Source organism: Melozone crissalis, unplaced genomic scaffold, assembly GCF_028551555.1.
Source record: "Melozone crissalis strain CALT ecotype California unplaced genomic scaffold, PUWL_Pcris_2 ptg000023l_1, whole genome shotgun sequence".
Classification (NCBI taxonomy): Eukaryota; Metazoa; Chordata; class Aves; order Passeriformes; family Passerellidae; genus Melozone; species Melozone crissalis.
In genome coordinates this window covers 8,068,231-8,318,976 of record NW_026535801.1, presented here as the reverse complement: position 1 = coordinate 8,318,976, position 250,746 = coordinate 8,068,231, and the positions used below count along the sequence as shown (strand labels likewise).

The following is a 250,746-nucleotide window of genomic DNA, read 5'->3' as shown; positions in this document are numbered from 1 at the left end:
CATAGTAACAATGAATGTTTGGTTTATTGTTTTTCTTTTGCTAAAGTTGAAACACAGAAAAAATATTAAGATGTTGTTTCCACTCCATTAGTGATGTCTCACATGTACACTCAGGCACTCAGATAACAGTGATAATCATAGCAGAGATGCCTGTAAATTACAATACATGAATAAATAAAAATCAGCTCCCTAGACTGGTTGTCATAGAGATTCATCAATTAAATAGGGCATCTTAAAATCTGAGCAAAGTGGGATTATATTGACTATAAAAAGTGTAAGAAAAAATGTGCATGAAAGATAAAAGGCAGATGCACAACCATCAGATCTAGTGGAGTTACCTGAGAGAGCACTGGTGATGGGGATGATCCTCAGCAGCAGATCATCACCTCTGGTGCCCTATGTACATGAGACATTAAGGAATGAGCAGTTTACATTCTTGCAGATTGTTTTATCTTTTCCTTTTGAAACCTCCTAACTGAACTTTGCACTGTCAGTTGAGCTATACTTGATGTATGTATTAGGTTAATGATGTGGTTTGGAAACTTTTGATCTGTTCTTTTTCCTTCTTAATTTTCATGTGTGTGTGTGTGTGTTGGGGTTTGGTCTGAAAAGACTCGCAGAGATTTTTATGTCTGTGGAGATTCTAAAAATTAATGGCACAGGATTCCCCATCATTACATTCAGGTAGTAATGCAGTTACTGGTCAGGAAATATTCAGTGGGCCAAAGTGGGGTTTTGGCTAAGCTGCTACAGCAGTACAAACACAAAACAGAGTGGTTAAATCTCTCAAACTTCTGAATATGAACTTCTGACAGCCCCACACATGACATTTCAGCTCTGCAAAAAGCTTTTTCACACAACAAAGTACCTAACACTCTAAGTCAATTGTTTCATATAAAGGACAGTGAGTTTAGAACCATCCCAAGTGCAATTGGAGGATTCTGATTTCTGCCTTGTATTTGTTACACTTCTGCTTAAAGTAATCCTAAGAATTCACATGGAAACAGTGTCAAGTGAGGTGCAATAAAATCTTCTTCCCATTTTTTCAGAAAAACAACAGACAGAAAGGAAAACTGACAGTATTTGTATCACTTTGCTCTGATTATGCTATCAATAATATAAATTAGCTTTGCAGTGGTTTTTCTTTCTATGCCTTTTGCCAGTGTAGGAGAAAAACTTGGTACTACTGAACCTCTGCTCTCTGAACCTGAGCAGCATCTCATGGAAACAGTGTTAACCTGAGACTCAAGTGTTTTTATTCTGCTTTTAAAATTGGCATACTCTAGAAAATAAGGCTTAGTTAATCTACCTATGAGTCCAAAGTTAGAGTGTGTAACACACCAAGTCATTTATTTCATGCATTAAAATGAGCTTTCTTGTTTTGACTGAAGCAAAGACCTCTGTAATCATTATCATCCTTCCATAGAAAGAATCCTAGAATGCTGTGGAGTTAGATAAAAGAAATTAAGAGTTTTGTGCTTTTGAATAATAATGAAAAAAACCAAGTTATGTTACATGACTCTAGATGTTCACTGAAAAGCTCATATTAATCTTAACTTTCTCAAGAAGAGTGTTCGTTTTAAAAACAACAGTTTGTAAATATGTAATGCCCACTAAAGAAGATAGAGCCAGCTTCCTGGAAACTGCATCTGTTGTGTTTCTTTTCCACAGGCATGTTGAGCCAGCAGGTTTGTTGGGTGCCTGAGACCCAATTGTGTAACAAAGCAGAGGTAATCCAGACAAAAGGAATGATGAAACCTTGTTTGGGTACCTAGGGGAGCACCCCAAATTTAATAATCCATTGGGTTGTAGAGATGAAAGAGTGCTTCTGCCTCATCTGCAGAGTTCTGTTTCTATGTAACCACAAGCTGAAACAAATCAAAGTTGAGCAAACCTCTGTCCAGCAAGAGTAAAGGAAAAACTCAACCTGATGAGGAAAATTATGAGCCCACAAGGGCAATATATATTTTCACTGTACAGCAGTAAATGGAATTAATTATTCAGTCCTCTGCTATGGTACAGTAGTAACCTCATCATGACTGCTCACACATCTAAGTTTGCCTAAATACATGACTCAAAGGGAGTCAAAAGGCAGCCTGTGTTGGCTACCACATGAGCAGAAGTTTTTTCCATGCTGGAATAAATACTGTTTGAAACCCAAGTATATATCCCTTCAAAGGCAAATGCCTTGAAGAGTAGATCACATTAGCTGTGAAAATCAGTGCTGGTAGATTTCTAGCCTAGGTGTCTGTGAGTTCACTCACTAGTCAGATTGCTAAAGCAACTCCCTCTGCAACTCCAGCAATTCCCACTGCAGGAAGGTAAATTAGTTTCACACTGGGAAAAGTCAAGCATATAAAAGCCACTTCAACTTTAGCAAAGAGAAAAAGCCAACAAGTAAACATGCTGTATGCTGGGATATCAAGGAATACAGTCTGCTGTTACAAACCTGTGTTTTTTCTGATAATTCTAGAGCCTGTTACCATAAAAGAGGCATTTCTTGAATGGCTGGTGGTAGGTAGTTCATGTTTTTCAATCCAATTTGCAATTGTATTTGTTGCTGTATAGTGATTGTTTTGCAAAATAAACTCGCTTGTCATCTAATTGCATGTGTTACCTTCCTGTGTTTGTGATCAGCTCCTCCTGAATCAAGCCCTGCACATCCAGCACCTGCTGGTATGGCCCTCAGTCTGCCCAGAAGCAGTCACAGCAAATCCAGTTGTATTGTTCAGCCAATCCCTTTCACTTTTATACAAAAGGATCAGTTTTTATGGCTTGCACCCTCTTCTGCGGGTCAGTATTTCCCTACTGGGTGCAAATTTCTCTGAGAGGGTGATTAGACATTGGAACTGGCTGCTAGGGAGGTGGTGCAGTCACTGTCCCTGAAGGTGTTTAAGGACAGCCTGGATGTAGCACTTGGTGCCACAGCCTGGTTGACAAGGTGGTGTAGGTTCATAGTGTTGGTTGGACTCGAAAATCTCAGAGGTCTTGAGATGATCTACCAACCAAACTGGCCTTGTGATTCTGTGGTCAGGACATGTGATCGAGGTCCCTGGATCAGGGATCCCTGAGAGCCCTTGTACACCAGGGAAATGGGGGTCCTGGGCTGCCAATGTGGTGTGGCCACACACCGGCCCTCAGGCTCCTTGTACACCATAGAAATGGCAGCCCCGGGCTGCCAATGTAGCAAAGCCACACGCCGGCCCTCAGGGCCCTTGTACACCAGGGAAATGGTGGCCTTGGGCTGCCAACGTGGCACAGCCACACACTGACCCTCAGGGCCCTTGCACATGAGGGAAATGGCTGCGAAAGTGGCACAGCCACACACCGGCCCTCAGGGCCCTTGTACAGCAGGGAAATGGCGGCCCCGGGCTGCCTGTATGGCACGGCCTTACACCAGCCCTCAGGGCCCTTGTACACCAGGGAAATGGCGGCTCCAAGCTGCCAATGTGTCACAGTCACACACCGGCCCTCAGGCCCTTGTACACCAGGGAAATGGTGGCCTCAGGCCGCTCACATGTCACAGCCATGCACCGGCCCTCAGGGCCGTTGCACATGAGGGAAATGGCTGCCAATGTGTCACAGCCATGCACCGGCCCTCAGGGCCGTTGTACATGAGGGAAATGGCTGCCAATGTGTCACAGCCACACACCAGCCCTCAGGGCCCTTGTACAGCAGGGAAAGGGTGGCCCCCGGCTGCCAATGTGGCTTGGCCACATACCAGCCCTCAGGGCCCTTGTACACCAGGGAAATGGCAGCCCCGGGCTGCCAATGTGGCACAGCCCTCAGGGTCCTTCTACAACAGCAAAATGGCGGCCCTGGCCTGCTCGTGTGGCACAGCCATACACTGGCCCTCAGGCTCCTTGTACACCAGGAAAATGGCGACCGTGGGCTGCCAATGTGGCACAGCCACACACCATCCCCTCAGGGCCCTTCTACACCAGCAAAATGGCGGCCCTGGCCTGCCCGTGTAGCACTGGCCCTCAGGGCCCTTGTACACCAGGGAAATGGTGGCTCCAGGCTGCCTGTGTGTCATGGCCTCCTTCACCCAACCACCCCACAGATCCCCTCAAGCCATCTGGGCACAGCAGGAGCACATGGACAGTGCCAGGGTGGTGAAGGTGACAGGAGTTGGGGCATGGGGATGAGCTTTTGGGTCTGTCTTGGAAACTAACCAGGAAACAGCACAGACTTTGAGGGGTGCTTGGAGTGTGTCATCATGGATCCGGGGTGGATACTCAGCACCAGCCTGAACTTCGGCCCAGGGGAGTGCAGTTTTGTGCTGTGGGTGGAACGGAGAAATCATAGATCGGTTTGAAGGGACCTGTCCCTGATAAGTCACAGCTGTACTAATTCCCAAAGAAGAGCAGCCTTGCCCTTAATGGGTTGCAGCTGTGACTAATAAGTGTGATAAAGGGGTGGGTTGGGCCACCAGGGAGAGCCTTGACAAAGAGGAGCCCTAAGGAAGAAGAAATAATCCAGACAGACACAAAGAAGAACAAAACAAGGGAGAGAGTTGCTGATGTAGAAGATCTGCTGTGAGGTCAGCCTGGGTCTGGTGGAGTTCGAGCTGCTGTTGGAGCCTGCAGTCACAGCTGAGCCAGGTAAAAGCCTGTGGTCAGAGGCAGCAGGGGAACACTAGCAGTCATATTCCAGCAGGAGAACACTAGCAGTCATATTCCAGCAGGAATGGGCAGCAGTCAGGGTCTGTCAGAGAAGCCAACAGCAGGAGTTTGCTGTTGTCAGAGTCAGGATGGCTAAGCTGTAAAGGAAATTAAAGCAGGACCCTTTTCAGGTTGTTAAATGAGAGTCAAATACAGGCGAGTAGTGCTTTAAGTATCCCAAACCTTCAGCAAGCTGGACTTCACACACAATGCTGCAATATCCCTAAGGAAATGCTGTCAAATGACCTGGAGGAATGATCAAGTGCCATTAATTATCCAATGGCAGCACCCTCCTAAGCATGCTTAGGTACAAGGCAGAACTAATGCATCATCTATCTGTAGAAAGGGAAAGGATTAAGAAGCTAAGAACAAAAGGGTAAATAATGATTTAAGTATTCACAGCTAGAACAATGGTTGAGGACAGTCGGTAAGAACCTGTTTGTCCTTTTCAAAGTGAATAAGGAAGAAATGATATTTCTGTGATTGTTGAGTCTTATTAACAGCATGTGGTAGGTGATATATTTCATAATTTTACTAGTAGATTGTGGTGATGGAGTGTAGGTACACAGTTTGTGGTAATTGGGAGTGGGGCTGTGGCTGAGCCTTATCCCCAATTGGTTACAGCTGTGAGAAGCAGGTGAGCAGCATTGAAGGTAACGAGACACAGGGCACTGACCAACCACCAAAGGGAACAGAGGGCACACAGGTGCAGTGCATCAACAGGAGGGGATAAAAGGCTGGGCTGAAGAGCAAGGGCAGATGCCTGAAGCCTTGTGAAGTGTTAAGGTGTTACTCTGCATGGGTTGAACCTTTCTGAAATTGTGTGGTGATACTCTGTATTGTGGTTGTCTCAACTGTGATGTGTGCTGAGACATTGGAGCATTGAGATGAGTAAAACTTGTGAAAAAAATCTTGATAAACTACTTGTTATTGAAAGGGAAGGAGGCCCAGGAAACCTGCTACAATGTTCTTTAAAGGTACAGAGCACCTGTCCATCCTGTGCCTGTCTCAGCTCCTGGGGTGTTCCTTGTACAGGAGGAGGGCAGAAGGTGAGACATGGATAAGAGGCAGAGGGCTTTCCACTTAGAGCTCTTTGGCCACGCAGAAGTCCCAGCTGCTGGGATTTTAAAACAGTGTGGCCTTGGTAGAGAGATTCCCAAACCTGGTTTTGTGTGAGCACCCTTGCTATGGACAGAGAAGCATGCTGGAGAGGAGGTGCTCAGCTCTCTCTGAGGAACAGAGAGGAGGGCATGATTGCTGACTCAGTGGCTCAAGGGAGCTACACTTCCTTCTCTAGGAAGAAGGTAAAAAAGGTTGGGTGGGGCAGGGTTTGAGGGGAGGAGGTTTGTTGCCTTTTTTTCCTCAAAAGAAGCAAAGGTTTTTCACCTACTACTAGAGCATGGTGAGTCCTGAGCAAGGGATGATAATCTGATTGTGAAAACTGAGTTGTTTTTTTTTTCTTTTCCCCCAGTCTTGTCCCGATAATCCCTCCAGGTCATCTCCAGGATTTTGTTCCCTCCCATCCTGTCCTAGCTAGCTGTGCCTGTAGTGCATGGAACTGAAGTTAAATGTCTATGTGAATCTGTTTTGTTGCTTGAACATTATACAAAGGCAGATACAGATTTACTGCATAAGGTGTGGAGGGCCTGTATTTCTGCTCTGTTTTGAAATAGAAGTCTCAGATGCATGAGTGCTGTGCTACTGGTTCTATCCTAAATGAGGGATAAAATATCTAATTGTTCTTGTGGAATATGATCTAGCTGTCCACTCCTGCCCAAATTCATGCAGCAACAGCAGCTAAACTTGTCATTTTAGGGGATCCTTGCAGTTTTATTTATCCTTGTCTCCGAGCACAGTTGTTGTTTGAGCAGGGCTAGCTAGAAGACCTGTGAAGGAGACTTCTGAGTAACCTTAGCTGAAATGTTTTTAAAGCCCTTAAAGAAAAAACAGGGCTTTCCTAGGCTTCTCTCAATTTTTACATTCCTTCTCCCTGACAGACCCATATGGGAAAGGGTAGAAGGAGTGATATCCATCAGTGCTGATCTTCTGTGACTGCTTGTCCCTAGAGAGAAAGGGTTTTCCTTCATGATGGGTCTGCTCAGCCAGGACAGAAGCCTGCTGACAGCCAGTGGAAGAGTAAGATCTCGAGGATGTAGGCAAAAAAATGGTTTTTTCCCTGCATTTAGGAATTCTTTGCAGCTTTGCTCTTGGAAAGGCTGCTGCAGAACAGAATGGCTTGACATGCTCTTGAGAGCCTGGGTTCCGCACACAGAGTTCAGATAAATAAGATGTGAATTCTTAGGAGTGTGTACAGCAGGGTTTGATTAAGAGTGGGAACTTGGAGAGCATAACCATGGAAACAAGTGCAAGGCAGTGAGGTTTGAGCAGCTCCCTGCTCTGAGCACTCCTGTGTGAGGTGGGGGCTTCATGCTCAGGTTCTGCTCTGTGTCCCCACTCTGTGCTATCCTGCCAGCCCTGACTGTGTCTGGATCAAGGCTAAAATCCTGCTGTGCTGGATTGTAAACAACTGTCTGATGAATAAAGGAGTGATCAAGCAGAATCCTGATCTGGAGGCATGTCAGACTCCTCCTGCCTGCAGTGAGAGAGGAAATGGCTGGTTAGTGTCATGGGCATCTTCTGTGACTGAGCAGTTGGCATGGGCTAGGATTTGCAGTCATGCAGAGCTTTCTCTGCTTTTCCGTCACCTGCTTTGGCTTTTTGCAGTAGTCTTGATCATTTTGAAGAGACTTTTTGCAGTGGTTTTGATCTTTTTGCAGGCAGACTGACCTGTGTTTCTGTGCCAGCCCAAGGTGCCAGTGTAGCCTAGAGAACAGAGCACAGGTGAATTTTCAGGCCATTTTGCTGTTGTCCTTCTGTAATGGCCTCTCTGAAGACTAATTTTTTCCTCTCTCTCCCAGCTGTAAGGGAAGGCAAGGGGCTCTTTTACAGGACTTTGCCTTTGTAGCATCCACTGTAGTGTTAGTATTTAGGTGTGGTCAAATGCTAATTGCAAATCTGAAAGTCACTGCTGGCAGCAGAAATTCAGTATAGAGATAAATAAAGTTTTCTAGATGGTAAAATTTCTTCTTTTACACATGCAATTCCTTTTACTCACAGAGACAGATTGCTTCAGCTTTGTGTGCCCTTTGTTGTGGCGGGCATTGTCTCCAAAACAAGGTGAGAACAAAATTGTCTCTATCCACTGTCAATCTTAATATAAAGTACCTTTGCCACCTCCTGGGTTCAGTGCTGGTCATGGCCTGTCTGGGTTTGAGATCTGCATCTTTATGCCTGCAGTTCTTGTGACAGAGCCAGCTGTTGATAATGCTTCCTTTGCTCTCTGATTTGTTTTGCATCAGAACTTTAAACCTCTGTACAAATAAAGGGATTTATGTGCCTTTTGTGACTGGGTGAACAGCAACATGCTGCATGTAAATGGCAAGTTTAACTAGAACTGCAGTTTGCAGTTCTATTTCCAATTACAACAAAGTAATCATAAACAAAATTCCAACAAATGATTTAGTTTCCCCTCAGTGCTGGGCTGTGTAACTTCCACTTGCAAATGGCTTATGACTGGCTATGCACAGAGAGAGCAAGGAAAATAATCCTGAACTTCAAAGCTATTTGTTTCCTCTAAAGAATCTTCATATAAGCAACCAAATGTCACTTTTTTTTTTTTCTGTGAAAACTGTTTGGGGTGAATTTGCATTGGTCTTTCATTTTATTCTATTAATTATTTGTTCTAGTATACTATCCTCTTACATTCTTAGGTATAGAAGGAGAGCTAATCTGACAGTGCCTGAGAAATATTTCTAGCAAACCTGACTTCAACAAGTGCTTGTATTAGTCAAATCAGTCTGGTGTCTAATTGGAAACACCAGTAAATCTGCTTTGACTCTTCCCATCCTCTCCATCTCTGCCTCAGCTCTTCTGTGTAAGAAAAATCTGTGGAATAACTACCCTGAAGTTCCTCTGTTCCCACCACCTGTTGGATTAGGCCCTTTTCTGACCCAGAGATGGGGTAACGGAGAGACATTTAAAAACTTTTATTCTATTTTCAGTCTCATGTGAAGAGTAAGAATGCAGATGTTAAATTCACTCCATCACAATTAGAAGCTAACTATTTCTTAATTACAGTACGTGATAAGTGTTTCTTGGCCTATCAGCTTTAGCTATGCCATGCTGTAAATGCCTTAAACCATCTAATCACCTGGAATTACCTCTTGTGGGTCATGATACAATGCATCTTTGATAGTTCTGTTTCTCCAAAGTATCCAGTCTTATTTGCAAGGCCACCCTTTGAAACTTGTTTCTAGTTCCATTTCTCTCTCAACAATGTCTGTCCCATTCCATGGCATTTCTAGGTCGGCATTCCTTACCTCAAAGTTTGCATAGAGATGCACACTGTGTGAGCTTTCTGTCCGGCTTTGAGAATTCTCTACAGGCCCATTTCCCGCAATCACCGACCTGCACTTTCAGGGGGGTTTGTGCCTTGCTGCCCTTCTCAGCCCATTTGGGAAGGAAGAAGAGCGGATAGAAGGGGGATAGAGGGGAGGGAGCGTCTCTCCCGACTCGGCAGGCTCTGGGATGCTCCGGGAATGCCTCTCCTGGCGGGGCTGCCCTGTTGCTGCGCGGGAAGTTTGGCGGGCGGCGCCTCCTCCCGCCGCCCTCCCCCGGCACCGCCCGCTCCGGGCCCCGGGAGCTGGCCACAGAGGGAGGTGCTGAAGGCTCGGAGGAAGCCGAAGGACGCGGACATCTTCGCTGCCCCTAATTTCCTCCTCCCTGCCTCCTCTGCAGCCATCTTGCACCGGCGGGGCTGAGGGAGGGGGCGGGCTGCGGGCAATGGAGGGGAGAGGGTGAAGAGTTGCGGGAGCCTGAGGCGGCCATGGGAGATCCCGGCTGGCGCGTCTGCTGAGGCTGCGGCGGCTCTCACCGGCACCATGGTGAAAAGGAAAAGCTCCGAGGGCCAGGAGCAGGAGAGTGGCCGCGGCATCCCTCTGCCCATCCAGACCTTCCTGTGGAGGCAAACCAGGTAAGAGCGGGGCGCTTGGGATGCGGCTGCAACAGGGCACTGCGAGTGCGGAGGGGATGCGGGCTGCCCCAGTGGCGGGGAGGATGCGGTGATTACTGCAGCTGCAATGTGAAGCCGTGAGAAAAAAACAACCCTTTTTTTTAAACTCAGTATAGATTAATTAGTGTGTCTCGGCTGTGGGAAGAGGTCTCAAGGCAGTTAAACCTAAAGGCAGTCCCAGGCAGCGTCTTGCTTTGACTTTAAACCATCCATGTCTGTTTGTCCATGCACCTTTCTCTCCTTCCCTGTCCCGTGCTCCCCATCCCCTCCATCCCCCCCATCCCCCATCTTTAAGAGAACTCATGGAGGAGCCCTTGTAGCAGAGGCAGCATCCCTCAGCACTGCACCAGACCTGCAGCTGTGCTTCTCTCTGTATTTGCAGCTGTCCTGCAAGTGCAATCTGTGCTGAGAGAAGCCAGCATGCAAACAGACATGTCCAAGTCTCCCCTCATTTCCCAGGGCTGCAGAGTGAGGGACTGGACATGTGTGAGGGGCAAGCTGAATTTACATTTAGTGCTTTATGTTCCTTCTGAGTCCTGTCAGCCTCCTGTCCTAGCAGGATTCTAGATTGAAAACATTGTGGGGGAGGTTGGAAGATTTGAAGGTTGTGGCTCTAATTTAAGGCCTCAGTCGCAAAATCCCCTTATGCCATAGCCAGTGTCCTTCAAAATAAAATTAAAAAAAAAAAATAAAAACTGCAGTAAGGTGACCTGATTATTTTTTTAATATTTACTCTGATCTCATTCTGGAGGAGAATGGTAGAGGGTGAATGTTCTCTTCATGCAGCATACAGGCCTGCACTTCACCATGAGCCTTCCACATCAGCAGCTGTGCAGAAAAAATATTTCATACGGAGCTGGCAAGTTCATCTCTGGCTTAAAATAGAGGCAAGGCAAAGTTCAGTAATATGTAACTAATTTTATACAGGATATGTTAAAAATATTTCACTGAAGTAAAATGGCTGAAAATTGTCTGCTGGAAGATTTTATCCCTGGGAATGTGTGGGCTGAATTAAATGCCTCTTGGCATATCAGGGTGGGCACTTCTTCTGGAAAACATAACAGCATTTATCAGATACCATCAACAGGTATCTGAACATAGTTTTGGCTTATGTCTTCCTTTACAATGAGTTTGTCAGCCTTTTGACAATGTTCTGACATGAGAAGAATCCTAAAAAATAACTAGGAAAAATACATGTTGATGTACTGGGTCTCTAATGCTGCTTCTCCTTTCTTTCAGTGCATTTTTAAGACCTAAACTGGGGAAACAATATGAAGCTTCCTGTGTGGTATGTACATGTGTTTTTCAATGCTTGTTGGTCACTAAGTTTTCATGCAGATCAATCTGACCACAGTGCTGATCAGCAAGGTGCTCAGCTTGCACCAGAACTGGGCTTAGTCCATTCAGCTTCATTTTGTACTTCTGTCACATGAAGGATTTGAAATTGTTCCCATACAGAGAATCTGCATATCATGCCCATCTTAAGACAAAAAAAAAAAAATTCATTTGGATATTAGTAATAAGTATTTCATTAGTAAAGCTGTAGTAATGAAATAAATAATGACATAGACAAACTGAGCCATGACAGTCTGGGTCTAACCTTGCAGTTCATCCTGTATGGATGTGCTTTTTGCATGAGACTGATGTAGTTTCAATTTGTGATTGCCAAAGGTGCTTCAAGCTTATAATATGGAAAATCTAGACAATATTAACAGGCTTTGGACAATACTTTTACCATTGTGCAACATGGGAAACACTTCTGCTGGAAATTAGAGGGAGTATATCTTATCAGACCTATTAAGGAGAGGCTATTATGCAGATATAAATAACTATTATTTCTAAAAGTACTTCAAATAAAGCCTCAAGTTACTGCCAAAAATGAGGAAAAGGGGAAGACATGAAGCAAGTTCAAATAAGATGGGTAGCTAGAGAACTTCAGAATTCCTTGAATGGTTGCTGGTCTTTGGATTACTTAAAGTACATTAGTCAGTTGCAGCCAAACTTGACAGAGTGGAAAAATTTTGTCTGGACATGTATCTTAATAGTTTAAAGTTCTTAGGTCTCTCTGCAGCAATTTTCTGACTTCCTTCTCACAAGGCATTATGCTGGAGAAGCTTTATCTGTTGCTGAGTCATTTTCTTCTAAGAAATCCATAAATTTTTCAGAGTTTTTGCTAGATACCAGATAGAGATAGAGGAGTACTGGCTTGGTTTGTAGGTGACTAAAATGCTCAGTTCTAGCATATGCAGCAGTGATGACTGGTTAATGCCCACTGACAGTATCTGGAAAATGGAGCTTGTTGTTTTATGTCCTTTACCAGGAGTGGAGCACCTCTAACCTGGGGCTGTGGCTCCTTCTGTGGGCTCATTCCTGTTATTATTGGGTAGAGGGGCAGAGCTCCCTGTGATGTGCCTCTATGCCTGTAGTTCCCTTTGCTTCCTGCTGTGCTGTTGGCATCAGGTCCCCGAGGATAGTTCCAAAGCACCTTTCTTCTGGGAGCGCATACTGGAATTTACTGAGTGTAAAAAAAACAAACTACACCCAAAAAAACCCCTAAACTGTGAGACAACATAAATTACATGCTTCAGCCAAGATAAACGGAGCTCTGATAGCAGCCATTTCATAAAGATCCAATAAATTTCCACCTCTTGGATGAAGAACTTGATTCTTCTCCAGTTCTTACCATAATCATTAAATTATGGTAGAAGTTTTTCAAAGGTGGAGCTTAGTTTTGAGGAATTTGTGGGTTACAGGTTGAACTGACTTTTGCTGCCTTCTGCTTCATCCTTTTCCTCTGCCTACTGATGTGCCTACACCAACACATTTGTGTTATCCAGTGTGGCAGCAGAGTGCTGCAGGCATGGGTGAGACAGGGTTCTGGAACTTGACAGGTACTTGACTTGTCTTCTGAAACCTCCTGCTAACTATCTAACACCCCTGTACTGACTAGTGTGCCTAAAAATCCTGTGCACCTGTTACTTGGTCTATCCTTTGGTAATTCTCTAGCCAGAATTGCTGTAGGCATGTCTATAGGCCAAGGCTTGAATTCTTCTGCTCTGGTTTGCATTGGCCATGGAGGAACTCAAATGTTTTCTGGAGGATCCTGCAAATTCAAAGTTTCCTCCTTTTCTGGGTTTTTGCGGTTTTCTTTTTCTTATTTTTGAAAATGTAATTATGTGTTTTGATATTATGGATCATTAAAGTATAGCTGTGGAACAAAGTTCAGAAAGAACCTTTATTTTTTGATCCAGCCAATGGATATGGTTGCAAAAAACTGAATTTCTGTGAGTAAAGTGTTTGGCATCTGTTTTTCACTACTTGTGAATCTTTATATCATTGCTATGTTTAGTAAACAATGGAGCCTTACAATCCCTTGTGCTATGAACTCCCAGGTTCCTGGATCTTTCCAGGAGCTCTTCCTTGCTCAGTTTGTGGTGATTGGGAGTGGGGCTGGCCCAGCCTCATCCCCAGTGGGCACAGCTGTGCAGGACAGGTGAATGCTGTTGAAGGGAACGAGCCATGGAGTGCCCAGGGGCACTGACCAACCACCAAAGGGAACAGAGGGCACACAGGTGCAGGGCAGCAACAGGAGGGGATAAAAGGCTGGGCTGAAGGACAAGAAGGGCAGATGCTTGCAGCCTGCTGAAGAGGTGAGGTGTTACTGTGTGTGGGTTGAAGCTTTCTGAAATTGTGTGGGGATGTTCTGTGTATCATGGATGTCTCAGCTGTGGCATGTGCTGTGACAGGAACAGATAGCCTGGAGATGCCTAGACAAGAGGTACAGGACAGAGGAGTGTCCCACAGGCTGATCCTGGTCACAAGGTATTTGGCAGCACCTTTGGTTCTTGGTGGACATGAAGGTAAAAGGAGAACAGCAGCAGTGGGAAGGCAGCCAGACAAGGCTGGCCACCATTCCCTGTGAAAACAGCTGTCACCACGAGGCTAAAAGGAAAAATGCTTGTGTAAGTGGTCCTGAGGGAGCTGAACACACACTCAGCCCTGCTGAACGGGCCTGTTTCTCCAGCCAAGGCACCAACTTCCCTCACTATCCCCTTGGCAGATGTTCTTTATCTGCCTTTGGTGTGGGGGGTGTTGCAGGCTTGAGCAAGCCTGCTGTAAGTAGGTAGCTGTTTTCTTAGCCAAGCTGCAGCCCTGAGGCTGTGGCTCTAGACATACCCAGGGCATGACAGTGTCTGTCTTCTGACTCACAGGGAGCTTTTTCAGACAGTCTCATTCAGCCTTCTTATTTGAGCATGGAGCTCCTCTCAGCTGGAGCAGCAGTTGCTTAGTTCATGCAGGGTGAAAATTAGGTCTTCTGCCCCTACAGCAGGTCCTGAAAGAGAAGAGTCACAACACACTGAAAAGGAGGCTCAGGAGCAACACGGGACCTTGCATCTTGAGTGTCTGGAGAGAACTCCAGGCAAATTCCTCAGGAAGGCTTCTCCAAAGAACTGCATGTTCCTGTTGGGCATTCAGTGGTTTCCTTACAGCAGCTTTTGTGTTTGCATTTTTGTGGCAACATATGGTACTTCTCTGTCAGAAGGTTCTGATCAGATAAGCTATTCCAGAAGCTAATCTTTCATTGTAGTACAGAAATATTTTGCTTTCTGCTCAGGCCTGGAAAGAACAGAAGAATCTGGTGGCTAACCGCAAAGGGAAATCTTCACAAGGGCTCAGCAGCCCAAAATATTGTGATAAATACAAGACTAATTTAAAGATAAAATTGCCAACTGCTCAGCTGCCTCTTGAGTTTCTGAAGCATGCAGACAGTGGGGCAGAGCTTGCAGAAGGTAATTGCTGGGGAGCTTTCTACCTAATGCCATTGAGGTACCCAGGAATGAGAACTTGAATAGAAAGCCAGGGAGCAACAAGGTGTTTCTGTCACACTTCATAATAGGGTTGGTGTTCCCAGTGATTTTTTTTTTCCCCTCCCCTTGCCCTGCAAACTGAACAGCTTTGTACACTCTAGTGAAGTGTGAGCTTATGGTTTGGCTTCTGTGCTGGAGGTGAGATCATTCAATGCAGTAAGATCTACACTGGTGCTTGGCAGGCCTTTCAGGGAGCTGGGCCTGCTCACTAACATGGGTAGGAGCTGCTTACCTCTGCACTGACCTTCCTTTTTGCTTCTGTGGGGGCTTGGCTTGGCTGAATGAAGGATTCAGTGAGCCCCAGAGCTAATGGAAGAATGGAAATAGGAGTGTTTGGCTGGAGCAATGACTAAGGAGTGGTCCCTGTCCACTTTTGATAAAAATAAGTAAAACCTCATGTTTTTCACTGGCTCTTTCAAACTTTGTGGTATTTGTAACAATGCACTTCTTGTTCTTCTGGGGATACTTTGCTGCTTTGCTCCCTCCTTTTGTTATGTAATAATCTCTTTACTGGGATATTTACTCTAAACCTCTGTTGTCTTTATACCAATGCACTCTCTGTCCTCTGTGAATCCTGACTGAGACAGAATCAGGCCTTCCAATGGGAACCTTTCTCCCTGTCCTGTCTGGGCTTTCAGAGCATCAGTATCCCTTCATTTTGCCCCCATTCCTGAGCTGATAGGATTGAATGGCAGGAGACTTTTCCTTTCACATGCTTGTGGCCTCCAGCAGATCACTGTAAGGGTGAGTTGAAGCATCCCTTATCTGGTAGACAGGTTTTCCATTCCTGGTGCTGAGAAACACATATTGCTGATAACATGACCCATGGCACATTATTTTTGACTAATCCTCAGGAAGCCAGTGTTTTTTCCATGTATTACAGCAAAGCCCTCCAGTTTCAGCCATTTTTGGTCCACAAGGAAAGTGTATTACATTTTCTGACTGCATCCTGGTGTTTCAAGTAGGTGGGCAGTCAGAAAACGCAATACCAGCGTACCAATAAGGTACCAAATACCAACACTGGTGTTTGTTTGGTATCTCTAAAGGATAGATGTGTGTTTCTGTGCCTCTGAGCAGGACTGGGTGCTGTAAAACTACAGTGGTGAGGCACTGTGCTTGCGCTTGGACACCCAGCTCTTGGTAGAGGAGCTCATGTCTGCCCACACCAGCAAACAGGGCCACAAAAACTGAGAGAACAAATGTGCCCAGCTGCTGGCACAGGCTGGAGGGTGCCTGTTAGCACAGGTTAGCATGCCATGCTTGGGAGTGGTTGCTCATTCAGGAGAGCATGTTTTGGCACAATTGTTTTGCTCTTCTTCTTTGTAACCAAATTTATTCTTATTACCACCCCCTCAATTTCACAGGAGAAAAAATTGGTATGACTGGTGTTGCAGGGGAAGCTTTGTGAGTCTGGAGTGAGGGGCTTTTGAAGCATCTTTTGGGCAACAGTTTGCCCAGAGCTTGGTAAAATTGGTGAAACAGATAATAGGTAACCATGAGGTTAAGCTGATTTATGGAAAGGATGTGCATTATCATTATCTTTGCTGTAGGTACTTCAGCGAAGGAATTTGACTGCACTTGTGACCTGTAATGACATCTTTGTATCTGATCACAGCAACAATTTATTGAAAAAGTTGGGGCAGCTAACAGTAAGGAGCTTCCTTAGGGATTTCAGTGGTAGATAGCCTTATTTTGTGTTGATTGAGGTGGAAATAATGAACTTGCTGCAGCCATCAGCTCTGTAAGTGTTCACAAAACCATTACGTCATAGCTCGACAAAGAAATTTTGTACACGGATTATTTTTTGTGACAGGGTGTGAAAACATTTCCTAAGGCCCATATACCTTTAGTGGTTTGCCCTTCATGTTAAAGTAAACTGAAAGAGCATGTGTGTGAAAAAATATGCAGCACTCAGGTCCACAAATACAGGCTTTCCTGGGTCCTGTGACTTCTAACAGGATTAATGGCTTTACCCAGCAGAGCTGCAAGTCTGGCTTCATGTCAGCACTGACTAATATACAGATGATACTTCATTTCTCTTATATTGCAAAAAATATATTATGTGGTCCATTCATTTCTTAGTCAAGTGTATCCATATGTCTGGTGAGCTTTTGTTGCAGTCTGTATTTCTCAGGACTAATATTATAAAATTTGCTTCAATTATACTATTAGATATTTTTTTTTAAATCTTCATGTAGGAAGGAATGTCAAGAAATAGACATAATGTATTTTTTTTCCTTTGTTCTTTTAGTCTTTTGAAAGAGTTTTAGTGGAAAACAAGCTGCATGGCCTTTCTCCAGCTCTCTCTGAAGCCATCCAGAGCATTTCTCGCTGGGAGCTTGTCCAGGCTGCTCTCCCTCATGTGCTGCACTGCACTGCAACGCTGCTCTCCAACAGGAATAAGCTAGGTCAGTGCTCGTGGGAGCTTGTTTTCATTATTGAAGCTATCAGCTAAAATGTGACAGATTGCTGCTCAGGGTGCCAACACTTTCCAAATCCTTAGAATCCTAATTAGTTTCCTCTAGGGGATTGCCTTTCTTGATGATTGTCTTTGTCATTTATAGGAGGGTAACCTGTGAAATCTTCCCCAGTAAAGTTAGTGGTCTGATGCGCTAAAGAGTCAGAGTATTCAATAACATTTTGCTAGTTATTTCCCAGCAATAATAGAACTTATTTTAGCCCCCAGCAGGCATGGATTCCTTGGAGGAATATGTATTTCTTTCAAGGCATGCTGCAGTGGTCAGTTGCAGCAAATACTTTCAATATCTTCGGTTTTTGGGCATTTTTCTTCCTATTTTTATTTAGAACAATGCATGTGACTCTCAGCAGATAGCCAATTAGTCAATAGAGAGGTAGATCCAAATCCAACTTACTTTACTTACTTTTGTACTGATTTCAGCAGGAATTTGCTTCCTGAGTGAGACATGCCAGTAGAGAACATGAACAAGAAACAGCTTGAGCACCTTGCAGTGCTCACTGGCATTCTGTCTTATTGAATAAAGTCAGACAAGGCTGTTGAGTTAGTTTCTTTTGGGACCACTCTGTGTCCATGCTGCTGTTCATGCCCTGCAGCTGACCTTGCAGAGACTGAACTCCAAATGCTGGGAAATAAATGGAGGCTTCTGATTTAGGAGGTTTCAAATACAATGAGACAGAATGCTGGTGCTTTTCATGGTAGAATTTTAGTTTTCAAATGCTTATCTGGGAGTTGGATGTCCAGCCCCCGGTGCAACTCTGAACAGTACCATTAATGGAAACCCTGTGAGATAATGTGATGGATTTTTCCATACAGGACATCAGGATAAGCTTGGAGTGGCTGAAACCAAGCTGCTTCACACTCTTCACTGGATGCTGCTGGAGGCTCCTCAGGACTGCAGCAATGACAGATTTGGAGGAGACAGAGGCTCCAGCTGGGGAGGGAGCAGCAGTGCCTTTATCCACCAGGCTGAAAATCAAGGATCACCAGGACATCCCCGGCCCAGCGCCGTGACCGATGAGGAGGAGAATAACAGGAGGAAGTTCTTCCAGAATTCCATGGCCACCGTGGAGCTGTTTGTGTTCCTCTTTGCTCCCCTCGTCCACAGGATTAGAGTAAGTGGCACACTGATGGGGTTCTTGTGTGGAGACAGCTCTGGGCAGCAAAGGAATGATTCTGCCTTTGTGGTGGTTTAATTCAGCTCACAGTGCACATTGGGGTACTGCTGGAAATATTTTACCAGGCTGCCATTGGGAAGAAATTCTTCCAGTGCCATGAACAATGACCACAGCATCAGGCAGGCACAAAGACAAAAATATACAAAGCAAGCCATTCTTAGCCTTTGGGAATGGCAAAGATCTGTGGCCCCTGCGAAGTCTCTAGGATCCTGAAAACTGCAGAAAGGATTATGAGCTTTAACTTGCTCCAGTGATTCTCAACCATTGCTCAGAAAAGCCTTGCTGGAATTTCAGAGATTCCACAGTGGGGCTGCCACTGGGGTTTGTTGTTGTCATTACTAATCATCATGATGCTAATTAGCAGGACAGTGTTGCAAGCATGGCAGTGGCAAAGGCAATGGAACATTCCTTTGTTCTGAAGTGTGAAGCAGGCTGCAGGCCTCCTGTCTGCTGGGGTTCCTCTGTTAGTTTTAATTTATCAGCTTTGCAGAGTGATGTGATGAAAAGACGTTTTCTTCATGCTCTGGGAGGCTGCCATTTAGCCTTTATGTTTCCAGCTAGGCCTTGAAAAAGAGTAGGTCCTTGAAAAAAGGACTATAAAGTCATGAAGTGATGGGGCTGTCTGTTCTAATCCTGCCTTCTATGCTGCAACAGTAGGAAGGAACAGGAGATAAAGGATAATCTTTTGATTAAGGCAGGTAAAAGCAAGTCTGGACAACTAGATTCTTTCTCTACTTCTACTACTGAGTTCCTGTGCAGTAGTGTTTTATTTATTTAGCCCAGATTGTTCATACTTGTTTAGTAGCTGTCTGTAGGCTACTGGGACAGGACAGGAAGAAATACTAAATTCTTCCCTGCACTGCACACAAAAATGCTGGCTGCTGTTTGAATAAATGGAATGTACCTGGGGGTAGGCCTTGGCTATTAGAGACTGGACTTCCAATCTTTAACATAAATCTTTCTGGCATGTTGTTTTCAAGATGGGGTTAATAACAGTACCTCAAATTTACCTTGAAAATCTCTGAGGTCTCTGGAACACTGGGGTGATGAACATTGAAAAGCCAATTAAAGCATGCATGTTTCTGTCATCAAAATGAAGTGCAGGAAAGGAGTTAAATGAGGCATGTAAGTGGTTCACTAAGTGAGCAGTGTCCTCTTGGTGTCTTCTAAGTCTCAGGGGAAGGGCACTCACTCACTACCTGATAGCCAGAGTAATGCATGGGCTCAAGGAAATAACACATGTTTGCATAGACAGACCTAAACTGTTCAATTCCTAACTTCTGGGAGGATTTTTGCCTTCAGCAAAATGTTTTTAAATCAGGCTTTGGGGACTGCATGTAGTTCTTGAAGTGCATGGCTGTAGGTAGAAGGGTTGGCACGTCACCACAAGCTGGCAGTGCCAAGTGAAAATGCAGTGTCACTGCTGGCAGCTCTGAAAGCTTTGCAAGCTGCTATTAGTAGAAACAGTAATTAAAACCAAGCTTGTGCGTTGATTATGATGAGAGAGCACTGACAGAGGGTGGGGAATAGAAGGGCTGGGGAGCTACAAGCAGTGGGTTCCTGCCATTCCTGTAGCTCTGTCTGCATCATCCATTCCAAATGCCAGGGGATCTGGGGCTGTCTCAATAGGAGAGTGCTGTGCACCTGAAATTACACCACCAAAACTGATGTTACCATGTTTGTTTGCCGCATGGGGGTAGCTGGGGGGCTGTACTGACCTCTGTGTCTCCCAATGTAGATCTGACACGAGGTCAGGAAGTGCATAGCTGCCCCTTGAGCCTGCTAAGATTGACTTGTGGACTAATTTATATGATTTCAGCTGCTTGCCTATGTAAAACAAGGTTAGCACAGGTGGAAGTAGTACCAGTGTCTCTATGTATTGACAAGTTCAGGCACTAACAATGCTAATGGTAACACAGTTATGTTTACCACTACTTCATAGTAATCTGTTACATGTTTCCTCAATTTCTAAGTAATGCTTAAATATTTAGTATTCTTTTGGGGAAGAAGCTCAAGTCTTAGAGTGTAAATCCTAAAGTTGAGCTTGAATACTAAAAAAGTGGTTATGTATAATTAAAAGGGATACTTTTTAACAAGAATGGCCTTTTCTCTTACAGCTTAATGTCCAGGAAAAAACAGGGTTCATTGACTAGGATAGAAATTTCCCTTGAAAAAAGCCTTTGTGTATTTTTGGACTGAAACTTCCCTGTGATTTTTTTACTGGCTGTAGTTGACATGTATAGAGCCTGCTGAATGCTGTCAGTAGCACTTGAGTTAGCATGTACTGACTGGACAGCTGCACATGGCATCCCTTATTTCTTGCAAGACATGACAGGCTTTGCAGAGTGGAAACAACATTTTGTTTTTCTCCTTAGGAGTCCGACCTGACGTTCCGGCTGGCTAGTGGCCTTGTCATTTGGCAGCCAATGTGGGAGCACAGGCAGCCTGAAGTTTCTGCCTTCAATGCTCTTGTGAAACCCATCAGGAACATCATTACAGGTCTGTGACTTTGCTGTGCTGGTGGAGCTCCTGAGATCTGGGAAAGCTTTGCCTTTGTTTGCCTGGTGCTGCCCTTGCATTCTGTACGTGGAGGAATGTGTTGATCCAGCAGGCTTCCAAGTCTTTTTGTCTGGCTTAGTCCTAAAAAAACCCCCATTTTTACTGTTATATTTTAAACAATAGCTCTTTATAATTGCTGTGAGGTGGTGGAATTGCTAGTAAGCTGGGTGTACTGCTGTACCATTTCTTCCAGTTCTCAAAAGCACGGAACTGTAACTCTCACAATAGTGAAAATGTAATTCACTAAATTAGATTTTTCTGATAACAAATCATTTTGGATGTCATATTTTGTTCTGAAGACTTTGTAGACCTACTGGGAAAGTCCAGAATTAAAAAGGTTCAGGTTTTAAACAGTATTTTACAGCTTGCTCTTTGTCCCTCCACTTCAACTTGTAAAATTAAAATATAGTATTTCAGCCCTGGAGCTAACAGAGGAAATCAGTCCTAAATTTTCTTTGACTATTGGATTTTTTTTCTATAGGTCTATGTGTGGTCAGAAAATCCCTAAAAATAGTTTCAGAAGTAAAGTCTGGAAAGAAAGTTCTCTATGATATTTTGAAAGTTCTTTCAGCAGGACAGAAATACTAATTGGAATGAGGTCTTTTATGTGGAGGAAGATGCTGCTATCCTAGCATTTTCTCAAAGTGGGAAAAAATAAAGTAAAATTTACTTCAATTTTCTTTCAAACAACAAATAAAAAAACTAATAAAGAAGCTTTGCAGTATTTGTTTTGCAGTCAGTCTCATTAACAGTCATACCTGCACTGCTTTCAATGGGATTTCAAGACTTGTCATACCAGTCTGTGTGATACCCTAGGTCTGCTACAGCATTACAGATCAAACTTTTTGTGACATTCATTTATTTCCTGTGCTGAAGGCATTTGGCAAATTGGAAATCACAATACACTCTGAGTGATGTAACCTAGAAAAGGATCTGAATATATATACAAATAGGACTAAGAGCTCCAAAATAAAAGGCACTACTCTGCACTGGAAACACACTTGATGGTGAATGGATTTAGAACAAAATTTATGTTCAAATTTAATTTTAAAGAAATAGAGATTTTTCAGTAAGCCAGTATTGTTGACAACACAATACAAAGAATTGAAAAAACTAACCCAGTCCTATTTTCTTTTTATGGCTGTGATTAGTGCCTAGGAACTTTAAAGCAGATAGATGGCTGGCTTTGTTTTCTGGTTTATGCTTTTATTATAATACTTTATAATAGGTACATTATAGAGCAGGAGGCATTTCCTGAAATACCCTGCTTTGACTTCTTTCCTCAGCCAAGAGAAGTTCTCCCACCAATAATCAGAATGTGACTTGTGAATCCCCTAACCTGGACAGTGGACGTACTGAGGTAAATCCTGTGCTGAAGTTTGAGAAGTTTGAATAAGGTGCTGAAGGAGGGGGCAATAAATATTGAAAGAGAACTTTCAGTTACCACCCTAAAGTATTTAATCTCCAGAAGTTACAGTTATTCACAGCTAAGGCTCCCAGCCTTGTTTGCGGTGTGGGATGTATCTGTCTGGATCTCCTTGGCCTTATCCTGTCTGATAAGATGGAAGCATGATCTTGTGTATGGCAGGAGGGTTGGAGCCTGATTTTAAGGTCCCTTCCATCCCAAACCCTTCTCCTGGCCAAGAGAGCTGTACAATGTATGTTATACCCTTTGCTTGTACAATGCCTTGTATTGCGAAGCCCCAGGTTGGTCAGTTTTTCCATGGTTTTATGGTGTAAGCAACTGTCGTGTCTAAGCCCAAATTGCATTTAAAAAACTAACCTGGGAGACATAAACACATTTATATAGCTATGATATATTCATGTACTTATTTTCTTTTTTGCAACTATCTGAAGGGACTGCAGGTGGTCTGTGAGACACCGCAGCCAGATCCTGTACCTCCAAAGGCTTCTGGTTCAGCATGTCATCCTGGAAATTCCTTGGAGGGAAGTGTGTCCTCCCAGACCTCCCAGGAGAGAAGTTCTGCGCATCCCAGGTACAGAGACCTTCAGGAGAAACTTGGGCTCATGTGATTCAGGGGTGGAGGTCACACAAGTCCATCTTGCATGCACTGCTGTCTGGACATGCTGAGGGTGCTGGATGTTGGTATCAAATTCTTAAGTCAACAAATCTCAGCTCTGGGTGATGAAAAAGAAGGCAGCACTTGTTACTCAGTGGTGCTCTCTTCAGAGAAATCTCTAGCTGGCCTGTTGGGACAGTTTCTTTAGTCTATTCTAGAATGTTGGTATTAAAGACTCAAAAAATAACCCTCAGGTTCACCCCTTCCAGGCTAGTTTCACCTTCAGCCAACTGGTGTATTATCTGGCTTCCTTCTGACCAGATTTTCTTTCCCTCTAGCAAAGAATTTCTCCAAGCCTCTCTCCATTGCCTTCATTATGTCTCCTTTGCATCCTGCTGCATGGCTGGCTGTACTGACCCAAAGGAACAGACTAACAAAGAAGCACTGCTATGAAAATGTGCTTCCAGCTTGTCCTGCAGTGCTCAGACTCTGGTTTCCAGCTTGGCACTAATAAATTCATCTAGATTTGGGCACAGAAAGGTAGAAGTAGATTTTCAGTAGTGCTGGACACTCAGTAGGGCCATAAAGTAAACCAAGATGAGTATTTTCAGAGATTTTGCAGAGGGAGGGCTGTAATTTTAAGTATTTATGGATTTAGGGGTGTCACTTGAACGCCTGAAAGCTCTGGTCCTGTTGGTTATCTCTTTTGAGAAATGTCATATCCAAAACACTGCAGCTTTAGGAAATGGCTTCATTACAGTGACAGAAATAGAGAATGGAGTGATTTTTCTGAATATCAGCTAGGAACAGCTCTGATCTCTCAAATGGGAGCTCAGGGCATTTTTTCACTGATGCAAAGGAAAAAGCTATTCCTTAAGGCTCTCATCCCATCAGGAATGAGATAAAACAAAATCAAAATCCCTTGGGATTTTTAATCAAGCCTGTTGTCAGTTCTGGATCTGTATTTAATTTCTATTAGTGTGAGCCAGTAAAACTGAAGGTGGGGACAGAGCTGCCTTTCTGTGTGTGAACACTACTGCTCAGAGAGTGCACAGCTGTAAAAAATAAGCAACCTTTTAAGAAGACAGAATCAGGTGATCGATTTATCAAGCAGGGTCTGGTTGTTGCCATGGGGATGAAGCTCCAGACAGGCTTTGAAGAGAGCATCATTATGCCTCCTCATTTGCAGAACTCATTGATGAGTTAAAACTGTACAGGGAGCTTTGGTTGCCAAGCAACAGATAACTGTGGAACAAATGTTGTTTACTCTGCTTACCAACAGCCAAAGTATTCCTTTGTCCTTGGCCTGGGGTTGAAGGAAGGCTGCATTTCCACTTTCCCTGCAGTCACAGACACCCATCAGCTGATTATGCAAGCACTAGATTTTCCTCTAAATGAACTACTGAGTTTGATTTTTGGTTCTTCAGAAACTGTCTAAACAAATGGCTTGTTCTGACCCTAGCTGAGTGTTGCTCCTTCACTCAGTGTAATTCTCCATGTAGAGATGATTCAGTTTAATCCTGAAGCAAATAAACCACAGCCCTTTATCCAGCTGCTACCTTGAACAGGCTGCCTAGGAAATAGACTTTGCAGGAAGGACTTTAATTACAAATATTTCCTAAGGAGAACATGCCTTGCTCCAGCCTCTGAATAGAGGAGCATGAAAAGCTGTTTATTTAGCCCCATACACTGCTCAGGGTCTTACAGACACCTTCCACAATTGCTACTGGGATGACAGGCATTATTTCCTTTGCTGGGGTTTTTTTGAGTGTACTTCTGGCTTTTTGCAGGCTGGATCTATGTGGCACAGCCTAAACTTTGACAAAACCACCCTTCACATCAGGTTTATGGGGGAAATGTTACAGCATATTCCCATTTCACGTTGTTTTCTTTCCTAAATCAGTTTTCCAGGTTTTTGTGACAGCTCATTTCAAAGTTGTCAAACTTGCAGCCTTCTTACCTGGAATACAGCACTAGGGGAGAAACTCTGAGTGTGTGTATTTTGTGTAGTGTGGCATATGCTGACACAGGCTGGGCTGCAGTTTCCAAGTGCCTCCAGCATTGGCTTGTGGGGCTGGCAGCAAACCCTCTTCTGCAAGTCTGAGCTCTGCATCCATGTGTTGATCCAAGCCCTGCCCTGACACCTGCTCCCTGTTTCCAGGCATGTAAGATGGAGCAGGGTTCGTGTGATTCCAGCTGGTGTCCGTGCTCCATGTACACTTCTCTCTCCTGTGCCAGCTCCATGCCTGCCTTGGGGCACAGGGCAGAGATCCAGCAAACACTGCAGCACTCAGAGGTGCCAGGGGTCAGTGTTGCTGCTGTTCCCTTGGGCTTTTCTGGACCATGGCCTTGGACCCATCTCTTTAGAGTGTGGTGGAGATGGGGATAACCTGTCCACACTATTTGCAGAGTTGATAATAAAAATGGCTTTTAACAAAAATAACTAAACACCAGCCTGATGTTCTTGTGATAGTTCTCAAATGCCTGAGAATATAGTGCATAAAAACACTTAATTTTTATGGAATCCCAAAATCACAGAAATAAGCAGGACACAGAAGTGACCTTCTAATATAGAGTGGAAACTCTCAAAATGTGTATTCAGCAGACCAAAAAAAAGAAAAAAAAATCCTGAGTTCCTGCACCATGCCCAGGATTTCACACCTTCTCTTACCATGTGATTTTCATTCCTGTGACTTCCTTTCACTTGCTTCTTTCTGAAAGCTTGTCTCCTGACAGCTAGTGGCTGTCCAAAGGGTAGATCAGGCCAGTTGTACTCTGCTGGGAGAAAAGTGGTATAAAACATTAGGAATAAAAAGTTGGGGGCATTTTATTGCAAAAACATTTTCTATGAATGACATATAGATGCCTTTGACATCTGAACTTTCTAGATTCTCATCTACGAAGCTCACTTACAGATGCCTTGATTTTGTGTGCACTGATTTCTGCAATACTTAGGAACTCCCATAATAAAATCCACTGGGAAACTGATAGGGCAATAAATTTATAATGAGCATTTTAAAAGGTGCTTTTCTCTAGAGCACCTTGGCAAAGAATGCTCATAATAGTAGCTTTTATTTATGTAGGAATCCATTTAATTAGCTTAAAAGGTTAACTAACTTTGCTGCCTTGCCTGCTTTTTCTTAAGTAAGGCCTGATATGTTCAAATCTAAACCATTCCTAAATATGCGTTGCTAGTATCAGAGCTGCAGATGCTCAAGGGTTTTCTGCTTCTTGCTGAACAAATTCGTCAGCACAGGTACTGCTTATCTTTAGATCACAGTTTAAGAAAGCATCCCTATCCAAGAAAACACCTAAGAGCATGTACTGGAGTCCTCTGGGACGCTTGATGAAGTGAAGGGAGACGACCATCCGATTGATGAGCATCGAACTCCGATTTATTGATCCACCATGCACATTTTATAGCAGTGTTAATTAAGTTCATACATATTGCTAAACCCGAGCTCATCATTGGTTACCGATTACACATCAACCCCTCCTTTTGTTTTCAATACCTGAGTTTTGTTATTGAGACCAAGACTTGTTTTCTCATCCTGTTATGAATGGTTCTCAAGGCCTCCATGTTTGTTACTTTTGCTTTCCCATACCAGCCAAGGACAGAATATTTACTTGTTATTAAAAAACAGCCTGAGAACCCTGCTGTTTACAGAAATGTGCCTGAGAACTTTGTTGTTTACAGAAACAGGCTTTGAGAATTTGCTCCTCACAGCTGCCTTTCACTTTTCCATCAGCTGTATATTTTCATGCTCTCTTTCTATGAGCCATGTTTGAACAAAGCTCTCCGCACTTCCCCCGTTTCTTTCTTTTTGCGCAAGGAGGTTAGTTTGCCAAGTTTTCTCTATCATACTACCAACCATATTTTGAATACAATTACAAAGACAAGGTAAAATAAGTAAAAGCATTAAAAGCACACCTAATATCCCAAAGGACTTTATGCGTTGAGCTGGGTATCTAAGAAGGCCTAGGGAACCTGAGGGCTGACATTTCTACTCTGCTTCTCAAAACAGGGTGTCCTTGGTGATTCCACCATGCCAGAAGTCTCGCTACGCCACCTACTTCGACGTGGCTGTGCTGCGCTGCCTGCTGCAGCCGCACTGGTCCGAGGAGGGCACGCAGTGGTCGCTCATGTACTACCTGCAGAGGCTGAGGCACATGCTGCAGGAGAAACCTGAGAAGCCCCCTGAGCCTGAGGTTACCCCTCTGCCACGGCCTCGCAGCAGCTCCATGGTGGCTGCTGCACCCTCCCTGGTGAACACCCACAAAACCCAGGTGAGCGGTTGTGGGCGGTGAGAAAATAATTGCTGTCGTGGTGATGCTGTGGAGCGGCTGCTGGACAGGTAGCGATGGGCACAGCTTTGGTTTTGGCTCGCTTCCAGGTCAATCTTACAGTCAGATACCTGCATTGGTTCAGGAAGAAACCCTGAAAACATTGAGTGCTTCAAAGGCGGAATCTGATGCAGAGGGTCGCAGCTTGTGACTGCTGAAAGCTGGAGTGTTGATTTGGGATAATTAATCTAGGGTGAACTGGGATAACGTTAGTTTTTAATGTGAGAATGTCCTTTTAATGTGAGAATGTGCTAATGCAGTTGTCAGAAGAAAGGGTCACCAATGCCTTTGCATTACAGTGTAATGGTCAGGACCCACTGAGCTTCCCTGGTGTACTCCCTCAAATGAGAGGAAAGGAACTGCATTTGGTACAGGACTGCACACTTCAGAGAAACTCTTGTGCTAAAATATTGAATTAGGCTTGACAAGTAGTGGCAGTAAGCAAAAGCTCTCCATGTTACTTCTTCCACTATTATTACATAGCTTTTATATTTGCCAAAATAGTTTTAGTTGAAGAACTATTCTAATAGATGTCCCTGTTTGCTGGACAATGAGCCCTGTGTTCCTGACCTTGCTGCAGTAAAGAGCTTTGTGTTTGAGCTTAAATTTTTTTGTTGTTGTTGTTCACCTGTTCCAGAGAAAAAAAAGGAATGTTGTTGCAGTTTCAGTTAATCTCCTTGTGGATTTGTGCTACTTTTAGGTTTTTCCCTCTTTTCCTGTCGTGTGCAGCAAATGCCAATTTACTTAGTTGATGGAACTGCCTTACAAAATTTAGCAGAGATTCTACTTTTGCCATCCAATTTTATGATGAACTCAAATAAAAGACCTGTTCACTTCACTATCAGATGTTTTATTTTTTAGTTGGAAATATCAGAATTCTTGGTGTTTTTCCTAAAATTGATGCTTTTGGGGCTCTGATAGGTATTGACTGGAATGAAGGTGAAACATCTTTTCTCCAGGAGACCCCAGATGCTCAAAATCTAGAAGACAAGCATAAACAATGTAAATATTACTACTGTTAGTTTTAGATCTCAGGACTTTATAGGCATTCTTACCATTATTGTGAGAGCTGCTGGTTACTTGGGGTTCTAAGGGCTCAGCAGCAGTAGTATTGTTTAAATTGTGTTGTACTTCAGTGTAATTTCTATGATATGTTTCACCCCTGTAAAAGCTTAACATAGCTCCATTAAGGCTAGGTGATAAGAATTACTATTCAATCTTAATCTACCTATGCTTGGAGACTTTATAGGGTTGTTGTGCGTGTACAAAAAACCCTCCTTAATATCATCTCCTGGAGGGAAAATTGAAATACATTGCTCTTGATGTGTTTCACATGCATGTTTTGCTTTTGCCCTCTGCTTTTATGACACACTTGAAAAAAAGATCTGTTCATTTTGCTATCAAATGTCTTTTTTTGTGTTGGAAATATCAGAATTCTTGGGTTTTTTCTTAAAATTGCTACTTGCTTTGGTTCATTGCAACCTGGTTGTTTTGTATATTTGCAAGTTTAGCTCCCAGTGCAACAGGGAGTGCAGTCAGTGGTTTGCAGAGGCAATGTGAATGACATTGTCTTCCATGGGCACTGGCTGCACACGTGTTGCCCTGGTTCTTCTCTTCATGCTGTAAAACACTTCCTTCCTTTCACAGCTGTCTTGCTTTTCTAGGCTGTTTCACTTCAGGAGACTCCACTGCTCTTCTCTAATATTGTTCTGTAAAATCCATTTGGCAATTCCCCTGGGTACATTGTGGCTGCTAACATGAGGGCTCTGTCCAGGGCATGCTTCTCTCCAAGGCTGAATTTGAGTGCTTTTGGTGACCTCTGTGTCAGTCCAGTGTATTTTTGCCATACTTCTTTAAAATAGAATCCTGTTCCAGGGTTACAGTGTGTTAAGCATAACAGCTGTGATGGAGGAAGTGAAATGGTCTTCCAGGCAGCAAAAACTTTCAACTCATGCCCCCCTTCTTTCCAGCTTTGAGGTCTGAAACCTGTGCAAACACACAGAAGCAGCTGGCTTCTGGTTCATCCCAGCCAACTGTAGGAACTTTACTGTTATTCTTACATAAATCTCATCAAACAAGGCTCTCTGCTAGTTCAGAGCAGAGAATGCCACCTCCCAAAGGTTGAGATTTGTCCTTTCTGTTAACACAAGGGGTTGTGTGCTGAGGCTTCTCAAGCTTGTCTGACACAGGGCTATGCTTAAAGTTTTAGTTTTAGACTGTTTTTTCAGTCTAGATCTGAAATTCCTAACACAGTGTCATCATTTCTACTCAAAGTTGATCAATAACTGCTCAAAAACATTGGCAGGCTGTGTTTCAGCAGGAAAGATATAAAGTGGCAGGCAAAAACTGAGTAAAGAAAAACCACCTACTGAACACTGATTTAGTAACCAATGGACAAAGATACTTAATCCAAAATAATTTCACACAATGTTTTATAGCCAGAAGGGGCCAGAGAGCTATAAAGGCTAAGAAAAAAGCTATGTGGAGTACTTGCTCCCTCACTGTTGAGAGTGGCTGGGGTTGAATCCTGATTTACTGTTATTGGATTTCATATGTGACTCCTCTGAATCTTTAATCATGTATGCAAAGTGGTAGATAAGCATCCCTTTGTACTACAAACAGTGATGAGGAGGAGATTTGCTGCTGTGTGTCTCATTCTTGTCCTGATAAAATTAAGAGGGGGGATTCCAGTGTAGTTTCTGATTAGTCTGAAAAGTCTGAAAAATGTGTGACCTCCAATATTTGATACTGCAAACGCTGTAACTGGTGTCAGGCTTCAGCTACAAAGGCTTCTCCAGGTTCTTCTGGACCTTGTTGGGCATACAACTGCACACTTGTGTGCTGCAGAAGCTGGCTCTGCAATTTGCAGTCTGCCTAGGCAGAATCTAAACCTGTCACCGTGGTCGCTTCAACTATCCCTGACATATGGCTGTCTCTGCATTGAAAGCAGAAAGGTGTTTTAACATGACCTGCTTTTTCAGCTGAATGTTTCTGGGGGGACAGCAAAGAAAAAAGCATTCAATTGGGAAAAAGCTGATATTTAGGGAGAAGCAAATTACCCTGAGGGAGTTTGGTCAGGTCAGCTGCACAAACATCTCATGGAAGATTGGCATTAGGTCTCTATTGAGAGCAGATGGCTGGAAGCTGAGTTTGTGCCAATTTCCTTCTTTGCAGCAGGCAGGTATGGCATGTGTGGTTTGATGCTGAGGCGAGTTGGGTGAGCTCTGCTGAAGCTGGGGTGAGGGAGCCTCATGGTTTTTGCTGTTGTGGGACATTCAGTGATGTAGGAAGGCGGGAAATTTCTTATGAAAAATGATGGACAGGAGCCCTGTTATTACAAGTGAAGGATGTTTACTGATTTAGAAGTCTTAGATTTCTTTGGTGGGTAAATAAATTTTCTGAAAATTAAGTTTCTTGAAGGGACAGTGTTGCTTATTTGCAGTTTAGTTCTGAAATATATATTTAAAATTGCATGTTATTGAGGGCATAGATCTTAAATGAAGCACTTTGCAAGGGGTAACCATTATGACTGTTCAAGAACTTAAACCATCATCTCAAGGACATAATCAGTTACTTAGAGTCTTACCTGGGATCACAGTCAAGCATGTTCTTCCATGCCACCAGACCAGGCTGACAGCAATGCCTGAGGTTTTCTACAGTGTGCTGTACTTTTTTCCTTTGGTGACTAAAAGGTTAGACAAAGAAAATAATTCTGGAAGTTTCTAAATTTTGTTCATTTATTTTTCTTTAAATGTATAAGTGTTTTTGTGTAATGAATTGGAGGTCTTTTTCTCTACAGTGCTCCTATGATAGTTCTAGGAAGTAGCTCCTTTTTCAAAGCTGATTGTCCTCTATTTCTCCTTCTGCTTGTCTTCTTTTGGGAGCTGCAGGATCTTACAATAAAATGTAATGAGGAAGAAAAGTCACTAAGCACAGAGGCATTTTCCAAGGTTTCACTGACCAACTTGCGTAGACCAGCAGTTCCAGATCTCTCCACAGACCTGGGCATGAACATCTTCAAAAAGGTGAGTGAAAGAAAACTGTGCTTTAATTTACCTATGACTCAGCACCTCAGTGTCTTCCTAAACAGCTGCTGAAGGTCTGCTTGGACTATGTATTCATGAGGTCTGCTTGAAATATATATTCATGTCATATGTGAGGTCATCATCCCTTTTCACTAGAGTTGATTCTGCATGTTATTATATTGGGTTTTATATGCACATCCTGGGCATAGTACTGAAGTCTTTATTCAAGTAATTGTCCTGATGGAACTGCATGAGAGGAGGCTGCTCAGACAGTGCTGAATTTTAAGTGCCAGTGCTCACTGTAATTCCAGCTAATTCAGTGAGTTCTGCTTTTTTTACCTTGTCTTAGCTCTGGGTTTCCACCCATCCGTTCCATGCTCAAGGTCAAAGAATGCCATAAAATTATCCAAGGGCATCCCTCCCAGCCTCAGGCAAGACCAAAATCCTTCCAATGCTCACAGGACCCCAGCATGCAATTAGACTCTGCCATGGGAAATGGCCGAGATAAAATGCTCAGAGTGCAAAGTTATACTTGGGGAAATATATCTGTGTTATCTTTTTCCCTGAAGTGGTTGTTTTCCATGCCTCAAAGCTTCTTAACTGCTCCTGTTTCTGGTCCTCTTGCTGCAGTTCAAGAGCCGCAAAGAGGACAGGGAGCGCGAGCGCAAGGGCTCGATTCCGTTCCACCACGCCGGCAAGAAGCGGCAGCGGCGGATGGGGGTGCCCTTCCTGCTCCACGAGGATCACCTGGACGTCTCCCCCACTCGCAGCACTTTCTCCTTCGGCAGCTTCTCTGGAATCGGAGACGACCGGCGTGGCATGGAGAGGGGAGGGTGGCCAACCACCATCTTAGGTGAGGCGTCGCTGTGTCTGCCCCAGGCTCCGTGTCGCTCTTGTTGTGAACGTTTGGAGAACAACAGGGGCTGTTTCTTCATCCACTCCTTCTGTCACCCTCTGTTCCTGGTTCTGTTTGCTTAATTAAAAAAACTCCTCTTAATTCCAAGACTGTTGTTGAGTGGAATTGAAGGCTGTGAGAACCAGAGGCTCCAGGATATTTGAGTGGATGGAAGAGCGAGGATGTATCTGTGTGAAAAGATTGGGCAGAATGTTAAAGCATAAGCGAGTACACTGCATGTATTTTCACTAGGATAACATGGCCTGGTGAAAGGATGTGACCCAATAGTTTATTTACAGCTTCAGAGGCCTTTCAAAGTAAAAATGGACTGTGTGGATGAGTGGCAAATAACCACCGTGACTGATCATCATGACCAGTGATAACCTGAGCATAGCATTGTAACTTGTGCTAAGCATTGGCATTTTCAGTGCCTTGAAGGGAAGCAGAGAAGAAATCTGGGAAAGGGAGGAGATTGCATTCCTGAGAGTGGGAAGGTATCAGGGCATAAATGTTTGCATTATTACACATCTGTTGGTACCTGTGTGGTGGTGTTCACAGGGGTCCCAGGACGAGGGAAGAGACAAGAATGTTGACTCCATGTTTCAGAAGGCTGATGTATTATTTTATTATATATATTATATTAAAATAAAATTATATACTACAACTGTACTAAAGAATAGAGAGAAAAGGATTTCATCAGAAGGCTAGCAAAGAATGAAATGATAAAATTTTGTGACTGCTCAGAGTCCTGACAGAGCTGGACCTGTGATTGGTCATTAATTAAAAACAACCACATGAGACCAATCAAAGATGCACCTGTTGCATTCCACAGCAGCAGATAATTATTGTTTTTCTTTTCCTCTGAGGCTTCTCAGCTTCTCAGGAGAAAAAATCCTGGCAAAATGATTTTTTCATAAAATATGTCTGTGACATAACTGCTCACAGCAAACCTTGAAGGACTTATGCTTCAGTTCACTTTTTCTCTGAAAACTTCTTTACTGGAACAATAGCTACTCTGGGAGCCTGTAGTGATCTCTGTTCCACTTGGACACCACCGTTCCTGTGTGATAGCAAGCACTACACAAGCATTGCATCTTCAAATAGATCCAAAGAATTTTTATATTCCCTTCTTTAAAAGAGAAATCTTTGAAGAGGCAGCAGTATCATTATAATGACAATTATTACAACAGTATGACAATTGTTAGCAGCAGTGTCATTAGTGTCATTAACAATGTCATTAGTATGCTGAAAAAGTTCTATTCACAGTTTTCCTGGAGTGCATATTGGATAGAATATAAATAGGCTATTTTCTCAGTGAGGCTTACACTGTCTTGATATTGCAGAGGTACAGTGTTTGAACCTAAAAATTTGTTACTTCAAATTTCTAAGTTCTCTAAACAGTGGTTTTTTTTTGTATTCTTGAAAATTTTAGTTTGCCTTAGCACTCCTCTAAAATGATATACTTAGTTTCCTCTCCTCTTTCCCCCAAAAATAAATTCCTATAGTATGCCTCAAAGGGTGGAGTCATACAGTGCTGACCAGTTTTATTTTCTTGCAGTTGGTTAAGAATGCAGGTGTCTGCTAAACCAGTATGTGCTGAGGGGAAGAGCCTTGCAGAGAGTTTGGACCATTTTGTCTCTCTGTCAATGAACCCACATGAGGGATCCCACCATAATCTTTGGTTCCACTTCACAGCATGATGAAAAATCTTGATTTTTACAGACTCCAATCCTTTAATTTCTAACCACAGCTGCTGTCTCCAGCCACCCCTCGGGTATCTAAACAAAATCTCCATTTCTTGTTGTCCCTCTAGGGAAGTTTACCAGGAGGGGAAGCTCTGACACAGCCACGGAGATGGAGGGGCTGAGCGCCCGGCACTCGCACTCCCATCACACGCTGGTCTCTGAACTGCCTGACCCCTCCAACAGCCATGGGGACAACACAGTCAAAGAAGGTAAATTTAACACATCAGGACAGGTGTTTACTGAAATATCAACCCCAAAAAGTGAAAGGAAGAGGTACTGTTTCTACATGTGTGTGACTAATTGATTTTTCCTTTTTTGTTTCTTTATCTCTTGACGGGTTTTATGTACTATGAAGAAAAAGGTTTCAAACAGTTCATGTTTATCTGGAGCAGTTGTTAAAACAATTGGTGGCCATCAGCAGGGAGAAGGCATGGTTTGAGGTTTTCTTGCCTTATCACAACACAACACAAAAGTGTGAACAGAAGCTTGGTATTGCTATCTTTAATGGCAGCTAGCACAACTGCACAACCTGTCAGGAAATGTGATTGCCACTCTGACGAGTTGCTATGTACATAATAGAACCAGTCCATCACTGAGTCATTGCTTATTAAATGCATTAGATGTCATTAGTTCATTAATTAGAATATATTTATATTCAATAGCCATAGGAAGAGATTCTTTGTTATTCTCTAGCCCTTTTACTGTACTGTCTGGCAGATGGTGGTCTAAACAACCCTATGGGTGTCTTTCTACACTAGAGGGTATATAAACCTACCTACAAAGCACTAGGTGTGGGAAATTATGAGCACTGGGACCTAGAAATCAGCATGAGTTTTAAAAATATGAGACATCCTTGATAAAAAATTGCTCTTGAAGCCAGCTTGCTAACCTGAGCAGTTCAAAGTTCCTGTCTCTGAACACTGTGAGCTCAAGACTGCAGTGCCTTTCTGATCAGACAGCTATGCATTGTGGACATGGTTTAGACTGTCACAGGTATTGTTATTTTCAACTGGTGTGATGAAATATTCCAGATTGATGTGACTTGGAAAGCTGTTTCAAATTTGTGCTGTGGTGCTGCTACCTTTACCCCTGCTGCCTTTCAGCTGCAGAGTTCTTTCTCTTTGCCTTGCAGGGGCAAACTGCTGCTTTTGAGATGAGGCACTGGATTAATGCAGAGAGTAAAATCCTTTTGGATTAGATTTAGAATATCTGAGTTACCTGATCTACTTGACTGCCCATTTAACATCAGCTTGAGCTGTCAGAGAACTGAACTGCTGGAACAAGCTTGGGGTTGTTCTAATTTACACTGTGCTAAAAGAAGAAATGAGTTTACCTTTGGTCCCTGTGCACATGATAGGAATTAGGAGCTTGTGATTTCTTTTGGCATTACAAACCACTTTAGGAGCTGCTCCCTTTAGGCAAGCTTAGCCTCAATTTTCTATTGTGTAGCTGTAGAGATAGAAATTTATTTTCAGGTAGCTGCTTTCCTCCCTGCAGTGAGGTCCCAGATCTCCACCATCACCGTGGCCACCTTCAACACCACCCTGGCCTCGTTCAACGTGGGCTACGCCGATTTCTTCAGCGAGCACATGAGGAAGCTCTGCAACCAGGTGCCCATCCCCGAGATGCCCCACGAGCCACTGGCATGTGCCAACCTCCCACGGAGCCTGACAGACTCCTGCATCAATTACAGCTGCTTGGAGGACACGGATCACATTGATGGAACCAACAGCTTTGTCCACAAGAATGGCATGCTGGATCTCTCGGTAATTGGCAAGGAATGAGGAAAGCCAGGTCCCTCTTCTGTCAATGTAGCTGTTCCATTGAGATCAGGGGTTTGATGGGCTTTTCCTCCACATCTTTATATGACTTCTCTCAGCAGTACATAAAGGTCAGTCAGATACATTTGTGCATATCCTAAAAGTCTCCTCTGAGAAACTGCAACTCCTGTTACTCCTTGCAAGGAGCGCATGTGCATGTGGAATGCACACATCAGATCTTGAGTGGCTGTGTTCCTGGGGCATGCACCAAATTCCCTATAAAATAGTATAAGACTGAGTAGCACCTTTCTTCTAGCACCTTAAACCTCACTTTTTCTGCCTTCTCCTCAATGACTTGCCAGCTCTTGGTGCACTGAAGCAGTGTTCTCAGGCTCACAGATGTCATCTCATGGTTTCCTTTTCAGCCTGACTGTGCCCAGCCTGTGGTTTCTTTAGGGCTGTGTATTATTTGTTCAGAGTTTGTACTGTGCCCGCCCTAATGACTCTCTGGAATCTAGAATCTTTAAATATTACTAGGAGAGGGAATAATTCTGCCTTTAAATGTGATGTTTGAATCCCTCAGGTGGTGCTGAAGGCTGTTTACTTGGTTCTGAACCATGACATCAGTTCGCGGATTTGTGACGTGGCACTGAACATTGTGGAGTGCTTACTGCAGCTCGGTGTGGTGCCCTGTGTGGAGAAAGTGCGCAGGAAGAGCGAGAACAAAGAAAACGAGGCCCCTGAAAAGAGACCAAGTGAAGGCTCCTTCCAGCTTAAAGGGGCTGCTTGTGGTTCAGCCTGTGGGTTTGGGCCACCTCCAATTAGTGGAGCTGGAGATGGAGAAGAAGAAGGAGGCGGTGGAGGAGGTGGCGGAGGTGATGGAGGTGGTGGAGGAGGAGGAGGGCCGTATGAGAAGAATGACAAGAAACAAGACAAGGTTTGTCTTGCTTCTCTCTTTGTACAGTTCCAAATGTACTTTAATGTCTGCTAAGATTGAGTATGCAGCTGCCCTTCTGTTTTGTTGTGGTGCTCACTTGGGGTTCTGCTGAGGAAACATGATTAGCACTTCAAGCGCTGTAACTACTGCAGAGAAGCAGCTGCCAAAAATGAAGTTTGTGAGCCTGGCACGGACATTTTCAATATCTTGACAAAGTGTTTGCAATCCTCAATGACAATTTTTTTTCAGGTTTATTATTCATAGCTTGTAAAGGAAAAATGGAACCTAGTGTGTGAGCACGGTTTCTTTTTTATTTGATTACTAGAAGTCTTAAACTTTTCAGTATTGCTATGAGAATTGGACAAGAGATGCTATATTGCTGACCTCTGAAGCTGCAACTTATTATAGGAGCATAATATCTAAGACATTTTAAAAAGAAACTTAGTTTTCTACTCAGCCAAGCCAGTTCTGTTTTTCAGGGATAACTGTTTGAAGTAAGTTTTGAATGGTATGCATAGCAGCACGTAGGGACTTCACTTTTAAAAGCATAATTTTTGGTGGGAGCAGAAAAGGAGGGGGCTGGTCTCTAAACTTGAAAAATAATTGGAGTAAACACTTCAAGAATAACAACTCAGTAATGGAGTGTCTGAGATGAGAAATGGAAAGCAGTTTGTCAAAAATAAAATGCTAACAGAATGCCAGTGATTGTGCCAGGGTTACCCACTGTCCTTCCCTCTGTGACCCTCAGGATGAAGGCCCATCTATCAGCACCCATAGGCTGGCACTCACAATGCTGATCAAAATTGTGAAGTCCTTGGGCTGTGCCTATGGTTGTGGAGAAGGACACCGAGGGCTCTCTGGAGACCGCCTGAGACTCCAGGTATTTCGGGAGAATGTAAGAGAATTAAAGCTCATTAAAGTGTCCCCCCTTGTACTGCTGAGATGGCTGCCTGCCCCCTCTGTAGCTTTCCCTGTATTGACAGTAAATGTGTTGCTTTTTGCCCCGGCTCACAGACTGTGTTGCAGCCCAGCCGTAGCAGATTTTCAGCTGTAGCGTTGCCTTCCAGTCCCTGGGGCTTTCTAAGGGCACTCCTGGGGCCCAGGGTGCTTCTGGCCACCCCAGCAGATGGGCTGGGACAATACATGGGAGCAAATTCCATGTGTGAGCTGGTGTTAGTAATTTTTCACAGGATAGTACCCCAAAAGTGTATGCTACCTACAAGAGGTGCAGCTGTCTTGGGTTGCCTATGTAAATCCAAAAGTCTGAGGTGTAAGTATGTAAGTATGTCCACCTTTGCTAGTGGTGATTATGACTGCTGGGCTGCTCCATCAGCTCCTGATGGTTGGAGTGCACTGTATTTGCACTGTACTTGTTCTGTTGTTCTGCAAGGAAGCAAAAGACTCACTCGTGCCCTTTTTGAAGAATATTGTGGGTCATAACTGTAGGTTCCTAACAATTTTGGTCCTGCCCCAGTCAAGACATTGGAAAGTGCCCAGAATGTAGCCCAGACATCAGATTTAATCCAGAAGAGTTTGTCTCCTTGAGATCAGTCCAACTCCCTGTTAAATGGGAGCCTTTCAAAGGCCTTCTCAGTGCGTGCCTCTTCCTCACCTTGTGTGCTTGCAGAAGGGAGCATTTTCCATGACTATAATGAGAGTTTACTTATCCCATGGGATGTGTGTGAACCACTTTCTTCTCCATGGCTTTGGTTAGCTTGAGCTGTGCCAAAAGAGCTGTAATTAGATTCTGGGCTCTGAGGCTGATTTCTCAGAGATGGATTGGCTGCTCTGTGTCCTTTCAGTGTTCTTGTGTTAGCTAGATTTCCAGGTGCTGCAGGAGTGGACACAATTGGACAAGATGGATGAGAGAGTCCCAGTGGTAGCAGTAGAAAGGCTCTGCACAGAGCACTGGTTGAACAGGTTCCATATTCATCACCATGTCAGATAGAGTTTTCCTTTGGAGCTGAGCCAGCAAAGCATTTAGACCTATGCATAACATCAAGTATAAATAAATAAGTCTCTTGGAACCAAGATTCTTATCAGGCCCATAGAATTGAGGAAAACATTTCTCTACATGTGTAAGTCTGCTGCATTTTCTGTGTGTTTGTCTGGCCAAACTGCTTTGCATGCAGTGTTTGTGTTGACTGTGTGGACAATCATATCTGAGTTTACTGGAAAGTTAAGCACCCTACTGTAGATAACAGGAGAGTTCATGTTTCCTGTAGAGATGATGTTTTAGATTCTTTTAACTCCAGGTTTCATGGTGTCCCAGTAGAATGGCTAGTTTTGTGATAAGAAGTTAACAATTAATAGTTTTTAAGTAAAAAGTTAGTGTTTTGTATGATGAAAATTGAATATAGGGGCATTCAGTAGGTTGGGTCTGATCTGGAGGGTGAAAATCAGATGCCTGAGGCTAAGAACCTGTTCCACCAAGGCACTGAGCATTGACAGAGGTGGTGCATTCCCAGTTCATTTACATCCAGTGAGATTTTGCTTTGGGGTTGGGCACAGGAAGAGAGGACAGGAGATAGAGCTGGTAGTGGCTTTATCACCACCTCAAACAGTGGCGCCCATACTGGTGCACTCTCTTTGGTGCCGAATTTCTTGGTGGCTCCAGAGGTGAACCTGTCCTGTTATGGGACCATTCAGAGACAGCTAAGTGCAAAGTCACCTTGTTCTTGTTAGCAAAACTTGAGCATGTACTTTGATGTGATATGATTTGATGGGCACTGTTGCAGGCCCAGAACTGCCTGACCAAGCTGTACAAACTGGACAAGATGCAATTCCGGCAGACCGTGAGAGATTATGTGAACAAGGATTCTCTCAATAACGTGGTGGATTTCCTGCATGCTTTACTGGGATTCTGCATGGAGCCAGTCACTGACAGTGAGTACTCCTAGCATCAGTCACTTGTGTGTGTCTTAAACTGTGCCCTCAGAGTTGTGTGTCTTAAACTGTGCCATCAGAAAGAAGCCCCATTTTTGTCCTTCGCAAACTACAAAATGTGATTTGCTGTTCTCAGAATATATAAACTGAATCCTTAGCCAATGGGGGCCAAGGGAGCTGGACCTCTTTGGATCTGACCACCTTGCCTCTAGATCTTGTAGCACACAATGCACCTGAAATTGAAAGGCTCCCTTTGATTCATCTGACCTCTTGTTCATGGCTCTTCACAGAAGAGATTTTCATTAAACCATGCCTTGGGCAGGAAGTTTTCTGCTTCATGACATGACTTCAAGGCACCAGGGGGAATGGCCAGTTTAATACAGAGTTTTTTCTGAATAAGGAGGTATAATTGAGCTTTAAAACCCTCTGGGTGCCTCAGAGCTTAGAAGGCAGCACAGTAAGCAGCAAGAGCTACTTGAATGAATGAGAATATGGACACACAGATGCATATGCCTGCAGTTACAAATGCATGTGTGTACATAGGGGGGTTTGAGGATTTTTTAAAAAATTATGTTCTGTATTAGAACAATCAAGTATTTATGCTTGGTCACTGCATGAAGCAACATTTAAGAGTGGCTGTTTACAGAGTAGAAATAGCTGCTCTGAAACACTCAGAGTCTGACTAATTTATTAGCCTGTCTTTGATGCCAGAAATTTCAGGGAAAGCATCAAAGAACATTATATAGCCAACTTTCATGAGGAAGAGTCCCATATGACATTTCCCTAAGTGTTCATCAATTATTGACTGGCTTATTCTTTGAAACATGACAGCTTACGCAGCTCTTGAGAGTCTTTTCTCTCATCTCAGGAAACTGGGATGTTTTTTGTAATTCATGTAAGTGCGTAATTATTTTTTGAGTCTTTCTGAAAGCTTGGTGTTCTTGTGCACCTTCCAAGGAAAGCATTCCTATAGTTTAGAAGATTTTTGTTTCATGGGTGTTGTCACTTTGCTGCTTAATCAAACACCCTGTATCTCTTAGAATGGTAACTAGAAAAAAACTGGAGTTATTCAAATTTGAAGCCTTATTCTGTGCTTCTCTAAATGAGAGATGCCAATGGAACAAAGCTAAGATTGTCCTGATATTTTCAATCCTTTTTCATAATGCATCTATTTCTGGGAAGTACTTCATATTTATCATTCATTTTACCCTTTGTTTCTGCTATATTTTTTGTGGAGTGGGGCTGAGAGAACTGAGCATAGGATATTAGGTGGGAATTTGTCTCATATATCATAATCATAATTCCTTCATGTGTGTCTTTAAGCCCTCCCTTTTAAACTGTTCCAAACAAGATGGCTTGCTTACACTTGAATTTTACAGATAAGGCTGGATTTGGGAATAACTTCACCACAGTGGACAACAAGTCTACAGCCCAGAGTGTGGAAGGCATTATTGTGAGTGCCATGTTCAAGTCATTGATCACTCGCTGTGCATCCACCACACACGAGCTCCACAGCCCAGAAAACCTGGTAAGCACTTGATACCAAGTTGACAAAGTGATTGTCTCCCTGTACTGGGCACTAGTGAAGCTGCATCTCAGAATCTGGGAACACCCTGAAGTTTTTTCCCCAAAAAATGGAGATGGGGCTGGGAAAGAGTCTGGAGCACATGTCTTATGAGGAACAGCTGAGGGAAACAGAGTTGCTTAGCCTGGAGAAAAGGAGGCTCAGGGGAGAGTTTCTTGCTCTCTACAGCTTCCTGACAGAGGTTGTATCAATATGTGGGTCAGTCTCTTGCCCCAGGTAGAAGTGACAGGACAAAAGGAAATGGTCTCAAGATGCATCAGAGCAGGTTTACATTAGATATTAGGGAAAAATATCTTCACTGAAATGGGAGGTCAGGTATTGGAACAGGCTTCTCAGGGATGTGGTGAAACTGATGCCTCGTGAAGGCTGACTTAGAACAGAGGCTAGATAGAGTTAAAGAATAAAGTAGAGATTTATTAAAAGGATTTCCTCAATGGATCCACTTCGGGCAGCACAAGAGCCCAGCCAGGGCTGCACCCAAGATGAACCAAAATGGTCACAAAATGGACACTCAGTCATGGGGTCTCTCACTTTTATAAGTTCTGGTCCATTTGCACATTGGAGTTAATTGTCCAGTTACAGCTTTCGCCCATGAAGTCCCATCCCTCCTGTTTTTCTCTCTTCAGCCCATGTTATTTATGCTCTTGGGCCTGAAATTTGGATCATTTGTCCTTGGTCCCCAGTTAGAGAAGGAATTATTTGTCTCCCTACTCTGTGAAGAGAGCTCACCATCCCCTAATATGAAAAATATAAAAGCTCCAACCAGAAGTGATCAAAATAGGATTGTGATCAGAATCACTATCTCTGAAAGGATTTAAAAGATATGAATGTGAATGTGGAAGCAAGAACATGGTTTCTTGCTGGACCTGACAGTGCTGTGTTAATGGTTGGGTTCAAGGATCTCAGCAGTCATTTCCAACCTCAGTTATTCTGTGATTCTAAGACCACAGCTGCAATGAATCACCTTTCAGCAAAGTCAGAGGCAGATCACTTGGTTAACCATGTGGCCCTCTGGTGCCAGACCGTGTGAATTACGGAACAGCAGCTTTGTAGATCTTCCCAAGGTTAAGACAAACATTCAATTTACTGAACGCATGGAGGAAAGGGAGATGTTGCTTTTTGCTATGTATGTACTGTCTTCCCAGGGCAGTCAGTAGACTGGATGACATGAGTGCTCTTCTCCCAAACTGGTGTATTTTAGCAGCTTACCTCAGGCCTGCTTTTTATCAGAATTTAGGATTTTTCATGGAAGCAAATAAGGAATGTTCTTGCATTCCATAATTACAGCAGAGCTGTAGAGACACTGAAGTCCAGCTAAAAGGGCAGTAATGCTCTGTGAGGAGAAGGAAAACCACATTAATACTTAAACCAGCAGTGTAGTCTACCTATGTCCAAATCCTCTAGTTCTTATGGCTATTCTTCCTTTGGAGTGTTTCTCATAAGGGATTATTTGGTGCCATACAGAAAAACATGCCCCGTTATTGGACCTAGATTAGGAGCACCAAGGGTAAATTTTTCTTATAAATCGTGTTTTTTCTAGGGCCTATTTTAGTGTGCAAGGTGAAATTTATCCCTAAGGGTAACACTGTTAATTGTGACTGTATGGAGAATACAGCATGTAGAGCATGTGTGCAGATTTGTTGTTGCTTTGTCATTGTTTAAAGTTAATTTTGTCATCAATATCCTGCTTTAAAAAAAAACCTTAATCAGGATACAGGTGAAATTATAAATTTGTTGAGGTTTTTTGTTTGTTTGTTTTTGTTTTCCTTTGTTCCTTGCTGAGAATTTTCAGAATAATCCAAGGTCTTTCAGGAAAGCTCACAGATCAAAAATCAAGCCCTGTAAAACTGCCCTCCATCCCCTTCCCCTCAGATATAGAGGTGATTTGCACATCACAGATGTGTATGAATGTTCGGAACTAAAAAGGGCTTTGAGAGTAGGAGGGAGGTTGGGGAATGAGTGAGTCATTCCTCTCTCTTCATATGATGTGAAGCTCTAAAATAATAAAAAAAAAATCCCAAGATACCCACTGGTTCTGAAAAAAACATGCAGTTGTTTGCACTCTACATCCTCTCACATACACCTGAGGTAATTTGTGCCTTTTAAGTTTGTGGTCTAGATGAATGGTATAAAACAAACTTTAAGTTCGTAGCTCCCTCATTTCACAGGTTTTCTTTTAGCCTCTGATACCTCTCCATCTGCAATATCCCAATGCAGATCGTGTTGTTCTGCACTATGAGTTTCCAGCCAAAAACCACAAACTGTACACCTGGAGAGTAGATCACACAAGAGCCAGAGGAGAAGTAATGGCCTGGTGAAGTACCTCAGAAAGTACTGACTCTCACTGCTTCTTTAGAAACTGCAGACTGAATTTGTTTGTATTGTTTTTTCCATGGTGTCTTGCTGCTCAGGGCTTGTACTGTGATATCCGACAGCTGGTGCAGTTTATCAAGGAGGCCCATGGGAATGTATTCAGGAGAGTGGCACTCAGTGCCCTCTTGGACAGTGCTGAAAAGTTAATACCAGGAAAAAAGACAGAGGAAACAGAGCAAGAGCCAAAACCTTCTGGGAGCAAAAGGTGAGTGTCAGGAGGGAGAAGGTAAATGACTGACTTGCATATGACTCTATGGCTATCTGTGCCAAACACAAATATAGGAAGTCCCAGAGGATTGTTTTATATTTAGAGCTTGTCAGTTCTTGATGTACAGACTTTTGCTGTGGCAGCAGCCTCCTTTAAAATTTAATGATCTGAGACTGCAACAAATTTGCAGAGAAAATCATTGGCAGTCTCATATAAGAGGCATAAGAGAACAGGAAACACTGGGACAAGGAGACGTTAAGAGAGCTAAGAAGCCCAGTGTCACTCCCAAAACACTCACTGGATGTACTTTTTAATATGCATCCACATCCTTTGGGATGTGTACCTGTTTTTCTGACAGGCAAACCCTGGCATGCAAAACAAGTCCCAGAAGAAATCTAATACTGACATGCTTCTTTATCAAAAAGAAATGTCCTCTGGTGCTTTGAGGAATTTGTGTTCTTAAAATGTTGGGAAGGAGGATTAAGAGAGTTGAAAAAGCCCTGAAAAAAAACCTTGGCTTTGCTGCTAGGAGCTGATGCCTTTTTTTGGGAATAATATGTGAGTTGCTAAGGAGAGAGTGCCTCTCGAAAGCTACTTCGCAGGTTTCCATGTGCAGTTCTGTGTGATGACCGTGAGATGGGCCATCCATTTGCTTTGGCTGATCTATCTTATGTAGATCTTATCTTTATCTTATCTTGTGTAGATCTGAGGCAGGAAGTGTCATCATTGACAAAGGGCAGGCCTCAGCTGCCCCTGATGAGTGCCGCAGTTACGTCTCAAGCCGCCCCATGCAGACTCCAGAGCAGTAAGTAAATATATAAATATTTAATTGTTCAATGTGTTCCTGCCAGCAGCTCCCTTCTGGGGTTGGTGCAAAGGGGCAGGAGAGCAGACTCACCTGTTTGGATGGTACAGCAAACTGTTGAGTGTCTACACAGGAGCTTCTGCAACCAACTGGGTAATGCCTATTTTCAGTGCTGCCAACTGCACCCATCCTGGTTTTGGTAGGGAAACAGCAGAGGTTTGCAAATGACAATGCAGCAGATTTGTCAATGCTGTGTACCATGCTACCATAGCATGTTAATTCCTCAGAGATTTAACCACTACTGTTCTCCAAGATTTGTTTGTACTCCTGGGTGAGGATTTTATTATTTTTCAGCTTCCAAGTTGTTGCTCAGAGGCATTAATACTTCAGTGAGAGCCTGTCCATTCCTGACCTGCCTTGGGCTCTGAAGATTGATGTAGTTCCCTTTTCAGCACAGGGAATCAACCTGCTGTTGGCATTTTACATCTGAAATCTATGTCCAAAGAATTCTGCCATTTACTATTGAATTAAAATTAGACAATACTCTTGAGAATTTTAGGAAATTATACAAATGGGCACTGGTCCCTAAGTAATTTTTGGGCAAGTCATTTAACTCCTCTGAATACATGTCTGTCTTGTTAAAGAGCTTTGAGATGCACTGCATGAATACATTGCTTGCACAAGGGCCCAGAGCTCTACATCACATCCTGCCTTAATTGAGCCTGCAAAGTCTCACTATTGCTGAGACAGCAGGGATAACACAAAGCCTTTTACTGCTCTGCAGGATTGTAGCAAGTTGTTCCTCTCTGAGCCCTGCCATAGCTGTGGGACATCTCGAGAATATAGTAAAAAATGTTGTCCCAATTCCAGTTCTAAATGAGCTGTCGTCATGTCCTAAAGCTTTCGAGTACAAATGCTTGTAGAAATTACTAATGTGGTCTTATAAGTGTAGTTCATTGTGACATAAAGAAGGTGGTTTACTTTCATGTGTAGAAGCTAAAAATTGGAATGACCTGTTCAATGGATGTTATGAATGGAGAGGAGAGCTTAAACAAGTCCTTCCTTTGACTCAGATTTCTGGCAGTAACTCTTTTTAGGGGCAGCCTGCACCACAGATTGCTCTCACTCCTCGCGTTCTTAGTAACAGCCAATTAGGTCTATTACAAAATGAATTATTTATTTAATGGACACAAATTTAACTGTCATAAGACTTTGACTGATTACTTACTACACAGGATAAACAAAAGAAACACTACTAGTAGATAAACATTTTGGTGCACTGTAGTAATAGGGTACCTATATGACAGCTAGAGAAGAAATACTTTAGATTAGGATTCAATGTATCTTACTATCTGTTTCTGGTGGGGCATACATAAAAAATCTTTTGCTCTCAATTTCTGGAGAAGTAACCATGACGATGCATCCAAGCTTGGGGAAGGAGCCCTACAGGTTTCCAGGGAGTGTGTAGGAGACTTGTGCCTCCATGAAACTTTGTGTAGCTTTTATAGTTGTAAAGTGTCTCTCAGTTAAGGATTGCTCACTTATCTCTTTACACCTCGCTCTCAAGGTCAGGGATGTACACTGTCTGATAATAACCAGAGAGAACTCCCCTTTGGGCATCTGTCTGGCCTGGGTTATCTCACCCATGTGCACCACATGTCTGATGGACAGAGCAGATAAGCTGTCTGTGGTAGAGGGGGATGATGTTCTGCCACAGTGCCTAAGGGCAGAAATGATGGTTATTTTGTGTCTTGAACAACACTGAGTGTGTTGTCAAGCTTATGTCCCACTAAGAGCAGGGTATTTGGAATTCAAAATGAAACAACCTCAAGCAATAGAGAGATTAGGAGTGCGCTGCAGAAAGGACATTTTGTTTCCCTGAGCATCCAAACTTCACTGAAATGCAGTTGATGCTTTGCATCCCTTCTGTTCCAGTGATGAGCAGATCCAAGGGGCCAATCTGGGACGCAAGGACTTCTGGAGGAAGATGTTTAAGTCACAAAGTGCAGCCAGTGACACCAGCAGTCAGTCTGAGCAGGACACGTCCGAGTGCACCACGGCTCACTCTGGAACCACCACAGACAGGCGCTCCCGCTCTCGCTCCCGACGCATCTCCCTCCGAAAGAAACTCAAACTTCCCATAGGTAAATGTATGTCTCTTTCTATTCTATATACCTATTGCATGTGCAGAGAAACACACTTGGACATATGGACATAGCTATCTTAAGAAATCCTGCAGCACAGTTCCTTATTGTCTGTACATTCTCCCAAAAGAAGCTGTGATTTGCTGCTCGCTCCATTTTGCAGATGTGGAAGTGAGGCAAAGGGAACTGTAAGCAATTTGCCAAAGATATCAGGGGATATTTTTGTCAAAATAGATTAGTGAAACTTTTCCTCCAATGTAGTAGGCTAGTACTGTAATCCCACAGGCACTGTTCCTGTCTGTTTTCTGTTTTGGAATATTTCTCTCCCACAGGCACTGTTTCCTGTGGGAGAGAAATATTCCAAAATAACATTTGTTTGACAGAGAATATATCTGTTACAATTCCCAGGACCTGGCCTTGCATGGTAGTTAATACATGTTACATGAAAATGTTACCTTATGCTTGTCTCTCATTTTCTCATGCCTTGGTGTGGCCACTGTGGAGAAATAGATTATTCTAGGAAGAATGCTTAGATTTGCACTGAGTGGCTCATTCTGTGACAGGGAACTGGCTGAAGCGCTCCTCCCTCTCTGGCCTGGCTGATGGGGTGGAAGATCTCCTGGATATCAGCTCTGTCGACCGTCTCTCCTTCATCAGGCAGAGCTCCAAGGTAAATGTGTCAGGCTGGATTACAGAGAGCTTAAAAAGGCAGGATCTGGCTGGTTTTAACTGCACATGGGAACATTTTTATTCAATATGGACTTTGCAGCTAACAAGACTGTCAGAGAAGTCTCCAGAGCAGAGCCATGGCAATTTGACACTGGACTTCTGTACTTCGAGGTGAAGACTAGGTTAAACTTACACTACTCTGGTGCACTCAGAGGAAAGTGCAGGCTCTGTCAACACACTTAACCTTTAATTTTTGGTCACACTTCTCCTTCCTTCTTTGTCCTTCCACAGCCTCTCAAGAAAGACCAATCCTTTAAGCAGAAAGCTTAAAAGATGAAGTGCTTCAGCGTATGTAAATCCGTGCCCAGACCCAGCTGTGTTACCCTCGCGACCCTCACAGCCCCTCTGTAGATGTTTGTGCCCAACCAATGAGTGTCTAAGCAAATTCCCCAGGCTGACCAGCCCCTCTGTCCCTGCACAGGTGAAGTTTACCAGCGCAGTGAAGCTGTCAGAAGGAGGGGGGCCAGGAGGAGGCCTGGACAACGGGCGAGACGAAGAGGAGAATTTCTTCAAGCGTCTTGGTAAATGGCGCACCTGCCGAAGACACCCATCCAAGCTCCATCACACAGAAGAAAAAGATGGTTAGAAATCAGGGTTCTCGTCTCCTTTTTGCTTTCTTTTTATCATTTTTTAAAAATATATTTCTTTCTGTATTTTACCCCTTTCCCTTTTTTCCTGCTTTCTCCATGGTTTTTGTCTCCATCATAGCCTTCTCCAATTTTTTAGTCTTTGTAACTGTTTTCTTTCCCTTCCTTCTTGCTTTTGTTTTGATTTAGAAAAAGGCTGTGGTAAATTTTTTTTTTCTAAAAAATTCAGATTATCCAAATAAATTATACAATACAACATTTGGGCTTTTAAAATCAAATCAAATTTGAAAAATTAATACTTGCTTCAAAGCACTTATTCAGTTCAAAATTAGGTGTGTAAATCTTCTGTTGTCCAATACAACAATTCCATCCGTTTTTTTGTTTAGTTTTGTTTTTTCAATTTGTAACTATTTGGCAGTTTTAGCAAATATCAGCGCAGAAATGGAAAACCCTACACAAACCTTGTTGTAATTATCTCTTTTCTTCTGTGTTTGCATGTCTAGTCTCTGCATACCATTCGTTAGGGATGCTGTCCCTTTTTCTTGGCACACAACATAAGAATAGAAACATTCCTTTTCTGTTCCACAGAAGTGTATTTAATTGTTATGTATTTTCAAAGTCAGCAATGTCTGAAAAGTGCTTTTATGAATAATACAAGGTCATGGTATAATCTGTTTTAAGATATCATGCAGTCATTGACATGCTCATGTTGTCAGCTCAAAGCACATCCTTCTTGCCAGGGGGATAACCTTGTCTCTTGAAGTTCTGTTACTTTTTTTTAAGGCAACACAACTGGATTCCCAAAAACACACAAAAAGGAGTCAATTTTATTTTTTAACATGATTTCTGTAGTTTTATTATATGCTACATTTTCTGGCATTATGTTTGGTTTTCTTCTGACATTGCACTTTGACATTGCATTGTGTGTATTTTGCCATCACCTGTCCCAGGCCTGCAGTGTAATGCATTTAAGGCATTTTTAAGGCTAGTGATAATTGCAAAATATAAGCATATCTTGTCACTGTAAATGGGTCATTATCTGCCACTGGTGAATGGTGGTGCCTTTCAGTTAGCTCCTAGATGAAAAATATTGTTCCTTTGCAAGAATGCATCAGTTCAGCACCTTGTTGTAGTCTGGTAGCATTCCCCAGAAATGGAAGAAATTTGTTTCTTCATCCACTGTTTTGTGCTGAAGTGGGTGTGAAATACTTCCACTATATTTTAAAAATGGTTAGAAATGGCTGAGGGGCACTGAGAACTTTACAGAACTTTACACTCTGCCACAGCTGTTTCTGCAGTGTGCCTGTGAGACGACCTTCATATTTTGCTGTATAAAATTATTTTTTTTAATCTTGCTAATACAAGAGTAATAAAAGTTTATGAGGCCAAGTGTGACAGTTAAGGAAGCTGTATCACTGTATCTACAAGGGTCTCTGATACTCAATGAGAGCCACATAGCTTTAGCAAAAATAGTTGTATCTGCCCTCTGTATGTCTGTGCTTGCTTGTGCACAGTGATATCAGAGCCTGTTCATGGTGGGACAGTTTATAACCCAGTAGAATTCTACAGCAGCAGTACACTGAGCCTTCACATTTCCAGTGCTTCCCTGCCTTCCCTACAGATCAATTTTTCTGTGCTTAACCAGGAGAGAATAAAAGCCTTTTAATGGCAGATGGGTGTACTGTTAAATCCCTCAAGATCTGATCATAGGCATTCTACTGGAACCTCTCTCTGCCTTCTCATTTCTGTCATTCATGGTGTTATGCTATTACTTTGCTCTTGTTTTTTTTCATGTGGTGTTTCCTCCTGTGTTTTTGGGTTTTTTAACAGTAGACCAAATTTAAGAGGTAATGGATAAATGAGAAATAACTTACATTAGAAATTATAAAAGGTAGAACAATTTGTGACATTATTTATGAACTGTAATCTTCATTGTGATTTATCATGTAGACCACTGGAAATTCTGTGTTACAGATTTATGTAAGCATACATATGTGTGTGTATCTGTATGTGTGCATATGTATACATATATCTACACATATATATTTACACATTCATGTGTGAAAATATTTATTTTAAAGTAAATAAATATTTAACTATACCTCTTTTTACCTATACTAAGAGCACATAGACATGGATAGAATTACAGTGCTTTTATGTGAGACCCAAAATGTTCCTTTGGGCACTTACTGAAGATGCTGTTATGACAGTCATAGTAGGGAGGCTCAGATAAGATATAAAAGCTATAAGAAAACAGGAGGACTTGGAAGGATGTTTGTAACTGCTCACATGTGTAAGTGTTCTACTTGTTCTTTCCACTTGGTTTGATCCATTTCAATGGAATATTTTCCCAACATAGGAACATTTTGTTTGCTGGTAACTAGGTACAGCTCCACTAGCGAAAAAAGGACCAGGAATTTGTAAAGAGGTCTCTTGAAATTTGATATACCTCTGTCTTCAAGGGAAGAGTGAAGATCTACATTGTCATTTTCTGTTGTGACTTTTTTTTGTGGTGCATAAATGCTTTCCAAGTAATTCTAGGAAGTGCATGCCCCAAAGAACTTCAAGTTTCAGTCATTCTTCTTTCCTGAAGTAGACAAAAAGTCCTGTAGAGCTGATGTTTTTACTCTTGTCTTTCAAATTATCTATATTTAAAACCAATTTTGAATTCTCTACTCTGTGTTCTCTTCTTTAGTGCTTTTTCCTTCACTGTTCTGTAAACTTTTATACTTTTAGATGTAAGCAGGGACAGTATTATGGACAAAGACAAAAAACCCAGAAACTGACTTTCCTTTTTTTACCAAACACTTTGACCTTCAAACAGCTTTCCTTGTTTCTAATCTGTCTTTCTACCATTCTCTCAACTCTATCATTACCAATTGCATAATGATGTTCTGCACTAGAAGTGCTAATTTGGATTAGTTGATTTAGGATGTGAACTCTATACATAGAATTTAAAATTGTCCCCAAGGTGGGATGCCATCATCATTTTTGAACTGAACTCTTTTCCATCCCAAAGCATACAAGACCCTTCAAGGGAGAGAGGCTGGAATGATGATATCTAGGAGTTGAGGCCAGTCTCACTTTCCCCTTCACTCTTGTGGCAATTGCAGATGTTTGCCTGGAAAAAGTGCTTGATTTCCACATGGACTACACATTCACTACCGATTTTTCTGTCCTAGTAGATGATATGTTATTAAATTGATCCATGAGGAATAAGGGTTATGCATGCTGCACTTTAAAATTAAAGGTAACAGAGAAGTAAGGTAGGAGATGATTAAGGAAAAAAAAGACTGTGAGCAGGATGATCTGTGTTAAACAGGTGGGGAGGAAAGACAACATCCTAGTTCACCTGTGTTGGAGTAGCTCCTGGGCTTCCACACTGAGTATCGTGGGACTGTTCTGGGCATATATCACTATGACTTATACCAGAATCTGACTAGTTGTGTGTCTGTCTCATGGAAGTCAGGAATGTTGTAAAAATGAACCTGTTATCTTCAAGATAACACAAGGAGAGAAAGAGATTTACACTAAGGCTGTACTCATCGAGGTTTTTGTTCCCCGTTTTTTACTGGTGAGAGACTGTGTTCCCTTCTCTCTACCCCTCCCTGCATCCCCTCTGTACTCTCTCCCTCTTTAGGTTGCCACAGCTTTGATGATCACTTGACCTCCAAACAAGAAGGAGGAAAATCCAAGAACGTTGTGAACCTGGGAGCGATCCGCCAAGGCATGAAGCGCTTCCAGTTTCTGCTGAACTGCTGTGAGCCAGGCACCATCCCTGATGCCTCCATCCTGGCAGCAGCCCTGGACCTTGTAAGTGATGATTGCTCTGTGGTTTCCTGCTGAGAGCATGTGCATATGTGGTGGTCCACTGTCATTCACTAATGCTCCTCGTGCCCCACAGACAGAGTGTAAAGCATCACAGCAATGCCAGCTGCTGCTGGTGGTGTTAGCTGGAGCTTTAGCATCTGTGAGTGGACAAGTTTGCAGACAAAATGGATCTTTTTTTATTACATGGCTCCCCATAACTGCATTATTGCCAGTGCAAAGCTTGTATTGTTGTCTCAGTACTTCTCTCACAGACGCTCTGTTTCTGCTCCTAGTGCCAAAGTAGAGAATAAAGATTGAATACCTGCTTGGAGAGGTGCAGGAATTCCACTCTTAAGTTCTGACAGAGTTATAAGTGCATTAGGCAACATTGAGCTATTAGTTACCAGAGCCAGTCAGTGGAAAAAAAAATTATATCACAGTATGCTTGCTTTTAAATGTGGATATTGCTGATTTGCCAGTGCAAATCAAAGAAGTGACATAATTCAGTCCCTTCTTCCTGATATTCTGTATCTCCTTCCTTCTTATCCTTGCAGTTGTATTTTTTAACAGTCCCTCCCATTTCTAAAGCTGTGGCCTTCACCCTGTGATTCACGAGCCAGTGGGGCTCTGTGAGGTGTTTATGTGACAGGCAAGGAGTGTGACAAATACAGCTGTGAAAAACCAGCCAAATATTAGCAATTTCTCTGCATGCTGCTTTTTACTTCCTTCCCTAAGTGTTTGGCTGTGTGCAAGATGAAAAAAGATGAAAAGATTAAAATCCACATGCTCCCTATCCCTTTTCTTCCCACGCCCCACCTCTCACCTGTGTGACTGCTGTGCACAAATTCAGGTTTTTTGCTCACTGCCGGAGGTCTCAGGCTCATGGACTCTGCCTTGCTGCTGGTGCTGTGCCCTGACCTGTGCTGCATTGCCTGCTCCATGGCTGTAGGGATGTTATGCTCTGTGCACCTCTCCTCTGGACCTTCACCTTGACCTTGCACCCTTGCTCTGCAGACCCAAGCACGTCTGCATTGCTGTTGGTCTGGAGTTGCTGTTGCTGTCAGTTCCCATCCAGCTCTGCTCTTTGGAGTGCTCCTCACCCAGCTTCCCACAGACACAGGTTCCATTCGCTGTTCCCCACACCTCCTGCCAGGGATTGCTGTTCCTCTGGATGGAAGCTGTGGATGCAGGGGCTGACAGAGTGCCCTTCCTGGCGGCTCTTACCTGTCAGGGTTGCAGTGAGCTCACAAGGTGGCTTTCAGCCTGCTGAGTGTGTGACACCCAGCTTCAGTCCTCAAGGCTTCCAGGCTGCCCCCCTGTTCCAAATTCTAAGCTAACACAGTAAGGTGTGAGGTGCACGGGCAGGAAAGAGCTCGTTCCCAGCAAGTTTGTCACCAGGAGCCTTCTGAAGATGAACCTCTCTCTGTTCTGATAAATCAGATGGTAAAATGGGGTTTGGCAATTATGTCCCTTTTGCTTGGTAATATCTTACCTAATTTTTAAATTTCCCAAATGCCTAAGCAAAGACCAGCTTACTCTGTGTCCATACATGAAGTCAGCTGGAAACTGCCAGTCAGAGTGAGCTGTTTGAAGATGTCTGACTTCCAGAGCTGAGTTCTACAAACTAAAATGTAACTGTCCCTCCATTCCACTGAGTGATGCAGAAAATGCTGGTATTGGAATTTCTAAAAGGTCTTCAGCTAAAGATGAAGGAAGCCTTACTCTAATTATAGCCTTGGGAGACTCCAAGTACCTATTCAGTTGGCATTTTGTCTACAAAGTATGGGAGATATATAAAAGTTAGGCAGTCACATGCAGTGTATATCTTAAAAGGTGACAGCCTGTCATCTCACAGTATTTCTTAATGGCAATGGAAAATTCCCACACTGTATGTCAGCAGAGTATACCCAAAATTAAGTATTCTGGGTGTTTTAACTTCTGTTTTCAGGCTTTTGAAGTAATACTTTGAATCAGGTCTGATGCAAATGAAAAGCATCTTAAGTCATTTTATCCAGCCTGGTTGCTAAGGCAACCTTTAAAAAGTGAAAGGCAAACAGTTCCAGTTTCAGTTCTCCCATAGTTTTTCTGAGCATGCTTTATCATTCAGGTTTGCAAAATTCTATTCTTACAGCAACTTTGAAATCTTTGATCAACCTGGATGCTTATTTAAAGAAATTAGAGCAGAGAAGCAAATGATGCATCCTTATGGAGCAAATAATTTGTTTGTGTATTTAAGTGAGTGTTGCCTTAGGTTTAGTGGCTATGCAGTTAACATATTTTCCTAGAAGCAGCATCCGTACTTGACTAAATTTTTAAAACCACTATCAATATATGGATGGGAAAACATTCACTGATAATTGATACATTGCAGACAGCTTCATCTTTATGTCCCCAGCTTAAATCCAGACTTTGCAATAGTAAAATTGATTTACTTTGGGATATTTCAGTCTATGCTTAAGTTCATGTTGAGGGTTCCAATAAATGTTACTATGCTACCTGAAGTATCCTAATTAGACTGCTGTAAATGACCTGCCATCATTACATTTCTCCAATAAGATGTGTGAGCTCATTTGTTGTGACATGTAAATCTTTTATCCTTGTTGGAATGCAATAGTTGTATTGTAGGATTGTGTTTGAGATGACCTCTGAAGTACTGGGACAGTAGAAGCAAAGTCTAAACTGCAAGAATACTTTTCAATATCCTGGCTCCATGTCACCCTGGGTTTTAGGCAGACTGGATTGTTCCCATGTCCCTCTTTCCATGGCAGAAATATTTCTCTGTGGAAGTGCTTATGCTTGGGAAGGAAGTCAGAGATTGCTACAAACAGGTCCCAGAGTAAAAGACTGGGAACAAAACCAAAGAACTGTGTCATGGACTGTACTTGACCATTTTGTAGATATAACCAGAGAGGTCTGAACTAATTGAAGCAGGCAATTCTCCAAGACACTGATTAATAATTTACTTGCAACCTGTCTTCATGTACCTGCTAAGACAACTTTCATGTCAGACTCACTTTTGCTTAAACAAAGCAGAGCTACCCAGTCAGCACCTTTTGAGAGTACTCAGATTTACCTTGGCATCTGTTAAAAGTAGGTTATTGGTATTACATGCCCTTTTTTTCTGTCTTGAAAAGAACAGAGCCAAAAATGAGTTTTGGCTGAAAATACCATGTGATCTTTAAGAAGGGACTCAAGGAAAAGTACCACTGATTGATTAGTGCTGTAAAAGTCATTGTTCTTGACAACAAAACTGGACATGAGTAATCTGTAGTGATAAAACTGCAGAATCAGGTTTACATGACCAATAATGTGATGCTGTGAAATTCCACATCCACTCTGTATTTGGTTCCTTCCACCCAGGTCATTTGCTCTTTAGAACAAATCAGGTGCTCTGTTGAAAAAATTCATTTGGATTACTTGAATTATTAACAAAATGGCAAATTAATGTACATTTATACAGCACAAAAACAATTTCAAGGTGCAAAACAATATAGCAGGTCTGATGTTAAAAGTGGGCTTGTGAACAGTTGCATAGGCATGGACAGACTTGTGAGGGTATTGCTGCTGTGTCAGGTGTTGACAGTGACCACGGTAACTTGTGTTCTTTTCAGCTGCTCATCACCTGCCTGATTAATTTCTCTCCATTTGTGATGTGTTTCTCTGTTGTGTGAATCCATCTCTGTTCATTCTGTCACATCTTCATCTTTCTCTTGCTGCTGCTGCTTCAGGTTTCTCAGAGCTTCAGGTAAGCAATCACAGGGAGCTTGAGCCCTATCATGTTCCTTCATGCAGGAGGTCTTTGCAGTGATTTTAAAATGATATAGTGATTTTTAATTAGTCCTTCTCCTCCCTTTGCCCCTCATCCTACATACCCTCCTTTAATTGTGGTAGCTGTGTGCTTTCATCATGTTTACAACACTTTTCTTTACAGGATTCCAGTATGCTAAGAAATTTTGACTTTATTGCTAGTGGACTAAACCAATAGTAGGCTGAGGCTGGGGCTTTATCTCTTCAAGTGTGTCTCCATGGTTAAGGTTTTACTTTGTGAGAATAAAAGAATAAAATCCTCAGCTATTGTGTTCCATATTGCATGTGTTCAACAAGTATTTAGTAATGTTTTTTCAGTGCTAAATACTAGTTTTGTTTCTGGGTAGTGAGTGTCTGTGTTCAGCTTTTCGCCTTCTTCACCAGAACATCATGGCAGCTTAAACCTTCCTCTTCAAGAGAATTGCCTTTTTTTTCCCCCCAGTGTTTGTAAAAATGTGAGCAAAAGCTGCAGATGGATGTTGTGTCAGTAATTTCTTAAATCAAACTTAGAAGCATTGGTCCAAAATTTCTTGTTTTCAGTTTTTGATTAAAACACTCTTGGAGGCTCTATTTAATAAAGTTCAACAGAGCATCTTACAGGGTCTCAGGGCTTGTCTAGTATTTATAGACCACATTTGACAAGCCCTTCTTTAAAAGTAGCTGCTGATCTGTTTAAATTATTTAATTAAAGCTGTCAGCAGCTAAAAGTGTGTAACACTTGTTTGTGCTCTGTGAAATCCCTGTTAGTGAACCTTTTAAACCTGCTGCTAAACTGTAGGCATTGTTGTAGTCTTAGTTTAACAACCTGCTGTTTGCAGGAGTTTTCGTTGTAGAAATTGCAGGAAGAAAGGGGAAAATTAAATGGAAATTAGGAAATCCATTTGCTTTTTAGTCATTTTCTGTGTCTGTAAGGATGTTATTTTGGCAGTTTAGACTGCTGGGGAAAAAAGCCACTCCTGAGTCTGAGCTACCCTTTAGGAAACAAAATTACTGTGTCCATTTTTTAAACACTTCTGGAAGTTTCAAAAGCATTCTTTATTGGTCTAACATGTGTCCTGCTGGGTGATTTAATATAACCTAAGATACATTCAATATAATTTCTTCCATTAAAGTGATTCTTTCAAGCCAGGGACAGGAGGATTTTCCTCTGAAAACTAGTCAGTCCTTTCAAAACTCAGCTCCCTGCTGTCATTTCAGTACTGAATTGTTAAGCTGATTGAAATTTGGGCAGTGAAATTTTGTTGACTTACACCAGAGTAATGTATTTCTGTCTCCTGTATTAATTATTAATTATTTATTATTCTCTCTGTATTAATTATAACCCCAAAACAGTCCTTTTCCTAGTTTTAACAAGCCTCCATTTTTGCTCTCATCCCCAAGATTCAGAAGCGGAACCTAAAGTGGCAGATGCTAGGATCTGTGTGGCCATGGTGTCATTTGTTCCTGCAATATTTGCAACCTCAGTAGCAAAGGTGGATCTAAAACTTGACTTGTTTGTACAGTAACAGTGCCATGGTGTCATTTGTTCCTGCAATATTTGCAACTTCAGTACAAAGGTGGAATTAAAACTCGATTTGTTTGTGCGGTAACAGTGCTAGATGCATGCTTCTGCTTTTGCAGTTAGGTGGTTTCTGAAGGAGAGCAGTGCAGAGTGGTATAATGTTCTTTTTAAGTTTATATTGTGTTTCTGCCTCTCTAGTGTTTGGACTGAGCAAGACTGCTCAGAGTTTATGAGCTCAAGGGGTGAGATGATGCAGAGAGACTCTGGTGTCACCTTTTTATGGAGACAGTGCTCATACCGTGTGACTCCTTGGCAAGCTGGCAAAGCAGTTTTTAAAGCACAGAATACTCTAATGTTCAGAGAGCTTCTCCAATGTCTGTTTTTGCTTCTAAGGTGATTTTTTGCAAACGTTTCAGGAGGCTCCTGTGGTGGCGCGAGCAGCCCTGTTCCTCGAGTGCGCGCGCTTTGTGCACCGCTGCAATCGCGGCAACTGGCCCGAGTGGATGAAGGGCCACCACGTCAACATCACCAAGAAAGGGCTCTCCCGGGGCCGTTCTCCCATTGTGGGCAACAAAAGGAACCAGAAGCTGCAGTGGAATGCAGCCAAGCTCTTCTACCAGTGGGGAGATGTAAGTGTTGGTTTCTCTTCTGCTTACGTTAAAAAATATGGCGAAATATGAAAGTGATTGGATCCTGTACAGATTTCAGTCCTTGTAGGATGGGGATTCAGAAGCCTTCCTTCCCACCTGCACTTCACAGCCTGCCAGGATCCCCTGTTCTCCTAAGGGAAGTGACTTTGCTAGGACATGTTCTCCCCAAGGATCTGTTTGGCTCATTCTCCTTTTTCGAGCACTTGTCATATGTGAATGACTAAGGAAGAGGGAAAATGTGGGCTGTGATACTATTTTCTATTTTTCTTACTTCCAAATATATTTAGCCTAGGGCTCCTTGAACTAGGTGTGGTGCTGTGTCTTTAGTAATGAGTTTCTCTTTGCTGTACTTAATTCAGTTTCTCTTTCCACCCATACAGACTTAGCACTTAGAATTCTTTGGCAAGGAATTCTACACAGCTACTATGAGTCATGTAAAGAATTGTATGTTTTTCTTTGGCACTTGAATCCTTCAAGTTTTATTTGATTGTGATCTCTTACCATGCAGGAAGGAGGCAATTGCCTTATCTGGCCCTTTGAATGCCCCTTGTAATTTCCTTGTAAAGCCCCCAGGATATAATTGCTGAACCTCTGACATGTATACAGGTCATTTCTCACAACTCAAAATAGTGGGAGAAGTTCCTTTGACTGGTTTCAGATGTCTTCTTTCTGGAAGTGAGCTTTGTGCTTCTCACCTCTTCTGAAAACCAGTGGCTTTTACAGTGAGCACCATGATTCCCATCCCCCCAGAAAAAGAAGACATAAAATCCAATGCTATGGAAATTTAAAAATCATGTTCTGCCTTGCTGACTTGAATTCTTGTACGTTAAACCAACATATGCTTCTCAGTGGAGCACATTGTAGGGAACCTCATAATAAAGCTGTCCACATTAATGCATTCCCACCACAGAACAGCCCAGGGGAAAATCCAACTTCGGTCTTAGAACCTGAGCTTAGTGTCTTTGCAGATCTCTTCCTTCCATTCCTAAAGCCAACTCAGAAAATGCTGCCTGGTCATCCTACTCTCCGGAAAAGTCTCAAACACAGGAGATTGCCTTAATAACAGCACAAATGCCAAAGTTCCTTGAAAAAGTAAATAGGGTGAAGGTATTTGCTTCTGTATTCCATGAAGTCACTGCCTTAGCCTGACTCCTCTGAGAACTCCTGTTAAGTGGAGAGCATAGGATTGCATGGTCATTGAATTTTTGCATGTTTTCAGAGAGCCAGAACTCTGAAAGCATCTCTGTTTGTAGATGCTATGCTTCTAGACATTCCCTTTTCTCAGATTCTAAAAAAAAAATGAAGACAAGAAAGACAGTAACTATTAGAAGCCAGTTAGATTCCCTCTCAGCCATCATTTTTAGTAACTGATATACCTGACCTGGAAAAAGTCCAGGAAGGTTTTTTTTTCATAATGTCAAAAGTACTACCATGTGATTCAAGGTCATAAGAAAGGAGCCAGGGAGATCTGAACATAGGTAATTTAGCATAATTGTCTTCCCCTTAACCTTAATGGCATCATAAGACTCATCTGGAAGCATTCTCCATTCTAAAACTAGTGTGTGTTTGCTGCTGCTCAGGAACATTTCAGAAGGGAAAAGCCTTGCATTTACTAACGATAAGATAAGATTTGGAGAGTAGTTTTAGAGTGTGGATTATTTTCCTTTTTCTGCAAGGTGTCTTGCTGCTCACTCATATTTCTGATTCTTCTCACTGAAGGCCAGAAGAATTTATTTACCCCCATCCTCCCTAAAAACCATCAGAGAATCACAGTGACTTGGACTGCCCATGGCAGGGAAGAACCTTTTAAATCAAAAGACCTGACTTGTTCTGCTGTCTTTTAAAATAATACAATGTTAAATCTATTCTGATTAGGTTAGTCTGCCGCTTCTTTTGACTGCTTCTGTTAAGAGGACTTTTGGTTTTGCTTCTGTGTTTGCTAGAAAACTGAAAATACAGAAAACACACTTCAGGAATTCAGTGCTCATTAAATGGGAAGCTGTAGAATTATGTCTTACTGCTTTAACATTAGGTACACAGCATAAATAATACATGATAAATTACTGTTTTATGGCATGCAGAACATTTCTTCCTTTAAATGCCGAAATTTCTTCCTTTAAATGCCTGAAATATGAAAGGAAAAAAAATTGAGACGTGTGCAATTCCTTTAGCAATGTACAGGCTCAGAGACAGCTGAGATTGATGGCTGTGTCAGCGTCCAAACTACAACAGTATCACCTTATTGTCTTTATGTAGCAGAGTCTGCCCTTTCCCCTGTTGCTGGGTTTCAGAGGAAGTGTTTAATAGCAAGAATTAGTGACCATTTATGTATTTCTGTGTCACTTCAGCCATGTGCTGCTATGACCATCAGTTCTGACTTGTAAAATATTTAGAAAACCTCCTTAGTATCTTAGTCTAAAACTATCTCATACTCAAATAGACCAAATGAATAATGCTGATGAAAACTGTAATTTAAAACATCTCTTCCCTCACAAAGTGATGATCTCACAGGTTAAAATTTCACATGCTTATCTGTGTTCTACTCATGCACGTGCTGCAAGGAAAATCAAGACAGTTCTCAAGAGCTCTCAAGTGTCCTAGCAGGAAAGCAATCTCCTTGCTAACACACCCTTACCTGGAGCTTGCTGACAACACCACGAGGGCCATTGACATGCTGATAGTGATGCTGGCAAACAGCCATGATAAACAATCAGTTTAATCAATCACTTTAAACAATCAATTGCTGGAGGATGTAAGATGGGAATCTGACTGACTCTGCTCTTTCCATGGATCCTCTGTACACCATTATCCTTGCACCTTCCCAGCTCCTATAAGCACTTTCAGCTCATTTTTGGGAATTGCATCAGATGTTTCTCCTTTGAAGATGGAACCAGGCTTTCCCATGGGTATTTAACTGTCTTGTGGAGAATATAAGGACTGTTACTGGGTTCCTAATTCATAGCATGTTTTCTTTAAGCAGAAGGCCTACATTCTCAGTGGAAAGACTTAGCAAAAACCTGGAATAAATATATCAAAGGAACAAAGGAAAGTGGAAGAAATTAATAGTTCACAATGACCTAATCTCCTTCTGGCCGCGAGTTTGGAGGGGTTTATTGTTTAACTAAATTTACTGCAAGTTTTCATGCTGAAATTTTGACATCCTGACACTTTGCAAGTTTTTGTTGGCAAAAAGGGGGAAATAAGTTATAATTTTGATAGCAGTTTGTTCTCTACTGTCCCTTTCTCCCCTTTAGACAGTAAAAATAAAGCCAGGGTGCTGTGGTAGGGCTGAAATCCTCACGTGCTGTGCTTGTGTTTGTCCATCTGCAGGCCATTGGTGTCCGCCTCAACGAGCTGTGCCACGCGGAGAGCGAGAGCCCTGCCAACCTGCTCGGCCTCATCTACGATGAGGAGACCAAGAGGCGCCTGAGGAAGGAGGATGAGGAGGAAGACTTTTTAGATGACAGTAAGGAGACTCCCTTTACTACAAGAACCCCCGCTTGTAAGAACCTCTGCTTTAGGAGCACTTGTTATTTTTTTCCTCTTTTCATTTTCTTGCCACCCAGCTGTATTTCCCAGTCCCTCACTTTCACCCCAGCTTCCTCTCCTGTTCTTTTTGCTGTAAAACGTGGCAGATGTGTGACAGTACTGAAAGAATTGGATGGGAAAGGGAAGGGGAAACCAGAAAGTGAGCTGCAATTCCTGCACACAGAAACTGCAGTTGTAAGCAGGGTCATAATTTGTTTCTTGAGCCTTGCTGTCACCTGAGTGTCTAAAGTGGTTCAGGCTCCATTCCTCACAGTTACTTCTGCCAAAATATTTATATAAGATCAGCCATTTTTCAGTTTCTGAACATTGAAGGGTCAACTCACCTGATGTGAATTGGCACAGCTCTACTAAAGGCTTTTAAATCTTGACTTCAGTATAGTGCCTGATTTTCAGGCAGAAATGTAAAAAAAAATCATTAAAAGTCTGTATAACAATGTGATGATGAAAACACATACATTTGTGCCTTGTGGAAGAGCTGTGACAGATCACTGATTCTGAATGTCTGTATAGGCATGCAAGTAATAGCAAACCTTGTGAACCAAAATAAATTGTCAAAACACATCCTGTTGTAGCTGAAGGTGGTAGCAAACATGATGTGCTCTTTTAGACCATTTGTGTATGCATGTGTGGTGCAGTTTACTGGTGCTTGCCTGACTGTACTGTTGCTCCCTGTTGGATGTAGTGTTTTATCTTCTGCTTTCTCATTCTGTGCTTCTGGATTTGTTCTTGTCACTGCATAAAGGCCCACTTTTGGGCAGTGAAATAACACATGGATTGCTTGCACAATTACAGAAGCCTGACTTCAAAGGAAGCTACCTTTTCTGGTTATGAGGGTAGTAATTAATAATAATAATGGGAAAAAATATCTATTTGGCAGCTAGTCATAACTCCATTATTTAACATAATTTTCTACATTTGAAAAATTCTGTATTTTCCAAAACTGCAAAAGATTTGACTGAATGCAAAACTGAAAAGGAAAAGAAGGGTATCTACTTCCTAACCTGTATTAGCCTCAAATGACACATATAGAGCATGTCACAAACTTGTGGTTAGTTTGGTAGGTGCTTCAACATAACATACTATAATATTGTCAATGTATATAATATTATCATTGTATATAATATCAATGTAATGCAGGCTAATATAAGAAATAATACAATATAATATAATATATAATTAAAATTATATAGAATATACTGCAACATAATACAATATATAATTAAGGTACTGTAAAATATAATGTACTAGAATGTAATAAGATATAATCAATGTAATATAAATGTTAGTATGATTTCATGTGCTGGTAAATCCATGGTTTGCTATTTGATTGATTCTGTTTCCTTTAGTGTAGGCAAGGTGGCACAGAAGTGTGGGGTTTCCTGTTTTCCGGTGCAGCTTGCATCGTGCACCATATGTGACAATGTCCATCACCTCTTGGCTCCAGATCTTGCCTTTGCCCCTTGCTCATGACAGAAATATTCTTTCCTAGGCACTGTGAATCCTACCAAATGTTGTTGTCCCTTTGCACTAAAAATGGCAGCCTGTCAGCTTCTCCTGGAGATAACCACGTTCCTGAGAGAGACCTTTCCCTACATGCCCAGACCACGCACCGAGCCTCTTGTGGTAAGTGGCCCACACACCCTGGAGAGGGATTTGCCCACAGAATCCCAAATTCCAGGCTCTGAGGAGGGGCAGGGAGGGGTAAAAACTCCAGTGGATCTCTGCAGGGAGAAAGGAGCCATTGTGTGGTGAATAGAAGATGGTCAGGGTACATGAAATGGGTTGGTTAAGAAGGTAAGGCCATGGAAGCAAAACGTGTGCTGCTGGAAGTTAAAGAAAGTTTCCAAAGAGAGAAGAGGGATTGAGGAAAAAAGGGTGGGGGACTTGGGTAGACAATGGGAAGTGACGAGCTGAAATGCTCACTAGCTGATTAGCAGTGGCCAGGGATTGGAACAAGACAGGGGAAGGGAAAGAATGGTTTGCAGAGAATTTGTCAGAGCTTTAAAGGTGCAAGATTGGTTTGGGTCAGACCCAGAGAATTGCAGGGAGAATGGGAAGAAAGGAAAGAGATGGGGACAAAGAAGCAAAGAAAGAAAAAAACTCAGTGAGACTCAGAGGCAAATCCTGGCATAAACAGTAAACTAAACAACTGGTTAGCTGACACTAACCTGTGTCACCCGTGAATAGCAGAACACATGAAAAATGATTTTAAATGATTAATTCTTGTGTTGATTTTCTTATGTCTAATATTGTGGTTTAACATTACCTTTAGCCTGTTGTTTCAAAAAATACACGTGCGCACAGTCATCTGTTGACAAGTTGTGAGAAACAACTGCTCACTTTGAAAATTTAAAAAAGTTTATCAAACCTTAACAAAAATACAGCAAAAGGACTTCATGAGGAAAAATTCACAGTGCTGGGAAATGCCCTATGGGAAGAACAGGAGACATCATAACTACAATAACTATACATCACTAAAGCTTTTCTTAAATATTCACACAATAGTCATCCCTTAATTGCAAGAGCCAATCATCGCCTTATCCATTTGTAACAAAGTTGAGTTGACTGTGACCCTCAGCTTCAGAGGTGGTTAGCACAGAATGAGATGAGAATTGAATGGCTGACGTAGTTTCAGCTTTTAAGCCAAATTTCTTTAAGAAACGAGGATAAAAATTATAAAGAAAAAAAGAGAAGTTAAATCTCCATGAAGGATTTAGCTCTACTATCCTGGCTTTTGTTAATGACAGATCAAATTCTAGTCATGGCAGTTTTGCTTGACAGGCTGATTTATCTGGATAGTGTTGTAATTAGGTTCTGAAAATGAGTCCAGAGGCTGTAGATGACCTCTGATGAAGTTCTCAGCCCCAAGGTATGCAAGAAGGACAATTTTAAAAAGCAATAAATTCAGCAAAATCCTCCTTAAACACACTGGTGATATTACAACATAATTAATTATTGCATCCACAAGCAGGATAATACCATGGTTTAGAATTCATGTCATTAAGTACTTAGGCTTGGAACTAAGAATATGTTGGCTAATGAGGGTCAAGAGAAATCAGTGCTTTTATGTGAGCTAGAAGTGCAACAGGTTAATCACTTTCTAGACTTGTGTCTGGGAGACAAAGGGGAGGAATTATTCTCTGAGCTATAGGTGAAAGAAACCTCAAGGTTATGTTATGTAAGAGTCTGTAAGAAACAATGGCCATAGAGTGCTGCTTCTAACTTTGTACAGAGGGAAAAAAAAAGGGTAACAATAATCTAGATTAAAATATTAATTCTGTCTTTTTGGAGTGATGCTTCCTTTCCAAGAAGATCAGGTACATAATGTAATGATCCATATAGCTGGAGTTTCAGTAGAGCAGATCTCACTTCCACTGGTGTTTGTAGGCATACCTGTTCCATAGGTAGGAGCACAGCCTTGGAAGCCTTGAAGAACTGAAACATTTGCCACTAAACTGGTTTTAGTGAGCTAGTTTAACTACCAATAGAGCAGGCAGACTTGCCAAGGCTGTGGGCTGAGTGAGGTGCTGTGTGTGGGTCCTGACTGAAGTTTCACCCAAAGCCCTTGACTGATCATGGAGCAGATACAAGCTCATTTTGCTCACAGCTGGAGCCACTCCAAACCCACCTGGATGTGTTCTTGTGTCACCTGCTCTGAGTGACCTTGACTTGGCAGGGGGGTTGGACCAGGTGATCTCCAGAGGTCCCTTCCAATCCCAATAATTCTGTGGTTGCTAACTCTTCCATCCTGGCAGGTGGCTCATCCTGCTGCAAGGCCAAAGAGCGGTTGGCTTAGGTGTGATTGAAATAAACCCCATCTGAAGCAGTTCTTGCTCAAGAGCTGGGGATGTTCAGCCTGGAGAAAAGGAGACTCAGGGGTGCCCTTATCACTCTGCACAGCTCCTGAAAAGTGCCTGTGCTCAGGTGGGGTTGGTCTCTTTCACCAGGCCGCACTGACAGAATGAGAGGACACAGCCTTAAGCTGCACCAAGGGAAATACAGGTTATTAGGAAAAAGTTTTTTACAGAAAGAGTGATAAAGTTCTGGAATTGTCTGCCCAGGGAGGTGGTGGAGTCACCATCCCTGGATGTGTTTAACAAAGCCTGGACGTGGCACTGGGTGCCAGGGTTTGGTTGAGGTGTTGGGGCTGGGTTGGACTCCTGATCTGTAAGGTTTCTTCCAACCCAGTGATTCAGTGAATCCTGTGAAGCTTCTCTGGTTGCAGTGGGAGCTCACACTGCTGGCACATGTGTGTGGTCTCCATTCTGCTGCAGGACCTGGAGAGCTGCAGGCTGCGGCTGGATCCCGAGATGGACCGACACAGGTATGAGAGAAAGATCAGCTTTGCTGGGGTTCTGGATGAAAATGAAGATTCAAAGGATTCCCTGCACAGCAGCAGCCACACCCTCAAATCTGAGGCTGGCTTCGAGGAGAAAAAAGGTTTGTCAGAACAATAAGGCTTTTGTACCCTCAGGGCTTGTGAAGTGGCGCTTGATTTTGTGTTTCATTTGCATAGACTGTGTTAAAAAGCAGGCAGCCATGGAGTCACGTGGCTTTAAACCATTTCTGAGACGCTTTTGGCCTTCAGGGTTCAATATAATGAATGTGAGAAGCAAAGATGTTAAATTTTATAAAACAGTGCTATGACTGAAATCGACCGAAAGCTTTGCACAATTGCTAAAAAAGGAGCAAGCCTTGTTTGAAACTGCCTCTTAGTGAGATGCTGAGAAAAGAAGCATCACTATTTGATTCACTGTAAAAATAAAGATCAAAAGTGGTGTTTGTTTTTTAATGATCACAGTTTTTCACTTTGGGGAAATCACAGATAGAAGGGAAGATTGGTATTTTTCCGTGGAAAATCTGTACGGGTTTGGAAGTCATGGCATCACAACGAATTAGTGTGATTGGCCTCTTGAATTCTTTGCTACCACATGAAAAATCCACTGTGTGGCTTTTGATGGCTAGCAGATTGATGTTACCAACATCCTCTATAGTGTACAAGCAAACTTCAAGCTCACTGTGTTTGCTGAGAGCAGCAGATCGTTTCCATTTTTGAGCCATCTCATGCAAGACTCACATTCTATCTGATGGTACAAGTGTTGCAATACAATATAGTCATTGTGTGTGTATTTGCAATTAGAGACTAAACTGCCAGATATCTCTAGATCACCCTCTAACAGGTTTCCTAGAACTTTTTACATTCTGTCTTGTAGTAGTTATTTACAGGTGCAGGGATTTGAGTGATAATTTTGATGACTGCTTGAAAAGGTTAAATGTTTAATGATTGTTTCACAACAGTGAGGTCTGTGGCTGGTTTTCCTCTCAGAACTGTAATGTCTGTTAATGAATTGGAGGAGCTTTTATTGACTTCTGCCAGCTTTGGATAAAGTTTATGTTGTCTTCAGCTGTGACCTTGCCACAATTACTGGAGAAAATATTAGAAATGCTTCCAAGACTTGTGTGGTGTAAAACTTTCCCCAAACCTGTGTGTCTGGTGGGCCAGTCACTTCTGTGCAGACCCACCTAGGAAAGGTGAGCTGGATAAATTGATGCTCAACCTCATTTTGTCTACTCTTGGTATATTGGCAGCCCAGAAAAACACACAGCCTTATGGTCTGTCTGTTAGTCTTAAGATGTGTGGGATAAGATGTCTCTGCCTGTTTAGATGAGAAGAAGTTTAGGTTGGGGTTGGGGTTGGTTTTTTTTGAGGATACCTTCAAGCAGGCAGTCCTGCTGGAAATTGCTGGTAGAAAGTCTCTAACTATCCTCTTTTTCTTAGAGACAATGCTGACTTAGCTTTTCCTTTGCATGTTACTGTGCTACAGGCATAATGGATTTTTGCAAAGATAGTATTGACTTTCTGCACCCTTTTCTCCATTAAACTACATTTTCCTGGAGTTTTGAGTTTTCTTTCCATTTTCTCTTTTCCCTAAGCTGTTTTCCTTTACTAAAGCTGCCTCTTTAATGATTTTAGACATGGAGAAAGTGACTATGGTAGGAAGGTTGAATCCTAATATACTTTAGCAAAAATGTAATTCCAGTATTTTAGAAGCTTAATAAATGCAAGGTAATGTTATATTTTAAAATTACAATAATTATGTTCTTCTCTTTGGCCACAGCATATTCTTCTGGGAATCCACCTGGGCCAAACACTGCAGAGGCATCTTTCATAATCTACACTTTCCTAGATAAGAAAATGTTGTTGTGTGAATGTAACTAAGTTCTGCTTGCCTGCAGTGAGGGGTTTCTTTATCTCAAACTCTTTGATGAGTGCTAATCTGTTTCCCTTCATCTTTCTGGAGTGTTAAAAACTTTGCTCTCATTGCTCCCCCCAGGCATGGCTTAGCAGCTCCCCCAAAGCCACGGGTTTACTGTATACAATCTGCTCCAGGTAGGTCTGAAATGCAGACACCACAGCTAGGTAGATGCAGGCTCTCAGATGATCACAAGTACTCTTTGGGTGCCAAAATGGGATTCTGCAGAGCTCATGAAATGCAGTTACATGTGCTGAAGCAGTCTGGGGTTCGTGGAGCTGATGTGAACATTGTTCAAGCAGAAGCGATTGCTGAGGAACTTAGCATGGGCACTTGGAGGGAGATTCTTTGGTCACCCAGCAGTGGTTTGCCAACTGATTTGTGAGGACTGAGGGGTAGCTCCCAAAATATCCAGCTGTCTTTGACCAGGATGCTAGCCACTGCAAATGGGAGTGGGAATTCCATTCTGGAGGAGCTGGGGGAATCTCAAGAGTAAAGGTGTGTTTGCTTTATCCTGAAACCAAAATACAGTTCCATTTAAATCTTTTGCTTGCCCATAGTATCCAAAAAGCTCTGTGCTGTTGGTTCCCAACCACACACCAAAGGTAATTGATCACACGTGGCCTTGCCTGGTTAGACCTGCAGTGAAATGACTGAGTGTTGCAACATTTGGACTGACATACTGCCATGTACTGCCTTTGAACTAGGAGGAGAATGAAAGTGCAAACAGGTGGTGCTTTAAACATTGAACCATTCCATGTCTGTGCTCATCAAAAATGCAGAGTGTCAATGGATGTTGCTAATGCCTGAAAGCTGCTGATTTGTCTGAAGGAGAAGATCTACGTGCTTCTGTTTCCTCTAAAGCATTCTAATGATGAAGAGTAACATGCAGAGACACGGATTTATGCAAACCTCACTTCAGAGAAGCCTTGAGTGCTAGCCTCATGGAGCAGACTCCCCTCTTGTATAAATAAATCATTGATCCTACTGCAGAGCTGAGGGAGGTTTACAGAGTCCAGGCCCATGGGAAAATAGGTTTGTCCAAGGTGCCTTGTTCATGCTTGGGATTCAGCCAGCTATCCATAGCAAGAGGTGATGCTGCACTAATGTAAACTCTAAGGACTAGCAAAGAAAACTGCAATTCACATCCATTGGGCAGATCGTGCTTCCTGGCAGGAATTGATTCTGTTTGGTGAAAATTGTAGGATTTTCTTGTCCACGCTTTGGGTTTCTGTTAGTGCAGATGACTCCACTTGCTGGTGGTTGAACGAGGGCTAATTCCAAATACAGACAAGGCCTGAGGTGATGTACCAGATCTCCAGGATTTGAGGTGTTGACCACATTTTTGTGAAGCATCTTTACTCCCTGATTGATCGAGCTGCATTGGCGTTGGCTTTGGAGGGAGCCTCTGACCCCACTCTGATTCCTTGGCAGAAGACGCTGCAAATACAGGCTGGCAGCAAAGGGCTGGGAGGGCGGGGAGGGCCAGCATCTCTTTCTTTTTTAAATGGGGAAAAATTAAGGGGAAAAAAGTCCTCTTTTATTCTTTCAATACAGTTCCCAGCAGGAAGATCAGGATAGGAGGCTCCCGCTTGCTCCAGATTAAAGGAACCCGCAGTTTCCGGGTGAAGAAGGGGGGTTCCCTTTCCAGCATTCGCCGGGCCGGCAGCCTAAAGAGCACCAAGTTATCACGGCAGGACTCAGAGTCTGAGAATGAGGAGCTGCAGCTGTCCCACAGCAGGGACACTGTCACTGATATAGGTAACTTAGATGAGTGGGCGGAAAGGGAGGGGACAGCAGGAAGGATAAAAACTCTTGATGTGATCCCAGCAGAGCTAGAAATGATGAGAGAGACCCCCACCTCTGCAGGCTAGGAAAAACCTGGAGCTCTCTTCAGGGGCTGCCTGGGCCAGGGCCTGGGAGGAGCACGGTACAAATCCTGGGTGCAGTGTCAGCTCCATGCACAGCTTGTCAGCTCAGAACTGTGTTAAAGCATGAGCTCTTAGAATGCTGGCTTGCCAGCTGAACGCTTGCTGTCTGTAGGGGAGCACATGCACCTGTGTATCTGCACATACACACACCCCCCCTAAATCACAGGATATCATGAATACATGAGGTGATATGTATATATGATATTTTATTGTCCATAGCAACAGATTGGCTGTATGTGTGTATATATTTATATATAAACACATATGTATTTAGGCATGTACTTCATATTCTGTGTCAGATATGATGTCATAAGCATGTCTGGTGACATGTAAAACATGTATTCATATTTGCAGAGCATTAACATTCACATGCTGCACACTATATTTCTACATACTGGCATATAGATTTATTTTTGTGGTTTACAGGTGCTTTCTTTAGTACTTAAAAGATGGATGTCTGTAAATTTATCTTATGGGAACAAGATGTGCATCCTACTTTGTGAAATCTCCATCACAGTTGAATTAAAGGGCTTCCCTTCATGATTGGTGTTAACCAAAAGCTGTGGATACATTTAGAGCTGGAATAACCTCCGAAGTTTAATGGTCATTTTTATGTTGCCCAAAAGATGCTTCAGTAGGAGAACATGGAGAGTGGAATTGTGGAATTGCGTTGAGAGTCACAGTTCACTTAAAGAAGAGAAAAAGGGTAAACTAAAAGTAATTTCCAGCCAAGTCCAAACTTCATTAGTATTAGTTTTATAGGAGGCCCATAGGGAGTGAAGTGATTAGGGGAAAAACAGGGGTCAGTGAAATTCTCAGGGAAATCTCTCCCTTGGCTGAGGTCTGAAGTGTTCTAGTGTTCTAGAATCAGGATTTTTTTCCCCTTTCATCCCCATGGCATTAGCAGTTTCTATGGGCAATTAGCAGGGATTTTCCTGTTGGCATTTCCAGTTGGGTGCCACTTCTGGTTGGATTTTTGTTGACTTTTGTAACCACAGAGCCCAGTCAATGCAGATCACTAAACCAACCATTTGCAGCATCTGAATGGTGCAAAGAACTTGTTTGTGATGGTTTTGGATTATCCATTTCCCTTCCATTAAAGAAAAAAAAATAAAAATGGAGGGACAGACGTTTGCTACTGACAAGATGGCCCATGGGTCAAGTCCAAATAGTTCTTGTAAGTGTCAAGCCAGCAGAGGACTGGGGAGGGATGTCCCGATGCAGTCTTTCCAGTGTGACATATTCTGTGTACTCTCATCTGTTCCCACAAGGCTGGCCTGGCTTACAAGTGCTGTCCCTAGTCTTAAAGCACACAGGGAGCAGTAAAAACAACAACCTTTTGGGTATTTTTCTTTTGAAGAAGGGAGCCCTTGGAGCGCGAGCGAGCCCAGCATCGAACCCGAGGTACTGAGCAGCACGGGCATGGAGGAGAACTATCACCGGAACATGTCCTGGCTGCACGTAAGTACAAGCTGCCAGAAGTGCTCCCAAGGATGCCATTTGCAACTAAAAACACCTTGGCCTGGCAAAAAACAGATCACAGTTTGTGCTTTTCCCATATAGCATAAAGGATCTCAGGTGTAAGTAAGCTGCGACCTTTGGGAATTGTGTGTTTGCCATTTGTGAAATGGAATTAAACCTCCTTCTCTCTAGTTCATCTGTTTGATTTGTTTTCTCCCTAGGTGTGCAGGGACAGCCATGCTGCCTCAGCTGAAAAATACATTAGCTCAGTACCTTTTCTCCAGCATGGCCAGTAGTGTGTGTTTGAGGGAGAGCAACAGAATGGGCTACAGTGTGAGCTGGGCTTCTGGGAAGTGGCATTTTAGAAGCTGCTCGTGTAAGCCAACAGAGCCTTGTTGAACAGGGGCTAATTCCAAATACAGACAAAGCCTGAGGTGGTGTACCAGATCTCCAGGATATGAGGTAGTTGTGTAGTTTTCACCCTGTCCAGCAGCAGACAGGGGTACATTGCTGTGCCATGATTGATGGTCCTGTGTGAGCACAGACACTCTTTGACTTCTGAGTTGCCTTTGGGAATGACAGCTTGATATCTGACTTGATATCTTCATTTTTCAATACTGACTTGATGTCTTCATTTTTTTCCCTAGGTATTTCACAGAGCTGCCCCATTCCTATGGGGTGTGGGCAAAAACAGGCTTAATCTAATAGTTTGATGTCAGAAAAAGTTTTTGATAGTTTTGTTTTTCAGATGAGGCTGGCAGGGCAGGGAACCTGAATGCCATGTCTTCCAATCTAGTACCTCAATCCCTGGACTACCCTGCTTTCTTTAGTACTCCAATGCTCTTGGTAATGGTTACACCTCATTTGGAAATTCCAGTGTACTAAAGTGAGTGTGTTGGACATATGTGTTTGTATTGGAGGCTGCATTACTAGTGGATAAGGGAATTTCCCTAGTTAGAAGCTTAAGATACATCATGGTGTCCTTGCTCAGTGTGGGAGGCTGCATGAACTCATGAATTCTGAAAGAAACTTGAGATGTTTGTCTCACTTTACATGAGATAACCTTGCATAGGAGAAAGGAAAATTTGAAAAATCACCTGGTACAGTTAATGACACACAAATACCAATATTACATGACAATGCTATTTTTTTCCATTTGTTAGAAAGGAGGTGTGGGTAGATGGTCACTAAAGCTACAGGCAAAACAAAAGCCTGCTTTACTTAGTTGCCACAAGCAAGCAACTCCAAAGGATCACTGGTTCCAGTTGCTGCAATGAAGGCATCAACATTTCCTTTACATGTCCTTTAGGGAGCCTGGTGTCCTCACTACTCTAAATTACAGCAATTTATAACAGTGGACCAGAGGCTGGTAGAAGCTCTACAGTGCTGCTGTACAATTTGCACATTGATAAAAATATTGAGTTTATTCTTGATTGACCCCAAAATGATAAGAGGCCAGAACAAGGAAGCAAACACAGGAATCCCACAAACATTACATAGATTTGTTTTAGGTTAAGCTCCTGTCATTTTTAGAAGTTTCAATATTTTAAGGTTGAGAAGGATGTGGCAGCCTGGAGAGAGAGCCATCAGACTGCAGCTGCACAGACATAGACACAGTGGATGGAAAATTGGGATAGCTTCCTTCTGGTAGTTCTGGGTACTTCTGCACTGGATTGTGGGGAGAACACAAAGATTCATAAAGGCCTCTTAAGACCTACAGTGTGAATGGCTTGGAGATGTCTGTGTGTTTTCCTCAGTGCTAATAAGAGGCTGGGTTTGGGTGTAATGTGAAGATAAATGTACAAAGAAATGCTGGGCTGTTTGCTCCTCTGGCAGGAAACCATCTGAGTTACACCAGAGAATGGTCACTCAAGTGTAGACTTGCCAGGGCTATCTTCAATTAAGTAGCTTAGAGACTAATACCAGTGTTTCTGCAGCAAAGCAGGGCTCAGAATAGCTAAATTCCAAAATATTTACCTGATTTCTAGGTAAGTTTTACTACTCCTTGCTGCCATATGGCAACGCTAGTAGAAATAGCAACTGAGCCAGCTCCCATAGAGCTGGGCTGGATGGGTTTGCCCAATGACATGCAGAGCAACTGACACAGCTTATTTCTACCTGAGAGCATCCTGAGATATTTCCCTCTGCACCCCTTGAAGGAAACTAACCCCAAGCATGGTGGGTTTGCAGCTTTATTAACAATTGGATAGTTGATGGTTTCCAGTCCAAGCTCTCACATCAGAGTGGTGATACAAACTGAGAGTATGCTGTTTTCCTCACCCTTAACCTTGCCACCAGCCAAATATACACATCTATAGCAGCTCTGTTCCTTCTCTTTGTTGGCACTAATATTTCTTTAGCCATGCACAGCTAGTTTGCAAGCCTCTTGTCCGTATGAAGACCTACACAGACAAATACCTTTTCAAACCTGTGTTGAGCTTCTCACCTCCCTATCTAGGCTGAGAAAAAGCTGGCTCTACTATCCCAATCCCTGCCTGTGCAGCTCCATTTTCTGTAGGTAACTGTTTATGCTTTAATTTCCAGGTTATGATCCTGTTGTGCAACCAGCAAAGTTTCATCTGCACACACATTGACTACTGTCACCCCCACTGCTACCTGCACCACAGCCGCTCCTGCGCTCGCCTTGTCCGCGCCATCAAACTGCTCTATGGGGACACAGTGGACTCCCTGAGGGAAAACAGCACCCTGAACAACGTGGCAAGAGGCAAAAAGCAGAAAGAAGTGAGTAAAAGGAAAAAGCAGTATGTTTTAAGGTTGGTCCAGACACGTCATGGTTGCCTTTGAAAACTGCGTGATGTACTCATACAGCTCCTTCATGACAAAATGGATACAGGTTTTCCTAAGCTTGGCTTTGCTATAAAAAAAACTCTGAATGCTGAATTAAGTCATTAATGTTGAATTAAATCATTCAGCATTATGTAAGGAATGTCATCTCTATTGACTGGGATGAATCTTAGTTGCTGATAAGGTCATTTCAAAAGCTTACAACCTGACTTCAATTTTAATGCTCTTTTGTGGCCTCTACTTACTACCCTGTGGATTCTGTCTCTCTTTGTTCATGTTTTTTCTTGTCTGATGGTAATAATCACTCTTGAAATTCTTGTAAAATCTTATATAGTTTCTTTCTTTTAGGTCTGAGCTCTCAGCTGTTCCAAGAATTGTACACATTAGTCTTTCATGTTTGTCTCCTTTTAATGACCATTTCAGCAGGGTATTCAGACAACTTTGTGCCTTTTTATATGTAAAAGTGTACTTTTAACTTCAGTGGAAATACATTTCTGCTTTCAGGAAAGTGCCCATCCAGGCACCAACTGAATTGTGTCAACAGTTAAACCACAGCAGGCAGACTACAGTAATCCTGAATAATTGTAATGGCAGAGCCATTCAACTGCTTGGCAGTAACACTGAAAACAAAAGTGTTCATGGAACTGTCAGGAGGCTTTCAGCTGGGTAAAGAGGCTGGCAGTGGCATATGAAGGGGAAAAATTAATTATGCTTTTTTCACCAACCAGGAGATTGTTTGTTTCCTGTCAAGTTAGGAAATTGAGGGATGTTTTCATGGAATAAAGCACAGAGCAGGTGAATCAGAAGCTAATGTTTCTGCTATCCTGAAAACTGTAAACCCCACATTTTTCCTCTAGCACAGAAAAGCACGAGTTGTTTAGAAAGAGAAGCAGTCATTTCCTCTGCAGAAGGCAGGCAAGAGATGAGTGGTTGGTGTGTTTCATGAGAGGCAGCAAAAGAACTGTGCATTTCTTTGGCTTGTTTCATCTCTAGCTTTGAATTGCATGACAGAGATATGCATTTCATCATACATCAAACCATCAAAGCATTTAAGAAACAGCAGGAAAAAAGAATTTGAGAGGCAGGGAGGTCTCCTACAGACACGTGCAGGTTGTTTGCACAGACCTCACTTCCAGAGAGCAATTGACAATCTTTGCTTTTTTCATAGTCCAAGAAGGACATGGAAGTGTGTCCAGAGAAGGGAATGGAGAGGAAGAAGGGGCAGGAGCGCCAGGAGTAGCTGAGGGAGTTGGGGGAGCTCAGCCTGGAGAAAAGGAGGCTCAAGGTTCTTTCTCAGTCTCCAAAACTGACAGGAGGGTGCAGCCAGGTGGATGTTGAGCTTTGCTCCAAGGAAACAAGGGACAAGACTGAGAGGAAGTGGCTCAGGGCCGTTTCAGTTGCACCAGGGAAGATTTAGATCGAAAATTAGCAAAAAATTTCTTCTCTGAACGGTTTGTCCAGCCCTGATACAGGCTGTCCAGTGAGGCAGTGGAGTCACCATATCTGGAGGACTAAAGAAATGTAAGGATGTGGCACCTGGGGACTTGATTTGGTGGTGGACTTGGCAGCATTACATTACTGGTTTGACTCAATGATTTTAGAGGTCTTTTCCCACATCAGTAATTCTATGATTCTGTGATAGGAATCATTCTGTACACTGAACGCTTCCATTGGTAATTTTTTAGAGAGAAGCTGTAGACTTTTTGCCTATAACCTATTTATCTAAATACATGGGTGTACCACCAGTGAAGATTATACAGAGAACATTCAAATTGTTCATTTGGTTTACTGTCTTCTGCCTTAATATTTTATTGGGAAAGGGATTGTTAAAAATAGAAGAAAATTGGATGAAATGTGTTGTCCCACTGATACTAGGCCTGTTGCCAGCAAAGAAGAAGGCTTTGTGCTACAGCTCTGGTACCAGATGGTTCCTAGTATATGGAAATTCCTCTTGTACATAATCTCCTTTTCCACATTTTGAGAAATATAAAAGTGAACTCCACTTTGTTTTTATTTCCTTCCAGTGCTCAGACAAGTCATGCTTGAGAACTCCTTCTCTTAAAAAGAGAGTGATTGATATCAACTTGGAAGGGAAGAAGGACTCTGGAATGCTAAAATACATCAGGAATCAGGTATTGATTAGACCATATGCTACTTAGGGAGGCAGATAGATAGGTGCCAGGTTAAAATGCAACAAGAGGGAAAATAAATATGGATGTCCAAGCCCATGTGAAGAACTGTTCCTGAATATCAATCAGTTCAGCCCTACATCTTTTCCCAATCTGAGTAATGCTACATTTAAACCTCCTAAGGAAACATGGCCAAAGAATCCTTTAAATATTTACCATTAAATCACAATCTGCATCTCTGGCTTTCCATAGTGCCATATGAACCAGAGCTGAGGATAAAAAAACCAAAGAATTCACAGGTATGTTTAACTGCAGCCTGTCAGTTTACAGTATTTGTTTTCCTTCTTCTTACTTGTTCAAAGTTCCTGAAGAAGCAACAGCCTGTTCTTAGTGAGAGTTTAATGGACCTGTATTGCTGGTCGTGCACCACTTTGGGAGAGGTTGGCTTTCCTTCTGTCCTCTTTTTTGCTGTTTTGGTGATGTGAGGGACAAGGAAAAAACTCTAATTTGGAAACACTGTCCTTTTAGTATAAGCTGAAGGCCACGTCCCTTCTATGGAGCATTTTCTGAAATGGTTGAACTTAGAAGTTATTGGTGGGTGATTTGCAAACCAAAACCAGGGTAAAATCACAGAGTGTGTTCTCCCCTGTGGATAATTTGCTCAGCCCTGAGGCCTGGCTTGGTTTGTTGCAGGTGATGAGCCTGTCCCCTGCCCCTCTGTCGCTGCTGATCAAGGCGGCTCCCATCCTCACCGAGGAGATGTACGGGGACATCCAGCCAGCAGCCTGGGAGCTCCTGCTCAGCGTGGACGAGCACATGGCTGGGGCAGCAGGTGAGACAGCCACACGCTCAGGGTGGCTGCTGTGGTTGCACAACTCACAGCACTTGGCAGTTCTGTAGTGGGGGAATTTGAATGGCACCACACGTTTCTTGGTTTTCATAGACCTTTGTGTGCTCTGTGGAAAAGAGGTGGTCAGAAGGATCAGGAGGGCACTCTCTCTGAGGCCCTGCATGTGGTGGATGTTTGGAGAATGTCAGAATTAGTTTTTGTGTTCAATTGGGTTTGTAGGCAGAGGAAACACTGTGATTCAGGCTGTCCAGAGTCTACTGAAGCATTCTGTATGTTGCCTCATGGAAATGTTAGTACTGATGCCTTGAGAAGGCTGACCTGGAACAGAGGCTAGATGGAAATAAAGAATAAAGCAGGGATTTATTAAAAGGCCTCAATGGATCCACCTTGGGCAGCACAAGAGCCCAGCCAGGGCTGCACCCAAGATGGACCAAAATGGTCACAAAATGGACACTCGGTCATGGGGTCTCTCACTTTTATAAGTTCTGGTCCATTTGCATTTTGGAGTTAATTGTCCAGTTACAGCTTTAGCCCATGAAGTCCCACCCTTCTTGTTTTTCTCTCTTCAGTCCACATTGTTTATGCTCTTGGGCCTGAAATCTGTATCAGCTGTCCTTAGTCCCCAGCTAGAGAAGGAATTGTTTTGTCTCCCTGCTCTGTGAAGAGAGCTCACCATCCCCTAACATGGAGCTCACACACTAAAGCAGAACAGAATCTGAAAAATATAAAAGCTAAAACCTAAATTATCAGTACCAATTGAGAGCTCATCCCAAAAGTGACACAGGGAATGAGAGTTAAACTGTCATAGCTCCTGTCAAGCTGTATGGAAAATTCCCATGTTGCTTGGAGACAGCAGCATTGCTCATTAAGTACTGTTATTGTACTTAATATCTAAAATTTTCCATTTCCACTTGGTTTTAAAGTACACAGATGATTGCTGATGACACATAGTTGAGAGGCATCTTTAAGACAGATGATTAGGACATCATATATGTGTAAAAGTAGTACTTTGAAATTTTGCACCTGGCATGAAATTTATTACAAGAAATATAAAATCAAATTTATTACAATAATATATGAAATCATATATGTTGTTGCAAAGTAGTAATAAGAATGTTTCTGCTATGAGCTTGGATCTTCTCCCATGGAAATTATCTAGGTTCAGAGTTTATCCCTTGGCCAAAAGATGACTGACCTAATGACCAGCTGTGGAAAAAATAAACAGAATGTGTCAGAAGAAGCATTTCCTTAGCAATTCAAAGTATTAGTGCTACTGTAAAGCACGATATACCATTACCTAGAACACAGCATTTAAATGCACAATTTTGGTCCCTGAAGTGAGATACTTATGTGTAACAGATGCTGTTAGGACAGCAGGAAGAATGAGGGGCCTATATGATATATAGGATATTTATTTAATGGATTCAGATGAAGAAATAATCTGCCTGATGCAGTACTCCTTTCTCTGCTTCAAGTCCCTTTCTAAAGGAATAATTTTGGATACTTTTTAAACTATATGATCTTAGAGATCCTTTTCAACCTTAATGATTCTGTGATTCTAACAAAAATTTGCATGGGCTACAGGGAATGGGATGAGGAGTGCTGTCTGGCTGCTGCTCCAAAGCAGCCTCTGAAATACATCTTCCTTCTTCTCCCTTTCCTGCAGGGAGGATTAAAATCCATTTGAGGGTCTGTAGTAGTTTTTTTTAGAAGAAGGTGAATACAGCCCAAACATAAATTGCATTCATTGAGATCAAACCCAGTGCTGCTATACAGAAACTGGATAAAAAGAAAAAACCAGAAGGAGGATAAAAAGAATGCCTTGTTCATGTGCTGCAGCACCATCTGCTGATCTCTCCCAAGGCTCTGTTTCTGTTCTTGGTTGCCTCAGAATGAACTCACCCTTTTACATGTGTCCTACTAAGACTTGTTATAGTCTGAGGAGATCAGAGAGCAGAAGGAACTCTCTGAAGGTCCCCACAGATTTTGAGCAGCACCAGGAGCCCAGGCAGTCAGAGAGTAGCCTTATTGTCCTGTCCTCCCACAAACACTGCTCTGGGGCCTGGCACCTGCTGAATAAGCATTGAAGGAAACATTGGCAAATGTCTTCTTGCTACAGTGGAGGAGCAGCCACCAAATCTAGAGAAATCGTCTTCAGTGCTCTGCAGGGAGCTGCTGGCCAAGGAAGCCGTGGATTCTCTGACACCACTGAGCTCCCTCAGCTACAAGAATCCCTCTGCTTCTGCCTCCTGCAGTGCCCCTCAGACACCATCTGCATTGATTGGCCTCCATCAGTCTGTACTTTAATTAATGTCTCTTTATATTCAAATATGATCCATTGAAGCAACTATTATAAATAGAGATGGGAGCTTAGATAAGTCCCTGCCTTTTGCCCAGGCCTCTGGCAGCAGGCAGTAGCTTTGTTGGGGCAGCCAGCACCCCAAAACCCACTCTCACTCTCAAGTTCTTTAATAATGGCTGATTTGGTCCAATGTCGAATAAATTATTTATTTAATAGACACAAAATTAACATACATAAGCTTTTAAACAGACTATTTGCTACACAGGAATAAAACAAAAAGAGCTACTAGTAGAGAACACACAGTGCACAATAGAGGTACCTACATTACAGCTAGCAAAGAAACAGTACAGCTTAAAATCCAATGTACTGGTGATGGGGTACACATGGAATCTTTCCTCTCAATTCCCAGGGAAAGTATCTGTGGAGTCACATCTGACCTTGCAGGAGAAGATGGAGAATATCCCCTGTACATTTCAGGCAGTGTGTAGGAGACTTCTGTCTCTGTAGAATTTTGTGTAGCTTTTATAGATTGTAAAGCTGTCTCTCAGGAATTTGTAGCTTATTTCCTCCCACCTGGTTTTACACTCAGTTGTTTATTTGGAGTTGTACTCCTGACACCAGGGATAACTCACTGCTTGACCTTTGTCTGGCCTGAGTCACCTCAATTCTTCATGCAAGGGGGGAAGGATGTCTAGAGCTGTGCACCAGGTGGTGGAAAGGCTAGATAAACTTTTCTGTGGCAGGGGAATGTCCTCAACTGCCATCATGCTGCTTTGCTTGGTCCTTTGTCTCGCTCTGTTTTCTCTTGGAGACAGACTGGGATCATTGCATGGAGCCCACTGAAATAAAAACTGGTTTTACCCATGAAAATATCCAGGTGACTTCTACTGGAGCTCTGTCTCCTGTTGCAGAGCTTCTGCTAAAGGCAGAGTTTCTGTTAAATCAGCCTTGATTAATCAATGCAGAAATCACTTGGAAGTGGACTTCAAGAGATGTTCTTATTTTGAACAAGTCATGGCTGAGAAGATCAAAGGGGTACTCTGTTTTAAAATGCATATTTTCCAGAAGAATTTACAAGCTTCAACTGTAATACTGTGTGCCTCCAAAAGGTAGAATCACACATGCTTGGTTTCATGAAGCTCAATACAGTTTTCTCTAGACCTGGTACATTGGTGATCCTATTCATGGGGTTTCTTTTGGTGTGGGTTTGTACACCTGCAGATTTTCTTTGCAAAATAAATATATTATTGAGAAACACAGGTGATCAGCTGTTCTCTCCCTGCAGCTGCCATGTTCCTGCTGTGTGCTGTCAAAGTGCCAGAGGCTGTTTCTGACATGCTGATGTCCGAATTCCATCACCCAGAAACAGTGCAAAGACTGAATGCCATCCTTAAATTTCACACGCTCTGGAGGTTCAGATATCAAGTGTGGCCAAGGATGGAAGAGGGAGCACAGCAGATCTTCAAGGTAGATAAGACACATGAAGCTTAATGATGATATTTACAGCTTGCCTTGTGGGATAAATGTATAATCACAGACTGCCATGAAATTTCCTGAAACTCTGTTTAGGGAAAAAAATGATTGTATAAGTCTCACTAGTGGGGGAGGTGATATGGAAAAGTCCTGTATAAAATAGGGAGAATAAAATGGGGACCCAGATCAGGAAATATGAGAGAAGATGTGTCATACATGGTGCTACAGTGCAGTGAGATACAGAGGTGGGGAAAAATTGGCAGAGTTAATTCATGTCTTGGGTAGTTGTGTTCATGTTTGATTAACAATACTGACAATAATAGTTGGCTGTAACAAAATGTCTTTCATGGTTTTGTTTAGATTCCTCCTCCAAGTATAAACTTCACTCTGCCTTCTCCTGTGCTGGGGATGCCATCTGTGCCAATGTTTGACCCTCCCTGGGTGCCTCAGTGCAGTGGGAGTGTGCAGGACCCTATCAATGAAGATCAGTCGGTAAGCAGACATCCTGAGGGTAAGCACTGATTCCTCTCTGTAGAGGTGTGGGGTAAATTAAGCCAAAAGATATGGATTGACTCTGAGATTGTTGGGAAAAAATCTAGTATAGTCAGTGTAGGACACATAATTTTCTACATGGGCATCAAGCTTTTCTGTTTGTTCACTGAGGTACTGCACTGCACCTCATATCCCTGTAAGACACACTGACTTAGATCTTAAGAGCTCACAGCTGCCCTCTCTCCAAGAGCAGATTTTTTCCCTAGAACTGCCTGAGAGATAATTTAATCTGCACTGGTTCCTATGGTGTCTCCTGGGAGGAGTTTGCACCAAATCTCATTGTAAGTTTATTTCCAATAATTCTCCTGGTGAATCTCTGTTCAGCTGGCACCAGTCTGATTTATATTTAGAAACTGAGCTGCTCAATGTCACTGAGGTGAAGCCTTTATCAGAAAATCTGTGTGCACCTTACCTAACAGCTTCAGGCTGTGTTTCTTGTCTCTTGCTCCCAACAGAAGTCCTTTTCTGCCCGAGCCGTGTCCCGTTCCCACCAGCGAGCGGAGCATATCCTGAAGAACCTGCAGCAGGAGGAAGAGAAGAAGCGCCTGGGCAGGGAAGCCAGCCTCATCACTGCCATCCCTATCACTCAGGAGGCCTGCTATGAGCCATCCTGTACACCAAGCTCTGAGCAGGAAGAGGAAGGTGTGCTCTGGGACCAGGGACTGCATTCCAGCAACCTGAGAGCATTTCCCACAAACACAGAGCGCTGCTCAGGGCAGCGACGTCCAGGAAAATTGATTTTTAGTGTTAGGGAAGGTCTCAACCACATCCAGTTGTTGAAGAGTCCAAGTCATTGAGAAAAAGTGTGTTTGAAAATTATAGAGCACTGCCTAGGGCAGTGATGTTCAGGAAAACTGATTTTTAGTGTTAGGAAGGTCCCAACAACGTCCATTTGTTGACGAGTCCAAGTCATTGAGAAAAAGTGTATTTGAAAATTAGTACCAAAAAAGGGACAAAACCTTGGATATATTGAGTTCTTACTGGGTGATAAAGACACTGACCTCATCTGCCCCAACTTCAATGGAGCATGCCAGCATTTTACATCTCAAAGCTCCCAGTTTCTTGCAGGATTTAACACACGAGAATATGCAACAGTAGAAATGAAATCCATCTTTCCTAACTTCAACTTTTTAGTAATTAAAGTGTGGGAGGAATTGCTCTTTAGCTGCATCTGTCCTAAGAAACTTAGGATATACTGAATTGCCTCTGGGGTTTTCTACCTTTGTGGTGAATATTGGGGGAGCCCAGGTGACCAGATCAAGCTCAGTGCCAAACTTGGAGTCAGCCAAAGTTGCATGACACGAGTGACAATAAGCTTAGTCTGTGGGTGAGGAGTCTTACTGGCCCAGGCTAACAGAGCACAAAAACTTCACTAAAGGCATTCCAAGGTGTGTGCCACTAGGTGAGTAGAGAGTGGATGAGATCTAAGCATACACTGGAAAGACTGTGAGCAGAAATCCTAGTTCTTAAGGAAAACTAAGCACCAGCAACAATGATGGCTAACAGGGAGTGGATGAAAAGAAGTATACAGAGGTTTTTCCAGGGCTTTTGCAGGGTTTTTTCCTGTGTTCTTCCAGAGGTTTTCCCAGGATTTTTCCAGAGTTTTTTTCCAGGGTTCATAGGGGTTTTTCCAGAGGTTTTCCCAGGGTTTCCCTAGGATTTTTCCAGGGGTTTTCCTGTTTTATTTTTCCAGGACTTTTCCTGGGTTTTTTTTCCAGGAGTTTTCCTTTTTTTTCCCCAGGGTTTTTTCCAGGGATTATTCCAGGGGTTTTTCCAGCGGTTTTCCCAGTGTTTTTCCAAGACTTTTACCAGGGGTTTTCCAGGTTTTTTTGAACGGATTTTTCCAGGGGTTTTTCCAGAGGATTTTCCTGTGTTCTTCCCAGAGGTTCTTTCAGGATTTTTCCAGAGGTTTTCCAGGTTTCTCCAGAGGTTTTTTTCCGGGGTTTATTGGGCTTTTTCCAGGGATTTTTCAGGGTTTTCTCTATTAAAATGTGATGCACCGGAGCACTGAACACTTATGCACCAATGTTCTGCTGTTTCCCAAAGCATGAGCAAATAACCTGTATCTGACTGATCTTTACAGCTTTTAAATTGTGTATTCTACACAATTACCTGACAATTTTTCAGCGTTCTGATTGGGTTGCAATTGCTGCCCTTCAAAAGCTTCCTTGGAGCCTGCTGGCTGGATCTGGATTGACATTCCCTGTTCTGTTTGTCAGTAGAAGAAGTTGCCAACCTGGCCTCCCGCCGCCTGTCTGTGAGCCCGTCCTGCACCTCCAGCACCTCCCACAGGAATTATTCCTTCCGCCGCGGCTCCGTGTGGTCGGTGCGCTCAGCAGTCAGTGCAGAAGGTGGGTGACTTCACTTTGCAGCATTCCCTCCTAGGATTCATTCACTGGAAGCCTTTCCTGTTGAGCCATAAAGCTATGGTGTTCCTTTTTGCCAAATATATTCCCAAGCTTGAGCTCCTTTATAATAAATTACTGCCCTTCATTATTTTATTCACCCCTGCTGCCTCCTCTACTTGGAGAGTAGTGCTACAGAGAGCACTCCAGCTGAAAAAAAAGAGATTTTGGCAAAAGGAACTGGGTTGCCTACAAGAAAAGAAATGTAAATTGAAAAATTACGTATTTACAGTGAAAATTCTTGATCAAGAAATTGGCTGGAGGCTCTATTTTTATTTGGAGATGGCAGCAAACCTGTCATGCTTGCACAGTGAACGGTGTTCTGATCTTTGTTCTGCTTGTAGAGCCACTAACATAAATGTTTGTCTGGATAGTAGCACAGTGTATTCCCTGACTCCTCTTCCTCTCACTGCTCCAGATGAAGAGCACACCACAGAGCACACCCCAAACCACCACGTGCCCCAGCCACCCCAGGCTGTGTTTCCAGCATGCATCTGTGCTGCAGTGCTCCCCATTGTCCACCTGATGGAAGATGGAGAAGTCCGGGAGGATGGAGTAGCTGGTATTGACCTCGGTTAAACTTCAAGGCATTGTTGCCTAAGGATGGCAGAACCAGTTTCAAAACTGTTTGAATGTAGATTTGCAATAGAAATGTATCTTTGTAGGGTTTTTCCTTTTTATTTTCTGCATAATTTGTATTTGAGATTGAGGGGATTTTGCCCTTTCAGGACCCTAAAAAAGCCCCTAATTCAAAAGAAATATTGAGAAGCTGAAAAAAAAATCAGGTGGGGGGATACAAGGATGGTAAGAGGCCTAACACAAGTGTTCTTTGAGGAGGAACTGTAGGAGCTAGGCTTGTTTGCTGTGATTCAAAGGAAACAGAGAGTTACAAGAGCACTGATTTAGAGTTTACAACTTGGGAAGTTCAGTTTAGAAATTGTGAAGGAAGTTAATCATCAGGTGCATAATTTCTGTTGATTCTTCATGCACAGGGGTTATCAAGCCCTGTCTAGTCATAGCTGTGGTTAATATACCTAGTGTAGTGACAGCCCTGCTCCAAGCAGGGCTTGGACTGAAGACCTCTGGAGATCTCATACTTTTGTGTTCCTCTGACAAGCAGAAAGCCACCTATAGACAGCCTGAACATTTTGGTCATGGCCTATGATGTCTTTGTAAATTTATAGTGTATTTCCTTGTATTTGTTTTGTTGAAAGTGGTAGTACATGGTGGGCTATTCTGCTTCGTTCATCTCTCACTCATCATGTCAGCTAGTTGTGGATTTAACTTCCTGTTACATTTTGTATTCAGTTTTAGCTGTATGTAGCCAGCCCTCCAAACAATGTATGTGTGATTTTGTGATCAGGAGCTGAGTACTGAAAAGAAAATAATTAATAATTCTGTGTTGTTTTTGACCTTCAGAGAATTGCAATTAGTTGCACTTGAGGGAGTTGATCATCAACACAATTCCCCTCTGACTATCTAATACTGTTCACCAACACCAGATCAAATCATTCTATGAATCACCATGAAATTGAACTTATTTGCATGAACAAAACAAGTACATGAATTTATTTCTCTCAGTTGCTGGGGTTTTTTTCCATCTCGAGTTAAGAATTCAATCAGTTATTTCCTTATCATTCCTTAACAGTTGTGAAGTGCTTCACAATATCACCAGCAGTTAGGGAAGGTTCAAATATTCGACCTGTGATTATTATTTCTGGGATCACTGCACTGGTTACCAGGAATTCCAGTGCATGAAATGGTGTCTTGGGTGTTCAGTATAAAATATGGCAGAGTAAGGAAGAGGACTAGGGAGGTTTTTTTAAGTACAGCAGTTCATGGCTCTTCCAAGAGACGGTTCTGACCTGGTCTCCTTTCTCTCTCCCAGTCAGTGCTGTTGCCCAGCAGGTCCTGTGGAACTGCTTGATTGAGGACCCCTCTACAGTTCTGCGGCACTTCCTGGAGAAGCTCACCATCAGCAATCGCCAGGTACCCTCCCCAGGGACAGGGACACAGCTCCTCAGGGCTGGGGAGCACTCCAGGGACATCACTGGAGAGAGAACATTTGCTGTTATAATGCAGCATGCCATCATCTGGCCTCAGTCTTTGTCCCCTGATGTAAACAGGACACAGCTGATTTATCAGCTCTAAGCAGAGCTTTTGCTCCCAGCCAAGCTTTGAGCAGCTGTTTAGGGAACATGGCATAGGCATGATGGGAAGAAAAAAACTTTTGCTTTTCTTCCAGGATGAGCTGATGTATATGCTGAGGAAGCTTTTGTTGAACATTGGAGACTTTCCTGCCCAGACATCTCATATCCTCTTTAACTACTTGGTGAGTAGCTTGTGGGCCCGCTGTGCAGCTCAGAACCTCTCCTTTGCTTCCTGTGTGCAATAAATACACTCCATTTTTCTTATATAGCTCATACTTGCTCCTGGTTGTGCATGCAAGCCACCAGGCTTCCACTAGCCTTTCTGGCCTTCTGGGGAGAGGAAAAGGAACCTTTCTGTTTTCATTAAATCCCTAAGCAACCTGTCATGGATTTCTGAACTGAACCTTGGCCAATGAGTTGAAGACAATTAGAAGGGTCCCAGCACCAAAAACTTTTAATTATTTTACTTAATTTGGGTTCATTTGGCTTTGCTGATAGACAGTCCTCTTGGAGCAGATCTAGCAACTTCTTTCAAGACTGTGGACAAATGTAGTTAGGAGGTGAAGCAGGCAAGGTGTATGCTTCTCCAGGGAGCCCTCTGAAGTTTGTGAGTTGTCTACTTAGCAGCATTTCAGGGCATAAAGAATATGAAATCTTTAACTGCAGACGTTCTCCCTTCTCCTCATCTGCAGTGGTGCTTAAGGCAGGAGTGCATTTTGCCCCCAGACCTCATGATCTCTAGAAAAAGGAAGAATATTACAGTCAGATCGTTCTTTAATACGTATAAAATTTCAAGATGAAAGTTTAATGAGTTTATCCCTCTGAATGAAGAAAGGTAGAACAATACTGTTATTCTGTGTTACAAAATATTCTGTGTTCAATGCTCTGCACAGTTAAAAGAGTGTGTACAACCTGATATTCCTCTTTCTCATTCCCTGCAGGTAGGATTGATCATGTATTTTGTACGGACTCCGTGTGAATGGGGCATGGATGCCATTTCTGCCACTCTCACCTTCCTTTGGGAAGTGGTGGGTTATGTTGAAGGACTCTTCTTCAAGGATCTCAAACAGACCATGAAGAAGGAACAGTGTGAAGTGAAGCTGCTGGTGACTGCCTCAATGCCAGGTATAAGAAATAAGTCTTTAAATTTACTTCACTTTATGGCCCAGTTTACCAAAAATAAGATACATCAGATCTGGATCAGAAAAAAAACTTTTACAAATGGCTGCATATTTTAAGGCAGTTTTCCTTCAGTTGAGTATTCAGTCAGTAAATTCTACTGCTGATTCCTTGAGATTCAGAAAACCACTTTAGGAGCTCTAAAAGAAGCAGACAGAAAGTGAATTAGAACAGTATTTCAACCCAGAGCTTTGTGCCAGTTGGGCTGTGCATCATTGTAAAACTCTATCATTCAGGCTTGAGATATCTTGCTGATAAACAGGGTTTGACCTTTTGCATGTTTCTTCCTCAGAGCTGACAGTTGCTGCTAAAGTCAGCTTTAAGAACAGATCAATCTCTCATTAAACTGTGGAAGTGTGAGAATATGTTAACACTGCTTAATGGTTCCAGACAGGACTGGCTTAGTCTGCCTGTCCAGGAATGAATTTCAAGTACCACTCTTCCTCCATGGGCAGACTCCTAAAATTGAGTTAATTAAAGAAACCAGGGAGAATGCAACAACTTTTCTTCCTCCAGGCACAAAAACCCTCGTTGTGCATGGACAGAATGAGTGTGACATCCCAACACAGTTACCAGTCCATGAGGACACACAGTTTGAGGCTCTGCTGAAGGTAGGAGTCAGTGTTTGAGATGGACAAACTTAAATTTACCTGCCATACCTGCACGCCAGCAATCCATTCTGCCTGATCATCCTGTCCCAGGCTCAGGGAGGGAAATTCTGCTCACAGGGATGTCTGTCTCCCTGGGAGGGGAGCTTGGTTGCAATAAACAGGATCCCGCATTTAAGGATATTAGAGATGCTCTGAACTCACAGAAATCTCAAACCTCACAAATGCAACTACATTTGGAGACACTGCAGCTTGCTGAGTATTTGCTGTATATTTTTGATAAATATACAAATCATTTAAATGTTTGGTTTTATCAGCACTAGAGAGGAGAGGTTGATCAAGATCAGAGTGAAAATGATGGCACAGTAGCCACAACAATATTTTGGTAGCCAGGAGCTATGTGGTCACTTTCTCCTTCTGCCAAAAAATTCCTGGGTGGTTTTAATTGAGCCACATGGGAAACAGATTGGTAGAAGCCTTCAGTTTGTCTGACTGTGTTAAATTTTACTGGGAATCACATCTCAGTGTTTGGAAGGGTCAGAACTTCAGTGTCTCTGCATACAACCTATCACTAAATCTTGATAAATACCCAGGCCCATATGGCTCATCCAGTCAAACAGATATGTGTGATATCAAAATAAGTAACACCAGTCTTCAGGACTGTGAGGTCAGCATGCCTTGATTATCACAAACATACTCAGGTACTTCATGATTAAAAAAGGAAATAAATAATTAGAGCCACAGCAGTGTGCCAGTCTGATTGAGGCATGCATGTTTGTACCTTTATAAATTATTAGATGGATATTCTTCTTTTGGATGTTGTGGTATTTGTACAAAACAACTAAAAAGTAACAGGATGTTTTGATTTCTTTCTTTTCAGGAGTGTTTGGAGTTTTTTAACATACCTGAAACTCAGTCTTCTCATTATTTTTTAATGGATAAGCGTTGGAATCTCATTCACTACAACAAGGTGAGGCAAAGATCACGTCCCTGTGACTTTTCATCTGGCTTCTTTTTAAACATCAGGGTTATCTAAAGGAGAAAAAACAGCCTATAAATAGAGTTCTGTCCTGTGAGCATCACATCTTGAGCTGTGTGTGGTAAAAGATTGGAATTTGAGAGAAGAGGGAGAGGCAGAAGATAAGAATGTCTAGTTTTGTTAGAACAGATCAGATTTCTCTTCTGTTTGTGCTCTTTCATGATGCCTGACACTGTCTGAAAGCCTTCCCTTCAGGAAGGGCTAAAGGGCCCTTTTTTCCATTCTGTTGAGTGATGCCATAGTGATTACATTTGTTTAAAACACACTTTTTTCTCTTTCTTGGCAGACCTATGTCCGTGATATTTATCCTTTCCGGAGGTCAGTTTCTCCCCAGCTCAACCTGGTGCAGATGCATCCAGAAAAGGGTCAAGAGCTCATTCAGAAACAGGTAACTCATACCTCTAACCAGAAACAAACCCTGAAAATATTTTTTTCCCCCTTTTAAAGGCTTTTCCTCATGCTGCATGCAGATCAAAAGAAGCAGAAGTCAGGTGAAATAGCAGTAGCAGTCCGGGTGAAATCTGCCTTGGGGCCACATATTCTGTACATTATTAAGGAAGATTAGAGTGTGATGTGAATTCTCCTCTCCCCAGCTCTATCCAGCCAGTTTCCTTTTAGGTGGATCATTTTGCAGAAAATTTAAAAAAGGATGTGCAGGAATGTGCTTAAACATGATGCATTTAGTATTAACAGTTGTGTTTTTGTAGCCAAAAGTCAGCTATTGTAGCTGTGTTCTTACTGTGAGTAGGAAAATACCATCATGAGTGGTTATAAAAGGCAGCTATAAAGATGCTTAAGAGCTACTAGCAGCTAAAATAATGGAAAAGAAAGTCAATGCCATCTCATATGTGTAAGGCACAGAACAGGACAATATTTCATGTGCTGCATCTATCAGTTGAAAGTCAATAAAAATCTGAAATTACTTGGGATCAACTTGGTTGCTTCCCTGACAGAAATTACTCTGGTTCTAGGAGGTGTCCCACAAATAAATGAGTTTAAAACACTCTATATGATCCAAAAATGCTTATAATGGGCTTCACATTTTTGTCAGGGCATTATTTCGCTTTCCACATTTTTATATTTAGAGCACTCAGAGCCCAAAATATTTCTAAGGTAAAACTTGTATCACACATTTGCTAGCCTCTCTCTAGTCATGCAAGATGTTGCTGGAAAACATCCAGCTTCAGAAAAGAAAGCAATACTGTAGTAACACCCACTGAGCAACAAAAGAAATATTTTTTTACTTGGAAAAGTACTTGCTTTGTTTTATTGGCTACTTTTCTTTTGCAATTATACATATACTTTCCATGGTCAGATGTCTCATGTGGATGGCAGTGCCAACTTGTTGTCGACTCTAGTCTAAGGCCTTGAAGAGAGGAAATACAAACATGTGGCTTTCAGCTTGGGGTTGGTTTCTCTGACCACCTTGGGGCTTACATTAATCTACAGAAAAACCCATGGCAAAGTTGAAAATTGTTCCCCAACCACTTTGGTTCCTCCAGAAGACTGAAATGGAAAGTGTTGTTAGATCCATTTTCACAAACACGATCCACCTTTGAGACTTGGGCTGGAGAACAGTGACACACAAATTCCAGCAGGAGGTTGCAGCACCAGCCCTGTGAATTTCACCGTGATCCTCTGAGCCATGAGTGCAGCATCCCTTGGATCAGAGCTGTCGGAACCCCAGAAATTCCTCTAGCTGCCCTGGAGGACTTGAAACCCTAACAAGAGAGCTCAAAAACCTTAACACAGAGTCAAAAACAACTGTGCCTTTGATTTTAACCCATAGAAACAATTACCAACTTTGTACAAAGAGTTACAAACCACAAGAGTTTGATTAAAATAATGGTGAATTTATCACAAAGTAGAAAAGTAGAATTTTGGAGTTTTAGAATGAAGATTCAAGAAGCAAAATAGAAGAATTTTGGCATGTCCTATCGTTCTTCCTACTTCTTTTTAGCCTCCATCTTCTAAGTGATAGTAGCACTTCTAGATTAATTTAGAGTAGAGACAAACTGTCTAACATAAGTCATAAGTATTTAAAAATTATTGTAAATCAAATACACGTAGTTTTTAGTATAATAAGATAACACACTGACCACTGAGGGTGGTCAGTGTGCCTCAACCTGACCTGCCAGACAGACCTTGGCAGGTCAGGGAAAAAATGTTATAGATTAAAAAAACAATAAACAACCTTGAGAACGAGAGCCAAAGAATCCTGTCTTCTTCAATCTCGAGGCTGGGAAAAAAAGACTTTCTAACACCTCAGAATCATCTCAACAGCAGAAACCTTGTCAAGAGCAAGCCCTAGATCTGAACCTGCTGAAGTGCACGGACATTTGAAATGTTTTTGGACTGGGCTGACGTAGATCTTTGTCTCTGTTTCCCTGCCAGGTGTTCACCCGCAAGCTGGAGGAGGTGGGGCGGGTGCTGTTCCTGATCTCGCTGACGCAGAAGATCCCTCCAGCCCACAAGCAGTCCCACGTGTCCATGCTGCAGGAGGACCTGCTGCGCCTGCCCTCCTTCCCCCGCAGCGCCATCGATGCCGAGTTCTCGCTCTTCAGTGACCCCCGAGGTGCGAGCCCCTGGAGGGCTGCTCTCCTGGAGGGCTGCACAAGGCACACAGGGTTCAGCTGATGCCTCAGGGTTTAGCTTTTGTATTTTTCAGATTCTGTGCTGCTTTAGTGCGGGGGTCTTGGCTTCATATTGGGGGTTGGTAAGCTCACTTCACAGAGTAGGGAGACAAAACAATTCCTTCTCAATGACAACTGATCCAAATCTCAGGCCCAAGAGCATAAACAAGGGTGGACTGAAGAGAGAAAAACAAGAAGGATGGGACTTCATGGGCTGGAGCTGTAATTGGACAATTAGCTCTAATATGCTAATAGACCAAAACTTACAAAAATGTGAGATCTTGTGACCAAGCTCTCTTTTGCTTCCATCTTGGAGCCATCTGGCAGAGCCATGACTGTGGCTCCGGTACTGCCAGGGTGTGGCCTTTGCAGGCTCTTCAACAAATGCCCTCTTTATTCCTCTGAACTCTGTCTAGCCTCTGTTCCAGCCCTTAAGGCACCACAGTGAGTGCTTCATTTGCCTTAGAAACACACAGGCTTGCAGCTTTTCTGGAAGCTGATGAATCTCTTCCTGAGGAAACCGATAAAAAGTTGTTGGTTTGTAAGCACAGCAGCAGAAAAGGCTTCAGTGTTAGAATTCTCCAGGCAAGGCTACTTGCTTTGGACCCAAATGAGAATAAGTTTTAATTGACTGTTAAAATTATGTGTGAGACTACCTAAAAAGAATTTCTCAAAGTTCTTTGCCATCTACTTTGAGGAAGCAGTTGACATCCAAGGCAGACTGAGCAAGTTCTGCAGCAGGGGTAAAGAAACAGTCCACACAGAAACTTTGCTCTGGATGTAAAGCAGGTTTTCCAGCCTGATGCTAAATAGGTTAAACAGGCCATTGTTGCACAGTAGTAAACATTGGCAAGTTCTGTATCAGCCCTAAAGGCACTTGATTTCAGAAGCATTATTGTAACCCTGCATCAGTTTCCTGTACTGTGTGTCACCTGGGACATAAAACCTGAGCATAAATCTACACAGCCTCTGTGTGGGGCAAATGATGCACATGCAAGCTCAAATCTTCAACATTTTAAGAGAAGAATGTCCAACCAGCAGATTAATGAACTGTGTGATATTTATCATTCTTCGTCTTCATATTGATGCTTTCGGTCGAGGATTGCTCAAGCCCTGTGGGCACTTAAAGAAACACAGGATGGGTGAAATAATTTTTAAAAGGCAGAAGGATGGTCATGGGGTTGTGGTGATGGTTGTGGGATGGTTCTTTGCAGCGAGGTGAGGCTGGCTGTGGTGGACAGAGCTGACTGCTGCTGATTGCTCTTCTCCCCTGCAGCCGGCAAAGAGCTCTTTGGTCTAGACACCCTTCAGAAAAGCCTGTGGATTAAGCTGCTGGAAGAGATGTTCCTTGGGATGCCCAGCGAGTTCCCGTGGGGGGATGAGATCATGCTGTTCCTGAACGTGTTCAACGGTGCCCTGATCCTGCACCCCGAGGACAGCGCCCTGCTCAGGCAGTACGCCGCCACCGTCATCAACACGGCCGTGCACTTCAACCACCTCTTCTCCCTCAGCGGCTACCAGTGGGTGCTGCCCAGCATGCTGCAGGTGAGCCATGCCCAGGGGCAATCCCAGGGAATGCTGCCATGTCCTGCTGACAGGGAGCAGCTGCAGGTCACACCTTGACAGGGAATTCTTCCCATGAGAAGAACTTCCCGTGAGTTCTTCCCTGTGAGCTTGGCAAAGGTTGCCCAGAGAAGCTGTGGCTGCCCCATCCCCGTGAGTGTTCAAGGGCAGCTTGAACAGGGCTTGGAGCAGCCTGGCATAGTGGAAAGTGTCCCTGCCCATGGAACTGGATGGGCTTTGAAGTCCCTTACAACCATCCTGTGATTCCATGATGGAATTGACAACAAGGAAACTTCGATCTGCTGAGTCCTCATGAGAGCTTTTAGATTCCCCAAGAAGGCAACAATGGGATGGCCCAAATTAGCTTTCTGTTTCCTGCTTGAGTAAATTGCTAAATGTTCTGTTCTCCATTGTGTTAAGTAAATAAATGTCTGTTTTTCTTTCTCTGTACTTCCACACAGAAATGTGAAAATTCTGAGCTATTCTTGGTCCTTAGGCATTTCTCCATGGTTTTTATTTCAGGGGTGGCTGAAGCTTGGGAAATAGTTGAAATATCTGGATTTACTACTTGCTAATTGAAACTAAATTATATTGACTTGTAAAGTATGAAAATAACTCAAAACATTTATGACAAACTGCATGTTGTCTTTTCTTGTGAGGGATGACAAATATTGGAAGTGTCAGAGGTGGAGTTTCTCTTCAATTAGAGATGATCAAGTGAGCTGATTTTCTTTTCCTGTTAAAAATCAGCTACTGAAAATAAAATATAAAAAATATTTCTTTTAAACATAAAAAGGATTATTTCTGTAGGGCTCAAAGGCAGTATCTAAGTAGAGATTTAATATTATAATGCAGATACAGAAAAGAAGAGTCCCTATACATGTCCATTTTCACTTAGTTAACAGAGAACAATTATTAGACCCAGTGATTACTTTAGCTGTCTAAACAAGCTGTGTGGTAGCTGGAAAGTCTGATATCCATGATTAGGTAAGTATGAATTGGATCCAGCTAAGCAGTGCATGGGTTTATTAATGAGAAACAAGAGATTTGAAATAAAATAGTCTAAAAACATAATTTGAAGTTCTCAACAATAACCATTCAGTCCTGCAAAGGATTCTCCCTTCATTTTCACTTCATATTGAGAGAAATTAGTTTTTAATTCTTTCCTATCCTCACCCTCAATTATTGTCAACTGCTGAATTATTAAAATACCACTCCTGGGAGGTAAAAAAGCAATTCCAAAGAAAAGGGGCTCTCAGGCAAAGATATGGGAATAGGAATAACAGTTCTTTATTAGGGAAGAAAATAAAAATAAAATAAACAATGCAGTAATACAAAACAACAGAGAGTCAGAATAGGCCCTGACCCCCTGTGTGTCAGGGTGGTGGCACAGTCACATTCCATGGTGGCTCAGCCCTCCTGCAGTGCCAGCTGTGCTTCTGTTGGAGCAGGGATCCTGCACAAGGGGGGAGTTTTCCTCTGAAGCTCCAGGGCTGCTGGAGATGTGCCTGGGCTCCCTCTGGGAATGCAGGGGAGGAGAAAGCTGCTCCTCTGGGAATGCAGGGCAGAAAGCTGCTCCTCTGGGAATGCAGTGGGCAGAGGCTGCTGTGGTGTTCCAAATCTCAGATTGTATCCAGGTAGGAATGCTTGGCTCCTCCCCTGGGCAGAGCATTTCCCAGTGGGATGATGGAATTTTATCAGCCATGCAGGGACACTCAGTGGCCCATGGACAGAAGAGATCTCCTGGAGGGAGGATTGGTTGTGGAAGAGATAAAGAAAACTGCCCAATGAACAGAAGAGAACTGCCCCACCTCTAAGGGATGGTGATAGAACACACAGCCCCAGGCACATCTTGTACCCTAAGACATCGTGAAATGCATTGCCAGGGAGGGGTGTTCCAGTCTCCATCCTTAACAGTGTGTTAGGCAAACCTGTCAGGAATGCCAGTGCTGTAATTGATTGAATCTGGGCTCAGGAGGTGCAGAGTTGGGGCAGAGCCTCCATGTGCTTTTCCATGTGCCCAGGTGTACTCTGACTACGAGAGCAACCCGCAGCTGCGCCAGGCCATCGAATTCGCGTGCCGCCAGTTCTACGTCCTGCACCGCAAGCCCTTCATCCTGCAGCTCTTTGCCAGCGTGGCCCCTCTCCTGGAGTTCCCTGTGAGTCACAGCCACCCTCCTGTCTGGGGGGGAAGCCTGTGGGTGCAGCCAGCCCCCATCAGAGGTCACAGGCAGAGAGCACTTGGTGCTGCACAAAACTAGGTCCAGATTTATTTCTGCACGCTTCTGTGCGTCACTTGATGGAGCAGGGTGCTGAGATGGCAGGCTGCTGGTGTCCAGGCCAGTAAATGTGGTCTCACTTTAAATTTCTGTGTATAAATATATTATAAAAGGACTTACATGGCTATTTAAATGAAGTGGTGTTTGCAAGGGTCTCAGGCCAAGGGAAGAGATGAGAATCTTGACTCCATGTTTCAGAAGGCTGATTTATTATTTTATGATAGATTAGAAGATAATGATAGATTAAAACTATACTAAAAGAACGGAAGTAAAGGATTTCATCAGAAGGCTAGCAAAGAAAGGAATGGAATGATAATAAAATCTTGTGACTGACCAGAGTCTCAACACAGCTGGACTTGTGATTGGTCATTAAGTAGAAACAACTCACATGGAGCAATCAAAGGTGCACCTGTTGCATTCTACAGTAGCAGATCATTATTGTTTTTCTTTTCTTCTGAGGCTTCTCAGCTTCTCAGAAGAAAAAAATCTTAACAAAATTATTTTTCATAAAATGTATCCATAACACTTAAAGAGTTATAATGGCTTATAACTCTTTAAATGCAAATCTGTTCTGAGAATCCAGCAATAGGAACTAAAGGCTTAATACCAAGTTTTTAGTACATGTGAAGTCTAAGACTAGATTAGTCATGTTTTGAAATATTCATTAATGATGTTCTAACATTTTAGGCATGTTAATGGGATCTTAATTTGAAGTCAGCACACCTATCTTTGTCCTTCACAGGGCAGCAAAGATCTGTGTGCAGTAACATCAGTCTGTTGAGTCAGGCAAGGCTCACTGGTTGAAAGCAATGAGTTCTTGAACTCCATGTGGACCCTTTGTCAAAACCAAAGGTTGTCCACATCTCCAGATAAACATTCTTGCTGGGATGACATGAATGTCTCTTGTTGGAACAGGATGTTACAAACAATGGGACCAGCAAAGGAGTGTCAGCTCAGTGCCTGTTTGACCTGCTGCAGTCTTTGGAGGGAGAGACTCCAGACATTTTGGACATCTTAGAGCTGGTGAAAGCAGAAAAGCCTCTCAAGTCATTAGGTAATAGTAAAGCACCCTTTATTCATTAATTCTGGTTTATTGTTTATTGATTCAACAGACATTTGATGCAGCATGATTTCTTCAGAGCCCTTCTCTTCTTTAGGAATGTCCTATCTGTCTCTTGTGCCTCATGGGGCTTTTAAGATTGACTTTATCACCATCACTCTTTTGATATTTTCTGCAGGAGGGCAATTATTAATTAATTTTATTGCAAAGCTACTTTTCCTGCTTAAAGCCTTCTAGTCTGAGACTAGCCTCTGGCATTTTGAATTTTAACATGTGTGAGTGAAGAATGAAGATGCCTGATAAACTGTATTATGCTGATAAGATCAGTGTCATCCTCTGCTCCACATGGGCAGGAAACAGAAGCATCCTCTCCTGTGGGCAGACTGTCACTAGCAGATGATTATGGATACAATTCAGATGTTGATTTATCATAAAGCATAATATATATGGCTGTATGGTGTATCCAGGACATTCTATCTCTTGATAGTTATCCATGCAATGCTGCATTTAAGAATTTGGCTGCTTTGTGATTTTTATAAGGATCTTCAACTTGTTTTCCAAATTTGCTCTTCTCTTAAATATTGGTTATCTTGATGCACTGTGAAGCCTGTCTGGCCTTGGAGTTAAAGCTTTGTAATAAAGTGGGATTTTATGATACAGAAAGTTTTAATAAGTGGTACAGAAACAGAAGATATTTCTTCCTCTTTGTGGATTGTACCAAACATTTGTATAAAATCTTGGAGGTTTCTGTGGAGAAAAATTAAAAACCTCTCTGAAAATTCTCAAGCATGAGTTGATGATGAGACTGTAGATGAGTATGTTGTGTGTCTAGTATCTTCCATATGAAGATCAGAATTATTATTTACATGTTTTAGGACCTTAACTTTGACTTGGGCTCCTGCATAACTAAGTCACTTCTGAAAACAGGACTATAGTTCTATTAAAACTATTTTTCTTGTACAAATATTATTCTCTCTAGGTTCTTAGTGTCCAAAACTAATTATGCCCAAAGTGATATTTGTAGTATGTGACTTAAATGCTTTTGAAACCTTTTTCTGAAATCACTAGCAAAACAGAGTCACTTCTGTGCTGACTCCCATGTGGCTATGAGTATAAAAGGGGCTTGATTTTTGAGAAGTAAAACTTCTGCCGTCAGTGGTGCATCAGCATTACTTTTTGTGTGGTTGGAACATCTAAGAAAAAAGCATAGGGAGCATAAAAATTATCACTAATTTGACATGTGTCCTTGCCATATATGAGCTGAAGACTTAGCATTTGATGGGTGATGTTTGAAATGGGACTCTGTAGGTATTTTGCTCAGGAGCAGGTGACCTGCTCAGAGCTGTTTCACCCACTGAGTTCTGGGCAATAGGGTTCAGGTAGGAGTGCAGCATTTGTTTCTTTTACAGAGACAGATTTTTATCTGTCCAAAAGCCTACTGGGCATTGTTAACATGAAAAGCAAGCAAGAGGAGAGGGGGAAAAGGAAATGTGTTAGCTCCTTTCTTACTTAGTGTGATTGTGTGATAATCCTCTCATATTGCTTTACTCCCTCAGACTTCTGCTATGGGAATGAAGATCTGACCTTCTCCATCAGTGAAGCCATCAAGCTGTGTGTGACAGTGGTGGCTTATGCTCCTGAGTCATTCAGAAGGTGAAAATCTCTTGTCTTGATTTGTGCACACTCAGAAAAGGCATAAAAGCTGCCTATGGTATGTGAAAGCAAGGCTGGAGGCAGAGGATAAAGAATTCCAAATGTGGGGCTTCTCTGAGGCCAAGCCTCTGCCTGTTACCCCTTCCTAGGGGTAACACCAGCTCCAAAGTACATCTGTTAGTTTGCAAGAGGGAATCAGGGAAGAAAAAAATCTTTGGAAGGGAAAATACTTGTTAGCAAATGAAGGACATATTTGGAAGATACCTGAAAGTCCGGGGGGGTTTTAGTATTAGTAGTAGTAATATTGTTGTTGTTATTGTTGTTATTATTATCATTATTGTTATTATTGTTTCATGCATCATCTAGTTTCCCCCTGAAGTTCCTAATCCAATTGTTTCTTTGGTTCATGACTTCTAATGAGAAGCAATAAAATCATTGCCTAATTACAGATCTAGGGACTTCAGATAGAAACCTAAGCCTCTACCTAATGTGAGTTGAGGAATGACAAGATAAAACAGACCAATATTGTTATTTTCCCAGCCTGCAGATGCTGATGGTCCTGGAAGCCCTGGTTCCCTGTTACCTGCAGAAGCTGAAGCGCCAGACGTCTCAGGTGGACACAGGGACAGCAGCTCGTGAGGAGATTGCTTCCATGGGTGCCCTTGCCACCTCTTTGCAGGCCCTCCTCTACAGTGTGGAAGTTCTCACCAGGTAACACACGTGGGCCAAGGGGCTGAGCCTGCATTTGCTTGTCTGTGCAGGGACAGGGAGTGCCCAGGAGGCCACAACACACAGCTTAGCTTGAGTTTTTCAGGCTTGGTAAAATTGGTGCAAGTTCTCAGAGGAAAAGCAGAATTTCTGTGCTTGTTAGATTTAATGCGCAGTGTGCTGTTCACCTTCTCCCTGCCAGGCCTATGACAGCCCCACAGATGAGTCGATGTGACCAAGGCCATAAGGGGACCACAACAGCAAACCACACCATGTCAGCAGGTGTGAACACCAGGTAAGGCCTTTCTTTCTCTTTTTCATTTTCTGAAACAGTTTTGTTTGTTCTGTTTGATTTTTTTAGTAAGATAATATCTCATTGCTTGGCCTCAGACAGCTTGAGGGAGTGCTCTGGGTACTGTACTGTGGGAGAAAACAGTCACATCCAAGGAGCACATTCCCCAGGACTGCATTTCTGATGATAACCAAAACACCCAAGACTAGGATTTTTAGTTTAGAACAACAGAAGACCAGAGTATCAAAATGGAGGACACACATCGTAAATGATTCATTCCCCTTTCAGCCCTCTGGAAGTATATTGCTGAAGCTTTCTCACTCTCTGCTTTGCTTCCTGCTGAGTCCAGTGTCAGAGTGACCTGGGCAGAGCATGCTTGGCCAGCAGAAGGGTCAGATCCTTCTGATTTTGTTCTAAGGGGCTAAACACCTGTACAAACTCAAATTGCCCATCAGCTGAGGTTCTCAGACACTGGCACCTCCTCTAGTTTTCTTTTGTTCCCTTTCCCATTTCCTTGTACATTCCTGTGATCTTTTTCCTACACATTGGTCTGGGGACTTTTTGCAGTTACAGATAGCACAGGAGGGGTAGCTGAGAGCTTGAGAGAAGTCAAAGTAATGCCTGGAAATATTCTTGTCCTTCTTAAAAAAACCCCAACAAAACAAAACACCAAAGAACTTTCTCACAGAAGAAGGAAGCAAAGAAGGACATGGCACCAGTGAACTGTAATTCTGCTCCTTGGCCATAGTGGCCATTCCAGTTAGCCTGCTGCAAATCAGACAAGGCCACTGACAATTTACTTGGTCATAGAGGAAGGGCTTAATCCCCCACAAGCATTTGAGATTGTCAAGTTTTTTTTTTTTGCAGCAGGCATCCCTGCTTTCTCCTGGCCAGGCTATGCATTAGTGTGCTAAAAATCTGAATGTTTGTGCTGGAAGGGGAATTGCAACCTAGCAAAAGCTGGGGTAGCTGTTTTTATGGAGTTTTCCAAGTTATTATCTGTCTTTTTTTCCCCTTTTTTTTTATTCAAGGGATTTAGAAATCAATTTCTGCATGGATCATCCAAGGGCTATTATGTCAGTTTATAAATGCGTACACATCTTGGTTGATAACTCCTGGCATGAATCTGTTCTATTCAGTCATGGTTAAAACATGGCTTTGACTTTCAATCCCTGATCTGAGAAGCAGATAAACTCCAGACATGACAAACCAGCAGATAAACCAGACATGCTGAAGTCTGAAGTGAGCCATTTACTTCCATTTGTATGCCATTTACTTCATTTGCAAGATTGCTCACTCTAAGGAGAACAAGGTGTAATGGAAAATAATATTTTATTATCTATCTGCTGATTTTGGAGAGCAGTTAATATGTATCTGCTGACAGACAATGTAGACATTCCCAGTGCAGTGAGACTCAGGCATCTTGACTTACATTTCCAGATTTTTCTCATTATCAGACATTCAGCCTCTGATCCAAAATATTTTTGCACTGCTCCAGGTTTCCTTGTTTCTTCTGTTGTGTTTTCATTGCAACAGACATCTGCTAGCAACAGCAGGAGTCTCACAATGTTAGAATGATTACTGTTCAAGCCTTGGACATGGTAGCCAAGTGGTGCAGGGTCTATTAATGCTTTCTCAAAAAGAAGTAACGAGAGAAATGACAATAAAACAAAACAAAACAAAAACCAAAAACTACTCTGAGGTATTCTTTTCACTTAGTGAGCTCTGGTTTCGTGAAAGAGATTGAGCACTGGGGTGAAAATCAGTGATAGAAATCACTTGAAAGATAGCTATGGTTTTTAACCTGAATTTTTTCTTTCAGAATAAGGCAAGTAACTCTAGGAATATGGTTTTTTGATGGAAGTTGGGAGATAAAGGCATTTCAGTGTGATCAGTGTAGGCATTATTCTAGTGATACATGATACCACCCTGACCCTGATGCACAAACCCCTGGGCGAGAGCAGTGTCACTTTGTTTTAGAAAGGCAAGTCTAGGCACTACTAAGTTGCTGTTTGCAACCTCACTGTTTCTGTTTTCCCAGGTACCCAGAACAGGGAGCCAAACTACACTTTATCAGGTACAGTAACATTTTATCCCAGTCTCCCCTGATGTGTGATGAAACGTTCCCACACGTGGTTGCTGTGACAGGCAGCCTTTTTTCAGGGAAGGTATCAAAAGATAGTTGATACAGAAAATATTTACATTTTTAGCAAGACTTGGAAGATTATAACTTCCCTTTTTTGTTTCTCAATTGCAGATGCAACTCCCTTTCTTTCAGTTGCAGAGGAGAGCATCTGTTTCAAAAGGAAGATGAAGAGGTTGTTGTAATCTGTCCCTGATGATCCACAGCATATAATAAATACTGTGTCTTACTTTGTATCCTCCAGGGAGAACCTTCACTTAATGGAGGAGGGCCAGGGCCTTCCCCGAGAGGAGCTGGATGAAAGAATTGCCAGGGAGGAGTTCAGGAGACCCCGGGAGTCCTTGCTGAATATCTGCACAGAGTTCTACAAGCACTGCGGCCCCAGGCTGAAGATTTTGCAGAATCTGGCTGGTGAGCCCCGAGTGACTTCTCTGGAGCTGCTGGATGTGAAGTCCCACATGAGGTATTCCACAGGCATTCTGCTTTTACTTATTCATTTCAGGGGCATTCCTTTCTTTTAGCTCTTTCTTTCTTTCTCATAGTAACAGATGGAATCACTTTTTGGTTGTGTAGGTGCATGCTTTTGTCTGAAACACGCAGAGGCTGTTTTGGATGTTCCTCAGATTGTACTGATGCTGCTCGTGTATAAAGAAGGTTTCTTAAGCTTTCCTCTGGTCTCATTCTGACCCCCACCTGAAACAGCTCCCTCTGATGTATGAGGACAAGATAAATCTGTCTGTGCAGGGCAAGGGCTGGGGAAGCTGCCCGCCTGTTTGAATACAGCATTTATCCTCTCCATGGCACTGTGCATCACAGCCAGCAGCTCACAAGCAAGAAAGGCAGAACAGCCACTTTCAAAGTGCCTGAAATACCAGGAAGGATGGGACAGAGGGCATTTACAGCCCAGCACCTCAGCATGTGATGCAGCAGATGCACAAGTCTTTTCCTGAAGTGCTGCACTGGGTCCAGCTCACGGGTTGCATGCTCACTGCAAATGGTTTCACGTGGTGCTGACCTGGAAGAAATTTGGGGTAGGGCCTCCTGGCACTTGGGGTCTGAGTCTCTGAGTTTGCTGTTCATGGTAAACACAAAATAACATAAATTGCTGCTGGGAAGCAATAACTGGGACAAGAGAGAATAGATCTGATTATTTTGTCAGTTTTTCATTTACACTAGCAGCTGGCAAATACTGCTCTCTTTTCAAGAGAGAAAACCTCTGACTCTCATGGTCAGAGGTTACAGTAGTAAAGCTGACATTGATTTACAGCAGATAATGAGTTGTGCTCTGGTTCCTTTAAGTCTCCTGGAAAGTGATAGAAATAGCTGCTTTGTCAGGGTTGTGACCTAAAATGCTTAATCACAATTATCTCTAAATAAAAGCAACATATCTCAATCCTTACATAAATTCATAAGTATCAATGACATGACTGACGGGATTTAACCACTGTAGGACAAACACAGTTGTACATGGAGAGCAGATTGATCAGAATGTGATGTGACACTCATGGTCTTGGGAGACTGGCAGGTGCCATTTCAGAGGCTTCAGAAAGCAGGATAATATGGTAGCCACTTCAGACAGGATTCATCTCACCCAATTTTAGCCATTTAAAAGTCAAATGTTTAGTCTTCAAAAGTGATGTATATCTTTTTGCACCCAGTGGAAAGGAAGATGTGCATCCAACTGTTTACCCCAGTATTTCAGGAAGATAAAAATTTCCCAGGTTGCTTGTTTCTGCTAGGAAGGAGCTAACTGATTAATTGAGATTGATGTTTCAAGTTGAATGAAATGGATCTCACACTTTATAATGCATAATGCACACTTTATTATATATCATTGCATGGAACTGGTATTGTATTGCTGGCAAGAAGCTTAATTATATGATAATTTAAATTTCACAGCACTTAAGAAAGCAGACCTACTTCATAGTAGGACAAAGCAGTTTAAAAAAAGGAAAAATAAAGAAATACTGGATAAAACCGAATTTTCTACCAGTTTTGGTTAATCTGAGGAACTTGTTGCCCTTGATATTACTAGGCAGATTATAAAGAGAATACAAATATGTTCCATTAGTTGGCTGCATTTCAGAAAATGCCCCCACAATATGGATAGGATTGTACTGTAATCATCCAATACAAAGTCTGTTGATGTTTCATGGTTTATTTCTGGTCTTTGCTTACCACAAATATCCAAGCATTTCAGTAGATTTTTGTCAAACTGCAAGTGTAAATTAAATGCTGCCATGATATTTCACAGTGAATACAAAAAAATGCCATTGGCAATGCCATCTGGGATAGTGGAAAAAGCAACAGCAACACAATCTGTAGAGGTGTTAGGAGAAACAAATAAAAACTGCAGGGAGCAGTCCTACCAGGGACATGTTGTGTAAAGCTATGGACACTCTATTTTTAAAACTTAACACCTGAAAATCGCACAGTGACACTTCCTAAAGTGGTAATGCTGAAAAACAAGCACAGAACAAAACCAAATCACTCATTAACTGACAAATAGGTGATGTCAGGTCTGTGTTTCACAGACATTTGCATTGTTGTAGTCTTACTGCCAGCACAGATACTCTGGTTTTAGCTACCCAAATGTGTGATTCCTGATGTTCCCCTGGTGCATTTAATGTCAATGTAAAAGTCATGTTTAGACCATTCATGAGTTCTTAAATATAAACAGTGATTCCAGCAAAACAGTCTTAACAGACCAGAACTGTGGTATCAGATCTAAGAGTTTAATTAGCAGCACATTTGACTTTTGCACCACTTTCTTTTCAGTAGGCTCATGAATATTTATATGTTAGTTCATTGGTGTGTAGAAATGTTGGAACCCTGGATGCTGAGAATTTTAAACTTTCTGTGCTGACACTGACCCCCAGAAGAACACTGCATTTGACCTGAGACTGTGGAGAAGGCTTCCAAAATTGAATAATAGAACTGGGATTGTGGGTGTGGAGTTTGAATAGAAGTGTGTAACATCACATGGTGGAAAGTGTATGAGTTTAAGGTTTTAGAATACAGTAATATATAAAAAGCAAGATGGAGGTTTAGGGTGGAGGCTAGTAATAGGAGCTTCTTTGAGCAAGGTCTCATAAGCTCTTGGAGGTTTATTTTTCACCCAAGATGGTTCAGCTACCTTTGGAGGCATAAAATCAGCAGGATGGCTTCTATTGCAGTGTTGGAAATAAAATGTTTTAATAAAAGGCAAAACAACAAACTCCTTACAGAGAAAAACTGATCCAGGTGCAAGAGGTTCTTGCTCTTGGTAAAACACCTCACAAAAGCCATTAGTTTCTTTGTTCTCTTCTTTTTCTAGTAAATTGCTCAGAGGGACTTTTTGTCTCCTGCCCAATTTTTGCTCCTATCCTTAAGTTTGAGGTGAAGTTCTTCAGGCCTATGAGGTGCCTTTTTCACCTAATCCAGGAGAGAAACTTCTGGGCTTCTTTCTTTTTTGAGGGGACAAAGGATAGTTTTGTCACTCTGTCAACAGGGGGCACATTCCTATAGAGGCTGGTCCTTCTTCACCTTCTTTCTAGTTTGGGTAGTATTGTGTAACTGGATAAAAAAAATGAGCATTGCCGGCACGGGTGGTTGATTATTGGGTTAAAAGTAAAAATAATTCAGGTGTCATTTCTTAATTGGACGGTTTATCCTTAAAAGGCCTTGTAGAGAAGGAGATGTAGCTCCATTTTTACTTTGTTAGAGAGAAGTTCTGTAGGACTCACGGTTTGTGAGGTTGTAACATAGAAAAGAACTAATAAATATCTGAGTCCCAATGAGAAATACCATCTCACTATGGAATCCTGACCTTGGCAGGAAAGAAGCAAAAGAATGGGCACAGGAATGCAGGTTGTATTCACTTTTCTCCCGATGCCCTTGGTTTCAGGCTGGCAGAAATCGCCCACTCCCTGCTGAAGCTGGCTCCTTACGACACGCAGACCATGGAGAGCCGTGGGCTCCGGCGCTACATCATGGAGATGCTGCCCATCACCGACTGGACAGCCGAGGCGGTGAGACCTGCCCTGATCCTCATCCTAAAGAGATTGGATCGTATGTTCAATAAAATTCACAAGATGCCTACGCTGAGGTGAGCAGGTGGTCTGGAAACCCTCTGGGGTCCGTTTCTGATGTTGCAAGCCTTGAAGTGTGGGTACGTCATCTGCTGTCGTGTTGCAGTGAGCCTTTACAACACACCAGAGAATTACAGGTGTTTTTATCTCTGTAAGTGTGTTTATGTTGATGTTTTTGTGGTGTCTTCTGGTAGCAGTGTGGTTATTAAGAGCTAAAGAGAGAACTTCCAGAAACACCATTTTTCTTTCCTGAAAAGAAGTCTTCAGATTTTTTTTCCATCTCATTGCCCTTTTAATTAACTTCTGCTGTGAATTTTTTAAAGCTAGACTGTAGTAAGAGTATTTCTAGCATGGCAATACTGTTATGTCCTCTGTAAAGACAAAAATAGTCAGGAGCTATGCAGTAGATTCTGATTGCTCCCTAACAAAAGGCAAAGAACTGCATCAGCTGCTTCAGGTCCATGCCTAGTGGAAGCCTGGTAGATCACACAGGGGCATTATGGTACATACAAGCTCTGGCAACTTCAAGAAGTATTGACTGTGGAGCATCCCTGATTGGAGGCAGTGGTACAAATCCAGTGCTGGGTGGTATAAAATCACTCAGAATTGTGAATTTTCCAGTGATCTGAGTAAAAAGAGGCATTGGTCTTGGTCACTCTCATGGGCACATGTCCTCAACAGCTTGAATGGCACTTCATTGGCAGTCTCAGCTGAGAAGCCAAATCATGTTAGAGAACATCAGAAGTACGTCCTAGTAGGAATAAAAGATGGAACAATAATAGGGAGGTGATATCTTCTTTCTGGCATCACTATCCTTTTCTTTGGCTAACCTGCTTCAAAAAACTCCATCCTTCTAGGGAATTCAGAGGCAGAAATTTTGGTGTTTCTCTGTCCTGTTGGTTTGATTCTTTGCCATGTCTTGCCTGTTTCTCATTCATTCCTTCTTTCCCCGCTCATATTTTCTTCTGCCTCAAAGGCAGATAGGGATTGCTTTTCCTGAAGATCTTTCTTCCTCATGTTAGCTGAATGGATGTCCATAAATTAAAATTCTTTTCATATTCTCCCTCTATGCCTGTACCTATGCTTGGCTTAAATCATTCTTTTGTCCACAAAAGGACAGCAAAGCCACTAGACCAAATGCAGCAACTAAATCTGAGCATCACTGAGTCAAGCAGTCTCTTTGGGATGGGTCTGGGTGCAGGAGCCCAGGAGCCATCCCTTGGGATACTCAGGATCAGAATCTCACACACTGCCTCCTGTGGGCATCCCACTCCAAACCCAGTGCCTGCTGGAATCAGTGGGTGTGTAAGAACAAGAACAAACCTCTGTTCTGGGGATTTAGTGACTGTGGATGCCCAAAGGTGAGATTTATGTTGGTCTAGAGAAGAGCTTGCATAGAGAATACTTGATTCCCCATGTGGCTCTGAGAAGTCACCTGAAGAGCTTGACTGGGGTATTGTTTAAGGCTTGAGCTGGCAATCTGTGCCAGCCTTTTGTCTTTCTGTGCCAGTAAATGCAGTCACATGCTGGCTTGTGAACTACAATGCCTGCAGAGAGTCAGGCCCTGAGATGAAGGGGGTGAACCACTTTGATGTTACCTATGCTTATGATTAGGAGGGGAAATCCTTTCAGCATCTGGCATAATCCCTAAATTTTGTTTTGGGGAGGAAAGCAGTGTCAGGGAAGAAAGCATCCTGGAATGAAGGGTCCTGCGATGAAGGAATTCACCTCCTGTGCTGCAGGAGGTGGAGATGAAGATGATACAGCTGGGCCAGTTTACATTTAGGGCAGCGTGTCTGGGAGTGACACTGAGGAGCAGCCAGAGGGGCTGCAGAGGATCCCACAGAGGCATTCAGGCTAATGGGGTTTGTTCCTGCCAGCGGGAACATCCAGGAGCCACACGAGATGGAGTGCATGGTGTCGGCACAGCAGGCCTTTCCCCACACAGGCACAGCACTGCGTGGCCTCCCTCTTCAGCGGCAGGGAAGCACCAGGGAGTGAGCTGAGCTCCTGCCGTGAGGGGAGCGGTGTGTGAGGGCAAGCCCCAGCTCGCTGTGCCGCGTCTCGTCTGTGCTCTGTGTCTCTGTGCCTCCACACAGGCACACCTGAGGCCGCTGTGCGGCCTCCCTCCTCACTGGCAGGGAAGCGTCAGGGAGTGAGCTGAGCTCCCGCCCCGCTGCCGCTGTGAGGGGAGCGGTGTGTGAGGGCAGCCCCAGCCCGCTGTGCCGCGTCTCTCGTCTCTGCTCTGTGCCTTTCCCCACACAGGCACACCGCTGTGTGGCCTCCCTCAGTGACAGGGAAGCACCAGGGAGTGAGCTGAGCTCCTGCCGTGAGGGGAGGGGTGTGTGTGGCCAGCCCCAGCCCGCTGTGCCGCGTCTCTCGTCTCTGCTCTGTGCTCTGTCCCTCCGGACCAGCGCTCTCCCTGCGGGCACTCCGTGCTGCTCCCGGACACCCATCGTGGCTGTGTGACACGTCTGTCACTGTGTGTCCGTCGCCGTGTCTGGGCGTCTGGTGGGGGGCAGGAGCCCGCGGCTAATGGCACCTACTGTTGTATTGCAGGCGCCAGGTTGAGTGGGAGCCTGCCAGCAGTTTGATTGAAGGGGTTTGTTTGACACTTCAGAGGCAGCCTATCATATCCTTCCTGCCTCACCTTAGGTCTCTGATCAATGTCTGTGTCAATCTGGTGAGTAGCCGAGCGGCAACCCCATGAACCTTTGCTAAACCTTCCTTCCCCCTGCTGTTGGTTTCTCTGGACTGAAGATGACAGCTTATTCCCATTCCTGTCATTTTGCCTGTCCCCTTTACCCCTCACGAGGGGACTCTGCAGGTGACACCAGAGACAGGAAGGTTCATTTTTGAAGTGGTGCATGGGGAGATACCGTGACCGGCAGCAGCGGTCGAGCGATTTCTCTTCCATCCCTTCCCACGCACCACTTTGAAGATCGGCCTTTGCCAGACTGAGCTGAGAGCTGAGGGCTGCAAGTTGGAGAGTGGGGTGGTGGACACTGCACACACCTGGTAGATGGGGAGAGGGGGCACTGGGGATACCTACCGTCCCCAGTGGGGAGGGCCCTGGTGGCTCTGCCAGAGGCCAGCGGGTGCTGCATAGTCAGAAGGGTTTGCAAGGTGAATTGACTCCACTGTTTGTAATGTCCCTGGCTTGATCTAGTACAGGTTTGCACTGTACAATGTTCAGATCCCTCTCTTAGTGAAGTTTATGCCCCTAAGTGTGGTGTTTGTGAGGTCCCAGGCACGAGGTGAGAGATGAGGAATCTGACTCCATGTTCTCAGAAGGCTGATTTATTATTATATTATATAAATTATATTCCATTCTATTATACCAAAACTACACTAAAGAAAGAGAAAGGATACAGACAGAAGGCTTAACAAGAATGAATAATAAAAACTTGTGACTGACTCCTCAGAGTCCCACACAGCTGATGGTGATTGGTCATTAAGTAAAACAGGAGAAGCGAATCAGATAGTTATTATTTACATTTTTCTCTGAGGCTTCTCATCTTCCCAGGAGAAGGAGTCCTGGCGAAGGGATTTTTCAGAAAATATGGCAGTGACACCTAAGAGTGTTGCAACAGACAAGTGATATGGACAGAGTTTGCCTGGTCACTCAATGGTAGGCCATAGAGTTTCTGCAGCTGTTGCACTGGGAACAAGCCCCCACTTCGATATCCATGTAGCTCCAGCCACTTGGGCAAACAAGCATGCTTTCATTCCATGTGCAAAAATATTAATTAAGGGGGAAAGGCTGCACTAGAATTTTACTGTTATTGGGGTTTATAACATTTTCTCCTTAGAGCACAAATGTTATAACCTTATCTTGCAGCTTACCAAAAACATTTCAGGATTCACCGGTGCTCTGAGGGCCTTTAAAAACAATGATCACTAGCTAAAATGCAATATCAGTTTTTGCCAGGTTCCTGTCCATCAACTCAATTCAGCACTCATTGCTGCAAGGGCAGGGAAGCTCCAACCTGTTAGAGCCTATAATGCAAATCTGGGCCCTCAGATTACTTAAGAGTTGTTACATGGGGAGTTTGCTACACAGCCAGCTCAAGCAGGAGTTTGGAATGGCCTTGCAGTTTGTCAAGCAGGCATGGCAGATTGAATCACCCCAGCGAGCTCTCCAAGGGGCCCACAGTAAGAATTAGCCAGTGCTCTAAAAATAGCAGAAAGCTCTGCAGTGCTGAAGTGCAGTCATTGTGCTTATGTTCTGCTGGCTGGGAACACCAGGGAGAGCTACCAGGAACACATCATACTTACTGCTGCAAGTATTTTACCTTGGAGCTGTGGGAGCACTGACTGCATGGTGTGTATCATGTGTAAATCATAAAGCCCAAAAATCAATCAGCCAGGAAGGTGGGGAAATATATCAATGATAATCCATAGTGATGTAAAGAAAGGGCTCTGACTCTTTCCCTTCTAAATTGTCCTTTGGTTTTCTGGCAAAAAACTGGTTACTGCCTTTTTCCCCAGGCTGAATTTGGAAGAGAAGCATGCTTTCATCTCCCATGAGCTTAGGTGTGGCCAGGTACCTTCTCCCTGTTCCTGCCATCTGGATGTGTCTGGTCATGGTGAGAAACAGGCACATGCAGGCCTGTGATTTAATTCCTCCTGAGGGACACATCCCAAACAGTACAAGTAACTCTCCCCCAGAAGTGCTGTTTCCCCGTGGTGATTATTCAGGGAGCTCCAGACAAGCAGGTCACATGCAGGTGACTCTGCTTCAGACAGTCAGCTGAGAGGAATCATGCTTAGAGTTCCCCCAAACAGGCTGTGCTTGAGAGGAATCTGAACATTGTACAAAACCTGGCTTGGGTCAGACTTAGGACATTATTTTTCAAGCAAGGGAAGGGGAAAGATGTCCACTTTCAATGCAGACTTTTTGCTTTGATGACAGATTTTTATTTGTTACAGTTGTCAAATGACATATCCTCCAACTCTAGCCGTTCCACCAGTCCAGTGCTGGTCATTCAGGGCTGGTACTGGGTACATTTACAAATGTACCGGGTTCCCTGTGCACTCCTCCCATCCATGCTGGTTCCCCTCTTCCCCCCTCCCTTTCCCTGCTAGAACACCGTCCCCTCACTGGCCCCAGCTCCTGCCAGGACCACTGGAGGGGCTGGTCCTGCTAGATCCACCCCAGCTCAGTGCTCAATGAAAGCACCTCCATTTCACTGCCGTTGGAGGATATGGCATGGGTGAAACTGTAAGTAGGCAGCTGTGGTGATGTGCTCTGTTTGTATTGCAGGTGATGGGAGTGGTAGGACCCTCCAGTGTGGCTGACGGATTACCCCTTCTTCATCTCAGCCCTTATCTCTCGCCACCTCTGCCCTTCAGCACAGCTGTTGTCCGGCTTGTAGCATTGCAGATACAGGTGTGTCTGCCCTGGCCCACGGCCAGGCCTCTAGAGCTTCTGGTTGAGGCACCAACTCATCAGTGCTCTGTTTGCTTTCTGCAAAAGCTGGGCAAAAACTGTGGAACTGCATCAAAAATTAACGAGAAGCGACACGTAAATTCTCCCTTCTTTCTGAAGGCTTGAACTGAGCTCAGAGTTCATCTGTTGGGGCCAAGCCCACAGCGAGCATCCATCAGCTTAACACTGCCATTGAAATCCAGGGAGTTTGGCTGATGGATGCTGTGTAAGGCTCTGACAAGCAGGTCAGGATTCTCTGCAGGATCTAAGGAGTTAGAATCCTTCTGCCACAGGAGGATGGACCTTGGCTTGGGTCACATCCCTTCCTGTCTTCCTGTGGGACCATGTGTGTAACTGAGAGTGGGGTTTGTGCTCTTCTGCTCTTAGCTGAGCAGGTCACACAGTGTGCCAGCACAAAAAGCAGGGCAACTTGGCTTTTCAGCTGCTGACACAATGGTATCCTTGTTGCCAGAATTAAAGAAAAAAGTTCTAGGCTTTTTGGAGAATGTCACCACTATTCCTTTCTCATAGCAGCACTGTAACTTTTTACAGTCTTTCTGCCTCAGTGTCCCTTTCCTTCCCCACTGGCATGAAATTAGTCTGAATGGTGACCAAAGAAGTCAGAAATTTCCTTATCTAGCTCCAGCTTGCATTTTAAAATGTGCATTGGTACATCCAGTTGAATACTTAGGCAGGTATTTCTGAGCAGCAGGGTGGCTTGGGAAGGAAGGCTTACAGGGACCAACACACAAAGCTGTCCCTCAGAGCATGAGGTACAAAAGGACTTTTTGGTACAAACTGACACAGAAGGAGAACAGATTTCTTCCAGCTCTGAGGTAATGGTTCTTTAATCAAAACAAATGAAAACAAAAGGCTACTTTCACCTGGTGTGAAATATTATCTACTAAAACCCCCAAATAGATACCAAATTAATATTTTTTTAAATTATGGGGAACATTTATTATGCTTTTTTCCCTGTTCAATCATTTGTGGGCTTAAATGTATTGAAAATTGAACAGGTCAAGAAAAACACGAGTCATAATTCCCAGTTGTATTCCAGCAGAATGCAAAGCAGAAGTACTTCACACCCCATCAGAAAACATCTCCTAGAATTTCTCAGCCCAGGTGTGCAAGGTTGAGGAGTTGCAGGGTTGAGTTGCATTTCACAGCTAAGTCTGCAGCAAATGGGATGTTGTAAATGAGCAAAGGTTGTAGTGACAGCCATCTGAATTACCTCCTCTGAAAGAAGGTGAAAGACCTTTCAATCTAAGCTTGACTGTGTGTCAAGAAGTAAACATGCACTTTGTTTATTTTTCAGGAGTTCATTCTTTGTCTCAGGGAGGATGACAGGGCAGCACAAAGTGAGGCAGAATGAAAATATGTTTTGGGAATAGCCTCCATGTTCGGACAGGAGAATATTTAGATAATGTCATTTGTGCAGTTTCCTCTGTTCCTTTTTTTATTCTCTGTGTCAGATCCTGGTATCACGCAGAGCAGTGCAGAGCTCAGGACTGGCACTCAGCTGACTCCTGTGGGATACATGTGATTCTGTTAATGATGACTGGGAGTTAGGAGTGCAGGCTGCTGATGTTTGGCTATGACACGAGCAGGTGATCCCTGTGTTACCCTGTGAATTCACTCCTGACTGAGTGGTCTGAGGGCATCTCGTTCAATCAGGTTACCCAGGCTGGTGTGGTGCTGTGTGAACAGGGATCATCACTCCCTGCAGTGACTTGTGTGTGATCTGCTGATGAAATGGTTTAATCCTTTTTTATTATTACTGCACAGGCTTTGAAAGAAGATTTCCCCCTAAGCCATGTCGTCTCCCCATTCACCAATCAGGAAAGAAGGGAAGGAATGCTTTTAAACCTACTGATTCCATTTGTGCTCACAGTAGGATCTGGAAGCAAAGGTCTGACTAATTTAACAAAAAGAATTTTTGTCCCCCTTTTCTGACAACTGATGTTTGCACTTTCCCTGCTCTCTGTATTTTATTTTAATTTTTATTTTTTGATTTGGTTTTCTGTCACTGGCAGTATGTCAGCTAAGTGCCCTCTGGGTCTGAGACTGAAAAGAGCCCCACTGGGATTAGTTATTATTTCTTCTCTTTATTTCAGCTTGTGTCAGGTCTTACACAGATGTGCTCTGCTTTTGAAACTGGAGTGCAGGGCGAGACAAATCTGTTGTAGCAGAAGTCACAGAGGGGAGCAAAGGTCACAGAAATTGTGTGCCCCCGTGGATCACAGTTTGCCCAGTCCATGCCACTTGTCTTGCACAAGTCCTGCTCCTTGCTTTCTGCTCTAGAGGGTGTTCACTGGTAAATCCCTAAATGAAAGCAAGGAGTAAAGGGAGAGGGGCATGCCAGAAGGAAGTGAGACCACTGAACGGGACATTTCTTTGTGCTGTGTAGCTCTGTGTTTGTGTGTGTTTGTGTTGCTGCTAAAATAAACTTTGCCTTTGCTTGCAGGAGGAGAAGCAGCATAACAAGGTGTGGGGGACGGAGTTTTGGCTTAGGGGACATTTGAGATGCACCTCATTTTGGAGCTGAACAGGGTCTGGATCTTTTGGGTGTCTATGATGGGATGTAGCCTGACCTTTCTCTCTCTTTCCCCTCCCAATGCATCTCAGACAGCCCCTGGCTGGAGCAGCCTGAGGTCCTGCTGCTGCTCCAGACCGTTATCAATATCCTCCTGCCTCCTCGCATCATCAGCACTTCCCGCAGCAAGAATTTCATGCTGGAGAGCTCCCCCGCCCACTGCTCCACCCCCGGGGACGCGGGCAAGGACCTGCGCCGGGAGGGGCTGGCGGAATCCACCAGCCAGGCTGCCTACCTGGGTGAGTCAGGGCTCCTGCTCACCACTGGCAAGGGACAGAGATAACATGGAGTGCTCAAGGCTGCAGAGAGCACCAAAAAGTAATTAAACTGGAGATGCAGCATCACTGAGGGCAGTCAGGCCCGTACAGGGACAGTTGAGTCTAAAGCAGCCCTTCAGAAACAGCTTCTCTGCTTCTGATTTTGTGAGGGCATTTATCTGAAGATTTATACTTGGGTCTTTGTTAACCTGTATCTGAGGAATGGAGTAAATCTGATGAAAAACTGGCAGTTCACCACTGATTTAGCCCCCTACCCAAACAAGCCATGATACAGATGTGTAATGGCTGAGAAGTCTTGGCCATCCCGTTAAGAAAAATGGAGTAGTCAACTTCCCCCCAACAACTCACAGGCCTTGCTGTTTTTACCAGACCAGGGGAGCATGGAAAGGGGGAGATTCCTTGTTTGTCCTGTGAGCCAAGTGTTAATCACTGCCCACTTTAATGCAGAGCATTGTTCTGAACTTGATTGCTGTTCATCCCCATTTGTAATGCCATGCTCTTGCTCTTGTGAATTACTGCCCTTGGTTTGCTGGACCATATTTGTATTTAAATTGCAGTGTGGCCATGACTCATGCAGCTGCCCTGCTAGAAAGGTTCTTGTCATCACCCTATAAATCATCTGCAGATTATTGTGCTCACTGTTGTGTGGCTATGCTTGGTCAAGGTTTTTGGGGTTGTCTGATCAGCCAGGGCTGTATTCCTCCTCTGAGCTGTTTTCAAAATATCTGATTCTGAAAAGACAAAATAACTCTGCAGGGAAGGGAGAGGGAACAGCAGAGCAAGAAAATATAGAGGAAGTTAGGTATGAAGTAGAAAATTTTGTCTTGAATGGGACTGCCAGTCCTGATCCTGAGGCCTTTACTACTCGAAGGCTGCTTGCTCCTTTCATGCCATGTTTGGAGAGTGATGGAGAAGCCAGTTGTGACTCTGAGGTGTGCAGGCAAAGCGTGCCTGTGTGGGTTCGTGCTCGCTGTGCCCCCCCTGTCCTGCCCCAAATGCTATGAGGGACACTGGTGACATGTCTGACTGCCCTTTGCTGGTGTGTGTTCCCCTGTAGCCCTGAAGGTGATCCTTGTTTGCTTTGAACGCCAGCTGGACAGCCAGTGGTACTGGCTGAGCCTGCAAGTGAAAGAGATGGCGCTGCGCAAGGTGGGAGGGCTGGCCCTGTGGGACTTCCTCGACTTCATCGTGCGGACACGGATCCCCATCTTTGTGCTCCTCCGGCCCTTCATCCAGTGCAAGGTAACATTGCTTTGGCTCCTGGTGTGTCACTCCCTGAAGGCAGGCTAGCCCTTATTGCCCAGCTGAGAGCACAGGAACAGCACTGCTGGAAGAGCTCCATGTAGTGAGTGAGTGGCCTTTCAGAAGTTAGCAGGCCTAAGAACCCTTTGAAATGAAATCACAGAGCTCTTTCCTAGCCAAAACTACAGAGCATGCCAGTCATCCAGGAGCTGTGATCCGTGGAGTACAGCTAGTCTTAGTTCCTCTGAAGGGGGAAGTGCATGTGGACTTAATTCTACAATGAAGACATTCAGAGCCCTTGGAAGGAATGTGGATGTGCTGAACCTGGGAGGGTGTTGGCAGAAATCTTGTAGTAATCTCTCTTCTGCACAGAGCTGGGCAGTACAGCTAACAGCCAGGAAGGACCACTCCCCTTTCCATCTCTTGGTTGAAGGTTCTGACAGGACTTTTGTGGGTGAACAGGCAGCTGCTGGGCTAAGGCATTGTGGAGATGTTCACAGGCATCCCAGGACCAGGGAAGAGATGAGAATGTTGACTCCATGTTTCAGAAGGCTTGATTTATTATGTTATGATATATATTATATTAAAACTCTACTAAAAGAATAGAAGAAAGGATTTCATCAGAAGGCTAGCAAGGAAAGCAGAAGAAGAATGATAACAAAATCCTGTGTCTGACCAGAGAGAGACACAGCTGGACTGTGATTGGCCATTAATTAGAAACAACCACATGAGACCAATCACAGATGCACCTGTTGCATTCCACAGCAGCAGATAATCATAGTTTATGTTTTGTTCCTGAGGCCTCTCAGCTTCTCAGGAGGAAAAATCCTAAGGAAAGGATTTTTCATAAAGCGCGTCTGTGACAAGGCATCTGGGGTTTGAGTCAATCACAGCTCCTTGCCAGTTACCAGGTAGACTAGCACATGGTACTCCATTTAGCCTAGCTTGTCTCTCAGACAGACTAAATTGTCATGGAGGAAGAAAGTGTCTCATAATAGGATTGTGAGCTTAGCATAAGGGAGGACTCCATCTACCCTGTGCCACTGAGGTTTTGATCTCTGTTCAGTCAAATGTAAGATTTCCTCTGAAAGATGGGTGGAAACCTCACAGATGGAGTCAAAACCTCTTGCCTACAAAGCCTGCTGGCTGCAGGCTCATGCTAGCCTGGAGACCAGTCCCAGTTCCCTGGGCACCATCTCCCTGCAGTGCTAACTGATGGCACTTTTGCAGCTGCTGGCCCAGCCAGCGGAGAACCACGAGGAGCTGAGCGCCCGGCAGCACATCTCGGACCAGCTGGAGCGGCGCTTCATCCCGCGCCCGCTCTGCAAGAGCTCCCTCATCGCCGAGTTCAACAACGAGCTCAAGATCCTCAAGGAGGCCGTGCACAGCGGCTCTGGTAAGGAAGGCAGGGGCGGCTCAGGGCCAGCAGCCCGGGCTGGAGCAGCTGCTTGCCCCTGCAGGGGGTTGTGAGGCAGACCTGGCCCTGCCTAAAACAGGAATGGGGCAATCCACACACACCCTGCCAGCCTGCCACTGGAGCTTATGCTCAGCCTTGCCGCTGAACAGCCAACAGAAGTCCAAGTTAGTTGTGAAATGCACCTATTTGTGCACCAAATCTGAGTTCCCATTCCAGGCTCAGCTGGTTTGTGCAGCCCCAGCCCCAGTGCAGTGAGTCCCTCCACACCACTGTAAAGCCAAAGCTGCTTGTGCAGAAAGCTCTGGCTGTTCAGCAGTAGCAGATCTTCCTCCTCCTTCCTCCTGGTCTCTTTGATTTTCCTCTACTGTGACATTCAGATCAGCATCCCTGAGCTAATGGGGCACCTCAGAATTCTGTCCTGCACAAGGGGAGACTTTTCTCCAGTGACAGCCAGCCCTGTTGCCACGAGGTGGCAGCCGCTGCTCATACATGGCAAGTGGTTTATTTGTTTAGTTCTTAGGAAAAGAAATTCAAAAGGAAATGCTTCCGTCTTTTTTCCTTGGCAGTAATTTGCTTTGTTTCTAAATGTTGAAGCTGATCTGTAAAATACAGGTTGTGAAAATCAGGCTGCATAAGTAAAACAGAGATTTTGGAAAGGTGAGGTGAGCAAGGCAGCTGCCACCCCTGTCACAGTATCACAGAATCATCAAAGTTGGAAAAGATCTCTGAGTCTTTTCCAAGTTCAACCTTTGCCTGATCACCACCTTGTCAACTAGATCATGGCACCAAGTCCAGTCATTTCCTGAACACCTCCAGGGGTGGTGACTCCACCACCACCCAGGGCAGCCCATTCTAATGCTTAGCAACCCTTTCCATAAAGAAATTCCTCCTGTCCAGCCTGAGCCTCTCCTGGTGCAGCCTGCAGAACATTTCCCATTGTCCTGTGGCTCCACCCTCCTGTCAGGAATTTGTAGAGGGTGAGAAGGTCCCCCTGCCCCATTATTCCAGGTTCCCCATATGCCAGGAACGCTCTTGCTGTTGCTCTCCAGCTCCACCAATGACTTGGGTTTGGTTTTCCCCCTCTTGCGCAGCTTACCAAGGGAAGACATCTGTCAGCACAGTGGGCACCTCCACGTCTGCCTACCGCCTGAGCCTGGCCACCATGTCGCGCTCCAACACGGGCACGGGCACGGTGTGGGAGCAGGAGAGCGAGCCCTCCCAGCAGGCGTCGCAGGACACGCTCAGCCGCACCGACGAGGAGGATGAAGAAAGTACGTGGCCACATACCACGCCCCCAGCACTGAGGATGTTTTCTTCAAGCCCAGAGGCCGTCTGGGAGGGGAGCACAGTTGCCCCCGTGTCCCAGTGTGATTAAAATGGCCACAGGAGCAGGAGGTTGAGCAGGTGGTACATGGTGTTGAAGTTTGGGCTGTAAAATACCTCTTCGTTGCCTTCTGAGCTGTGGCAGGGGAAAGGGGAGAGCACAGGGAGGTTTTTAGTGCTGATGTGCAATTGCCAGTGCTGATAAGGCATTGGCATCCTGTTCCAGCAGGATCCCCAAAAGCATCAAACAGAAGGAATGAAAATGGGGGGCTCAAAAGAAAGGCCCATGCAGTTACAGTGGAATTGCCTTTTGGGAAAGAGCAGTTAGCCTGAAACTTGGCAGGTTGAGCCCAACTTTATTTCACCACTAAACTATTTCACCACCATTTCACCACTAAGTGGGATCACCACCAAACTTTGTACAATCCACCCAGAGCTATACTGCTTATACATGGTTCAGATATTTACTCACTGTGGCAAAATGTGGTTTCAGCCTCAGATTAATTCTGAGCCACCGTGTGGAATGGTAAGTGGCATCTTCCTGTTTGAACTGTGGCATTATTCCCTCAGCCCTGCCTTGGATAAATACTGCTGTAAAATATTTCAGTACATCAGAATGGAAAAAAAGGTCAAAAAGAGGAGAGAAAATTACACAAACCCACCCTTTTGTTTTCTTTACTTGTAATTAACAAGTTGCTGTGGCAAAAACCACAATAAAGTAATTTCTTTCTGGATACTTATAAAATTTGAAACAGTACTGAAAGTTTTAAGCAGTCCTGATTGCAGTCCAGCTGTCTGCATAGTTCTCTTGCAGTATCATCTATTGGAGTCAATTTATCCAAATTTTTGGTTGCATTTTAAAAGGCATGCCCTGAAGGGTGTTGAAGGGTGTCAGTTCTGCATTTTGCTGTCAGGTATTTTGGCTTTTTTGTCACAGTGCTTTGCTAGATCATAGCAGCAGTTTATTTCACAGCAGGATAATGTCCAGTTATAATCTTTATGCTGGAAACACTGTATATTAACAAGCAATTTATTAATCACAGGAATTAATCCCTAGTGGAAGCTGAATTCTGCAAACATGTTTTCCTGAGAGCCATTTAAAGAATACACAAACCCTGTCCCTTGTTTGTCAGGTTCCTCATCCTGCAGAGGTTTATGAGTATGTCTTTCTGCAAAGTGGCTGTAAATCTAATAGAATATTCCAATTTGCAGGCTTGGGCTCTTGGTAAGTGAATGCTGGGTACTCCTTTGGCGTCCTGTTATCTCTTGACAACTGTTGGCATGCAGGTGGGGTTTGGGGGTGGTTGTTTCCTCTCCTTTCCTGTTTTTTCTCTCTTTCTAGATGACTCCCTGAGCATGCCCAGTGTGGTAAGTGAACAGGAATCATACCTTATGGGTGCCATTGGGAGGAGGCGGTTCTCCAGCCATCTCTCCAGCATGTCTGCACCTCAGGCTGAGGTGGGCATGTTACCCAGCCAAAGGTAAAAACATGGGCTTTTCACCTTCCCCATTTTAATAACCAGAGCAGAAATGGCCCAGGTACATCAGAGAGGTGGGGTGGTGGAATTGGTGCCAGCATAGCGATGCTGAATTTATTCATCCAGGAATAGTGTTGGACCAAGGGTGCAGGGTTGGAAATAATGATTTTCCAGGGTGATCTCTGTTGTGTAGGGTCCATAAGAGCAAGCTGTCATCCCCAGCAACCTTCCTCTTAAACAGCTTCATTAACACTCTACATTATTATTTCTCTCTGCTGCCACTGAACTGCAAAAGGAAATGTGGTTTTTGGGGTATTCATTGAACCAGGGGGCCATACCCAGTTTGTGTAGGGAAGTGGGGAGCAATCTTGAGAAGCTGGGAAAGAGGGACAGAGGCATTTTGATTTGTTTTCTTCCATGTGTTCTTTGTCCTTCCTAAGAACAGTAACTAGTTAATCACAGAAACTAAATGCTATGTTCAAAGATGGGATTTAATACTGTTTTAAACCTGAAATACTTGTTGATACAAATAACTTTGCCTTATTGCTGGCTGACATGGAATAGTGAGAAAGAGCCTGTTGGGAAATTTCATCTTTAGAAGATGTGGAGAGAGGTTTTGCATTTAAACATGATTTTTTTTTCCAAATAAGCAGTGTTTATGGTTTTATTTGTCTGTGACATAGTTATCCAAGGATATCTAACAATGGATGTATTAATTTATGTTATTTCCTTTGAACCTTTAAAAAATATATTCTACATTATGTCTTCACCACCCCTGGAAAATCAAACAACATTGTTCCCTCCCCATTCTTGCTCGGAGTTAAAGAAATAACCTTGATAGATGAAGGAAAATTAACAGTTGTGGTACCTACCAGCAGAGATAGGAGAAGTGATTTACAGGGGAGAAATTACACAGATTTGATCTGGGAGTTTTCACAAAAGGACTTACAGGAACTCCTTTGACTCTTGAACACAGTTGATTCAGTCCCTTTGTTCCCTGAAAAATTAATATGCAAGACTGCATTTCCCTCAATCTTTCACTACCATCTTCAATGCATAAACTTCATAAGAGTCACAGCTGACTGAGAGCTTTGTGCTATCCCAAATCATGGTGATGCTGAGAAAAAAAAAAGTCTTTAATTAACACAGAGCTTCAGTCTCTACTTTTTAAGCGTATGGTATAGCAGGAGAATCACTTTTCATCTGGGTAGGGGAAGGACCAGCTCAGCAAGCATAATCATAGTCCTCAACATCCTGCCCTTTGAGTTATGGATGGTCTCTGGGCTTTCAGACTGCCTCACAAATGTAAGCTAATTAATGCTAAGTAATATTATTACTGCTTTCCTGCTGGTAACCCAGCAGACTACTTTCCTTCCTTCTTTCTTTCTTTCTCTTTCTTTCATGTTTTTCCTATGGCCTGAGCAGGCTGCTCCTGCCTGATGGCTGCATTGGAATTGTGTCCCTTTGCCAAGACCCTTGCCAGCTGTTTATTTACAGTTTCACTGCACTATGAGACCTTGTTTCCCAGATTTTTGTCCTTAGAGTTGCACCAACAGGAGAGTGGTCTATAGCTCATGGGAGATAGATCAACCCTCCCTCAAGGAAGTTGTGGCTCATGGCGAAGGGAAAAAAGCTTTCTCTGAAGCTGAAAGTAAATAGAACTGAAAAAAACCAAAATGCTGCAGGAAAATTGCTTTGAAAGCAGTTCCCTGCCTTATTTCCTTTAGAAACACATCCTGTTGAGTTCTCAGCTCCCCAAATCTCAGCAGAGATGTGGAAGGCTTCATGCAGTGTGAACTCTCTCTACTGACTGCTGCTGTTACCAGATGTTCTTTCAGCTCCTCTGAGTCATATTTGTGCCGTTGAGCGTGTGAGACCAATTCATGTTACCCTCCTCTTTTTACCTTTTTTTATTCCTTTGATATTTTTTTTTCCCTTGAAAACAGAGACAAGCGCATGCTTTTTTGCATTTTCTTTCCCTAAATTCTTAATCTCCCTGCCCCTTCCTGCAGTGAACCTAATGTCCTCGATGACTCCCCGAGCCTGGCCACTGAGGGCAGCCTCTCTAGGTACAGTGTGAACACTACCTGTGTGTCAGTGTGTGTGCTGGGAAACGAGCTGTTCCCAACCTTCTGTCTCTTCCCCCTCACCTTTTGTCACTCTCTCCATCTCTGTCTCTTGTGGCTCATCAATATTCAGGCCTGCAAGTCAAAGGTGTAGCAGCCCACCTTCAGTTTTCAGCTTTGATTGCCAATGACTTTGAGAAAGGGAAGGAAAAAGCTGTAGTGAATGAAGCAGCAGGCTGGCCTTGGGGTTTTCCCCTAGTTTAACAATTGCTTGGAGGGCATGAGAAAGATGATCCACGAGGCATTAGCTGTGTCCTGTTAGAAGCATTAGTCTGAAGGCTTATGTAAAATGGAGACATCTGTTTTTTCCATTCATCTCACAATGCTGTCACCACAAAAGACTTCATATCAATCTCAGTTATTTTACCATTCACTGATAAAACTGATTATGGTAAGTCCTGTGGAATACATTGTTTTGTGGGTGCTTTACAATGATTCTCATTAATTTTGCAAAGCATTTTCAATTGTGAAATGACACCTTAGAAATCTTGCAGGTGGACACCATAAATACATATCTGAAATGACTCTGTTAGTGCTGCAGTTCAGGTCTAGCTGTTCCTCATTACCCACAGACAGGGGAACAAACACAAATGGGCCAGGAGTGAGCTTAGAAGGGAAGGCTGCACCTTTAACACCCAGATCTGTCATGTTAACCATTCTCCCTGCCTCTCAACCCATCCTCTTGAGGCTGGAGAGCTGCTGTAGTCCCAAGAGCATCTCTGTTTCCTCCCAGGAGAACATGGAGGGTAACTTGCTGTTTCATTCCTGCACCACTGGAAGCTGGGGATATGTTGAGAGGTGTTTGTGTGAATGGTTTCTGTTCCATTAGCTTGAGTTCCCATGTTGGTAGTGGCTTTTTGGGATGGGGACAGGCTGCTGTGTTTGTTTGCTCACTCTCCTGAGCTGACCAAAGGAGAGTTTATCACCAGTGCTGTCACCACAATGAGCTCATTCCATGCAACGTGGTGTCCTTTGTGGTGTGAGCCCTGCTCTGGCAGACTGCTCTGGGATGGGTGAGGAAAACACATCAGCTTCTTGGCAGAGGCAGGAGTGCTGTTACCTGCTTTTTGACAAAGTAAGATGGACTGTGTGGCCATCTGAGCTAAAGAGGTGAAGAGAAATCATTCAAAGAACTTCTGTGTTGTGCCTTTAGCAGCACTAAAATCTCACTGCAGCTTTTGAAGAGGATAAAGTCTGTATCTGAGCTAAGGCCATAATGACCTGATACTTGGTTACATCAGTGTTGGTTTCGAAATGTTTTGATTTTGTTAAGTAGGGGGCAACCACTCCTAATTACAGTGGTGAGGCTGAGTACTATGAGACAACTAAGTCAATAAATGTGTTCAAACACAATAATTTATTCTGAACCCTGAAATGTAATCAGCTGCACAGTGGGTTCCTACTAATTCCTGTCCCAAAAATTTTCTCTAGGGACCAGGACACCCTGCTCTGTGGTACAGAGATTTAAAGCAAATGGGTGAGCAGATGCACTTGGGAGTGAGCTCTGCTGAGGTTTATTATCCTTTTCAAGGAGCAAGTACTAATGTCTTAAGGATGGGCACCAAGGCTGCAAAGAAGGAGTGAAGACACTGCAAATATATCTGAAAAGATTAGGTTAGATCTCTGTGAGGAGGAAAAGATGTTCCAACTGCATTGTTAAATGTGAAAATTGGATTCCTCCTCCAAAGGACAGCAGTAATAAAGCAGATGTTGCAGAAGCTTATTCTGCTGTGGGGATTATAGGGCAGAGTTAATTTGTTTTTACATTCAAGAATATTAGTTCTGAATAAAGCAGGCTTGGGTTTTTCTGATGTAACTTTGATTTTGATTTTGGTGCACAATGATAACTTTTTAGGATCACCTAAATTCATAAGTTGTTTAGTCACAACTGAGATAAAGAAATATACAATATTTACTAGAGACTAGACCCTTATAGAAGGTAGGAGCCTTAAATAAATTAAGCAAATAGTGACAAATACTAAAGTAATAAAGTCTGTTTCCTGTTGTTCTATAGCAATTAGACACAGCCTTGGAGAAAAGCAGGGAAGGCAGGAAGGGGAGAGCACTGAAATGCTCAGCCAGCTTGGGATACAGGGCTGAGGAGCATCCTGATCTGTGTTGTGGTTATAATCTGAGAGGACAGGATATTTGCCCAAATCAGAAAGGAAGAAGGTGAAGCCACTGTAATGGAAATCTGTTGCACAAACACATTTCTCTCTAATGTTTGTGCCTATCCTAACTCAATGGCTTCTAACAGAAAAATCACATTGAACCCACATTGCCAGGGCAATTGCAGCAGCACATTTAATGCTAACTGGGCTGGGATGTGTCTGGAAATAGAATATATTTAACCCATTCTCCACTGCCTTTGTCCACCAACCCTCTCATTCATATGTCTAGGGACACAAAGAGTGTGTGCTCTACTATGATGGTGTGGCAAGCATGTACATCTCTTTAATAGACATTGAAACTCGTTGCTTCCTTTGTTTTGTCTTGTTTGTTTGTTTTTGTTTGGTTTGGTTTCTTATTGGTTGGTTGTTGCATTTTTTTTTGTTTGTTTGTTTGGTTTTTTTGTTGTTGTTGTTTTTTAGCTTTTTTTTGCCTTCATGGTTATTTTTTCTTTTAATTCCTGAGCATCACTTCTTTTACTTGCCAGCCTGACAAAGTTTGTTTTGGCCCCCACTGTGTGTCACTCCTTGTAGAGCTGGCAAGATGCATCCATAAACTTGGGTTGGTTTGATCTTTGGCTCACCTCTGCCCTATGAAATGGGAGTAACATTGGTGTGCAAATAAACCCCTGACAGAGATACTCAGAGAATGACAGAGCATCTTTGTGTTGGGCAAGAAAAAAAATCTTGTTTCTTATTCCCAAATGAATCTGGCTCATGTCCTTTAAAAACTGTTCTTATAGATCACATTGGCATAGTGGGGGGAAAGATACAGTCAGCTGAAAAGGGACTGGATTTGGTTCAAGTTTTGTTCCTTGGTTGGGTCCCACAAGCTGTCAGATAAACAGTGTATTCCTGGTCAGGTCTGGCAAACAAGGAGAGACAGAAAAGGAGGGAGGGCAGGCTGCACAGAGCCAACCCTCTGCTGCCATGCTCCTTTTCACAGAAGCAAGATGGGTAGTTCTGTTCTTTAAGGTGAAAAGAAACCCTCACAAACCCTCATGAAGAGAAAGCTTATAGCTGAAAATTCAGTCACTCATCTGAAATTTGTGATCTTTAGCATTCTCTCTCTCTCTTTCCTTCTTCAAAATGTGGGTACAGAGAGCAAAAAGCCCCAGCAGGATGTGTTGTGCACAGGCAGCTCTGCAAAACTCAGCTGCTCTCAGGGCCACCATTTCCCTGCAAGAGATATCTGCAATTTTACCTTGTAAGAGCATCCCAGATTATTCCAATTTGTGTAATGATTCAGTACTGGAAGTAACCATCCACCAGCTCACTTCACTCATTTCACTTATATTATAAGTCAGGCTGAAAATCCCAGACTCCAGCAGGAAGACACAAAGTGCAGCTTTTTTCTGCTTGCCTATTGTTTGTCTCCAGTGCATGGAAATAGTTTTTATCTCATGCCTCACACAGTCCATGTTTACCTGTTATATGAGGACCTTTTCAAGCATTTTCATATCACATGTGAAGTGAGTTTGTTTCAGCACTGTAAATGGTTTTGTACTGAATATAGTTGCAGTCTTTCTGCTACAGACATGTCTCCTTTCTCACAGCACTAAGAGTTCCTTCATCAGAAATTGTAACAGTATTCTCAAAGCTAGTCCAGCAGACATTTTTTTTCAAGAACTTCCCCAGCTAATTCCTACTTCACTCACATAGTGGAAAAAACTGTAAAGAACTTCTAGAAATTCAGAAGAATAAGTTTTTATGTAATCCTAGGAACAGAAGATTAAGGAAATTCACCAAGCAATTTCAAGTAGTCTGGATCACAAATATAAAGACTAATTTAAGTGCAGTCTCTGCTTTAATAAGGAATGATGTGATGCTTTTGGACTTAGCAGTCACATGTGCTGCAGTCACTGAGTCAAGAACATATTCCTGCTAATAGGAGGTAACTCTAAGGGCTCTGCTAGGCAGGTGTTTGTGTGGTGTTTAGGATGCTTGCAATGTAAAGCAGCTATGGAAAAGCTGGGATATATGTTCCAGGGACTGGTGGTTTCATTTGGAAGACCTCTTTAAGGAAAAAAAAGACTCAAATATATCTTGAGGTTTTTGGCTTTGAGCTTGCTGAAGCTTTTCCTCTTTTTCCAAGGCAGAGCAGCTGTGGTGAGATTGCTGAGGGCATGCCCAGGATTATCAGGCTGTAGTCTGTCAATCAAAAGACAAACAGCTTCAGGGCCCCGAGATGTCTCTCTCCTCGAAGTTACCCGCTGTCTCCCCTGTAGAAGTGATAAACACATGAATATGGTTCAGTGCAAAGTCTGGCTTTACTTTAAATGAAAGGGAGGAAGGAATAAAGCTTTCAGATCAGGTAACCAAACTTTGCCTCATCTTGGTTTGAGAAACAAGTGTCTGCCAAGGAGGATAGGAACCTCCCTTGGAATGGAAAATATGACCCACTTCCCTCTGAATTATTATAACTTTGAAGTTAAGGGGCTTTTAGGCAAAAAATTCTTGTGGTTTCTCTGCCTCTCCAGGAGAAACCCCTCAGTTAGGAGAGTGGCCAGCTGCACTCTTCCCATGGAAACTTCTCTTGTCTCTCCTAAGTATTGGTTGTTATGGTTTCTTAGTGACAGATGGGACAAAATTCCATGAGAGGGAGAAAAGGAAAAATCCTAAACCCCAACAGCCCCAAAGCAGAGCAGGAAACCCTCCATGTTCTGTTCCATCAAACCTTCTAAGGACAATCGGTAACTTCTGCCAAAGGGAAGAATGAGGTGCTGAGAAAACAAAGCTTTTTGAGCCATCCTCCATGTCTTGTCTGACCGTGTCCCTAGGTTTGTCTTCTTCCTCCACCCCTGCATGATCAGCTGATTAGCCTGACCATGTTAGTGGTACTGACAAACTCCAGGCAGATCCAAGGGAAGTATCTAGAGAAAATAATGTTGTTTTCCTTTAGATTAATGCAAGCCAAAGACAAAATGGATTGCAACACTGAATCTTGAACACTGTGCGTACCAACTATAGCTGGAAGTTGCTTAGATAGGACATGTTGCTCAGTGGATTCCAGTCTGGCTTAAAAAAAGCAGCTGCCTGAGTTCAAACAAGTCTGTCATAATTCTTAGTGACTAATGTAGTCATAAGTGTCTCAGCTAAAGTGTTTTGTGACTGCTAAATGCCAGTGTTTGGAAGCATACAGTACTTTGATAAAAATGAGGGGAGGCTGGGATTTTTATATTAAGTAGGTTGATGGTCACTTGGATGGCAGTATGAGATGGTACATAGCTGAGTATGTTTTATTGCTAAAGTTTCTTCTACTGCAGGTTTTCAGATCAAAAAGCTGTGTCTATCTATTGATCTGTTGATCTAATTTTTGTTTACTTGTCTCTTTTGTTTGTTAGTCACAAAAAGACTTGAGGCTGCAAGTGTTGAGTGTGGGGGCCTTGTTCACATAACTCATGCATCCATTATGTGAATGGATCCTTTGTCACTTTGCGTTTGTTTTTTGTTTGTTGACTTGAAATTAAAACCAGATGACAAAATTGTGATGAGGCCACAGAATGTTGTTTGGGAAGGAAAAAAATAGCTGTTACAACGTTGTCCTTGAATAAAGGAAAAGCAGACAAGAAGGCTTTTGAGCTAGGAAGCTGATGGTCCTGCCTTCACTGATGTGGCAAAGGATGCAGAGAAGTGAGTGCTGCTCAGTGGGATGCATCAATCAATGACTGAAAACTGAAACCTGCAGTTATTTGTATTTGGATGCTACCTGTGCGTGGCCAAGTCCTGAATACCATGACTCCACCTCCCACCCCCTCCCAAGCCCCGGAAGCCACAACCCAACAGACATGTCCCCTCCCATCCTTCAAAGATAGTGCTGCTCTTTGAAGTGACTGTGCCATTAGTGGTTGGTGGATCTCTTGTTTATTTATTTACTCTAGTCCCAATTGCCAGGACACCTACTAGTTATGCAGCGTGCTTCTGTGCTTGGCCTAATGCTGTCACCATCTGACAGGGTGGCAAGCGTGCAGAGCGAGCCAGGACAGCAGAACCTCCTCCTGCAGCAGCCCCTGGGGCGGAAGAGAGGCCTGAGGCAGGTGAGGACATGGGCAGTAATGAGCAAACCTCCCCTCCTGCTCTGGGATTTGGTTTGGCTTTTCTTGTATAGGGCTGTTTGGACATGAGGTGTGGATGGGATGTGTCACCTCTACCTAATTTTGGTATACTAGAGCAGTCACTTGACTTAGCAGGGACCATAGCACAAATTGTAGGTGTGAAGGCAGGCAAATCCCTAAGAGAGGAGGTGCCCTTTGTTTTCAATTCCCCAGTCTTGTCCTCTGCAGGCTGTTTTCTTATTACTATTATTAAATTCTGATCACACAACCTACCCTGCATTACATTCAGTGTTGAAACTGAAAAGTCACAAAGCCAGAAGCTTCCTTCCACGTGAAGGAAATGTGTGAGCCATGGAGACCTTAAAACACTCTAAAAGCAGAGTGAGGGGACATGAGAGGTACAGACAGTGATGTTCTCCCCTCAGAGGAGAGGATGTGCAGGATGTGCCCACACACCAGGCCAACTCTGTGTTCCCGTGTTCAGCTTCGCCGGCCGCTGCTGTCACGTCAGAAGACTCAGACGGAGCCTCGGAGCCGTCACGGAGCTCGGCTTTCAACCACCAGACGGAGCATCCAGCCAAAGCCTAAACCCTGTGGTAGGGCACTGCTGCACTTCCAGGGCCAGCACTCCACACTGGGGAGCAGAAAATGATGTGGTTTGAGCTTTAAGGAATTGTAGGTTGTTAGCAGCTTATATTAAAGTGAAGTCCCAGCAGCTTTATACTTTTTCCTATCCGTCCCCTATTTCGAAATCCACCCCCCTCAAAACACTTTGATGGTTTCTCCAGAGGTCAAGGTCAAACAGGACATGGGCAATGAATGATCTTGTTTCCAAGAGTTATGGAGAATTTAGGAGATGGGTTTCCTCTAGTCAGGATGCCTCATCCAAAACCTCCAGATGTGCAAGTCTGGAAGTATTGAGAGTAGTAGAAAGAAGGACATGGCCCATCATAAGCTTAGCAGTGCAGAGCTCCAAGGACTGTCCATGGAAATGAATGTAGGACTGTTTCAGTCTGTGCTGTGTGTTTCCAGCAGTCAGCACTGCCAAGCTGAGCAGGTGGCTGCATTCTGTACCATCTGAAGTGAGCAGTGAGCTCTGGAGGAAACATCTGGAAGAGCAAAGGTTCCTTGTGAACTTGCTGGGTTTCAGCAGGAGTGTGCTGGAGCAACACCACTGCTGGAGATGTCTGAAACATAAAAGTTAGCAAAAAATAATTAAAAGCAGGAATGGGAATATCAATTTTACTGTTAAGTTTTTAGTTTAGCTATCTTTACTCAGTGCTCTTCTGTTATTCCTGGCTAATGGACTGAGTCTGCAGGAATGAGACAACAAAAATCTGTTGCACTTTTTTTTTTTCTTAAAATTTCAGCAAAACCTTGGGTAATTCTCCTATCTTTTTGCATGCCAGTTTTTCTTTTATATTTGAGGGCACCACATGGGAATTCAACTCAGTTTATTCTTCTGGAGTGGAAAAATGTTATGGATGGTATTTTTCTCATCAAGCCATGACGAAGATAGGTGGGCTGGCTAGACTTCAGGAGATCCCAGTCTTGTTGTGGCTGCAGTGGAAACCCAGGAGAAAAGACTTTTAGATTAGACAGCTTATATAAAGATGGAAGGAACCACAAACCCTATCTTAGTTGTAAAACTCCCATGGATTGCGTCTCTTCTATTCTTGTGTATTTCTTCCCGAATTTTAACCCTGAGTTTCCTGGGTTTGTACCCTCCAGCGGAGCAGAAGCGCTCGGTGACGTTCACGGAGGCTCAGCCTGAGGCACCCCCGACCTGCCCCGCGGAGCCGCCGGCACAGCAGCAGCAGCAGCAGCAGCAGCAGCAGCAGCAGCAGCAGCAGCAGCAGCAGCAGCAGCAGCAGCTGGGCTGCAGCCACGGCAGCCCCCCGGCCGCCGGCCAGCAGGAGCCGATCGGCAAACCCGGCCTGCCTTCCTCGCCTGCCATCGTCGTGGCTGATCTTCACAGCCAGGTAACGTCACTACTGGGTCTGCAGCCCGTGTCCTGTCACAGCCAGGCAATGTCACTGCTGGGTCTGCAGCCCGTGTCCTGTCACAGCCAGGTAATGTCACTGCTGGGTCTGCAGCCTGTGTCCTGTCACAGCCAGGTAATGTCACTGCTGGGTCTGCAGCCCGTGTCCTGTCACAGCCAGGCAATGTCACTGCTGGGTCTGCAGCCCGTGTCCCTGCACAGCCAGGCAATGTCACTGCTGGGTCTGCAGCCCGTGTCCCTGCACAGCCAGGCAATGTCACTGCTGGGTCTGCAGTCCGTGTCCCTCCTCTGCTCTGTCCCAGGCACAGGGAAGCCCTGGCTGCAGTACAGCACCGTGGTGAAAGCTGGCAGGAGGGTAAACACAGCAAACTCTCCTGTCTGGCTGTGTTTTAGGCTGTTTGCTGTCAAGCTCCTGCTTCTGTAAAGCCATTCCCTTCCAGGTCTATGTAACAAGTCTTAATTTGAAAATGTACTTTCTGCATCTTCCCTTTCTGTCTTCCCATCACATACAGTGTCCTTGTGGACCCAGTCACCAAGGCAAGCTGTCCTCAACTGGTTTTCACAGCTTGCTCCCTGAGAGATGCCCCCTTAAGGAGAGAATCCATCAAAGCCTCAGGACTGTTTAAGCACCACATTGCAAAAGAAATTGCTTGTCCAGCATTTTTCTGTGTTGGCCCACACTGAGCATGGTGCAGGGACAATTCCAGTCATCCCTTCAACACATCAGTGACACTGAGATCATTTTTATACACCCAGATATCCAGTGTCCTTTGAGTTTATGTCCTTTGCCACGCACAAATGAATGATCTGTGTTCAGAATCATAGAATGAATCACAGAATGGTTTGGACTCATTCCACCCCCTTCCACTGTCCCAGGTTGCTCCAAGCCTGTCCAGCCTGGCCTTGAACACTTCCAGGGATGGGGCAGCCACAGCTTCTCTGGGAAACCTTTTCCAGTGCCTCACTTTCCCCAGTATAAAGGATTTTTTCCTAATATCTACTCTCTGTTTGAAGCCATATGCTTAAAAAGGTTAAATGAGGAAGTGTTAATGACTCAAATCAGATAACCTTTCTGATCTTTGATGTAAATTGGTATAGTTATAAGGTATAATGTTAAGGGATTTATAATCTGCAGTGCCTTGTTCTTTATGGTAAAATGTGTATCTGAATGAGAAAATGCTTTATAGACCTTAGTTTGTTTTTATCCCCCTTTCCCTCCTGCTTTCTCTGAGCTGACCACCAGCTGTCCTCAACTGCAGAGCGAGGCACGGTGTGCTGAGGAGGAGGAGGAGGAGAAGGAGGAGGGCGTGGAATCGCGGCCAGCCACAGCGCAGGGCACGCCGCCCCCGCAGCTCTCTGACACCGAGGACTTCGCGGGGCTGGAGACCACGAGCCTGCTGCAGCACGGCGACACCGTCCTGCACATCAGCGAGGACAACGGCATGGAGAACCCCCTGCTGGCCACGCACTTCAGCTTCGCGCACGTGGAGCTGGGCGAGACCGATGTGGATCTGGATGAGTCTCATGTGTAACTCTTGGGGAAGTACAGTACTGGGAGGAGGAAGGAAGGAAGTGGTTACCTTTCCTTAGAGTTCCCTGCTAAACAGTAACTAATTAAAACAAGAGCACTTTATTGTCCGAGAGCGGGAAATAGCTATCAGCTGGTTGCTATAGACTGGCAAATTTCTATTTGTGAGATCTCTTTTCAGTTCAGGGCAGGACCACAGGAACCAAGAACTGGTACAGAATTCTCAGGATAGGGGTGTGTAGGCAAACGTGGTCCATGGAGCCCTGATCTGCAGCCATGTACTGTGATCAGCAGCCTCACCGGGCTGCTGGACTGTGTGAGACAGAGAAGTCTCTTCTGAGACTGTGCCTGAGATTTATTTTTGTAGTGTTTTTGAGAGCAGGGCTACACAGCAGCTGAATCCAAGGCTCCTACACCTTGAAAACAGTGACAGAAAGTACCAATCTAATGCTTGATTATCTCAAGCCTGGGACCATTGTTTCTAACATGCAGAGCAACAATAAGCACCATAAAACAATTAATTTTATATTTTTTTTGCCACTGCAGACTTTAGTTGAGTTTACTTTTGTCTGTTAGTTCCATCACACTCTGTAAAATATTGCCCTTGTGCTACAAAAATATTTGCTCTGTAAAAAGTAAATACAGTATATAGTGTAAGCAGGAATGCATGTGCTGTCCACAGACACAGATGGGCAGGGGCTGAGTGGCCTGCAGGTGGCATAAATAACCCACACTGTCCTGCTTTAATGTCCTGAGCTATTCATCTCCAAAGTTTAAAAAAATACTCCAGGAAACTGCGTCTGGAATGTGTGGATCTTCTGGCCCCAGGCAACTGCTCCCCTGATGCTGTTGGATGTATGTAGAGGGATTTAAAGTAAATATTTATATATGGTATTTTCATGTTACTATATATATAAATATATATGTACATTGTAAACAAAAGATGGATATTGCAGGGCAGAAACTTGATGAAAGAATCTATTTTTGGCATGCTGAGATTGTATTTTAAAAGGTTCCATTTTATGTATGTAACGTTCATGGCTGCAAGCACTGGATAAATGTGTGTAAGGTGGAGATCCCTGGGGGATCAGCTGAAGTCACAGCTGAGTTAAAGGGTTTTTCTGCAGCATCATGGAATTACACTGAAATGTGAATTTAGCCATTAGCTGCTGACAGGCAAACTGCAAAATAGCTGTGAAGCCAACCATGAAATCATCAGCAATGTCCAAAGAGACCCTTGGGAATCATACACTGCCTTTTTTGGCTCATGTTAGACTGAGTGGAGTTTATAATCACGTCATTATTGTGCAGAGGAAAATGTTTTGGATCATCCTGAGAGTATCTAAAACGTGCTCATTACCACTTTGGCTCCTGAGGGCCTGCAATTTGGACATACACATGATAAACCAGCCTTACTAAGGAGGGAATCGGTATCCTTGTAGCCATCTCCACAGAAAGGACTTCAGCTCTCCTCCTGGGCTCTGCAGTGGCTGATGAAGTTCTGCCCTCCGGAGAGCTGCCTTGCTGCTGCAGTGCAGCACACAGCTTTTCCTGGGGCTGACACCATTACCCACACAGCTGGCAGCAGGTGTCAGCCTGTGCAGCCCACGGAGCCTCAGGCTGTGCTGCCTGGCATCTGCCAAGTGCTCACGTTTGACAGGAGCTGTGCACACCACTCTGGGCAGGGAACTCACTCACATTAAACCTCTGAAGAGAGCAAAAGCCATTTTTGTCCCAGGGGCTGAGCATGCTCTGCTGGTGAGAGGAGGAGAATCTCAGCATGTCTTGGGAACAGCAGGGCTGAAAAAAACCCCACTATTTTTATAGTGCACCACCTCTATCGCCCACATACATGGGGCTATATAATGTACAGGTGGTGCTCTAATGCAGCTCCAAAGGGTTCTTGGTGTTGGAAGAGAGGTGACCATGTCCCAACGGATGTCCTGGATAACAAACTGTTTCCTCTGCTGATCAAAACATGCTGTACTGCTTTTATCTCCTCAGTGCACTGGAGCCTGTGCCAGCTACCTGTAGGATGCTGCTTTAGATTAGCTCCCAGCTCAGAGGTCACTCCAAGAATTGCTGAATTCCAGATGTTAAGTGTTATTATTAACACTGACGCACAAATGAGGAAAAAACCCCACAGCTTCGCTTCCAAGTCCCCAGGTAGGCTTGGTCACTGGCAGCCTGGGGGGAGGAAAGCTTCAGACAGGAGCTTAGTGAATGGCTGGGACACAACACACAGAATTCATAGTGCACTTTAGAGAGTGACCTTTTCTGCAGAAAAGGAGGAAGCATCCTCCTTGATGAAAAGTAGAGGCCTTCCCACAGTACTCTGCTCTAGAGATGACAAAATAACTGTGATTTACTTCATTTAATTCTGTGTATATAACGTTCAAGTTTCAAGTTTCCACTGTCACAGGTGAATCCACAGTAGTAAGCCATAGCAAGGACTAAAATGCCTCTTTTTAATGTCTACCCTACTAGAACTCAATGCAACTTATAAATTAAGTTTAATTTTATCCAGGTGGCTGTGCAGCTGGCTTTGGTTTTGTGGGATGATTGCTGAGAGAGGGCACAGACAGGCCAGCCCATCAGCCTGCCTTCCCATGCGTTTTACTGTCGTACCAGTGCATTTAATGCCGTCCTGCTGAGTGGCATACCAAGTTCTTTAGCTGGTTTGTGCTGTCCTCCAGTCTCTCTGTACCAAACTCGGTGTTATTTCTGCTGTGGAGACAAACGATGCTGCTTTACATAGTGCTAGCCGCCTTAAGCGCATGTCGTGTTCAGCCATGTCCGGCCGTGCCTGTCTTGTCCACGTGTCAGTCGCTCCCGTTGCCTCAGCATTTTATGCAAACGTTGTCCCGAGGATTAAATACAAAGGAACGACGGCAAAGGACAGAGTTCTGTTCTGTGTGTTTGAGCCTCTTGCGTAACACGGTCGGTGTCTGGCGCTCCGAAGGGTTTCCTTCCGGGATACCGGCAGCGCTTGTTAATGGTTACCCATCTGCTCCAGGCCCGGTGCGGGGCGGGAGCTGTGCTTTGGGGAGACAAAATACACCTGGTTGGGAACTTAAAATCACCTACACCAGGGTTATTACTACTGTTATTGTTGTTTCCGCCGGTTAGGGGCCGAGGGCGCGGCTCGTGCCGCGTCAGCGCGGCCGTGAGGGCGGAGCGCGGCCCCAAGATGGCGGGGGCACCGCCCCGGCCCTCCCCCCGCCCGGCCGGCCCGCCCTCCGTCCCGGCAGCAGCCGCGGCCGCAGCGATGGCGTCGGGGTGTCGGATCGGTCCCTCCATCCTCAACAGCGACCTGGCGGCGCTGGGCGCCGAGTGCAGCCGCATGCTGGACTGCGGGGCCGACTACCTGCACCTGGATGTAATGGACGGGTAACGCCGGGGACGGGCGGGAGCGGCCGGGCCGGGGGCGCGGGGGGCGGGCGGAACAGCCCGGCCCGCTCCTCCCGGCCGCACCGGGTAACCTGTGGGCGGGCGCGTCTCTCTCTTCGGCCCCAAGACACTTCGTCCCGAACATCACCTTCGGCCACCCCGTCGTGGAAAGCCTGCGCAAGCGGCTGGGCCAGGAGCCCTTCTTCGGTAAGGGCCGGGGGCTGCGGGGCGCTGCCCCTCCGGCGGCCGGAGCCGGCCCCGCTGCCCGCTCGCTCTCCTCTTCCAGACATGCACATGATGGTGGCCGCGCCAGAGCAGTGGGTGAAGCCCATGGCAGTGGCTGGTGCAAACCAGTACACCTTCCATCTAGAAGCGACCGACAATCCCGGGGCACTGATAAAGGATATTCGGGAGAATGGCATGAAGGTGAGGGGAGTACACACTACGCTGTGCTTAACTAACAGCTGCCTGGCTGGCAGGTTCTCTGCGGTGAGTAGTGAGGGAGCCTGCAGCTGTATCAGGGGAGATTTGGGCTGGATAGCAGGAAAAGGTTCTTCTTCTTAGCCCAGAGGGTGCTCGGGCACTGGACAAGCTCCCCAGGGAATGGTCATAGCCCCAAGGCTGCCAGAGCTCCAGGAGTGTTTGGCCAAGGCTCTGAGTCACAGGGTGAGATTGGTGGGGTGTCTGTGCAGGGCCAGGAGTTGGCCTCGATGAGCCTTGTAGGTTCCTTCCAACTCAAGATATTTTGATTCTATGGTTTTATGGAAAACTCATTGTTGCCACTACAGGTGGTCTAGGATTGGCATGTGCAGCCCACACACACTGTGGATGAAGTCAGTCTTTGAGTGAAGAAAATCTGGAATTTTTAAACAAAGAAGCCTCTTCTTCCTGCCATTACACAGTTGTGTAATTACTTCCTAGGAATCTGTACTGAGCTCAGGCCAGTCCTGCCCTGACGTGCACTTGGATTTGGCTTCCCTTCCTGCAGGTTGGCTTGGCCATCAAGCCTGGCACTACGGTTGAGCACTTGGCACCTTGGGCCAATCAGATAGACATGGCTTTGGTGATGACAGTAGAACCTGGGTTTGGAGGACAGAAATTTATGGAAGACATGATGCCAAAGGTAAACTGTGTTTCTCTTTCATTATTTATTGAGCTGAAAGCTAATTAAATGAGTAGTGAAGTTGATAAATTTTTTCTAGATGTACGAGAAGCTGTAGGGTAGCAGCTCAGTGCTCAGCCTTTTATCTTTTCCTCAGGTTCAGTGGCTCAGGACACAGTTTCCCTCCTTGGATATAGAAGTGGATGGAGGAGTGGGGCCTGACACCATCCATAAGTGTGCAGAGGTAAGAGGTTGAAGCATTCTCAGTCACTGTGTTGACAGACTTATCAACTCCCAGAAAATAAAGCTTAGGAGAATTTTTTAGTTTCCAGAGTGAACTGTAAAACACATTTAATATCAAAATCTTTTTGAGGTCTAATTTTGTGCCTTTTTTAAAATAGTGGCTGTTGAAGCCTCCCATAAGCTAAAGGAGTTTGTTTCTTTTATGTTGCTGTAAATAGGAGCAGTGTGATGAAGAAATTATATATTTGGGGGTTTCAGCTGTGTTTTCTGAACTTGATTTGGGGTTGCAGTTAGGGGGATGTCCCCTGTGTCCCACCCGTTTGCACAGCAGCCAGAATTCCCATCTCCAGTGCTCTCCAGGCAGGCTGTAGGCTATGTTCCATGTGGCTGAGCAGTGTTTGCTGTCCCCCAGGCAGGAGCCAACATGATTGTGTCTGGCAGTGCCATCATGAAGAGCGCAGACCCCAGGTCTGTGATCAACCTGCTCAGGAACGTGTGCTCAGAGGCAGCCCAGAAGCGCAGCCTGGACCGATGAGACCTCCCCAGGCGTGTTCCAGAAGCTCTGGCCGTGCAGGAGAGCCCTTTTCTCATGCACAAGCAGGGGCTGGATGGACACCAACTACAGAAACTTCTTGCTGCTGAACACAGGAAGCATTCCTTCACTGCAGTGAAGCAAGCAGCAGTGGGAAACGTTCTGGCTGTCTTTCAGGGTTGGAAATGCAATGGTTTGAACCTGTCTCTTGATTTTGTGGAGGCTAATTTTGTGGCACAACCTCTAATGCTGGCTGGATTGAACTACAGTCAGTTTGTTGCTTGCTAGAAGAGTGTAGCATCACCACAAGAATCTCTTGTGGAAGACTCTTTAATCAAACTGCCTTCTGCTGTCTGTATTTTGTCATTTGATCTGTGCATTCCTACAAAACTTTTTCCACTACTGCATTAAACACCCCTTCCTTGATGTGTTAAGTTCTTGAAGCTGACTCTCATAAATAAGTGGGTTTAGGAGTAAGTTTAGGAAAAAGGCAGCTTAAGAGGGCTAAAAACATCTGTGATGGTAGAAATGTTCCTGTCCTTTGCCTCTATTGCACTGGAAGTACTTGGCTTATAGAAATCCAGCATCAGGTAAGTCAGTGCAGCATCTTCACCAGATCACAGTGGGGAGTATCTTCTCACTTAACCTTTCAAATAGCCAGTTAGGACAGCTGTGTCTGAAATTGCTGCAAGTGATGGAATTCTTCAGGAGAATGTTGCTTTAATACTCTTCAGCTAAGTATGAAGCTTTTTCTTGCTGCACAATCTCCTTGGTTTGTACATGTGTCTGGGTAAAAGATTAAGATGGTAACATACAGGAAGGGTAGCTGCTGAAGAGATGTGTAGATTGAAATGCCTGGAGATGGGTCTGTAGAACATCTTGTGGAACCAATCATCAGTCCTTCAGTTTGCTGTGTGCACAGGCCTGGACTGCTTGGGCACATGAAAGGTGAGTTACAGTGCACTGGAGGAAGACTGAGCAGGCCATTTTTAAGCAGTGTCCCATGGCTCTAATTAGCATTGTTGCCTCTTAAATATTCCATGGTATTCTGTGTGGCATTTTTCTCTTTAGGTTGCAATGACAGAAGGGTTGCAGTCAGTCTGCTGCCTTGGGGGCCAGGCAGGAGGCTCAGCAGCTCCCACAGGGCCAGAGTCAGCTCTGTTCTCTTTGCAGCAGCCCTGGGCAGGTGTCACCTGGCAGCAAGGGGCACTGGGTGAGCAGCACGAGCTAGGGCCAGTTCAGATACTCTAGACAAGCACCTCAAATTGCTGAACTGCCACGTTTTTCTGGGTGGTTAATTGTGGTTTAGGTGAACAAACGTTGCTTCCTGTTTCCACCTGCAACCCCATTTGGGGACTAGCACAAGAAAAATGGAGTTGTGTGGACCTACTGTACTGAGAGATATTTCAGAAGAGGTTTGCCAAAAGCAAGCTTGGCCATGAAGGCTGTAGTCCCAAGGGCTGTTAGAGCAGCTTATCCATGCTTCTGGAAAGAACCAGTGTGGAGTTTAGTGTATGCACGGACAAACAGTCATGGCTCTGGTAGCTAAAATGCAGGCTGGACAGCCACCAGCTGAAATGAAAATGCTAGTTCAGGATGTGGAGTGGCTTTTCATGCTGTTGAAAGCAGTAGGACAACAGCTGTAGTGTAGTAACCTCCTGCAGTTGAGTGTAAGCTGGATTGGAAGGATAATCAAACTATTTCTGCTTTTTTCCTAATTAATTTGGAGGTGACATCCAAGTTATGCCAGTTAATTGATGACATGTCTTCTGTTCGTAGGTTGTAGCCATTTTGTAATTGTTTTAAGGATGGTAAGGATGCATTGACTCTTGGGTTAGGAGTCCTGTGGAAGAGATGCTACACTCACAAAGTACAATTACTTAATTGCTTCTGTCTGATTGCACTCAAGTGGGTTTATGCAGGTGACTCCTGCTGCAACAGCTTTTACACATCTGAGGTTAAATCTGTTGGTGACCATGTCCAAGAAATCAAGAGTGATGAGTTATTCCTCTTCTTTAATGCTTAAGACTATTCCAGTTTCTCACCTGTGTCCATTCACTGAAAGGATCTCTCTGGGGCCTGTTTAGGCCTGTCCTGTACTCAATAACAAGCATGGAATCCCAGGACTGGAACTGAGTGTGACCTGAAAACCCAGAGAGCTGCTTGCAGGATCTCCCCAGGGCTGAATAAAGCCCAGGCCCATGAGATGTTGCAATCCTCTGATAAGGTTTCAGCAGTAAGGGAGAGCACAGCCTGTTGTACTCAGGCATGTGCTCTAGAGTGGTCCAGAGTGATCTGACAGCACAGGTCTGTCTGCTTTGGAAAACAGGATGAAAACAACTTGGACAGAGCCAAGTCACACTGGGGTTGCACATGTGCTGCACAGGGTGGTACAGCCACAGCCCTGAGGGAGATAAAACACTGCAGGAGACACACACTGAGCTTATTTTTAATAGAGTTTAAAAATTCTTATTTGTACTTACATGCCATTAAGATCCTGGATGCAGAGATGAAGCATTTTAAACCCTCATAGCAGCAGGAAGCAGAACGTAAGTGGTGTTAAAAAAATGCCTCAATTGAACATGGTAAATAAAGCACATGGAAAATGGCTTTGTGCAGCTGCAGACACCTACTTTCATGTGTGAGGGGGCCTTGCTGCATTAAGTTTTAAGTTGGTTTTTCACAGTCACTGTAATACCTTCAGTCACAGCAGTAGGAGCAGCACTAACAGCTGTTTTCACAGCTTAACAGCCAAAGAGAGGTTGGGTTTTGTCTGGGGTTTTATTTTCTGTTTAAAACTTTGAAAAGGAAGGATAACAAGCAGGGGATTCTGCACATTTTATGGCTTCAAGGATGAGCCTGGCCCTGAACCTGCTGCCACAGCAGGTACAGCTTCCTCATGACACCAGCATTCAGGCAGCACTGACCTGCCTGGAGCTGGGAGCCCAGCAGGCACTAGAGCAGGCAGGCACTAGAGCCTACCAGTGCTGATTGCAGCTGCTTGGAGTAGAGGGACAAGAGAAAGGACAGGGCTGGTCCTGGAACCAAGCTGAGTTCAGCCAGTTTTTAAACCCTGTGCCAGTACTGAAAGAGGGCTGCTGAAAAATCAGGTGGAGCCAAGACACAGAGTGGAGACAGAGAAGGCAGGGCCAGGTCTGCAGCTGCTTTAGAAGCACCTCCCTTGCCATGTGCACCCAGCACTGCCCACCTGGAGAGATGCAGGAGGTGGGCAGGGGATGGGGAAACGCAGCCTGTTCCTGCCACAGGCACATATCCTGCTCAGCTGCTGGCAGAGCCCTGTGCTGGCACTGTGGGAGGAGGAGCAGCTCTGGCACTGTTCTCCAACAGCCACAGTGTGCTGCCACAGCCACAGTGTGCTGTCACAGGCCTGGCCAGCTGAGGCAGCTGCTGGAGAAAAGATTTCTGCAGTGAGTGCACTGGGGTCATGACCAAATAGACATTTTGCTTCTGTCTTGGGCCTGGCTCAGCCTTTGTCTAACTGGCCTTTTTATTGTTGGCTCATGAAGCAATTGCAAGTTCCCACAAGGCTAGCAAGAACACAGAAGGGACACAGCTGACAGGGTTCCCCTTGCCCAGACCACTCTGCAGTGGACAAGGAACCCAGCAGTTGCTGTAGCCCACAGCAGGCTGAGCCTGCAGGCACACAGTGGTCTGGCACTGCAGCTGGGGCCTGAACTGCAGTGCAGGGATGCTCTGCAGGTCCCCAGGCTCACCAGACTGGGATAACCCAGTTCCTTTGACACAGGGGGTCCTTGGCCTCCTTTTAACACCCTTGTGTTTCCACCCTCCAGTAAAGCAAACCCCTCCTGTGACAGACTGGATTGGATTTCCACTTCTGGCAGCACTTGCAGGACAAGGCAGGCAGCTGGCCTGGCTGGCTGGTTACTTGGGCTGTCCCCTCTCCTAAAGTGCTGGAGTTCTTCCCTCTGCCCCAGGGATCAGACAAGACAGGAAACCCATACCTGACAACAAAGCTGGGTGAGAGCTGGTCAGATCAGGCTTCCTAAGGAGTAGATGGGGGTGTGGAAAAGACCTGCAAAACATCTGGGACACTGACCTTTGAGAAAGCTCTTCCTGGAAGCAGGTGCACATGCAGGGCCAGGGAGAGGGCAGCACACACCTTGTGCTGAGGCACTGAGGGGGCCTTGGCCTCACAGGGTAAGTGCAGCCCCAGTACCACAGCCAAGCTGCAGGCCAGACAGAGCTCTATGCCAAGAGGAAATATTGCTGCTACTTCTTCACTTCTAAAAAGCCATCAAATTCAGACTATATACAACATATATAGAAATAACTTTTAATTAAAAAACCAACCTTGCATCAAAGATTATTGTATCAGACATTGAGGCAAGATTCAAGTTTAAGACAAACCAGTGTTAAAAAAGTGTTTAAAAAAATAATCAGAATGTGCAATAAACTACAATGTAGCAATAGGATGTAGTGTTGAAACTTTACTGAACTGTTTTCATATGCCCAGTGTGTATTTCCTGTCATTTTGACCAAAAAAAAAATTGACACTAAAACTGGGTCATCTGTCCAGTGCCATTCCAGGTATTACACATGGAAGAAAACTGCACAAAAAACAGAGACTCCTATTAAATTGCCTTCAACTGTCCTACACAGAAAAACTGCCTGTTGATGGATTACACCTACATTCAATGTTTAATCTTTGTTAATACCTCTTGGGATTGCAGATACATTCCAAGCTATGCTATTCAGATGCAAGTTTAAACGACTTGCCTTTGTTTTTCTCACTGTGCATGCATTGGGAAATGAGAAATCTATCCAGAATCACAATGGAAAGCTTTGGGGCTTTTTTTTTTATTGCTCTTCAAGACATCAATCATCTTTTCCTTTCCAGCTAGTCACCAAATGTTGGCATACTTACGAGACTCTTACAAGGCACTGTACAGAAATTGGAACAAGACTTTAACATATTAAAGCAAAGTATTATGAGCCTCATTAGCTACTGAAGGACTAAGGAAATAAGATGATCCAAACCACAACATTCCATGGGCTGTGTCACTGATTTGGCTCCACCCCTCTCTCCTGTCTCTCCCTCCCCACAGGCTTGAAGCAGAGATCCTGCTTCTCCCTGTGTCAGATACTGTGGCAATGCTGTGGCTACTTCTGCCTTATTGCTTGAGGATTTCACCATGAAACATGCCCTGGCACTGCTGAGAGCCATGACAAGCTAGATTCAAGGCTTCCAGATGCCCTGGTTTGAAGTGCTGGTTCTCACCTCCCCTGACCTCACACGTGCAGTTACAGACAGGTTTTTGCCCTATGGTCATGCCACACAGGAGAATAATCTGAGGCAAATGCTTATCCCCACTATTTTCAAGTAGTTTTTCTGTGTCCAGTTGAAGTTGTTGGATAAGGTAGACAGCATCTCCTGCTGCACCAGAGTCCACTAGAACCAGATATGCATTGGAAAACAAACAAACAGAAAAGGATGATTATTGACAAATGTGGCAATATGACAACAGAAAGTGAATGGTGCCAGCAATTTATGTGCGCCCATTCCCGACATTGGGAATATTAGACTTCCAGCTTGAAATAATTACTTTCTCTTGGGGTTCAGGAAGAAGAAAGTGTTGTCTTTGGGATTTATCCTGCCTGTTACAAAGCAAGAAAGAAAATATATTACACGCAGCTAACATAAAGGTTTTGAATTGTGCTGTCATATGCTGTGTGAACGAGAGATTTTACCTTACACTTCTCTCCACCTTAATTGGCTTTCTTAATGAACCACATTATTCCCTGTCACCTTTGTTTCCTTGTACTGTTGCTTCCCAGGCAAATGCTTTTGCAGTCTTCTGACTCTTGGGTAGATTGTTTTCTTGGTGCACAGCCCTTGTCTGGCACATCAGTGGGTGTGCCTGGAGTGCAGGAAGAGTTGCTGGGGAAAGTTGCACTTGACATTTCAGTCTGATTCGTTACTTGATCTTGGCACAGTAAAGCCTCTACCTCTTCATCATTTAGTGGAAAAACTCGAAGTTCCCACAGCCCAGACTGAAAGGAAGCAGAAGAGTAGGAGTGGGGGGTGAAAAAAAAGAGTATAGAGGATAAAAAGGGATTTCAGTTGAGTCTGAACTGATTAACTGTGTGCAGAATCATGTCCTATCAAGTAACAAACGAGTGTCTTTCTTTACAGTGTTTGCAGTGCTCTTCAGATAAAGAATACAACATTGCCAGGCACCAAGATGTAAGCTGGCTGCATAAGGGTTTGAAGTAATAATAGACCTACCCTTGAACAGGCAAGAAAACTCTTTTCCACAGTGCCAGACCATCAGGATGCCTGACCCCCTAATGACCAGGCCTGTCTGGAACCTTGGCCAACACCTCTGAAAAAAAACCCAGCCCAAACCCAGTCCTTCTATATTTGCCTCAAAAAAATGTGCCATGTGTACTGAGCAAGGAAACTTGTTGACAGATCTGGGGTTAATTTACAAAGCACAGCAATGTAGCTCCAAACAGGAGTGCTATGTTCAGTGCACATTAACTAGGCTGACAGCCTGAGATTTTGATTAATGAGATAGGTGAATATCTTCAGGTTTTTTGTTGTCACTGCAGAACTGATCAGAGCTGGAAGCTGTTGGAAGCTCACCCACCTTCTCTTCCTGGCTGTCCCTGCAGAGTGGTGCCATCCCTGAGCACACAGAGCTGTGGGTTTCCAAAGCTGCCTCAGGAGCAGGGTCAGCAGTGCAATGGTCTTTCTGCAGCACGTCCTGGCTGTGTCGAGCATCAGCATTTTTGCTGTAAGATCTAGTGCAGAATTAGAAATGAGTCTTAAGAGCTACTCCCTGACCTTTTACACTGCCATGAGCAGTTCACATTTTCTTCACAAAGTGTTCAGTTTCTCCATACATGTTACCTCCATTCTGCTTGCTTAAACCAAAAGACCAGAGGGAAAATGGGTGTGGTTCTTGACCTTGTTGGCTGGAGCCAAAGCAAAGCACTGTGTGGGGGAACTAAGTGGATAAAATGGGTGGGACAGGCACACTCTGGCTGCAGACAGCTAGTGACTGTATCTTGGTCCACATGCTCACCAGAATTGTGATTTTAGACAAAAGAAATCAGTGAGCCACAGGCCGTTCCACTCTCCCACAGGCGCCCGTGGGGTCCAAGCTGCACTGTCAGCACTGTGCCAAGTGCAACTCAAGAGACAAGTCCTTGGGCTTCCCCTTACCACTTCTGCTTTGGACTCAAGGGCAAAGCAATCAAAAATGTAGTAAGATTAAAAATTTTGACCTCACTTTTAAGAGATATTTAAACCAGATAAAAAATAGTGGCATGCATCTGAAAGGCCAGGTGGAATCCTGACCTTGCTCATGTCAATGAGCAGTTTACTTCTGAATTTAAGCAGCACTAAGATTTTACCAAGGAGTTCAGTTTCAAAATTAAAGTACAGGCAGGACTTTTTATTTTTCAGTACACTTTCTAAAGTTAGGAGGTTTTAGGTTCAAAATTGCTTAAAATAGAGTTCCTCAATATGGCTTAGCCATATTTTTATCCTGCATTAAAAAAAGCTATCTTTGACTATTTATTCCTAGTGTCATGGTTCATTTTCAGACAAGAGTAGACACAAGCATATGATAAACACCAGAAAAAGTTATTCCAACATTTATAGGCTGCTTTTTGCCCTGGCAGACTGTAAAGTGATTTATGGGAACCATTTTCTCAGGGCCAAACTGCAGATGCAGCTTTACAATGTTTACTCATACACACTACTACTTTGTGCAAGACTTTTAGTGGTTATATTTAAATCTGATGAGTTCTGCACCAGATGGCAAGCCTGTGAAAAAGAAAGTCATTGTGTGAATGGTTCAAAGTGTAAGGCCCCTGGCACAGCCCAGGACCCTTTAGAAACACATCTCTGAACACTGTGGAGTTTCATTTGAATCAGGTGAGTGAAGAAGGACATATGATACACTGGGTGCCTGAAGCCATAGTAACTGGGAGTGGCACAGTCTAGCAGAGCTCTGTGTTCCGAGAGGGAGAAGAGATTTGTTTGGTAATGCCAGGTCACTAACATGCCCAATTTGTAAGTATGCATGCCTCAGCACTGCTTTCCCTCACCACCCACGAAGTTCAACATACCTGCTACTGTCCCTGATGAGTTAATTAATGAATGCCCTCATTTCCAAACTGCTGTGCCAGCATTTCTGGCACTGCTGTACCACAACCCCAGCAGGTTCAACAGAAGGCTCTGATCAAAGCCAATACACCTGCCTGCTGTTCCTCCTGGGCCAGCGGCTCTGCTCCCACAGCGACCACCTGGCGCGCTCCCGCTCCTCGAACTTGGTGTGGCGCAGGGCAAAGGCTTTGTCTGACAGGTCTTCTACCTGTGGGGAGGCACAGGAGAGCTCTCAGTGCCAGCAGCACTCAGACAACACCAGCCAGCATTATACATACCAGCGTTAGACAGAATTCTGCAAACAAGCGCTTTCACTACAAAGGCACATTTACACGCATTCACTTTATGAGAGCTCTGGTGTATGGGACGCTGTCATTTCAGCTTTATTTCTTACAGGTCTGTGGTTGATCTGAATGGATATAGAAGTTACACCCCCTCCATGCAACTAACACATTTTTCTCTGTGGTGAGAGGCAGAAAATTTAGAGGATGAGCATTCATTTGCAAATCAAGGCAGTGTAAAAAAGTACATAATAAAGACAAGCAAAATTTCCAACAGTTTCCAGAGACTGCTTTAGAAGGAAGCTAAGATTTGCCCAGTGCTCTTTAAGCACTGAGAAATAGGTTTGAGATCACCAAGGACTTTGATAACTGCACAGAGAGGAACTCAGTGAACCTGAGGTGCCACATTCCTGCTGTGAAACCAAGCAGAAAATGGCTTCTGCTTTGAAGATCCTATTTCTTACCCAGTGGTTTGCATGATCCCAAGTGCAGCTTAAACCAGCCCTAATGCAAATACTTCACAAGCTCTAGTAAAACAAGAGCCAGATTTTTAGGTAAAAGATTGCACCCACACTTTCACTGTGAAAGTACCATCGTGTTTCTCTGATGACAGCACACCAGAAGTTTGTTCCTTAGCCAGGGCTGGCTGAGGAACTTTGCTGCTCCCCCCCATCACTCCCCTGATGGCAGGGGGAGTTCTTGGCTGGATCCCTCCAGTACAGCTCACTGTTGTTTCAAAGTGCTCCAAACCATTCAAAGTTCACCTAAAAAGCTGAGGTTGGCAGCAGCATTTGAGTCCTGCAGCCATGGATTTTATGCCAGCTAGTCCCAACTGAAAAGCTGAGAAATTCTTGGAAAGAACAATTCCTGGTCATAGGAGTTGTGAAGCTGCGCTGCCAGATCAGTCCTAGACAACAATTATACTAATAACTGGGGGAGGTCATGAAAATAAACTGCCTTTTTTTTTAGTAAAGCAAAATTCTCAGTGGTGTTTTACAAGTAACACCATTTATCTTCCAACTGAGCCTACAAAATAGAGAAGCAAATGCCCTGTGCTCCCTGCAGTGCCATAGAGACCCTGGCAGGGCTCCACTGCTGTGTTTCTGTGGAAGCCATCCCCATATCAAGTCTCAGCACTGAGGTTGTTCACAGCCATTAGAGGTACAATGGCAAAGAATCACAACCTATCCATGTGATCCCCAAGGCTTCATTTTGATTGGAATCAGACACAGAACTGTGGCTGCCCAGGTCCTCCTCAGCCCAGCACTTGACAGGAAGCTTCAGGCAAACAGGCTGCTTAGTTTGCTCATCTCATCACTCCTTGCTGAAGGCTCCTTCATTGCTTTTATTTATTTATGTTAAACACAAACCACTTTGTTAGCTGCTGGTTTCCTTTCATGCAAGTGAACTTAATGGGCTTCCTCCTCTCTCTGAAATTCAGCAGCTCTGTCACTTGGAGCACATCCAAACAGGGCTACATCTCAGTTCACATTCTGTCTTTCCAAGGTCAATGATGTATAGCATGAAAGTGAGAATTTTATTAACTACAAAAGTGTTATTCCCTTGGGGGAAAATTCAGGGTTTTTCTGTGCTCAGATTTCCTTTGAAGTGGAAACAAAAGATAATTTAGAAAGAAAAACTAGGAATTTGAAAATACTTTTCTTAGCAAATTGCCAAAACTTTTCATGCTGGGAAGAGATTTCATTTTTAACAAGTTTCCATTCAAAAATCAAAGTCCATGTTCCTCTCCAAGTGAAGAGTTTTGAAAAATACAGAAATATGCCTTGTTTGTTTTCCACAGCTGGTGATAGCATATTTAACCACTTGTTTATTTAAAAAGAGTTCCACCCTATTCTTTTGAACAGTACATTTTCTTATTTAAAAATTATTATCTGTTCTATGGAGAAAAATGTCATGACATCAGAATAAAAGGTCTCTACTTGGTTCACTACAGCCTCTGCCACTCCCAGCATTTCCTCCAACAACTTTAGATTAATTTAAAGTTCTGTAACAGGAGAAATGTGGTGGTTTTTCCTCACTAAGGTTAGTCTGAAAAAGGACAAAAGAAGTGTCATTCCTCAGTGGATGGATCTGGCAGGGATGTTGAGGGGAAAGGCTGTGGGGAATGCCTGTTTGTGAGGCATGTCTAATGATTCCACTCACAAAAAACCAAGCTTTGGATTCCCCCATGACACTGCAGCACACTGTGCAATAATGTTGAATAGCACCAGGAATATTTCTGAAAGGTTCTCAAAACAACAAAATCTGTGTTTCACTCTTTGGCTCCGCAGGAAACTCTGAGTCATAGGCCATGAAAACACTTATGCAAAACTAATTGCACAAGGAATTACTCCAAAGAATTTTTCATTACTAAAACAACTACGAAATAAACTTGAAAGTTACAACTGAGCCTTTCCAGAAGCTCCGACCTGGACAAAACAAATTAAAACCAAAACAAAACAGGAAAACCTGTGCCACACCCTCCCATGCCTTAAAGCAATAACACTGCAAATTCAAACATGCAAACCAGGAAACTCAAATGTTCTATTTCCAGAAGGTATTTTTAGAGCAAGTAATAGAGCAGACATAGATAGCAGATTAACTTTTGCATTGCCAATATTGTTCTTATAAGGCAAAATGTCCAGAAACAAAAAAGCAGCCATAAAAGGTAAGCTTTTTGTTCTCAAAGGCACAATGAATAGGCCTGATTCCCAGAAAGTGCTCAGTTCCCATCCCTGGCAGTGTGGCTCACATGGAGCATGACAATTTGGGGACCTCACATTTATTTGTAACTCAGTAAATGTTGGATGCAGATTCATTGCATGGATATGGGCTGTTGCATAAATGAAGATGACAAAGATTAAGACAACAAAGACAATGAAGATGGAGAAAAGTTATCCAGTGGCAGAAATCTGACTACTGCTCCACACAAGGACAACTCTGAAGTTTCAAATTTAGCTATGCTGAAGATAGAGAAGTAAAGAAACCATTATGTAGTACCACAAAAAAAAAAATTAAATAATTTCCAACACCACCACAGGCTCTGAAATGCAGTGAAATGGAGGAAAAGAGCATTTTATATAAAAGCAGGAAGTATTTGCCTTCCCTTGTGTTATGTGAATGGCCTGCTGAAGCTTGCCTTGACTTGAGCACATGGAGGAATATTTCAGGAGTGTCAGAGGTAATGGTGCTGTCTCCTCATGTCTTTTTACAAGCTTACTCAGTAGCAAATGTACCTCAGCTCAAAGCTAGAGAAGTTGAAGAATTATGATCAATCACCTTTTCTCAGTACTCTGAAAAACATCCAAACTAATTATAATTAACATGATCCCAACAGAAAGGGGGGAATTGGCAAAGGATGATTTACACAAACAAGACCATTAGTACCTTTCCCTGTCTGACATCTCTCCCCCTCATTCCAGGCTGACAGATGATACAGAAGCAGTGGCCACAGCAGGAGGCAAAGCTGCTGCTTTGTTAACTCAGATTATTTCCTGGCCAGAAGATGAATCATAGAGGATTGAGAGTCATGCCAAACACGAAAGTACTGGGTGGGCTACTAATTCAGACATTAGTCCATGAGCTTCTGAGAGAAACCTTGAAGTCCCTTCAGCAAAATACACTAAAAGCACAAGACAAGTCATCTTTATGGAATCTGAAATCCAAACAAGAAAACCACTGATTCCATGCAAGCTCCTTGAAGCCCTGAATGCAAATCACTGTGAAATTCTTCACTCCCCCCAGACACCAGGCTGAAGACAGCAATGAACAGTGGATGCTCAAGGGACAGAGTGCCCTTGCTGCCTTTATTAGTTATTCTCCAAATGGTTTCATTAAAAATCCTTGCAGGAGAGTTCTCCTGTGTGTGGAATTTGACCTTCTTGGTACAAAGGAAGGACAGGCATGCTTCCCGAGCTGGGAGGGTACTAACCCAGAGCCAGTGGGTGGAAGTGACATCAATTTGACCATAAACTTCACAGGGATTTCTCAATTGCTCACTGGAAAAGCCAGGAACAGAGTAAGCTTTTCTATTCCTTCTAACCCAAAAGTATCCTGCCAGATAAGTGCAACTGCACCAGGTAAGGAGTTGAGACCATGATGTTCTCCTAAAGGAAGGGTTATAGAGCAGGTAGTTACAGATCTATAAACTTCTGAGGAAGTTGTGCCTTTGTGGAGAGCATATTTTCTACCCCAGGGGAGTGACATAATGATTTGTTTCCTGAGTTTAAAGTAACCTTCTGCACTGCTACCTAAATGCCATCTTTTTCTACTGCTATAGCAACTAAAGCTCTGCTGTAGAGATTCTCTCAAATAGCTCAAGAACAGATATTGTGGATAAAGGCAGGAACACAAGTCCTACAGTTACAATTGGTGACAGTGGCAGAGACTGGAGGGAGATTAAAGATGTCCAAAGGACAGCAAAACTGACAGGTTTCTGGAAAAGAAGCCATAAAAAGATTGGAAGGACAGAAAATCAGCCTAGAGACCAGACTTGCTGGCACATTCACCCCTAGGTTAGGAAATGCCTCAAACCCCTGATGAGGGGAGAAAGGGACCCCCAGCTGCAAAGTCCATGGACATTCTCTGAAGAAAAAGGTACATTTTTATGTCTGGAGGAAACAACAACCAGCCCATGATGTGCAAACTTAGCTCAACAGGCAGGCAGGAAATGCTGAAGGTTATGTTGTCCCTGACAATGCAGAAAAGTTTGTTCCCAACAGAAGGCTTGCAGGAAAACAAACGCTAAAAAGAAAACTTGCTGGACCCACAGGCAAGATTGCTGAATACCAAAGAGCAAATGCCATGGGAAGTGGCCTTGGAAGGAGAGGATGAGAGGGAGGGCCAGCACTGGTGGCCCCAGGGGACAGTCACAGTGGGACAGGCAGCATCAGGAGCAGGGGGGCAGAGCCTGACTCAAGGGACCCTTCAGGAGCACTGACTGTGCAGCAGCAAGGGGCAGAAGAGCCACACAAACAATGAACAAGGAAAATTAATGGTACACTTCCATTTCTATCTTCCACTGTAGGGACAAGACACATTTTCACAATTCAAGTGTTATCAGAAAGTATGTACCAATTACCCCAATTATATATTGTATCTACTTTAAATAAATCTAGTGGTTTAATTAAAATACAGCCTACCTCTTCTTCATCTGTTTGAGATTTTTCTAAAGGTTGAAGTTCAACAACTCTCCAGCTAGAAATAAGACAAGGAAAATCAAATTAAGTTTAAGGTGCTGAAATTTATATTTTCCTTTCCCAACAAAATATCTAACCTTTCCTTTTCCTAACACAGTCTTTAAGATATCCAATACAGTTTTAATAATATTTTTCAACTTAAAAGACAATAAAAAAGCAAATGCATATTATGGATTTAAAGTACAGAACAAGTACATTTAGCCCTTCAGGCAATGTGCTACTAAGACACTGAAGTAAGCAAAGGAGATTAATTACCCTGGTTTTGAAATCTAAAGATGTTCTCTTTCTAAAACAAAGGAGAAAAAGGTCTCTAGAATCATGGATTGTAGGCCTGCACTGTATGGAAAGAAATAAGCTTATTCTACTGTATCAGAATGGCTAAATAAAAAAAAAAAAGCTAAATCCATTTATGTTAATTCACAGAAAATAGTTTACAGCTGTCCAGTCTTCCCACAACTTTAGTCACACGAACTGAAATGCACAGATAAAAACTCAAGTGCATGAAAAGATCATCTTTAATACCATAATATTTTCTAATTCCATGTAAATTATATTCTTGGTTAATGTTCTCATGTTCATTTTCATGTCTTTGCAATTCAAGAGGTTGTGAACAAACCTTGGAGTAAGGATTTCTTTGTACTGTAGTTTCTCCAGCTTTGAGGGTGCCACCAGTGACATGGGAATAACAATGTTGTCTATGTCATAGGAGCTCTCACTTCTCAACCTCCTCCTGGAGTTATGCTGAATAATAAAATCAACACAAGAGGATCAGCTCAAATCACAGGAAATACATTTTAGCAGATAAACATTAGAACTTCACAAGGAGAAAGCCTGAACTTTAATGGAAACAGTGCTCATGTATGTGTTCGTTGAATAAAGGAGTGCGTGTTGTGTATGTGGGATGCACATTTAAACTCAACTCTGCATTAAAACATGACAACTCTCAGAGCACCAGTATACCACTAGGCTTAGCAAAACCATGGGACCTGAACCTGAATATTGTTGTGAATTTTCCATTAATTTCAGTAAAACAGTGTGATTCTGTACACTGAGCCAGAGTTCTGCTGCTCCTCAGTAAATGATATAGCAGAAATTTGTATTTCTGCACAAAGGCTTGTAAATAGGGAAATTGAGAACTAACAAATTTTGGGACTCTATTTGCACCATGAGGCCAATTTATATAGCTTCATCAAGGAAAAAAGGTCACAAGTGCCCTAGTGTAAAACTGGCAACATAAATCACTGCGTATTTAAGAAAATTTGGGGGGAAAAAAGGCACAATGCCAATAAATCAAATTTACACTCCAGTTCTATGATCTGCAATATCTTTTATAAACAAGTACACGTACTCAATCTGGAATAAATTAGTTAGGGTAATCCACTTAATTCACTGTAAAAATGCTCTGCACTGTCACATGACACTAAATCAGCTGTAAAAGGCACGTGGCTTTGGATTATTAATTTGCACAGCTCTCTGTTGATATTTCAGTTGAGACAGTGCCACATTTTGGGTTTACCTGTGATGAAGAGCTGTGAGTGGGCCGGGCCATGGCACTGACACTGCTTGTGGGAGTGAAACTGCTGTGGGACTCAGGCTCTGCATGTTGGAAGGAGAACGTCTCAAACCGAGTGCTACTTTCGCCTGTCATAAAGAACAGCAATAAACAAGACATACTGCCTGTTGGCTGTTAGACTGCAGACATTTTCCCACAAAGTAACAGTAAAGTCATTTCTAGAAGCCCACACTGAGCCACTTACAATTTACTGGATACTAAAAAAAGCTATCTAAATAAACATTTGCTATTCATCCTGTCATTGTTGTTCCACAAAACTCATCCCTCTTGTTCTACGAAGGATTTCTTCTCATGGAAACAGTTTCATATGGGCAAATCCTGACTCTTTTTTTCAGGAGCTGTCATAAACTACACACAGAGCAATTACAATCTGACTTAGATTCCCTCTTTTCCTCAGCAGCAGTTTGGGTGCATCTCACAAGCTCTCCCTGAGCATTTCTTCTTTAAATGATTCTTCTTTAAATGACTGTTTTCTTCTTTAAATGATAAAACTGGCAGCAAGGGTAACAAACGAAATCAGTTCAGATCTCCAAACCAATAGTGGTTTCTTCTCATTCACTGCCCTCATTCAGTCCCAGTATAAGCAGCATTTAGAGGGATTCACAACTAACCCACCTGTTCTGCTTTCCTTCTACCTCATTTCCAGTAGGAAAGGAGAACTCAGACTTAATATACCAATGAACAAAAAGAATGAGTATATTCCAACATGGAAAAAGAGGTAAGACTGATCCTGAAGACTGTATTGCACAGGCTGGGTCAAGGTAATGAACTACAATCTCCCAGGCAGCTCTGCAACTCCCTGGCACACAGCTTTTATTTTTGGCCTTGTTCATTAAGCTGACCTTCCTCATGGATAATTTCTCCTAGACAGAGCCCAAATTAGGAATAAATATGTAGTACTACACCCATAGCACTAATAAGCTAGAACTTGTGCTCTTCCTCATGAATGCACCACAGAACAGTTTACTGGCACTGGGATGATCCTCATAATAAAAGACTGCTTTTTTGGTTCCATTTATAAAAAACCTAAATACTATTCTCAGAAGACTAATGGTAACTTCAAAAGGTCTATAGCAAGATGTTTTCTCTCTTTTTAGTGCTCCCAAGTAACTCCAGCTGTTGATCTCAGTGTTCCTGACTACACTTTGGGAAACTGAGGAACACTGTGTCAGCATCCACCTCTTGGGGACCAGCAAGTGGAGCAGGTGGAATGGGAAGCAGGATTACTGGTGGTCAAAGGGGATAGGGCACAGCACCCCCTTGGACACAGGCACAGAGGGCAAGAGGAGGCTGTACAGCACCAGGGGAAGGATTCAAAGGACAGCCCTCATCTAAATCCAAAGCAGTTTTCAGTGTGCCCCCACATAGCTTTTATTCTCTCCTAAGACTTTCTAATTGATTGGGTGGTCTTGCTTTGGGGTCGTGGATTGTGGGTTTTGGGGTTTGTTTTAATCCTAGATCGTAATTTTTTATTAATTCATCTCTGCAGTAATTCCCGTATCTCCACCTCTAGTGAAAGATTAGTTTTAATTTATTTTTTCCACAATGCTAACTGATCATTTATCCCTTTTCATTCTTTCCTAAAGGAAATTTTAAACTAATATGCTTTTGCTCAGTGACTTACTTTCTTCAAATGTCTTGTGAAGAATTTTGCCAAAGGTTTTTCAAAAGTTACATAAATGAATCTGAAACAGAATCTTAGGCTTTACATTCTAACAGCCTGGAGAGGTAAAATGCCATTTATCTTTACAGTGGTATGCTAAATCACATTTTGTATCACATTATACTACAGAACTTTTAGGGCACTTCCTATTAACTTACCAATTGCTGAAAGTGGTTTAAAATAGAACAGTAACAAGGGTAAAAACACAGTAAGAAGTGGCTATTCACAAGTCCTCTTAAAAATCTGGAAGGAATCCAGAACCACAAATGACAGTACACAACACATGAAATATAGTGGACAAAGATGCCAGGAATAGTAAATGTTTCATTTGGCACATGATGTAACAGATAACTTTGCAATGTTTGTTTCACTGACTACTATTAAAAAAAACCTTTTTTACTAAGAATGACACTCAGTATTAAAAGAACATAGTTGAACTGCTGAGCACTTTCCTTTAAGAGTACTCCAAAAATAAAATACAGCAGCTTGTCTCATTCTGTAGGTACACTTAAGAAGAAAGATGATTACTATGCTTTAAAATAGCAAATTATTTTCATGGGGTTCTAAGTCTGTTTCTTCACAAGTTTCATAACAGTATCCTTTTTGGAGACAACTTTTAATTCTCAGAGCCCAGTGATATTCATACAGTACATATTTTAGAAGATGTAGTAGTCTCTTGCAGTGCTATTTTTCTCTTACCTACTGCTGTCTCACTTAGATGCCTTTTCTTCCTTCCTTCTGACAGCTGGTCAGGTGTTCCTAACACCAACTGAGATTTGGAATTAGACAAACAGCCACTGCTCCACTGTTTGACAGATACATGTGCATTGTAGTCTGTAACAGAAAAAGCATGTATCAAGTTGAGAAATTACTTTTTATCAGTATAATTTATGGGAAATCTCAACTGCTGACCTATTTATAATAGTCCCAAACTTCTGATAGGAATCCAAGTAATAACAGGACCACAGTCAGGCACCTGGTCCAACCTCCCCCCACTTGTAGTATCCTCCTACAGCTCTGGTGGGATCATCTCAGTGCAATTAGGGAGAACCTGACTCTGTGCTCTGAGGAGAGATTTCTCTTCCACCTAAAACCATATTTAGTTACCTTCTCTGATAACCTGCTTTGTGACAAGTTTATAAACTGAACCTCTTCATGGCATAAAATACTGACAAATGAGTGAAAAACAGCCTTGCAAATGCTAAAACATTTTGCTTTACATACCATTGTCAGCAGATACTTTAAACTCCCCTCCCAAAGATGAGGTATCAGCAGGTTCTCCTTTGATGTCATTATTCCTTAATAATGTTTCAAAGTATATGTGAAGAGGAATATCTAATAAAAAAAAAAAACAAACAGAAATCCAAAGGAACAGAGTCTGTATTAGAAAGATGGCAACCTCTGAGCCAATGAATTATGCATCAAAACTAGAGCATTGATTCACCCATCACATTCAACATAATCTGTGAGCAATATTGCTAAGGACTGAAACACTCTGGAGGGTGTTGGGTGAGAATAAGACTGGGGTCTTCAATCTTGACCAGCTCCTGCACAAAACCCAGCAGAGCAGAGAGCACACAGTGCACTTCTGTAATGTGAAGAGGCTTTGGTTCAGCCTTTTGGGTACAAGTCATTAATGCTTTTGCAATTTGTTATTGCTGGGAGTCTACAGATATTCTCAAGGTAAATTCCCTCTCTGTCTCCCTGGAAAGGTCCACAGCAGGGCAATGTAATTCATTTTCTGATAGGAGTTCTGATGCAGAATTAGCCTGCAAAACATTTCAAGTGGTAAGGAATCTATCCCCTGTTGTAAGGCAGGGAGGCTTAAAAAAACCTACCATTCTGAAAAGCCTTTCTGGAAAAAAATACCAGAATGAAGAGAAATTTAACTGAAAAAAAGGGTCAGTGTATAAAGTAGGCTTGACAGCTAGCAATGAGAAGAGCACTGTAGGCAGGCCCAAGGGTGGGCATGAAACTACAAATATTTATGTACAGTCTTAGCCTCATGTGCCTTCAGGACAAAAACTTTCAACATACTTTGCTAAATAAAAGGACAATTTTCTTTTCAATTTGATATGGATCTAACTTGATTACTTTATCTTAACACCCCAAGGTTTTTGCTGTGTTTCCTACTCTACTTCCAAGTTAAACAAAGAAGGTCAGAAAAGTGTATTAGTCACAACATTTAACTAAAAAGAGAACCAAAACATTTCTCCAATTTTGTTGGTCTTTTGGTTTTGTCTTTTTGGGGTCTTTTTTTGTGTTTTTTGTTTGTTTGTTGTTGGTTTTGTTTGTTTTGTTTTTTAACCTGGGAAACAACCTGGGCAACCAAGATTTTTTATCATGTTTTCCTGTATCTTAATTGAAAGGGGAGGAGTGCTTGTTTCAATCAACCCACAGTGGCAGAAATAGAAGAAATCCAAATTTCTTAGATCCAAACTACAATTTTCCAGTTATCAAGGTGCAAGTTGAAGGAGGTGCTGTTATGTTAAAGCAGTACTGCAAGAACTCACATATCTTTAGTCAAGATTATTGGTAATTTGAAAATTGTGAAAGAAACTTAGACATAGGGACAATTATGCTTCCAGAAGAGAGTACACTGGTGAGCCAGTCCCACTGCAGTATTTACTAGATTGTCTGCAAATTATGGTTCAACTTTAAAGCAAACCACATGAAAAACCAAGGTTGAATCTTGAATTTGAATCCCTTCTTGCACACACACATACACACAAAAAAATCAAACTCCCAGAGTTCCAAAATGAAACAATGTATTTTTAACATACAGAGAAAATGAATGCAAAATGCTTTTCTTCTACTCTGCTGACAATTTTTATATATAAAGATGTGGGCACTGCACAAGAAGTATTTTAAGAGAAGTCATTGCTCTGGAAGGGGATAACCAGAAAGCTGTGAAGAAAACATGAAATGAGGAGGTAGGCTACAACTTGGAAAATTTCTACCATGCATTTATTCACAATAATTCTTTCACATGAAAGAAAATGTCAAATATACTAGTCTTCATGAGGAGCTAGAGACAGGAAAGTGCACAAAATAAAGCATGAATCCAGCCTCTCCCAAATGTGAGGACTGCATCTGAACAGGAGATAGCAGGTCTAGTACTTCTTCCCTGCCTCAACTATTATTAGCAAGGCTCCTGGAAAAGAGAACAAAATTCTTTAAGAAATATGTTCTTGATACTGGAATGAAGCTGAAAATATTTTTTCCTCCTCCATCCTGGCAAAGTGTCCAACAGTAGCCACAGCACAGTCCAAAGATTTTTAGGGTTTTTATGATGACAAAGCTTTTTTTTTGAGCAAACAAAAGCTCAATGTTCTTGCTACACACCCCAGTCTCCTTTAACAGGGAGGTAAGAATGAGCACAAGGAGCACAGACCTTCCTTGAACAGATGTCTAAACCCCTGGGGTCCAGCTGTGCTGCCAAAGTCACAGGGGATGTGACAGTGTGTGTAAAAGAAGTAAGATTTAGGGTTTTTTCTGTCCACAACAGAGTTCTGCTGACTGGGATGTTTGCTGTTGCACTCTTGGAGTGAGTGTTCCATTTCTCCTACAATAATCTCCTCTTTAGCCCTTGCATGGGATGCAAACTGCCAGAGCTGAGGCTTCCTCTGCATTCCATGTCCACACTTGGGTCTTCTCTACAGGCCAGGGACAAGTTCTCCAAAACCAAACCTTAATTAATTCCTGACTTCCTAATACAGGGCTGCAGTGTCTACACTGTCATTCTGGGAAGACAGTGGGTTTGATTGAAGATTCAAGCAGTTCCATGGAAGTCCCAGCCTCATCTTCAGAATTATTTTGTGGCAAAGAAGCCCCCCAGAACAGCATAATTTCTGTACTGGTCAGTAACTATCTGGAAATGGGTTTTTCCTAAAACAAAAAAACCCCACAAAAATTCAATCCCTTCTGCTGCATTTAGGCTGTTATTTTGAAGTCCCAAGTTCTGTCAAGTTGCACCTGCACTAATTTCAGGGCTGAGTCACAGACAACATTCTCTACATTACTGTCCAAAAAGACTAAAAGATCAGATGACAAGAAACCATAAAACTTCCAAGACAATCAAAAGGGCTGGCTATGATAAAAATAATTCAAAAACATAAATAAAACTTTTTAGACCTAGTCCAAAGGGCCTGAACAGAAAGTTGCTTATAAAACAACACACCATTGTGTAGGCAAAAGCACCATCTCTAAAGGACTGACCCTGACTGAATCAGACCCACCATGAAACAACCAAGCACACCTTTTTTCATGATCAGTCTTTCCAGGCTGTAAGCACATTGCTGGTATGAGAAACCTAGAAGGTGTGTTTTTCAAAAGTCAGGATCAAGGCAAGATTTCCATTTAGTCTAAACTCATGTATTTTGACAGTGTGAAGTTTTCTGTTAAGAGAACTAAGCCCTAAAAATCATTGAAAAGACAAGTTATTCCACAACCTGCAGAGCTGTCACAAGCACAAGCACTCTTTAAGTCATGGCATTACTCACCTGAAGGGAATGATAAGACTGGATGGAAGGAAGAGTCCAGCTCTTGCACATAATCTAGGAGTTTAGATTCTGTGCTGTACTCACTGCTGCTGAAAGTGGAGGCTGGCACCACACATGGCAACTGAGCTTTATATGGAAAGGAGGCATCTCTAGATGGAAAAGTCTACAAGAATACACAGAAATAAAGGTTAACTTTTCCTTTACTCATGTCCTTCAAATTAGACCAGAAGAGGGAAAAAAATCCAACAAATCAACAACTCAGTGAGTGACACACATTAATATGTGAATGGGAAGAATATTCCAACAGTCTCCAGATAGTCTAAATATGACTTACCTTCACTCACTAAGGACAACAGTGCACAACACAAAGAATACAAACTGCTCCTTCAATTAGGACCAGGAAACAGCTGTCAAAGCTTTCAGATAAAATGTAACTGTTTCCAATCATTCTTTTATCTATCCAAACAAACAAACACCCCCTAAAATTTGATTCCAGGATAAACAGGCATGATAAAAATGCACAAACAAACCTAACACCAGACTAAATAGAGGATCACATTCATTTATCCCCTTAGTAAGATTCTCAGCATCAGTATCTTTAGTCACCTTGAGCACACATATTTTAATGCAAGAAATTATAGTGAACATTTTGAGCACACTTTGTACATAAACCAAAAAGGCAAAGTCTTTACCTTGTTCTAATTTAAACAACAGATACAGATAAACAACAGAAAGAAGACATCCAGCAATAAACACAGAGAGGGATGCATTAACAACTGATTAATAGGCAGCAACAGGAATTACTAGAAAGAGGAAAGGTGCAAAGAAAGATTAATTTAGCTGCTTGGCTGAAAAGCTTGTTTAAGTATGGAAGATAAAATGATGGATGGCACAGAACTGGTAGATGGGAGGTTGCAGGACTGAGGCAAAAGGCATGGTGAAAATGGGCAGGAATAAGCAGCAGAGTGCAGGCCACAGACTGAGCTCTGAAAGACAGAAGGAAAGAATTCAATGTGACGATACAAGACAGCAGCAAAGTGTGGTCAGTGCTTCAGAATGTGCTACAAAAGCACTTCAGGGAAAAAATGTGGCATAAGCTACTTTTTTACTGGGTACTTGTGCTAGTAACCCCAAAGCCACTGACATTTTTAGAGGCTTCTATAGGTTTCTGGTATTTTGCCAAATGCTGCAGATCTGCAAATGGGAATGGAGAGAAGGGGACACTGGATTACTTAGGGGGAATCTCAAGCCTATCACTGCACCAACCCACATTTATCAATCCCTGGGAAACAGTTCCAGTGTAAGAAACTGTAGGAATAAATGACATTTTCTTAGGACTTTTTATGGAAACATGTAGCATCAAAGGTGAGATTCAAAGAACATTACTTGCATTTTCTGTACTTCTGCTTTCTGAATCAAAGAAAACTCTTTCTCCTGCCTAAAATACTCCAGGCTGCACTTTAGCACTGCCATTCATGAATAAGTGATGCAGGGATTGTATCTACCACATAAAATTCCCTCCACTTAGTCAAAGCAGTCCTTCTGCCACATGGCATCATTATTCACAACCCACATTATCTCAGGAAATATTACATTAAGAAATTTCCCTTTCTTCTCAGTTACTGAGTTTTCTATGCTGGTACTGTATCTCAGAAACTACTAAAATCAAGTAATCATGTTATGATGCTGGAGCAGAGAACACAGTGATGGTGGGGGGAGGTTTTTGTATTTAACTTTTTTTTCCCAACCGGAAAAAAATGGCAGTCCTAAATGCACCTTGATCTCCATACACAGGTGTATGCACAAGTGCTTTCAACTTAACTTGGAAAGATTTTTTTCCTAGCCCAGGACTCCTTCAAACCAATGTTGTTATTTTCCTGTGACAGACATATGGGACTCTTCATCTGTTAAACTTTAACATCAATAAAGTGTTGGCAGAACTGGGTCCTGTGTTTGGAAACACTAGAGGGATAAATGCTAAAGTAAACTTTATGTTTCCCATTATATGGATCATTACACTAAAGCTTAAAGAGCTTTTAGGTACTTGTTGTACCTCAATGCACTAAGGACTTGCTTTTCAAAAATGCACAAAAGCATATTTCTTGTTGATATTTGGGTTTTAGAAATGAAGTAATTTACTAAGTCTCTACTCTTTAAGCTGCAACAGCACCACTTCTGCCTGTCCTTTTTTTAATAGAGGTGAATCATATCACAGTATATAAATCTCTCACTCTGTTTAAAAAGAAATTCCCAAAAACTGATCAGTAAAACTACCTAGAAAGTAAACAGATAAGACCTAGACATTCTGACAACCAGACCTTTAGCCCTTACTCACTTTTTCTTGCTTTAATTCACTTTAGCCCCAAACACATCCAGATTCTTAAAGCTGAGCCATTTCAAAACATGCATACAAGGTCAAACAACCTCACAGTCAAAATCCATTTTGAAACCACATTAAAATCCATTTGCCAATATCAGTAGATGGAGAATTCTTTTCTTCAACTTGCCTGTGGTAGGAATTACAAAACCTTATGCCTGAATTTGTGCCTTGAATGCTCTGGCCTCAACACCTAGTGAAATCTTCATTAAGCCAGTTTGTAACCCAAAAGAAAATACAAACTTCATACAAGGAAGAGCAATTTTATTGAAATGCCTGTGAAGCTGCTAGGGAAAAAAAGCTAAGAAATTTGTCAGTCTGTGCTCCTAGCTACCAAATCTGGTTTAAATTTCTGATGGAGTAGTCTTCCACGGGAAAATGCTGAATTAGTGAAATCATGATGTTTCTCAGAAATGCTGACTTAATAAACTCTTGCTGAAAAATTTTCAGAAGCCCTTAGCACTGGAATTAAAGCATTTTACTCAAAGAAAGCGATTCAGCTTTTATTGAAATAAAATGAAAGAATCGTTTATTGGAAAACTAAACTCTTCCTGCTTCCAATTCTAAATAGAACACAGTCTATAAACCAATTGCCTTTTACTGCAGTCAATTATTGAAACTTTACACAGCAACAAAAAATCCACCAAAACCCAGCTGAAAACAAGCCCAGATGAATATCCATTCAGCCATGGCAGGAACACCATGGCACACAGCTTTTAGGAGACAGCAAACCTGACCATGATGCCAACCCTTCAGAAAGCAAACAGATTACAAAACTCTTATCAATCTTCCCCTTTCCCCTTGCTGTGCATCACCTTATACATCTCCTGAAACATTTTTCTTCATTACTGAAGTACAAAACCTCAGGTTTCCTGAGCTCAAGCAGATGTGAAGGATAATATTACATAAAATTCACTGTATTAGAGAAAACTCACTGTGTTGAAGAGGAAGTGAGGAGTGTACAAGTTTTAAATATTGAACTAAAATAGCAGTTCTGGTTTAAACTTATGAAATGGAATGGTGTCAACCAACAGACTCTAATTCTCTAGAGTATTATGAATTTTGAACTTGGATTTTTTCCCCCTTAGTACTGTTTTACTGGGTTACAGAAAACATAGAGAGCAATTAATTTTGATACTCAAAACAATTCTTGTGCTTGCTTGTGACAGACTGATGCATTAGACAAAGTAGAATTGGCTCATGGCTCTGTTCTTGAAAGGTCAAGAATGCTGAACTCTACTGGCCATCCCATCCTTCTGCAGAGAAAAAAGTGTGAGTCTATGAAGTGTGACATAACTGAAAGGAAAAATGTTTGGTGCTCCCATTTAAAACACTGTGAAGTGAATTTCCATTTTGTGGTTTCAGCTACTGATCACTAAAACTCCCACCAGTTTTGGAAACATGCCCAAGTGTAACAGTACAGAGAGCCACAGTTCAATTATGCCACTGTGTCTGAATCCAGGAAGGTAATTAAATGAATTCAAATACACTCTGCTGAATACCTGTCACATCTGCTCCTCATTACTCTTATTAAGCCCAAGAAGGCAAGGAAAAATGCACTTATTCTCTCTACAAACACACTCTCAGGAGTTTGCAGCAATATCAAAGAAGAGCTATCTCCCTCAATATTCAAAGCTGTTCTTCAGTACATGGCTAGCCATATTGCAGAGATTCAACTATGGGACTCAAGAGAACCTCTGTGGGGGTGGCTGACAACTCACCTTTGAACATCAAACACCAACACATCACACACTGAACAACTTAAAATCCTGTGCTGAAGTTTTTATAGAAGTTAAATGAATATGCTTTCCCATACATGTCAGGTACAGGGATGCAAGCTGCCTCAGAATGTAAAATTCAATAAAAATAAACTGGCAGATCCTATGGCAGAGATCCATTTTTTCCAGGAAGAGAATGGAGAGTTTCATAAAACACTAATGAAAACTTACTCAGCATCCAACTTGTCACAAATTCAGATTTTTTGGTCAGTACCTACAAAGAGTGATAGCTTCTGCTGTTCTCAGATATCACCCACCTCTCCTAAGCATACATAGAGTTTAGTTTCTTTAATCCTGCAATAAAGCCAATGGGACTTTCACCTGCTCTGTAGAAGTGCATGCTGTCTTGTACATCCTGAAACAAAGATGTTTTGTCTAACTAGGAAAATCAATTGAAAATTCAAGGTTAGTGCTCAATCTTTGACCAGTTAAACCAAAAGAAAGAAAGATCTGTTCATCCACAGGGATATCTATCTTCTCAGAAACACCATGCAGAAATTAAGAGTAGATCAGTAAAACATTACAGAAATGTCACTACACCAAAAGTGAAAGACTGTGGAAAGCATGAAAGCTTTTCATTCTGACAAAAAAAAAAAGAGAATTCACAGGCTTACTGGCTTGCCACAAACCTCAGAGGATGATCTAGCTCTACTGGCAGTATCACAGACTTGCAAAGATAGAGGTGTTTGTCCCCTTCCTTTCTGCCTTCATGCCTCCCTCCCTCAGAGACAGAATTCTTGTCACACATTCAGAATAGCTGAATGTGGATGAGAAAATTCTTTTGCCACTCAGTTTTCAATGCTTTTTAACTAACAGAAGGCCTTATTTTTTAACTTCCAGGGTTAAAGCAACAATTTAATTTACTATTTTAATGTACAAACTTGGTAACCAAGGGATTCTCCTTCTCAGACCACAGGACTGACATATCCCCAGAGGTACCACATCACTTCCACTAAACCAGTTTGCAGGAGACTTGGCAACAAAACAACATTTTTTCAGAAGTCAGCAATGCCAGGAAACTGTGCTGAAGCAGGTGGTGGAGCCAGTATCTAGGGATACCAAGGAAGAGGATGGCAACCAGTAGACTCCACTCAATGCAACTTCTTTCCTCCCAGGTACAGACCCCTAGCAAATAGCATTGCTATTTAGCAAATAAGATAAAGGCTATGCATGCTGGATATAATACAAATTATATGTAGCAATATGTGTATTATATAAAAATAAATATATATACACACTCTTTCCAAAAACCTGAAAACGAACAAGAGCTGGGGAAAGATCCACATGTATTTATCAAGTGGCATAAACAAAAAATACCACTGGCACTAGACATGGACTGGGAATGCTCCTGAACACAGAAATCATAGAACCAGCATGAGATTTAAATCAAAATAAGAAACTCATACCCTACAATTTAAATACTTTTCTCCTGTCTGCTTTGGAGCCTTCTGGACAAGCACTCACTTTTTTTTTCAAACCACTAAATGAAAGCAGATATTCTCTTACTTAAATCCCAGTTGAGACTGCAGAGAAGAAAATGTGGCAATATGCAACAGCAAGAGTTGGCAACATTATACCAACTGTTTGCCTGTGGTATCCAAAATGTAAGTTTTTGCACCTCAATTCCCAGCTTCCAGAGTGCTGGCACCTTTGTAAATTTGAATTCTGTTTTCTCAGTATGCCTCAGTCCTCACAACCAACTCTTTCTCCAGCAGGTGGAATACAATTACAATGAGAATTTTCAGATTAAAAAACCCCACCATGATCTACAACTCTGCAAAGAAACAGACAGGGACAAAATTGATAGAACTCCAATCTCACTGCCCTATTGTCTCTCTCCTTTACTTAGAGCTATATGAAGTTTTTATAGATTAGAAGTCTACATAGCATCAATGACATCTCTTGGCAAAACATGACTTGAAAAAATGAAATTAATATCCTTTTTTAGGATATTAAATGAGAAACTAACAAAATATACTGGCAGAACAAAATCCTTGTTATTAAAAAATCCTGCAGCAAGTAACACAGATAAAATAGCAAAAAAGAAAACATCAGGGCATGTCAGCTAAGCAAACCTCTCTGAGAGTTTCTGACTAGTACAACACTTGTCTGCTTTTAAAACTTTTAGTATGTCACAGATAATTTAGTTCCTTCGAGTGCAGGCAAAAAAATAGCAGGGAACAGAGCTAACAGAGCTACAATTTTCCTCACTATAGGAAAAGCATTTGCAGAAGCACAAGGTATTAGACTGGAGAATGTGGGGTGGGGGAGGAAGGCAGCTATAAATGCAACAACCACTGAGAAATGATTCAAGAGGTGTTTGTGCTTTACAGTCCTGACACCAATCTGCTACTTACACACCTTCTGGGTTTTAATGTTTAGATACTGTTGGCCTTCTTTCTTAGCATTACAACTATGTAACACACATTTTATTGGAGACAATGACCCAGAGGTTGTGACTTGCCAGCTGTAGCAATGCAAAGGCGGGGCAGATCCAACATTTTGAACACAGCAGTCTCAAGCTTCCAACTCCCACCTGCAAACATTGTCTCCTCCTACTACATCAAACCTGCAGCTTTCTCCTTTTTTGCTGCTCTGCATGCAAGTTTTATCATTCATTCATTCATTCATTCAAACATCATGCTGAAGAAAGGCACCCCTACAATCCTGTCCTCTAGACTGAAGCACAGACTGCAATCCCAGGGTTTGTTGTGCATGACTCACAAGCAAGAAATGGCCTAAGCTCTCACAAAGCTGTTTAGATAAAGAAGAAAGATACAAAACAGATTCCAGGGCCAAATGATGACTCAGGGATCATCTTGTGGTACTTAGTCATTCTAAATTCGGGGACAAATGGATTTGGCCCCAAAGGCTGTTTCAAGTTGCTGAGGATATTGGATGGTGGCAGATACACCAAACACCCTGCATCCTGTTTTATTTATCTGCAGTCTATCTTGCCAGTCTGGAAGGTCTTCTAGAGTCTCACAGACTTCTGTATTTTCTTTTAGATGCTACCCTGTGTAAGCACTATTTAACTAGCACAGCAGGGGAAGGTGTAGTCCTCAGAAAAGAAGCAGCAGAGGACAATATAGGGCATCTCTCCACAGGCAACGGGAGGCTTCTAGGTCATACACACTCATTGTAAATGTATGTGGCATGGCAGGAGATAAGAGAAAAAATGTGGCTGCCTTCCCAGTGACCTTATGAACTAACAGATGGCATAGCAGTTCAGTTTCATACTTTACTTTTCCTAACATGGATGTTAGGGGGGTGAGGGGGGAGAATGAGCTTCCTAAATGAATCTGAAGAGATGTGAGGGATGACACTCTGAATGTCATTCAGATGCACAAAGGGTACAACCAGTCCTTGCAATGAAATCCCAGCTGAAAATTCCTCAAAGCTATCCCAGCATTTCTTAATGTCCTACACATAGAGAGGTCTGCATTTTGCTGGGATTCTCTGCTCATAATTCTTCAGTCACCATCTTGCTCAAATTACTCTGCAGAGCAACATCTCCCCTCAGCACTGCCAGGCACTGCTCACTGGCTGCTCAAACCAGGCACCACCAGGAGCTGCAACATTCAGGAGATTCACTTTGTTCCTCTTATTTTGGCAAGCTGGAATTTGTTAATTCCACATCTGCTGCAAGACTCCCAGCTTGTTTTCAGGCCAGTGATGTAAAAGGAATAGGGGTCCTCACAGATTGTGGTACCAGGGGTTATATCCACATGTTAAATTTGAAATATGGGAGAGGCACTTGCTAGAGAAGGCACACTAATGTTACATTAAAAATCCAACTATTTTCTGAATGCTAAGAAGTTACTCATTTTTTCTGTGAAAGACCAGAGGAAATTTGCTGGATTTCTCTGGGGAGTATAAATGCATTTTCAGAGAAAACTAGATATCAATCCCAGAACCCATTCCCCATTTTGCATCCTTACCCTTACACATCTGCCTAACCCAGAAGGCAGCCTGGGCTGATGGCCAGGGCTCTTTCATTACAGGATGAGCAATCCCATCAACAGCTGGGTAACCAAGTGTAGCAAGTGCAGGACTAAGAAAGTGACAGGGCCTGTTAGAGTAAGATTTGTTGAATGAATGATGGCTGCTGATGGCTCTTGATTTAAAACCTTGATACTGATTTAGGTTTGGTTGTCAGAATGTGCTGGAAATGTCCAGTCTAATTTTATCACTTATTTCCTTAGCAGAATCCCTGATCCTTTGTTTTTAACCAACATTGTGTGAGAGGCTTTGTTCCCTGCTTTACCTTAATTTTCAAAACTTAGCTGAGTTTAGCACTTGCATGATGACTGAAGCTGACAACTCGATTGCTGCCATAATTTCTTATTTTCTCAAGGAACAAGAGCTCCAGAATCTGTTTGTAGCCCATGATGTAGTTCTCCACATTGCCTCTTGGTTAACTTTCCATGGAAAGTACATGGACAGCAGAGTCTAAACACAGAGTTTTGAGCTGAGAGCTCCAGTAAGCATAAACAGCATTCCCTACAGGGGTGCTTTGCCCCACTGTCTTTGGGACAGTGACACTGAAGCTGGGTTAATATAAGGCACCAGAGAAGTCAAGAGTATGGAGCAGACACACAGTTGCACCAGCTCTGATACTTGAAGCCTTAACTAGTAACCTAAAAATGCACTTTTTGCTCACAGTCTACAGCCAAAGGTTAATTATAAATCTTCTTTGCAGCCTACAAGTCAAGGTAAACTATCAAGCATGCAGAGCAGCTAAGCTCTGTATCTGGTTGAAGGTAAAACTGTAAACTCTGCCTTGAACTCTGCTGTCAGGCTACAGGCATGGAGTTCCTGATCACAATCCTTTACTGATTTTCACTAGATCTGGTCCACTTCTCAGAACACAGAGACATAGGCAGTGCTTGTAGAAATATGAAATACTTGAACCTGCAAGACAAGAGGCTTCCAGAAAGCCCTGCTATCTAGAAACTGCATCTGGAGTAAAAACCCTTCATGTTTAAGACAAAGGAAGGGAAAGTCCTCGAGTCTCTTGCTAAGCAGCTCTCTCCACAGCTGCAGGAAGTAGTTGGAGCCACAGCACAAGGTCTCCAACCTCTGTGACAGGATTGCATGGCAAACACTAAGTCCAAGCCCACAACAGCCTCCTTGGGCAATGCAAGGAAGATGGAAAGGCTAAGCACATGGAGAAGGCAGAGCTTCCAGCCCCACTCACCATCCCCCTGGCCCAAACCTTCCAGGCAGGCTGCCAAGTCTTTAAGCCCCACTGCCAGGAAGCTGGGAACCCACACAAATAAGAAACTGGACAGTTTTTCAAGAAAGTATCTTGCTAAAACTAGGGCACCTCTGCCATTTTGCAGAGAATGCTGAATCAGCACAGAGCATTCTTGCATGGGAAATTGCTCTCCAGACCACTGGCACACTTAGTAAATCCTAGACAGTTAGAGATTTCCCTCAATACTACACTTAAAAAGGCAAAGGAAAATCAAGGAATTAAAACCTCTTGGGATTAGCATTGCTCTGAAGAATGAGTTCATACTGTCTCTGCTCCCAAATTAGACTGTTTCTTTAAGCACCACAGCTAAACTCATTATATATTCATACCAGCAACATGCTATTAATATCAGATGTGAGCAGATAGCCTTGCCCTGCACAAGACAGTGTGGTTTTTTCCATTTTAAAATATTAATTTCTCTGTAATGCAGAAAATTCTAGGAGTTTTAAAGCACTCTTTGTGTCATGAAAAAGGCAATATAACTAATGAGAAACAGCAAAAATGGAAACAAGATTAAGATATTGCAATTCAATTTCCTAGAAAATAATGTGCCACCAGCTGTGTAAGCTTTCCTGTAGCTGAAACCAATATTCTGAAAACAAGTAGGCAGATACTTTACACTGTAGCCTGTCTCCTGAGCAGCCAGGTCTCCAGAAGAACTCTCAGGTTGTCTCTTAGATTGAACCAGGGCTTTAAAGACAGCCATAGAACACACTGATTTGATAAGCAGGACTCTGGGCTAGCTTTAATTTTTATGTTCAACTGAGCAGACACATCCAGCACTGCCACCACACACCCTCACGGTCCCTGAACACAAAAAAATGAGCAGCACAACGTGCACCATTCCTCTGGCACAGCAGACAAGACACAGGCTGATCCAGCAGCTGGACTCTTTGGTTTTCTCTCCCAAACAGAGAGGCAAGGGCCTACCTGCTGATTCCAGTGACAGGCACTGTGCATTCTGTAGAGTTTCCTCTTCTGGAAGCTGTGCAGGGGCCTGGTCCGGGCAGATGTGCTCACATTAGTCACAGAGACAGACCTGAGCCTTGTCCTGTCTCTTCTTCTTTTCTTGATGTGCTGATGGTCAAGCAGCCAGCTGCCTGCAGAGGACACCTCTCTATTGTCTGAAGCTCTGCAGTTTCATGAATAATGAGGAGAGGAAATACAAAATGTCAGATATGCTTCACGTGCACAGGCCAAGATTTCACACACTGATTAGCATTAGCTATCTAAGAGAATTTTATAAACACCACAAGGTTTTAGTATGCTGTTTCAGACAATTGTGTATGTGCTTTGTTTGCTAGTCAATTACTTTCATGTCAGATCAGGAAGGGGAGTTTATCATTCTTCTTCACCTTTGTGCTCACAGAAACAAATGTCAAAATGAAGCTAAGCCCTCAAGCATATATAAAGTTTTGTTTTTTACAAAAAAACCCATAAAAACAAGCTGTTCTTCACCTTCACAGAAACAAATGTCAAAATGAAGTTAAGCCCTCAAGCATATATTGAGTTTTATTTTTGACAAATTCAAGAATTCTCTAATATTTTTCACACATATGAGTTTCAAGTTACAATTAATATTTCCCTTCATACTGATGCTCCATTCAAGACACCAGTCATGCTAACATAAAGGAGACCCAGAGTGCTGTCCTAATGCTTTCAAGATTTTTTGGTTTTGTTCAAGAACTGAAACCTAAGTAAAGCTTTACAAACCAGTGATCATTCAGCACAGGGTTGCAATTCACTGTGAAGCATTTGTATCAAAATTAGGAACTCTACAACTTCAAATGTAGACAGTCAAAATCAAGCACAAAGATGTGGCCAAAAGCTGTGTAAGCCCCTGCATGTATGTGTAGAACAACCTCACACAATTCTCACCAACCTACAGCCTGGCTGGTGACCAGAACAGGCAACACCACAAAGCAAGAATTTAAAACACTCTCCCATTGGGGTGGGAATGACTTAATGGAAAGAATGAACTTCCTTGCTATAAGTATTCCTGATTTTATTTATATTTGATTTATATCAACATCTCTCTGCAAAGTTGAAGGCTTGCTGCAAAAATCCCTCCAGAGTGCTTTTATTTTTACAATACTGAAGACCTTGATCACAGCTCTGGACTGTCTGAGCAGTGTAACTACACAAGGTATTTTGGCCTTGGTTCCTAACAGGTCATCTATCTGCACAAATGATTATTTTGTCTTATGACAAGTCACAGTTTTATTAGCAAAGTTGTGACACAATAGATCATGAAAATGAATTTATTACAAGGCCACTTATAAATCTTTTTTGACAGGTGGTATTCTTTTACCAGTACATTTTTATTAAATGGAAAGGCTTGTAATGGAAGTGTGATTAAACACCATCCCATGCTGTGTTGGAGTGGTAACAAGGCTTTACAGGCTTCAATTTGAGCTGTCTTCCTGACACAGCAATATAATCCAATAAGCAACACAGACACATGAAAACAACATCCTAATTAACAGAGGGATTGTACAAAGCATTTAGAGGAACATACCAGTAAGTGCCAAGAAAAAGCCCAAAATACTGAGGCATGACATTCTTAATGTTAACACTGGATTTTTTAAGGCTTGAGAAAGAAATACAAGGTTTATAGTCCACGGAAAAGATTTCTTAAAATACTCTCTCTGAATTCTCAGAAACATTTTCTAAGTCAGATGGTCCCAAGCTCAACTTGTGGATTTCCACATACTTCTCTCTTAAGTGAGAGACAACTTAGACAGAAAAATTAGAACAGAAAGCTCCTTAGCCTGGCTCTTCAACTTCTGTGATTTCTGCCTTTGTTCTGGTGGTCTGCCAAGGCCCTTGGTGATTTCCCTGCAGTCTCTGACATCTGCTGTGTTTCCCCTCCTGTGCCTTGCAGCATTGCACCACTCCAGTTTCACATGAAGAGATCTCCTCTTGTGGCCTGGAGCTCCAGTACATGGCAGGGGGGTTTTCCTGCCTCTTGTGTAAAAGGTTTCCCAATGAAGCTCTGATTTTTAGTCTGAGTATTTTTCAACATGTGATTCTACAGAAGAGCAAAATGAACCACAGCCAGATGTGAAAGTCATAAATTTGCTAGAATGCTCTTTTCAAAGCTCATAGGTTTGCCTGTCTTGTTCCTAACCTGCACAGCAAGCCACCAGACAAGCACTATTTGTCCTGAAAAATTCAATTTTTCCTTCCTCCCCCTTCATAAGAAAGTGGTTATCACTTAGGAAACTGCTTCTGTGAGCATCTACCTTCATGCAATGCTTTGCTTTAAAAAGCAAATTTGTACTTGCTGTTTAATCTTGGCACCTAGATTCAACTGAGAGCACAAAAAGAGCACAAAAAAAAAAAAAAGGCACTAATGTAATTAGGCCTTGACAGATGGCAATTCAAGGTTACCCACATTTAATCAACCAGGAACTGTCCAAGCACCTCCACTTCCTCTGTGAACAGCCCAGTAACCAAGTGTACTGCAACCCCACAATTACCAAGCCCAGAGCATCTCATGTTTGAACCTACTTTCAAATGGAAAATTGTGGTTTTCACATCAACAGCCGACAACTAATTTCAAGAACTTACTTAAGTGAAAATTGCTATCATCTGGTTTTTCCCCTCTCAAAAATAAAAGAATCCCCTTATTTTTCATTTGGTTTTGATTTCTGCTTTCTGAAATACTGAATACAGTCAGAATGAACTGTAGAAAAAGCAAGGGGAGAAGCAGCTAAGAATTAAGTTAACTGCAGCAAGTTAATTATTAACTAATAAGTTAATTCAATTAATTGAACACACAGCTACAACAACAACAAAATGCCACCAAAAACCTGAAACACATTCAAAAAAACCTCCAGAAGTAGGAGGCAGTGAATTTCTCTGCAAGATTCTCATGATAACCACTCTATTTCATGCATCTTTAATGAACAATATTTATTGGCAGATTTCAAAACACTTCATGAGAAGTAAAAAATTAAAATTAACTGTTTAACTCATGTTTAGGACAGCATCTAGAAAGCCCTAAAATCTCTCAGAGTCCCTTCCAACACCTACCTTGCCAAACCCCCGTTTAGAGCTATGGCATTGAGGAAATCTTCCAAGTCCTAACATTTTTCTTTGGACTTTTTTAGGTCATTAGAAAACAACCAACCTTAGAGAGTGGTCCATGAGCAAAGAGTGTGTTAGTCATGAAATGGAAAGACCAACTTTGGACTAATAAATAAGAAGAGAATTGGCTTGAAGTTCCATCATTAGAGTCTCTCATCATGAAGTTAACTTCCTACACTCCTGAAAACATTTTTAAAAGCAGAAATGCTTCCTCATATATCCTATTAAAAAGTCAGACTCAAGACACAGGCTAAATGACTCTCTTCTTCCACACATTCATCTCTATTAGCAAGTCCCATTTCAGGGCTATTTTTAGTCCACATCTGAGAGGAACCTTCTGATTTTCTCCTACATCATCTGTAAACATCAGGAGCAGGGATGTCACAAGCCAGGACCCCTTCATCCTTAAATTTAGGGCAGAATCACACAATCACTGTGGAACAGAAGGCAGCTAAAGGAGCTGCCCATCCAAGCTGCTCACTATAATCTCTTTGTGGGAGGCTCCAGCCTCTGCAGCAAAGCTGGAACAGACGGTGTGGCCAGCTCTTCTTGGAGTCAGGAGCCAGGGAATTATGTTCTGCTGCACACTGCCATAAACACCCCAGCTCTACTTGGAAACAGTTTCTTCATCCACCTGATCTTAATTAACAGCATCCTCAAAAATCACATTACAAGTATCTCAGGAGAAATATCCAACACACCTAGATCTTTTTTTAACTGTATTCAATTACCTTAATGTTGTTTTGAAACTAATACTTATTACAGCTTGTACTGTACTTAAAATCTTTGAATAAAAGAGAGAATTACCTAGCAGTATGGACTAGCACTGAGAAACATTTTTCTAAAATATTAATTTCAGCCTATAGTCATCCTGAAAGGTATGTCCATCCAGAACAAAATACCTCGAATGGAAAATAGTATCTCCAAATTCCTGAAAATGTGGGTGGCAAAGATAAATTTAGCCTTTTATTGAAGACTGATCTGCTTAAAATTAATGAAGTTACCGCCCTGACACTGACCCCTGCTGAGACATGTATTCTACTAATCTAGTTTGTCAGTTTTCCAGAAATAAAGCTGCACTTGTTATGACAGAATGCATTAAGTCTCAAACAATCACAATAAATGTGTTCCTGTATTCTTTCACTACTTCACAGATTCATCTTCCAAGTATTTAATTATAGTGACTATACATTTATGATATCTTTAGGAACAACACAAAACCCTACTATTATCAGCCTTACAATCAAGGCTTGTCTTGTCTTGAAGCCTGAAGAAAGCTGCTCTTCTTTTCTTATTTAATATTGTAATGATTATTAGTTCTATATAGATAACTTTACCAAAAGTTACTCACAAAAAAACCCCAAACTAGCACACTGTCACCCACCTGAAGGAGATACCATTGACCAGCTGTCTGTGTCTACAGGTCTTGGATGAAAGAGATGAAGAAGCTGGGGACAGATTGAGTGGAGCAATAAGGCTGCTGATGATTTCACTTAGTTGTGCACTCTGGAAAAAAAATTAAAATTAAAGGTAGTCAAACTTACCCAGACTCAACAGCTCAAAGGTCCTGGGTTTTGTTTTCCTTCTTAGGATTTCAGTCCTGTACATCATGGAATAATTTAGTTTCTTCCTGTGAATAACCATGGTGGCATGGTTTTCTTTCACAATTATTATGTTCAGCCCTACCAAAACCCACATAAAAGACCAACAAAACACCACCACAACCCTGAGCATTGTTTATACACTTGAAGGAGTACCCTGAATACATCAGTGACCTCAGTATTGTAACCAAAGGTCTTTAAAAGGAAAAAAAGAAACCAGAACACTTTACAGCTGATATTACAGCAGCTGCAGCCAGAGCTGCTAACTGGCCATTTGACAAGCATTTCAACAGGGGGAAAAAAAGGTCAGCTGTCTTTTCATTGTACATTTTGTTCACTCAAAGTGTTTTTCTTCTTAAAAGAATCTTCTTCATTGCTTATTACAGTTTGACAAAGGTGTTTTTATAAAAGGAAGTGTAACTAACTACTTGAGGATTATTGTAATGACAGACAGAATGGGGAAGATCTTTGGTATCCTCAAAAATAGCAACAAGAGGCAACCACCCTGCCACCCTGTTCTCCTGCAAAAAATCTGACTTTAAAACTGACCCAAAACAAACGAAACTAATGTAGCCAAATTGTTAAAACTAAGAATTACTCCTTCCAAAGCAATGAATTGTGGACTGACTCCAAAAACATTTCACAATGATTTTTTGTTTTAAATGTCAGATCTTAAAGGCTATTCTCACAATAAATGTAGTTTGCTTAGAGGAAACTGTGTTTTGCACACTGAACAGAAATTAAATGTATCTGAAATGGCATACTTCTTTTTTTAAAAAAATCCCAACCTTCTGCATTACTTTGCTGGATTTTCAGTCAAAACTCTGAATGTTTAAAACATGAATTGTTAGAGTTTATCTAGTAAGTTCTCCTTACATTTTGATTTTACATTTACATTTCTGCAGAAAGAGGAAGAATTTTTTTTTATTTATTACAACTCACACATTTTCTGTTAACATTTAGGTGAGGTAGTCAGGTAAAAATTTCACATCAGAATAAAAAATTCTAGGATGGATATTAAAGCACAGAAATAGCAAGTCAATTATAAAATAACTGTGAAAAGCAAACAAGATGCCAGTAAAATAGCTACCAGATTGATTTAAAAATCTCAGTAGAATTAATTCTGTAAGGAGTAGTCTCTACTGAATATAGGAGTATTAAAAAAATAGGGAGACTTTCAAAACACAAAGAAAAACATACATGTAGCTTTGAAAAGGACTTGAAAACAGTGTTAATAAAAATTGCCAGCCTTAGTCACTTTTATTCTACATGACTTTTCTTTTGGTTCACAAGCAAAATTCCTTATTTTTAACAAAGGAATACTTTAACACCAGGCTGAGGAATTCTGTAGGAATATCTGTAGATGTTCTTCAGGCTGCAGCATAGTTGCTCCTGACACTGAACAGGAAACTCAGACTTTCAGAGTTAAGAACAGAACTGGAAGTCAAAAATGCAATCAAACCCCAAGGTTTTTAGTGGTGTAAAAGGAAAGAAATTCAAAGTGTTGTGTGAGGTATGTTAGTTCACTTCCATGTAATTTTCAGATCATTAAAGTTCTTGCACCCCTTGGACCAAATTTGTGGCTACTTGGGGACCAGGAAACAGAGCACTCTCCCTTGAATTGTCAAAAGTCTTACTGAAAAGTGTGTTAAATTCTCCAAGCTACCATTTAAAAGAGAGGCCATTCATCACATTCCAAAAATGCTCTTTGGGTTACCTTATGCAATTGCCAGCCCTGAGCATATAAAATTCCTGTTTCATTGCTTCCTCACTCCTGCCATGGTGGATAAGATTTATCAACCAGAGGAAGCATTTCAAGAACAGGAAGGTATGACTATCAAATAAGGAAAATTGGCACAGAGATTCAGAAACAGGCACTAGTATTTAATGCTATTACTTAAACCCCTTTTAAAAGATGTGTTTATGACCAGGAGTTTATGCAGAGCAGCAGAGCAACAAATTAATGCCCCAAAGTGGCTTTGTTTAACACAAACTGCATAAATTCATTCTGTACAACAAATTTCCAGTATCCCTTTCAGCAATGTGATCCTACCACATCCTTTATGTACTTTCAAGCAAAAGAAAGCCTTGCTGGATTCTACATAGTATTTCCTGGAATTAACCATGGAAACAGCCATTTTTCACACTGCAAAGCAAAACTCTGCTCACAACCACTGTAAGTAAGCACCTGGAATTCCTCAGCTCCAAACCAGAGTCCCACAATGTTTGAAAAGGAAGATGAACAATTGTATTCTGATGGAGTTTTTTTTTTTTTTTTTTAATTTCAAGTGCAATATATCTCTGCTGTCAGCTGTTCTCTTTCATCTCACATAAAGCTTTTCCTGAAACAACCTGTGGAAACTCTACACTGACCTGACTATAAAGCAGGAGCAAGTTTGTGGATGGTTTTTAGAGGCTGTTCTGTGTTGGAGGGAAACAATGTGGTAACACAGACACATCAGAAATAAAAGGTTAATTTGTAAACCTGCTGTACAGAGTAGTTATTTAAACCCTTCAATTAATCACCACCCAATCCCAGGACTACAAAATATCTTTCTTTTTGGGAGTCATCACCATGGAACCTCCCTATTTCTGAAGTCAATCATTTGGCTTCACTGATGTGGAAAGAAAAACTCCACAACTTGTACAAGTTGTAAAGTTGGTATGATTTATTTCAGAACTGTTCCTCAAAGGCATGCACGCCCCTGAAAATTCAGAGTTTACTTTAAAAGTATAAAAGACATATGCATATGCATTAAACTGCCTTATCAATTTTATGATCCTGTGTAGTTTTTCAGTCATGTAGTTGTAATGTGGTGTTTGCAAACCAGATTTAGTATTTTTGTTTGTTTCAGCCTCAAGGTTGGTGGGGCCTCCTCTTATCTCTCTTTAGTTTGGATGTTTGCACTCTTTTATAAGTAGTCTTGAACATCTTTTGCTCTCTCTGCAGACCTTGTTGTGAGTACACAGGTTAAAAGACTAAACAAGCAGATTCTAGCTAAATCTAAAATTGGTTTTTATTCCCAGTTAAGTTTCCAACCCCCTGTTTGAACTGCCAGCTGGGTTTTGTTTTACTTTACCTGTTTTTCTATGTTTCGTAAAAGCAGAGTGGGACTGCTGGGTGACATTTCAAAGTCATGCTCTGGCAGAGAATCCTGGCTCTCAATGGCAGCTTGGCAATTCCCTGTGGCGTTTAATAAAGCTTCTTGCTCTGTCAATTGGATCTGCTTCTTCAAAATGTCTTTTGGAAATGGGAATTCTTCTAAGACCACCATCCCCTAGACAACAGCAATTGAACACGGTTGGTTGACAACAGATTAAGCCTCCTAAATAATTTTTAAGGGGCAGTCAAACCTGGCACATTCCTCTTAAATCCTCCTGATGATTTTTGAGCACTTAGCTAGATTTTAAATACACTTCATAGCTAAAATATGGAAATAATAGGCATTAAAAAAAACCCTGCATCAATTATGCTACTCCTTGTAACAGCAATCACTCCAGTGTTATGCCACTGCTTAAACATCTGTGCCAAAATTCAGATCAGAAATTCATACTGACTAGAATATTATACAATAATTTTCCTGCTGATTTAAGAGGAGGTTTTTTTGTCTAAAAATGATCACCCTTTGATTTGAAGTTGGTTTTAGTCTTTGCAGTCAGTAAACTCTGCTGGAGACATTCTGTAGTGCTCCATTTCTCTTATTCCTATCCATGTTCTATGCAAAACATCAAGGCTGTTATTTTTATGTAGTAAAAATGACACAATTCTAACCACCAGCATTTTAGAATTTAATAACTGATTTTTTAAGTTGAGCATTTTTAGTGTTTCATAATTAAAAGTAACTATCCTAAATATTTCAGCACTGTCACTACTTTTCAAGACCATTTTCACAAATATGGTGTACCATGTAAAGCACCACCTAATAAGATAAATATATCTTTATATGGTAGGGAAATAACAGAGTTTCATAAATGGAACTAGAAAAATAATACCCCTATTGTGTTTTCCACATGACAGATAAGAAAAATGGAAGTCTCTGGTATAATCCTAGGTAATGTATCAGTTGGTTTAAAAAGATAAAATGTTAAACAAAATAAAAGCAAAAATAACCTTGTGATAGTCAAACCCAGTCCTCAAATAGTTCCTTGGTTTGTCATTATCTTGAGCAAATAAATTTAATACCAGAAACAGCTATCAAACCTCTCCAGGCTCTTTTCAAAGAGAAAGGGAAAAAACTCATTTGCTTTTAAAGTACCAACTGTAACTCAAATAGAAAGCAGATATTAAAAGAATGGGATCATTATAATTCTGCCTCAAATTTGTCTTTCTAATGAGAATATTCCACTCAACCAAAGGAAAGGAAGAATGCTATAATGTGAACACAAGGAAGCCATGCTGCTATTTCTTTAACCAAGTGAAATTATCTTGCTCTCACTGTGCCTAACTTATTCCATTGTTTGAATTATAAATTCAAAGCTGAGAATAAAGATGTTCTCTAAAAATAAACAAAGGTGCTTGAAAATTTGGTTTAATGCCTAAAAAAGGCACAAAGATTCTGAATGTCCTTCAAGTCAGTGCTGGATTTTCCACACAGATCATCACCTGCACTTTTCCATTTACAGTAGGTGAACACAAATCCAAACCAGCAGCATGCTATGGGCAGTACATTCAAGGAAATTCAAGCAGAGAACTAATTTTTGTGTGCCACAACAGGAGGACAAGCTACCTCAACAGCTTTAAACTCCTTTAGAACTTAGAATCTTTAGGTCTTTTTAGTAAAAGGATTGTAGGTCATGACCACAGAGAGTCTAAAAGGTCTAAAAACAAAATTCTGAGGTCAGAGGAATGGGAAGACACAAATTAAAAGTGTTGAAAAGAGGGACATGCACACACACATGCTTCCAATGGAATTTTATTTTTTGTAGCTTTAGAAACTTGTTTACCAAGCATGGAAAGAGGAAAGGAGAAAAGGAAGAGGGAAACTGACAGTGTATGGAAGGGAAGAGAGGGAATAGGCACAGAGGAAAAGAGGAAGAGTAAAGAATTAGAAGACTAATACAGGCTATATTACAAGAAATGGGTTACAATCAGTAGGTTTTGGCAATGACTGCATTCCTCCCCAGATGGAATTGTTTTGTTTTGCAGATATAGATTTTTTTTTTTAATGAAAAGACTCTCAAAGACTCAGAGGTGCTACTTCTGTGTCTGTAGAGATGGAGAAGACACACTGTAGTAGGCGAGGAAACAGCCCACAAGTTACACATGTCCCCTCCTATTGCATTATGGTGCTCATGGAGAGGCCTTTTGCTTGAAATTGTTGTTCCCTGGCTATGAATCACATTTTTTTTCCATTCAAAGCACATAAAAACCACTCCGAAACCATTAAATAGCATACAAATTCTAATGATATTGTGTAATTCCTTTGCAGCCAGTAAATAAAAACAAAGAGCTCTTCTATCAGCCCACATGTCCTTCTGTAGCTGCTGCACTGGTGTACTATAAATATGTACACAAATAAAAATCCCATCTGAAGGAAAGAGGTGCTTGCTTCACTATGGGACACAGTGCCAAACACTAAATACCACAGCTGGGAAAATGGACATGGAGCTTCAGAAAGGAATGTCACTGAAAATCTCCACCAGGAAGATGATTTGGCTCCAAACTAACACACCACCTAAAGAAAATGTGTGACTAAAATCATGTTTTTCCTCTTATTTCTCTGATGTTTATTTCTCAATCTCCTGTAGCTCATCTGACCTGTGGCATCACAAAGCCTGACAGCTTTTGGGTGTAAGAGTGTGCATGTATCTGGCATTTAGGGCAACACCAAACCATGGGCATTCTCACCCTTCACCAAAATATAAAATCTCCTTACACAGACCCTTAAACAAAGGCTCTTCATTACTTTGTAAAGAAAAACCTGACTGGGGACAAGCTGGATATGAAAAGAAAGGCTCTAAGGGCAAGAAGGAGAAGCAGGAATAATTCTTTATTTGTTCAGAGGGAAATGCTCTCTGAGGTGATTTTCCTCTCCTTTTAAACTCCCTCTAAGTTTGATGTTCCACCACATAAACTCTGAAGCATCTTCTTGCTCCTCTCAATTGTGTTTCTCTGATCCCAAGACACACCAGAGAACCCACATGGGGCTCACTGATGGAGAGACAAAGAGCCCTGCTCTAAAACCCCTCACTATCAAACCACCTCACACAGGTTTGGCTTCTTTTATGTCAGAATGACCTGAGGAACCCATTAAATTGATAGCTACATTACTAATGGTTTAGGAATGTCACTTTCCCACTGACTAGGCAGCTCAATTTACAAAAACTAGAACATGAATTACACACATTGGAATTTTAGTAATTATTAATCTTTGACCTGTTCAAAGTGCTGTACAAACATTAACCATCTAATCCTCAGAATAAACATGCACTGCAAGAAACAAAAATCCCACCCTGAAAGGCCACAGCACAAAAACAAATAAGTGACCATCCCACCTGAGAAGGCAATCTCACCTCTCCTGCAGAGGGAAAAACCAGTGATAAACAGTACTGTGTGCTGGGCCCTGAAAGCCACTAAAAAATCACTATAAAGGTACAAAAAGGTAAAAGTTCCCAAATCCCAGTCCTATATTGGTGCCATATTTCAGCTCCTGATGTCTTTCCCACGTGGGAGCCTGAAGAGACACAAGAAGTCTAGGGCAAAAAAACCCCAAAAAACCAGCAACAAGGAACCAAAGACATAAATATTACAGAAACACTGTCCAAAGATGATTTGAAAAGCCCATTTGTGAGCTTCCAGACAATACCTTGGTGGCACGTATCTGCCTGTGAAGGTCAGTTAGTTGTTGGATTTTGTATTCTAGTTCTGAAATCTGGGCCTGAAGCCACGTCCAACGGCTGCCAATTCTAGCTCTGTCTGCAAGCCACTTCCATTCAGAAGTATAGCTGCTGTGAAGACAAAATGCTGGTTAGTCCAAAAATAAAGATAACCACATTTGCACAAGAACATTTTTGACAGCTGCTGTGCTTCATGTTGCAAGCATCTCAGTTGCTTTCAGAAGATATCTGATTATACCCATCCAGTTTCACATCAGCTTATTTCTGTAGCAACAGAACTTGCCCAAACCAGTGCAGTCCATGCTCACTGGCTATTCCCACACTAAGCTAGTTTTTTGTTCTGGATTATAAAACTCAAGAGCTGGATAAACTACCAAACTATATCAGTTAATGCTGATTACAGATGTGTAAAGAATTCCAGTAACTCCACCAGCAAGAATCCAAACTCTTACACCATATTTCCTCCCACAAGGTTTCACAAATATTGTTTGCTAACAACTGCAATCTAATAAAACATCATGCAGCAATGACCAGCTAGATATCAGGTCACTGCCCAAAAAACCCCAAATAAGTAGTTTAAATTTCTTTTATTCAAGCTTTTTAATAAATATCTGTGTCAGTTTAGTTTAGTCAGATCACTCTTACTACTGTTTAAAATAGATGCTTTTTAAAATACAAAAAATATGCCTCCTGGTACCTGACATTATGAACACCTTAATTTTATCATGCTAAATTCATCAGTGGTATCAGCAAACATTACTCAACCTCTATATTAAACAAATGAATAAGGAAACCACACCATGCAACAAACAATCTGAATATTCAATAAGTTTAAGCAACACAAACAATGCAGTATTTTAGTATGGAACTTCCCCTACTATCCTAGCATTAACTGACTTAATTTATTTACAGAAAGCAACTGGTGTTTTTTTTCCCTAGTGAAGCTTTCAAGTATTTTGCCACAGCTGACTTAAAAAGCTGTAAAAACAAAAATCAAACTTGTAGAAAAGAAGTGCTTTTCCTCAAGTTCTTGTGATAATGACTGGATCTAGATCCTTGATGACACTGTAACTTCTGCACATGCAGAATACATCATCTCCTGTTCCCCAGGCAATGAAGAGCACTGAAGTATCACAAAAGAGACAAGAAGCAGCAGATGCCAAATGAACTGGCATAGGAACATAATACAAGTGTAATTGTTTTGTGCAGAATTTTGTGTCAAGCACCTCAACAACAAAGAAAGAGAATACAGCAGAAGGTGCTAGACATGTCCTGGCATGAGTAGGGAATCATCAAATTTGAGAATCCTAACATTTTCAAGGCTAATATTATAAAACATAATATAACTCAAATTTCAGAACCTTCAGTCTAGTTTAGCTATCATAAAGAGTAAGGATAGACAGTTTCTGGTAGATAACCTCTAAAATACATAATCTTCTCCCTTTTTAACATAAATTATCCTCCCACATAATTTATCACCAGTGTAAAGTCTCTCATACACAGAAAAAAATGAACATATGAAATTATGTGACTGAAACATCCTATTTAAATACAAACTATGAGGAAGAAATCTAGATTACTATCAAAAAGAAACTCAAAGAACTCTGTAAATATGTATGATAATAAACTACTTGTATTTTACATATTCTACTAGTAATTTCCTGCTAGAAAAAAGGCATATGAAGTCATCTTGTGAAAATCTATTTTTCTGACCTCTTTTTATTTATCTTCCCATTATTACCAGCAAAGAGTAAAAAGTCCCAATAAGTTATGCTTTAACCAGGTCTTCCTGACAAGAACTTCTCTGGGATTGACATCTTTTGCATGTTTGTGCTCCTGAAAGTCATAAAATACACTTTGCTGGGAAAGGCAGGCAATGTGAATTCCAAGTTTTTAATTAAATGTGTTCACACAAGCATGGTGGCTGGGATAGTTAAGACTTGTCTCAGGACCCTGGTGTGGCAAAAAGCTAGTCCTAAAAAAGAGCTGCTTAATGAGTCTATAATAATCCTTTACTTAATAATTTTAACCAAAAAATGTTAAAGAGGAATAAAGAGGATAAGGGAGAAAACCCCAAAGTTAAAGAGGAATAAAGAGGACAAGGGATAAAAGCCCAACTGGAGTACTGAGGTGTTTATTTCTGCTCCTTTCTCAAAAGGCAACTGAGGAAATGAACAATGAAATCCCACAAGCCAGGACATAGTAGAAAGAAAGCTGAGGTGAAAGGAAATAAATCACAGCAACAGATTCACCTCCCAAACCAGATCCAAGTCTGGGGATAGAGGAGAGCAGCTCTCAAGCAGAGTGAGGAGGAGAGGGAAGGAAGTGAGTGAGAAGAAAAGCAAGGTGTCCTGTACACAGCTGGGGAGCAAGAAGCAGAATGGAAGGGCCAGAACTGGCCTCATGTCACCTACACTGCATGAAACCAGTGTGGCATAAGGGAATCCACAACCAATATCAAACCCCAGCTGACAGCAGAAGGAAAGTTAAATGTTGTAACCTCTGTGTATTACTGTCTTACACATAAACAAGAATCCTCTGCAAAGCTGCGTCACAAGTTCTTTCTTCACTTTTTTTCCACTTAGACACAGTATTTAATCTTGAATTAACTGCATTCACTGGTAAACATTAAGTACATTTTTGCTTCATTCCAAAACACTATGCAAGTATTTCCTAAGGCTTTAAATTCTATATGATAATTTCAATAACAGCATTTAATTACACTGTGTAACAATGTCCTCAGGCCCCACTCTAAGGAAAGGTTTTCACCAAACAAAGCAGAAACATTCTATGCTCAGGCCAAAGGAAGCAATTTTAGCTGCTCTGTCTCCCCAGGCTGCCCCATGCCCAGTGCCAGCTCAAAGGCTTGGGCAGCTACACAGTGACATGGATTAGAGAGCTGCTCCTGGTTAATTTTAATTTTAGGGGCAGCATGACTGGAGCAAGTTTAAGTTTGGATCTCTTGCCCAGTTTTGATGTGCTGCACACAGGGTGAGAGACAGAAGCATTGCTGAACTCTGTTCCCATCCCTGGCACTCCTATCTGTTTGATCTTGCATTATTTTTAACCACCTTTTCCTCTATGCCTATTTCTCTACAAATCTTTTAGTAAAGCTTGTAACTCCTAAGGAAGATAAAATCACTTTGAGCTATCCTCACACTCCTTTGTGTTCACACAAAGTAGTACAGTCGCTCAAGTGACAAATGATAACCTATTTCTGCAACAAAAACAATCCAAATCAACCCTGAAACAAACCCCAAACCTGGGTAAATCTGCTCCTGCTGGACAGTAAAGTTTAACATTCACTCAGTAAAGGAAGTTTTTTCAAGGTGGTTTCAGAGAATTCATTAACTCTGCAAACCCAGAGAAGAAAAAAAAAAAACCACCAAAAAACCAAGCACAGTTACAAAAATAACCAGGCCTGTCACTGGAGGAGGAAGTCAGAAGCAGGTGCTAAAGTAGAAGCTCCTGCTCTTGTTTTCTGTTGGGAATGAGACAAGAAAAAAGATGTTTCTGTCTGTCCCACTTCCTGTTTGCTCCCTTTATAAATATCTTACTTGGTTTCTGTGCTTTTGACTTTAAGATCATACATCCTTATCAGGAATTCCAAAATCTTTGTTCTGCTAGCAACTCAGTATAAACCATGTAACACTGGAAAACTTTCTCATGTTCAGTACTGTAGCACAGTGGAATATTAAATTTGCATATAGATTTACTGCTCCTGCAATGACTCTAAATGTGCAGATGATCTCCTACATTCATCCAGGACTATTAGAATTGGAAGAGAACACAGCAATACTGATTTTGTATCAATAAAACATCTCATTTAAATTTCCCTAAGAAAACATGCTGGAATTGCATCAGGGGCAACTTGTTTCCATGCAAAATACCTGCCTGCATTTCTGTTTTGGTTGGACTGCAAGTCAATCCTACACAACTCACAAGAGAAGGAAAGAAAAGAAATGCAGCAGAACAAACATGGCACAATGAGCACAAACACAAATGCAAACAAAGTCAGATCATAAATACAGCTGGGAGCAGACATTCAGGCTGTGCTAGGGCATCCCAAAGTATGGGAAAGAGTTCAGCTGGGCATCAGCAGCAACAGCAGAGGCAGTGTAAGTATTTCATGCTCCTTGCTTCTGCTGAGAGTGAAGAGGCAAGCAAAGAGCACTAAGTAATGCTACTGCAGTCAGGAGTGCTGCTGGAACTGCAGGAAGTTCCAGCCATGACCTAAGGACAGAATGCACAAATGAACCCCTCAGCACTCTCACCTTCCTCAAAGAGAAGCACTGAGAACAAACCGTGGTTTTACATGACCAAACCAACACTGCAGAACACAATAGGACTCTCAAAGTATTCCCAGTGCCTCCGTTGTGTTTTGGGTGAGATTTATGTTTTCCCAATAGCTAAGATCAGTTTGTCCCAAAAATTAAATACAGGCAGCCTAGCTGAGCAAAAAAGGGAGCAGCTATCCAAGATAAAGTTGCTGTGCTACACACACTGCTGGTTGGGGTTTCTGAATGGGTTTGGGGTTTTTTTGGTTACAGGAGACAAGAAGAGGTGGAATTTAAACCTTAGAGGCATATTTTATTTTTATGAGCAAACAAAACAATAAGCCTGAAAAGTGTTCATAAATGATGGAGAAATACAGTGGTGATTAAAATGCACAAAACACACAGAACCTGGGACTGACAGTAAGTATCCAGGAGGGTTGGCTCAAGCAGGTATGATAAGCACAGGAAGGAGTGTGCAGCCCTCTGACCATGGCAAGTTTCTCCACAAGTCACTTCATATGCTGAAAATTAAAGCAAACTAAAGCCTTCCACCTTTGTACCTCCCAGTGAGAAGGAGTACCATGCCCTGCCATGACATGTCTGCAGGGACAATGACAGGATGCTTCCTGCTAAACAGGAAAGGAACATGCTTGTGCTTGCAACAGACCCACATCAAAACTCAAAAAACCATTTCACAACCCATAACACTGTCACCTTTCAAAAGGCTTTAAAAACACCAACATTGTCAAGTAACAACGCTCTTAAATACACACAAGCCAGAGAGCAAGGCACTCACACAGGGTGGGTGGGAAAAAACCTTCTAATTCCAAAATTCTTCATTAAACATAAGAAGGGCAGTTGTTCCTGATATCCCCTCATAACGTTTCAGCTCAGTCTCTCAACATGGCGTGTTTTGCTCTTTCTGCTAGGTCATGCTCTCTTTGGTTTAATCCACATTGTTCTGGCACCCAGTTTTCAGATATCTCTAGATTGATCTCCACCATCCCTGCTGGTTCACCTACTCTCATTCCTGGGCTAACAGAAACCTATTGCCCACATAGCAGTGAAGTATTTGGGAGCAAGAAGCAGCTTATAAATCAGAATGACTCTACCCTCAGGATAAAGAGCTGATCATCCTCCTTAGTGGGAGCCACTGAAAACAATGGCAGAAGTTTATTGTTTTTATGAAGGACTGATCTTCAGAAAAGAAGAATTCAGAAGGTTCTCCAGTCTTAAGTTCCATGCAGACATCGTATGACTCACCACAAACTTCATGAAACATTGGGAAAAAAAATCACTTATCCCCCAATTCTCTTGGGAAGCTCACTCAGTTGTACAAAAATACAAAATATTCTCCACACAGCACTCTATCACAAATGCCCCACAGCACACTAGTGTGGTGGGAGTCCCTCCAGGACTGGAGCTGGTAAGTTGTGAACTTCCTCAGCTGTCTCTAATTTTTCACCACCATTACACTCAGTTCTCTGACTACACATGGCAAATCCCAAAAAGCAACTGTCCTGAATACAAGGATTTTCTTGCAAGCCACTAATGTGGGCCCAGGGCTTCTGATACCTTTGGTGAACATGGTGGAGAAATTCAACACATCCATTTTTCTTCTCTCTGCAGACACTGACAGAAAATAAGACATTACCTATATAGACTAGATTATATGAAATATTCAAATCAGGTGAATTCAGATATGCTTGTATTTTAGATAAGCTTGTCTAGATTTCAGTAATGAGATAAAAGTGTGTGCCCACTCCCAACCAAAACTCCAACACTTGTAATAGCTGAACAAATATGTTCAACTATTAAATGACCCGTAAATGCTTTCTCAAGGACTAATTCTTCCAGAACACCTACATAATGTTTGTTTTCAGAATGAACCAACTTCAGTTGCTGTTGAAGCATTAATTCCCCTGGATCAGTTAACTGTTAAACCCCTCAGAACCACAGAACTAAAAAAACCAGTGTGTGCTGTTTTATGAATGCAATCTCTTCCATGCATTCCTGAGTACAAAAAAGATTAAAACCAAACTGTAACAATTTTGGCTGATCAAAATTACACAAAAAGCCACTATTTACTGTGGCAGTTCATTCCCAGCCTTTGCTCAGACCTTCCAGGAGCAGTGTGCTGCTGTTCTGGAATAACCAACACCAAACCAAGCTATGTACTCCCTGCTCCCCACTCCCACTCCAAAAAATCCATCAAGGGAATTTCTCAGTGCTCAAAATTAGCTTGCAATCTCTGTGAAGATCTGCAGTAGGTCATTCTTCTGGATCCTACCAGGTTGCTACCTCCCTTGGTGTTTAACAGGAATTTTTACCGGGCAGACATTTCCTGTGAAGCACCACACAGCTTCCCAAAACATGGGTTATAGTTCTCCTATCATCTGCAGACATCAGCAACTGCTTATTACAATTACAATTTCTGGTATGCATGCCTAGTTCCACCACCTCTGACACACTGAGGCCCTTCAATATCTCCAACAATGCATGTTGATACCAACACATAACACACATCTTATCTTCCCAAACAAAAATCTGGTACCCAGCTGAAAACTTATGCTATGACATCAGACCTGAGGAATTCATGCAGTAACACCTGAAATTATCAACCATAGCTGTGATTTTTCAATAAATTATCAACCAGGTCTGATTTTTCTCTTGAAGAGAAAATTTATGGAGGAAAAAAACAGGTAGCATGAAATTAAGTAGCAATGGAATCAAAATTTTACATCTTACACAAAACAAGAAGGGATAGCGGGGAGGACAGAAGAAGAAAATCAATATTCAGAGAAAAAAAGGCTGTAGGAAAAAACTGAAAATATCAAAGACCTCTGTGCTTGGATACCCTAGAAAGGGAGAAATTTCAGAAGAATTTCACTGGTGCACTATAAATGCTCCCTATGTGATAGGGAAATCACATCCTTCAAACTGATGAGGTGCCACAGACAGTATTTGCTGCTACAGGGTTCCTGCAAAGGATCACACACTGCTGCTGTTTTATATTAAAGACTGAACTGTTATACTTGCACTGAATTGTTAACTCAATTTGGGGACAGAATAAATTAAAAATTCAGCTTCTTAAGGGATCTCTTAGAGTGCTGAATCTTTCCAATGGCTGGCTTCACAAGCTGGTCAGTGCTCTCACCTCCAGCTCTGTTTATGTAATTCTCTAGAGCTGAGTTAATTATAAAAGGCCAAGTGGGTTAGTGAAGGTGGAGTCAGCCAGAATATTAACTGGCCAGAAAGAAAAACCTGCAAAAGGTAAACAACCAGCAGCACTTCCTCTTAATAAAATAATAAAAAACCCCAACATGCTGTAATTTGAGTATCTGCCAATGGCTTTTGTTAAAAATATTTTAATATTCATTTTTAAGGTTCTGCTGTCTGCCCCAGCACACCAACACGCTGTACATCAGTTCAACATGAAACAGAGAAGCAGGGAGTGCTAAAATGCAGAGAAAGAAACTTCAAGAACAGCAGGGCTGCCTAGAAACGAGCTTCTTTTCTTGCCTTTGAAATGGTACAACATCAATAGATTAACAACAAAACACCAGGAACACAGGCCTAGAAATTCTCTTTAAGTATTACACAACTGCCCTTCAAAAAAAACCAAGTAATGCTACATCTGCAGCCCATGCTCAACATAAAATAAGGCAGAACTTACCAAATACACTCCTTTAAATGGAACGTTATGACAGCACATAAGCAGCATATCAATGCTGTCCAGCCACTGAAGTTTACTCCAAAATTTGTATGTATGTTCTTACAAGGAAAAGATGGATATGGTATTGGTAAGCTCCAATTCCATCTTATAAATCAGTGTATATATATGAATGTATGTTTGAACAGTTTGCAATTTGGGTGTTTTGTAGGAGCCTGGGATTGAATTTCACTGAGATTTTCTGCTGCTCAGTCTACCCCATGGGCTGGGAGGAAAGGGAGTTTATATTACATATATTCAAACACAGACCTTCAGGTTTATTTGTTTTTCCAACAGCAGAATCAGTAACTAGAAGTTTGCTAACTGAAAACTGAATTTATTTAAATTCCCCAACAGAAAACTTGATTTAACTCACAAGAGCTAGGCAAAGTGTGTGGATGAAAATACAATAATTTACAGCTGTTTCAGTAAAAAAAGAGCACAGGTCAATATATTTAAATTCAACATCTAACATCACATTCCTAACCCATATTTAGCAGTATGAATGAAACCCTGTTACAGGAGAGCATTCCTATTTTGGGAAGTCTTTATGCACACTTTTTACTTCATGTGAAAAGGAAAGCACTTAAATAATTTCCTGTATCAGGGGCCCATGTATGCTGATTTTCAAAGGCACTGGGTGGATCCCTTTGAAGTAGATTCTCACTAAATCAGTGCTAGCTGTAAACCAAAATAACATTGTCCTTGCTTTACAAGAAGTTAGAAAGACAGTTCATTGTTGTTTATAAGCAAGTGTTTTAATTAAAGCAAACACATTTCTCAGCTTAGTGAGAGAAAAAAGCCAGCCATAAAACACTGATTAATCAGCACTTGACATCAAGCATCAAATTCTTCTTGTCTCCAATTTAATTAAGCATACAAGGTTATATATGCACACACATGTGCCTGCTCATTAGATTTGCTATTCTACTACACTATCTTGACTGTGTATTAAAAAGTCATTAAGAAGAGTAATGCCAAGTTTTTATTTAATATGAATTCAACACCCATCTAACTTAAAAGATTTGAGATTCCCAGCTCCAAGTTTCCCTTGCAGGTTAAAACCTGTCAAACCTTCTGCTTTTCACTAAAACCTTCCAGTCTGCCTTCAGCAGCTGCAAAAATATTAATGTAATTACAGGTTAGAAATCAGGATCCCCACTCACAGGAGCATTGCTCTGGTATTGAGAGAACAAAGTCCTGCTCAACAGCAAGTTTTTATTGTTGCAGCGAGATCTCTAAGGCAAAACAGTAAATGCATGTGGCACCTTGAAGAAGTTATTAATTCATCTTATGGAAACCCAACCAAGTGAGGTTAAACATATTCTGAGATAATACATGTATCCTGAGAGTTAAAACAGAAGGTAATGTAAAGCTATATTTTCTTTTATTCTCCTCCCACATCCTGGAGATAGGAGACAAGAATTGAGAAAATGGAATTCTTGAAAAAGCAACATATAAAACATTCTTAAATCAGCATATTATTTACACCAGTGAATTTATACTTATTCAAAAGCCCTCATATTAATCTTCTATGCAAATAAGACATTTCCTGGACTTATAAACTAAAAAGGTGTTAAAACCAGGAAACAAGTGGAGATCTGTGCTTAAGAGCAGCATTTTGTCCTAGCAGACTCTCTTCCTCTCCTTCCCAAACTCATAATTCAGTTCTCCTATCAGGCATGAAGTGAAATTACAGCTCAGTGTGGAAAATTAGGACCTGACCTTGTAAAAACAAACAGTCTCCCTTTATAAAGTGGCTCCAAGACTTGCAATAAACCCTGTCCCTTTAGCAGTGCCATGTATAGCCAGGCCTGCAGAACTGCACTGATGTTGCTCAGTTAGCCACTAGAAAAAATGCTAGGAAAAATGGAAAATCATCTAGAACAAACAGATTAGATCTGGAGATACTAGTCATAATGTTTTCTTCCTTCCTGTATTTTCTCTGCTTAATGCTCCCCTCCCCATCACATGTTTGTGCTAAAAGCAGATTTCCCATCTTCTCTTTCCAACTAGCAATCCAAGGGGGAAAAAAAAAGGAGAAAAAAAAAAAGAGAAAGATTTACTATCTATTCACATTCATTATAAAAGTTTCCAGGCACAACAAATCCTGTGGGCATGGAAAAATGTAGCAGTGCTTCTTCGTCAGGCTTGAGGTTGCTGGAGGATAATCAGTAAAACATGTCTTTCAAAATCAGAGGGAAAGGCATGAAAACATTTCAGAGGGAAAATGCCACCAAACGATGCAAAAGGATTGCATTTGGATAGGGAAAGGAGAACTGGGAAAACAAGGCACAGCATTTGTCATAAGTACAAAGAGCTACTTATTTTGCAGGAAAATCTACTGCAAGCAGGTTTTCTGTCCAATTGATTAGATGCATGTGCTACTGTTGGATGGAGTGAGCAGCTGTTTCTTCAAAGAACCACAGTGAGTAACTTTTGATTCTGGAAGATCACACATGTAGTGCACATAGCAGAAAAACTCTGCATTCTGCAACTTTACAGGTTTCCCAAATGACTCCCTGAGCATCAGAGCTCTTTGTGGTACATTGTATTTCCTATTATATCAGGAATAGACACAAAATACATCAGTAAGAATGAGGAGTTGGCCTAGCAGGATACACACTGCTGCCAGAGGGGAGCTGTGTTGTTGAAAAACCTTTGAGCTCACATCATCATCCAATTCACCTTGTTTGGAATCTACGACTATTTCTATGTATAATCTTTCATCTTCATGAACCACAAAGATCAACAAGTTTCAAGTAAATCCAGCTGGTGAAATGTTGTCTATGCTGCAAATCAAGTGTTAGTTATGAATCCCTAAAGGAATTACTCATGGTCAGCTTTGTGTTGCCTTCCTTGGGCACTCTGCTCTGGTTTCTAACACCCAACAGTGAGCCAGAGAGCAGCACCTAAAAGCTGCCTTTGAGAAACTACAGAGAAGGACAGAAGGACAGAAGGACTGCCACATCCCCTGAGTAGTGAGAATCTCCTATGCCCAAAGGATGGAATGTCCTAAAATACACCAAAAATTACTGCTGGAAGTGTGGTGCTATGAAAACTGACAGGTTAAAGACATTCATGAGCTGACAGTAGCAGCAAAATGACAAAGGTCCTGAAGACAGCCAATTGTTTTTTTTGTATTTCTTTTTAGTAGACTCTCAAAAGAATAAAATATGTTTTGATTAAACTCTTGAAATGAGATGAGCCTTTCCAATTATTCTAGGAACTAGAGAAGTTTGTTAAGCACTATGAACTGCCTTCACCAGCAGACCAAGGATCTCTCTTGCCTTGAGGACAGAATCTAGGTAATGCAGGAACAATGGTTTAAATATCTCACAGCAGCTATTTGCAACTGAACAACAAAGGTATTGAAATAGATAGATAGAGACAATCTTACTTGAGCCACAAAGCACTGAGATACAGCTCAGAAGAGCTTATGTCAATACTCATTGGGAAAAGCTCTCCTCAGGATAATGAGAATGAACAGGTTCAAAAGGCTAAAAATAACTCCAGGTTTGTTATGTAGCATGAGGAACTAGAGCTGGAATCAACTTCTCCCTCCTGATGGGAAACAGACTGTTCTCAGGTAGACATGGTAACTGCAGGTTCTCCCTGCCTTGCACACTGGATTGATACCTCCTCCCCTCACAAAAAGAATGAGAAACACCACAGTCACAACAATGAGCAGTCACCAGCCTGATTATACCTCAAGTTAAATGCAATCAGTGCAACACTGAGATATGGGTAGAACCAAAACATTCTTTCCATTCATCACTACATTATAGTAACTACAGTTAAATATTATGAAGATTATCACAGAGGAATTCAGAGTAAACATTTCCATACAGGTGAGGAAATGAGTATTGTCTCACCTACATGGTCCCATTGCTTCTGGAAAGCACTTAGAGCCAGTTCCCAAGGAAGAAAGGCAATTCAAAGCATGTAAATCCACTCAGCAGAAATAAAAATGGGTATTAACTTTGTTTCTTTTGTCCAGATGAAAGGCAATCCAGAAAGCCTTAAAGTGGCAAGGAAACATGAACTCTCATCAGCTGAACTTGAGAATACCTGATTTACTTTGTTACCTTGAAGAAAAAGGGCAGCATTTTAGCCCCAAAGGCAAATCTTAGAGTTGGAGAAAAGAAGAAAAACATTGTGAGCTGAAGATAATGGTAATTTCAAATAAGAGACAGCCTGTCCTCACTGCATGTTAATTCAAGCATTTCCTCAGCCTAGGCACACAGACAAGACTTTTGCTTAAATCAGGCAGTACTTTTAACTCTGAGCTTGCTGGCCCAGCAGCTCACCTCAAACAGCAGTGAATCCTTCCTGCCACTGTAGGAGGGCTGCTGCTGAACAACTGCCCAGCAGCAGGAACACAAAGAAAGGCAGAGCAATAAACAACCCAAAATAAAGGGCCACACTGAGTCAGACTAGAGATCATCTTACCCAGCCCTCCTGCCTCCCAGCAATAGCTGAGATAACAATGTTACACCAGAGCAGGCATGGAGGGAGCAGGGCTGCTCCTGAACATTCCCTCAGCTCCCAGCAAGAGCAGCCTGGGGATTTCCTGAGCCAAAGGTGATGGGTTTGCCCTTAATAATCCTCTGTGGATTTTTTCATCAGCGCAACAAAGTAAACTGAGTAAGCCTTAAGTGGAAAGATAACTGCCAAAAGCCACAAGAAGGAATAAAGGTAAAAGGACTGGCAGGGGCAGTTAGAAACTCAAGTGTTGAGGGCAGGAAGAAAATAGTAAACTATCACACAAAACTTTGGTCCAAGTTTTACATTATCCACTACTGTTCAAGAATCAAGAATTTCTCAAGAGCTTTCTTCTTCAGCTCATGTAATCACAAGATAAGAATCCTAGAGGCAGAGCTATTACTTAGAAGTTCAAGTGTATCAGTTAGGAGAATGCGGATTCTCCTATGCTGGGAAAGCCCAAATGACGTTTTTCATTAAAATATTTCAAAAGAATAATTATTTTGCAAACTCAAATATTTAAGGTGTTCCTAACTTAGTTGGCAAGTCATTATGCTTTGGCTGGACTTCAGCACAGTATTTACCATTCTGACAACACATAAAAGAAAATGAAAATATTTTCTCCTGTTTTTCAGATCTACAGAGCTTAGCAGAACACAGCAGAGATCTGATACAGCACTGCTGGACTGAAACTATAAATATGTAACAGGGCAAAGCTCTTCCAGTTTCAGAAGCTTACTTGATTTCTTCTGAGCATTATGCTTTTCAGGAAGCAGAATGGGAAGTAAGTGTTTTTAAGTAATTTTAATTTACTTTTTCTAGACATTCTCTGAGAACAGAGGGTATAAGGAAAGACCAGTAAACACAAACCCTGTCCTGACTATCTACAAGAGCCCAGGAGAAATGTAGGTATCCTGGAGTTCCCACCAAGCTGCTGCATCTGTGTGCAGCTCTCTTCTGTGTACCACAGTCCTGACTATTACATCCCAACAAACCTTAAGGCATGCTCATCTCTCCAGTTTTGGGAGGAGGAAAGCAGCTGTCCTTTCACTGCCTTCTAAAATTTCTTGACTGAAGAGATTGTGTAAGCAGTGTAGCAAGGTAGAGGTAAAAAAAAAAGAAATAAGGTGGGATCATCATCAGAGAGCAATTTTACTATCTCCTCTTACCCACCACTGATTTGTAATTTGTATTGACAGAATTCCTGCCAACTTAAGACACTACTAGTTAATGATATGAATTTCCCTCTGGTTCATCCTGAAAAAGATACCAGCAATAATAAACACTCAATTGCTAGCTACATTCATAGTTGCAGAGTGACTTCAGGAAGCAAATTAATATTTTTAAAATTAAAAGTTAAAGAACCAAACTTTTTCAACATACCAGTGACCAAATAGTGGATGGCTTGATACCTGCATCAGATGATATTTTTAAATTTTTACTCTTTATCACAATATAGTGGATTTTGAGATCCTAATATTGACTAATAAATAACTCCAGAGTAAAATGAAAATTATTTTCATTCTGGCCCCAAGTATTTCCAGCAATCACTATTTGATTTACAGCACCATTCAAGTATTAGCAGTATTGATGGAATGCAAACTGAGAGTGCAGTACAAACTCCAGTTCTCAGCAATCCAGTAAAGCAACTGCTCCTTAAATGCATTAATTAGAAGTTGTTACTTTCTGCCAAACCCAGCTCACACTGCCAGTCTTGCTGATTTCAGTAAGACTATCTACTGAGTGAGGTTACTCACACAAGATCTGTAGGTCTAGACCCTTCCATCCTGATTTATAAGTAGGAAGCCCATGAGACTAAGCAGGAATTTAACACTTACGCTTCCACAGTCTGTTCCTCACCATCTTCATCTGAGCTGCTGCAGGTTGCATCAGAGTCCAGGTCCTTCTCCACACGGGACAGCAGCCCTCCAGTAGAAAGTGCAAAGCCACGGATTTCACCTGGTGCAACGCTGACTCCGTTCTGTACATCCACACCCAAACTACTCTCCGGAATAGTTGTGTTGTTTTCCAGCCAACCTTCAGTGCATCTGAGGGAGCTATTGCTCAAAAATCTAGCTGGCTCATGGAAAACCTTCATTCTCTGAAGCTGATGTTTCACAAAGCATTTCAGCTGCTGATCACAGTGTTTGATAACGTGCTTTGCCAGGAGCATTTGTAAACGCTTCTGAGTTCTTTTGGCGCGACTGATTTCCATTTGTTGCTTAGTGACACACTGGAGTAAGCGAGCGTACACCTCCTCCTGGGTGCAGCTCAAAATCCCTTCTGAAGGCCCGTGAAGAATTTGGTGTAATAAATCTCCTTTTATTGTTTCAGTGCAGACTTCCAAAGCCCTCCCCAAAACCCCATTCTTCTTGTACCATTTACCATTTAAAAGTTGCATTTCTTCTGCGTTACTGGATTCAGTTACACTCGAACTTGAAAGTCTCTGCATTCCTGCCAAGTTTGGAGATGTGGTCTCTGAAAACGCTGCCCCTTTGACCTGTTGCTCAGGTTCTGAGTGACTAATATGACCAAATGATGTGTCAGCCCCATTATGTAATGACTTTCTCATCTTGGAGCAGCCAGGCTCTCCTGCTTTTGTCTGCTTACCGGTTTTGTTGTTAAACGCAGAATTTGTACTCATTAACAAGACAGACTGATAGCACTTGGAGGATGGTGGGGAACCAAAATGCTGCACACTGAAGATATCATTCCTGAGGTTGGGCTCAGCAGTGGGGAACCCCAGGACTGAGCAAGTAATCCGTGCGATGGAGTCCTCTTTTATCTTCTCTTCCACTGCTCTGGAATTTTCCATGCACAAAGCTGTATCAGACTCCATAGCTCTAGAGGACAAAGAAGGTGACAAGTGGATACCATGACCTTTTGTTGTTGCCTCTCTGAGAGCTGGTGTCATTATAGCTACGGTAGGTAGTTTACAGCAAACCTGAAAATAACATGGGCCATGTAAATTTTCTCATTTTCATGACACAGTACAAATACAACAACTCTGACAGACATTTCATTCTCCCAACGTCATTCAGAAATTCCATAAAAAGGGACGTTATCTAAAGAACACAGACTATGTTGCCTCCCAAGTCAAACAAGAACACCCTTTCTGTTTTTTCTTTATTTCATTCAGAGGCTGTTCTGTGTGCAATGAAAGCCTTTACATCTCAGGGGAATAACTGTTCATAACTCATTTCAGTTTTGATTCTATCAGTCTGAGAAATAAGACCCAAAAAGTTCAGTCTGTCATCTAACCTTGCCCAAACTGAAAAACATGACCTTGAGCAATGTGACTGGCACTATTGTGAGAAATGTATTTACTGTAAATCTGTATAAATAAAGCATTTGATGAACTGTTATATATTCTTATAAATACACACTAGAAACCAATCAACAAGGCTAATGCTTTCAAAATAGAAAACTCTAAGTTCTGAAGTTTCCTACTAAAAAAGAATTATTTTCTGTGCCTTTGGTACCACTGTTTATTCATCAGGTACTGTCTGTGTAATACATACAGATTATTTTTCATAACAAATTGAGAAATGACAGTTCTCCTTGACAAATCCTTTTGCTTGAGGCTTGCCAATTAACAAAGGGCTCCCAGACTTTGGGATCAAAAGACCAATGTCAACCTTCACCCCTTCTTGTGGGGTGCCAAGTCATACTGTATCTATTCCACGCAAGAATCACTTGCACAGTACTTACAGCTTTGTTAAGGATATGGTTAAATAAACCCAATGAATGATTTAATTGAACATGGCCTGCAGAAGCTCTTCAATAAGAAGCTAGAGACAAAACCAGAAACCATATGAGAGCAGCAGCAAAAGTGGGTGCAGCACAGCAATGCCCCAGTAAATTCTGTTGAACTGTGCCCTAGTTGAGCAGCACTCCCAGTGCCCTCCTTTTCATGTCTCCAGTTCCCTTGATCTCCCCAGCAACTGCCTAGCTCAGCAACTTGCAATGCAGAGATCCCATAAGGGGTCAATGATTCTGAGACTACCATAAATGGATCTCAAGAAAAGATCTGTCTGAAGCCTTGGTTGTAAAAGAACCACAGGTTTTTTTACACTGAAGGTGCAAACACTAAAGTGAGATGTGGAAACCCAGGGAGCTGAGAAATACCAGTTTGGATATTTGCTCCTTGACCCTCAAAACATGAAGCAGAACACAGAGAGCCACATGCTCCAGTACTGCCTTACCACTCTCTGTGTGCTTTATTCAGCTTCCATTGCTCCATGTGTACCTCATCCACAAGGTTTTCATCTCTGCACATCACCCTGCCAGCATCACCAGCACCAGGTTTGGTGGTCTTACTGCTAATCATAAATGATACCATTAAAATCCCCAGGATTTTAACCTTTATAAATAAGCCAATAACTTCAGCCTAGAGAGGAGCTCAGCACAAAGTCCTCCCAGTGGACAGCTGTTCAGGAAGAACCCCATTCTAGGATCAGACAGGGGAATGCACTGCTCAGAGCTGGAGCCCCAAATCCTAAAGCTCTGGTGACTCAGTAATGCTCTCAGCTCCTGGCTGACTCGTGGCTTTCCTCTTGTAAAAGCTAGCAGGTCTGCAAATCTGAAAATCCAAAGGAGTGTGAATTCAGACACCAATGCCTCCCTGCCTATAATGGCAAATATTATCTGCCTATAACAGCAAATAACTACAGCAAGTCAGAGCAATTGTGCTTGGCCAAAACATCAGGGGAGAGAATTGAACAGTTCCTCTGTGGGGTCAATGTGAGCTCAGGAGTCCCTGTGTTTGACTCTCCCTGAGAATTCCAAGAAGCTCTCCAAGAAGAGCATGATCAGCCTGGGACCCACATGCACCTAGCAATGTATTTGTAACTGTCCCAACTTTACCATCCACCTCCCTTAGTTGAGTGGTTTGGTTTAGCAGCCACAGGTTGCTACTCCTGAAACTCAGGAGACATCCACACAGTGTGCAGTTGTTCAGGGAAAAAAATCCTTTGGAGAGGTGGATCACATACCTGTGTGAAGATGGAGGTTATTCAAAGAACTGGCAGCACAAAACTTTATAGTGCTGGGTTTTAACTCCATCACATTCCCTCAAACACCACATACCCTTTTGGTACAGTTTCAAATTTCCAAAACTGCAATGAATACCATTACCAAATTTTTGGTTTTTTCATCTGGGGGACTTCTTCCTAACTCTTCTAGGGGAAAGGGGGCAAGAATCAAAACACCCTCACATGGAACACAAACACTGAACTAAAGAGCCCTGACAAATCACTCATTTGGAGTGCCTGACCAAGTGTGCTTAAACTACAAAGCAGCTAAAAAATAAATAAAATGTTTTTTAAGAGGGAAATCACTCAACCCCTTACCCAGCAACTTGGAATTTTCATACAATGTTTCTGCCCTGAAGACAGTGTGAGACACTCAGGTGTGCTCATCTCACTACAGTGACATCAAAAAGAACTTATAAAAGCTGGTACTGCCACAGTGTCCAGCCCTTGGCATTTCTCCAAGAAGTTCACACACACACAAACACACAAAAAATTTTTCATAGGTACAGGAGCAAAACAAAGTAACTGCTGCAAAAAAACTATAAATGAATTTTAGGACAAGTACTTGACTTGACAAAAGTTATACAATTTATATTTTTCACACATTTTATTTAATTTTGGCAGAAAGCTGCAAAAATTATTTCATTCACTCATATTGGAAGTGAGTTTCCAGAGCAAAACCTACTATCTTGGAGGGGGGAAAAATAAAGGCAAAGAGGGAGGGAAGACAAGTACTGCAAAATGGTATACCAGAAAAGTATTCTCATTCTGGGAAGAGCTTTTCTGTCATAGGTAAACCATTTCACAGATTTTTTTACATTGTGGTAACTTGAGGTTTCAAAACCAGAACAGCTGAAATCCTGCTAAACTGGCAAACAGCTTTTCATCTACTAAATAAACACTCCACTTTTAAGACTAAAGAGTACTGTAAAAAGAAAAACTGACATTAAATAAGTACTGGGGGAGGGAAGAAACAAGTACCAGACAAACACAATAAAGCAAGTGATGTTTAAAGTGACTTATTCTCCCCTAATGCTTTAATTACCCAGGAGGATCTAGCTGGGAATTGCAGTTCACCACAGCAGGACCTGCACCCTGCTCCCCTCCACCACAGGTTCCTAACCCCCAGTGGCTCCTGCTCCTCTTCCTCTCCCTCTGCTGATTTCTTTGTCCTCCCTTGACACTTCTCCCTTATACCCTTTCCCTACCAGGCTTACCTCAACAGAATCTGCCTAAATCCTGAAACGAGTGTCTTCATGTTGGTGATTAGCAGCACCCTATTAAAAGAAACACAACAAAACCCAGCCACAACTCAGCACACAGGGTGGCACTCCCTCCCTTCCCAGCTTTTGTTTACAGTCCTTTCACTTTTTGACTCCTCTCCCCCTTGCATAACACTATCACTTTGGTTACACAACGCTGCAGACACTGTTCTGGGGGATTTTTGCTTGGGGGGAGGATTGCTTGGTCTTTTAGTGGATTTTTTTGTTTGCGAGCTTTTCGTTTCCAATGACAATAAAACTCCACTCACAGGAGGCTTTTTAAAGCTCCTCTGTAGCAGCCTTCTCTCCTTGTAAATTGAGTCCTTTTTCCTCATCATAAACACCTTAAATTTTCCTCTTAATAATGAGATTCCTCGAGACCAGGAGGAGATTTTTACAATTATTTCTTGTTGTTTTGAAGCTCAGAAGCCTACGAACATCATCTCAAATGAATATGACTGTTTCCAGCTTATTCACAGATAAACAGTGTTTCAGATAAGGAACTTCCACTGTTTATTCCTTGCATAGATGGCATTTCAAAAGCAAAGCAAAGTCCCTGACAGCAGCCAGCCTCTGGTGAAACACCCAAAATCAATCTCAGTAAAAACACTCAAAAATACTGTATTTCAACCTGTTTTAAGGCCTCTTAGAGACAACCTGCAGAAGAGAGGGCAGCTCCAAAAGCAAACTGCAACACAACTGCCAAAACCTGGTTTCCTACAGCTTTGCGCTGTTTGTCCTGTAATCCCCAGCCAGCTCCTCCTGGGCAGCCTTCCTGATAATCACTGGCCAAAAATAAAGTGCTCTGGCAGGCAGGCACTGCTGCAGCACTGCCTCAGCAGAATGCAGCACCCAGACCTGAGCCTGGCCAGCCTCTGCAAGCCCTGCCTGGTGGCAGGCATCCCTCAGCCTCCAACTACCCCTCCCAAATTCTGGAAAACCTTCAGGATGGTAGTGATTTCTAAGAATAGCAAGAGCAGCTCGATAGCACAGCGTGCATTTTCTCATGGAATAGTCTGCAGCAACGACCCTATAAAAGATATTGGTCCCACTGGGCATGTCCTGGTTAGGAGTATGAAAGAATAAGGGAAGAAGCCCATGTTTAATAACACACCTGGGAGCAGCATTTAAGAGTGAAAAAAAAAAAGCCATTTCCGTAGGCAGCTTTTGTTTTCACTTCAAAAGCAGACCAGTTACTCATTATGTGTACTTAAGTATTTTAGTATCTTGTTCTATTAATAGATTGGGAAAAAACCCATAAAGCCAAACAGGATCAGTGGGGAGTCTCCACGTTCAGCAGTGCTCACTGTGCAGGCACAACTATGCAGACAAAACACTCCAGTGATTTGTACACCCCAGAAGATATAACCACAAATTCCTCCTACTTGAAAAAAAAAAAAATCAAAAAACTCCACCAAAATACAGCACACCACCCTCCCCCAAAAAGGATCTCTCTTTGAACACTAAGAGATCTCCATTTAAGGCAGACCACCCAAAGTTTCAATCATAAAAAGATTCAAAAGGAGGCCCTTCAAGTGGAACTCATCAGTACTAACTTATGGTAAAATCCATGACTCATTAAAATATCTGAAGAGGTTTGTTTTCCTCCTTGTTCAGATCTGATTCTGAACAGAGAATCCATATAACTTCCAGGTTTACTACTACATTATCAACTAATTCTTCCTCAGTCTACAACACCATATTGCAAAGCAACATCTGAATTAATTTTTAATATATGTTAAATGCTTTTTGTAGTACAACAGGTGCCTCTGTAAGAAAGTTGTACATATGTCTTTAACAAATACCTGCAATACCTTCTGGTACCTTTCATCGTAAATTTCATATCAACATTTCAGTGATACTTTTGAATTTCAGCCTTTGAAGAGAGGGCTATAAAACCTGGTCTTAAATGAGACCCACTCAGCTCCTAAGACACTAATGAAGATGACTGGAATTTAAGCTCCTCAGAACATTCCCCACTATTTCAAACCATGGACCAATACAGCAGGAGAGTCCTAAGGCACACAGACTGCTTTCCGTGTAATTTTTACTATTTCCTTTTTATTAAACTAGCACAAAAATGAAGTATTTACCCTTTGACAAAAGGCATACTTTATTAATTTGGATTTTTTTAAATTGGCTCACATTGCAAACTGGAAATTGAAAATTCCCATTAGAGAGGGGTAGGTTCAGAATACCTCAGTCAGCGCTACATCTTTGTGGGGGGGAAGCGCTTCATTTTGCAAAAAGCGGATGGAAAGTCTAGCTCGGGAGCACAGAGGAGCTCTCAAGGCAGGCTGCAGGACCTGGATCTGAGTTGCTTAGCTAACTACAAATTACACACAGATTGCAGTCGGGGGTTCCCCTAAGGAACAGCACTAGGAGGGCACACACAGATTCCAGTTCGGTGTCCCCCTGAGGCACAGCACTAGGTGGGCACACACAGATTCCAGTGAGGGGTTCCCCCGGGACACAGCACTAGGTGGGCACACACAGATTCCAGTGAGGGGTTCCCCCGGGACACAGCACTAGGTGGGCACACACAGATTCCAGTGAGGGGTTCCCCCGGGACACAGCACTAGGTGGGCACACACAGACTGCAGTGCGGGGTGCCCCTAAGGCACAGTACTAGGTGGGCACACACAGATTCCAGTCCGGGGTACAGCACTAGGTGGGCACACACAATTCCGGTCCAGGATCCCCCCAGGGCACAGCACTAGGTGGGCACACACACATTCCCAGCGGGAAGTTTCCATCCGCTGTTTAAATCCCGGCTAGGACACGCGGGGCGGGCGCGGAGCGGCCCCGCCCTCGCACGGGCCCCGCCCCCGCCTCACGGCCGCGGGCCCCGCCCCGCCGCGCGCACGGACCGTTACCCCCGCCCCGCCCCCACCCCGCGCATGCGCACCCGCCACTCCCGCCGCGGGAACCAACCGCCGCCCGGCCCCTCCGTGCCCCCGCCGCCTCACGGCGCCCCGCCGCGCCGCGCCCCGCGCTTGCCTCCGCGTCCGGCGGGTTCTCCGCAGCGGCACCGGCGCCGGCGCCGCCTCAACCCCGCACAGCACAGCGCCCGCCACGGCTCACACTGCCGCTCTTGAAGAGTCCGCGCCCAGCTAAAGCGCAGCGCGGCGAGGCGGGGCCTCCCCCGCTCCTCAGGGGGAGGAGCGCGGCCAATCCGGGACGCCGGGGGGCGTGGCTCGGGCCGGGGGCGTGGCCTCCCGCCATTGGCGGGGCCCCGCCTGACGCGAGGACACCGCCCTCCCCTCACCCCCCCGCGCGCCGGGGCTGTGTGGGAGGGGAGGGGGCAGCGGTACTCCCCGCTCCGAACAGCTTCAACTATTAACGCCCAGCGTGGGTAAAGAGCTAAAAAAAACCTCCTAAACACACACAGTCCGAGTTACTATCGCAAATAAACAGCCCTCAAGTTCACGTGCATCACACTGCGTCCCTCCGAACTCCCCCTGAGCGCCCTGAGGTGAACACGGGCACAGAGGGAGATGCCCCCTTTACCCGCGGGCTTTGAAGTAACCGCAGACAAGCGTGAGATTGCATAGAAATGCTTTATTATGTTTGTTTGACCAAAGTAATTAAAATAAGGCATTGCGGGTTAGATGTAAACACAGAGGTCAGCTGCACGGCAGGTGGCTGCTGCACAGTGAGCAGGTGTATGGCAACAACAGCAAGAGTGTCAATTTCTGCTTCTCAAGGGGAAATACAAATTCAAAGTTATATTAATATTTCATTTTGTTTGTTATGAATATGGTTTCTCTCGAGATTTGATTCTGAAAAGCAAGGTTTGGATTCAACACAATGGGTTCAAGTCTGAAAGACCAAGAGTTCCAGAGATAAAATTCCCTTTCACTACCGCAGCTCTTGACACCCAGAGAACTACCCTGTATTGTACAAAGACATTTAAATTTTAAGTTCATTTAACATTAGATATCCTGCATGTGAGCACATTGTTATTACTAACATGTGCTTTAAGTGGCACTTCCTTTAAAGAACATTATACAGCATATTTATTTTACTTACATTCTGATGTCTGATTTTACGCCATATATTAACATAGAAAAGGATTCTGCAAGACTCTGCAAAGTAGTAATCATCTGCCCTACTTGTCACTGACAATGTCTCTAGCAATAAGTTCCTTCATTATTTCATTGGTACCACCATAGATTGGCTGAACACGGGCATCCACAAAAGCTCTGAGGGAGGGAAAAAACAAAACAAGGAAATATCACAACAATGCCTCAGAATGACCATATATTTAAAAAAAAGAAAAAGAGCATTTTATCTTTAGAGATCCCTCTTTTCAAAGTATATTCTTCCCATTGATAAAGTAGTTCTTATTTTCTAAGAGGCTTCAACTCCCTGGAATATTACAAATTTCCAGGGTGCTGTGTGCCAAACCAGGAACTGGGTCAGCATCTCTTCCCTGTTTGTTTATAGTGTAAAGTCTCCACTATTGCCTCTAATTAAACAAAAAAAAACAAAGCCCTATAAACCCAGACTTCTGCTACTACTCCACTCCCAATTCTTGTTCCTGGTGACAGCACACAGGATGATGACAGAGCTTTTCCATCTCCATTCTGCTTCCTCACACAGGAGCAATGTGGCATTCTCTGGAAATCTACTTATTACTGGACCTCAGAGACAATAAAACCCTGTGTGGGGAACTACTGAACACACAGACATGCAGGGGTTCAAGGACACCCCAAATTTGCCTTCTTTTAATAAGACAGTGCAGATCACTCACAAATTACACTCCATGAAAGCATGGAGGAACAAGTGACTTTAAAGCAACATTTCATACTCAATGTATTTAAAGTTAAAAAAAATTCTGAACTTCCTCAGTTAAAAAAATTAGCTTACTTATGACAACTGCACAGCAGTCCTGTGTTTGCTATTTCTGCTATCAGATAACCACCTCTTTGATATATTTAATAAAAACAGCACAAAATCTCTATTTCGTGTGTCACAGCCTGTACACAAACTTCACAGATAATACATGAGGATATATACAAAGCTCCATAAATGTCTCTAAATTCACAAAGTCAGAAAAAAATGGGAATGGCAAATTTCTTTGTCTACATACAAATCTCTTAACCTCTTAATTTTCAAAGGTGTAAAAGAGCTGGATGTAGCCAGTTATGCTCTTGATTTAATTACTTGATACTCAGTGGTAGAAAAAACAGGTTTTCTTCACCCACACGCATTTAATTTCAGATAAAACATAAAACTAGCTCCTCTCATTTCTACTTTTTATAGTTTTGCTGGTTCTTCAATTAACATTTTCTTCTAAAAAAACCAACTTTTGTGAAAAAAACAGATAATAATTGCTGAATAGATTCTGAGTTATTTGGAGAACCAAAACAAAGCCTGCAGATACCTGAACAGTAATTTCAATTAAACACGATGAGAAAATGAACATAACTCACTACTAACACTAAACAACTGACACACAGATGCAGAGGAAGTGCTTCATTTGACTTTGCTGGTTATCTTTCATCACGCACAATCTGAAATGTTCCACTTACTTTGCAATTGGATACTCCCACATGTACCCCCATCCTCCGTGCATCTGCACACACTGGGTAGCAATGCTGTTTTGGAGATCAGAACACCTTCAATGGCCAAAAGGAAATTTGCTGTTAGAAGGACATCATGTTGCAAAACATTACAGAAGATAAAGGTAACAAGACAAAACCAAAATATTATTAGTAAGAAATAAATGCTGCTCAATTGAATACGCATTAAAGGTTTATTTCCTATCTGGGACAGCTTTTGGAGAAGGGAAGGTTTCAAAACAGGCTTGTTTACCTTTCTCACAGGCCAAGAGAATCCTTTTGTGAAGCAAGTTGGTACAGTCTCTTTTCTTGCCAAATCACTCAGCTTTGTCAGAAATTAACAATAAACCAGGCTTCCCCCCACCACTGCCATTAGCAACACACCAGGATACTCTTTGAGCATACCCATCACCTGGGCATAATTTATTTTCTGCAATAAACTTTCCCAATAGCTTTTTCTGCAATAGCCTTCAATTCTAAACATACTGTAATTCTCCAACAGCATTTGTTGACTACAAAATATGGATTTATAGCAAAAAAAAAAAAATTTTTTCCAGCTCAAGCTGTAGTTAGAAGACATGAAAAAAACACTTTCTAAGCATACAGCTTTCAGTGGCAACAGAAGAAATGAAAAGCTAATTGCTTCTCCTGGAATAATGGTCTTTTCCCCCAAACTATCCCCTCATTCTTTAAACCCTTACAGTTTATGATACCAAATATAATTCTGCAGCTGTGAGTTACTGCAACTGTCTTTCCCAAATATAGTCTCAAATTCAAAATTTTAGGTATGTACCACAACCTGTCACCACAAGAAAAAACAAACCAAAACAACCCTACAGACCTTTTCCAGATATGAAAAAAAGAGATGCACAAATCAGGTTTTAAACTCCTTCAAAGCTCTAACTCAAGTCATTGACTATACAAAGAGTTTAAAGGAAAATTTCAGACTGGAGAGAATGTCCCAATACATTAGGGAATAAAGCAATTCTACATTCAAGCATTTTCTAGACCATTTATGTGAGTCTTATGGAAGGGTCACAGGGACACCACTGGGGAGAGAGGAAACCCACAACAAATCATGCTGGTAAACAACTGTGAAAGTGAGGGATTTTCAAAAGCCTTGCTTAGGGAAATTTGTTGAGGAAGTGAGTCTGCATACCTCAGCTGGCATTAGTTGTTTTCTCCTCCTCAAAATGGAATGCCTTTGCTTCTGTACCTGGTACTTCTAGGTAATCCCTGCCAGGAATAGCACTCAGAACCCTTCCTTCCATTGTAAATATTTCTGCTCTATACTTATTTTGAAAAGCCTAAAAACTGTGTGTGTATCTTCCATAAACTTCTTTGCTTATGTCTCATGTGGTTTTTTTCCTCCCATCCTTGCAACAAGCTATAACTATACAAATTAATGTACCCACTACCTTAGATATTTCTTAGATATTGTTTTGATGGGGTAAAACTAAGTTAACACATGACACCACCAAGTACAGGGTGAGGGAGATGAACTTCTGGACAATATAGGAAAGCACTGCTCAGTCTGACTTACAGCAACAGCTGTAGCCAACTATTTCTGCCCAAAACCAGATAGCTTTGAAAACTGGCTGGGCCAAACAGCTATTCTTAAGTAACCTTAACTAAACAGTACCACAGAGCTTCAAATACATTTAAATTTGGCTCAAAATATTGCTTTAAAAAACAAAAAGCCATATACCCCATTAAAAAAAAAAAACCAAAGAAATTGAAATAACCACCCAATAACAAATTGCTAACAATAAAATGCAATTTTTTTGTCTAAATACCAATGGAACACTTGCTTTTACTTCAAGCTAAAGCAGAGGCATGACCTTGTTATTAATGGAAGCCTATTTTAGAAGTATGCATTTATTTTGAAATTGATCTGGTTAACCAAACTTAGTTGTCAGTGTAACTCTGATTTTTGCTGCCCACACCACTGGAGTTAAGACCATGTCAGTGCCAGTCCCAGATGACTGTGAGCACGTACCAGTACTTGGCCATGGAGGCTGTGGCAGAGTCCAGGCGTTTGTCTGCATGCAGCTGCAAACAGTTGTCCATAAAAGCTCGGCCCACACAAATCTGAGTCTTTATTTCAGCCAGCTTGTGCTGTACTGTCTTGTTTTGGAAGAGGATAGAGAGAGGAAAAGAAAGAAGTACAGTGCAGTTAATACTTTAGGTAGAAAATGCAGCGTTTTCCAAAAGGATTGCTGATAGAAATCACTATTTCAAACTTTGGCTCTGTACATCAGAAGACACCAGACAATTAGGTATTAACCAGTCCTATCAGACAAAGTTACTGCTATTTACTTCTCAAGGTCAACTCAAAACACAAATCTAAGAGAAAAAGCACAAGAGAAAGGGAAAGCAAATTCCTAGAGAGCACATGGCAGAAGGCCCAGAGCACTCTGTCACTCTCGGCTCCCTCTGGCGAGGAATGTCCTTTCACTCTGTAGAGCCATGAACTTTCCCAATTAATAACACTTCACCATCTGCTGAATGCCTTTTCTATGTATCCTTCAGAGTTTAAGCTACATGCAAAGAGACTGAAGCAAAAAAAATAAAAGGAATTTTAGAATATCAATGTTTCTCAGCACCGAGTTCTGTCACATTGGAAGAGAGGTTTAGATAGAAGAAGTAAAATCCATCATAAGGTTATGTAAAACCAGACCAGGCAGGCATTCAAACATCTTCTTGTAATTCTGGTAGGGAAGGGATAAAAACATCACCCACTAATAAAAGTTCTTTCTTATTTCAGTTCTAGAAATATATATTAAAAAAAAAAAAACTTGCTTCCCTTGACAAGAAATACACTGGACCAGTGTACTGCTACAAGGAAAGAATTCATTTCAAATGCTGTAATGTGGCATGACTAAATGAATTAGCCCAAGGCAGAGCTCTAATTGGAAAGGATTATTTATAATATGCCCACTCAAGTCATCAGCAACAAAAAAATATGCAGAAACTCATTATTTTGGCAAAAATAATATACTTTATAAAATTTGTTGTCTGTCTGCTGGTGGCCTGGCCTAAATAGGGAGATTATTTTGGAGATCTCTGCAGAGCAAACGACTAGAAATAGGAAGCATCTCCTACCTACATTTAAGCAAGTTAAAATATAGTTATTTTGTGTTTCAGTCACACAGTGAAAATTCCATCTGGAATTATGGATTCCTGAAGGTTAACTTTAAAAACCATGAAGATCATAATCCCCTGAAGGGTATCTTGCATTCCAGCCTCTAAAAGTTTCAGCTCTGGTGCTCCTCACAACTAAAGATTTGAGTCTGACAAAGTCTCAAGACGTGGAAATGGATTTTTTTTGTTAATTATTTCAAAAGTATATCAAACAAAGAAAGAGGTAGCCAACATCTTTATTCCATATGAGTCAATTCTATTTTTTAAACCAAACACGCAGGAGCTTGGCCTCCTTCAGCCCTAACAGTTAATGCTGTTGTCAGGAAAACTGTAGTACAGCAATCCTGTGGAAAGCAATATCTGTTTTATGACTGCAGCTAAAGAGTGTAGGCACAAACATCTCAAAACTCAATTATGTACCCCCATCAGGAGTAAGCTCTGGCCACAGAGCACCAGCCAACAGTTTTACACACAGCCACACAAACACCCAGACTGCTGCTGCCTGAGGAATCTCATTGCAACATTCATGAAGCACCTCCACAGCACTCAGGCAGCAAGGTCACTGCTGGGAGTCCCCCTCCTCCAGGAGCATCCAAAATAATTTCCCTGCAATGCTCTGTGTGCAGAGGAACACAGGACCTGCACAGGCAGCCCCCTAAAAGGATTTTAGGCACAGACAAACAGAGGCAGGTGTGATGGAGCCTGTGATTAGGACCTCTGGCAGCAAAATGCAAGCCTGAGATGAACAAGGGAATCAATCTTCAGCAGCAGCAAGGAGCCAGGATACTTCCTGCTATTTCCTTCTAAGAAACAGCACTGCTGGGAGGTTACCTACCCAAGTCATAAAATACATACAATTAAGGCTTTTCTTTAAAATTATTCTTTTTGCATTCCAAAAATGAAAAATAAGCATAGAGGCAAAAACCAGCCCCAGTGAAAGCTTTGAAAATGACCCTTTAAAAACAGCCCAGTGATTTTCATTTGGTCACTACTTCACATGCACAGCCATACAGCAAACACACACAAGAATCTGTACACAAGCAGCTCTAACTCACCTGCAAATGTGCAATTGTCTTCCCAAAAGCTTTTCTTTGCCTCACATAATTCCTTGTCTCTTCAAACATGAATTCACAGCTAGCAAGAGCCATATCAGCAATGAGCAGTCTTTCCTTTTGAAACACAAATTCCAGAATGCAGTTGAGTTAGTCCTACATTTCTCCACATCAGATGCACAATTAGGGGACAGATGTTCAGTGCTGTTCATTAAGGGAGTGGGAGCAGAAGTCACATAAAACATCAAACCAGACATACTGCATTACTGAAATTAATGAGTTGGACAAATGCCTTGCTGTCTAAAGCTCGCTTTTAAGGCTTTACTGGTGTAATGCTCCATCACAATGACTCAAAAATAGCTACAGATCGACCACAGGAATCTTACTGACTGAAAAATTCACATCAGATTCTGTTTCAATTATTGGCTTCCACTGCTCAGCTAAAACAACAACTGTATTTAACAATTTCAATAGGACAACTCTAGGGGGGAAAAAGCCTACAAAAAAAGTCTTGTTTTTCCTTCTTCATTGCACAGTGAAAAACAAAAACTACATGCAGAACAATTTTTTCTGGCAACGTTGAAACAGTCTGATGCATTGCATTGAATCTGTTCATGGGACATCTATTTAAAGCATTAAAAGATTTCCTTTGATCAGGTTTTGTATTTACTCACAGTGTAAAATTAAAAAATATGATCCCTACTAAATGAGGCAACTGTGTCATAGCTTTGACAAAGCACAGACACATTTTGGAAAACAACATTGCCTCCTTGCCCTTCAAAATAATTCCAAAACTTCATAAACTGACTTGTAAAGTAGCAAGGTATTTTGGCAGCTAAACAATTTCTTTACTTTGTTGTATGAACAGAATTCCATGTAACTTTCATATGTTTCTACTTGTAGAAGAGTTAGAACAGCAGTGCTTGTTTCTTGAAAGAGAATGCTAAATTCATCAGAGATGACCAAGCTATACTTAATTTACTAACCAAAGTGCTTCCCTAACCAGAAGTGCACAAGAAATCTGTGGTTTGTTGTTTTTAATACACTACCCTCAGGTTTTTCAGTAGCTGGGTTGCTGATTAAGAGATCTGTCTTTGAGCTGGTGGGATATCAACACTTTTAGCAAGGCCCAAAGAATTCTACACCTAGCACTGTGTGCTTCAGTTAAAAATCAGCAGTATGAACAAAACATTGCACACAAGGCTGTCAGAGACTGGAAAAGACATTGAGACATTTTGGGATGAATGTGTGGGGGTAGGGGGGCAGGATGGGCCCTGCTCTGCACACCACAGCCCCCAGCCAAGCCCTGCAGTGTCTGCCAGCTGTGCCACACTGCAGGCAGTGCCCCAGTCTTGCCAAAGCCTCTGAGTGACCACAGTCCCATCTGGGAGGGCCAGGGTGCCTCTGGGGTTTAAAAGGCTGACCACAAGGGGACTTGTCTTGACCCTATCAGCTTCTTGGAGTCTCTACCTCATCATCATTGGAACTCAGGAGTTGGTAGTTACATGTGTGTTTTTCTGTATTTTTACTATCTCTAATTCTTTTTCCATTTTGGGTAATGTAACATCAGACAGGTTTAAAGGTTGCTAAATTAAACAGACTAAGTTAATGCTAAGGCATGAGTTTTATGTTAATTGGAGGTCCTTTGTCAAAGTTCCTTGATTTTCTACATTTTGCCAGTAAACTTGCATAATTTTGACCTCTTGAGAATATCTGGTTGCTATTTCCCCAGTGAGCTTAACCCATAGAAATGTTTTGGGGTTTTACAAAGGCATCCTGCTTCAGCAACCCAGGTGGCTCACCACAATACATGAACTTCACAACTAATGACAAAACCTGTGTCTGTGCTCTTCCTCCAGACAGCAAACACTCACATTCCTTTTACCTGAGGCAGCTCTGCCATCAGATAGTAGAAGCCTTTGTTCTCCTTTCCCAGCAAGGCACTGGCTGGCAACCGCACATCTTCAAAAAACAGTTCTGCTGTGTCCTAAGATTTAAAAGGCAACAGTTGAGTCTGACATTCTCATCCCATTAAATTTTTTTCTAATTTTTTCTTGCTATGTGCACCTTAACTTGAAATCCCAGGTTTAGCCTGGAAGGATCCTCCAGAAGTCATCTAGCTTATATTCTACTCAGAGCAGCTCCAGAAAAACAATCAGCTGAGGGCCTTGTCTAGTTAAGCTTTCCAAAGCTCAAAAGATGAAGGCTCCAGACCTCTCTCAGCCCCTGTGCAAGTACCCAACCATTTTCCTGGTGGATCTTTTTTCCTAATACCTGCTCAGAATTTTCCTTAATGTAACTTGTCTCCTTTGCCACTCTCCTCCTCAAAAAAGCATGAGGTCCCAGCATCTCTATAGCTAAACACATCAGTAAATTCCTGTTCTTCCAAGCTTCTTCAGAGCAAATGCATCCAGCTTGCTCAGCCTCTCTTTGCACATCCTATGCTTCAGGCCTTCACAGGTAAAATCAGGATCCATTACATTGCATGTTTGTGCTCTGAAGTCTAACAACTAGAACAGAACCATAATTCCATCTTATATTTATTTAGCATTTGCCAGACATTAAGTGGGTTTAGACTTCCTCCAAATCTATTGCAGCAGAGGCTGTATGAACTCACTTGAGCTTTCAGGCCAATTTTGTTGAGTTTGCGCCCTTTGATGAAACCTTTTGTTCCATTTTCCACCAGGAAAAGGCTGATGCCATGAGCAGGGGATCGGGCCTCCCGGTCTGTAACCGCAACCACGATCACCACGTCGCTCATCCAACCATTAGTGATGAACACCTGCAAGAAAAAGGAATTTAGCATAAAGCAAGGTGGATAGAGGTTACAAGAGATCACCAAGTAGCAGAAAGTAAAATTAAATTGGCACTTTCAGGGGTGAACTGAAAGGCAAGTTCAAGTGTCCAGAAGAATTTCAAACTTCTGATATTAAGTGTTTAGGAACAAGGCAGACATTAATTTGAGAAATATTGTGTGCGACAGAAATGTGAAGTTAAAGAATGCACAGATCTGTTTCTTCTGTCTGTCCCATGATAAAGAAGGAATACAGTATCAAATGTAGATATTAAATAAACACAGAGGTTCTCTTGTCTAGAAATTTAATTATTTAGGCATAACACTCAAAACTACCAACAGCTTCTTGTCACAACTGCTTATTATTACCCTGCAGAACAACTCATGAGCCTGTCAAATGGATCCATCTTCAATCCAGCAAAAGAAAGCTTTCTGTCCTATCACTTCAAATGAGTGGCTTGGGCACCTTTTTAGCACCTCTGCATATATATCTGCTTGCACACACTGTCACCACTGAAATTCTGCTAAGACCATTACAGTACAAAATAAGATATTTCATAGCTTTGAAAAAAATGGTCTGTTGAACCCACACTCCCACTTCAACATGATTTCTGCCTTCTTATTTCTCATTATGGTAATGAAAAAAACTGCTTTGCCACAGCTTGACAACACAGTGAGAGCATCTGACACATTGTTTTGTTTTTTTCCTAACAAGACCAGCAAGCTCCTGAATAAATATTGCATTGTGGCAGCACAAGTTTTCACTCAGGCCACAGAAGATTTCACAGCAGTAGTATATATACTTTATTGTTAAACATCAGTACTGAGAACCATACTGCTCATGCTACACAGCACATTTTTCCCTCCTCTCCTTCACAGTTTAAGGGAAAATAAGCCTTTTAATAGGCTTATTTTAAAGCAACAAAAAACAACCTATAGAAGCCTTCCCATAAATCAGTTTGTAAACTGCCTGCAACAGACATATCTCAAGACCTAGAAAAAACCAGGTAACTGGGAAAAAAAAACACCTACAACATAACCCAGACAAAAAAACCAAACTAAAAGGATTGGGAGGAGATTCTGAGAGAAGTGCACATCCTGCTGCATTCAGCTAAATGTGTTCAGTCCCTAAAGCCAATGAGTAGTATGTATGTCAATGCACTCACCTTACTCCCATTAAGAATCCAGTCACTTCCATCTTTTTTTGCATATGTCCGTACTCCCTGCAAGTCACTGAAACAGAATTCAAAAAGTCCTTCAAAAAACTATTCCAGAAGCTGCAATTTTTATCTTGGGTTCTATCCAGCACACAATAAGGTAGATTTTATACCATGCAGACATGGGCTCAGTGAGAGAATAGTGAGACACCATGAAACAGGTGAGTAACAGAAGCCACAAGCAGGGTGTGGAAAGGGATGATAAATCTGTGCAGCCATACAGGAGCACCAGGCCCCATTTCCCCATCCCTGCTTGTGGGAGGTGGTGCAATGCAAGCACTGACATCAACAGGTCAGCATCCACTTACACAGTACACCTCAGACAACAAATGGCAGATAAAACCAATCCTCTTCACAGGCTCAGTCCTGATCAGGAGGCTCTGTGAAAAGCCATGAGCAACACCTGCCATTTGGAGAAACCTCACACCAACAGGATTTGCACTTCACGTGTCCCTCTCTCTTTTGCAAACTGGTCAGATCAGCAGTGTCCACTCCAAACATGTGCTGGGCAAGGAGGGACATTTCTCTGAAAGGATTCAGAGAAAAGAAAAACAAGGTGTTCTGTTCTACAGAAAAAGCTAATAGTTGAGCCAAGCCTTCTTTACCAAAGTATGTAATTTCCCATTTTTTTCTCATGTTATAAGTATGTTCACATGCAAGCAAGTTGATAACTATGAACTCAGACTGCAGAAGCAAACACAAAGCATATTTGCCCACAGTGGGACAATACAGAAATGGATTCTGAGCTACTATTTTGAAATGACAAAGCTCTAATAAAGTAATCTATAACAGGTGTTTTGAGTCTTGCCTATAATGTGGGATAATCCATTCTGTAAAGTAACTAACCAGGAGGCTCAGAATGTTTTTTTCACTGACAAAGCAACAGACAGCAAATAATGTTGAGACCATTGTTTTAGTATTTGGCTTACCTGCCAGCCCCAGGCTCTGTCATGGCAATAGCTCCAATGCATTTGCCTGCAACCATCTGGGGGATGAAGTGTTTAATCTGTTCTTCAGAGCCATAGTTGGCAATGTAGGGCATGACTATATCTGAGTGAAGGCTGAACCCTGGGCCTGTACAGTTAACATACATCCTGGAAAAAAACAGGAGGGGGGAAGTTCAGAAAAAAAATACTAACAAAGACTTGAACACTGAACTTTCACCATTACAACACAGAGACAATAGTGAAGAGAACCCCACTACACAGCAGTCTCAGAGATCTTTTACCATTATCTACAGAATTCAATTTCACAGCCAAATGGGTACATAACCTACCAGGCTATAAAAAAAGCTTTCCCCAGTCACAAAGCCAATGTTACTCAAACAATGATACAGAATACTTAAAACAGGAGGGATTTACATATATGTAAACTATCCTTTCCACAGGAAAGAGAACATCATTTTCTCTAAGTAAATGTAGTGCACAATTAGGATAACTTTTGAAAACAAAATACAGTCACAAACAATAAGATCATGGCAATTCTTCCTGAAGCATGCAGTACTCACTGCTCCTCCCAGACAATGGCTGAAGAGAGAATATCTGCTCCAATGCCTCCATGCTTTTCAGCAATAGCAACACCCAGCAAGCCCTGCCGTCCAGCCTTCTCCCAGAGCTCCCTGCTCACTTGGCCATCCTTCTCCCACCTGTGGGATGAACACAAAGCCAGGGTCACACACTGAACCCCCCCACGTGCTCCTGTTTATCTGCTTCACACTGGAACACCAGCAGACAGTGTGAAGGGACAGACAGCTCTGTGTCACAGCCAAGAAACAGTGGCTTAACCACAGAGCTTCTAATCTGCAAGTGCACAGATGACACTGGCATTGCAGGGACACCAGCTGCAAAACAAGTCTGAACTCCTGCTGCCAATGTGTAACCTGACAAGATTTCATTAAGACTTGTTATGATTCTTACACCAGACTGGGATTTAGGCAATTTAGCCCCAACCATCTGGATAATTACAGAGAGGTCTTTATCCTCCTAACATTCCATTTGCAAACGCACTTTTATCCACATAAAAAATGAGTATCATTATATTATATTATTTATTATATTGTTATTATATTATATATATTATATTTACTTTATACATATATTTATACCTATATTTATTATCATCATTATATTTCATCAAAGATTTCAACTCTACCAATGAAAAATGCTTTATCAGAACCAATATCATCATATTAATCAGTTTTGTATAAAAATCTGCCCCTGTGCACTTCTTATGAGTCAGTACTGTATCTAAGTAAATTACTGCTTTAAGGTCCTTTCAAGTTTGTGTAAATAGATAGTTGAGGCTTATCTGCTGACAGCTTGCAAACTTTAACATCACAGGAATCACCTATTCTTGGAAAATTAGTGCCTCTTTATGGGGTTTGCCAACTCAATAGGGAGGGCCATTAATAGTCCAGGTTTTCTTGGTTTTTTTAATGCCTTTTTTTTTTCTAATGCCACAATTTAAAAATTGTATGGTAAACAGATGATTTCGGAGACATTCCTCTGACACACCTGTGTGCAGCAGAGCTATACCACAGCTATTTACCTGCAGTTAACCAAGTATCTTATCCTACATACAAAACAGAACCATAGAATCACAGAATGGTTTGGATTAGAAGGGACCTTGAAGCTCATCCAGTTCTGACCCCCTTCCATGGGCAGGGACATCTTTCACTAGCCCAGGTTGCTCCAAGCCCCATCCAACCTGGCCTTGAACACTCCCAGCAATGGGGCAGCCACAGCTTCTCTGGGCAACTGTTCCAGTATTTAAGCTGACTCACAGAGCTTTTGCTCCTACACTGAAAATCTTAAATCTCTTTTTACCATCTTCTCTTTTGCCCTGATCCCCACTCTCAGGGACATTCCTGTCTCTGCTTCACCCAGCACCAAAGCCTCTCCTCCTCCCAATAATCCAGTTAATGTTCTGTGCCTGAGGCCTCCTTGTTGCCTTGAAAGGTGTGAAACAGAGGGGTTCAGAGGCCACTAGAGTGATGCAAGAATACAAGCTGAACTTGATACAGCCTCCCTAAGAAATTGTTGTGTCAGCAAGGTGGCAAATAGGATCTTCAGAAACCTCAAGCACAGCCAATACATGTCCACAAAGCTGCCCTGGAAGTCCTTCCAACACAAAATAAGGGAAAACATCTGCTTTTATGGACAGAATATGACTGTGCAGTGGAAGAACATAGTACTAAAAGGTTATAGTTTGAGGATTAAACAAACCCCAAACTGTCACCAACCTTGCTGTAAGCCTCCTGTTGCCCATCCTGCCCCAGAGCTATGATGTTCCACCCACTCAACTGGGGCACCTCAGCTGTTTGTGGATACACAACTTCAGCTGTGTCAGGATCCTCTCATCTAGCAGGGCCATTTCAGAATAAGCCCTTTGCTATCCCTTGCTTACCCTGAGTTAATTTCTTTCATTTTCACCACTATAATGCGATTGCACATGACTAAAATAAGGGCTAAAACCACCCTCCAGCTCTAATTCAATGGAATTGCAACACTTCTACTCCGTACAGAAAATGCATGTATTTCCACAGAAACAAAATAAAGAAATTCAAACAAAGATGTTTCGTGCAAGTTTCTTGGTAATACATATATATGTACTTGCATGTAGCTACAAAACCTACTGCAAGACAGTAAGAGATGATCAAAGCCTTTTTCAGTGACTATTTTCCAATAGTGTGGGAACTGAACTGCCTCCCAGCTCTACCCCAAAAACATCAGTTAATCCTATTAGCAGGGAAACTTTGCTGCAACTCTGCAAACTGCATTTGTCTGCTCATGGGTCTAAGCTGAGGATGCCTACACTGGAGCTCAAAGGATGCATTCAATTTTGATTATGTGATTTTTTTCCTCCATGCATGACTTTTATATGTATGTTTTAATTTGGCAAATTTGAAATAGAAAGCTTGTACATAAAAACTAATAATCTTTATATCCTGCTGTATCAGAAGTAACACCACAGGAAGCATTTTGAGGAAAAAAATGAATTTTGGCAAACCAAAATGTTTAGGAGGTTATCTTACTCTGCATGAAAAGGCAGCACTTCTTCCTGAAAGAATTTCCTGGCACTCTCCCTGAAGATATCATGATCTGATGAGAAGATCCTCCGAGTGCCTATGTCAGTCAAAGTTTTAGCAGAAGATGGCTCCAGGCGCTTTGTGCCATGCTGTTCTGTCTGCAGAGGACTGCAAAAAGACAAATTCATGCATCTGTTAGGACACAGGCACCCTATTTGCCTTTCAAAAGGGAGGAAACTCCTGTGTTACTAAACACAGCTCACTTCCCAACTCTGGGACACCATGAGGTGTAAAGGATACCCACGATAAATACAAAGAACTGACATACACTGGGCTATTAATGGAGGTAAAGCAAGGCTGGTTTGTTCTTAACACTTCAAATAAATTAAAAACAATAATAATACATATATAAGAATAAAATTACCCTAAAGAAAACAAAAGAACACTTCAATCAAAAAACCCCAACCAAACAAAAAAAAAATCAAACAAAAAAACCCAAAAAACTGAAACAGTGGTGAATGTCAGTAGTAGAAACCACAGAAGGAAAGTATAATTATGACATAAGAAAGAAGGGGTTATAACACTTTTGTAGGGGTTTGGAACATCAAGGATAACATACTACTTTAAGGCTGAAATGAAAATTCACTTCTTATATTTGTGCACTGGATTTTTTTTACTTTCTTTTATTGTATTGCTATGAAACATCAGAAACTTTCAGTAGAGAGCTGAGTACATGGAAAAGGCATTCACTTTTCCCTTCTCAAACTATTTTGTTAGTCTCTCCGTTCCTCTGCCTATTACCTGTGTGTAGCCCTACAGAACTGAGCTGAGCCTGTGCTTATTTACTCTGCTACAGAGACAGACGTCTCTATTTACTACCACATGTAACTACTCAGGCTCTGCCAGGGCAATAATCTCCCTGAAACACAGACTCTACTTACATCTAATAATACTTGGAAAAAACAAGACACAGCAACTTGCCTGTTGAGTACTTTGTACCCTCAAAGCTAGACACACAGTGACTCAAAACCTCCACCTTATTTTTAAAGCTGCTTAAGACGATGTTGAGTTTTATTTAAGCCCAACCTTTTGTTGAACTGTGTCACACAGGGAAGGACGTGGCTGCTCCCTTCTTCTCACACTGGGAAAGACAAGCGGCAGGTCAGGGAAGGTGCGATCCCATTCCTGCCCGGGGAACGCGGTGTCCGGGCAAGGTCGCGCCCGCTGTCACTGTCACTGTCACCTGCTGCCAGCACGGGACCCGCCGCTCCCGGCAAGCGGAGCAAAGGTCGGCACATCCCGGCCATGGATGTACCGGACTCCCGGGGCTCCCCACACACACACACAGCGCCCGTAACACTCCCGTTACACCTATACAAACGCACCCACACCCTCCGAGCGCACTGACGTGCGTACACACACCCGCACAGAATGGATATAATAATATGAGATCATACAGCCAGCCCCGAGTAGCCGGGCAAAGCCTTTCACCCCGCGGTCTTTACGGAACCCAAGCTCAGGAGAGCTCCGCCACCCTCACGGCTCGCTGCCCACCACGGCCGGTCCCGCTCACCTGGGCTGGGCGGAGAAGGGCCGGCAGCCGGCGGCCCTCAGGAGGCCGCGCAGGCGGAGCAGCCGCGTCGCCATCTTACGGGGCAGGGCGGGACAGGACAGGGCGGCACCGCCGCTGCAGCCCGCGAGTTATCCCTGTGCCCGCCCACCTTCGGCTGGAAATCCCTTCCGGGATGGAGGCGGAGTGCCGTGAAACAGCAGTATAATTAATGTTTTTCTAATGTAGCTTTGCGATCACGTCACGGAGGGGAGTGGCAGCAAAGCCGGACGAAGGGTTGTGCGCTGAGGGCGGCTCGTGTGATGGCAGCCGGCGTGAGGGGCGAGCCGCCGGGCCATGGCTCCATCCTTCTCCTTCTTCTTCTCCTTTTTCTTTTTTTTCTTCTTCTTTCCCCTCAGGAAAGGGGGTGTCACACCTCCTGGGGGGGTATGGGGGGAAGCTGAGCCCCCGCCCCTGAGGGCTGCCCCTCCCTGGGCCTTCTCGCCATTTCGCCTTCGTGGGCCGGATCTTCCTGCTGTCAGCGGGTTTTGATTGGCACAACCTGCCCACCAAAATAATTTAGCACACTTTTTGTGTGTGGGGGGTTTTTTCCATTTTTTCCCTTTTTTTTTTTTTTTGTTTATTTTTTTGGGTTTTGTTTGGTTTGGTTTTTGCTGCTGTTTGTTTTGGTGTGGGGGCTTTTGGGTTTTTTCCTTTGTTTCTTTTTGTTTTGGGTTTTTGGGTTTTTGGGTTTGTTCTTTTTTTTCTTTTTTCTTTTTCTTCTTTTTTTTGGTGTGTGTTTGTTTTTTTTTTTTTTTCTTTTTTTTGAATCCTGGTTCTCTAAATTAGGTGGTTTACCATCATTGTCAATAGGGGCTTTCCCAAAATGGAGGCGCTGTTCTGAGTGTTACCCGTTGCACAGCACCAGTTCACACACTGAAGCAAAGTATTTCTATTCTTTTATTATTCTAGTTTGTGTAAAGTAAGGAGCTGGGTGGTAACCCATAAAAGGCTAGCTCCCCATTCATCAAAGCTTTACACTACTTATATAGACTTTAACAGACAAAGGCATATATTTATTACATAATCTCTTTGCTGATTAGTACTCAAGCCCCTGTTTGCTAGTTATTTCTCCCACTTCTCATGCAAATTAGTCCTCATATGAAGTTCTTCCCTCTGTTTGAGTCTGAAGTCTATTTTGAGTAGGTGGTGGATGATCCAGTGGTCACAATCTCCCATGCCAGAATTACCTTTCCTCCAGTTACTGCAATGCTCATAACTCAGTTACTGCAATGCTCATAACGGTACTGATTAACAACTCAAAAAAAAAATTCAAAGTTTACTCAAACGGTTATTCACATCTTGGGGGGGACTTCATACCAGAGCAATCATTTCTTTAGGGAAGAGCAAACCACTGGAAGTGGGGAGAAGGATAAAGATTTAATAGTTTGCTCACAGTTCTTCATCCCTTTGGCTCCTGAGGTCACCCTGCTGCAGGGAGCATAGTCCTGGTAGAGAATACTCTGCCAAATCAGTCAATTTGGGAGAGTTTTGAGCCCTCAATGGGCAACTTTCTCCAAGAAAGAAGCTCCTGTCAGTTCATTTTACCTACAATACCCTGACCTACAAACTGATAGATATAACTAGATATGCATTGAGATCTGATAAATAGATTTGATATCTAGAAAGTATGTGTTACCAATCATCATTAAATAAGGGGTTAAAATTATATATAGTTCTCATAATTGGGATTTTACATAATTCCCTCACTTCCTGTGTGGTAGTGTGGAACTTTCAGGATTTACCCTCTGGAGTAATAAGATGGCACCAAAAAAAATCGGCAAAAAGGAAGTTTTGAACCTTGATGTTTGTTGAGAAATAAAAAAAAAAAAATGCTGAAAAGGCTCAAAATGCAAAGCAGATTGGACCAGAAGATATTTTTCAAAACTTCATCATTTTAAACTAATACTTCATTGGGAGTGAATTGCACAAAATCTGTTGAAAGAACGCTTGTGGTTTGGGTGGTTTTTTATATTAATCCATACTCTAAACCTGTTGTAAAGTTTTTTAACATATAAAAAATATTTTCAGCTACAGTGTTCCTGCCCCTTAAGCCGGGAGATGGCACTAGGGGAATAGCTATTCCTATGGATGGGCGTGTCTGAAAGCAGCAGTGCCTTCCGACCCGGGACGGTGTTTTCAGTGTGACACATCGGCAGTACACAGAGCTGTCTGTATTTGCAGACAGAACCGGTTGCAGCCCGGAAACTTGTCCTGTTTTTTTCATTTGGGTCTGATGTCATATTATTATATCAGAGTAGCCAAGAGGGAACCGTGCAGGAGCAGTTGAGAGGGAAGTGAAAAGGAGATTGTTGGGAATTACTGAACTTGGAAGCCTAGAGGTAAAATTTAGCTGTGTTTGAGAGGTCCTGTCAGGTACAGCCTCTTGAAAAGAGCCTTCCTTAAGCTGGTGTGGGCTCCTGGGTAAGCCCAACACCTTGGTTATAGATCTCTTAGCAAGCAGGAGGCTGACAGGGAGATTTGCATTCCCAGGGGTGCCAGCTCAGCCAGTTTACAGCCTTGGTAGCTTTGCTGTAGTAAGAAAATTTGGCAGGACATATCCCATCATATATGCACTGTAACAGAGCTGAGAGATGGTGGATCTTGTCCTAAGGCACAGAAAAGTAAACTTTTCCAGGTTTCAAGGATCCATTTCTGGGATCAGGAAATGCCTTAAATAGACAGTGGCAATCAGATTGACACTTGGCATTCTTTGGGGAAGAAGGCTACAAAAAATAGGACATTAAGAACAACCTTTCTCCTTTTTAATGTGCTTGCAGAAAACAAAGTAGAAGTAGATACTGCAACAGAGAATGGAAATGCATTATTGCTCTTACAGATGCTGTTTCCTGTTCAGGATTGGGCTTTTCTTGCAACAGCCCAATGGGTCTTTACAGAGATGTCTCTGCACCTCTCTGTTCCTCCTGGAGGCATAGTCACAGGCTGAAATCTCAAATTCCTTTTTCCTTTGACACTCCAAACTGCACAGATCTCTGTTCCTCTGTGATAAACACTGTGACTCCCATCATACCCAGAAGTAACAATATTCTCTCCTCTGGTATTAGAGCTGTTGCCACCACACTGTAAAGACACCAAGTCCCAGAGCTCCCCTGCAGTGTGTACAGCCCTGACCTGAGGATTTTGTGACATTTGAGTTTGCTAGGAATTGGTTTGGTTGAGCAGTCTCTTTTCAGTCCCTCATTTATGTTTTTTTTCATTATTTCCAGTGTTAGTAAGTCATTGCTACAGCTGGAAAGGATTATCTTCAGTGTCTGCTTTGCTATGAACAATGTCCAACATGTTTACTACAGTGAGTATCATTTAAAGCATTATCTTGCTGAAAAAAATGCACATGGCCTTGCTAACTACCAAATTAGCAAATAAAGGAATTGTAGGTTACCTGGAGAGAAAGTGTCCCAAGCTCTGTGGGTAAGACACGTTGAAATGAGAATTGGGTTGGTTTTTGTCAAACTTAATGTTAATCTGAGCAACATGTATTCTCCAGACATGAAGACTGTACAAGTATATTCAGGGAAGAACAGCCATATAAAAAGAAATATCTGTTTTTAAGAAGAGATAATTTTAAGAAGAGAGTGCCCTGCACTGCACTCCCACTGCAAAGTAAAATAACTTTTAAAGGAATTGAGCAAACAAGTCTCACTGTATGCTTTTTTTCTGTCAAATAATTTACCTGCAACTTTCCATGTCTATTCCTGACCTGGGATATCATTAGTCTCTTATGTCTGCAGCAGCATCTGTTGCTGTGGAAGGGTGTTCTCCAGAGATAGGCATGTTGGATTTTATTTTGATAACAGACAACTTGATATGAAAAAACTACCTGTTAATGTAGCCCTTGGATGCAACTGTCCTAATTTTTCTCAGAGCTTTTTTGTCACGTGCTTGCCTTTGAATGATGTTTGCTATCTAAGGTACAGATCTGAAGTGGAAGATTTGCTTATGGACATGTCCTTCTTGAAAGATCAGTCATTGTGAGCAGCTCCCTGACAGCCATTGCCACCATGTCCCAGCCCTGGGGGTGATTTCTGTCTCTGTATCTGGGTAAGGGAAGCTCCTGCTCCGACAGCCATGGCCACATGTGGTGCCACTGTCTGTAAAGCCAAGCTGCAGGGTCTGAGCAGAGCCCCAGCCATGGGCAGCACTGCCCCCTCTCACAAAGCACGTTATTTCCTTTTTAGACTTTCAGTCTGTGTTGCAAAGAGTGAGTCCAACTGTTCATGTCCAGCATTCATGACATGAATAGCCTAGAGGTTTGGTTTCTGAGTAGGTTATTTAAAGCTGATGTGCTGTCTTTTCTCAAGAAGAATACAGTGCCAATTTAGCATGGATGCCTACCAGGGGACCTCCATGTTCCTCACCCAGCTTTTTTGTGTTGGCATTACAGTGCAGGGAGAGCTGGAATAAGATGCAGAGCTCTCAGCTTACCTCTGCCTTGATACATGACTCTCCTTAGTGTGCTTTCATGGGGTCACACCATGTCAGTCATGTGGGCATGAGGTGATGTGACAGAGTGGGCATGGGCCCCTGGTGACCAGCTCTTGTTCCTCCATCCTGGCAGAGCTCCACCACACTCCTCTCACTCTCTGACCACATGTGGCACACAGGCACACAGCTGGAGGGAGAGCCACACACCAGGGAGATCCCACAGCCCTGCAAGGCCTGGGTGTGAGCTCCAGCATTAGCTGGGAATCAGCAGGAAGTGCCACATGGGAGTGTCATGAGCTGAGAATGAGACTTGGCAGGTCTGAAGGTGATGTTGGCAGGGGATATCTCACCATGGGATGGATTTTGTTGTCCTTGGGTCTTCCAACATGAAACCTCAAACTAATCTGTTTTAAAAAGGTTGCAAATCTAGAGTGCTGTCCTGAAGGCTGTGCAGGCATCTCTTTGTCTGCTAGTTAGGTAGCTGTCAGCAGCTTTCAGCAGTACCAATTTGGAGCTTGACTGTATTAATTGCTTAGTAAATGATTTCAAAATCACTTCTACAAAAGCTGAAGGAGAGCAGCAGTTTCAAACACTCCCAGTGAAGATAGAAATTACACAGTGAAGGCCTGGTTTCCTCTGTGGGAAGAATTTTTAAGTCTGATACCAAAGAAGGAAGCTTCAACCATTCAGGTGTTCATCAGTTTGTGTTTACATTAGGGGTAAAAGCTCTCAAAGAGGGCTATGGAGATTTCAAAGAATTTTCAAATGGAAAGAAGAATTCAAAGAATTTTCAAAAGAATTTTCAATGAAGTTTGTCTCTTGATGGGTTTTCTCCTGTGTTAATCATCTGCAGACTATGAAAAGATGCACTTGATTTTTAAGCAACCTAGAACAGCAATTTGTGATTATAAAAGGCACATAAAGGCACTGGCTGAACATAGCAGACATGAATATACTTAAGGTGTTGCTGAAAGTTAAAAGCATTACATGTAACAGGGCTGCACAAATAAGGCATTATCTCCCAGGAAAGAATTACTGCCTTGATGTGTAATAAGGATAGTTGTATTAGGAGGAAATTATTCTTCTGTACTTTTTATTGTATTAGAATCAAAATGAGTGTCATCCTGTGTTGTGGTATTAAATATTTCTAAAAGTATTTTTAAGCATCTCTGTTCAAGCAATATTGATGCTTCCAGTTTCAGACTTCATGTTTGGTATTGGTTTGCTATTGAAGAGAAAGCCACTCCATTTGGCTGATTTAATAGAGCTCAAATGATAAAGACAACCCTGAGATCAGCCCTCATGAACTACTTTTTCTTCAGAAGTGCCAGGTAGTTTTGAAACTGAGGTTTTCTAATCCTAAATTCTGTAGCTTTACTGCTCTTTTAACATTTTGGTTTTTGTTGTTGTTGTGGTTTGGGGGGTTTTTTGGGGGTTTTTTTTTGGGTTTTTTGTAATGTGCAGAATACACATGTATCATTTCATGCACCAGTCACTGGCTGTTGGATACAGTAGCTCTAATGAGTTACTCAGTATTTCCTTCACAGGTTTTCAGCTGCAATCCAGTGTACATCACCCTTTAGCTAAAAACATTCTCACCAATTCAGAGTTGGTGGTTGTCTTGGTTTTGGAGACAAATTTCAGGAGAAAACACCCTGGAATGAGTGTTTCCTCTAAAGAGAAAAGGGCTTCAATAACTCCTTTTTTTGCTGCCAATGAGAGTAAATTGATAATTGATACCAGTGGGTAAGTGAAAAAAGAGAACTGTTTATTAACAAAAAAAGGCTGGAATAAATACTAGATATGAACTCCTGGAAACTTCCCCTACACCCAGAAACACACCCCCACAAGAGAACAAAAAAAAAAAAAACCCTCAAAAAATGCCCAGGGAAGAAAAATACTTGGGCTGACAGCTCATGGCCCAGAAAACAAAATGGTGACTGATCTGGGAAGAGGAAGAGGAGTTCACATAGCAGCCTGGAGCAGAGCAGGTGGGAAAACTGTTGAATTTCTGGCATGGGTCTCCTCTTCACAGCAGCCAAAGCTGGTGGAGTTTAATGTCCTTTCTTATGTTGGTTCAGCTCCTCTGAGGTCTCAGGTTCAGGGTGATCCCTCCAGGATCTCTGGACAGGCCAAAAAGAAAAACAAACCAAGCTGAAAACTGTTCAAGGGAAAAAACTCAAAAAGTTGCCAAGAGGATTTCTAGTAGAGCCTCCAGGCTAGGGGAAGGAAAGGGAAAAAATTCTTGCTTCAAGGTAACAAAAAACCCCAATCTAACAAAAAGAACAATGCAATGTCCCCTATCCACACTGTCCAGAGCACACTGGAGAGAGAGATTGAGCAGAGTCTGTGCCTGCTGTTCCCAGGCTCCAGCCTCACCCTTTGGTTCATCTAAAAGATACCACAGACATTTCTGGGCATAAAGCAGATGATTAGGGAATGAAGTATCATCATAAAATCACCCCAAGACAGTGGTGTGAAAGGAGATTGAGAAGTGTGTGTTTAAGCTCACGGTATGGACTCATTCCCATGTTTTGCAATGATTGTGTTAGATACTGAGACTGATAGCTGTTTATCAGCTGTGGCTGGCCCTATTAGTCCAGGCATATAGCAAAGTATGTTTTCTTATCCCCCAATTAGCAAGAGCTTGATAGAGAATTTGTCTCTGTCTAAGAAATTAGCACCAAATTTGGCAGGAAGAACATGATGGAAGCTACCACCAAACTGTATAAATTAATGTAATGGCTTTAATCTACCCTGAGGGAGGAAGGATTTCTTTAACAGGTGCTTGCTGCTTTCAAGAACAAGAATTAGGCAAGCACCTCCCTTTCCCAGGGGTAGGTATTGAGCTCAGAGAATGTAGGTAGGCATGCTGGGGTGGCTATTCCCGCTGTGGGGAGTAGCAAGGCTCCTTTGAGATTTTGGGGTTGTACTCAGCTTGCCTGGCCTGCCTTCCTTGCATGCCTTGTTTCACAACCTTAGCACACTTGCTAAGAAGGTAAACAAGTCCTGCTCTTATGGAAACATGTTCTTACTGTGTGTCTTCATACCATTTCCATGTTCAGTTAACTGCTGGTTTTTATCCTTTCAGATGTGAACAAGAGGTACAAGAAGAGCATCAGCCTTTGCTCTGAAGATCAGGTACACTCCTGGATGACTTAAGGGACAGACCAGAAGAAACCTTTTCAGTTAAGCAAAGGCAGAAGTGTTTTATTTGTCATCTTCTAGAAACTGACTTAGCTTTTGAAATAGACAGGATGGTTACAGATGCGATACTCTGAATTGAAACCACTTTTTAAACTAATGAAGCAGTTAATAAGTACTGTCATTTGCATGAAGGAGAACAACTTTAAAATGGTAGTGTTCAGTATAGCATGGAGTAAAAAATATGTCTGTTTTTGTGTCAGAAGGAGCCAAAGAAAATGCCTTCCTGAACAAACAGTCTGGAGAGCTGATACTTAGAAATACAAAAGAGAAAACTGATTTTGGTTTTGTGTCTCTGAGTTGGTAAAGCTGAGGAATGCAATTGCCTAAGAAGTAGCCCAGCCTATGGTTTCAGGTGTTTATGGCATGATAACATAGACAAAGTTCTTGTTGGTCCTTGAATGATACAGAATTCTAAACTGGGTAACAAAAGCATAGGAAGCAATTAATCCCTTTTACCTGGAGGGAGGTGCATCTTTCTCTTATTTTTGCTGGTTTTGGAATTCAAAAATTCCAGGGTTTTCTTGAGCCTTGGAAAAGAGTTCAGTTATTACAATTGGAAAGAGCTGCTTCTCTTCAGAGAAGAGAGACTTCTTAATGACTCCTGAGTACCAGGAACTCTGGAAAACAATCTAGAAACTTTGCTTACTGGAGTTCTACATGTTAATGATAGGGTGGATGGCAATTCCTTTTTAGCAGCTATTTTAAGGCTTTCTTCAGTCATAATTTCTTGTAAAGATTTAAAATTGTCTCTCAGGCTCTCTGTAGCCTCTGCTCCAAGCATTTAACACCAAGTGGTGGCCTCAGACACAGTTAGTGTTCTGCAGGGTGGATAAGGGTTATGTTCTTATCATTAGCTAATTAGTTAGGCTCCAGAAAATTAAATACAACCATGCTCACCATAGCTGTGGGCAGAGACCATCCCTGTCATGCACTGTATGCACAGGATGTGACTGAAGGAGACATCCAGTGGGGTTTGCTGTGACAATAAAGTGAAACTCTTTGATGTTGTGAACTCTGTGCTGTACTGACCTTCCTACAAGGCATACCTGACTACTGGGTTTCTTCATTACTTTCTCTTCCTTTATTATCCAGGTATGAAAAGTTAAGCATGGCCATGCTGTTGAGGTTTTTTAAAAGGAGCTTGTGAAGCTCTGCCAGTTCAGAAGGGCTTTGAATTCAGTTACACTTTTATCATGAAAAGGAGCTCTATTTTAAATGGGTTGTATGGCACGGCCTTCCCTTCAGTGCAAGCATTCTGTGGCTGCCAACTGCAAATCTGCATGAAGTGTCAATCAAGTTTCAAGCCCCAAACCCTCAAAATGTGATTAGCTTAAGTGCATGAGACTTTTTCTTCCCCAACTATAACAAATTATAGGTGCTTTGTTTCTTCACATTTTCTCATCCAAGCCTTCTTCACAAATCTCATGGCAACCACAAGAGACACACTTACTCTTCTTATCCCATGTGGTGCATGGGGTTTACTTGTGGTTTCTTGGTTCTTGTAGCATAGGCATGGAAAAACAGCCTCCAGTGTGGTGAGGTAGAAGCATGTTAGGCACTCCTCCTCACTTTTGGTTTTCCTAAGGATCTGCCTTCAAGGAAAATGTGCTACATAGTCCTGTCCTGCTAGGTAAGATCAAAAGAGGTTGGAAATTGTTCCAACCTACATGCTCTGATGTACACAAAAGGCACAACAGTCAGTTCCTTTTGCTGCCTAGCAGACAACACGGAGGTGAGAAGGAAAAAGGTTAGCAGGGAAAAGTGCAGCAAGAAGTTCCAGTTTCTTCAGCTATGGAGAACATAACTGCTGAGCCAGTGTGAGGTGCTGCTTTTAGCATTGGTTTTCTCAAGAATTTGTGCTGTCTCCCTGTCCTGGTCCCTCTCATGATGTGCTCCTCATTGACCAGTTTTACTCACAAGACCATGAAGAGGCCAAATGAGCTCCAAATGACATTTGTGAGGTTGAGCACAAGCTGAATTCCTTGCAGCCATTGGCCACAATTCATCCTGTGACATTTCTCTGTGCCTAAATCCCTTTCAGCCAACATAAGACTATATTCTCCAACAAAATAAATGAGGCATGTAGACATGGTGAAAGTGATTTTTTCTGTTTAAAAGTAAAATCACAAACAACTGTTATCATTGCTATTTCTTTTAACCAGTGGGAATAATCCCTCTTGAAACACTTTTCATGCTGCTGAGGAAATACTTGGATTTTTTTAAGGCTTTTATCAATCTGCCTCATTCATTTCTTAGTGTAAGACCTTCCCAGAGGGCTGGCAAAAGCCTTTCTTCTACAACAAACAGTTTGATTTAGGAGTGCTGCTACCCATTATTGCTACATTGGTGGAGAAATTATAGTTTATGAACTAATCTATAGCATCCTCCCAAACCATAGATTTTGATAATGGAAAATTCAGTTTAGTGCTCTAATGAACCATGGTCTGATAAGATACTGTTCCAATTAGTCTAGAAGTTAGATGTGTGTGAAATTTGATATTTTCAGCAACATTTGGTACTTCATTTTCAAGTAAATGTAAGTGCCTGGGTAAATGAAATATTGCAATTTTTTTTGTTATAAAATAAATGAGAAATAACAGGTTACTAAAGTATCATTTCTCTGTTAAATGTTTGAGCACTTCTTTGTATCCCTGTAAAAACCTCCTGGCATAAGGGAGTAGATTTAAATCTGTGCAAGAATTGCATTGAGAATAAGATAGTACTTGTGTGGTGGTTTAAAACCAGCTGGGAATTAAATTCCAAATAAGCTGCTCCTCTCCCCCTGGCCCCTCTGGTGAGAGAGGGACAAAGGTAGAGACTATGGATTGAGATAAAAAACCAGCAATAGGATGAAAAATTAACAAGCAACAGTATTCATAACAAAAGTATGCAAAAGAGAGGGTGATTTAAACACAGAGGCAGAGTGCAGAGGATTTGTCATTGACAATTTTTCTGAGGAAAAAACAAAACAAAATGGCAAATGTTCAACTTTTTTTTAAATTTGTTTCGCCCTGACTGATTTGAGTGGTATAGAACAGCAACCTGGTCACACACACTTGGCTCTAAGCTCCACCCACTTCTGGAGACCTGCAAGCAAAACTGGAACAACTCAGAAGAAGGGTGCTTAAATGTGTTGTGTTTAAAGTCTGAGATTTGATTGAGAACATGCTGAAATGGAGCAATTGTTCTTGTAATAATGGTATGCAGGGCTATAAGAGGGGGAGCTATGTGAAGATGGAAATCTTCACATTTGTGGATTTTGTTCAGATAGGAGTGTTGTGTGTTCTGTGGCTTTTTAAAAATACCTCAGAACTAATGTAAAGAAGACAGATGGGAAGGCTGAAAGGTCTTAGTGATGTGAACAGCCAAGTTTGCCTGCCAGAAAGATGTCTTTGCTAAACTTTCTTCTCCTGGGTTTGCCCTTGCACCATGAGAGTCATGGCTAGCAGATCTGTGTGAAGGACCCAGGTGATGTTGTAGCCTGTTGTGCTTCCTCAGTTCCTTGGTCTGTAGGTGGGAGGGACAAATGACCAGTGCCTAGCAGCTCCTGGAAATGAGCAGAGGGCCACAGAGAGAGGGTTTTGAGGAGACTTGTCTGAAGAATCTTTGCTCAGATGAGTTTGGGGCAGTGGGTGGAGCTCACTGTGTTCAACACTCCAGTGCTGTCTCTTGACACACCTGACCTGCTGTGTGTTGTTGTCCTGGAGAAATGCTCCTTTCTGTCTATATGGTGTCTGTTTCTGCACAGAGCTGCACCACCCACTGGCTGGAAGAATGGAATTTAGAAAAATGGAAGCCATTCTTCTAAAATAAATTAAAATACAGCCCATGACTAAGGAGAGTGTTGATAGAGTGCACAAACAGTTGTTCATTTTAACAGCAGCATCTGTGTTTCTGGTACTCAGCTCCTGCATGTAAGAGGCTTTTCTGTTGATAACATGGTTGACACTTTTGGGTCTAGGATACCTTCAAAGAAAAGCCCAGTGAGTTATGGAAAACAGCCTCTGCCTTTTCCTAGACAGGGAGCTGGACCCTTGAGCAGTGCTAGATTGAGGGACATTGCTCCTCTTGCACTTCCCTGCTGTCTGAAATCCATTCTGCTCTGTGAACATGAATACCCTTCTTTGAGAGGCCTCTTGGCTAGCCCTGGCCTGGCAGAACCAGCTGTGGAGATGTGTGATATGGCTAACTCAATGAGATGTAGCTAACTCAATGAACACAGCTCTGCCAAGAGCACAATTACATCCTTGGAACCACCTCTTGTCAAACTTTCTGACACTTCCACCTGAGTTTTGTAGGCTGCCCTGCTCCCTGTGCCAGTTGCTGGCTATAGTGCTGCATACCAAGGACTGGTGATTCACAGCTTGACCTTCCTCTGGGAATTTAGCCTTGGTCCCAAGGAGTTAAACTGTCACTTGGGTGGAGTAGTGGAAAGTATGTTCATTAACCATGTTCTATTTAAAATACAAAGCAAATGTAGTGATGGCAAGAGGGATCAGATGACAGAGACTGAGATTTGCTTTTTCTGTTCAGAGCCTGAACAGATGCAGGCTGGCTTTCCTTCCTCAGCTGCTGGGGCCTTCAGTCACTCTTGGAGGGGCTGGCTGTGCAGAGTATTTCTTTCCTTAGGTGAACACAAAATATAAGAGCAAGCAGCCTTTTGTGAGGAGCACTCTCCAGGAACAAAGCTCTGAGTGATGCTTGTTTTACTAGTATGGAGGCAGGAGGTTGAAAAAAGATCAACCTTTAGATGGTTTTGAGGCAAAGTAAGAGGTTTCTCTGCTCTCCTACAGATGAGGCACTAAAGTTGTTTATGCATTTCTATACTGTGTTTTCAGACTGGGTATGATTTCAATGGGATTTATTGATGAAATCAAAGCTGATTTTAATACAGTTTTGTGCGTTTCTCAAAAAAGCCCCCCAAATCCCTTGTCACTAGGTTTCCAAATCATCTTGTTTCTTAATTTTTAAAATGGATAAATAAAAAGGTTTATGTTGAAGCTGTCACTAGCTGAAAGAGGCTAGTAGTATATAAAGTATTTGCTTTTCTTTATAAATGACTGAATTATTTAAGATCTTATGAGAATGAAATATTTGTGTCAATTAAGGGCAGAAATATTTAAAAATTGCTAAAACTTTTGGATAGCATAAAAATCCACTGCCTGTACAGCTCTATGAAATACTCTGAGGCTTGACCTCAGTTTAATAGTAAAGGAGTTTTCTCTTTGTTTTCATCAGTTTTGTCTGCAACAATTATTTGCACTTTAATCTTTGAGGAGCAAGAGTAATGTAATTAGTATTACCTTGATTCCTTGCAATTAGAATCCAGAGAAATAATGTCAGCCTCATTATGTCCCATAATCTGGCATTTTGTTTTAAAAAAATTTTGAATGTGAGTTTTTAAAAACTAGTGAGCTTAAAACTGCTAGTTTTTAAAACTGCTTAAGAACTGCTTCTATGATGGTGAGAAGTTGTCTGACTTTGTTAGTTGCCTGAACCCCAAATATTTCAGAACTTAGTAAAACTTGCAATTCCCAAAAAAACCTGTGATGGAAAATTCAGCCTTTCCTTTAGGGCCTTGTCCAGCCTTGGACTAGGCAGGTTTGTGACCATATATCAGTGTTGTGTGAAAAAGAGGCTGACAGCATATAAATATAAATAGATAGATAGATAGATAGATAGATAGATAGATAGATAGATAGATAGATATATGAAATGTTGGTTTGGTTTTCAGTTTTTCCATTCCCAACTGAGGTCCACAGTTTCTTGGAAAGAGAAACTGCTTGGAGCATGGGTGTACAGACAGGATGTTGAGGATGTGTAGCAAGCAGTGTTTTGGGTCTGCTCATGTATCCTGCACTTTTTAAAATTGCCCTTTCAGGACAAAGTTTAATAACTCCTTTTTACTTCTTCCTTCTATCCAGGTTTTTTGTTTTTGTTTTTTTTTTTTTTGCATTTTGAGTGTAGCAACCTCAACCCTTTGTAAGCAATCTGCTGGCAGAAGTCTCTGGGCAGGGTGGAATTCCCAGGTTCATTTGGCCCTGTGTGCCAGCATGGTGAGGGTTTAAATGGAGATTCTTTGGGAAGCCTCAGAGAAGAGACAGCTGTTGTTTGAGCGGCTGTGGTTTATTCTGGTGCCAGCCACCCCCCCCTGCACCTGTTGGCACTTGAGTTATGGCCATTTCGTGCATAGCAGCTCAATAAGGCAAGGTAGGATTTTAATAGAACAGGCTGATACCCAGATGGGGATTAAAGGAGTTTCATGAACACTTAAGGAAGAGAGAGGAGCTCTCTTTATTTAAGGGCGGGGATGTAACAATACTTCCCTGAGCAATGGCTATTCCCAGTTTTGCTGCAGCAGGGATAGTTGGCCTCTTCTGGCTTGGTGCTGGGCCTGTTCCCAGATACAGAGTGTCTGTAACTTCTGGTTGCTCTTTCTAGCTGTGCCCAAAGCTGTAAATAAAGGCAGCAGGGAGGATTCTTTCCTGAGAGTGCTGCTTACCTGCTCTTGCAGCAGTACAGAGGAGATTTGGCTGGGAAAAGTGGCTCTGCACAGTCCCCTGCAGCAGGGCCATCCTTCCTAGTTTTGGATCTTACCATCTTTGGAGATGTTCTGACAACAGATACCAGGTCTTCTTCTCCCAAAAATGATGCTGGTGATAGTGCCCTAATTAATTATTCCTCCTCCCAGACCCCAAAGAATTTTTCATTGAGACCAAGTCAAGTGATACTGGAAATGTCCATATTTATACTTTTTATAAAACTTTATTTTTATGGTATGCAATGTACAGGGAAAATGAATTAACTGCTGAATGCTGTTTTGAGTGGGTTTGAACACATGGGGGGAAAAAAAAGACTTCATAGCCTCAAAGTGACCACAAGGATTTATGGATGTTTTATTTTTCCAATAAATTACATTGTTTCAATGCAAATAACATGGAAAGAGATGGTTGGGATGGATGGACCCTGGATGGTAGAGTTTATTCCATGTAGTTTGCTTTGGAAAAAGCAAAAAAAACCCACCATGTGGTTTTTTCAATGACCAAAGGTGATATCCATGGATGTGCTGGTAAAAAAATGGTAGGGTTGGAGTCTTATCATCCAGTTCTATGCAGTTTCCATGTTGATGGTGACAGACTGAGCAAGAATTTCAGGCAAATCTTGGGTGCCATCTGGTCTTTCTAATTTTGGCTTGTTCTGGGAAGGAATGGGAGAGTTGTATTTGAAGTTAATGTTAGCTGAAGAAACAATTGCAAAGTGACAAACTGACCCCTTGATTTCTGTTTTGAGGTGTTTGTTTCATACAGTTGGGAATGTGTATTTCCTTGGGTAGAATAACTGACAGTTCACATAAACCCACAAAAGTTTGTTTGTATTTTAAAGACAGCCGCTGTTTTGCTGTTTGTTTTTTGTGATTTTTTTGGGTTTTCCCCCCAACCTCTGGACAAAAAAGTGACATATAAAGGCTATGGGGCAGGGAGGGGTTGTTGTTTTTATTTTCCCCTGCTTGTAGGAGAAGTGCTAAATAATTTTAGCACTTCTAAAAATCTGTACTTTTGAAGCCCTCTTTTGGTTATTGATCAATATTCTTCTGTGACAATATTCTTCTTCAGATGATTATTTTGTTTGAAGATTATTTTGTTCTCAAGTAGCTCATGTGAGTATTCAGGCTGCTCTGTCTTATTAGAAATCTACAAATTATTGGAAGGTGTTGCTTTGATTTCCATTTAAAAACAATCTCAATTGTGCTTGTAGGATAAATGTCTCAGGTTGTCAATTTGCATTGTGTTTGAAAAATCTACTGAACTCCAGTGAGTTACAGGGCTGTGAACAAGAGCAAGGAACCTGCAGTCCAGCTATCTTTGCTTTTGGACAACAGTCTCATTTTATTCTTTTCATATTGTTGGGGAAATGTTGGTGACATGGTTTTGTAGCTCTATTGGCCATGGGTCTATAGAAGCCTTTATGGATAGCAAGCAGATGAAGTTAAGTGTACAAATGAGAAGAACATACCATTTGGTACCTGGAGAATTCCTCTTAGACTGACAGGATGTGCTTTACAAATGCTGTGGAAAAATACAGATATGCTAGTTATAAGGAGCAGCAAATATTACTTTGGGAAATAGCCCTAAAATTAAAAGCTGTTCATGAGTGGATGGCATTAAAAATCTGTACCTGGTTGGATTTGATCTGATATGGTGACAGAAAATTTTAAGTGTTTAATGTTGTACAAATCAAGTTCTCTTCTTGCTTAAATGGGATAAGACAGTAGCTATTGGATACAATCACTGCAACTGCTCTACAGAAAGTCAGAGCTCAGAGATTTGGTGTTGACCAGAACAGCCTCCTGTGCTGTGTCTGAATGGGGTCTTTGGCATGGTGTGGCTGCAGGATGAGCACATTGCCATGCTTGTTCTCACACACAGGGCCTTTGACCTAACTCAGCTGGAGCTTTGTATGGTCTGCCTGAGAAGATAAATGCCCACTGTAATGAAACTGTAAGAGAAAGGAGAAGTGTAGGATGGGTGTTGAGCTCTTGCACCTACCCTCATAGTTGATGCAGCCATTTGAGTCTTCCTGACCTTTCATGAGCTCGTCTACTTCTTCTTCTGTCATCTTCTCACCTGGGAGTGGAGAGAACTCGTTTCATTCTTCCACACAGAACTGAGGCTGAAACCTACAGCTTTTCCAAAGGCTTTTCTTATTTTCTGAGTTAGTGAAAAAACACCTATATAGGACATGAGCTTAATGACTTTTAACTTTCTTTAGAAGACAGAGACATATATGCATAGGAATTCTAGTTATTCCTACAGAGTAAAGAAATTTCTGTACAGCAAATCCTCTACTTTTGTCCATTTGTGTTATGTCACTGAGATGTACAGACTTTTCTCTCTATTCATCAAATAAGTCACTATTAACATCTTGTCTGAATTTAGATATCATAAGCCTTTTCCTTTGGACTTTAGTGGGAACCCCAAAGCTGTGTTTGCTTTCTTTGTGGATTCACAGTTAAGGAAACCCAAAGTCTTGTCTGACTTGGTAGCCTCCTACCTCTTCAAACTGTTTGGGCTACCTTTCCTTCCTCTCTCATGCCTGCAAAGAGCAGCAGCTCTGAAGTGCTTGCAGAGAGGATGATCCTTACCCAGAGTAGCCAGCACGTGGCGGAGCTCAGCGCCCATGACTGTGCCATTGCCTTCCTTGTCAAAGACACGCAGACCTTCAACGAAGTCTTCAAAGGTGCCCTGTTCCTTGTTGTTGGCAGCTGCTTGCAGCATGGGCAGGAACTCCTCAAAAGTAATCTTCTTGGCATTCATCTCTGGGAAAAAACCACCAGTTGTTACATGCTAGGTGTTTGTAAGTGTATTACTTAGGTATATTTGCCCTCAAATGTGGGAGAGCTCTCCTTTTCACAGCTCTTTGTAGCCTTTACTCTAGACTTTGCCTCAGAAGTTGACAGTTCTTTTGCAGAATGTGGATTCTCTTATCCTATGATTTAGTTTTCACATCCATGATCCTTCTCACATACCTTTGTATGCTTTATTTTTCTTTCAGAAATGAAATTTGCCATGTGAGTTAATCTTTGAAAAATTTGGGGAGTGAGGGAACTGTAGAATACAGTCAAACAAAAATCTTGAGCCCCAGCAATGGAGGAAATGTAACCAGAGTGGGATGAGGGGTCTTAGACAAGATGCTGAGGTTGCTCACAAGTTACTGACCTCTTCAGGGTCTCTTGGATGTGGTGGCAGAGCCTATTAGCAAAAGAATAAACTAAGTAGAACTAGGAAAGTACATAGTTGTGGGTTGCCAATAGTAAATTTGGGCATGTCCACAATGGAGGTTTAAGACCTCCTGAGCTTAGTCCATCTAACCCCTTTCCTCTCATGAGCCAAAATTTGTAGTCCTCAGTGAGAACTTCCCCAAGTGTTTCTCATTTTCATTTGTTTTGGGGGTTTTTTTTGAGTTTTTTGGGGGTTTTTTTGAGCTGCTAAATAAAATAACCTTTTTTTTATTCATTCTCCCTCCCTCCTGGATCTTTCCATTGCCAGCCGTCATCTGGACAGCAACAAAATATAATAGATGGACATAAATGGGCAGGAATTTTTCACTTCACAGTTGTTACAAAACCTATTTTACTATGCAGCTATATCAAAGTCATTGTCAGTTATTGCTGGAATCACTGAAAGTCCTGGTATGATTTTACCTCTGTGTTAGCCCTCAATGCTTCCTGCTGGTACCAACGCTTTCTGAATTGTTCCTCAGAGTTGTCTTTGCCAGGCCAGAGGATGTGAATATAATTTAGCCTGTGTGACTGAAATCGGGGATCACCTGCTTCTAGGCCCTTGTTAAAATGAGGGGAATATAGTATTTACCCTTTTTTTAATCTCTAAAAAGGAGGAAAAAGAATTTAAAAATGGCTTCAGTAATAAATGACCAATGTATGCTTCGGTGTGCCCATGTTTGTAGGAGCTTTGGGAAGATCATTCCAGTCAGCTGAAATATACAGGTGGGGTTCCAGTCCCAGGGAATGTCTTGGCTTCTGCAGAAGTCCTTGCAGTGGAAGGACTGGAAGTTGTTAGAAATGGACCCACAGCTCTCCAAGCAAAGGCTGGGGCACTAATGGACTGTGGGCAATGAGTGTGTGCTATACCTACACTGAGTTCACACCAAAACAGTCCTTACAGAGAATTCTCCATGTCTTAAGCAGGTTTTCCTCTATTCCCCATCAGCATCATTCTCTTCCAAAGGAATGAGTGAAATACCATTAATTGTTGCTCCCCACCAGAGCACAAGCTCCCCTCTCTCCTGCTGTGACTATTGCTGTTGTGTGATGGCTGTCCCCAATCTCAGGAGCAGCCCAAAAGGACAGCAGGGCACTTACCCTCTTTGCTGGGGTTCCCCAGAATTTTGTTGACCTCTGCATTTGTCGGGTTCTGCCCCAGTGCCCGGATGATATCGCCAACCTGGCTGAGGGTGATCTTGGCATCACCAGTCCTGTCAAAGAGGAGGAAGGCTTCCTTGAAGTCTGCAAGAGAAGAGCAACACTGAGCCAGGCAGCTCCCTGCTGACAAAGATGTGAGCCTGCTGTTTCCTGGCACTGTTCCACTGACTCCAGGGGAGTTAGCCAGGGGAATCTTTGGCCCATAGTCCCAAGAAAAACTCCTCCCCTCTGACATTTTGGTTTCACTATTTTTAAACTTTTATATCTACCTTTCATGTCTTTCCTGGCTGTAATAGCCATCAATAGCTTTTTGATTGACCCTGTATCTATTTCAAGGACAGGGAAAGATAAGTTCTCTACCAACACTGTCATTCAAGAACAGGTTCCTTCACATGATGTAGCAGCAGATGGTAAAATGTTGTTATCCACTCCACCTTATCTCTCCAGAGAACTGGGACTCTCAAGAGCCTGGCAGTGCAAAACCTTTGCCTGCTTCAGTGGGTTCTGCCTGCAATCCCAGCACCTCAACTACACAGTGCTAAAAAGAAACTTGAAGGTGGATTTCAAATGCTTTTACTGTTGTTTTACCTTAAAATTGTCTTACAGTGTGATTTCCAAACATGTTTGTTCCCTCTTTTTATCTATTCTTTGTAGTTTGTCCCTGCTTCTTACAGATGCAAGAATATTCCACTTTTCCAGTGGAATTACTCATGTGGTGCTTTGTCCTGTGCATTTCCAGTGTGTTCACTTTGTGACTTCACTTTACTTCTTTCAGTGCTGCCAAGTGATCAGTGTTCACTTATTTCCCCTTGTTGGACAAGACCTTTGGGTACAGGGGCATTTCTCCTACAAAAATCAGCACAGGTAGTTGCCTTCACTGCATCACCAGCCTTCATCTTCTGTTGTGAAGTTCCATGTCAATCATATTACTCTATTTTTTGGCTTTTTAGAGAATTTGAATGAAGAAGTGTGGCTTTAAAAAAAGAGGATGGGACAAAGGACAATTGGGTGGCTAAAAAGCTGTCTTTGAACCCCATATGCCACAAGCATCTTGGTTTGTGTTGTTGATCTGTTCTGCACTGCAGTGTCTGATGATGCTGTGCTTGAGCTCCAAGTAAACTGAGTAAAATGTCTTTTCCTTGGTCATGATTCTCATCCAGCAGCCACACAGGCTTTGTGTTCCACAGCCTGTGTAATGTTCATTCTGCTCTGGGGCAGGTTTAGGAATAAGAAGCCACATTTCAGATCATGTCTTCATTCATCTTGTGCTGGGGACGTGATGCAGAGGTATTTATGGTTTTGCTTTACTCTTCCTTGTACCACCATGGAGTTGTTGCTGACACCCAGTAAAAGTGCTGATCCACAGTGTCAGCCTGCTAGGCTGTAATCTAATCCATGTGAAACTAATCCTCTTACTGTCTCATGTGAGACACCTATAACCCTTTGCTGCTACCTCTCTTTCCGTGCAGCTTTCATTGCAGGGTATGAAATTATGGCCTTCTGGACCAGTGCAGAGCTTCCTGATATCAGCCCCAGCAGCTGAGATGGGTGGAGCTGTAGTAATTTATATTGTATGATCTGATCTTTCATCTACTAAATCAATGACATTTAGCTGCAGTGAGGTATAAAACAATGCCAGTGTGCTAACAGCAAAGCCATCAGGAGAGTTTCTCCATTTTGTAAATCCCATCAAGTTTTATGGTCACTGAGTTCTGAACACAGCTCCCCAGCTTGGAGAAAAGGACTGATTGATTTTTGTCTCTCAGGCATGCATTTCACTGCAATATATCTTTGCTGTGGGTTCTTATTTTGAAGTTTTTATTTTGAATTTTTTATTTTTATTTTTTTAAGGGCCAGTCCTAGTTTATAGCTCTGCTGGAGCAAGCATGTTCAAAGTCTGTCTGAGGATAGTACTACCCAGCTGCTGGGGCATCAGCCTGTGCAAATAGAAATTGTTACTGAGGCTGGGCATATCTGCTCCTGGGAAATTCTCCCTTTCTCAAGTAGTTTCTATTTGCTCTGCTGCTTGGTTCAGCCATTGTAAAGTTACAGCAGCTGGATGATCTGAAATGTATAGGGAATCCAAAAGAAATATTTTGCTTTCAAAATATTGCCAGCAGCTTTGAATTGAGGACATTTTTCCATGAACCCACCCAAACCTTTTGTAAAATTTTCAGAATCAAGAAGGAAGGAAGAGTCCAAATGACTTTTTTTGTGACCAAGAGAGTTTGGACTGCAAGAAGAGAATTTTCTCACTTGCTGCACTGTATCTCTCCTTGTTGCTTTGATGGAGTCACCGAGAGCAGGCTCATCTTCACAAAGTTTAGAGCTCTCTCAAGACCTGTTTCTGGCTATTCCACTCCCTCTGAATTTCTAGGAAATCATTGTATCTTCCTTTCTAAACACTTTCTTCAGTCTACTGTATGGGCTACTGATTTTTTTACATTTTTAAATATTACTTGATATAGCCCAAATGCATCTCTTAGCCTATTTGAAACACTTAAAATTAAATTTCCAGAGCTTCAGTGAGAATTATTGTTCATGTCAGGTTTTTTATCTCTTTCTAGAAGATTGAAACAAAAGATTTGGAAGCTGCAAGTTGCTTGTGAATCAAAGAATATAGCAAGATGCTCAAGAAGTGCAGCATATCCACACCATTGTGTAAGCAGCAGTTTGCACAACTCACTTATTTGCTGACTCTTTCCATATTTAAAGAATGTTTTACAGTAAAACAGTCTCCAGAACACCTCCTGGTAAAAGTGACATACAGAACTCTTGCATCTTCTGTTCATGTGAGATTGCAAAGTCACTGCAGCTAAGTTAAATTTTCAGCCCACTTCCTCCTTCTGTTGTTCTCCTTCTGCCTATTTCCCCTGGGACTGTCAAGACTTATTTTCAGCATCCTTGTGAAGAGCCAGAACAGGAGCACAAGTGAAGAATGTTCAGTAAGTAGAGACAGTGTTTTTCCTCTTGGTACCATGGTATAAACTTCTCAGTTCAGACAGCATGTAAGCAAACATCCAGATAAATTACATGTAGATCTACAGCCACCTTCTTGTTTAGCATAAGTCCTGCCCTGAAGTCAAGAGTGTGGTGGTTTATATCAGATAAAGTCTGAGCTCATTGTTTTATAAAAGTTAATTTCTTAAAAAGAGCCTGCAGCTCTTTTTGAACCCACACACATGTAAAAGGTATCAGCTCTCTTGTAACTTACCATCCTGCTGCTCCTTGGAGAACTCGATCTGTTGGAAGGAAATCAATCACAAAAAATAGCTTAGGAAGGGGGGCTGGGGGAGAACCTGTGTGTTTTCTAAAGCATCCAGCTCAATCCATGTGTCATCTTCCAGAAGAGCAAAAAAGTGGCCTGTCAAATGTGCAGAAGTAATGCAGATAGCAAAAGAGCTCTTAAGGCTAGTGAATATTTAGCATTTGGTAGCCATTTTGTTCCCCCTCCTTCCCCCTGGTAAAGTTTAACTTTGATTTCACTTACCATTGATTTCATCAGCAGAGAAGGACTGCAGTTGGGGAGAAAAAGAGAGAGAGAAAAGAGAACTAGTACTGCTGAAAATGCACTGAGAGAAAGTAAATAGCACCAGGTACCAGAGGCTTTCACTTCTGTCTTGCCTAATGTAGTTAGGCCATAGCAACCTAATCTAGCAACTTCCTGCATAAAAATACGCCAGCAAGTCTATTCTTAAAGTTTTCCTTAAAATCTACAACCTAGGAAATAACAGATCTGTGGCAAGAAGCAACAAAAATAGAAAGTCTCTTCACTAAAAAAAACCCTAATTAATTACCATCAGGTCCGTTTACTGTTTTGCCATAGATCCATTTTAGTTATACAATTTGAAGTAATATTTCTAAACAAGCAGCTGTTTTTTATTAACATAGAAATTAAATTATTCCCTTAAACTTTATGTCTCAAATTAGTTTTTTTTTGCATGCTGTTTCGTAAAGTACCAATATATGATATTTGTTTATATAAAATATGATTTTTCCTCACCACTTTAGCTGGTTGCATTTGATTAAAAAAAGCTTAGGAAATTGTAACCCTTCTGTCAGAAGCTGTGGGAGCTGCACCACTACTGTTGCCTGATTCAGAACTGGAGGCTAACTGGAAAGCCTTTAGGTTTTAACAGGAAAACCAAGCAAACCTAAACTGTCTCCTGGACTGTCCTTCCCCCACCCCCCAAGACCTAACGTGGGCAAGAAGCCCTATTTACTTCTGTAAACTACATTGGCTGGCTGCTAACTATTGCAGTGCACCCACCATGGTTGAGTTGGAAATGCAGAGCAGCGGACAGCAGGAAGGATTAGCTGGGAGGTCTTGAGAGTGGTCCTGCTTCCCTTGCCTTTCTTCCCCTTATTTATCTGGCAGTGCTGACGGCATTGCCTGGATTAGGTGTCAGAAGGAAGAGGTCCCTCCCCTTGGCGAGTTCTTTAGCTTTCTTAGGGCAAAGTGACAGGAGGATCCATGTCTTGATAGACATCTTATGATGGCTATTTTTAGGGGGCTGAAGAGGGGCAGGGAGTGACAAGCAATAAGTTTGATTCATGTCAGCACTTTCTGGGTCCATACCATCAGGAGGAGATATTCCTTGTCCAGACCTACCAAGACTTCCTTATAGGGAAGGATTCTGTTTCTCTGATAAGCTGTAGAGTCAGGAGCAGTGAGGGTGAGGAGCTGGCTGGTTCCACACGTGGCTTGCAGGATGGGTGAGATGCAGCTGAATGGTCCCCATATCTTTGCTGGGCTTTGTTCAACCCCTTCCATGGATAATCCAGTGCCCAACATGAGTAGTACTGCTGCCGGTCTGCTCCAGTTGTTGACACTGAGCAGAAAAGTTATCTGTCAACAAAGAAGCTAACAATCCTTCTGGGAAGCTCTTCCTCTGATCACATTTTCCAAATTTTTAACATTTTAAATGGAAAAATGATCTGTGCAGTTTAGAACCAATTGTATGAAGTTAGTGGCTAATGTGTAGATGTACCCTGCTGGGCAGTGGGAAATCTGTATTCATAGGAGCCTGGGATCTCTAGGATACTTTTCCTCTGGAGCTTAGGTTAGGCAGGGCACCAGGATGCTGGGTTTAGATCTCCCAGGTTTGTACAGATGTGGTGCTGCTCAGGTGTTTGTGAGGTTGAGGTAAAGGAGAAGCTGTGATAGAAGCTAAGCACCCCAAAAGCCTTTGTGAACTGGAAGGATGACTGTTCACAGTGGGGAAAGGTGTACCTGCTTTTTGGGTTGCAGGGTGGTCATGGGGGGCCTGCAAGGAGTAGGAGGTAGAGGCTGCAGTTTCTTTGGTAGCAAAGACCAAGGCCCACCATGCAGCATCCCCCAAGACCAGGTCAAATACCTCAATGGATGTTATGACTTGTAAAAGGATTGGCAAACTTTGCTCCAAGCTTCTTCCATTCCCTGTTGCCTCAACAAGATCAAGAGTGTCATGAAGCCAGGGTGGGAATAGTTGTGTGACAACAGCAGACTCCCAGTTCTGAACTCAAATCCCCCCTTTTAATTTCTATTGGTTGCCCCTGCTAAGAAGTGACTGTTCCTGGTTGTCTAAAGATGAAATGTGATAGTGAGAAAAACCTTTTCCTGTAGCTTGCTCTTCTCCTGAAGACAAGCATAACCTCCACCACCGTGTTTTCAGTATGTTGAATACTCTGAATGAGAGAATCAAATCCAATCAGATTATTTTTACTGTTGTTACAAAACTGAGCAATCAAATTAGGTGGATTTGAGATACTAACCTCCTACCTCCTATTAAAAAAGAAAAAAAGATGCAACTGCAAAGATTTTTCTGAGCTTGCCATTTTAGATGGAAAAAGCTCTGTTGGAACAAATTATTTGCAATTTTTTAGAAATATCTGGAAATATACTGAGTATGAAAAAAGCTCTACTAACATTCTTTGCTTTTGGTTAGTTTGTTGCTGGGTTTTGATGTTTTTTTGCTATTTGTAATAGCAAAAATGCTTTGCAGGGATGTGTTCACAATGGTGTAGCCACAATCAGGTGTGGCTGCATAGAAAGGGGCCTGATGGTTTTGCCCTGGGTTTGCTGACAGGTTTAGCACAGTGCAGAGTTCCTGATTTACACTGGCTGGGGCTGGAATTCAGGTGAGTGAGAAAAATCCTCAAGACCTTGGCCATCAGTCCCCATGCATTAATAGAGGAGCTTTTGAAAGACTGAAATGGTGTCTAGGTCAATGGAGTATGTTGCTTTTTGTGGAATTTTCTTTCTGCCTTCAGCATCTTGTTCTCCAGTGCTGGCAACTAGGAAATGTTCCCCTGAAAAGAGATTTGAATTTTTAAATTTGTTTTTTGTTTTGGTTTTTTTTTTTTTTTTGGTTTGGTTTTTTGGTTTTGTTTTAGGGAAAACTTAGACTCCTTCTCTTGAACAGGTAGGTTTTATGTTTGGCTACAACAAAACTCATTCCAAAAGATGCCAAGCAGAAAATAATTGCAGTGCACTTGTCTTGGGCATAAAAACCAGATACCTGGATTAGTTATCTGGCTTCAATGGGCTATCAAATATTATCAGCTGAGAGGGGTCTACATATAAGCTGATTGTCTTTTGATCATATAGGAGTTTGGCTCAGAGTTCAGATAAGGAAAAATTAGTGCACTGTATCAGCCCGTCATTTTAATGCGGATACTTGAATAACATCTCACTAGACAGAGTTTTACTGGGAGGAATATTTTAGCATGGGCATGTTGCATTCACTTAAATTAAGAATCTGCTCTAAGACAATAGAGCTGTTGAGGGGGTTAAAGTGTACTTGCTTTCAATAAGGGCAGCTATAAAATGGCCTAGATGAAAAAAATTTCAAATACTCTTTAAAAGAAATTAAAGGTGAGATTTCCAATTCTAAAAGGAGCTTTCAGAAAACTCAAAAGGGACAAAGAAGTATTTTGCAGTGATCTGGTCTTTGTTCTGATCTTGGCAGTGTTCTCTGCATTGTCAGAGGACACTGAGTCTTGAGGCTTTAGGGATGATTTTGATATTTCAGGGAGCTCAGTTTAACAAAAACTGAATGCCCCACCCCAGCAAAAAGAATGAGAGGTTGAAGCAATTGCAACCCACAGAAAGACCAGAACTACTTGGATTTCTCTAATTTCATGTCGCCCTATGGGCAGAGTTGTTATCCAGAGGGCTATCTGTGCCAAAGAAAAAGGTAGTGTGTTTTGAGTTTGGTTTTTTAATTTGTTTTTTCCTTGCATTGTCTGTGACTACTTTCTAGTAATTCTGTTGCCAGAGATATTTTGAACAGGTCCCAGTTAAAGGGTGGGGCTGATGGGGTTGTGTGCAACTCTTTTTCACCAGCTAAATGGAGACTCAATCCACAAAAATTTCCAAATTATTAACAGAGTTCCTGATTCCCCACAAATCATTGGTTTCTGTGCCTTAGGGCCCCAAGCTTTGCAGTGTGATGCTGTGCTCACCTCTTTAGGATGGTGGGCACTGGGACTGAGCACAGCTGTGCTGAAGGGCACCTACCTTGTGCTCCCTGTAACTCAGGAAAGGTCTGGACAGGATGGAAAACCCTGGGAGAAGGTACTGCTGGGAGTTAAAGCATTAAACTGCTCCATTTGTTTGTCACCTTTTGCATGAATGACAAGAAATAGATCATCTTAGAAGTTCATTAGAGAATTACCAGCTATTTCAAGGTGCTGTCTCTTTAAAAGAGACTAAGACATGCTGGATATCTTGGAAAATCAGAGACGAGAAAATTTGAGATTCTCCTAGGATACTCATTGAAATCTAGCCTTCTATTCAGGACTGGAAGGTTTTAAATTTTTTTTTTTTAAATAAAGTTAAGATAGGATTGTACCTACAGTAGTTTATATGATACCTGCTCACTATTAATGTCTGCTCCTTGATTAATACAGCTGCACATCTTTTCTAGTACACATCACTGAGTTCAGGATTACACAGCTTCCAAACCCCTCTGAAAAGCAGGTTGGCCTTTTCCCATCCCTCACCTCAGTTCCATAACTTGTGCAATCAATGCCACAGGTTTTAGAGAGTAAGAATTAACAGCCTGATGGATTTAGCTTCCTGCTGTACAAGGCAGAGAAACATTAGAAGAAGAAGAGTTCTTGAGAAACTGAGGTCTGTTTTGAGAACAGAGCTGCCTAGAAACACAATTGAAAGAATAAAAACAACCCCCATTAATACAGGAGAAAAAATTGCATGTGTGAGATACTCTGAGGTTTGAAAGACTATTTCAGAAATATCTCTGAGTTTAAATTACTTGACTGCAGATTAACTTGACCTTTTTCCTTAGCATTTTGTGTCACTTTCCAGTTTATAGCTTTTTAAACCGTCACAGTTACTTTGCAGCTGTGCAGAAACTTTTGGATGAGCCTTGACGTTTAACTAACATGCCCTTCTGAAATGTCTGGCTGTGATACGTGCTCTTGCTGCACTCTTGATCACATTTCTCCAGCTTCAGGGGGCAAAGTGCCTTCAGCTGGGCTCATTTGTAAACATGTCCCATTTCTAATTGCTTTTGTGCTGGAATGTGTATAATCAAGGGGACAGACAAGATGTGACGCTCTGGAGCCCTACTTTTGGAGGGATTTCTTGTTTTAACATGCCTCCCAGTGGCCTTGTTAGAGAATTAATGTAATTTAAACCCTTGCTACTTGACATTTAAATGCTCTGTGGTAAACCAGCCAGCTGAAAGTGCTTCTTGGCAGTGGGTATAAGATGTAATAAAGTCTTAGTGAAACAAGGGCAAATTTCCAGGTTGCTTGTTTCAGATCCCCTTACAGACAACTTCTTTCTCTGCTTGTCATTGGCTAAATTTGTCACCTTCTTCTTGCCTTATGTAAGATTAACTCAGGTATCTTATTACTATCTTTTACAACATCTCTGTGCTCTGAAGGGGCTTAAAACAGTATTTTAGAAATATTGTGGGGTTGTTTTGATGGGTCTAAGGTTCTGCCTCATAATTCCTGTTAACACTTGGAGTTACCCTGTGAGCTCTTAAAATGTTACATTTTGTGTAATTTGCTTTCCACTGTTTCTACCAAAGTCTGCCATTCACCAGAGCATCCAAAGGCCACAGGTATTCTTTTAAAAATGCTGCTAAAGCTGTGAATTACCAAGAATGGGTCTTGTTTAAATTAAACAAAAAATATCATTATTTTTCAAACAATTTTTCCAGTTAGCAACATTAAGGAAAAATGTCTACTAATATATGTGGGTAGTCTCTACTTTTGATGGCCTTCTTGCTTAGCAGCAGTTTAGGAAGGCAAAATTCTTCTGAAAGCTTTGTAAACAAAACTAAGCTGTGGTTTTTGTGTGTTGTTTCCAACAGTGTGCCCAGGGGATGTTTGGTGTGCAGCAGTCCTTGTCCAAGGTGCCTCTCCTGGGACACCTTTGTGCTGTGCCTTGCCTGTCCTGGGTTTGGCAGCAGCATGGGCTGTGACATGTCAGTGCTGAGGTCCACAGAGCCAGGGGCTGGGGCTGTCCTGGGCTGGATCCTGGATGGTGCTGGGTCAAAGCAGTAGCAGGAAGCTGGTCTGGATGGCATCAGAGAGGCAACTTTACATCTCTTAAGTCTGAATTCATATTGACATTTGTCCCCTTCCTACCTGTAAGGACACTTGGGACTGGTGACCTTGTCCAGCAGATCACCCATCCTAAGGAATCCTTCTGGAGTCATAGCTGGAGATAGAGGCACAATTTGAAGACCTGAGCCAAAAGTTTCAAGTAAAAAACCTGTTGTCTCATAAAAAAGCCCTTAGCACTCTTGAGCAAAGCCACTGTTGACATTCCTGCTCTCACAGCTTCATGTGGAGTTTGTCTGCAGCACAACAGCTCTCCAAGTGCTTCAGCTGATATTTGCAGTGCTGCTTGCCCTCTAGCCCAGGAGCTTTCTGTCAGTGCATTTTAGTGAGTTTCTCTCTCTCTCTCTGGTTAAATCCAAAGCAATATCTCTTCAGAGATGACCTACTCAAGTGGTGAATGTAACAAGAAATAAGGATGCTTGGAGAAACACTTTTTACTGCCTTAAGAGCTCTGCAGTTAGAAACAATCCATGCAACAGGCATCATCATCATGCATCACACAGTTACACAAGATTTTAGCAAGTCTTTACTAGTTGGTAGCTTTTAATTGTTTTTCTTCTACACATTTGGGTGTCTGATCTGCAGTTGGGCAAGGCATAATTGACATCATGGTGTCTGAGTCTTGAAAATACAGGTATAGGAAGCCTTGTGTGCCCCTAACCTCACTTCCAGTGTGGACACTTGCCCAGTGTCTGTCTGTACTCAAGAGAAGATACTCAGCTGTATCCTTGAAGTAAAGGACCTAGTGTGACACCAGGTCAGGACACATCCAGATCACCATCTGCAGAGTGGCAGCCTGTGAAGCACTGCCCTCAGCATCTTCAGCATTTGCATCCCAAAACATCCTAGTTGATTTTATGAACCTGGGCTCTGTCCAAGGGCTGGGAAAGACCCTTAAATTTCCACCAGAAAACCAACATACTTTTCATGTTGGTTATAGGAACTAAGCTATACAGATTTGTGCAATGGGAAGTTTATCCATTTCCCATTCTCACTTGCAAAACCAAGCATGAGACATCTGCATCATTCATGTTTCATCCCAGTTGTTGCAGAAATAGACCCCCAGTAGTGCTTTTCATGAGTTAAACATTTCTTCTCACTCAGGCTTGTGTGGGAGAAGGTGGTTGATAAAACACATAAGCTGTGTTTTTAGGAGAGTCGTGGGCCACAGTTTTAATTGCAGAATTCTTGGGGGTCTCTTAAGAAAAATGATCTATATGGTAATTTTAATTTTAATCATGGTTGGTTCCTAGTGATGGCTCTCAGCTGTTTCCACTGCCCTGTTCTCTTCTCAGTTATTATTTAATTTTTAACTTTTGTGCCTATACAAATCCAAGACATATTAGTAATAAGGAAAACTGGAAATATACATTTGGTCTGGAAAGGCTTGTGCAAAGATTGAGTTTTTAAGCTGTTCCCTGAGTAGAAGGAAATAGGTCTTCACATTTCCATTAAAAAGCAAGTTCTTCATCCCTGCCTTCACTTTCTTCCTATGGCTGTTATACTGTAGCCCAAGGTGAGCTGTAAAAGAGATTTGAGTCTACCAATATTCCTGTTACTGAGTTTTATAGTCATTAGATGTTGCTGAAAAATAGAACATCTTATATTAGGTGCTGTTGGCACTAGCAAATCACCAAACATTTGCTCCAATTTGGTTAATTTGAAGAGATCAGTGAAGAACAGAGAAGAGTCAATGGCCTGTCACAACTTTATCACAGCTTCTGATGGTGATAGACAAACCCAGCTTGAGCTCTCTTAAGGAAGGAGGGAAAAAAGCACCAAAGTTGCAAAATATGTATTCCAAAAAGTCCAGAAAACCAGATTCCCTGAAGATGGGCCAAGAAGGGTGTCTGAGTGGGGAGGTACCCCCAAGAGAATCACTGCTCATGTTTGTAAACCACCATCTTTGTTTTGGAGCCTATGACTTCTGATGCCAACTAAGAATGAGGTGCACAGCCAAATGTGGCTTATTTGGCTGCTGTAAGCCCCAGCTCTCCCCTTACCCACCCCAGCTGTAGCAAGGGGCTTGGATGTGTCTATAAAAGCTAACAAAGCCTTTCTGTGCATTTAGCTGCTGTGTGGCTCCCCAAATCATTGTGGCATTCAGCCTGACATTCCCAGTCACCTCTCTCAAGCAGCAAGCTCTGCCATGGCTGCTAATTCCCTGAGGAGGGAAGCACAGCCCAGTGAATCCCCTTTTTTAAAGTGATGTGGGTTTTGTCTCCATGTCTGGTAAATCACTGCAAACAGCCCTGGGTCAGGATTATTCACCGAGTCCCAGACAAAACCTTAGTTTTTACCTACTCCCTGCCTCCAAAGTTGTGCTGGAACTTTTATCATGCTGAGACTTTGGTGTTTGAATGGAAGTGCTGAGAAATAATTGAGAGACTGGGCTAAGACTCAGAAAACTCATTCCTGACTCTGCCACATATTCTAGACAAATTACTTATAACCTGGGATTCTTTCCCTTCACTGCCTGAGCTCTCAAATTGGGAAAAGTGGTAACCATCCATGGTGGTTGGTTGGGACCCCAGCAGAAAATATTTTGTCTGGTATCTGTCAAAAGAAAGTCTCCCTAAATTCTATCTTTTTTTATCAGTCTGAATATGACAAAACGTGGAGAGTTCTCTCTGTTCTACCAGTGCATATTTCTTGCTGCTATTTCCTTTGGGTAAGTGAGTGAACTGCAAAGATGCCTCAGAGTGCAATTTGACATTTTTTAGCTGATAATATATTATTGTTTTTACAAAGATAGATTAGCTAGGTTCAAGGGAGTTCAAAATTCTATTTTCTTCTGATTACTGGAGATAGAAAGCTATCAAATAATATTAATTTATTTAGCAGGAAATCTAGCTTGGTTCCCCATCATCTAGTCCAATGTGAGGCCTAATCTAATTTTCAGACAGTATGCTCAAAACTTGTGGGTTTTTCATCTATTCTTCAAAATTCTAAGTATTTCAAAATGTCTTTTTTTTTTCCTCTTGTCAATGGCTTCGGCTTCAGTCTTATGAGAAGATATATACTTTTTTAGAAAAATACTGACTATAGATTGGGAAAATTAAAGTAAACTTGGAGAAGTTTCACTAAATGCCTTAACATCTCAGGACTATATGTATTAAAGTATCTGAAATACAATTCATTATGTATAGATCTTATTAGTAGTCTTTGTCCTTCTTTTACCCATAATAGGCATGATTCTTTCTGTAGAATTTAGCAAATTGGTCCTGGGACCAATCAGCTTGCCAGGTAGGTAGAGAATAACTATTTATAGTCCTACTTAGAGAAACTAGTCTGTCTCTTCATCTCTTAACTGCTCAGCCTCCCTCTCCTCTTTCCCAAGTAAAGAATCTCCCAAAATGGAGGAGTTTTCTTCAAAGGGTCAGGACAACAGTTAGTGATGTTGGTTGACATGCAAAATCTAAAGATATTATGAGAACAAATGACAGTGCAGTCAGAAGGAAACCTCCAAAAGACTCCTTCTCTTTGTTGCTTTCAATTTGCAGCAAATTATAAATTCTCAGCAAACATATAAGGATGAGAGGAAATCAGTTGAAATGCTTCCATCCCTGGCTTTCTTGCTCATGGTCTCACCAATGTCTGTTGTACAGTGCAAATGAAAAGAAAATAGGCAAAACTGCCAAATCTCTCTTTTTAAAACTATTTTGTTTTGTTTCTTTTAAAGATAAGTCATACTGATCTCAAAACACATGACCAAAGGGTCATCAGGTGGTTCAAAAATTTGGAAAATAATTTTAAACTATAAAAGATGGGGTTTCCTACAGTGCAATGGGAAAACATTGTATTTCATGTTTCAGTAATCCTGTTCCTGTCTTCATGTACCTACTTTAGGGTATTTGGGGTTTTTTTTTTTTTTTTTGTTGTGTGTTTATTTTAAATTTATCTTTACCAAACAGGTGAGACTGGTACCAACTGGGTAAAAAATTCTGAGGTCCACACTCCAACATTTGTCATCCCAGGCTTCACTCTTTGTTAAATCATGCACCATGCCTTACACCCTCCAGCTACTGAAACACTCCAAAGCTGGGGCAGCTCGGCAAATCCACGGGCTGAGGTTCCTCATTCATTGCCCTGCAGTCCGCAAACCGGAACCAAGCCCAGGCCAGCCTTCAGAGCAGCTCTCAGCCAGGACTGTGCTCCCTGTCCCCTGGGCCCCTCAGGCCATGCTCCCCCCTTTACCTTGATGCTCTTGAGGTCGATGGCAGGTTCTTTGGGCTTGGCTGGTGCTGCTGGTGCTGGTGCTGGCGCAGGCGCCGGTGCCGCGGCCGCCGCTGGTTTCTTTACGTCCTTCTTTGGTGCCATTTTGTGTTGCTTAAATTGGAAAGTAAAAGTGCCCTAAAAAAAAAAAAAACTTAAAAAAAAAACCAAACAAAAACCACTTAACAAGTGATTCCTGGGAGAGGAGCAGTGGTCAGAATGAGCTACAGCCTGTACCCTGGAGGTGGACCCGATGTGCTAAACCCTGTAAGGGCATATATATATTTCACTTAGTGCCTCATACAGTCCTGACACATGCAGCTGGATTGGACAGCCTGATAATCAAGGGGGATGTCATTCTAGCTAGAGCTATAAATGGAATATAAGAGTTCAGGGCTTCATGAGATCAAGGGACTTTTTTCCCCTTTAAAACACAGTCCACCTCCCTGTCTTTTTTATGCATGCAAAGGAGAAGGAAATATAACAAGCCCAGTTTCAGATCTGCTGTTGTTCTGAAATTTGGATATGGATTGAACGGTCCTTTTTTAAATCAGAATTTTAGTTCTGCTTAAGTAATAAATCTTTCTTTCCTTCCCTCCCTTCCCCTTTTCCCCCATGCCTGTGTAGTACTCCAGGAGGATTCAGTTTCAAACAGTAATTTTGACTTTCATGGCTGGGGAGATCATATTTTTCCAACCCCATTAACTTCTCTCTTTACAGCCCTTCTCTCCTCCTCTGCTTCCTTTTTGTTCAAGGAAGTGTTGCTCAAGCAAAGCTCTGGGTGTTTAAAAATAAAGCAGACAAGTACGGAAAACACCGCAGTACCTTCAGCCAAGGCATCTCTCCCTGACCTGACCCTGGGTGTCTTTCAGCTGTTCTTACTTTTCCTTTCCATCACATTAAGACTGTGTTTAAAATTGAAAACTGCTTCCTTTAATCTTTTTCTTTGATCTTTTTTTCCTCTCCTCGGTTTAAGCTGTGCCCTAATGGAACAGAGATCAGCTGGATGTTATCTTCCCACACTGAAAGGTTTCCCTTTGTAATTGTGTTTATTATTGTAAACTAGCCATCAGGCAATGGAGCACTTCTGTTTTCACCTGTTTCACCTGCCATCCTGTGTCCCTTGTTTATCTTTCCACCCCTCCTGGATGTCCCTGCTCTCCATGCTCTCCAAGAGACACAGCTTTCAGGAGAAGATAGTTTTTGTGTTTTCACTAGACATTTTCCATGGCAG

General features: G+C 42.4%; 5 protein-coding genes across 18 annotated transcripts; 2 read left to right on the top strand and 3 right to left on the bottom strand.

Annotated features, from left to right (window-relative positions):
- The first annotated feature begins 9,332 nt into the window (after positions 1-9,332).
- Positions 9,333-131,436, top strand: UNC80 (unc-80 homolog, NALCN channel complex subunit). 10 transcript variants are annotated; one of them, XM_054278230.1, is made up of 65 exons: positions 9,333-9,696; positions 10,975-11,023; positions 16,855-17,011; positions 17,896-18,194; positions 20,633-20,756; positions 22,103-22,176; positions 22,674-22,813; positions 26,863-27,124; positions 31,072-31,206; positions 31,837-32,059; positions 33,915-34,055; positions 35,344-35,612; positions 36,190-36,543; positions 37,292-37,423; positions 39,282-39,429; positions 40,809-40,957; positions 43,426-43,592; positions 44,299-44,400; positions 46,336-46,550; positions 47,108-47,214; positions 47,695-47,854; positions 51,501-51,673; positions 57,395-57,607; positions 60,959-61,094; positions 62,667-62,800; positions 65,452-65,617; positions 68,989-69,192; positions 70,723-70,823; positions 73,368-73,565; positions 75,653-75,760; positions 76,451-76,589; positions 80,195-80,376; positions 80,743-80,874; positions 81,390-81,576; positions 83,154-83,285; positions 83,758-83,901; positions 85,228-85,328; positions 85,585-85,675; positions 86,435-86,614; positions 87,185-87,279; positions 88,157-88,246; positions 88,602-88,703; positions 90,710-90,890; positions 92,225-92,493; positions 94,536-94,670; positions 95,706-95,844; positions 97,407-97,503; positions 98,044-98,214; positions 98,414-98,506; positions 100,545-100,580; positions 100,891-101,109; positions 104,533-104,733; positions 107,276-107,399; positions 109,983-110,108; positions 111,936-112,059; positions 112,776-112,982; positions 114,079-114,263; positions 115,494-115,659; positions 116,772-116,951; positions 118,346-118,484; positions 120,494-120,550; positions 126,731-126,812; positions 127,315-127,426; positions 128,562-128,812; positions 130,092-131,436. In XM_054278230.1, exons 1-65 carry the CDS (start codon positions 9,605-9,607, stop codon positions 130,362-130,364), a joined length of 10,074 nt encoding a protein of 3,357 aa, XP_054134205.1. In that variant the 5' UTR covers positions 9,333-9,604; the 3' UTR covers positions 130,365-131,436. The 10 variants fall into 10 exon arrangements, with proteins under 10 accessions (XP_054134205.1, XP_054134208.1, XP_054134207.1 ...); XM_054278233.1 differs by having other exon boundaries at positions 37,292-37,438; positions 46,336-46,544; positions 47,695-47,794; positions 83,157-83,285; XM_054278232.1 differs by having other exon boundaries at positions 37,292-37,438; positions 46,336-46,544; positions 47,695-47,794.
- Positions 131,437-133,610: 2,174 nt separating this feature from the next.
- Positions 133,611-136,061, top strand: RPE (ribulose-5-phosphate-3-epimerase). Of its 2 annotated transcripts, none has more exons than XM_054277730.1 (6): positions 133,611-133,739; positions 133,878-133,957; positions 134,037-134,176; positions 134,739-134,873; positions 135,010-135,096; positions 135,508-136,061. In XM_054277730.1, exons 3-6 carry the CDS (start codon positions 134,039-134,041, stop codon positions 135,628-135,630), a joined length of 483 nt encoding a protein of 160 aa, XP_054133705.1. In that variant the 5' UTR covers positions 133,611-133,739; positions 133,878-133,957; positions 134,037-134,038; the 3' UTR covers positions 135,631-136,061. The 2 variants fall into 2 exon arrangements, with proteins under 2 accessions (XP_054133705.1, XP_054133704.1); XM_054277729.1 differs by having other exon boundaries at positions 133,611-133,750.
- A 3,124-nt stretch (positions 136,062-139,185) lies between these two features.
- Positions 139,186-200,791, bottom strand: KANSL1L (KAT8 regulatory NSL complex subunit 1 like). 4 transcript variants are annotated; one of them, XR_008483120.1, is made up of 16 exons: positions 200,717-200,791; positions 193,260-194,365; positions 178,917-179,058; positions 175,191-175,388; positions 171,894-172,015; positions 167,348-167,549; positions 157,003-157,165; positions 153,725-153,835; positions 153,200-153,334; positions 150,781-150,905; positions 149,881-150,005; positions 149,208-149,262; positions 143,881-143,993; positions 142,260-142,413; positions 141,358-141,660; positions 139,186-141,264 (listed from the first exon to the last, which is right to left on the bottom strand). XR_008483120.1 is itself a non-coding variant. In XM_054277959.1 (15 exons), the coding sequence occupies exons 2-15, from the start codon at positions 194,333-194,335 to the stop codon at positions 141,412-141,414; spliced, it is 2,970 nt and encodes a 989-aa protein (XP_054133934.1). In that variant the 5' UTR covers positions 194,336-194,365; positions 200,717-200,791; the 3' UTR covers positions 139,186-141,411. The 4 variants fall into 4 exon arrangements, 3 of the variants coding, with proteins under 3 accessions (XP_054133934.1, XP_054133935.1, XP_054133936.1); XM_054277959.1 differs by having other exon boundaries at positions 139,186-141,660; XM_054277960.1 differs by having other exon boundaries at positions 139,186-141,660; positions 178,917-179,055.
- A 466-nt stretch (positions 200,792-201,257) lies between these two features.
- ACADL (acyl-CoA dehydrogenase long chain) lies at positions 201,258-217,200 on the bottom strand. Its single transcript, XM_054277870.1, has 11 exons — positions 217,091-217,200; positions 215,524-215,685; positions 212,998-213,135; positions 212,420-212,584; positions 211,440-211,506; positions 210,097-210,261; positions 209,365-209,466; positions 207,483-207,596; positions 205,283-205,410; positions 203,254-203,340; positions 201,258-201,921 (listed from the first exon to the last, which is right to left on the bottom strand). The coding sequence occupies exons 1-11, from the start codon at positions 217,162-217,164 to the stop codon at positions 201,828-201,830; spliced, it is 1,296 nt and encodes a 431-aa protein (XP_054133845.1). The 5' UTR covers positions 217,165-217,200; the 3' UTR covers positions 201,258-201,827.
- A 14,601-nt stretch (positions 217,201-231,801) lies between these two features.
- On the bottom strand, positions 231,802-249,617 carry MYL1 (myosin light chain 1). The gene is made up of 7 exons (XM_054278043.1): positions 249,495-249,617; positions 238,930-238,957; positions 235,656-235,799; positions 233,919-234,092; positions 233,323-233,400; positions 232,790-232,842; positions 231,802-231,973 (listed from the first exon to the last, which is right to left on the bottom strand). The coding sequence occupies exons 1-6, from the start codon at positions 249,615-249,617 to the stop codon at positions 232,814-232,816; spliced, it is 576 nt and encodes a 191-aa protein (XP_054134018.1). The 3' UTR covers positions 231,802-231,973; positions 232,790-232,813.
- Between the last annotated feature and the right edge of the window lie 1,129 nt (positions 249,618-250,746).

Coding starts and splice junctions, on each gene's coding strand:
- MYL1 (XM_054278043.1), bottom strand. CDS start 249,617: ATGGCACCAAAGAAGGACGTAAAGAAACCAGCGGCGGCCGCGGCACCG. Junction 234,093..235,655: donor GGGGAACCCCAGCAAAGAGG/GTAAGTGCCCTG, acceptor GTTTTTTCCCAG/AGATGAATGCCAAGAAGATT. Junction 233,401..233,918: donor CCACGTGCTGGCTACTCTGG/GTAAGGATCATC, acceptor CTCCACTCCCAG/GTGAGAAGATGACAGAAGAA.
- KANSL1L (XM_054277959.1), bottom strand. CDS start 194,335: ATGACACCAGCTCTCAGAGAGGCAACAACAAAAGGTCATGGTATCCAC. Junction 172,016..175,190: donor TACGAAACATAGAAAAACAG/GTAAAGTAAAAC, acceptor TTTTTTTTCCAG/AGTGCACAACTAAGTGAAAT. Junction 142,414..143,880: donor TGGCCCAGGAGGAACAGCAG/GCAGGTGTATTG, acceptor ATTCTGCACTAG/ATCTTACAGCAAAAATGCTG.
- UNC80 (XM_054278227.1), top strand. CDS start 9,605: ATGGTGAAAAGGAAAAGCTCCGAGGGCCAGGAGCAGGAGAGTGGCCGC. Junction 57,608..60,958: donor TCTTCTACCAGTGGGGAGAT/GTAAGTGTTGGT, acceptor GTCCATCTGCAG/GCCATTGGTGTCCGCCTCAA. Junction 112,983..114,078: donor CAGCCAGGCTGCCTACCTGG/GTGAGTCAGGGC, acceptor GTTCCCCTGTAG/CCCTGAAGGTGATCCTTGTT.
- RPE (XM_054277729.1), top strand. CDS start 133,629: ATGGCGTCGGGGTGTCGGATCGGTCCCTCCATCCTCAACAGCGACCTG. Junction 133,958..134,036: donor GGGCCAGGAGCCCTTCTTCG/GTAAGGGCCGGG, acceptor CTCCTCTTCCAG/ACATGCACATGATGGTGGCC. Junction 134,177..134,738: donor TTCGGGAGAATGGCATGAAG/GTGAGGGGAGTA, acceptor CCCTTCCTGCAG/GTTGGCTTGGCCATCAAGCC.
- ACADL (XM_054277870.1), bottom strand. CDS start 217,164: ATGGCGACGCGGCTGCTCCGCCTGCGCGGCCTCCTGAGGGCCGCCGGC. Junction 213,136..215,523: donor GTGCTGCCTTTTCATGCAGA/GTAAGATAACCT, acceptor TTCATCCCACAG/GTGGGAGAAGGATGGCCAAG. Junction 209,467..210,096: donor AAATTGGCCTGAAAGCTCAA/GTGAGTTCATAC, acceptor TTTAAATCTTAG/GACACAGCAGAACTGTTTTT.